We start from the raw sequence: 243,633 nt of genomic DNA, 5'->3' as shown, positions 1-243,633 counted from the left end.
AGTTGTCTGGGATACAGTTATCTCTGGTGATCCTTTTCCAGGCATTCACAAGAACTTAGTGAGATAATGTAGCCATATAAGACAGGAGCAGAATTAAGCAATTCAGACCATTTAATCTGCTCCTCCAGTCAATCATGGCTGATCCCAGATCCCGCTCTCAACTCCATATACCTGCCTTCTCACCATATCCTTTGATGCCCTGACTGATCAGGAAACTATCAACTCCTGCCTTAGATATAGCCATGGACTTGACCTCCACCACAGTCACTGGCAGAGTTTTCCACAAATTCACTACTCTCTGACTTAAAAAATTCCTCCCTACCTCTGTTCTAAAAAGTCACCCTTCAATTTGGAGGCTGTGCCCTCTAGTTCTGGATACCCTTTCCATAGGAAACATCCTCTACACATCCACCATATCGAGTCCTGTCAACATTCGGTAGGTTTCAATGAGATCCCCACACATTCTAAATTCCAGTGAGTACAGGCCCAAAGCTGTCAAACACTGCTCATTTGTTAGCCCCTTCATTCCTAGAATCACCCTCGTGAACCTCCTCTGGACTTTCCAATGACAGCAAATCCTTTCTGAGATATGGGGCCCAAAACTCTTATCAATATTCTAAGTGCAGCCTGACTAGTGTCGTATAAAGCCTCAGAATTGTCTCCTTGCTTCTATATTCTATTCCCCTTGAAATAAATGCCAACATTGCATTTGCTATCTTTACCACAAACTCAACCTGTAAATTAACCTTCTAGGAGTCTTGCCTTCTGGAAATCCAAGTAATTGACATCCACTGCCTCTCCTTTGTCCACCCTGCTTGTTAGTTCTTCAAAGACAGATCTGTCAGGCAAGATTTCCCTTTACAGAAACCATGCTGACTTCAACTTATTTTATCATTGGTCTCCAAGTACCCTGAAACCTAATCCTTAATAATAGATTCCAACACTTTCCCAACCACTGAGGTTAAGCTATAATTTCTTTTGCCTTCCTCTGTTGTTAAAGAGTGGAGTGACATTTGCAATCATCCAGTCGTCCTGGACCATGCCAGAATCAAGTGATTCTTGAAAGATCATGACCAATGCATTCCACATACTTGGATCCTCCCTACAACCAGCCCCAAGCTCACTACTTCCCCTGCACTTATACACACACACACCATTTCCACCTTGGTGATGTTGCCCAACACAGCAGCTGCTGAATCCCACTTCCCTGTCTTTGTTACCTTACGTTTGACAATTCCAGCGCTGAGGAGCGGCCTGCAAGTATCGCCACACTTGCTGCGACAATGTAGCATGCCCACAGGATACTGAATCTAACCCATACATCTTAGGCATGTGGGAGAAAACTGGAGCACCCAAAGGAATCCCACATGCACAGATCACCCACGTCATATGAGACAGCACCTGCCCCAACCACCTCTGGCAGACCATATACCCATCATACCCTGTGTAAAGAAATTGTCTCTTGGGTTCCTTTTAAATCCCTCCCACTCACCAGAAACCTATACCCTTTAGTTTTGGGTTCTCTTTTCCTCAGAAACAGACAATTAATATTCAACATGTCTAGGCACCTCATGACTTTATACACTTCTATAAGGTCATCCCATAATCTCCTATTCTCCAAGCAATAATGTTCTAGCCTTCCCATCTCTCCCTGTAACTCAGGCCATCTAGTTTTGGCAAAATTCTTGTAAATCTCTTATCCCCTGCCAGCTTAATTACATCTACACTATAACAAGGTAAGAAAAATTCACCACAGTACACTACTTAAGGCTTCGCAGAGATCTTGTACAACTGACATGATCAACATCATTATGTGCCGTGTTGTATGACTTGGGTGATCATGGTCTTTCCACAACCATTATTGTTCTTGGCAAATTTTTCTACTGAGGTGGTTTGCCATTGCCACCTTCTGGGCAGTGTCTTTACAAGATGGGTGACCCCAGCCATTATCAATACTCTTCAGAGATTGTCAGCCTAGCATCAGTGGTATGCACCAATTGCTCCCATGGCTTCACGTGACCTTGATCGGGGTGGGGGGTGTGCATTAAGCAGGTGCCACACCTTGCCCGAGGGTGACCTATAAGCTAGCGGAGGGAAGGAGGGCCTTACACCTCCTTTGGTAGAGGTGCATCTACACCCTACAACTGTAATATCTCCAATTCATATGCTCAAAATTCTGACTGATGAAGGCAAGAATTTTGGTTAATATGTTTAAATCTAAGTCTTTACTATCTATTTGGACATACTTAGAAGATTCTTTGGTACTTTAGATTATGAAGACATGCAGTCCTCTTTTATTGTCATTTAGTAATGCATGCATTAAGAAATGATACAATATTTCCTCCGGTGTGATATCACAAAACACAGGACAGACCAAGACTGAAAAAAACTAACAAAACCACATAATTATAACATATAGTTACAACAGTGCAACAATACCATAACTTGATGAAGAAGTCCATGAGCACAGTAAAAGTTCAAAGTCTCTCAAATGTCCCACATCTCATGCAGACAAAGAGAAGGAAGAAAAACTCTCCCTGCCATACCCGACCATGGTCCGACTCTGAGTCATCCGAAAACTTCAAGCTCTGATCAGCTCTCCGACACCAAGTACTGAGCGCCATCTCTGTCCGAACAATTCGACCTCCTTCTTGGTCACCAACAGCAGGCAAAGCCGGGGATTTTGAGGCCTACCCTCTGAAAGATTCCGGACCGCGCAGTAACAACGGCAGCAAACAAGAGTTTCAGAAATTTTTCCAGATGTTCCTCTGTGCTTTCACGTCCGTCTCCATCAAATCAGAATTGTCCATGGCCCCTATTTAGTAGATAAGATATCATTTTTCATCGGAGGGCTGCGCACACGTGGTGTGCTGCTTCTCTTCTCCTCCCGCCATTAGATACATCATTAAGTGTGGAACACACTATTTTCTCTGTATCCCTGCATCCATATATCTAATGATCCCATTGAACAGCAGAGTCATGTGATTCACCTGCGTCCCAAGCAATAGTTTCTCAAACATTCGGTTTTGCAACAAGACCCAGAAACTCATGATTTTTTTTTTTTAAAGTACAGTGATCTGAAATAGCAGAAAATGCCAGAACAATCAGGAGGTCAGGTGGCACCTGTGCAGAAATAAACACTTTATAGAACATGGAACATTACAGCGTTGTACAGGCCCTCCAGCCCACAATGTTGTGTGTTGCTCACCTCACTACAGGAAGGATATGGATACTATAGGAAATTTACAAGGCTGTTATCTGCATTCGAGAGCATGCCTTATGAGAATACATTGAGTAAACTCGGCCTTTTCTCCTTGGAGAGATGGAGGATGAGAGGTGATATGATAGAGGCATATAAGATGATGACAGGCATTGATCATGTGGATAGTCAAAGGCTTTTTCCCAGGGTTGAAATGGCTAACATGAGGGGGCATAGTTTTAAGTTGTTTGGAAGTAGGTACAGGGGGGATGTCAGAGGTAAGTTTTTTTTTACACAGTGAGTGGTGGGTGTGTGGAATGCACTGCCAGCAATGGTGGTGGAGGTGGATACTTTTAAGAGACTCTTAGATAGGTACATGGAACTTAAAAAAACAGAGGGCTATGTGGTAGGGAAATTCTAGGCAGTTTCTAGAGTAGGTTACATGGTCAGCACAACATTGTGGGCTGAGGGGCCTGTAAAGTGCTGTAGATTTCTATGTTCTATGTTGTGTTGAACTTTTAAACTACTCTAAGATCAATATAATTGTTCCTTCCCACATAAACTTCCTTCTTTCTTTCATCTAAGAATCTCTTGTATGTCTCTGATGTATCCTGGCAATGTGTTCCACACACCCACCACTCTGTTAAAAAAAAACTACCTCTGACATCCCCCTTCCCTGTACTTTCCTCCAACCAGATTAAAATTATGCCCCCTTTGTTTCAGCCATTTCTCTCTGGGAAGAATTCTCCAGCTATCTACTGAAACATCTTATCATCTTATACACCTCTATCAAGTTACCTCTCATCCCACTTCTCTCCAAAGAGAAAAGCACTAGCTTGATCAGCCTATCCTCATAAGGCATGCTCTTCAATCCAGGCATCATGCTGGTAAATTTCCTCTGCACCCTCGATAAAGCTTCCACATTCTTCCTATAATATGGTGACCAGAACTGAATACAATAATCCAAATGTGGTCTAACCAGACTTTTAAAGAGCTTCAACATTACCTCACAAACTCCCGCCCAATGAAGGCCAACACATCATACACCTCCTTAACCTGGTATTTGGTTTTCTAACCATGAACATCTAAACTCAAAGACCTTAAGCCCAATTGGATATAAGTAGCCACAAGTGCTCTCCCTAAAGGGTGTTGCCCTTTCTTCAAAGACTAGTTTACTTCCCTGTTTATTCTCCATGGTGAGCTTAGCTGCCAACACCCACTATTCATGTGGAAGAGATATCCAGCTAACAAAGTAGTTTAAAATAGTTCATTTATTTTCAATGATACATATATAAACCCAAACAACATTCTTAAAACACACTTAAAACTCACAGAGGATTTCTACCTTAAGCACTTCTAAATTACAAACCATTTCTAAAACACAAAGGATTTTGAAAGCACAGTTACAATTCCTATAAACTAAAAAGACATGCAAAAGATGCAGAAATACAAGTCATCTGTCACAGAAACTGAAGCAAGAGGAATGGATTCTAATTCACCCCATGTTTCTTTCACGTTTCTTGTTGTTTCCTAACCATTCCTAATAATCCTGCACTGCTCTGTACATTCATACTGTTGTTCTGGCACTTTGGTGAACATACACATATAATATTTCCACAGATACCCTTTTTACACAAATGGTCTAAAAGTCTCTTTGGAGATACAATTACCAGCTTACACACAATTAAAGCCGTAAAGCTAACTTCCTTGAGTACATAAACCTTTCAATTATAAACACATCAGTTATTTAATATGCAGTACTAAATGATACCATCCATCTGATCTGCAATGTTCCTTGAACTAAGCAATTTGGTCAGCTTGTCTGCTTTGAAACAAATTAAATTGCATCCTTAAGTGGGAGGGTGAACAGCCAGAGATTGTGGTCCATGTAGGTGCCAATGACATTTGTAGGAAGAGTGCCAAGGTTCTGCAAAGTGAATTCAAGAAGTTGATCGCTAAGTTAAAAGGCAGGACCTCCAGGGTTGTGATCTCAGGATTGCTACCCATGCCACATGCTAGTGAGGCCAGAATTAGGAAGATCATACAGTTTAACACATGGCCAAGAAGTTGGTGCAGGAGGGAGGGATTTAGATGGGGCCCTTTTCTTACAGGGAAGGTTGGACCTGTACAGAAGGGATGTTTGCATTTAAAATGGTCTAGGACTAATATCCTAGAGCGAAGGTTGATCAAACTGCATGACTGGCAGCCCAGTATTCTGAGATTCTGTTGTTTTAGATGGAACAGAGCAGGAGGGATTAAAGGAGTGGTGTTACTAGTCAGGGAAAATATTACAGTATTGCTCAGTCATGACAGACTGGAGAACATGTCGAGTGAAGCACTGGAATATGATGGTAACCAAGATGGGAGAGCAGAAACCTGATTGGATGAGGGATGTTCCAGAGGGGTATAAATACCACTGGACTAGACATGCTCAGGTACCATCCCTGATGAAGATCGCGGAGTTTGTCATCAAAATGTTGGTTACAATTGATACCTGTACAACAGGGGTGCAGTGCCAATTGTTTAGGTGCCGGGGCTGTATGAAAGGTGATTGATAAGTTTGTGGCCTGAGGTTATACAGCTCTCATTACATGCATGTGCATTTCAACTCTTTGAGTGATTATGTAGAAAATTTGAAGTTAATAACTTTTGTGATATTTCTGTTTCAGATAATTGAAAATTGCTAGGTTTTCTAAAATTGACTCCTTCCACCTCAGGCCATGAACTTATCAATCACCCCTCGTATATCACACCCAATTTGTGCACCTGCTCATTTCATGCACTGGGCAACTTCCTTGCCCTGTTCATGTAATGAGCAGGTACACAAATTGGGTGTGACATATATATATGAATAGGGCTTCTTATAATGTCAAGCACTAAACCAAGATGAAAGAAAGATATGAATTCCAGAGCTCCACACAAATATAGTGAGAGTTAAGACATTAACAAGATTATAGCCTATCACTACATTTCAGTGTATAACTGGTACAATAAAACATATAATACTTAATTTAATAATATGACCAAGTATTGCATGATTGCACTCACTAATTATTGTAAAATATAATTATCAAGCAAGTGAAGAAAAAGATGGTAATCATGTATTTTACCAATTTAAAAGTAATTGTCTACTTACCAAATGCCACCAATGAGAAGTTTCACAATAATTTCCACAAAAGGTCAGGCGTAATATGTGTTTGGGGGTCTGAAGCAACTCTTGTCCTGGTGTCATCTGCTGATGTGTGGTACCGCAGCCATGATGTGACATACGGCTCAGGATTCCACAGAACTAGAGGAGGTCCATGTAGTTTAACAAGCATAAGTACTGATACATGATCTATGAGAATCCTTGAGCCTGTTGTTGTTATTATCAAGTTCATGTGACTGAATCCTCTCTCACACTCAGCAGTACTAATAGGAATAACTTGTGAACTGCTCAGAAATGGATGTAAATCTTGGGGGATGTGGTGTCCATGATTCTCCACATAATCTCTGAAGGCATTTATGACAGAGGAAGAACCTCTTACAGAGAGATGATATTGCAGCTTCTCCATAATTAGGCGGTATTTCAGCATGCTAGTTATCTTTATCAAGGACACACATTTCATTTAGCAGGGATTTATACATACTTTGAGGTTTAGAAGTTTGAGAACCTTTCAAGGATGTTGCCATGAACATACGGTGCTGCAAATTGTTTATAAGACTAGTGAGAAACTGTAGATAATTAATGGAGACAATTTTGTTGTTGCTTGTTAAGGTAATTTCTCCAAACTTCCCCTTTTCAACTGCCTCTTGAGTGAGTTTTTGTGCCAGGTTGCTCTTTCAGTCCATGCAATGATCTTAAACTCTGTTGGATCAGTTTGTTTGCATAAACAATCGTAGTAGTGTGTTTCTGTAAACACTCTGACAGTAAACCAAGTTCATACAACGTGTCATACATTAGAGCTAAGTCCAATAGAAACAGTTCTGAAGAGAGTATTTTCAACAGACCTTCATAGGTTTTTCTGGCACTCCCAGATCTTGTTTCATCCTTCATTGCTTTTTCAAAATGAAAACACAGTGCTTCATAATTTTGCCACACTGCTGAAAGTGCTCGAAACGAGCTAGCTACCCACCTGGTGCCCAGAACACGGCCTATTTTGCAAATTTGTTGTTCTGGTTGACAGGCACATTCAGACAGTTCCTTTTGATTTAGAGGTGATCTACTGTAAACAGAGTACAATTTCTCCATAAATGATTGAAAATGATTTATTCCATGAACTTCTCTCACCTAATGCAAGTTCTAATCTGTGATTAAGATAGTGCCAAATTATCACATCAGGGTAATGTTCCTTGAGAATTGTAGCAACACCAGATTTGACACCAAGCATTATGCTCACCCCATCACTAGCAAATGCTACAAGGTTCTGTTTCAAGTAAGAGTCATCAAACCCATGGTTATTGAGACAGTTCAATAGATGCTCAGCAATAGTTGCAGCTTTCTGATCAGGCAGTTCAATTAGATCTAAAAACATAAAATGGGGATCATCTTCCTTATCACTTTCTCATTTCAAATAAACTATTAGGGCAGTCATGCACTTTGGTAGTAGAAATAAATGTGTGGACTATTTTCTAAATGGGGAGAAAATCCAGGAATCTGAGATGCAATTGGAATTGGGAGTCCTTGTGCAGAACACCCTGAAGGCTGACTTGCAGGTTGAGTCGGTGGTGAGGAAGGCAAATGCCATCTTACCATTCATTTCAACAGGTCTAGAATACAAGAGCAAGTATGTGATACTGAGGCTTTATAAGGCACCGGTGAGGCCTCACCTTGAGTATTGTGAACAGTTTTGGGCCCCTCATCTTAGAAAAGATGTGTTGGCATTGGAGAGGGTCCAGAGGAAGTTCACAAGGATAATTCCAGGAATGAAAGGGTTATCATACAAGGAATGTTTGATGGCTCTGGGTCTGTACTCACTGGAATTCAGAAGGATGAGAGGGAATCTCACTGAAACCTTTCGGATGTTGAAAGGCCTAGACAGAGTAGATGTGAAAGGGGTGTTTCCCATGGTGGGAGAGTCTAAGACAAGAGGTCACAGCCTCAGGATAAAGAGGCACCCTTTCAAAACAGAGATGTGGAGAAATTTCTATAGTCAAAAGTTGGTGAATATGTGGAATTTGTCACCACATGCAGCTGTGGAAACCAGCTTGTTGGGTGTATTTAAGGCAGATATTGATAGATTCTTGATTGGATATGGGATCAAAGGTTACAGGGAGAAGGCTGGGAGCTGGGGTTGAGGAGGAGGTTTCAAAAAAAAGGATCAACCATGATTGAATAGTGGAGCAGGCTCGATGGGCCAGATGGCCTAATTCTGCTCCTTTGTCTTATGGTCTTAATGCTCAGGCTTGTTGATTCATCAATGAGAACAGAAAATTTGTCATTTATCTGCTTGATATGCTGGCAAATTTTCTTTTTCATATTAATGGCTATGTGATTAATTATCTCTGTAGCACTAGTGTGGGAATGCAGTCCAATTCCAATGTCAATGCCATTAATTGTTTGAAGTTCCAATAAGTCAAAGTGATCAAAGTATGGTCTGTCATTCTGAGCTAAATAATATGCAGAATGAAAAATTGAACAAGTTGCCTTTAGATGCGAAGCATTCATGGTGTCACATGATTTTCCAAGAACATCTTCACTAGCTGTACTTTCAGCACTTAGAGCAGCAGTGTGAGCTTTTGATAGTCAGTGATCAACAACTTTTTTTTCTGAGCGACTTCAAGCGTGTACTTCGATCGGCTCCATAATAGGAGACTTGGTACATCCGCCATTCATTTGAAAGCCTCAAACCCTTAGAAGTGAAAAGTATCAGATTGCTTTTGTTTGCAGTTTCACATACTTTACATTCAAGTTTATCATCCTTGAAGTCTAACCAGGGATAAGTTTCCTTCTTTTTCTTCCACATTTCTTCAGTCCAAACATCTGAACAGGGATACAATCCTGACTTCGAAGGACCATTACTTTCATAGCTGCATTAGGACCCGGTTAGAAAATTTGAACTAGAAGCAGGCGAAACACAGTTTTTGTCACTTTTACTGTTATCACTTTTGCTGTAAAAATAGGGGACAAGCTCTCCTCTACAATCACTCTGAGCACCGGTGCCCCACAAGGCTGTGTACTCAGCCCCCTGCTGTACTCACTGTGCACCCATGATTGTGTAGCCAAGTTTCCATCAAACTCAATACATGAGTTTGCTGATGACACAAAAATTGTAGGCCATATCTCGGGTAATGATGAGTTTTGAGTACAGAGAGGAAATTAAGAACCTGGTGGCATGGTGCGAAGACAATAACCTATCCCTCAATGTCAGCAAGACAAAGGAATTGGTTGTTGACTTCAAGAGGAGTAGCAGACTGCACGACCCAATTTACATTGGTGGTGCACAAGTGGAACAGGTCAAAAGCTTTAAGTTCCTTGGGGTCAATATCACAAATGTCCTGACTTGGTCCAACCAAGCAGAGTCTACTGCCAAGAAGGCCCACCAGCGCCTTTACTTTCTGAGAAAACTAAAGAAATTTGGCCTGTCCCCTAAAACCCTCACTAATTTTTATTGATGCACAGTAGAAAGCATTCTTCTAGGGTGCATCATAACCTGGTATGGAAGTTGTCCTGTCCAAGACCAAAAGAAGCTGCAGAAGATCGTGAACACAGCCTAGCACATCACATAAACCGATCTTCCGTCCTTGGACTCACTTTACACCGCACGCTGTCGGAGCAGTGCTGCCAGGACAATCAAGGACATGACCCACCCAACCAACACACTTTTCGTCCCTCTTCCCTCCAGGAGAAGGCTCAGGAACTTGAAGACTCGTACGGCCAGATTTGGGAACAGCTTCTTTCCAATGGTGATAAGACTGCTGAACGGATCCTGACCCGGATCTGGGCCTCCAAATATCCGGACCTGCCTCTCGGTTTTTTTGCACTACCTCACTTTTCATTTTTCTATTTTCTATTTATGATTTATAATTTAAATGTTTATATTTACAAATTTTTACTATTTTTAATATTTAATATTTGTAATCCAGGGAGCGGGAAGGGCAGAATCAAATATCGCTGTGATGATTGTACGTTCTAGTATCAATTGTTTGGTGACAATAACGTATAAAGTATAAAGTATTAGTCTCTTGTACGTTATTCTTGTTACACTCCTCAGCTTGTTTACGAAAGAAAGAAGTTAACGTTGTTTGCTTCGAAGCCATAGGGTTGTTAGAGAGAAAAATTTACTTTTGTATTTGCGATTAATCCATGGACCACCACAGATGTACCCTTACTAATACGACTGAGTGGGAGCAGACAGCAAGGCCCACAGCACTTAGCAGTGTCCGTAAGCAGGTATGAAAATAACAGAAATAAAGCAACACACATCAAAGTTGCTGGTGAACGCAGCAGGCCAGTCAGCATCTCTAGGAAGAGGTACAGTCGACGTTTCGGGCCGAGACCCTTCGTCAGGACTAACTGAAAGAAGAGCTAGTAAGAGATTTGAGAGGGGGAGGGGGAGATCTGAAATGATAGGAGAAGACAGGAGGGGGAGGGCAACCCGATGGCATGAACATTGACTTCTCAAACTTCTGCTAATGCCCCACCTCCCCCTCGTACCCCATCTGTTATTTATTTATATACACACATTCTTTCTCTCTCTCTCTCTCTCCTTTTTCTCCCTCTGTCCCTCTGACTATATCCCTTGCTCATCCTCTGGGTTCCCCCCCCCCCACTTGTCTTTCTCCCCGGACCTCCTGTCCCATGATCCTCTCATATCCCCTTTGCCAATCACCTGTCCAGCTCTTGGCTCCATCCCTCCCCCTCCTGTCTTCTCCTATCATTTTGGATCTCCCCCTCCCCCTCCCACTTTCAAATCTCTTACTAGCTCTTCCTTCAGTTAGTCCTGACGAAGGGTCTCGGCCTGAAACGTCGACTGTACCTCTTCCTAGAGATGCTGCCTGGCCTGCTGCGTTCACCAGCAACTTTGATATGTGTTGCTTGAATTTCCAGTATCTGCAGAATTCCTCGTGTTTGAGAAATAAAGCAAATAAGCTTTTTACACTTTTAGCCACCTAAATTGGAGCCATGTAATCAAGTATGAAACAAGAACGTCTGATGAACAATTGGTAAAGCCACGATTGGTGAATATTAGTACAAAAGCAGTAGGTTGGCAACTCTACCTGGTACCGTTTCTCTCACAGAAATGGTTGGACAGGAAGTGTACCTGTGTGTGTGGATATTCACAATATCCTCACACATCGGGTATTACATGGTTAGACCAATACAGATCCTGTTTAGTCTTTAAGTATATAAAAAGTGAAAGAAGCTTGAATCTTTACAGAAATTATTGTCGTATCTATACAAAAAAAAAATCGTATTTTGGAAGTGACAAATGTTAACCGGGAGAAGAGCAACCATTTGGGAGGTTTGGAAATGTGTTTCATATCGTTCATTTCCTCACTAAATTACTCTTTTTCCTATCAACACAAAGAGAAAACGAGCCTCGTTCCATGCAACTATAGTTGGTGGAGCTCGGCCAAGGGGTTGATCTGCTATTAATGATAGCTGAAATGACATAAAACTAGCTTATAGCCTAGAAATGTTGTTTTTTCCCATTTGGCTTGTAAAAAAAACTAAATTCACTTTATCCAGATGTAGAAGAGGATTTTGGATGATTACCTTGAATATTTAATCAAAATCAGGTTGAAGATAAGTGAGCAGTGAATTTTTCTTTCATTATTTTCGACTTTTAACCTTAGGTTTCGATGTTCATTCCTTGCTTAATATAGCTCCTACCTGGAATCCAATGGTACCCGTTGGAAAGAGCGGAAAAATGCGCACACTTGTGTACAGTCGTCCCTCGGCAGGAGAGAGACTGAGGGTCTGTGAAATGGCGGGAGGCTACAGCAGGGAAAACAACGGGTCAAGCGAGGACGAATTTCACAAATACCTAAATAAAAAACAGTCACAGCTCCAGGATTCCACCAAAAACGATCAAATATCCTATCCTAATGTTATTAGTGGTATTTCCCCCACCAGCCACCAACCCCTATCCACAACATAGTCATAGTCATACTTTATTGATCCCGGGGGAAATTGGTTTTTGTTACAGTTGCTCCATAAATAATAAACAGTAAGAGAACCATAAATAGTTAAATAGTAATATGTAAATTATGCCAGCAAATTATGAAATAAATCCAGGACCAGCCTATTGGCTCAGGGTGTCTGACCCTCCAAGGGAGGAGTTGTAAAGTTTGATGGCCACAGGCAGGAATGACTTCCTATGACGCTCTGTGTTGCATCTCGGAGGAATGAGTCTCTGGCTGAATGTACTCCTGTGCCCACCCAGTACATTATGTAGTGGATGGGAGACATTGACCAAGATGGCATGCAGCTTAGACAGCATCCTCTTTTCAGACACCACCGTGAGAGAGTCCAGTTCCATCCCCACAACATCACTGGCCTTACGAATGAGTTTGTTGATTCTGTTGGTGTCTGCTACCCTCAGCCTGCTGCCCCAGCACACAACAGCAAACATGATCGCACTGGCCACCACAGACTCGTAGAACATCCTCAGCATCATCCGGCAGATGTTAAAGGACCTCAGTCTCCTCAGGAAATAGAGACGGCTCTGACCCTTCTTTTAGACAGCCTCAGTGTTCTTAGACCAGTCCAGTTTATTGTCAATTCGTATTCCCAGGTATTTGTAATCCTCCACCATGTCCACACTGACCCCCTGGATGGAAACAGGGGTCACCGGTACCTTAGCTCTCCTCAGGTCTACCACCAGCTCCTTAGTCTTTTTCACATTAAGCTGCAGATAATTCTGCTCACACCATGTGACAAAGTTTCCTACCGTAGCCCTGTACTCAGCCTCATCTCCCTTGCTGATGCATCCAACTATGGCAGAGTCATCAGAAAACTTCTGAAGATGACAAGACTCTGTGCAGTAGTTAAAGTCCGAGGTGTAAATGGTGAGAGAAAGGGAGACAAGACAGTCCCCTGTAGAGCCCCAGTACTGCTGATCACTCTGTCAGACACACACTGTTGCAAGCACACGTACTGTGGTCTGCCAGTCAGGTAATCAAGAATCCATGACACCAGGGAAGCATCCACCTGCATCGCTGTCAGCTTCTCCCCCAGCAGAGCAGGGCGGATGGTGTTGAATGCACTGGAGAAATCAAAAAACATGACCCTCACAGTGCTTGCTGGCTTGTCCAGGTGGGCGTAGACACGGTTCAGCAGGTAGATGATGGCATCCTCAACTCCTAGTCGGGGCTGGTAGGTGAACTGGAGGGGATCTAAGTGTGGCCTGACCATAGGCCGGAGCAGCTCTAGAACAAGTCTCTCCAGGGTCTTCATGATGTGGGAGGTCAATGCCACCGGTCTGTAGTCATTGAGGCCGCTAGGGCGCGGCGTCTTCGGCACAGGGACGAGGCAGGACGTCTTCCACAGCACAGGAACCCTCCGGAGCCTCAGGCTCATGTTGAATACATGGCGGAGTACTCCACATAGCTGAGGGGCACAGGCTTTGAGCACCCTGGTACTGACACCATCCCGTCCTGCAGCCTTGCTTGGGTTGAGATATTTCAGCTGTCTTCTCACCTGTTCAGCTGTGAAGCCCACCGTGGTGGTTTCGTGTGGGGGAGGGGTATAGTCATGAGAGCAGGGTGGGGAACTGTGAGGAGGGGTAGGAGGGGAGAGTGGAATATGTGTTGGTTGGGGGCCGACAACAGATGGCTCATGTGGGGGATGGGCAGGGGCCACAATGTCAAATCTGTTACGGAACCCCCACTTCTGTAAAATTCCCTCTGTTTAATATGCGGCGAGAAACCTACTGGCTGTTGATGGAGTCGCAGCGTTTTTATAGCGCTGCTACTCTACTTAATTTATCATTTCCAACTTGTTTTGAAAACTTACTTTTAAACGCAACATTGTTTTACGATGAGTCGTGCCAAAGCTACTGAAAAAGTAAAGAACCCTCCTGTTACTTTGGAATCTATTATGGAAACACTTCGGAAGAATAAAAATGAACTTTCGGAGGAGCTCCAGCAGAAATTCCAGCAACTCCACGGGTAAACGAACGGATGTAAAATTGGATTCTATTCAAAAAACTTTAAGTGAACATGATAAGCGGATAAAAGAGAATGAAGACACTTTGACGATGTTGGATGTCAAGATTGATGACCTGGAAAAGATCTGTGATAAACAGTCAAAGGTTAATGAAACATTAAGACAGAAGATTATCGACTTAGTAAATAGAAGCAGAAGAAATAATTTACGTATTCTGGGTTTTAAAGGGTTAATGGGAGGCAATCAGCCTTCGGAATATTTTGCAAACCTTTTGGCTAATTTATTTCTGAATATTTTAAAATCTCCACCTAAAATAGACCGAGCTCATAGACTGCCAGTACCAAGACCTCCTCCAGGAGAACGACCCCGTTCACTGATAATTTGTCTTCACAACCTTCAAACAAAGGAACTATTAATTTATGAATCTCATCGGAAAGGTATGATTGATTATGAAGGCCAGAAGATCAGAATTGTGGAGGATTTTTCACCCGAGGTGTTGAATGAACACGTCAAATTTTAGAAGTTTATGTCGGAGTTGTATAATAAAGGTTTTAAACCCTCTCTTTGTTACCCCACTCATCTTAGAATCATTTTGAAAAATGGCTCTCAGAAATGGTTCCGTTCGACTCAAGAGGTGCAGGATTTCTTAATTTCCGAATCAGTAGCTGAAGTTTAACTATTCAATAATTCCCTACATAAATCTAAGTTGTGTCTGCCTGATGGATACTTTTTTTTAGAATTAGCAGTCTAACTGTTCATTACTTTCTTTTATGAATAATTGTTTTTTTTACTGTTGGTATATCTTAGTATCTAATTTTTTTTTGTACTTTTATTTCTTTGCTTAGAAAATTAAGGACTTAACATTAGTAAGTTTTCATTGAGTTGATACTTTCCAAGTTAATATGTTCTGATTTTTCTTAGTTCTTTTTAATACTTTATACTACATTTTTTCATGAGGTTTTTTTAATAGGTTTAATTTTGCTCTGTTTTTTGTTGTGTCTTGTTGGAATGCAGTTAGCCTTGGAAATTTTTTGGAGCTCAGCCAGTAGATTGTTTTGGGAGGGTAATGTTGGTAGGTTTAGCTGTCGACTGCCGTTTAGTTGACTTTCTCTCTTTGGGTCGGGGTGGGGGGGTGGTTTTCTCTTTTCTATCAGCTGTTTGGTTCTCTTAGCTTCATTTGTTGCTTGGTTACTTTATCTTAAAGCTCATTGTTTGGATTTAATGTGCATTCCAGCGGTTTTTATTCTAACCTCTCTTTTAAGAAATATTTAAAATGGACCATACTATTGATTTACTTAGTTTTAATGTGAAAGGATTAAACCACCCTGTGAAATATAATAAGATATTTAATTATATTAAGAAATTGAATATCTCAATTTTTTTTACAAGGAACACATGTTCATAAATGTGATAATTTACGTCTTTTGAGCCATTGGAAGGGCTTACTGTTTTATTCCTCCTTTCAGGCTAAGACCAGAGCAGTTTTGATTCTTACAGACAATTCAGTTTCTTTCATTCAACATAATGTAGTGTCTGATACCAATGGGCGTTTTGTTATGGTGTCAGGGAAATTTGATAATAAATTAATGGTTTTTGCTAATTTGTATGCCCCGAATATAGATGATCCAGGCTTTTTTGAACACTTTTTTTCGCTTTTACCAGATTTAAAGTCTGTGCTCTCTGGTTTTAGGTGGAGACTTCAACTGTTGTTTAGACCCTGTTTTAGATTGCTCGTCTTTTAAACGATTGACTTTTCGTAGATCTGCCTCCTTTATCCAGCCTTTTTTAATGAAATTGTCATGGTCTGGTCTGTGAAGTCCACATTCCGGTTCACAGTCCGGTCTATCGATCCTTGTTCTGGGTTTTCCTGTTTTCTCCCATGATCTGTTGGGTGCCTTAATTGAGGCACCTGATTCTCATTGTGGGCTGGCACATAAATACCTCTCAAACCTAGGATTCCCTGCTAGACTGTTTCTTTCCCCTCCCCATCTGAATCCCTGGCAGTTACTTTAGCAGTTTATCTCAGCAGTTATCTTGGCACTAATCTTCGTCTGTTACCTTCATCTACTACCTTGCCTGCAACCTCGCCTGTGTCCTCGCCTGTATCGCTATCTAGTTCAACCACTGGAGTGACACTGGAGCCTTGCCACTCCAAGATAAGGAACTATCTATTGTTGAGTTTGGAACTATCTCTTTGTGTCCCTGTGTTTAGTGTCCGTGTCAAAGAAGAGTCCCGGCCCTAGGTCCTGTTCCCAAGGAGGGGTCCCAGCTCTGTGTTCTGTGTTCCTGTGTTCCAAGTTCCAGCCACCATGTTCCAGTCCCAACCAAGTCAAGGCTTCGTGTTCTCGTCCTGTCCAGGAGTCCCTCAGCAGCTTACCTCGGCTAGTGACCTCAGCAGTCATCCTGGCCCTGTGTCCTGGAAAGGGTCCTGGCCCTGCGGAAGCATCCCGGCCCTGCGTCCTAGAAAGGGTCCCAGCCCTGTGCTCCAAGGAGGAGTCCCGGCTTCGTACCCAAGAGCCTAACTAAGCCGAGTCCAAGAGCCGAGCCAAACCTAGTCCAAGAGCCATGTCCTGCCCTGGAGTACCTTGTCCAAGGCTCTGTGTTCCTGTTTTCCAAGACCAAATCCAGGCACCGTGTTTCAGCCCTGTCCAAATCTGAGCTTTGTGTCCATCATCTAGTTCTGGTGCCTCGCCCAGCCCAAGAGATCCTCGCCCAGGGATTTTCCTGCTGGCCGCTGATGGAGTAACAGCTCTCTGCTGCTGCTTCTAATTTACTTATTTTTCTCTCCAACCTTTTGAAATTCTACTGTTAGATGGGTTATTATTTTACTATGACTAATAAAGCAGCTTTGGAAGCTATTATAGGCTCAATTCAAAAGCTTACTGAGGAGTTTCAACAGTTCAGAAAAGAAATCAGCACTGAAATTAAACAAATAGGTACGAACTAGAAGATATTCAAGCAATTGTAACCGAATATGATAAGAAGATAAATGAACGTGAAGATGTTATTACTTTACCAGATGAGAGAATGAATGATTTGAAAAAGCTGTACGAAAAACAATCCAAGTCCAATTTAGCTAATCAGCTGAAACGGTTAGACCAAGAGTATGCCTTGGCTCCAGAATCTGCCTTATATAAATGACGTGTTGAGACTAAAACTAAATATGATCTCCTTTTAACTTATCCAATTGAAACCCAACTCCTAAAAGATAAAAGTCAATCTTATATTCGTGGAGATTAAAACAGGTAAATTATTGGCTGATCAAATTAAAACCTTAATAGCTAAATAGTAGATTAGAGAAATATGCAAAGCTAATGGGACAACTGATTTAGAAATAAATGATACTTTTAGAGAATTTTACTCTAAGCTCTATAGTTCTGAATCTTCTAAGGATAACACTGTAATGAACAATTTTTTAGATCAACTAAACATTCCTACAATTTCTGCCGATAACAGAAAGTTGTTGGAACAACCTATTTCTTTTGAGGAAGTTGTTGAGGCTGTGCGCTCATTATGTTTGAGGAATGCTCCGGGTCCAGATGGATTTTCTGGAGATCTTTTCCTCACTGCTTATATCTCATTTATGTTCAGTTTTTTTGGATTCATTTAAGCAGGCTTCCATTTTGCTCATTCTTAAAAAGAATAAGGATCCAACTGAATGCTCTTCTTATAGACCAATTTCTTTACTTAATGTTGATACTAAGATCCTATCTATAGTTTTGGCCCATAGAATTTAAAATATTTTACCATCTGTCATTTCTGATAACCAAACTGGATTTATTAAAAATCGATATTCTCACTTTAATATTCGTCAGTTATTAAATGTTATTTATTCTCCTTCTATCATGGTATCGGAATGTGTGGTATCCCTAGATACTGAGAAATCTTTCAACAGAGTTGAATGGAATTATTTATTTAAATCTTTAGAAAAATTCAATTTTGGACCCGTTTTCATTCAATGGATTAAATTACTTTATTTAGCTCCTTCCGCTGGGGTTATCACTAATTCTCATAATTTGAAACCACTCAAGTTTCAACGTGGCACTAGACAAGGCTGTACGTTGAGCCCTTTGCTTTTCGATCTGGCCTTAGAACCCTGAGCCATTGCCTTTCGAGAATCTAATGATATCACCGGCATTTTAAGAAGAGACATTATTCATGAAGTCTCGCTGTACGCTGATGATCTGCTGCTATTTATTTCTAATGCTGAGACTTCATTACCCCATGTGCTTTCTTTACTGTTTTAGCCAGTTATCAGGTTATAAATTAAACCTACATAAAAGTGAACTTTTCGCTTTGGACAATTTGATACCAACAAATTCTAACCTTCCTTTTAAAATTGTAAAAAACCAATTTACCTACTTAGGTGTAACAATCACTAAAAACTATAAGTGTCTACTTAAAGAAAATTTTCTTACTCTATTGAATCACGTAAAAGGGATACTATTAAATTGGTCACCTCTTTCGTTATCGCTGATTGGTCAAATTAACTCTATCAAATTGAATATCTTACCTAAATTTATACATCTTTTTCAGGCATTGCTGATTTTTATTCCTAAATCTTTTTTTGACTCTCTTGACGCTATTATATCTTCTTATATATGGAAGAATAAACATTCTAGATTAAATAAAATTCATCTTCAGAAAGATAAAAAGAATAGAGGATTAGCCTCACCAAACTTTAGGTTTTATTATTGGGCAGTTAATATAAGAAATCTTACATTCTGGTTATATTACATTAATCGTGAGGATTGCCCGATGTGGGTTTCTTCAGAAGCTAACTCTGTTAATAAATTTTCTATTATTTCTCTTCTTGAATCCTCACTCCCTTTGTCTCTGAGTAAGATAACTGATAATCTGGTAGTTTTTTTTTAGATTATGAAGACACGTAGTCCTCTTTTATTGTCATTTAGTAATGCATGCATTAAGAAATGATACATTATTTCCTCCGGTGTGATATCACAAAACACAGGACAGACCAGGACTGAAGAAACTGACAAAACCACACAATTATAACATATCGTTACAACAGTGTAACAATACCATAGCTTGATGAAGAAGTCCATGAGCACAGTAAAAGTTCAAAGTCTCTCAAATGTCCCACATCTCACGCAGACGGGAGAAGGAAGAAAAACTCTCCCTGCCATGCCGACCACAAACCGACTCTGAGTCATCCAAAAACTTCAAGCTCTGATCAGCTCTCCGACACCGAGTACTGAGCACCATCTCTGCCCGAACGACTCGACCTCCTTCTCAGTCGCCAACAGCAGGCAAAACCGAGGATTTTGAGGCCTACCGTCCGAAAGATTCCCAACCACACAGTAACGACAGCAGCGAACGGGCGTTTCAGAAATTTCTCCAGATGTTCCTCTGTGCTTTCACACTTTGAGAATTTGGATACAATTTTGAAAATACTTTGGCTTATTGAGATTTTTTCTTTCGAGTCCCATTTTTTCTAATTATTTTTTAAACCCTCTATGATTGATGTGGCTTTTAACAAATGGGATAGATTAGGTATTAAATGCTTTCAGGACTTGTTTGTAGAGGGAAATCACTTTTTGTTTGAACAACTGTCTACTAGATATAGTTTACCCAAAACTCATTTTTCTCGATACCTACAAATAAGAGATTTTTTACGGTCTCAAATAAGTACATTTCCTAAAAGTCCCAATAAGAATCTACTAGATTTAATTTTTAATTTGAAACCTTTCTATAATGGATCTGTATCTAATATTTATAATATGCTGTTGGGAATGAGAAGTGTTTCTTTAGATGAAATTAAAAATCTTTGGGAACAAGATTTACAGACTTCAATATCTGAGGAAACTTGGCATCAAATTTTCAAATTGGTTAACACTTCATCGTTGTGTGCCCGCCACTCTCTCCTACATTTTAAAGTGATCCATAGGGCCTATATGATCAAGGATAAATTGCCTCATTTTTATTTAGATATATCTCCATATTGTGATAAATATAATAATGGAGAAGCTTCACTCATTCACATGTTTTGGGCATGTCCGAGTCTTGGAAAATATTGGAAAGAAGTATTTCAAACTTTCTCGATACTTTTCAAAGTAAACTTTAAGCCTAATCCTTTGACCGCTTTATTTGGTATTGTTGGAGGAATGGATATTATTTTGGAGAAATCTGACTTGCAAATTTTGGCTTTTATTTCTCTTATGGCCAGAAGGATGCTCTTGCTTAAATGGAAAGATGCAGCCCCTCCTATTCACGCCCAATGGTTACATGATGTGATGTCATGTTTAAACATAGAGAAGATTCGATGCTCAATCTCTGAATCTAGTCAAGACTTTCAAACATTCTGGGGACCTATTCTGAATTATTTTCAAAACCTTTGATTTGTTGTTAAAGCACAGATGATGATTTATAACTTTTTTTCCTTCTTTTCTTTACTAATCAGATTCGGTCTTGGTAGTGGGTTAGATTTTTTATATAATAAAATTACTATATTTCAATGTTATGAATTAATTAACCTGTATGAATATAGAGTCTTCATATGCAATTTAGTATAATGTATTAATATATATTTTTTCCTGTACTCTGTATTCTTATGTATAAATTAATAAAAATATTGGAAAGGGAGTTCCTCGCCCAGGCCGGTGCTGGGATACCTCATCCTGTCCTGTAGCCACGTCCTGTCCTTGCCAGGATCCTAGTCCAGACTCCTTGCCTAGACCCGGGTTCCGGTTCCGAGTCAAGACCCAGGTTCTGAGTCCTTGTCCGGACTCTGGTTCCGGAGTTCCGAGTTCCTAGTCTAGGCTCCTTGTTCCTAGTTCCACGGCTGGGTCCTGTGCTTCTAGCTCAAGTCCTAACCCAGGCCTTGAATCCTAGTCTCGTCCAGGGCCTGTGTCAATGTCCAGCATTGTTTCTTCCTGATTCACCTTGCTGTCTCGATAATCCTAGTCCTGTTCCTAGAACTTCAGTGTCTGTGTCTTGCATTTGCGTCCGCTACCAGCGCCCCCCCCCTTGTAACAGAAATGTGATATTGTTGATGTTTGGCACTTTTTGAATCCAACAGATAGAGAGTACTCATTTTTTTCTCATGTTCATCATACGTATTCCAGGATTGATTTTTTTTTATTGATAGACAATTGATTCCGTTGGTTTGATCCTGTGAATGTAAAGAAATTGCTGTTTCAGATCATGCTCCTGTGTTTTTATCTTTAAATCTTCCGGGTGTCTCCTGAATAAACAGATTCTGACATTTTAATCCAACTCTGTTATCTGATAAGGATATTAAAAAATTTTTGAAGAGACAAATTACTCTTTTTTTTTTGATGAGAATACGCCAGAAGAGACTTCTAGTCTTATTTTATGGGATGATTTTAAGGCTTATATTAGAGGACAAATTATTTCTGTTACCGCAACTGTTAAGAAAAAATAAAGAGAGAATTGAATTAGCTAATCAGTTGAAACAATTAGACCAAAAATATGCTTTGGCTCCAGATCCTGCTTTATATAAAAGACATGTTGAAATTAAAACTAAATATGATCTGCTTTTAACTTATCCAATTGAAACTCAACTTTTAAAAGATAAAAGTCAGTTTTATGTTCATAGAGATAAAACGGGTAAACTATTGGCTAACCAATTAAAGACCTTTATAGTTAAATGCCAAATTAAAGAAGTATGTAAAGCTAATGGTGATAAAACATCTGATCATTCAGAAATAAACAATACTTTTAGAGAATTCCATTCTAAACTTTATAGTTCTGATCCTCCTAAAGATAATACTGTAATGAAAAATTTCTTAGATCGATTAAACATTCCTACACTTTCTGATGATAATCAAAAATTGCTGAATCAACCCATTTCTTATGAGGAAATTGCAGAGGTTGTTCACTTTTTGCAATCGGGGAAGGCTCCAGGTCCCGATGGATTTTCTGGAGAGTTTTATAAAGTTTTTGCCTATTTAAATTTGGTAGGTTGCCGCAATCTTTTTATGAAGCCTCTATTTCGCTTATTCTTAAAAAGAATAAGGATCCAACTGGATGTTCTTCTTATAGACCAATTTCCTTACTTAATGTTGATACTAAAATTTTATCTAAACTTCTGGCTCATAGGATTGAAAATATTTTCCCATCTATTATTTCTGATGATCAGACTGGATTTATCAAAAGTCGATACTCCCACTTTAATATTCGTCGTTTATTGAATGTTATTTATTCTCCTTCTAAAGAGATATCGGAATGTGTGACATCCTTGGATGCTGAGAAAGCCTTTGATCAGGTTCAATGGAATTTTTTATTTAAAACTTCAGAAAATTTTTTAACTTTGGGCCCGATTTTATTCAATGGATTAAATTACTTTATTTATCTCCCTCCACTCAGGTTCTTACTAACTCTCAGAATTCTAAACCATTTAAACTTCAACGTGGAACCAGACAAGGTTGTCCTTTGAGTCCTTTGCTTTTTGATTTGGTCTTAGAACCTTTAGCTATTGCTTTCTGGGAATCTAATGATATCACTGGTATTTTAAGGAGGGGTATTACTCACAAAGTGTCGCTCTATGCTGATGACCTTTTGCTCTACATTTCTAATGTAGAGTCTTCTTTACCTTCTGTACTTTCTTTACTCTCCTGCTTTAGTCAGTTTTCAGGACATGAACTTAACTTTCATAAGAGTGAACTTTTTCCTTTGAATAATTTAGTATTAGTTAATTCTAACCTTCCTTTTAAAATTATAAGAAATCAATTTACTTATTTGGGCTTAACAATTACTAGGAATTATAAATTCCTTTTTAAAGAAAATTTTTTTACACTTCTGAATTATGTTAAGAAGGCACTATCAAATTGGTCACCCCTCTCTTTATCATTGATTGGCCAGGTTACTTCTATTGAAATGAATATTTTGCCTAAATTTTTATATTTATTTCAGGCCGTACCTGTTTTTATTCCTAAATCCTTTTTTGATTCTCTGGATTCTATTATATCTTCTTATATATGGAAAAATAAAATTTCTCAATTAAATAAAGTTCATTTTCAAAAAGCTAAAAAGACTGGAGGTTTAGCCTTACCCAATTTTAGGTTTTATTACTGGGCAGTCAATATATAAAATCTTATGTTTTGGTTATATTATATTAATTGAAAGGACTGTCCAGTGTGGGTTTCTTTTGAAGCTAATTCTGTTAATAAATTTTCTATCATTTCTCTTCTCAGATCCTCAATTCCTTTATCTTTAAGTAATTTAACTGATAATTTTGTAGTTAAACACACCTTGAGGATTTGGGTACAATTTAGAAAATATTTTGGTTTATTGAGTTTTTTCACCTTCAAGTCCCATTTTTTCTAACTATTTTTTTAAACCTTCTATGACTGATGTAGTTTTTAAAGAGTGGAATAGATTGGGTATGAAACATTTTCGGGATTTGTTTGTTGGAGATAGTCTCTCTTCATTTGAACAACTGTCAGCTAAGTATAGCCTACCCAAACCCCACTTCTTTCGTTATTTAAAATTAGAGACTTTTTGCGTTCTCAAGTACATACATTTCCTAAAAGTCCAGATAAGAATTTACTTGATACAATTTTTAATTTGAAACCCTTCCATAATGGATCTCTGACTAATATTTATGGAATGTTGTTTGGAATGAGAAATGTTCCTTTAGACAAAATTAAAAATCTCTGGGAACAAGATTTACAGATTCCAATTTCTGAGGATACTTGGAATCAAATTTTTTTAATTGGTTAAAAATTAAAACTTCAACGTTATGTGCCTGTTATTCTCTTCTACACTTTGAAGTGGTTCATAGGGCCCACATGACTAAAGATAAGCTGTCTCATTTTTATTCAGATATATTTCTCTATTGTGATAGATGTAACAATGGAGAAGCTTCACTAACCCATATGTCTTGGACTTGTCCGAGTCTTGAAAAATATTGGAAGGAAGTATTCCAAACTTTTTTGGTGCTTTTTAAAGTAAATTTTAAACCTAATCCTTTGACTGCCTTATTTGGTATCGTTGGAGGAAATGATATTATGCTGGAGTCACATGATTTGCATATTTTGGCCTTTATGTCTCTTATAGCCAGGAGGGCATTGTTGCTTAGGTGGAAGGATGCCTCTCCACCTACTCATGCTCATTGGTTACATGATGTTGTGTCATGTTTAAATTTAGAGAAGATCCGCTGTTCAATTTCTGAACCTAGACAAGATTTTTTAACATTGTGGGGACCTTTTTTGAATTATTTTCAAAATCTTTGATTTGCTATTAAGCACAGATGTTGGCTAACAATATGTTTTATTATATGTTAAGGATTTTTTCCTTTTCTTTTTTTTAACCAAACAGCTGGTTTTTTTTTTCTGGTAGTGGGTTTAGATTTTTTTGTATAATAAAATTACCTCTTTTCAATATTATGTTTAAATTTAATGTATACAGATATGGTGTAATAAGACTATATTTGTAATTCCAATATATTGTAATCGATATATATTATATATCCTACTGTACTCTGTATTCTTTTATGTAAGAAATCAATAAAAATATTGAAAAAAATATGCGGCCGCTGTTAAATTTGCCGCTTGTTTATTTTGTCTTTTTTTTACAGAGGTACCGGGGCAGCACTCTGGTGAGCTCCGGCGAGCTCCGGCAGCACCGCTCCCCTGCTGTATGAGGCTGGAAACCTGAGAAGAGTTTATTCCTCAAACTTACAGAGTTTTTCAAGGAAGTTACTGTTAGAGTGAGTTTTTTGGGTAGATAATTTGTTTACACTTAAATCACTTTGGCCACCAGACTTCTGTTTTAACTGTTTGCCAATGCACTTCCTAAAAGGGTGTGAACACCAGCCATAGTTTGACCTAATGCTGTAGTTTCGAAGACAGTATCATCTACACATTATAAATATTAATTGTCTTCTATGTTAGCATGGGAAATGCCAAATAAATGTATCGTAGACTTAACATACATTCCTAAAGGCTGTGGATACCAACCCAGACATGTTGGCGTTGGAAGGAAAGGATGGTGTGATATTTTGTATGCAGCTTCAAAAGAAAGTATTGTCTATGCATTGTCTGTAACTTTTTAAGTAGCGATTGCCTTAGTGTTTAGCATATAAATATCGAGCACACATTTAGCTAGCAGACCTTTCTGCAGAAAGCGTCTCCTTCCGTATGATGCCTGCTGTACCTTGTTGTGTCGAATAAAGAAGCTGCTTTGTATCTACCGGTGACTCTGTCTCTCCAGTGATTTCATCCACGCTACAACAGTTACCAGGAAAGATGATGAAGGCAAGGCAGTGAATGTTATCTACATAGACTTTAGCAAGGCTTTAGACAAGGTCCTGCATGGTAGATTTGTCAAGAAGGTTCAGTTGTTTGGCATTCAAGATGAGATAGAAAATTGGATTGGACGTTAGCTTTATCGGAGAAGCCAGAAAGTGGTAATAGATGGTTGCTTCTCTGACTGGAGGCCTGTGACTAGTGGAATGCCACAGGAATCGGTGCTGGGTCCATTGTTGTTTGTCATCTATATCAACGATCTGTTTGATAATGTGGTTAACTGGATCAGCAAATTTGAGTGTGACACAAAGATAAGGGGAGCAGTGGACCGTGAGGAAGTTTGTCATGGCTTGCAGCGAGATTTGGACCAGCAGGAAAAATGGGCTAAAAAATGGTGATTGGACTTTAATACTGAAAGGTGCAAGGTTTTGCACTTCTGTAGGATCAACCAGGGTAGGTCTTACACAGTGAACTGTAGGGCGCTGAGGGGTATGTAGAACAAAGGGATCTGGGAATACAGGTCCATAATTCATTGAAGGTTTCATCACAGGGTAGATAAGGCCATTAAGAAAACTTTTGGTGCATTGGCCCTCAGAAATCAAAGTATTGATTACAGGAATTGGGGTGTTATGTTGAAGTTGTATAAGACATTGGTGAGGACTAATTTGGAGTAGAGTGTGCAGTTTTGGTTGCCTATCTACAGGAAAGATGTAAGTAAGGATGAAAGAGTACAAGGATGTTGCTGGGTCTGGAGAACCTGTGTTAAGGGAAAGATAGAATATGTTAGGGCTTTATTCCTTGGAATGTAGAAAATTGAATGGAGATTTGATAGAGGTATACAAATTATGAAGGGTATAGATTGGGTAAATGCAAGCAGGCTTTTTCCACTGAGGTTGGGTGTGACTACAACCAGAGGTCATGGGTTAAGGTTTAAAGGTGTAAAGTTTAAGGGGAATATGAGGGGAAACTTCTTCAGTCAGAGGGCGATGAGAGTGTGGAACGAGCTCCCAGCATAAGTGGTGCATGTGAGCTCAATTTCAAAGTTTAAGAGAAGTTTGGATAGGTACGTCGACGATAGGGGTATAGAGGCTATGGTCCCGCTGCAGGTCGATGGGAGTAGGCAGTTCAAATGGTTTGGCATGGACTAGATGGGCTGAAGGACCTGTTTCTGTGCTGTAGTTTTTTATGACTCCAAAAGAAATATACTTTATACTTTATACTTTATTGTCGCCGAACAATTGATGCTCGAAAGTACAATCATCACAGCGATATTTGATTCTGCACTTCCCGCTCCTGGTTTTCAAATATTAAATATTTAAATATTTAAAATAGTAAAAATCAGTAAATATTAAAAATTTAAATTATAAATCATAAATAGAAAATAGAAAAATGGAAAGTAAGGTAGTGCAAAAAAACCGAGAGGCAGGTCCGGATATTTGGAGGGTACGGCCCAGATCTGGGTCAAGATCCTTTCAGCAGTCTTATCACAGTTGGAAAGAAGCTGTTCCCAAATCTGGTCGTATGAGTCTTCAAGCTCCTGAGCCTTCTCCTGGAGGGAAGAGGGATGAAAAGTCTGTTGGCTGGGTGGGTGGTGTCCTTGATTATCCTGGCAGCACTGCTCCGACAGCGTGCGGTGTAAAGTGAGTCCAAGGACGGCAGAGTGGTTTGTGTGATGTGCTGCGCCGTGTTCACGATCTTCTGCAGCTTTTTCCGGTCTTGGACAGGACAGCTTCCATACCAGGTTGTGATGCACCCTAGAAGAATGTTTTCTACAGTGCAGCTATAAAAATTAGTGAGGGTTTTCGGGGACAGGCCAAATTTCTTCAGTTTTCTCAGGAAGTAAAGGCGCTGGTGAGCCTTCTTGGCAGTGAACTCCGCTTGGACTAAGTCAGGTCCTTTGTGATATTGACCCCGAGGAACTTAAAGCTTTTGACCTGTTCCACTTGCGCACCACCGATGTAAATTGGGTCATGCGGTCCGCTACTCCTTCTGAAGTCATCAACCAATTCCTTCGTCTTGCTTACGTTGAGGGATAGGTTATCGTCTTTGCACCATGCCACCAGGTTCTTAATTTCCTCTCTGTACTCAAACTCATCATTACTCGAGTTACGGCCTACAATTGCTGTGTCATCAGCAAACTTATATATTGAGTTTGATGGAAACTTGGCTACACAATCATGGGTGTACAGTGAGTACAGCAGGGGGCTGAGTACACAGCCTTGTAGGGCACCGGTGCTCAGAGTGATTGTAGAGGAGAGCTTGTCCCCTATTTTTACAGCCTGGGTCCTGTCTGTGAGGAAGTTGAAGATCCAGCTGCAGATCTGAGTGCTAAGGCCCAGGTTCCGGAGCTTAGGAATCAGTTTATTTGGAATGCTGGTATTAAAGGCAGAGCTGTAGTCAATGAAAAGGAGCCTTACATATCCATCTTTATTCTCCAGGTGTTCTAAGGAGGAACGTAGGGCCTGAGAGATGGCATCTGCTGTTGATCTGTTGCTCTGGTTGGCGAATTGCAAAGCGTCGAGGTTGACTAGTAGGCTGTGGTTGATGTGTGCCATAACCAATCTCTCGAAGCACTTCATAGCAATTGATGTCAGAGCCACAGAACGATAGTCATTCAGACATTCCACCTTCCTCTTCTTCGGCACTGGGATTATCGTTGCCTTCTTAAAACACGAAAGGATCTTAGACTGAAGCAAAGAGCAGTATTAATATTAATTGGATATTTAACCCAAGCAAGGCTGCAGGACCGGATGGTGTCAGTACCAGGGTGCTCAAAGCCTGTGCCCCTCAGCTATGTGGAATACTTCGCCATGTATTCAACATGAGCCTGAGGCTCCAGAGGGTTCCTGTGCTGTGGAAGACGTCCTGCCTCGTCCCTGTGCCGAAGACGCCGCGCCCCAGCGGCCTCAATGACTACAGACCGGTGGCATTGACCTCCCACATCATGAAGACCCTGGAGAGACTTGTTCTGCAGCTGCTCCGGCCTATGGTCAGGCCACACTTAGATCCCCTCCAGTTCACCTACCAGCCCCGACTAGGAGTTGAGGATGCCATCGTCTACCTGCTGAACCGTGTCTACGCTCACCTGGACAAGCCAGCAAGCACTGTGAGGGTCATGTTTTTTGATTTCTCCAGTGTGTTCAACACCATCCGCCCTGCTCTGCTGGGGGAGAAGCTGACAGCGATGCAGGTGGATGCTTCCCTGGTATCATGGATTCTTGATTACCTGACTGGCAGACCACAGTACGTGTGCTTGCAACACTGTGTCCGACAGAGTGATCAGCAGCACTGGGGCTCTACAGGGGACTGTCTTGTCTCCCTTTCTCTTCACCATTTACACATCGGACTTCAACTACTGCACAGAGTCTTGTCATCTTCAGAAGTTTTCTGATGACTCTGCCATAGTTGGATGCATCAGCAAGGGAGATGAGGCTGAGTACAGGGCTACGGTAGGAAACTTTGTCACGTGGTGTGAGCAGAATTATCTGCAGCTTAATGTGAAAAAGACTAAGGAGCTGGTGGTAGACCTGAGGACAGCTAAGGTACCCGTGACCCCTGTTCCCATCCAGGGGGTCAGTGTGGACAAGGTGAAGGATTACAAATACCTGGGGATACGAATTGACAATAAACTGGACTGGTCAAAGAACACTGAGGCTGTCTACAAGAAAGGTCGGAGCCGTCTCTATTTCCTGAGGAGACTGAGGTCCTTTAACATCTGCCGGATGATGCTGAGGATGTTCTACGAATCTGTGGTGGCCAGTGCTATCATGTTTGCTGTTGTGTGCTGGGGCAGCAGGCTGAGGGTAGCAGACACCAACAGAATCAACAAACTCATTCGTAAGGCCAATGATGTTGTGGGGATGGAACTGGACTCTCCGATGGTGGTGTCTGAAAAGAGGATGCTGTCCAAGTTGCATGCCATCTTGGACAATGTCTCCCATCCACTACATAATGTACTGGTTGGGCACAGGAGTACAATCAGCCAGAGACTCATTCCACCGAGATGCAGCACAGAGCGTCTTAGGAAGTCATTCCCGCCTGTGGCCATCAAACTTTACAACTCCTCCCTTGGAGGATCAGACACCCTGAGCCAATAGGCTGGTCCTGGACTTATTTCATAATTTACTGGCATAATTTACATATTACTATTTAACTATTTATGGTTTTATTACTATTTATTATTTATGATGCAACTGTAACGAAAACCAATTTCCTCCGGGATCAATAAAGTATGACTATGACTATGACTATTTACCTAGAACTGTTTGTGATCTTACATGTGGCAGCTGTTGTGTTTAAAAAACAAGCTGAGCAAACATGAGCAAGAGTTGGAAGCAAATATCCATCACAGATCACCATACCCTCTTACACAGCAATTTTGAGGGATCTGTGGACGTGCACCTCAGTATTCCTTTACTACTCCCACTGCTGAGAATCCTGGCATCAAACCTACAGCTTGCTTTCAGCTTTGACCTTGCAAAGTGAATCACTTCACACTTTTCTGGATTGTGCTCCATCTGCCACTTCTCCACCCAGCTCTGCATCCTGTCAAAATTAGTTAACGTTTTAGGTCCAGATCAAAAGTTGTTGCCATGGAAATTTGTAGGTGTCAAAGCCATGCCTGTCTTGCTCTGGGATATGTGGAATTTTTACCCACTTTCCCAAATCTTTATCCAGTATATAATATTGAATCAATAATGCGTCAAATCTTTTTCTGGTACATTGCTCTTGCTTCCTGCAGTCACAGACAACTGAAAAATGTCACCACTTTTGCTGACACTTATCCCCTGCCCTCAATTTCCCACGAGTCTTTCCTCCTCTTTCTACCTCCATCTCAAGTGATGGGCTAGCCTCAAAAATCCTTTAGCCACCCACAGATTCCTACAAGATCAGACCCCTTGGTCCTCCAAGAGGACCACAACTGTGTTGTGGTTTGCAGGCTCGCACACCTCAATGACCCAGGCAGCTATGGTGACTGGAATCAGGGCTTTTTGCTGTGGCTCTTGGCAGTGCCACCCATATTATACAGGTTAAAGTGTAGAGGCCAGACTAAGCGTGCTCCACTGGTCCTCCGGGTTTGGGAGGTTCAGCTCAGGGCTAACAACCGTGGCTGGTCAAACAAAACTGTTATAGAAACAGCAAAGAATAATCTTCAAGACGCATGCAACAGTATTCCTGAGTCTCCACCCGGGACTTGCATGACTGACAGTAGTGAAAACCAAGAGGAAGCTACTGCCATGATGAAGGAAGCCCTGAACACTAGCAGAGATGGAGGACCTTCACTGCTGCTCTCAATGCCAGCAGGTGTAATGAGCAGTATGTAAGGACACATAATGATCTCACTGCCCGTAAGGAACCCCTCCTCCTGTAGGGATTGCTCCATTCAATTCTCTCATTTCCTCCAACTGCCTTGTATTCTCTGTGGACACCTTTGCAACATCTTCCATCCACCATCAGAGAGGAGGTACAGGAGTCTGAGGTGCTACAGTGAACATTTTGAGAACAGCTATTTCCCCCACACCCCCACACCCAGCATCATAGATCATAGAAGAGTACAGCACGGGAATAAGCCACTCAGCCTACAGCATTGAGCCAAAAATGCCAATCAGTATACCCAAACACTAATCCCTCCTACCTACACCATGTCCACATCCCTCCATCTTCCTCACATCCACGTGCCTCTCCAAATGTCTCTGCCTCTACCACCAGACCAGGCATCCACCCTACGCCCGGACATTGTACTGTGGTCAACCGAAGACAAGAAAATAATTCTGGTTGAGTTGACTGTGCCATGGGAGGAGGGATGGGAAGAGGCCCATGGGAGAAAGGCCTTGAAGTACCAGCCCTTAGTGCAGGAGTGTAAAGACAAGGGATGGTAGGCATGGTTGTTCCCTGTGGAGATCGGCTGCAGAGGTTTCCCAGCCAAATCAGCATGGCTGTTGTTGTCAGATCTGGGCCAGGACGAAAGGAGCAAAAACCAAGCAGCTCGTAGGATGGGGGAAGAGGCAGAAGGAGCCTCTTGTTGGATTTAGAGTAGGCGAGAGGAGGGGAGCTGAAGCCAGGAGCAGATGGGCAGTGATTTGGCCACCACTGCCGGCCCACCAACTGGAGAGCGTCATGGTTAAGGGTCGAAACACTCGGTGAAGGTTGGGAACCACCTGATGACATCTGCTCCTGGCTGAAGGCTACGGTTACCTTATACGGTAACTGGAGAATGCACCCTAACAGGTGTTTGTAACAAGTGTCCACTCGATCTGCCTCTCAGAACCTCGATCAGATCTCCTCTCAGCTTCCAACACTCCAGAGAAAACAACCCAAGTTTATCCAGCCTCTCGTGATAGCACATAATTCTGAACACTAACTTACTATTCTGCTTTTCCATTATTTATTTATTTTTGTTACTAATGGTAATTTTTATGTCTTCCACAGTGCTCCTGCAGGCAGCGTGTTACTGTAGCAGTCCATGTAACACTCCTACACTCCTACTGACCCAAGTTCAGCCCTACTGCCCTCTGGTAAGGAGTATGCACATTCTCCCCGTCACTATTTATGTTTCCTCCGGATCCTCCATTTTCCTCCCACATTCCAAAGACATATGGCTTAGTAATTTAGTTGGTCACATGGGTGTAAGCAGGCGGTGCGGGCTCATCGGATCAGAAGGGCCTGTTTTCTGTGTTGATTCGCTAAATTAAAAATGTTAGTGATGACAAACTAATTCTGAATCTTATTACATAGAAACATAGAAAATAGGTGCAGGAGTAGGCCATTCGGCCCTTCGAGCCTGCACTGTCATTCAGTATGATCATGGCTGATCATCCAACTCAGAACCCTGTACCAGCCTTCCCTCCATTCCCCCTGACCCCCGTAGCCACAAGGGCCATATCTAACTCCCTCTTAAATATAGCCAATGAACTGGCCTCAACTGTTTCCTGTGGCAGAGAATTCCACAGATTCACCACTCTCTGTGTGAAGAAGTTTTTCCTAATCTCGGTCCTAAAAGGCTTCCCCTTTATCCTCAAACTGTGACCCCTTGTTCTGGACTTCCCCAACATCGGGAACAATCTTCCTGCATCTAGCCTGTCCAATCCTTTTAGGATTTTATACGTTTCAATCAGATCCCCACTCAATCTTCTAAATTCCAACGAGTACAAGCCCAGTTCATCCAGTCTTTCTTCATATGAAAGTCCTGCCATCCCAGGAATCAATCTGGCGAACCTTCTTTGTACTCCCTCTATGGCAAGGATGTCTTTCCTCAGATTAGGGGACCAAAACTGCACACAATACTCCAGGTGTGGTCTCACCAAGGCCTTGTACAACTGCAGTAGTACCTCCCTGCTCCTGTACTCGAATCCTCTCACTATAAATGCCAGCATACCATTCGCCTTTTTCACCACCTGCTGTACCTGCATGCCCACTTTCAATGACTGGTGTATAATGACACCCAGGTCTCGTTGCACCTCCCCTTTTCCTAATCGGCCACCGTTCAGATAATAATCTGTTTTCCTATTTTTGCCACCAAAGTGGATAACTTTACATTTATCCACATTAAATTGCATCTGCCATGAATTTGCCCACTCACCCAACCTATCCAAGTCACTCTGCATCCTCTTAGCATCCTCCTCACAGCTAAGACTGCCACCCAGCTTCGTGTCATCCGTAAACTTGGAGATGCTGCATTTAATTCCCTCATCCAAGTCATTAATATATAGTGTAAGCAACTGGAGTCCCAGCACTGAGCCTTGCGGTACCCCACTAGTCACCGCTGCCATTCTGAAAAGGTCCCGTTTATTCCCACTCTTTGCTTCCTGTCTGCTAACCAATTCTCCATCCACATCAATACCTTACCCCTAATACCTTATTCTGAACCCTGACGTTCTTCTAACCCAGTGGACACTGCCATGTTTTTATCAGGTACCACTACTCATCTCCTCTGGAGAGATAAAGATCCACTTGGGCACTACAGTAGCGTAGTGGTTAGTACGACACTATGACAACTTAGGGTGTCGGAGTTCAGAGTTCAATTCCTGTCATCTTCTGAAAGGAGCCACTGTACGTCCTCCCATGGAATGCAGGGGGCTTCCCTAGATGCCCTGGTTTCCTTCAACAATGCAAAGATATACTGGGTTGAATAATTGTCCCGTGAATAGGTTAGGGTTAATCGGGGTTGTCAAGGGTTGCCAGGACAGTGCTGCTCAAGGGGCTGGAAAGACCTACGCCATGCTGCATTGCTAATAAATGAATAATTCAAGGAATGAAGAACAATTTCCTTGGCCTTCAACTTAAATCCCACCAGCATCTGCACTCAATGGATTTTCCTTCACAACATACAGGTCCAACAAGACTCCACCACAGAAACATATTCATTGTGTTCGAGTGGCATCTCTCCCCAGTGATGGCGGGGGGAGTCAGCAAGGCCATGGGATCGCTGGTTCCTCTCCTTGGAAGGACTGTTTTCAAGCGGTATCTCTCCCCAATGATGGCAGGAGGTCATTTCTCAAAATTCTATGATTTTTGTGATTATTGGACTGTTGGGGGTGGTTTGGGGTTTGATGTTCTAACTGCCATTTTCCTTGTGGGCAACTTGTTAGTCTTTTGTGGAAGGAAGAGTTGGGGCGGGGTGGTTGGGATTTGCGAGTTTTTGTTTCTTTTCCTTTTGGGGCAGGTTGATGTCTTTATTTTCAATGATGGCTGTGGTTTTTCTGTATTTCATGTCTATCTGGAGAAGACAAATATCAGAGTGCATTGTATTCTACATACATATTTTGACAATAAGATGAACCTTTGAACCTTTGATATTCCCCTCCCTTCTCATTCAGCAACAAACAACTCCTCAGACGATGGCACTTTCCCATAACCCTCGCCTTTCCACCATCCAGGCACCTTCCAGTTGGTCCTTCCAGTGAGGGAGCTCACCTGCACCTTTTCCATTTTAACGTACCACATCCAGAACTGGCAAGGTGGTCTCCTTGGAGACTTGGTGACCACTTTGTAGAAGATCTATATTTAATTTGCAAGAGTCATTAACAACAAATTGGATGAGAAACGTAGTGTAGTTATAACTACTCCCATTAATCAGTTTGTTTTCACCAATTAGTGATTTTTTTTAGATTATGAGGACACGCAGTCCTCTTTTATTGTCATTTAGTAATGCATGTATTAAGAAATGATACAATGTTCCTCCAGAATGATATCACAGAAACACAAGACAAACCAAGACTGAAAAACTGACAAAACCCACATAATTATAACATATAGTTACAACAGTGCAAAGCAGTACCGTAATTTGATAAAGAACAGACCATGGGCACAGTAAAAAAAAGTCTCAAAGTCTCTCGAAAGTCCCATCATCTCACGCAGATGGTTGAAGGGAGAAACTCTCCCTGCCATGAGCTTCCAGCGCTGCAAACTTGCCAATGCAGCACCCTGGAAGCACCCGACCACAGCTGACTCGAGTCCGTCCAAAAACTTCGAGCCTCCGACACCGAGCACTGAGCACCATCTCTGCCGAGCACTTCGACCCCGGCCCTGGCAACAGGAAATAAGGCAAATCCGAGGATCTGGGGCCTTCCCCTCCGGAGATTCTCGATTGCACAGTAGCAGCGGCAGCGAAGCAGGCATTTCAGAAGTTTCTCCAGATGTTCCTCTATGCTTCTCACGTCCATCTCCATCAAATCAAGATTGTGCACGGTACCTACTCAACAAATACCGATATAATTTCGATATCATTCTGCCATCTTCTCCTCCCCTTGTTCTATCCACTCTTACCTCACCACAACAAATGAAAATTGACTGCTCTTTTCAAATACAATCCGAAGACAGAATATAGAAGAGTACAGCAAAGGAATGAGCTCTTCGGCCCACAATGTTGTGCTGAAACAGCTAAAAAGGAAATCAAAAACACCCAAACACTAATTCTTTCTAACCTACACAATATCTACACCCCTCCATCTTGCTTGCATCCACATGCCTATCCTAACAAATCTTAAAAGTCTCTATCGTATTTGCCTCTACAACCAAACCAGGCAATGCATACCAAACATCCACCGCTCTCTGAGTATAAAACTTAAACCTCACGTCCCCCTTGAACCTAGCCCCTCTCAACTTCAAAGCATGACCTCTGGTATTTGACATTTCTACCCTGGGAAACAGATACTCTCTGTCCACTAAATCTATGCCTCTCTTAGAAACCATTGAAAAACTACAGCACAGAAACTGGCCTTTTGGCCTTTCTTGGCTGTACTGAACCATTTTCTGCCTAGTCCCACTGACCTGCACACGGACCATATCCCTCCATACACCTCCCATCCATGTATCTGTCCAATTTATTCTTAAATGTTAAAAAAGAACCCACATTTACCACCTCATCTGGCAGCTCATTCCATACTCCCACCAATCTCTGTGTGAAGAAGCCCCCCCTAATGTTCCCTTTAAACTTTTCCCCCCTCACCCTTAACCCATGTCCTCTGGTTTTTTTCTCCCCTTGCCTCAGTGGAAAAGGCCTGCTTGCATTCACTCTATCTATACCCATCATAATTTTATATACCTCTACCAAATCTCCCCTCATTCTTCTACGCTCCAGGGAATAAAGTCCTAACTTATTCAACCTTTCTCTGTAACTGAGTTTCTCAAGTCTCAGTAACATCCTTGTAAACCTTCTCTGCACTCTTTCAACCTTAGTAATATCCTTCCTGTAATTTGGTGACCAAAACTGAACACAATACTCCAGATTCGGCCTCACCAATGCCTTACACAACCTCATCATAACATTCCAGCTCTTATACTCAATGCTCTGATTAATAAAGGCCAATGTACCAAAAGCTCTCTTTACGACCCTACCTACCTGTGACACCACTTTTAGGGAATTTTGTATCTGTTTTCCCAGATCCCTCTGTTCTACTGCACTCCTCAGTGCCTTACCATTAACCCTGTATGTTCTACCTTGGTTTGTCCTTCCAAAGTGCAATACCTCAAACTGGTCTAAATTAAACTCCATCTGCCATTTTTCAGCCCATTTTTCAGTTGGTCCAAATCCCTCTGCAAGCTTTGAAAACCTTCCTCACTATCCACTACACCTCCAATCTTTGTATCATCAGCAAATTTGCTGATCCAATTTACCACATTATCATCCAGATCATTGATATAGATGACAAATAACAATGGACCCAGCACTGATCCCTGTGGCACGCCACTAGTCACAGGCCTCCACTCAGAGAAGCAATTCTCTACTACCACTCTCTGGCTTCTTCCATCGAGCCAATGTCTGATCCAATTTACCACCTCTCCATGTATACCTAGCGACTGAATTTTCCTAACTAACCTCCCATGCGGGACCTTGTCAAAGGCCTTACTGAAGTCCATGTAGACAATATCCACTGCCTTCCCTTCATCCACTTTCCTGGTAACCTCCTCGAAAAATTCCAACAGATTGGTCAAACATGACCTACCACGCACAAAGTCATGTTGACTCTCCCTAATAAGTCCCTGTCTATCCAAATGCTTGTAGATTCCGTCTCTTAGTACTCCCTCCAATAACTTACCCACTATCGACGTTAATCTTATTGGCCCATAATTTCCCGGATCACTTTTCGATCCTTTTTTAAACAAAGGAACTACATGAGCCATTCTCCAATCCTCCGGCACCTCACCTGTAGACACTAACATTTTAAATATTTCTGCCAGGGCCCCTGCAATTACAAAACTAGTCTCCTTTCAGCCAGGGCTCCTGCAATTTCAACACTAGTCTCATTTCTTGAAAAGCCCCAACAGATCTCCCCTCAAAGTTGGGTGCTCCAGAGACAAGCAAGGCAGGATGATCCAGCCTCTCATGATGGTACATGCCCTCTAAACCAGTCAGCATCCTGGTAAATCTCTTCTGCGAAGGCCTCAAAGGTGGCAGCATTTGTATGTGGACAGGGAGAGACTCTATGGAGGCGAGACAGTCAATGATTATGTTTACTGCAGGGACGGGATGCGGATTGTTATTGTTACTGTATTTTACTGAGTCGGAGGAGATGGGGATTGTTATTGTTACTGTATTTTACTGCAGGGAGGGGATGGGGATTGTTATCCTTACTGTATTTTACGGCAGGGAGGGGATGGGGATTGTTATTGTTACTGTAGTTTACTGAGGGGGAGGGGATGGGGATTGTTATTGTTACTGTAGTTTACTGAGGGGGAGGGGATGGGGATTGTTATTGTTACTGTATTTTACTGAGGGGGAGGGGATGGGGATTGTTATTGTTACTGTATTTTACTGTGGGGGAGATGATGGAGATTGTTATTGTTACTGTATTTTACTGCAGGGAGGGGATGGGGATTGTTATTTTTTCTATATTTTACTGCAGGGAGGGGATGGGGATTGTTATTGTTACTGTAGTTTACTGATGGGGAGAGGATGAGGATTGTTATTGTTACTGCATTTTACTGAGGGGGAGGGGATCAGGATTGTTAATGTTACTGTATTTTACTGTGGCGAGGGGATGGGGATTGTTATTGTTACTGCAATTTACTGCAGGGAGGGGATGTGGATTGTTATTGTTACTATATTTTACTGTGGGGGAGGGGATGGGGATTATTATTGTTGCTGTATTTTACTGTGTTGGAGGGGATGGGGATTGTTATCGTTAATGTATTTTACTGTGGGGGTGGGAATGGGGATTGTTATTGTTACTGTATTTTACTGAGGGGGAAGGGGATGGGGATTGTTATTGTTACTGTATTTTACTACAGGGAGGGGATGGGGATTGTTATTATTACTGCAATTTACTGCAGGGAGGGGATGTGGATTGTTATTGTTACTATATTTTACTGTGGGGGAGGGGATGGGGATTATTATTGTTGCTGTATTTTACTGTGTTGGAGGGGATGGGGATTGTTATCGTTAATGTATTTTACTGTGGGGGTGGGAATGGGGATTGTTATTGTTACTGTATTTTACTGAGGGGGAAGGGGATGGGGATTGTTATTGTTACTGTATTTTACTACAGGGAGGGGATGGGGATTGTTATTGTTACTGCAATTTACTGCAGGGAGGGGATGGGGATTGTTGCTGTTATTGCATTTTACTGTGAGGGAAGGGATGAGGATTGTTATTGTTACTGTATTTTACTGTGGAGGAGGGGATCGGGATTGTTATTGTTACTGTATTTTACTGTGGCGAGGGTGTGGGGATTGTTATTGTTACTGTATTTTACTGCAGGGAGGGGATGGGGATTGTTATTGTTACTGTATTTTACTGTGGTGGAGAGGATGGGGATTGTTATTGTAACTGTATTTTACTGTGGGGAAGGGGATGTGGATTGTTATTGTTACTGTGTTTTACTGTGGAGGAGGGGATGGGGATTGTTATTGTTACTGTATTTGACTGTGGGTGAGGGATGGGGATTGTTATTGTTACTGTATTTTACTGAGGGGGAGGGGATTGAAATTGTTATTGTTAATGTATTTTACTGTATTGGAGGGGATGGGGATTGTTATTGTTACTGTATTTTACTGTGGGGAGGGAATGGGGTTTGCTATTGTTACTGTATTTTACTGTGGGGGAGGGGATGGGGATTGTTATTGTTACTATATTTTACTGTGGGTGAGGGGGTGGGGATTGTTATGGTTACTGTATTGTACTGTCGGGGAAGGGATGGGGATTGTTACTGTTACAGTATTTTACTGAGAGGGAGGATATGGGGATTGTTATTGTTACTGTATTTTACTGAGGGGGAGGGGATCGAAATTGTTATTGTTAATGTATTTTACTGTATTGGAGGGGACGGGGATTATTATTGTTACTGTATTTCACTGTGGAGGACGGGATGGGGATTGTTATTGTTACTGCAGTTTACTGAGGGGGAGGGAATGGGGATTGTTATTGTTACTGTATTTTACTGAGGGGGGATAGGGATTCTTATTGTTACTGTATTTTACTGAGGGGGAGGGGATGGGGATTGTTATTGTTACTGTTTTTTTCTGAGGGGCATGGGACAGGGATTGTTATTGTTACTGTATTTACTGTGGGGCAGGGGATGGGGATTGTTATTGTTACTGTATTTTACTGTGAGGGAGGGGATGGGGACAGTTATTATTACTGTACATTACTGAGAGGGAGGAGATGGGGGTTGTTATTGTTACTGTAATTTACTGTGGCGAGGGGTTGGTATTGTTATTGTTAATGTATTTTACTGTGGGGGAGGGAATGGTGATTGTTATTGTTACTGCATTTACTGTGGGGGAGGGGATGAGGATTGTTATTGTTACTGTATTTTACTGAGGGGGAGTGGATGGGGATTGTTGTTGTTACTGTATTTTACTGTGGGGGAGGGAATGGGGATTTTTATTGTTACTGTATTTTTCTGAGGGGTATGGGACAGGGATTGTTATTGTTACTGTATTTACTGTAGGGCAGGGGATGGGGATTGTTATTGTTATTGTACTTTACTGTGAGGGAGGGGATGAGGACAGTTATTATTACTGTACTTTACTGAGGGGGAGTGGATGGGGATTGTTATTTATACTGTATTTTACTGGGGCAAGGGGGTGGGGACTGTTATTGTTACTGTATTTTACTGAGGGGGAGTGGATGGGGATTGTTGTTGTTACTGTATTATACTGAGGGGGAGGGGACAGGGATTATTATTGTTACTGTATTTTACTGAGGGGGAGGGAATGGTGATTGTTATTATTACTGTATTTTACTGTGGCGAGGGGATGGGGATTGTTATTGTTAATGTATTTTACTGTGGGGGAGCGGATGAGGATTGTTATTGTTACTGTATTTTACCTAGTGGGAGTGGATGGGGATTGTTGTTGTTAGTGTATTTTACTGTGGGGGAGGGGATGAGGATTGTTATTGTTACTGTATTTTTCTGAGGGGTACGGGACGGGGATTGTTATTGTTGCTGTATTTACTGTAGGGCAGCGGATGGGGATTGTTATTGTTACTGTATTTTACTGTGAGGGAGGGGATGGGGACAGTTATTATTACTGTACTTTACTGAGAGGGAGGAGATGGGGATTGTTATTGTTACTGTATTTTACTGTGGCGAGGGGATGGGGATTGTTATTGTTACTGTATTTTACTGAGGGGGAGTGGATGGGGATTGTTGTTGTTACTGTATTATACTGAGGGGGAGGGGACAGGGATTATTATTGTTACTGTATTTTACTGAGGGGGAGGGAATGGTGATTGTTATTATTACTGTATTTTACTGTGGCGAGGGGATGGGGATTGTTATTGTTAATGTATTTTACTGTGGGGGAGCGGATGAGGATTGTTATTGTTACTGTATTTTACCTAGTGGGAGTGGATGGGGATTGTTGTTGTTAGTGTATTTTACTGTGGGGGAGGGGATGAGGATTGTTATTGTTACTGTATTTTTCTGAGGGGTACGGGATGGGGATTGTTATTGTTACTGTATTTACTGTAGGGCAGCGGATGGGGATTGTTATTGTTACTGTATTTTACTGTGAGGGAGGGGATGGGGACAGTTATTATTACTGTACTTTACTGAGAGGGAGGAGATGGGGATTGTTATTGTTACTGTATTTTACTGTGGCGAGGGGATGGGGATTGTTATTGTTACTGTATTTTACTGAGGGGGAGCGGATGGGGATTGTTGTTGTTACTGTATTATACTGAGATGGAGGGGACAGGGATTATTATTGTTACTGTGTTTTACTGTGGGAGACGGGATGAGGTTTGTTATTGTTACTGCATTTTACTGAGGGGGAGGGGATGGGGATTGTTATTGTTTCTGTATTTGACTGTGGGTGAGGGGATGGGTATTGTTATTGTTACTGTATTTTACTTCAGGGAGGGGATGGGGATTGTTATTGTTATTGTATTTTTTGTGGGGGGATGGGGATGGGGATTGTTATTGTTATTGTATTTTGCTCTGGGGGAGGAGATGGGGATTGTTGTTGTTACTGTATTTTACTGCGCAGGAGGGGATGGGGATTGTTAATGTCACTGTATTTTACTGTGGGGGAGGGGATGGGGATTGTTATTGTTACTGTATTTTACTGAAGGGAAGAGGATGGGATTATTATTCTTACTGTATTTTACTGACGGGGAGGGGACGGGGATTATTATTGTTACTGTATTTTATTGAGGGGGATGGGATGGGGATTGTTATTGTTACTGTATTTTATTGAGGGGGATGGGATGGGGATTGTTATTGTTACTGTATTTTACTGAGGGGGGATAGGGATTCTTATTGTTACTGTATTTTACTGAGGGGGAGGGGATGGGGATTGTTATTGTTACTGTTTTTTTCTGAGCGGTATGGGACAGGGATTGTTATTGTTACTGTATTTACTGTGGGGCAGGGGATGGGGATTGTTATTGTTACTGTATTTTACTGTGAGGGAGGGGATGGGGACAGTTATTATTACTGTACCTTACTGAGAGGGAGGAGATGGGGATTGTTATTGTTACTGTATTTTACTGTGGCGAAGGGATGGGGATTTTTATTGTTACTGTATTTTACTGTGGGAGACGGGATGAGGTTTGCTATTGTTTCTGTATTTTACTGAGGTGGAGTGGATGTGGATTGTTGTTGTTACTGTATTTTACTGCGGAGGAGGGGATGGGGATTGTTAATGTCACTGTATTTTACTGTGGGGCGGGGATGGGGACTGTTATTGTTACTGTATTTTACTGAGAGGGAGCGGATAGGGATTGTTATTGTTACTGTATTTTACTGAGGGGGAGGGGATAGGGATTGTTATTGTTACTGTATTTTACTGTGGCGAGGGGATGTGTATTGTTATTGTTACTGTATTTTACTGCAGGGAGGGGATGGGTATTGTTATTGTTATTGTATTTTATTGTGGGGAAGGGGATGGGGATTGTTATTGTTATGGTAGTTTGCTCTGGAGGAAGGGATGGGGATTGTTGTTGTTACTGTATTTTACTGTGGGGGAGGGGATGAGGATTGTTATTGTTACTGTATTTTACTGAGGGGGAGTGGATGGGGATTCTTGTTGTTACTGTATTTTACTGACGGGGAGGGGACGGGGATTATTATTGTTACTGTATTTTATTGAGGGGATGGGATATGGATTGTTATTGTTACTGTATTTTACTGAGGGGGGATAGGGATTCTTATTGTTACTGTATTTTACTGAGGGGGAGGGGATGGGGATTGTTATTGTTACTGTTTTTTTCTGAGGGGTATGGGACAGGGATTGTTATTGTTACTGTATTTACTGTGGGGCAGGGGATGGGGATTGTTATTTTTACTGTATTTTACTGTGGCGAGGGGATGGGGATTGTTATTGTTACTGTATTTTACTGTGGGGGAGAGGATGAGGATTGTTATTGTTACTGTATTTTACTGAGGGGGTGTGGATGGGGATTGTTGTTGTTACTGTATTTTACTGTGGGGGAGGGGATGGGGTTTGTTATTGTTACTGTATTTTTCTGAGGGTTATGGGACGGGGATTGTTATTGTTACTGTATTTACTGTAGGGCAGGGGATGGGGATTGTTATTGTTACTGTATTTTACTGTGAGGGAGGGGATGGGTACAGTTATTATTACTGTACCTTACTGAGAGGGAGGAGATGGGAATTGTTATTGTTACTGTATTTTACTGTGGCGAGGGGATGGGGATTGCTATTGTTACTGTATTTTACTGAGGGGGAGTGAATGGGGATTGTTGTTGTTACTGTATTATACTGAGGGGGAGGGGACGGGGATTATGATTGTTACTGTGTTTTACTGTGGAGTACGGGATGGGGATTGTTATTGTTACCGCATTTTATTGAGGGGAAGGGGATGGGGATTGTTACTCTTACTGTATTTTGCTCTGGGGAGGAGATGGGGATTGTTGTTGTTACTGTATTTTACTGCGGAGGAGGGGATGGGGATTGTTAATGTCACTATTTTACTGTGGGGGAGGGGATGGGGATTGTTATTGTTACTGTATTTTACTGAAGGGAAGGGGATGGGATTATTATTGTTACTGTATTTTACTGACGGGGAGGGGACGGGGATTATTATTGTTACTGTATTTTATTGAGGGGGCTGGGATGGGGATTGTTATTGTTACTGTATTTTACTGAAAGGGAGGGGACGGGGATTATTATTGTTACTATATTTCACTGTGGAGGAGGGGGTGGAGATTGTTATTGTTACTGCAGTTTACTGAGGGGGAGGGGATGGGGATTGTTATTGTTACTGTATTTTGCTGAGGGGGCGATAGGGATTCTTATTGTTACTGTTTTTTTCTGAGGGGTATGGGACAGGGATTGTTATTGTTACTGTATTTACTGTGGGGCAGGGGATGGGGATTGTTATTGTTACTGTATTTTACTGTGAGGGAGGGGATGGGGACAGTTATTATTACTGTACCTTACTGAGAGGGAGGAGATGGGGATTGTTATTGTTACTGTATTTTACTGTGGGAGACGGGATGAGGTTTGCTATTGTTACTGTATTTTACTGAGGTGGAGTGGATGTGGATTGTTGTTGTTATTGTATTTTGCTGCGGAGGAGGGGATGGGGAGTGTTAATGTCACTGTATTTTACTGTGGGGCAGGTGATGGGGACTGTTATTGTTACTGTATTTTACTGTGGGGGAGGGGATGGGGATTGTTATTGTTACAGCATTTTACTGAGGGGGAGGGAATGGGGATTGTTATTGTTACTGTAGTTTACTGAGGGGGAGCCGATAGGGATTGTTATTGTTTCTGTATTTTACTGTGGGTGAGGAGATGGGGATTGTTATTGTTACTGTATTTTACTGCAGCGAGGGATGGGGATTGTTATTGTTACTGTATTGAACTGAGTATGAGGGGATGGGGATTTTTATTGTTACTGTATTTTACTGAAGGGGAGGGCATGGGGATTGTTATTGTTACTGTATTTTACTGTGGGGGTTGGGATGGGGATTGTTATTGTTACTGTATTTTACTGAGAGGGAGGGGATTGGGATTGTTTTTGTTACTGTCTTTTCCTGTGGGGGAAGTGATGAGGAATGTTATTGTTATTGTATTTTACTGTGAGGGAGGGGATGGGGATTGTTATTGTTACTGTATTTTACTTTTGGAGAGGGGATGGGGATTGTTATTGTTACTGTTCAGTATTGTTGTGAGTGAAGTTATCCACACTGGTTCAGGAGCCTGATGGTTGTGAGGTAATAACTGTCCCTGAACCTGGTGGTGTGGGACCTGAGGCTCGTTGTGGTCAGTGAAGTTATCCACACTGGTTCAGGAGCCTGATGGTTGAGGGGTAATAACTGTTCCTGAACCTGGTGGTGTGGGACCTGAGGCTCATTGTGGTCAGTGAAGTTATCCACACTGGTTCAGGAGCCTGATGGTTGAGGGGTAATAACTGTTCCTGAACCTGGTGGTGTGGGACCTGAGGCTCATTGTGGTGAGTGAAGTTATCCACACTGGTTCAGGAGCCTGATGGTTGTGGGGTAATAACTGTTCCTGAACCTGGTGGTGTGGGACCTGAGGCTCATTGTGGTGAGTGAAGTTATCCACACTGGTTCAGGAGCCTGATGGTTGTGGGGTAATAACTGTTCCTGAACCCGGTGGTGTGGGACCTGAGGCTCATTGTGGTGAGTGAAGTTATCCACACTGGTTCAGGAGCCTGATGGTTGTGGGGTAATAACTGTTCCTGAACCCGGTGGTGTGGGACCTGAGGCTCATTGTGGTGAGTGAAGTTATCCACACTGGTTCAGGAGCCTGATGGTTGTGGGGTAATAACTGTTCCTGAACCCGGTGGTGTGGGACCTGAGGCTCATTGTGGTGAGTGAAGTTATCCACACTGGTTCAGGAGCCTGATGGTTGTGGGGTAATAACTGTACCCGAACCTGGTGGTGTGGGACCTGAGGCTCATTGTGGTGAGTGAAGTTATCCACACTGGTTCAGGAGTCTGATGGTTGTCGGGTAATAACTGTTCCTGAACCTGGTGGTGTGGGACCTGAGGCTCATTGTGGTGAGTGAAGTTATCCACACTGGTTCAGGAGCCTGATGGTTGTGGGGTAATAACTGTTCCTGAACCCGGTGGTGTGGGACCTGAGGCTCATTGTGGTGAGTGAAGTTATCCACACTGGTTCAGGAGCCTGATGGTTGTGGGGTAATAACTGTTCCTGAACCCGGTGGTGTGGGACCTGAGGCTCATTGTGGTGAGTGAAGTTATCCACACTGGTTCAGGAGCCTGATGGTTGTGGGGTAATAACTGTTCCTGAACCCGGTGGTGTGGGACCTGAGGCTCATTGTGGTGAGTGAAGTTATCCACACTGGTTCAGGAGCCTGATGGTTGTGGGGTAATAACTGTACCCGAACCTGGTGGTGTGGGACCTGAGGCTCATTGTGGTGAGTGAAGTTATCCACACTGGTTCAGGAGTCTGATGGTTGTCGGGTAATAACTGTTCCTGAACCTGGTGGTGTGGGACCTGAGGCTCATTGTGGTGAGTGAAGTTATCCACACTGGTTCAGGAGTCTGATGGTTGTCGGGTAATAACTGTTCCTGAACCTGGTGGTGTGGGACCTGAGGCTCATTGTGGTGAGTGAAGTTATCCACACTGGTTCAGGAGCCTGATGGTTGTGGGGTAGTAACTGTTCCTGAACCCGGTGGTGTGGGACCTGAGGCTCATTGTGGTGAGTGAAGTTATCCACACTGGTTCAGGAGCCTGATGGTTGTGGGGTAGTAACTGTTTCTGAACCTGGTGGTGTGGGACCTGAGGCTCATTGTGGTGAGTGAAGTTATCCACACTGGTTCAGGAGCCTGATGGTTGAGGGGTAATAACTGTTCCTGAACCTGGTGGTGTGGGACCTGAGGCTGCTCTACCGCCTGCCCGATGCATGGTTTGAAATTTAGGGGTCGTTCTTGAGTTTGGCTGCAGGAAAGTGAATCTCAGTGTTCTATATGGTGATATATATACACTTTCATAATAAGATTTACTTTGAACTTTGATGATGGGTGCTATGTGGTGGCGGTGCTCTGTAAATGATCTCCTCTCAAATACTTAGCGCCCAGCCAAGATCAGTCCACAATTTATCAGGTTTTTCTTTAAGGGAGTTTGCTGTCCTCAAACAGGTCACAACAATAATTGCGCTTCTATCGTAATTCCCGTGATATGGAAATATACCATGGTCAGATTAGAGACTTCAGATGCGGGAATCTGGAGCAACACACAATGTGATGGAGGAACGCAGCAGGTCGAGCATATTCAGGAGGAAAGGAATTATTTTCTTTCTTGGTTTTGTGGCTGGTTGGAAAAGAAAAATTTCAGTTGTATACGTTGATAATAAATGAACCGCTGAACCTTTTTGAATTTTTGTTTTTTTTTGGTCGGGACCCCTGCCTTCAGGAATATAAATATGGAAAACATCCTCTCGGCCCGAAATGTCAACCGTTTACTCTTTTCCATATATGCTGCCTGACCTGGTGAGTTCCTCCACCATTTTATGAAAGTTGATTGGATTTCCAACATTTGCAAATTTTCTCGTGTTTGTAAAACGTCCTTTATCATTTTGCCCTGGAACTTGTGCTAGCGAAAAAAATGCACGGGGGAAGATTTCCTCTGTCGGAGAGGAGCGGGGCAGAAGTGGCTTAACCGGGGGCGGAAATGGTCGGGGGAATATTTTCGGGGCCGCGACCCGAAGGGGGAGACTAAGATGGCGGAGTGAAGAGCGAGGTGGAATCTGCTGAAGGTAGTTGGGACGAAGAGATCGCGGGAGCGGAGCGGGTCAGGGCGAGCGGTGCTGCCCTGAGCTCCCCTCTGAGCAGTGGGGAATGAAGCTGGTAGCGGTGGGGCGGTGGGAGAAGGGTTCGCGGGGAAGGGAATGGCTCCTGGGCCCTGAAGGGGCGGGTAACGGGGAATGCGGTGAATAGAGGGGAAATATTTGGGAAATAGAGGTTACTGGGCCATTGGGGAGTGGGATCGCAGTGATTGAGGTGTTTAGAAAAGGTGGGGGAGGTTCTCGGAGGAATGGGGAGTGGAAGAGCTGGGGATTGAGGTCAGTGGGTAATGAATGAGGTCAGTCTGTTGGGGTAATCAGGGAACTGGACACGGAGGCAGGATTACTTGGCTATTAGGCAGAGTGGGGGTCACGGTGAATGAGGTGATTAGAAACGGTGGGGTTACTGGAGGAGGGTGTCATGGGGGACTGGAGCAGTAGGAGACTGAAGTCTCTGGGTAATGAATGGGGTCACTCCTTGGTGGGATGATCGGAACTGGGCAGTTGAGCCGGTGTCATTGGGCAGACTGGGGTCATGGTGAGTGAGGTGATTAGAAACGGGAAGTGGAGGTCTGAGGAATGGGGGAGTGATTGGGGATTGAGTTCAATGGGTAATGAATCGGGTCACTTGGTCGTGGAGTATTCAGGGAACTGGGCAATCGAGTTGGTATCATTGGACAGAGCGAGGCCACGGTGAATGAAATGATTAGAAACGGGAGGAGAGATGAGAAAATTAGATGGCAAGTACGGACTGGAATATAGAAAGGGGAGGGAACAGACCAAGGCTGGGATACGAGAAGGTGTGGAAGTCGTAGAGTGGATTGAAGTTGAGTAGCTGAGAAATGAGGATGAGGGCTGGTGAATAGTCTGTGACGAGTGGAGATGGGAAAGAAACATAGAAATATATGGATAGTTTCGGGGAGGTGAAGTGGATGACTGGGGAGTTAGGGGCAATAAGTCACGGATGGGAAACAGTTGAACAGGGAGGAGAATGGGGTGGGTTTTGGGACCCAGCAATAGTGATGACTTGGAAGTCCAGGACTGTAGACAAAAAGGGAAGATTTATATTCAGTAGCACCTTTCCCCATTTTGGGAAGTCTCAGCGTTCTTGACACCCACCTAAGTACTTCTGAAGCATAGTCATTTTTAAAGATTATATTACATCTAAAATTTTGGCCACAGTGATCCGCTGTATTTATTTCTGGATCTCAATGCTTAAGAGCAGCATTTTCTATGCCTTGGACCCCTACCATGAGCCAAAGGGTCTGTGGACCCCTGGTTGGGAACCCCTGCTCGAGAGAGACACCGTGACACTGGAGATGGGGAAATCTCCAGTTAGCTGGGGTTGTTCTCATTGGAATGGAGAAAATAAAAAGTCTGTTGCAAAAGTCCAAAGTAAATTTACTGTCAAATACATATATGTTGCCATCTACTACCTGGAGATTAATTTTATTGCAGGTATTTACAGAAAAATAAAGAAATTCAATAGAATTTATGAAAATCTATCCACAAGTAAATCTGACAAGCAACCAATGTACAAAATAAGACAAATTGTCCCAATAATAAAATGAATAATATTGAGAACATGAGTTGTAGAGTCCTTGAATGTGAGTCCATAGATGGTGGAATCATTTCAGAGTTGTGGTGAGTGAAGTAGTCTATGCCAGTTCAGGAGCCTGATGGTTGTAGGGTGATAGCTGTTCCTGAACCTGAGGCTTCTGTACATGAGTTATATGGAAAGATTGAATCGGTTAGGACTTTATTATTTGGAGTATAGAAGATTGAGAGGAGATTTGATAGTGGTATGCAAAATTATGGGGGGTATAGATAGTGTAAAGCAAGCAGGCTTTTTCCACTGGGGTTTGGCTGGACTGCAACCAGAGGTCATGGGTAAAGGGTGAAAGGTGAAAAGTTTAAGGGGAACACGAGGGGAAACTTCTTTACCCCGAGGGTGGAGAGAATGTGGGGGGTGTGGAGGGCTGTGGTCCTGGTGCAGGCCGATGGGAGTAGGCAGTTTAAATGGCTTGGCATGGACTAGATGTGCTGTTTCTGTGCTGTACTTGTCTATAATTCTACCTCTTGCCTGATGTTCATAGTAGAGAGTATGTCCTGGATGGTAAGCTTTCTGCTTCTGGCATTGAGCACTCTGAGTTTGTTTGTTCATTCGTTATGTGCCATATCGTATGACGTGGGTGATCATGGTCTTTCCATGACCATGATTGTTTTTAGCAAGTTTTTCTACTGAAGTGATTTGCCATTGCTGCCTTCTAGGCTGTGTCTTTACAAGACGGATGACCCCAGCCATTACCAATACTCTTCAGAGATTGTCTGCCTGGCGTCGGTGGTCGCATAACCAGGACTTGTGATAGGCACCACATTCTGAGCGTTGGGTTTATCTAAGGGAGATGACCCAAATGCTGTTATCCCTTATAGAATCACCAATATAAGATGTGTGTGGAGCTGTGTTTCCATAGGTACACTTTTGTAGCTGGATTACTAACCCCATCTGGAATTGATAGTCTCTGACCCCCTTCACTTCCCATCTCCTGATGCACCTCCAGCTTCGTTCTCCCGCAGATGATGATCAGTTCTTTGGTTTTGTTGATATCGAATAGAGGTTCTCCGTGATCCCTCCTGGGAGAGGTGAATTGTGAGAGAGGCCAGCAGTTATTTCTACATCAAACCAGACAGTATTGAGTAGAAAGTGTGACTGCAAGTAAGGGGAATCCAGGAGATGGCTCTGGAAGAGTCGGAGCTTGTCCAGTGTCTGAGATTCTTGCTCCCTGTGTGGGTGTAACAGGGGTCTGTTGGAATGATGAACACTTGTAGTTTAAGCAGGGAAGAAAACTGTAGTTGTAATTGGGGATAGTCAAGTCAGGGGAATAGACAATTCAGAATCAGGTTTAATATCACCAGCATATATTGTGAAATTTGTTAACTTTGCTGCAGCAGTACAATGAAATACATAATTATAGAAAAAAATCTCAATTACATTAAGTATATATATGTACGTTAAATAAGTAGTGCAATAAGACAGAAATAAAAAAGTAGTGAGATAGTGTTCATGGATTCAATGTCCATTTAGAAATTGGATGCCAGAGGGGAAGAAGCTGTTCCTGAATCATTTGAGTGTGTGCCTTCAGGCTTCTGTACCTCCTTCCCGAAGGTAACGAAGAGAAGAGGGCATGTCCTGGGTGGTACGGATCCTTAATGATGGATGCTGCCTTTCTGAGGTACCGCTCCTTGAAGATGTCTTGGATACTATGGAGGCTGGTACACATGATGGGCTGACTAATATTACGAGTTTCTGCAACTTACTTCAATCTTGTGCAGCAGAACCCTCCCCAAAAAAAACCTGTCTTGTGATGCAACCAGTCAGGATGCTCTCCATGGTACATTTGTAGAAGTTTTTGAGTGTTTTATTGACAAACTAAATCTCCTCAAACTCCTGATGAAATATAGCCGGTGTTTTGCCTTCTTTATAGCTGCATCAATAGGTTAGGTCCTCAGAGATATTGACCACCCAGGAACTTGAAAATGCTCACTCTCTCCACCTCTGATCCCTCTAGGAGGACTGGTGTCTCATCTTACCCTTTCTAAAGTCTACAGTCAGCTCTTTGGTCGTGCTGATATTGAGTGCAAGGTTGTTGCTGCAGCGCTACTCACAAAGGCACTGTTGCCAGCCTGGTGCCCGGATTTGGGACATCTCAGCCGTTGACCTGCAGAGGAATTCAGAGTGGGAGAAGAAAGATCCTGATGTCATGGTCCATTAGAAAAACAAGGAAAGACAGAAATTGAGTAGCTCGAGACTGAATTAAAGAATAGAACCAAAAAGTTTATCATCTCTGGATCTGAGTCATGTACAAATTGGCACTGGGTTAATAAGATTAGAGAGTTAACCGTGTGGCTCAAAGATTGGTATGGGAGAAGTGTGTTTGAATTAGTGGGACATGGGCACTAGAGGGAGCAGTTTTGATGGCAGTGGAATCCACCTTAACCGTGGTTGGACCAGGCAGGGTTAGTTGTGTAACTAGTCTGTGGGTGGGGCTGTAAAATAGGTAGGAGGGGTGGACAGCAGATAAAGTCAAAAGAAAAGAGATGATAAAAGTTTCATAACTGCTGGTTCATTACTTCCTCATTTATATACTGAACATCCCCAGTGATGAAGGCAAACATTCTATATGCCTTCTTTGCCGCCCTGTCTAGTTATGTTGTCGCTTTTGACAAGCTGTAGACTTGGAGTACAATTTCCCTCTCAGAATCAGGTTTAATATCAGCAGCATATGTCGTGAAATTTGTTGTTATGCGGCAGTAGCACATTGCAATACGTAATAAAACTAAATTACAATAAAGTATATGTACAGTTGCAAGAAAAGGTTGTGAACCCTTTTCTGCATTAATTGCTCATAAAATGTGGTCTGATCTTTATCTAAGTCACAACAATAGATGCACACAATCTGCCTAAACTAATAACACGCAAACAATTGTACTTTTCATGTCTTCAGTTGAAAACATTGTTACATCATTCACAGTCCAGGCTGGAAAAAGTATGTGAATCCTTGTATTTACTAACTGTTAGAACCTCCTTTAGCAGCAATAATCTCCCCCAAAAGTTTCCTGTAGCTGTTGATCAGACTTGCATAGTGGCAAGGAGGAATTTTAGACCATTGCTTCATATAAAACTGTTTCAGTTCATCAATATTTCTGGGGTATTTTGCATGAACAGACCTCTGCAGGTCATGCCACAGCATTTCAATTGGGTTAAGGTCTGGGCTCTGACATGGCCATTCCAAAACACTAATTTCCTTTGTTTTAAACCCTTCTGTTTTTGATTTATTCTTGTGTTCCAGATCATTGTTGTGTTGCATCATCCAACTTCTATTAAGTTTCAGGACTGTGACCACATTCTCTTGTAAAATGTCTTGAAACATATTTGAATTCATTGTTCCCTCAATGATTGCAAGCTGTGCGGGCCTGAGGCAGCAAAGCAGCCCCAGACTATGATGCTCCTTCCACCATGCTTCACAGTTGGGTTGAGGTTTCGGTGTCGCTGTGCATTCTCCATTTTCTGCCAAAAGGTTTGACTTTTGTCTCATCTGTCCACAGAACATTGTCCCAGAAGCATTGTGGAACAACCAGGTGGTCTTTTGCAAACTTGGGATGTGCAGCAATGTTTTATTTTGGAGAGCAGTGGTTTCCTTCGTGGTGTCCTTCCATGAACATCATTCTTGTTCTGCGTTTTTCTTATAGTGGACACATAAACAGAAACAATAGCATGTTCTGGAGATTTCTGCAGGTCTTTTGCTTTTACCCTTGGGTTCTTTTTCACCTCCTTCAGCATTGCACGTTGTGCTCTTGTGATCTTTGTAGGATGCCCGCTCCCAGGGAGAGTGGCAATAGTACTGAATTTCCTCCATTTGTAGACAATTTCTCTCACTGTGGACTGATGTCTTTAAAAATGCTTTTTTAGCTTTTTCCAGCTTCATGTATCTCTACAGTTTTCATCTAAGGTCCTCTGAAGGTTGCTTTGACTGACATAGCAATGGTGCACATAAACATATCTTTCTTGAGAAGAGCAGGCTCTGTCAGTAACCTGGCTTTGTCATTTTTTATTGGGCAGTGCACCTCTACAAAAAGTAGTGAGGTAGTGTTCGTAGGTTGACTGTCCATTCAGAAATCTGATGGCAAAGGCGGAGGAGCTGTTTCTAAACCACTGAGACTTCTGTACCTCCTCCTTGATGTAGCAATGAGAACAAGGCATGACCTGGGTTATAGGGGTCCTTAGTGATGGACGCGGCCTTTCTGAGGCCACGCTCCTTGATGATATCTGGTTACTATGGAGGCTAGTGCCCATGATGAAGATGACTAAGTTTACAACTCTCTGCGGCTTATTTTGATCCTGTGCAGGAGCACCATACCGAATGGTGATGCAGCCAGTTAGAATGCTCTCCATGGTATGCCTGTAGAGATTTGTGAGTCTCTTAGGTGACATACCATATCTCCTCAAACTCCTAATGAAATATAGCCACTGTTGTGCATTTTTTTGTAATTGCATCGATATGTCAGGACCAGATTAGATCTTAAGAGATATTGGCACCCAGCAGTCAAGAGAAAGAGAGTCACTGAAAGTCTAGAAAAAAATAAGAAATTAACTTCAGGCATCATGTGGAGATTGAGAAGATGGGTGTTGAATACAGGATTAGGTATGTATTTGATTGCAAACAGTATATGCTAGATGAACCCTTTAGTGTGGATAGAAATTGGTAGGTACAGCATTGTGGGCATCACAGAGTTGTGGCTGAAAGAAGATCTTATTTGGGAGCATAACATAGAACCTGTTCTAATCCACATTTACCAGATCCTTTCTAATACCATTAAAACTAGCCTTTCTCCAATTTAGAATTTCAACTCAAGGACCAGTCCTATCCTCCATAATTGTCTTGAAAGTAATGGCATTAGGATCAGTAGATGCAAAGTGTTCCCTTACGCAAACTCCTGGCGCCTGCCTTGTCTCATTCCCTAATGAGAGATTTAGTATCACACTCTGTCTACTTGGATCTCTACACATTGACAAACTCTATACCATCCAGCCCTTTTACAGTGTGGGAGTCCCAGTGGAAAGTTAAAATCACCAACTCCTCTAAATCCAGTGGATTGTTGGATGGTTTATATCTCAGTAATGTGGTTATCCTTTTCTTGTACCTCAGTTCTACTGTATAGCCTCACTAGACAAGCTCTGCAGTCTGTCCTGATTGAACACTGTTGTGATATTTTCTCTGATTAGTAATGTCCACCTCTCCTCCTTTAATCCCTCCCACAGTGGACCCCCAGAATATTGAGCTGCCAGTCGTGCCCCTCCTGCAGACAAATCTCAGCAATGGCTACGATGTTGTCATTCCAGGTGTTGATCCATCCCCTGAGCTCAGCTGCCGTTCCTATCATACTTCTTGCTTTGAAATATATTCAGGTCAGGACACTAGTTGCACCATTCTCAGCCTTTTAACTCACTGAAGTCTTACCAGCATCTGCCTTCGAAACCACTCCACTAACTGTTCTGGCACTCTGGTTCCCATCTTCCTGCGACTCTAGTTTAATTGCCCCCACCTCCCCCCCATGCAGCACGAGCAAACTTTCACACTAGGATATATTAGTCCCTCTCTGGTTCAAGTGCAAACCATCCCTGCTGTACAGGTCCAGCCTTCCCTGGAAGAGAGCACGATGGTCCAAAAATCTAAATGTCTAGCTTCTGCACCAATTCCTTAGCCACGCGTTAAAACTATGATCTTCCTAATTCTAGCCTCACTAGCATGTGGCACGGGTAGCAATCCTGAGATCACAACCCTGAAAGTCCTGCCTTTTAACTTGGCATCTAACCACCTGAATTCACTCTGCAAGACTTCACCACCCACCCTACCCAAATTGTTGTTACCAACCTGGAGCAGAACCTCTGGCTGCTCACCCTCGCTTTTTACACATGTTACATACTTGATCTGAGATGTACCTAACCCTGGCACCCAGGAGGCAACATACCATCTGGGAATCTTGCTCTCATCCTCAGAACCTCCTGTCTGTTCCCCTAACCACTGAATCGCCCATCACTACAGCTCACCTCTTCTCCACCCACCTTCTCCTCTGAGCCACAGGGCCATACTCAGTGCTAGAGATCTGACTGCTGTGGCATTCTTCTGCTTGGTCAAACCCTCCACTGGTATCCAAAGCGAAATACCTGTTATTGAGGGGAATGGCTACAGGGGTAACCTGCACTGGCTGCCTATCGTCTTTTCCCCTCCTGATGGTCACCTAATTACCTGTGTTCTGCACCTTAGGAATAACTACCTCCTTGTAACATCCAAGGATACACATTGTATTTAATAGACAGACAGATAGGCAGAGGGAGTGGAGTTGCTCTGTTGGTAAAAATGGAATCAAATGCTTTGTGAGAAGCATTATAGGGTCAGAAGATGGAGAATCCTTGTGGATAGAGGTAAGAAACTGCAAGGGTCAAAAAAACAACAGTTGTATGCAGTACCATGCAAAAGTTGTAGGCACCCTAGATTTTTTAGGTGGTTTCAGGTGGTATGGCTTCCATGGAGCTGTGATCTCAACGTCATTGAGGCTCTCTGGGATTCCCTGGAGATACAGAAATAAGGAGACAGCCAAAGTCTGAAGAAAAGTCTGAAGAGAGCTTTTGGTACATTGGCCTTTATTAATCAAAGTATTGAGTATAAGAGCTGGAATGTTATGAGGTTGTATAAGGCATTGGTGAGGCCGAATCTGGAGTATTGTGTTCAGTTTTGGCCACCAAATTACAGGAAGGATATAAATAAGGTTGAAAGAGTGCAGAGAAGGTTTACAAGGATGTTGCCGAGACTTGAGAAACTCAGTTACAGAGAAAGGTTGAATAGGTTAGGACTTGATTCCCTGGAGCGTAGAAGAATGAGGGGAGATTTGGTAGAGGTATATAAAATTATGATGGGTATAGATAGAGTGAATGCAAGCAGGCTTTTTCCACTGAGGCAAGGGGAGAAAAAAACCAGAGGACATGGGTTAAGGGTGAGGGGGGAAAAGTTTAAAGGGAACATTAGGGGGTGGCTTCTTCACACAGAGAGTGGTGGGAGTATGGAATGAGCTGCCAGACAAGGTGGTAAATGCGGGTTCTTTTTTAACATTTAAGAATAAATTGGACAGATACGTGGATGGGAGGTGTATGGAGGGATATGGTCCGTGTGCAGGTCAGTGGGACTAGGCAGAAAGTGGTTTGGCACAGCCAAGAAGGGCCAAAAGGCCTGTTTCTGTGCTGTAGTTTCTATGGTAAGAACTGTGGCAAGTTCTCCAAGATGCTTGGAATAACCTACCAGCTGATTTTCTTCTAAACCTGAAAGGTAGTGTACCCAAGGGAATTGACACAGTTTTGGTCACACCAAATATTCATTTGATTTAGTTTTTTAGTGTTTACTGCTCTTTATAGTATTTTCTGTGATATTTAGGAACTTTTAGTTTCATTATTTTTGAAAATGGCTTCATTTCAGAATTTTTTTTTAACGTGGATACAATAGGGTCTTAAGACCCTCTTAGGTGGGTAAATGGAGCTTAGAAAAATAGAAGGTTATGTGCTAGGGAAATTCTAGGCAGTCTCTAGAGTAGGTTACATGGTGGGCACAACTTTGTGGGCCAAAGGGTCTGTGATGTGCTGTAATTTTCTATGTTCTAGGTAGCTTATGCACTTTTGTAGGCTTTTGCATAATAGCCAACAGATTACAACAGGGGATATAAAATGTAAGGAAGCCAATGTTACAGTGGTCATGAGGGACTTCACTATGCAGGGACACTGGGAAAATCAGGTTAATACCATAAGATATAGGAGCAGAAGTAGGCCATTTGGCCCATCGAATCTGCTCCACCATTCAGTCATGGGCTGATCCAACTCTTCCAGTCATCCCCACTCCCCTGCCTTCTCCCCATACCCTTTGATGCCCTGGCTAATCAAGAACCTGTCTATCTCTGCCTTTAATACACCCAATGTCTTGGCCTCCACAACAGCTGCTCGTAGCAACAAATTCTACATATTTATCACCCTCTGACGAAAGTAGTTTCTACACAGCTCTGTTCTGAATGGACGCCCTTCAATGCTGAAGTCGTGCCCTCTTGTCCTAGACTCCCCTGCCATGGGAAATAACTTTGCCGTATCTAATCTGTTCAGGCCTTTTAACATTTGGAATGTTTCTATGAGATCCTCCCTCATTCTCCTGAACTTCAGGGAATAAGCCCAAGAGCTGCCAGATGTTCCTCATACGGTAATCATTCTCATGAATCTTCTCTGAACCCTCTCCAATGTCAGTATATCCTTTCTAAAATAAGGAGCCCAAAACTGCACACAATACTCCAAGTGTGGTCTCACGAGTGCCTTATAGAGCCTCAACATCACATCCCTGCTCTTATATTCTTTACCTCTAGAAATGAATGCCAACATTGCATTTGCCTTCTTCACCACCGACTCAACCTGGAGGTTAATCTTTAGGGTATCCTGCACAGGAAGTCCTAAGTCTCTTTGCATCTCTGCATTTTGAATTCTCTCCCCATCTAATTTGTCTGACCGTTTACTTTGCAACATTGTATTTCATTTGCCACTTCTTTGCCCATTCCCCTAAACTATCGAAGTCTTTCTGCAGGCTCTCTGTTTCCTCAACACTACTCACTGTTCCACGTATCTTTGTATCATCGGCAAATTTAGCCACAGATCCATTAATCCCATTGTCCAAATCATTGACATACATCGTAAAAAGCAGCGGTCCCAACACTAACCCCTGAGGAACTCCACTGGTAACCGGCAGCCATCCAGAATAGGATCCCGTTATTCCCACTCTCCGTTTTCTGCCGACTAGCCAATGCTCAACCCATGCCAGTAACTTCCCTGTAATTCCATGGGCTCTTATCTTGCTAAGCAGCCTCATGTGCGGTACCTTGTCAAAGTCCATAAGACGTAGGAGTCGAATTAGGCCATCTTGTCGCCATACTCAATAATTCCATAGTAGAATAACAACCATGAGAGACTGCATCAACTTGGGTGTTCAACCAGTATGAAAAGTATAACAAACTGCAAGTGCAAAAAGAAAGAAATAATGATAATAAATAAGCAATAATTATTGAGAAATTGAGATAAAGAGTCCTTGAAATTGAGTACATAAGTTGTGGGAACATTTCAATGATGGGGCAAATGAAGTTGAGTGAGGTTATCCCCTTTAGTTCAAGAGCCTGATGGTTGAGGGGTAGTAACTGTCCTGAACCTGTTGGTGTGAGTCCTGAGACGCTTGTACTTTTTACCTGCTGACAGCAGTGAGAAGAAAGATGTCCTGGGTGGCGGGGGTCCCTGATGAAAGATGCAGCTTTCCTGCGACAGCTTTTCATGTAGATGTGCTCAATGGTTGGGGAAGGCTTTATTCATGATGGAGTACCTTACTTTATACTTTATTGTCGCCAAACGATTGATACTAGAATGTACAATCATCACAGTGATATTTGATTCTGCGCTTCCCACTTCCTGGATTACAAATATTAAATATTAAAAATAGTAAAAATTAGTCAATATTAAAAATTTAAATTATAAGTCATGAATAGAAAATAGAAAAATGGAAAGTAAGGTAGTGCAAAAAAACTGAGAGGCAGGTCCGGATATTTGGAGAGTACAGCCCAGATCCAGAGTAGGCCATAGCCACTAGTTTTTGTAGGATTTTCCATTCAAGGGCAGTTGGGTTTCCATGCCAGGCTGTAATGCAGCCATTCAATATACACCTCATTGCACATCTGTAGAAGTTTGTCAAAGTTTTAGATGTCATGCTGAACCTTTGCAAACTTCTAAGGAAGTGGAGCTGCTGATGTGCTTTCTTTGTAATTGCACTTGTGTGCTGGGTCCAGGCAGCTCCTTTGAAATAGTAACAAGCCCCTTTCTTCTCAGGACCGGCTGATCTGGCTCATCCTGACTCTGGTGGGTAAGGCTGTGTCCTCTGAATTCCCAGCCTTATGATAGTATAAATAATGTACATAGCATGGAAAAAATCACCCAACAATCTCGGCAATATGGCTTGACTAGACTTCTAGTCATCTGTTGTGATGTTAGTGTCAGATTTGATTCTTAATGATCAAATTGAGTTACGCAGCACAGAATCAGGTCCTTTGGCCCAATGTTAAAGATGCTCTTGTAATGCATGCTGTACCTGACAATGATGCAGGATTATAATTGCAACCTTCCTTTTCAGGCTTGCAGCCCTTGACTACCTTGCCTCTTGTCCAGGATCAGGATGTGGCACGAAGCGCGAAAACACGAGCGCAAGCTGCGTGGGATGATGGTTGACTACAAGAAGCGAGCAGAGCGGCGCAGGGAGTACTACGAAAAGATTGTGAGCTTGTTGTAACCTTCACTGTTCCGTGTGTGTTTTTTGTGGTAGATATGTTAAAATAGAAACTTCTATAGATTAATAATTTTTCAGTCCATGGTTAACTATTGTCTTGTAAATGGTATTTTGGATTACAGAAGAAAGATCCAGCGCAGTTCCTGCAGGTTCACGGCCGAGCTTGTAAGATCCACCTGGACTCTGCCGTGGCCCTTGCTGCAGAAAGCCCCCTCAACATGTAAGTCGGGATAGAAGCTGTTCTTGTGTTTGATGATATGTGCTCTCAAACCTTTGTTCTTGCTGCTTGACAGCGGAGGGGAGAAGAGAGAGTGACTGGGGTAGTGCAGTTGGAATCACAGACATGGAGATGATTTATGTCCAGTGTGAATTTGATGGACTCCCCTCTCTATTCCCATAGATATTTCATTCCTTCCTTAAAGAGTGTTGGATCAGTTTAAAAGCAAGGATGTAATGTTGAGACTTCATAAAGCACTGGTGAGGCCTCACTTGGAGTAATGTGAGCGGTTGTGGGTCCCTTATCTAAAGAAGGATGTGCTGACATTGCAGAGGGCTTGAAGGAGGTTCACGAAAATGATTCCAGGATTGGAAGCTTATTATATGAAGAGTGTTCGGTGGCTCTGGGCCTTTACTCACTGGGTTTCAGAAGAATGAGGGGGGCGGGGACCTCATTGAAACCTATCGAATGTTGAAAGGCCTCAACAGAGTGGATGTGGACAAGATGTTTCCTATGGTGGGAGAGCCTAAGACCAGAAGACACACCCTCTGAATAGCGGGGCGTCCTTTTAGAATGGCGATGAGGAGTATTTTCTTTAGCCAGAGAGTGGTGAATCTGTGGAATTTGTTGCCTCAGGTGGCTGTGGAGGCCAAGTTACTGGGTATATTTAAGGCTCTTGATTAATCAGGGTGTGAAGGGATATAGGGAGAAGGCAGGAGATTGGTTCTTAAAGGGAAAATGGATCAGCCATGATGAAATGGTTTGATGGGCCAAATGGCCTAATTCTGCTCCTATATGTTATAGTCTTATAGAAACATAGAAAATAGGTGCAGGAGTAGGCCATTCGGCCCTTCGAGCCTGCACTGCCATTTATTATGATCATGGCTGATCATCCAACTCAGGACACCGCCCCAGCCTTCCCTCCATACCCCCTGACCCCCGTAGCCACAAGGGCCATATCTAACTCCCTCTTAAATATAGCCAATGAACTGGCCTCAACTGTTTCCTGTGGCAGAGAATTCCACAGATTCACCACTCTCTGTGTGAAGAAGTTTTTCCTAATCTCGGTCCTAAAAGGCTTCCCCTCTATCCTCAAACTGTGACCCCTCGTTCTGGACTTCCCCAACATCGGGAACAATCTTCCTGCATCTAGCCTGTCCAATCCCCTTAGGATCTTATACGTTTCAATCAGATCCCCCCTCAATGTTCTAAATTCCAACGAGTACAAGCCCAGTTCATCCAGTCTTTCTTCATATGAAAGTCCTGCCATCCCAGGAATCAATCTGGTGAACCTTCTCTGTACTCCCTCTATGGCAAGGATGTCTTTCCTCAGATTAGGGGACCAAGACTGCACACAATACTCCAGGTGTGGTCTCACCAAGGCCTTGTACAACTGTAGTAGTACCTCCCTGCTCCTGTATTCAAATCCTCTCATTATAAATGCCAGCATACCATTCGCCTTTTTCACCGCCTGCTGTACCTGCATGCCCACTTTCAATGACTGGTGTATAATGACACCCAGGTCACGTTGCACCTCCCCTTTTCCTAATCGGCCACCATTCAGATAATAATCTGTTTTCCTATTTTTGCCACCAAAGTGGATAACTTCACATTTATCCACATTAAATTGCATCTGCCATGAATTTGCCCACTCACCCAACCTATCCAAGTCACCCTGCATCCTCTTAGCATCCTCCTCACAGCTAAGACTGCCACCCAGCTTCGTGTCATCCGCAAACTTGGAGATGCTGCATTTAATTCCCTCATCCAAGTCATTAATATATATTGTAAACAACTGGGGTCCCAGCACTGAGCCTTGCGGTACCCCACTAGTCACCGCCTGCCATTCTGAAAAGGTCCCGTTTATTCCCACTCTTTGCTTCCTGTCTGCTAACCAACTCTCCATCCACACCAATACCTTACCCCCAATACCGTGTGCTTTAAGTTTGCACACTAATCTCCTGTGTGGGACCTTGTCAAAAGCCTTCTGAAAATCCAAATATACCACATCCACTGGTTCTCCCCTATCCACTCTACTAGTTACATCCTCAAAAAATTCTATGAGATTCGTCAGACATGATTTTCCTTTCACAAATCCATGCTGACTTTGTCCGATCATTTCACCGCTTTCCAAATGTGCTGTTATCACATCCTTGATAACTGACTCCAGCAGTTTCCCCACCACCGACGTTAGGCTAACCGGTCTATAATTCCCTGGTTTCTCTCTCCCTCCTTTTTTAAAAAGTGGAGTTACATTAGCCACCCTCCAATCCTCAGGAACTAGTCCAGAATCTAACGAGTTTTGAAAAATTATCATTAATGCATCCACTATTTCTTGGGCTACTTCCTTAAGCACCCTGGGATGCAGACCATCCGGCCCTGGGGATTTATCTGCCTTCAATCCCTTCAATTTACCTAACACCACTTCCCTACTAACATGTATTTCGCTCAGTTCCTCCATCTCACTGGACCCTCTGTCCCCTACTATTTCTGGAAGATTATTTATGTCCTCCTTAGTGAAGACAGAACCAAAGTAATTATTCAATTGGTCTGCCATGTCCTTGCTCCCCATAATCAATTCACCTGTTTCTGCCTGCAGGGGACCTACATTTGTCTTTACCAGTCTTTTCCTTTTTACATATCTATAAAAGCTTTTACAGTCTGTTTTTATGTTGCCTGCCAGTTTTCTCTCATAATCTTTTTTCCCCTTCCTAATTAAGCCCTTTGTCCTCCTCTGCTGAACTCTGAATTTCTCCCAGTCCTCAGGTGAGCCACTTTCTCTGGCTAATTTGTATGCTGCTTCTTTGGAATTGATACTATCCCTAATTTCTCTTGTCAGCCACGGCTGCACTACCTTCCTTGATTTATTCTTTTGCCAAACTGGGATGAACATTTGTTGCAGTTCATCCATGCAACCTTTAAATGCTTGCCATTGCATATCCACCGTCAATCCTTTAAGTATATTAGATCATTAGTATTAGTATTTATTGTCTTAGATCATTAGTATGTTGTGTGCCGTATCATATGACATGGCAATCATGGTCGCCCACTAGCAATTCTATAATTTCCTTATCAACATTACCATTATCACGTTATGCAGTATTGGAAGTACATTCCTGTTTCTTTATTTTTGGTGGTCTTAACTGTGGATGGAGGCTGGCCAGGAGTTGTAAGGCACTCCTTCGCTCTGCTAGCCTGCAGGTTACCCTTGGGCAAGGTGTATTCCTGCCAGCCCATTCTGTGCACTGAAGGGAATTCTGCAGTCTGCTGTGTGAGGACTGATTCTTCTATATGTGATTTAGGCCATCACTGTCCGATTCACTTTTGGCTTTCAGCCTCACTGAATATTGGCTTACTTCATTTTCCTAGGATGCCGTGGCAGGGCGATACAAACAACATGATCGATCGATTTGATGTCCGTGCTCATCTGGATTATATTCCCGAGTATACTCCACCTTTCCTAAGTGCTCTGTGAGTATCCCCCATAAATGATAGTAATGGGTTGTGGCTGATGACAGGGTGGGAGTTGCAGGTCATCCTCCATTCCTATTGCCTGTTATGCCGCTGGTGTCTGGGGCAGCAGTGAAGGTCCTCCCTCTCTAGTGGTGTTCACCGTGCCAGTAACTTTCACAACTCTCAGTCATACAAGTCCCGTGTGGAGACTCAGCAATACCATCACACTGCGATGTAGAAAGATTCTTCATTGCTGCTTCTGTAACAGTTTTGTTTTACCAGTCAGGATTGTTAGTCCTGAGCTGAAGGACTGGTGGATCACTCTTCGTTTGGCCTCTACCTTTTGACCTGTTTGGCATGGGTGACCCAAAGCACAAAACTCTGACTCCAGCCAACGTAGCTGTCTGGATCATAGAGGCATGTAAGCCTCTAAACCCTACAACAAGGCTGCAGTCCTCTTGGAGGATTGTCCTCCGTAACCGATAGCAATGGATAGTGACTGATGGTAGTGTGGGATTTTCTCCCAAGTCAAAGTCCGAAGTTCAGAATTTGAGAAGGAGAACCTAAATTCAGATGTATCAGTGTAGTAAAGGGAATTACAGAGGCATGAGAGAGGAGTTGGCCAGAATTGATTGGAAAAGAACACTGGCAGGGATGATGGCAGAGCAGCAATGGCTGGAATTTCTGGAAGCAATTCAGAAGGCACAGGATATATACATCCTAAAGGAAGAAGTATTCTAAAGGCAAGATGACACAACCATGGCTAGCAAAGGAAGTTAAAATCAACATAAACGCCATAGAGACGGCATATAATAGAGCAAAAATTAGTGGGAAGTTAGAGGATTGGGAAGTTTTTAAATACCAGCAGAAGGCAACTAAAAAAGTCATTAAGAAGGTAAAGATGTAATATGAAAGTAAGCTAGCTAATAGTATTATAGAGGATACCAAAAGTTTCTTCAAATACATAATGTGTAAAACAGAGGCGAGAGCCGATATTGGACCGCTGGAAAACGATGCTGGAGAGGTGGTAATGGGGAACAAGGAAATGACAGACAGACTGAATAAGTATTTTCCATCATTCTTCACAGTGGAAGACACTAGCAGAATGGTGGAAGTTCCAGGTGTCATGGGTCATGAAGTGTATGACATTACCATTACTAGAGAGAAGGTTCTTGGGAAGCTGAAGGTAGACAAGTCACCTGAACCAGAGCCTTTTCTGGTTGGCTGCCAGTGACTAGTGGTGTTCCATAGGGGTGTCTGTTGGAATCAATTCTTTTTTTTACATTATATGTCAGTGATTTAGATAATAGATGTTTCCTGCGTTTGGAGAGTAAGACCAGAAGACACAGATTCGGAGTAGCGGGGCGTCCTTTTAGAATGGAGATGAGGAGGAACTTCTTTTGCTAGAGAGTGATGAATCTGGAAATCGTTGACACAGGTGGCTGTGGAAGCCAAGTCTTTATGCATATTTAAGGCAGAAGTTGATAGATTTTTGATTGGTCAGGGCATGAAGGGATGCAGGAGGAAGGCAAGAGATTGGGGCTAAGATAGAAAATGGATCAGCCATGATGAAATGGCAGAGCAGACTCGATGGGCTAAATGGCTCCTATATCTTATGGTAAATTTATGATCAAAGTACATAGCAGAAGGACTTAAGACAGATTAGGAGAATGGGCAAGAAAGTGGCAAGATAAATACAATGTTGGAAAATGCATGATCATGCACTTTGGTAGTAGCAATAAGTGCAGGGACTATTTTCTAAATGGGGAGAAAATCCAGGAATCTGAGATGCTTTGGGAGTCCTTGTGCAGAACACCCTGAATGTTAACTTGCAAGTTGAGTCGGTGGTGAGGAAGGCAAATGCAATGTTAGCATTCATTTCAAGAGGTCTAGAATACAAGAGCAGGGATGTGATACTGAGGCTTTATAAGGCATTGGTGAGGCCTCACCTTGAGTATTGTGAACAGTTTTGGGCCCCTCATCTTAGAAAAGATGTGCTGGCATTGGAGGGGGTTCAGAGGAGTTTCACAAGGATGTTTCCAGGAATGAAAGGGTCGTCATACGAGGAACGTTTGATGGCTCTGGGTCTGTACTCGTTGGAAATCAGAAGGATGGCGGGGAGGATTCTCATTGAAACCTTTCGAATGTTGAAAGGCCTAGACAGAGAAGATGTGGAAAGTATGTTTCCCATGGTGGGAGAGTCTAGGACAAGAGGGCACAGCCTCAGGATAGAGAGGCACCCTTTTAAAACAGACATGCAGAGAAATTTCTTTAGCCAAAGGCCGGTGAATTTGTGGAATTTGTTGTCACATGCAGCTGTGGAGGCCAGGTCATTGGGTGTATCTTAAGGCAGAGATTGATAGGTTCTTGATTGGACATGGCATCAGATGTTATGGGGAGAAGGTTGGGAACTGAGGCTGAGGAGAAGATAAAAAAAAAGGATCAGCCATGATTGAATGGCAGAGCAGACTTGGGCCAGATGGCCTAATTCTGCTCCTATGTCTTATATACAACCAAACAGCCAATGTGCAAAGAAGACAAACTAGGCAAATAAAAATAAACAAATAAATCAGTACTATTAAGGATGTGAGTTGTTGAGTCCTTAAAAATGATTCCCTAGGTTGTGGAATCAGTTCAGTGTTGAGTGAAGTTATCCACACTGGTTCAGGAGCCTGATGGTTGTGGGGTAATAACTGTTTCTGAACCTGGTGGTGTGGGACCTGAGGCTCATTGTGGTGAGTGAAGTTATCCACACTGGTTCAGGAGCCTGATGGTTGTAGGGTAATAACTGTTCCTGATCCTGATGGCGTGGGACCTAAGGCTCACGTATCTCCTGCCTGAGAGCATGGATTTGATGATGGGGAGGTCCTTAATGATGGATGCTGCTTTCTTGCAGCAGTGCTCCTTGTAGATGTGCTGAGTGTCCACAACTGCATAAGCAGTTTCAAGTTCCTGGGTGTCAAGATCTCTGAGGATCTAACCTGGTCCCAACATATTAATGTAGTTACAAAGAAGGCAAGACAGCGGCTATACTTTATTAGGAGTTTGAAGAGATTTGGCATGTCAACAAATACACTCAAAAGCTTCTTTGGATGTACCATGGAGAACATTCTGACAGGCTGCATCACTGTCTGGTATGGAGGGGCTACTGCACAGGCCCGAAAGAAGCTGCAGAGGGTTGTAAGTATAGTCAGCTTCATTTTGGGCACTAGCCTACAAAGTACCCAGGACATGTTGAAGGGGTGGTGTCTCAGAAAGGCAGTGTCCATTATTAAGGACCTCCAGCACCCAGGGCATGCCCTTTTCTCACTGTTACAATCAGGTTGGAGGTACAGAAGCCTGAAGGCACACACTCAGTGATTCAGGAGCAGCTTCTTCCCCTCTGCCATCCGATTCCTAAATGGACACTGAACCCTTGGACACTACCTCACGCTTTTTATTATATAGTATTTCTGTTTTTTTGCACTATTTTTAATCTATTCAATATACGTATACTGTATAAAGTATATGAAATAAGATTTGCTTATTATTTTTTTCTTCTATTTTATGTGTTGCATTGAAGTAAGTTAACAAATTTCACATCACCTGCTGGTGATAAACCTGATTCTGATTCTGAAGTGTGGGCAATGTAAAATTTAAGAGGGAGTTGAGCCGAAATAGCTTCCTTCTGTTATATTAGGAAATAAAGAAAAATAGAAAGGCTACAAACCAAGAACTCCAAGGTAACATTAAAAGTACATCACAAAAACACACCTTTTGGCCCATCTCAACCATTTAAATTGCCTACCCCCATTGACCTGAACTGCACCTATATCCCTCCTTACCCCATCTGCACAAGCACCTCTATGCACAGTTGCAATGAAAAGGCCCTCTTGCAGCAGCATTACAGATGCATAGTATTATATAAACAGCATTCACATGAAAAACATAAACAAAAACAACAGGAATTCTGCAGATGCTGGAAATTCAAGCAACACACATAAAAGTTGCTGGTGAACGCAGCAGGCCAGGCAGCATCTCTAGGAAGAAGTACAGTCAACGTTTCAGGCCGAGACCCTTCGTCAGGACTAACTGAAGGAAGAGTGAGTAAGGGATTTGAAAGTGGGAGGGGGAGGGGGAGATCCAAAATGATAGGAGAAGACAGGAGGGGGAGGGATGGAGCCAAGAACTGGACAGGTGATTGGCAAAGGGGATATGAGAGGATCATGGGACAGGAGATCCAGGAAGAAAGACGGGGGGGAAGGGGGGGACCCAGAGGATAGGCAAGAGGTATATTCAGAGGGACAGAGGGAGAAAAAGGAGAGTGAGAGAAAGAATGTGTGTATAAAAATAAGTAACAGATGGGGTACGAGGGGGAGGTGGGGCCTAACGGAAGTTAGAGAAGTCGATGTTCATGCCATCAGGTTGGAGGCTGTGTGGGTTCGTCTTTACAGTAGAGGAGGCCGTGGATAGACATGTCAGAATGGGAATGGGATGTGGAATTAAAATGTGTGGCCACTGGAAGATCCTGCTTTCTCTGGCGGACAGAGCGTAGATGTTCAGCAAAGCGGTCTCCCAGTCTGCGTCGGGTCTCGCCAATATACAAAAGGCCACATCGGGAGCACCGGACGCAGTATATCACCCCAGTCGACTCACAGGTGAAGTGTTGCCTCACCTGGAAGGACTGTTTGGGGCCCTGAATGGTGGTAAGGGAGGAAGTGTAAGGGCACGTGTAGCACTTGTTCCACCTACACGGATAAGTGCCAGGAGGGAGATCAGTGGGGAGGGATGGGGGGGAACGAATGGTCAAGGGAGTTGCGTAGTGAGCGATCCCTGCGGAATGCAGAGGGGGGGGGGAGGGAAAGATGTGCTTAGTGGTGGGATCCCATTGGAGGTGGCGGAAGTTACGGAGAATAATATGTTGAACCCGGAGGCTGGTGGGGTGGTAGGTGAGGACCAGGGGAACCCTATTCCTAGTGGGGTGGTGGGAGGATGGAGTGAGAGCAGATGTACGTGAAATGGGGGAGATGCGTTTAAGAGCAGAGTTGATAGTGGAGGAAGGGAAGCCCCTTTCTTTAAAAAAGGAAGACATCTCCCTCGTCCTAGAATGAAAAGCCTCATCCTGAGAGTAGATGCGGCCGAGACGGAGGAATTGCGAGAAGGGGATGGCGTTTTTGCAAGAGACAGGGTGAGAAGAGGAATAGTCCAGATAGCTGTGAGAGTCAGTAGGCTTATAGTAGACATCAGTGGATAAGCTGTCTTCAGAGACAGAGACAGAAAGATCTAGAAAGGGGAGGGAGGTGTCGGAAATGGACCAGGTAAACTTGAGGGCAGGGTGGAAGTTGGAGGCAAAGTTAATAAAGTCAACGAGTTCTGCATGCGTGCAGGAAGCAGCGCCAATGCAGTCATCGATGTAGCGAAGGAAAAGTGGGGGACAGATACCAGAATAGATACCAGAACATAGATTGTTCCACAAACCCAACAAAAAGGCAGGCATAGCTAGGACCCATACGGGTGCCCATAGCTACACCTTTAGTTTGGAGGAAGTGGGAGGAGCCAAAGGAGAAATTATTAAGAGTAAGGACTAATTCCACTAGACGGAGCAGAGTGGTGGTAGAGGGGAACTGATTAGGTCTGGAATCCAAAAAGAAGCGTAGAGCTTTGAGACCTTTCTGATGGGGGATGGAAGTATATAAGGACTGGACATCCATGGTGAAAATAAAGCGCTGGGGGCCAGGGAACTTAAAATCATCGAAAAGTTTAAGAGCGTGAGAAGTGTCACGAACATAGGTCGGAAGGGATTGAACAAGGGGTGATAAAACATAAACAACATGTTTTTTACAAAAATAACACAATTAGAATTTTGAAAAAGCACCGTCAATTTTAGTGATCAAGGTGTTCAAAGCGTCTTGCTAATTTTTCATGATTCGGGTTCAGTCCTGATGAAGGGTCTCGGCCCAAAACGTTGACTCTTTATTCCCCTCCAGAGACTCTGCCTGACCTGGTGAGTTCCTCCAACATTTTCTGTATGTTGCCCAAGTTTTCCAGCGTCTGCAGAATCCCTTGCGTTGTGATTAGAGTTGTGCTGGCTGGTTCAAGAATTGTATTGTTGAAGAGAAGCTCTTGAACCTGGTGTTGTGGAACTTCAAGCTTCTATCCCTTCTGCCTGATTGTATCTGCGAAAAGGTGGCATGGATGGAACAGCGGGGATTTTTGATGATAGATGTTGCCTCTTGAGGCATTGCCTCCTGAGCTACTGCCAGTGATAGGGAGGGACGTGCCTGTGCTGCTTCTACTCCCCTCTGCAACTTTTTACATTCTTGAGCTTTTGAATTGCCATTGCGAACAGTCAGGCAAAAACACAGACTATAAAACACAAAAACAAAAGAGTGCATATTCTGTTCAGCTCAGTGCTCAATATCTGCAGGCTGCCCCAATTCAAAGTCACCCAAAAATAGCACCAGAAAAAGGAGCAACCAGAAAATATCTCATAATGTGAATTACAGTCCAAGCCACAAACCTCGTTGATAAAACCTTAACACGAGAAAATCCGCAGATGCTGGAAATTCAGGTAACACGCACAAAGTGCTGGTGCAACGCAGCAGGCTAGGCAGCATCTCTAGGAAGAAGTACAGTCGGCATTTTGGGCTGAGACCCACCAGCATTTTGTGTGTGTGTTGCTTGATAAAACCTTGCCTCGGCACCATCCTCTGACAGCATCGAAGGGGAGAGAGAGGTCATTCAAGTGAAGGGACGGTCCTTCAGGAACAGCAAGTGAGGGGGGAGAGAGAGAGAGGGGGAGAGACCATCACATGCAAACGCCTTCTCTGGCAGCAGCGAGCAAGAGGTTAGTAGATGGCACTGAACACTTGCTCGCCTTCTGCAGTCGCCCTGGTGTTTTCAATCTTCCTGGCCGCATTAATCGGCAAGAAATGGAGTCAAGCATGAGCTTGTGCCCGGCTTGCAAGTTTCTCGGCTTTTAGAAGGCCGCTTGTCTCCTGGCACCCACTTGGAGACAGCAAAGCGCTAGATCATTCAATTGGCCCCAAAAAAAAACACCATCAGACTGTAGATCACAGGCTCCAACAGTTCCAGAACCACATTTGAAAGAAAAAGAAGTGAAAGAAGCAGTTTCTTGGACCATCTTGAAGATGTTGATCATGTTAACATTGTTCACTAGTGCCATCCCAGGCATTTAAAGCTGCTGACCATCTCCACTAATGTGGACTATGCACATTCACGATCCCTCTGCAGTGGTTTGCTACACAAATACAGTGGCTGGATAGGTCCCAAAAGTGGATGAAGCTGAGCTGATTTTAGTTTCTTGAAGTGGACAAAAGAGCTGCAGTATTATCATCAGAGGGTGGAAGGCTGGGAGATGTTGAGTCAGATGCTGTGACTCCAGCTGGAAAGTGAATGTGTGATGGAGGACAGTCTGCGTGAATATCAGTGCTGAAAGGGAGCTGTTTGCAGTGACCCAGTTGCCTTGACTGATGACACTTCATTGAAGTGGAGTTCAGTAGCTTGGGGAAGAGGGCTTCTCATTGTGATGGAACAGTTCCAAGAGACTGACTTCAAGATTAGCAGGAGAAGAGTGTGGGATCGAGGGCTTTGTATATCTGTATACAAAAGAGGAATGCAGTAGAACAGAGGTATTATAGAAACAGATCTATAATCCCTTGAAAGGACTGTCATTGATATATAGGGTCATAAAGAAGTTTTCGGCACATGGGCCTTTGTATTGAGAAGAGAAGTTGGATGTAATGTTGAAATTATATAAAATGTTGGTGAGGCCAGATTTGGATCGTGCATATCTGCTCGCCTACCTACAAGAAAGATATCAATAAGATTGAAAGAATACAGAGGAAATTTACAAGGATGTTGCTGGGCCTTGAAGACCTCAGTTATAGGGAAAGGGTGAAGTGGTTAGGACTTTATTTCCTGGAGCATAGGAGAATGAGGGGATACTTGATCAGGGTATACAAAATTATGAGCAGTACAGATGGGGTAGAAGAAAACGCAAGCAGGCTTTTTCCATGAAAGTTGGGTGAGACTAAAACTAGAGGTCGCAGGATAAGGGTGAAAGGTGAAATATTTAAGAGTAACCTGAGGGAGAACTTAGAGAGTGGTGGTGTGGAACAAACTGCCAGTAGAAGTGGTGGACACAGGTTCAATTTCAATCTTCAACAGAAATTTGGTTAAGTATAAAGATGCAAAGGTTATGGAGGGCAATGGTCCATGTGCGGGTTGATGGGACTAGACGATGTAATAGATCAGCATGGACTAGATGGGCTAAAGGGTCTGTTTCTGTGCTGTAGTGCTCTGCGTTTACAGAGCCCATCTCAGGCCATCTGTATTAGTTCAGAGCTATTCCACTAATTTCCCCTGTAACCTTAAAAGATTAAGTATTGGCTTTAATTGTCTCATGTACATGGAAACATTAATAGTAAAGTGTGTCTTTTACGACAACAGCCAACACAGTCACAGGATTGTGCCTACCATTAACTGAGGAGTCTGTGGACCCCAGGTTGGGAACCCCTGCTTTAGAGAAAACACAAACATCCTGCTCACTAAAAATGACCTTGTCGGAAAGCGCTGCTTATTTGACAGGGTGAGACCTCGTCTTCTGCGGAGTGACAAGATGCGCAGCACATTGAGAAGTGCCATGTGCACAACACAGAGATGCAGAGAAGCACATACAAGATGCTAGGGTAACTCAACAGGTCAGACAGCTTGTATGGATAGAAATAGTCGACATTTCAGGCCGAGAGTTTGAGGGTGCAAACATAATGAATCCAGGAGATATCTAAGCAACACACACCAAATGTTGGAGGGTTCAGCAGGTAAGGCAGCATCTATGAAGGGGAATAAACAGTGGATGTTTTGGGTTAAGACCCTTCATCAGGACAATTTCTAAAATTGGCAACAGATAAGTATTTTAAGGAATTATCTTCTGAAGAAATGGATGATTTTATCTGAAGGAACTTGGAGATAGTTCAAGCACTAGTTTTTAATCTTTAAATAGAAATTATTCACCAAATATAACAAGGTAAACATTTATACATATTCAAGGTGTGAAAGCAAATAGCATCTAGCAGTTCAGCCAGTAATTTGTACGAGTTTATTTGTAGAGTTGTAAAGGCAAATAAAGCTATTAATGAACAAACGTGTTGAAATTTTTGGCACATTCAGCCTACTGTGTCTGGGCCAGCTGAAGGAAAGCAATCCAGCTGAATTCCACCTTCCAGGTCAACAGCCTTGTTGGCTCCTGTGACTCCAATTGATGCAAATGCCTTCCAGAATTTCAGTTTGCATTTCCTTATTTAGAACATGCAACCAACCTTTATTTTCCTGTTTCCAGCTCTCCAGAACATGACAATGATGAACGGAAATGTAATTATGAGCGATACCGAGGTTTGGTTCAGAACGATTTTGCAGGCAGTAAGTGTTGAAGCATCTGACTCACTAGTTTTTCGTTGAATTCTTAATAGATTTTTTCTTCCTCAATAACTGAGTGAGTTGATTGCATTTGATCTAACAAGAACTTGGCCTGTTTCACATAGTTTACTCCCTTTGTAAATCGTCCTTCCTGTACCTTTTCCACTTCGTCATGTGTACTTAATTCAGCAATTGACTGACTCTGTGGGAGAGGAAGAGTCAAAATTGGGAGAAAAGCACTCTGCTGCTATACTGATGAGTAATTTGTGCCTGCAACATTTTTGTGAAGGCAGTGATCTCTCTTGTTTTGAGTTCCTGGCTTTTAATTTTAGAAACTAGACCATAAGACATTTGGCCTATCGAGTGTCTCCGCTATTTCATTACGGCTGATCCATTTCCTTCTCAACCCATTCTTCTGCCTTCTCCCCATAACCTTTCGCTCCTTGACTAATCAAGAACATTTCAACTTCCACTTTAAATACACCCAGTGACTTGGTGTCCACAGCCACCAATGGCAATGAATTCCACAGATTCACCACCCTCTGGCGAAAGAAATTCCTCCTTATCTCTGTTCTGAATGGATGTTCTATTTTTTGGCTATGCCCTTTGGTCCTAGACTCCCCACCAAAGGAAACACTGTCTTCACATCCACTCTTATCTAGGCCTTTCGAAATAAGGTAGATTTCAATGAGGTTCCCCTTCATTCTTCTCAATTCCAGCGAGTAAAGACCCAGAGCCTCCATATGATAAGCTTTTCATTCCTGGAATCATACTCGTGAACCTTCTCCAATGTCAGCATATCCTTTCAAAACTGCTTACAATACTCCAAGTAAGGCTTCACCAATGACTCAGCATTACATCTTTGCTTTAATATTCTAGTCTTCTCGAAATGAATGCAACATTGCATTCACCTTCCTCACCACTGATCCTACCTGCAAATGAAATTTTAGGAAATCCTGCACAAGGACTCCAGAATCCCTTTGCACTCGGAGTTTTGATTTTTCTTCCTGTTTAGAAAGTGGTCTGTGCTTTTATTCCTTCTACCAAAGTGCCATTTGATTAAAGAGCACAGTAGATGCTCTTCGGTCCACAATGTTGTGCTGAACTTTTAACCTACTCTTAAGATCAATCTAACTCTTCCCTTCTACATAGCCCTCCATTTTTCTACCATTCATGTGTCTATCCAAGAATTTCTTAAATGTCCCTAATGTATCTGACTCTACCAGCAGCCCCGGCACTGCATTTCACCATTCTGTGTGGGGGGAAAAGAAACTTAACCTTTGACAACTGTTATACTTCTCTCCAGTCGCCTTAAAATGAAGCCCCACCCTGGGAAAAAATCTCTGGCTGTCCACTTTATGTATGCCTGTTATCATCTTGTATGCCTCTTTTGTTTAGAGCAGTCACCTGGCTGATCTTTATTACCTCAGTGGGACAACACAGTAACGTAGTGATTAGCACAGTGCTTTACAGTACCAGCGACTGGGGTCCAATTCCTACCGCTGCCTGTACGTTCTCTCTGCAACTGTGTGGGTTCTTCCCACAGGTTGTTAGGTTAGTTGGTCATCATAAGTTGTCCCGTGATTAGGCTAGAGTTAAATCGGGGATTGGGGTGTTGCGGGGCCAGAAGGGCCTATTCCGCACTGTATCTCAATAATAGTAATAATAACCTCCAGCCGCATGGTGAGATGCAGCCAGAGGTGATAAAGATTAGCCTGGTGAAGTCACCTGTGGGCCCAGTGAGTTATCTTCTGTGTGGCCACCAGCCTCCCGCCACTCACTTTTCCCTTTGCATTCCAGTTGCTGAGGAGCAGTGTCTGTACCAGATCTACATCGACGAGCTGTACGGAGGCATGCAGAAGCCTAACGAAGATGAGAAGAAGAAGTATGTGCAGGGTCCAGGGGGAGGGAGGGTAGAAAAATGGAACGCAAAACAACTATGCATTGTCTTTTTTTGTTGTTCCCTGGTCCCCTCTGGTACCATAGTGGCGAAGTGGGCCAGATTTGTGCTGAGTGTGTCCTTGATACCCTTTGTGAATAGGGGCTGGAGGGGTGGGTGGGTGGGAGGGTGAGGGGAAATGGTGTGCGCTGCTTCTACCTCTGTTATCTGCTGAGGGTTGTCAGAGTGCCCGGCTGTTACCCTCATCCCTCCCCACCCCACAGTAATAGCTTGTGGTCACTCCTTGTTGCAAGTGTCAGCCCCTGTAAGGCTGAGTCGTCAACAGAGGAAGTGTTTAAAAATTGGGAAAGAAAATATTCAAAAAGTTCAAAATAAATTTATTATCAATATGTATATGTCACCATATGTTACCCTGAGATTCATTTTCTTGCATGCATTCATAGTAGCTATATTGGTAAGAATTCTGTGATGTTGATAATTAATTTCTGTCTAATTCTGAGCTTGGCAACAATTTTTTGCCAATGTGGTGATCTGTTTTCATTTTGAGTTCCTGGCCCCTCATTACATTGACAATAAGACCTTGAAATCATTAGAATAGGAACAAATTAGGCCATTCAGCCCATCTAGTCTGTTTCATCATTCTGTCATGCTGATTTATTATCTCTCTCAACACCACTCCTTCTGCCTTCTCATAACCTTTGATGCCCTTACTAATAAAGAATCTGTCAACTTCCTCTTTAAATATACCTAATGACTTGGCCTGCACAGCAGTCTGTAGCGAGAAATTACATCCATTCACCATCCTCTGGCTAAAAAGATTTTTCCCCATCTGATTTGTAAGGTTGATCTTTTGTTCTGAGGCTGTGCCCTCTGGTCCTGGACTCCCCTACCATAGGAGATGTCTACTCTATCTAGGCCTTTCAGTATTTGATAGGTTTCAGTGAGATTCAGCCCCCATTCTAAATTCCAGTGACTGGAGGCCTAGTGTGTATTGCTCCTGTTAGGGTAGACTCCGTAACAAAATAATCCGCCCTGTCCCCTTAAGGTCACACAATTCTAGAGAGTGATACCTTCTGCATCATGGCTTATGTTGAATTGAATCGTCCAGGATTATAAAGTCTTTCAGTCTTCCAGCTGAAGTGAAATCTGCAAACCTTAAATCATTCACTAAAGACAGCTGTTGAAAGTTCAGATTTTAAGAAATCTTCCATTTATGTATTTTCGTATTTCATCTCTTAGAAATTCTGCAATTACATTCAATGTTTTCGAAACGGCTTCTCCCCCTTCGCATTCAGATTTCTGAAGGATCCATGAACATTATGGCATTATTTTCCTCTCTTTTTGCACTACTTACAGTATACGTATAGTTCTTAGTGTAGCTTGTAGTAGTATTTTTTTGCAGAATCAAGTTTATTATCACTGAGCAACACACTCAAAATGCTGGAGGAACTCAGCAGGCCAGGCAGCATCTCTGAAAAAGAGTACAGTCGACATTTTGGGCTGAGACCCTTCAGCAGGTCTGGAGAAAAAAGGCTGAGGAGTAGATTTAAAAGGTGGGGAGGGGGAGAAAACGCAAGGTGACAGTTGAAACCTGAAAAGCGGGGAATGAAGTAAAGAGTTGGGAATTGATTGGTGAAAGAGATACAGGGCTAGAGAAGGGAGAGTCTGATAGAAGAGGACAGAAGGCCATGCAAGAAAGAAAAGGGGGGAGAATCACTAGAGGGAGGTGATGGGTGAGCAAGGAGATAAGGTAGGAGAGGGAAAAGGGGAGGGGAAATAGTGCAGGAGTGGTGGTGGTGGAAGTTCGAGGAATCAGTGTTCATGCCATCAGGTTGGAGGCTACCCGGATGGAATATAAGGTGGTGTTCTTCCAACGTAACTGTGGCCTCATCAAGACAGTGGAGGAAGCCATGGACAGCCATATCATAATGGGATATGAAATCAGAATGGGTGGCCACTGGGAAATCCCGCTTTTTTTGGTGGACAGTGAGCAGGTGTTTGGCGGTTTTCTCCAGTCCTACCGGAGGGTCTCGGCCTGAAATGTCGACTGCACTCTTTTCCATAGGGGCTGCCAGGCCTGCTGAGTTCCTCCAGCATTTTGTGCCTGTTGCTTAGATTTGCAGCATCTAGATTTTCTCTTGTTTATGATTAGATTATTATCACTGACCTATATTGTGAAATTTATTGTTTTGTGGCAGCATTATGGTGCTTTACATAAAATGCATTATAATATACTGTCTTATTATAGTATGCAGCTTATCCATTTACATCTTGTATTCCACCTGGGTAGCCTCTGATGGCATGAGTATCAATTTCTCCTTCTGGTGAACAAATACCCACCGCCCTCTGACCTTTCCCATCCACCCAGTTTCACCTATCACCTTCCAGCCAGCCTCCTTCCCCTCCCTCCACCTTTTTATTTTGGTGTCTTCCCCCCTTCCTTCTCAGTCCAGAAGAAAGATCTTGGCCCGAAATGTCGACTATTTACTCTTTTTCCATAGGTGCTGCCTGATCTACTGAGTTTCTTCAGCATTTTATGTATGTAGTTTTTGATTTCCAGCATCTGCAGACTTGCTTGTGGTATTATACCGTATGTATATAATTATATAAATTATACTGTGTATTACACTGTACTGCTGCTGCAAAACAAATGCCAGTGGTAATAGACTTCTGATCCACAGAATTCACTACACACTCGTCTGTTCATTTGGGCTGACGGTTCTGGAGCAGAGGTTCTTCATCCGGGTGGTACATTAGCCTAGTGGTTATGTCCAGGGTTCAGTTCCTGACATTGCTGCCTATAAGGAGTTTGTAGGTTCTCCCCTTGACAGTGTGGGTTTTCCTCCGGTTCCCTCCCGCAGTCCAGAGATGTACTGGTTAGTAGTTTAATTGGTCATCGCAAACTGTCCGATGATTAGGCTGCGGTTATAGAGGTGAGTTTCCAGGCACACAGCTCTTTGGGCTGGAGGGGCCTGATCTGTGTTGTTCTATAAATAAATAATAAATATGAGCTGATACTGTGATATTTAAGCTGATTTTATGCAGAGTGAGTAACAATGAAATGTAACTTTTAATGACTTGAGGGCCAAGAGTAGAACACATCATCCAGCCTTTGAGCCTGTTGGCCACTCAGTAAAATAGTACCTAAACCAATCTTGGCCTCAATGTCACTTAACTGCTTTCTACCCATTCTCCTTGACTTCACGGTAGTGTAGCAGCTGTCACTAAGCTATTAGAGCCCCAGCGACCGAGGTTCAATTCCCATTGCTATCTGTAAGGAGTTTGTATGTTCTCCCCATGGCTACGTGGTTTTTTCCGCATGCTCTGGTTTCCTCCCACATTAAGATGCATGGGTTGGAGTTAGTAAGTTGTGGGCATGCCAGAACTGTGGAAGCAATTATAGGTTGCCCAGCACAATCCTTTGCTGATTTGATTTGACACTAACAATGTATTTCACTATCTTTCGATGTACATGTGACAAATAAATCTTTAGTTCATTTTGTTGTAAGCTTTCAGCCTCTGCCTCGCATATATTCAGTGACTGTGTTCACTGATATCTGGCGTAGAGATTTACAGTTCTCTGAAAGAAGAAATTCATCCTTATTTCCATCTAAAAAGGGCAGCCACCATTTCTGGAACATAGAACAACACAGCATAGTACAGGCCTTTCAGCTCATGATGTTGTGCCAAATTTTTAACCTATTCTAAGATCAATCTAACACTCCCCTCCTACGTAGCCCTCCATTTTTCTACCATTTAGACTGAGTTTTTTTAAATGCCCGTAATGTGTCTGCGTGTAACATCACCCCTGGCAGGATGTTCCACATATTAACACTCTCTGTGTTTTAAAAAGAACCTCTGACATGTCTCTATACCTTCCTGCAATCACCTTAAAAATATGTCCCCTCATATTAGCCATTTCCACCCCGGGAAAAAGTCTGTAGCTTTTCACTTGATCTGTACCTCTTACTTGACACCTCTATAGTTTCTGCAATTAATCTTCCACTGTGGGAAGTATCCTGTCTGTATTCCCCTGTCAATTCTGCTCAAAATCTTATGTGTTTCAATAAGATCACCCTTCATTTTTCCATTTTTTGATGAACATATCAAATAATCCAGATAAGAAAAACCCTGGATCCCAGGATTCAGTCTAATCAACGGTCCCTGCACTGTCTGCATTGTAATCCTGTCCCTCCTTAAAGATGGGCACAGTGCACAGAATGTTAAACTGCACGTGGTAGATCAGCTGAGGTCCCGCCTTCGCCCTGTGTAAAGCTCCCCTCCATACTCCTTACAATAGCAGCCAGAGAGTATGCCCAAATTCCTGGGCACTGCGAAGAATGCCTGTCCCTGGTCTATCTTTTTTTTATTGATGAAGCACTAGAACAGCTCCTTTTGGCCCAGCGAGCCCAGGCCATCCAAATACACCCATGTGAACCTACTAACTGTACACCTTTGCTGAGTAAACCCACGTGGTCATGGGCAGAAAGTACAAACTCATTATAGGACGACCGCAGGACTTGAACCTGAATCCCTGGTGCTGTAACCGCTACTCTACCGCGGCACCCTCTGCGAATAATGATTTACTTTTGCGTTATTACGCAGACACGTTGATCAGCGTAGGAAATTTTTCCATTGAATGACCTGCTAGCCATTTCTCCACCTTGTCCCCAACAGATTAGCAGAGAAGAAAGCATCGATTGGCTACACTTACGACGACTGCTCAGTAACTACAGATGAGAAGGCAGAGGAGAAAGATGAAGACTACGAGGATGACTCAGATGAGAAGAGTGATTCCGATGAAGAGATACCAGACATAGGTGAGCTGTAAATTATACACAGGAGATTCTGCAGATGCTGGAAATCTGGAGCAACACCCTCACAAAATGCTGAAGGAACTCAGCAGGTCTGGCAACATCTATGGAGAGGAGTAAACAGTCAAGGTTTTGGGCCAAGACCGTAAACATCGACTGTTTATTCCTCTTCATGGATGCTGCATGACCTGCAGAGTCCTTCCAGTAGTTTATGTGTTGAGCTGTGCAAGAGGAGACTCGCTGGTTGGAACAGCAGGGGGTGCTGTTGAATGTTTAAACTGAAAGGGAATGAGTTAGGTAGCAGCTGAAAATATTCTCAGGGTTGGTTAATACCTAACAACAAAGGTTGCATTCCTAACCCGAGGGTTTTCCTGTGGTTCAGCATTTGGCTTTCAGAAGGATTAAGACTGAGGAAGTTAATAAAGTTGTAAAGTAAATGCCCAGGGAAATTGTTGTTGTTGTAGTACTAGTAGTAGTACTAGTAGTAGTACTAGTAGTAGTACTAGTAGTAGTAGGGAGTAGTCTGTTATGCTGTTGGCGTTTAGGGCAGCAATGAAGATCTTTCATCTCTGCCGGTGTTCAGGGCTTCCTTCATCATGTCAGTAGCTTCAGCTTGGTTTTCACCACTGTCAGTCACGCAAGTCCTGGGTGGAGTCTCGGGAATACCGTTGTACTCATGTAGAAGGATTCTTCATTGCTGTTTCTCTAATAGTTTCTGGAGGCCCAGTCATTGGTAGGAGCAGCGCACTTGGACGAGGTTACTTGCAGGTTGGCGAAGCTCATAGAAAAGGAGAAATTTGCAGTTGTTCAGACATTCTGGAGGCCCAGTCAGCGTCGGGAGCAGAGCACTGTGAATTAAATAAAAGTAAAGAAGGGACAAGCAGGACGGCCATTGTGGGAGTAGGCCAGAGGTGAGAGTAGGAGGGTCAGGCTTTGACTCGAGGCTTCTACAAGAAGAGGCTGAGGCCGAAAGAAACAGGTTAGAAGGGTAGTTTTCCCTTTCGTTATTTGGTCTTGGTTGCCCGTTGTACAATGCAGACAGGATGGCAGATATGGCAGTGGGATGCTCCTCCTGTAGGATGTGGGAATGATGGCATCCCTGATGACTACACTTGCAGGAAGTGCAGCCAGCTCCAGCTCTTGAAAGGCTGCATTAAGGAGCTGGAGCTAGTGTTGAACGAACTAAGGATGATCTGGCAGGCAGAACAATTGATAGGTAAAACTTTTGAGTTGGTGGTTACACCCTGAGTGCAGAATTCAGAGAGAACACCGAGAGAGGTAAGGGGAGAAAGGAGCCAGTGCAGGATTCCCCTGTGGCCTTTCCCCTCAGCAACAGGTATACCCCTTTCGATACTGATGAGGAGGATGACCTCTCTGGGCAAGGCAGCAGCAGCCAGATCAATAGCATTGTGATCAGCTCTGGGTTCCAGAAGGGTAGGGTAAGGTCAGGTGGAGCATTAGTCATATGGGACTTGATAATTAAGGAGACAGATAGAGGATTTTGTGGCAGCAAAAGAGATGCCAGGATAGTGTGTTGCCTCCCTGATGCCAGGATCCAGAATGTCTCTGAGCAGTTGCAGAATATTCTTGAAGGGGAGGGTGAGCAGCCAGAGGTTGTGGTACCGATGACACAGACAGAAGAGAGGTAGAGGTCCTGTGCAGTAAGTTTAGGGATTTTGGAAGGGGGCTGATCTTCTGAAACAATTTTGGGCAGCACATTTTCCAATTTAATTGCCATTATTTTAGAAAGAATTTTAAAATCTACATCCAACAAAGACTTGTAGACGGTTTGTACTCTGTGTGGAGGTTGACCAGTGGTGTTCCGCAGGAATCTGTTCTGGGACGACTCCTCTTTGTGATTTTTATAAATGAACTGGATGAGGAAGTAGAAGGGTCGGTTAATAAGCTTGCTGATGATACAAAAGTTGGGGGTGTTATGTATAGTCTGGAGGGTTGTCAGAGGTTACAGTGGGACACCGATAGGATGCAGAACTGGGCTGAGGAGTGGCAGATGGACTTCAACCCAGATAAGTGTGAAGTGGTTCATTTTGGTAGGTCAAGTTTGAAGACAGAATATAAATGGTAAAACTCTTGGCAGTGTGGAGGATTAGCGAGATCTTGGGTCTGTGTCCATAGGACACTCAGACCTGGTGTGCAGGTTAAGAAGATATATGGTGTGATGGCCTTCCTGAACCGTGGGATTGAGTTCAAGAGCCGTAAGGTAATGGTACAGCTATGTAAGACCTTGGTCAGACCCCACTTGGAGCACTGTGTTCAGTTCTGGTCACCTCACTACAGGAAGGATGTGGATACTATAGAGGGAATGCAGAGGAATTTTACAAGGATGTTGCCTGGATTGGAGAGTATGTCTTTTGAGAATAGGTTGAGTGAACTTGGCCTTTTCTCCTTGGAGCAATAGAGGATGAGAGGTGACCTGAAGAGGTGGATAAGATGATTGAGAGGCATTGATCGTGTGGATAGCCAGAGGCTTTTTCCCAGGAGTGAAGTGAGGGGGCATAGTTTTAAGATGCTTGGAAGAAGGTACAAGGGGGATGTCAAAGGTAAGTTTTTCACACAGAGGCGGGTGTGTGTTATGCACTGCCAGCGACGGTGGTGGAGGCAGATACAATAGGATCTTTTAAGAAACTCTTAGATAGGTAGATGGAGCTTAGAAAAATAGAGGGCTATTAGTAGGGAAATTCTAGGCAGTTTCTGGAGTAGGTGACATGGTCGGCACAACATTGTGGGCTGAAGGGCCTGTAATGTGCTGTAGATTTCTATATGTTCTAACAGTTTTGTTTGACCAGTCAAGGTTGTTAGCCCTGATCTAAACCCTCGAATCTGGAGGACTGGTGGGCCACTCTTGGTCTGGTCTCTACCCTTTTACCAGTTTAGCACGGGTGACCGTACTAAGAGCCAAAGCATAAACTCTTGACTCCAGCCAACGTAGCTGCCTGGGTCATTGAGGCATGCAAGCCTCCAGACCTAAAGTCAGGTTAGGTTTTCTTGGAGGACTGGGAAATCGATATTGGTATTAATTTCCACTTGTACCTCAGTCGCAGTGGCTTGTGTAGAAGTGGTTTGGAATTATCATTGCTATTGGTTTACAGGTTTCCCCCGCCATCCGAAGGTAGAGCATTCCTATGAAACGGTTCGTAAGCCAGAATGTCGTAAAGGGAAGAAGCAATTACCACTTATTTATATGGGAAAAATTTGTGAGCGTTCGCAGACCCAAAAATAACCCACCAAATCATGCCAAATAACACATAAAACCTAAAATAACAGTAACGTATAGTAAAAGCAGGAATGGTATGATAAATACACAGCCTATATAAAGCAGAAATACTTCTCTGCAATCATTGCCTGCACTGTTCTCCGTAGCGAAAATCTCATGCAAGCGCTCTCGGCAAAAACACTCTCTCCAGTAACCTTATTATTCTGCTCTCCACTCCCTCCGCACTAATCCTAACCTTATTATTAAACCCGTCAATAAGGGGGGTGCTGTTGTAGTCTGGCGTACTGACCTCTACCTTGCCGAGGCACAGTGACAACTCGCGGATACCTCCTCTTATTTACCCCTCGATCGTGACCCCAATAAGGAGCACCAGGCCATTGTCTCCCACACCATCACCGACTTTATCCGCTCAGGGGATCTCCCATCCACTGCTACCAACCTTATAGTTCCCACACCTCGCACTTCCCGTTTCTACCTCCTACCCAAGATCCACAAACCTACCTGTCCTGGCCGACCTATTGTCTCAGCTTGCTCCTGCCCCACCGAACTCATCTCTGCATACCTCGACACAGTTTTATCCCCCCTTGTTCAATCCCTTCCTACCTATGTTCGTGACACTTCTCACGCTCTTAAACTTTTCGATGATTTTAAGTTCCCTGGCCCCCAGCGCTTTATTTTCACCATGGATGTCCAATCCCTATATACTTCCATCCCCCATCAGGAAGGTCTTGAAGCTCTCCGCTTCTTTTTGGATTCCAGACCTAATCAGTTCCCCTCTACCACCACTCTGCTCCATCTAGCGGAATTAGTCCTTACTCTTAATAATTTCTCCTTTGGCTCCTCCCACTTCCTCCAAACTGAAGGTGTAGCTATGGGCACCCGTATGGGTCCTAGCTATGCCTGCCTTTTTGTTGGCTTTGTGGAACAATCTATGTTCCGTGCCTATTCTGGTATCTGTCCCCCACTTTTCCTTCACTACATCGACAACTGCACGCATGCAAAACTCGCTGACTTTATTAACTTTGCCTCCAACTTTCACCCTGCCCTCAAGTTTACCTGGTCCATTTCCGACATCTCCCTCCCCTTTCCAGATCTTTCTGTCTCTGTCTCTGGAGATAGCTTATCCACTGATGTCTACTATAAGCCTACTGACTCTCACAGCTATCTAGACTATTCCTCTTCTCACCCTGTCTCTTGCAAAAACGCCATCCCCTTCTCGCAATTCCTCTGTCTCCGCCGCATCTGCTCTCAGGATGAGACTTTTCATTCTAGGACGAGGGAGATGTCCTCCTTTTTTAAAGAAAGAGGCTTCCCTTCCTCCACTATCAACTCTGCTCTTAAACGCATCTCCCCCATTTCACGTACATCTGCTCTCACTCCATCCTCCTGCCACCCCACTAGAAATAGGGTTCCCCTGGTCCTCACCTACCACCCCACCAGCCTCTGAGTCCAACATATTATTCTCCGTAACTTCCGCCACCTCCAACGGGATCCCACCACTAAGCACATTTTTCCCTCCCCCCCCCCCCCCGCTTTCCGCAAGGATCACTCCCTACACGACTCCCTTGTCCATTCATCCCCCCCATCCCTCCCCACTGATCTCCCTCCTGGCACTTATCCGTTTAAGCGGAACAAGTGCTACACATGCCCTTACACTTCCTCCCTTACCACCATTCAGGGCCCCAAACAGTCCTTCCAGGTGAGGCTACACTTCACCTGTGAGTTGGCTGGGGTGATATACTGCGTCCGGTGCTCCCGATGTGGCCTTTTATATATTGGCGAGACCCGACGCAGACCGGGAGACCGCTTTGCTGAACATCTACGCTCTGTCCGCCAGAGAAAGCAGGATCTCCCAGTGGCCACACATTTTAATTCCACATCCCATTCCCATTTTGACATGTCTATCCACGGCCTCCTCTACTGTAAAGATGAAGCCACACTCAGGTTGGAGGAACAACACCTTATATTCCGTCTGGATAGCCTCCAACCTGACGGCATGAACATCGACTTCTCTAACTTCCGCTAAGGCCCCACCTCCCCCTCGTACCCCATCTGTTACTTATTTTTATACACACATTCTTTCTCTCACTCTCCTTTTACTCCCTCTGTCCCTCTGAATATACCCCTTGCCCATCCTCTGGGTCCCCCCGCCCCCTTGTCTTTCTTCCCGGACCTCCTGTCCCATGATCCTCTCGTATCCCCTTTTGCCTATCACCTGTCCAGCTCTTGGCTCTATCCCTCCCCCTCCTGTCTTCTCCTATCATTATGGATCTCCCCCTCCCCCTCCCACTTTCAAATCCCTTACTCACTCTTCCTTCAGTTAGTCCTGACGAAGGGTCTCAGCCTGAAACGTCGACTGCACCTCTTCCTAGAGATGCTGCCTGGCCTGCTACGTTCACCAGCAACTTTGATGTGTGCTGCTTGAATTTCCAGCATCTGCAGAATTCCTGTTGTTTCCAGTAACCTTTAAGCTATGAAGCTGTCAAATCATACCAAATAATGTATAAAAATACACAGCCTATATAAAGTAGAAATAATATATGTACAGTGTAGTATCACTTACTGGAATCGGGAAGACGGCGCCGAGCACACTGATGATGGTGTTAGGCTGAGTCGTTGGAGGTTGGGGTGGTGCAGTGGCCCCCACCCTCCGGGCCAGGGAACGATACTGTTCCGCGAAACATGTAGCGGTACAGCGGTAGCCAGGACGCACCCAAAACATCTTTAAGAGAAAAGCCGAAATAAACAAGTCATAGTCATAGTCATACTTTATTGATCCCGGGGGAAATTGGTTTTCGTTACAGTTGCACCATAAATAATTAAATAGTAATAAAACCATAAATAGTTAAATAGTAATATGTAAATTATGTCAGGAAGTAAGTCCAGGACCAGCCTATTGGCTCAGGGTGTCTGACCCTCCAAGGGAAGAGTTGTAAAGTTTGGTGGCCAGGGGCAGGAATGACTTCCTTTGACGCTCTGTGTTGCATCTCGGTGGAATGATTCTCTGGCTGAATGTACTCCTGTATGTAAATGTCGGCCCAGATCAGAGGCGATGCAATCGGCAATCGCCTCTGATCTGAGCCGACAGTTACGTGCCGGGCAGCACCTGATTAATTAGGTTGTTTATTTCAGCTTTTTTCCTTAAAGATTTGCTGGGCGCGTTCTGGCTACCGCTGCATTCTCCGCGAGTCGGTATCTGTCCGCGGCCCAGGGGTTGGGGCGGTGGGACACTGAGGTGTTGTCTGTTTCCATCAGGGCCGGCAGGTCATCTTCTTCTATGACTGCCTGCCTCGATGTTGAAGGTCGAGGTTCGTCGTCTGCTGTGGCTGATTGGAAGGCTTGCTTGACTGCTTAGCCTCGCGCATTTTTCTATCATAAGCACTCAAACCATCTTGCAAATATGCCCTAAACCTACGTAGCCTTTCAAAATTAAAATTGTACTTTCCTGCATTTATTGCAGCGAAAATCTCACACAGTTGCTTCACATTCAGTTCCTGGATGACTTCACTTTCGGTCTGTTCGCTACTGCATTCGGTTTTGATTGTTATCCTTTCCTCTTCCAATTGCATCAGCTCTTCATCTATCAGTTCTTGGTCATGGGATGCCAAAACCTCTTCAACATCATCTTCGTCAACTTCCACAAGCCAAACTCACTTTGTCCTTACTTCGTTCACCATGATTGAATGTCTAGTTTTACGCTAAGTGTAACACCCTTATGAGCTCTTTTAGACTTTTCCAATACCTTAGAACTCATCTTGTAAACGGATGCTCACAGGCACGTGTTTAAGCAGTACCGGCTAGAATGCAGTTCCGAATCCGCGGGAGAGTGGCTGCTCGGAGCGTGCACTGCCTTTTATCGCGAGCTGCTTTTTTCGCATGCTGCCTTTTTTCGTAACAGTGAAAGCACCTTCTGTTAGCGAAAACAGGGAACTAATGTAGGTCTTTCGTAACAGTGAGGTTTCATAGAGCGAACGTTCGAAAAGCGAGGAACACCTGTATTATCACCGCATGTATGGAGATACAGTGAAAAGCTTGTCTTGCATACTGTTCATACAGATCAAGTCATTACACAGTGCAGTGAGGTAGAACAAGGTCAAACAATAACAAAGCAGAATGAAGTGTAAAAACTACTGAAAAAGTGCAGTGCAGGTAAGCGATAAACTGCAAGATCATTACAAGGTCGATTGTGAGGCCAAGAGTCCATCTTCTATTGCAAGAGATTCATTCCAGAGATTGATAACAGTGGGGTAGAATCTGTCTTTGAGCCTGGTGGAATGTGCTTTCAGGCTTTTGTATCTCCTGTCTGATGGGAGAGGGGAGAAGACAAAATGTCTGGAGTGGGTGTGGTATTTAATTATGCTGGTTGCTTTACTGAGGCAGTGAAAAGTGTAGACAGTCTAAATGGGGGGTATTACAATGCAACTAGCTATTTGCATTGGAGGTGTTCTGGACTGTCTTATTGTGTAAGAGTCTGATAAGACCATAAGACATTGGAACAGAGTTGGGCCATTCAGCCCATCGAGTCAGCTCTGCAATTTCATCAAGGCTAATCCATTTCCCCCCTCAACCCATTCTCTTGCTTTCTCCCCATAACCTTTCACTCTCTGACCAATCGAGAACCTATCAAACTCTGCCTTAAGTACACCCAATGACCTGGCCTCACAGCGGAAGCACAGATTCACCACTGTCTAGCGAAAGAAATTCCTCATCTCCTTACTAAATGGATGTCTCTCTATTCTGAGGCTTTGCCCTCTGGTCCTAGACTCTTCCACCATAGGATACATCCTCTTTGCATCCACTCTATCCAGGCCTTTCAATATTCGATAGGTTTCAATGAGGTTCTCCACTCATTCTTCAGAATACAACAAGTAAAGGGCCAGAGCCTTCAGTCACTCATACAATAAGTCTTACGTTCTTGAATTCATTCTCCTGAACCCTCTCCAATGTCGGCGCATCCTTTCTTAAATATGGGCCTGAAAATGCTCACAATACTCACCAGAACTTTGAAAAACCTCAGCATTACATCCTTGCTTTTATATTCTAGTCTGCTCAAAATGAATACTAACATTGCATCTGCCTCCTCACCACCAACTCACCCTGTAAATTAATCTTTAGGGAATTCTGCATGAGGACTCGTAAGTCCCTTTGCACCTAGGATTTTTGAATTTTGTCCCTGTTTAGATAATAGTCTGTGCTTTTATTCCTTCTACCAAAGTGCATGACCATACACTTCCCGACACTGTATTCCATCTGGCATTTCTTTGCCCATTCTCCTAATCTGTCTAAGTCCTTCTGCAGGCTGCCTGCTTCCTCAATCTACCTGCCTCTCCACTTATCTTTGTATTTCTGCACAAATGGCCACAAAGCCATCAATTCCATCATCCAAATTATTGAGGTATAATGTAAAAAGTAGGGGTCCTGACACAGACCCCTGTGGAACACCGTTAGTTCCCGGCGGCTCTTTATTCCCACTCTTTGCCTCCTGCCAATCAGCCACGACTTTATCCCTGCTAGAATCTTTCCGGTAATACCATGGGGTCTTACCTTGTTCAGCTGCCTCATGTGTAGCACCTTGTCAAAGGCTTTCTGATAGAGAAGACTGATGCAAAATACTTATTAATTTCATTCTTCATTTCCTTGTCTCCCATTACATCTCCAGTGTAATTTTCCTTCAGTCCAATATCTACTCTCTCCTCTCTTTTACTCTGTATATATCTGAAAAACTTTTAGTATCCTCTTTGATATTATTGGCTAACATACCTTTATATTTCATCATTTCCCTCCTTATGACTTTTTTGGTTGCCCTCTGTCAGTGGACTTCTCACTAATTTTTGCTCTATTATATGTCTTCTCTTTTTTTTTATGTTGCCTTTGACTTCCCTTGTCAACCATGGCTGTGTCATCCTGCCTTTAGAATACTACTACTGTGGGATATATCTATCCTGCGCCTTCCGAATTGCTCCCAGAAATTCCAACTGTTGCTGCTGTGCCGTCATCCCTGTCGCTGTTCTTTTCCAATCAATTCTGGCCAACTCCTCTCTCTTGCAACACACATCAAAGTTGCTGGTGAACGCAGCAGGCCAGGCAGCATCTCTAGGAAGAGGTGCAGTCGACGTTTCGGGCCGAGACCCTTCGTCAGGACTAACTGAAGGAAGAGTGAGTAAGGGATTTGAAAGTGGGAGGGAGAGGGGGAGATCCAAAATGATAGGAGAAGACAGGAGGGGGAGGGATGGAGCCAAGAGCTGGACAGGTGATAGGCAAAAGGGATATGAGAGGATCATGGGACAGGTGGTCCGGGAAGAAAGACAAGTGGGGTGGGGGGACCCAGAGGATGGGCAAGAGGTATATTCAGAGGGACAGAGGGAGAAAAAGGAGAGTGAGAGAAAGAATGTGTGCATAAAAATGAGTAACAGATGGGATACGAGGGGGAGGTGGGGCCTTAGCGGAAGTTAGAGAAGTCGATGTTCATGCCATCAGGTTGGAGGCTATCCAGACGGAATATAAGGTGTTGTTCCTCCAACCTGAGTGTGGCTTCATCTTTACAGTAGAGGAGGCCGTGGATGGACATGTCAGAATGGGAATGGGATGTGGAATTAAAATGTGTGGCCACTGGGAGATCCTGCTTTCTCTGGCAGACAGAGCGTAGATGTTCAGCAAAGCGGTCTCCCAGCTTTCTTGCCTTCATATTTCCCTTTACTCCACTGTAAAACTGACTTTAACGTCTCCCTCTGAAGCTGCAGGGTGAATTCTATCATATTATGATCACTGTCTCCTCAGGGTTCCGTTACCATAAGCTCCCTAATCAAATCTGGTTCATTAGGGTTAGGGTTAATGCATTAAACAACGCTGTAATGCGTTACACAACACCCAGTCCAGAATAGCTGATCCTCCAGTGGGCTCAGCCACAAGCTGCTCTAAAAAGCCATCTCGTAGACATTCTAGAACATAGAATAGTACAGCACAGTACAGGCCCTTCGGCCCACAATGTTGTGCTGACCCTCAAACCCTGCCTCCCATGTAACCCCCCCCCCCTTAAATGCCTCCGTATACCTGTCTAGTAGTCTCTTAAACTTCACTAGTGTATCTGCCTCCACCACTGACTCAGGCAGTGCATTCCACACACCAACCACTCTCTGAGTAAAAAACCTTCCTCTAATATCCCCCTTGAACTTCCCACCCCTTACCTTAAAGCCTTGTCCTCTTGTATTGAGCAGTGGTGCCCAGGGGAAGAGGCACTGGCTATCCACTCTATCTATTCCTCTTATTATCTTGTACACCTCTATCATGTCTCCTCTCATCCTCCTTCTCTCCAAAGAGTAAAGCCCTAGCTCCCTTAATCTCTGATCATAATGCATTCTCTCTAAACAAGGCAGCATCCTGGTAAATCTCCTCTGTACCCTTTCCAATGCTTCCACATCCTTCCTATAGTGAGGCAACCAGGACTAGACACAGTACTCCAAGTGTGACCTAACCAGAGTTTTACAGAGCTGCATTATTACATCACGACTCTTAAACTCTATTCTTCGACTTATGAAAGCTAATACCCCATAAGCTTTCTTAACTACCCTATCTACCTGTGAGGCAACTTTCAGGGATCTGTGGACATGTACCCCCAGATCCCTCTGCTCCTCCACACTACCAAGTATCCTGCCATTTACTTTGTACTCTACCTTGGAGTTTGTCCTTCCAAAGTGTGCCACCTCACACTTCTCCGGGTTGAACTCCATCTGCCACTTCTCAGCCCACTTCTGCATCCTATCAGTGTCTCACTGCAATCTTTGACAATCCTCTACACCACCTACAACACCACCAACCTTTGTGTCGTCTGCAAACTTGCCAACCCACCCTTCTACCCTCACATCCAGGTCGTTACTAAAAATCACGAAAAGTAGAGGTCCCAGAACAGATCCTTGTGGGACACCACTAGTCACAATCCTCCAATCTGAATGTACTCCCTCCACCACCACCCTCTGCCTTCTGCAGGCAAGCCAATTTTGAATCTACCTGGCCAAACTTCTCCGGATCCCCTGCCTTCTGACTTTCTGAGTAAGTCTACCGTGTGGAACCTTGTCAAATGCCTTCCTAAAATCCATATAGATCACATCCACTGCACTACCCTCATCTATATGCCTGGTCACCTCCTCAAAGAACTCTTATCAGGCCTGTTAGACACAATGTGCGCTTCACAAAGCCATGCTGACTGTCCCTGATCAGACCATGATTCTCTAAATGCCCATAGATCCTATCTCTAAGAATCTTTTCCAACAGCTTTCCCACCACAGACGTAAGGCTCACTGGTCTATAATTACCCAGACTATCCCTACTACCTTTTTTGAACAAGGGGACAACATTTGCCTTCCTCCAATCCTCCGATACCATTCCCGTGGACAACGAGGACATAAAGATCCTAGCCAGGGGCTCAGCATCTCTTCCCTCGCCTCGTGGAGCAGCCTGGGGAATACTCCGTCAGGCCCTGGGGACTTACCCGCCCTAATGTATTTGAACAACTCCAACACCTCCTCTCCCTTAATATCAACATGCTCCAGAACATCAACCTCACTCATATTGTCCTCACCATCATCAAGTTCCTTCTCATTGGTGAATACTGAAGAGAAGTATTCATTGAGGACCTCGCTCACTTCCACAGCCTCCAGGCACATCTTCCCACCTTTATCTCTAATCGGTCCTACCTTCACTCCTGTCATCCTTTTGTTCTTCACATAATTGAAGAATGCCTTGGGGTTTTCCTTTACCCTTCTCGCCAAAGCCTTCTCATGCCCCCTTCTTGCTCTTCTCAGCCCCTTCTTAAGCTCCTTTCTTGCTTCCCTATATTCCTCAATAGACCCATCTGATCCTTGCTTCCTAAACCTCTTCTTCCACCTGACTAGATTTTCTACCTCACTTGTCACCCATGGTTCCTTCACCCTACCATTCGTTATCTTCCTCACCGGGACAACTTTATCCCTAACATCCTGCAAGAGATCTCTAAACATCGACCATATGTCCATAGTATATTTCCCTGCAAAAACATCATCCCAATTCACACCTGCAAGTTCTAGCCTTATAGCCTCATAATTTGCCCTTTCCCCAATTAAAAATTTTCCTGCCCTCTCTGATTCTATCCTTTTCCATGATAATGCTAAAGGCCAGGGAACGGTGGTCACTGTCCCCCAGATGCTCACCCACTGAGAGATCTGTGACCTGACTCAGTTCATTACCTAGTACTAGATCTAGTATGGCATTCTCCCTGGTCGGCCTGTCCACATACTGTGACAGGAATCTGTTCTGGACACACTTAACAAACTCTGCCCCATCTAAACCCTTGGAACTAATCAGGTGCCAATCAATATTAGGGAAGTTAAAGTCACCCATGATAACAACCCTGTTATTTTTGCACCTTTCCAAAATCTGCCTCCCAGTTTGCTTCTCGGTATCTCTGCTGCTACCAGGGGTTTTATAGAGTACCCCCAACAGTGTAACTGCTCCCGTCCTGTTCCTGAGTTCCACCCATACTGACTCAAAAGAGGATCCTGCTACATTACCCACCCTTTCTGTAGCTGTAATAGTATCCCTGACCCGTAATGCCACCCCTCCTCCTTTTTTCCCCCCTCTCTATCCCTTTTAAAGCACAGAAATCCAGGAATATTGAGAATCCATTCCTTCCCTGGTGCCAACCAAGTCTCTGTAATGGCCAGTACATCATAATTCCATGTATGTATCCAAGCTCTGCAAATTCTACAAATTCTCTCTCTTGGGATCCAGCACCAACCTGATTTTCCCCAATGTACCTGCATATTGAAATTCCCCGTGACTATTATAACATTGCCCTTTTGACGTACCTTTTCTATCTCCAGTTGTAATTTGTAGCCCACATTCTGGCTACTGTTTGGAAGTCTGTATGTTGTTCGTCCATCGTTGACATCGATGAGGACCTGGACACCATAATGATGGTGTCAAGACTAGCGCGTGATTTGGATTTAAGTGAGGGAGAGTTGCGCAGCGTCAGCTTCACTCTCTCTTCCCAATTCCCATCTGGGTCCAGTGGCAAGACAGAGTCTAGATGGCTGGAGATGGTCTCTATATAACTCCCATCAAGGTCTTTTTACCCTTGCAGTTGCCTTAGCCCAACCCACATTGATTCAACACCTTCCGATCCTATGTCACTTCTTTGTAATGATTTGATTTTATTTTTTGCCAACAGAACCACGCCACTCCCTTTCAATATATCGGATGTTAAGCTCCCAACTATAATGTTCTTTCAGCCACAATTCAGTGATGCCCACAATGTCATACCTGCTAAACTCTAGCTGCGCTACAAAATCATCTACTTTATTCCATATACTGCGTGCATTCAAATATAACATCTTCAGTCCTGTACCTGTCACCTTTTTTGATTTTGTCCCCTTTTTACACTGGAATTCATCCCACTGTCTGCAATTTTGCCCCATCATCTTCCTGTCCTTCCTGACAGTCTCATTACACACTGCCTCCACTTGTAAATCAACAGACCTATTTCATTCCTCTGCCAAATTAGTTTAAACCCTCTCCAACAGCTCTATCCTGCAAGGATATTAGACCCACTCATGGGCAGTTGTAACCCGTCACTTCTGTATAGATCATATGTTTCCCAGAAGGGATCGCAATGATCCAGAAATCTGAACCTCTGACCCCTGCACCAGTTCCTCAGCCACACGTTCACCTGCCAAATCATCCTGTTCTTACCATTACTGGCACATGCCACAGGCAGCAATCCAGAGATTACTACCCTGGCAGTTCTGTTTTTCAGCTTTCTACCTAGCTGCCTAAAATCTCTCATCAGGACCTCCTCATATTTCCTACTTAAGTCATTGGTGTCCATATGTACCAAAATTTCTGGCTGCTCACCATCTCCCTTTAGAATGCTGTGGACCCGATCCAAGATGTTCCTCACCTTGACACCCGAGAGGCAACTTACCATCTGTTGACTATCATCCGCGCCCGCAGAATCTCGTGTCTATTCCTCTAACTGAAATCCCCTGTAACTACTGCATTCTTCTTCTCCCCCTTCCCTTCTGAGCCACTGTGCGGGGCTCAATGCCAGAGACCTAGTCGCTGCAGCTTCCCTCACCTTTGTTAGGTCGTCCCCCTCAACAGTATCCAAAATGGTGTACTTATTATTGAGGGGAATGGCCACAGGGGTACTCTGCCCTGGCTGGCTGATTCCTTTCTCTCTCCTGACAGTCATCCATTTACCTTACAACTTAGGTGTGGCGTGTGGCCAAGTGGTTAAGGCATTGGACTAGCTATCTGAAGGTCGTGGGTTCAAGTCTCGGCCAAGGCAGCGTGTTGTGTTCTTGAGCAAGGCATTTAACCACACACTGCTCCAATCCACCCAGCTGAAAATGGGTACCGGCAAAATGCTGGGGATTAACCTCGCAATAGTCTGGCGGGGGGGGTGGGGAGTCTCGTACTCTCAGTCACTTCACGCCATGAAAACCGGCATAAGCACTGGCCTGCTGAGCCTGTAAGGCTCGGGACAGACTTTAAATTGCAACTTAGGGGTGATTGCCTCTCAGTAACTTCTATCTATCAACTCCTCAGTTTCCCTAATGATCCGAAGGTCATTGACTTGGAGCTCCAGTTCCTTAACACTTTCTTTGTGGAGCTGCAGCTCAGTGCACCTGGTGCAGATGTAGTTTTCCAGAAGATCTGGAGGTTGTCCAGAATTTCTACAGCTGTTGTAAATCTAGTCAAGGAGAAAAGAAGAGCTTACAAAAGGTTCAAAAAACTGGGTAATGATAGGAATCTAGAAGGTTATAAGGCTAGCAGGAAGGAGTTTAAGAATGAAATTAGGAGAGCCAGAAAGGGCCATGAGAAGGCCTTGGCGGACAGGATTAAGGAAAACCCCAAGGCATTTTGCAAGTACGTGAAGAGCAAGAGGATAAGACGTGACACAATAGGACTAATCAAATATGACAGTGGAAAAGTGTGTATGGAACTGGAGGAAATAGCGGAGGTACTTAACGAATACTTTGCTTCAGTATTCACTATGGAAAAGGATCTTGGCGATTGTAAGGATGACTTGCAGTGGACTGAAAAGCTTGAGCATGTAGATATTAGGAAAGAGGATGTGCTGGAGCTTTTGGAAAGCATCAAGTTGGATAAGTCACCGGGACCGGATGGGATGTACCTCAGGATACTGTGGGAGGCGAAGGAGGAGATTGCTGAGCCTCTGGCGATGATCTTTGCATCATCAATGAGGACAAGAGAGGTTCTGGAGGATTGGAGGGTTGCGGATTTTGTTCCCTTATTCAAGAAAGGGAGTAGAGATAGCCCAGGAAATTATAACCAGTGAGTCTTACTTCAGTGGTTGGTAAGTTGATGGAGAAGATCCTGAGAGGCAGGATTTATGAACATTTGGAGAGGCATAATATGATTAAGAATAGTCAGCATGGCTTTGTCAAAGGCAAGTTGTGCCTTAACGAGCCTGACTGAATTTTTTGAGGATGTAACTAAGCACATTGATGAAGGTAGAGCCGCAGATGTAGTGTATATGAATTTCAGCAAGGCATTTGATAAGGTACCCCATGCAAGGCTTATTGAGAAAGTAAGGTGGCATGGGATCCAAGGGGACATTGCTTTGTGGATCCAGAACTGGCTTGCCCACAGAAGGCAAAGATTTGTTGTAGACGGGTCATATTCTGCATGGAGGCCGGTGACCAGTGGTGTACCTCAGGGATCTGTTCTGGGATCTTTACTCTTTGTGATTTTTATAAATGACCTGGATGAGGAAGCGGAGGGATAGGTTAGTAAGTTTGCTGATGACACAAAGGTTGGGGGTGTTGTGGATAGTGTGGAGGGCTGTCAGAGGTTACAGCGGGGCATTGATAGGATGTAAAACTGGGCTGAGAAGTGGCAGATGGAGTTCAACCCAGATATAGTGAGATGGTTCGTTTTGGTAGGTCAAATATGATATCAGAATATAGTATTAATGGTAAGACTCTTGGCAGTGTGGAGGATCAGAGGGATTTTGGGGTCTGAGTCCAAGGCTGCTGTGCAGGTTGACTTTGTGGTTCAGAAAGCATACGGTGCATTGGCCTTCATCAATCGGGGGATTGAGTTTAGGAGCGGAGAGGTAATGTTGCAGTTATATAGGACCCTGGTGAGACCCCACTTGGAGTACTGTGCTCAATTCTGGTCGCCTCACTACAGGAAGGATGTGGAAACCATAGAGAGGGTGTAGAGGAGATTTACAAGGATGTTGCCTGGTTTGGGGAGCATGCCTTATGAGAATAGGTTGAGTGAACTCAGCCTTTTCTCCTTGGAGCGACGGAGGATGAGAGGTGACCTGATAGAGGAGTACAAGATAATGAGAGGCATTGATAGTGTGGATAGTCAGAGGCTTTTCCCCAGAGCTGAAATGGCTAGCATGAGAGGGCATAGTTTTAAGGTGCTCGGAAGTAGGTACAGAGGAGATGTCAGAGGTAAGTTTTTTACGCAGAGAGTGGTGAGTGTGTGGAATGGGCTGCTGGCGGCGGTGGTGGAGGCGGAAACGATAGGGTCTTTTAAGAGACTCCTGGGTGGATACATGGAGCTTAGAAAAATAGAGGGCTATGGGTAAAGCCTCGGTAGTTCTTAGGTAGGGACATGTTCGGCACAACTTTGTAGGTTGAAGGGCCTGAATTGTGCTGTAGGTTTTCTTTGTTTCTATCTCACACAAAGAACACAACACAGCCATTCTCACTGCTCGAACTATGCACTAACAGATGAAGAAAAAGAAGAAACTCGATACTTAGCTCGTCCAAGCCTGCTCTCACTGAAGTTTAATAAGCCAAAGCCTCCCCACTCTAACTCTGGTCTACTCCAACAATGGTCACGCCGCGTGTCCCTGCCTTACTTTTATCGGCCCTTGATAATGAATTGCGGCTGTGCCGCTGATGAGAAGAAAAATCCGGTGAAAGCTCCACACCTCTTGCTCCTGGATCTGTGTGAGGCCTCCTCCTCCTCCTGCAACTGTACCGCCGCGAAGAAAATAACAGTGGGATTGTATCTGTCCTTGAGCCTGGTGGTATGAAAAGATGAGCTGCTCCTTCGAGCTGGAGTCTAAAATACATGTTGTGTATGCAAAAATAAAAAGCTGCCTCTCCCAACTCCTCCCCTTTCCAGGCCCATTGAAGGGTCTGGGTCTGGGTCTGAAACATGGGCTCTTAATCCTCTCCATAGATGCTGCTAAGTTCCTCCAGCATTTTGTGTACATTACTCTGGTTAATCATTAAGATGGAAAGCTTCAGTAACTCTTTGCAATAACAGAGCATCTGTACCATAAACGTGAGTGCTGAGTTGCTAATTAACCTACAATGAGTTTCAAGGTGAAGCGCATGTTCCATTTAATTTTATCAAATATCATGTGAGGTTGATAAGCTGAGCCAAGATTATTGCTTTCGGGTAAGTTACATTGGTAGGTTTGTTTTGAAGTTTTGTTGTGTGGGGAATCTCAGCAGACAGTTTGAGAGCTAGAGTTGCATTTATGTAGCACCATTCACATCTCTTTAAACACATCCCAGACTGCTTTACAGCCACTGAAACACTTGTACTTGAACAAAATGAAAGATTTTCCATTTTGGTCATGTTTGAGAGGGAGAACTGCAGTTTTTCACATACCACCTCTCTGATGGGTGTAATGAGAAGAGGGCATACCTCGAACAGTGAGGGTCGTTCGCAATGGATGTCACTTCCAATGAGGACATCTTCAAAAGGTGATGCCTCGAGTGGGGGGGGGGGCGGGGGATTAGGGCTGAGAGAAAAAAAATGGATCGTCCGTGAAAAAATGGCAGAGCTGAATCGATTGGCCAAATGGCCTGATTCTGCTCCTATATCATAGAGTTTAGCCCTTTTCAATTATGTTGTCTTTTATTCTTCTAAACTCCGGATAGAATAGACTAGACCAATCTCGTCTCATGAGACCACCTTCTGAGCTCTAAATTCAGATTCTTACAGATACATGTAGAGATGGCCCAAGTTCTGATTTATTCAAAGGACCTGCCATAAATATACAGAATTATGAGGGGTATAGATAAGGTAAATGCAAGCAGGCTTCTTCCATCAAGGTCAGGTGGAACCACAATGCGAGGTTATAGGTTAAGGGTGAAAGGTGTAAAAGTTTAAGGGAAAACTTCTTCACTCAGAGGGCGGTGAGAGTGTGGAATGAGCTGCCAGCGCAAGTGGTGCATGCCAGCTCGACTTCAACGTTTAATATGTTTAGATACTTACATGGATGGGAGGGGTATGGAGGTCTGTGGTTCAGGTACAGGTCGATGGGAGTAGGCAGTTTAAATGGTTCAGCATGGACTAGATAGGCCAAAAAGCCTGTTTCTGTACTGTACTTCTCTATGACTTTAAGTAATAGGAACAGAATCGGGTCATTCGGCCCATCGAGTCTGCTGTACTGTCCGATCATGACTGATATATTATCCCTCTCAACCCCAGTCTCCTGCCTTCTCCCCATATGCTGTGATGTCCTTACTATTGAAAACCTATCAGTCTCTGCTTTAAATATCCCAATGACTTGGCCTCCGCAGCCACTGGTGCCACTGAATTCCACTGATTCACCACCTTATGGCTGGAGAAATTCCTTCTCATCTCTGCTCTAAAGGGATGTCCTTGTATTCTGAGGCTGTGTCTTCTGGTCCTGGACTCCCCTACTATTGGAAACATCCTCTCTACATCTACTCTATGTAGACCTTTCAATATTCAATGAAGTGTTTTGACAATGTGAATGTTCTTTTTACATAGAAATGATTGGAAAGAATTGTGGATGTCAGAATGTACGGTGATCTACTGTATGCTTTTCTGGAAATGAAACAATTGTCGGCTGCTAACTTAATTGATTAACACTTGGAGGTTTCTGAATGTTTATGTCTTGCCTTTCAGATGTTGAAGTGGATGTTGATGAGTTAAACACTGAGCAGACCTTGGAGCTGAACAAACTCGCTACCACTTACGGGATGTCTGAAGGTGACTTTGTCAGGTGAGGCGAGCTTTTCCCTTTTCTCTCTCTCCTGATCGACCCAACCCATTTCCCCTCCATCTGCGCATTACTCACATGTTCCCATCTTCGCTCCCCAACTCCCCATTTGGTTCCATGCTCCATCTTCCTCTCCTGTTTGATTCCATCACCTGCACCCCTTTGTTGCCGCTACTTATCTACTCCCAATCTCGGACACTATTCCTACTCTCCCCTCCTCTATCAGCCTATTACCTCCTCAACTGGATTTACCTATCACCTGCTAGTTTTTGCTCATTCCCTTCCCCTCCACTCTATACCCGCTACCTCTCCTTTATCTTTCCATTCAGATGAAAGGTCTCGGCCCAAAATGTCATCTGTCCATTTCCCTCCATAGGTGCTGCCTGATCGGCTGAGTTCCTCCAGCAATGTGTTTGTAGAATTCACTAAAACATTTCTGTTGATCGGTGGATACGCAGCATCTTGTGTGGTTCCAAGTCAGTCAGAGGAGAAACGGTTTCTGGTTCATTCTTATGTTCTGAGTTGGTCCTCCAGTGACAGATGATGGTGGAACCTATGAAGGATACACTGTCCCTTTGGACTTGGGCAAGAAAGAGCTTACATATATGTAGAGCATTCTGCAGTCCCCATCATACTTTTCGGTAGAGTCACTTGGCTAATTGTGGAGGAAGAGAGCTCATTGGGTGGAAGAAGGTAGCTTCTAAGTTTAAAGTAAACTTACTGTCAAAGTTATTTCAACACAGGTTCATTTTCTTGTGGGCATACTCAATAAATCTATATAATAATAACCATAACAGAATCAACAGGAGACCGCCAACTTGGGTGTTTGACCAGAGTGCCAAAGATGACAAACCGTACAAGTAGAAAAAGAAAGAAATAATATTAATAATTAACTAAGCAATAAATATTGAGAACATGAGATGAAGAGTACTTGAAAGTGAGTCCTTTGGTCATGGGAACCACTTGCCCTACCATAGTCAAAGCCTTTGAAGAGAGACATTTTATTACCTAACCTTTACAATTAATTGACTCCCAAATTGGGCATTTGAGGGGATGGATAGGTGTTCCACTCTCAAATTCCTTAGCCACCCTGTTGGATATCCAGTACAAGGAACAAGGGACCACTGGTGATCTCCATTGTGTAGAGGGTAGGGTTGAGGGTCTGTTGATGGGTGGTATAACTGGTCTTTATTTCTATTGGAAGGATGCTTCGGAAAGACAAAGAAGAAGTGGAAGCAATCAAACATGCCAAAGCCCTGGAGGAGGAGAAGGCAATGTACTCGGTAGGGATATTCATTCATCAGTGGTTCATTTAATATCAAGGAATGTATACAAAGTCAAAGTAAGTTTTTTATAAATACATGTATGTCACCACATACAACCTTGAGATTCATTTTTCTGTGAGAATACTCAGCAAATCTATAGAATAGTAACAACAACAGGGTCAATGAAAGATCAGGTAGCACATAGAAGACAGCAGACTGTGAAAATGCAAATATAAATGAATAGCAATGAATAACGAGAGCATGAAATAACAAGATAAAGAGTTCTTACAGTGAGATCATTGGTTGTGGGAACATCTGCAGATTGTTATTAATGATTATGATATAGTTGGGATCACAGAGACATGGCTCCAGGGTGACCAAGGATGGGAGCTCAACGTTCAGGGATATTCAATATTCAGGAGGGATAGACATGAAGGAAGGGGAGGTGGGGTGGCGTTGCTGGTTAAAGAAGAGATTAACGCAATAGAAAGGAAGGACATAAGCCGGGAAGATGTGAAATCGATATGGGTAGAGCTGCGTAACACTAAGGGGCAGAAGACGCTGGTGGGAGTTGTGTACAGGCCACCTAACAGTAGTAGTGAGGTTGGAGATGGTATTAAACAGGAAATTAGAAATGTGTGCAATAAAGGAACAGCAGTTATAATGGGTGACTTCAATCTACATGTAGATTGGGTGAACCAAATTGGTAAAGGTGCTGAGGAAGAGGATTTCTTGGAATGTATGCGGGATGGTTTTTTGAACCAACATGTCGAGGAACCAACTAGAGAGCAGGCTATTCTGGACTGGGTTTTGAGCAATGAGGAAGGGTTAATTAGCAATCTTGTTGTGGGAGGCCCCTTGGGTAAGAGTGACCATAATATGGTGGAATTCTTCATTAAGATGGAGAGTGACATAGTTAATTCAGAAACAAAGGTTCTGAACTTAAAGAGGGGTAACTTTGAAGGTATGAGACGTGAATTAGCTAAGATAGACTGGCAAATGACACTTAAAGGGTTGACGGTGGATAAGCAATGGCAAGCATTTGAAGGTTGCATGGATGAACTACAACATTTGTTCATTCCAGTTTGGCAAAAGAATAAATCAAGGAAGGTAGTGCACCCGTGGCTGACAAGAGAAATTAGGGATAGTATCAATTCCAAAGAAGAAGCATACAAATTAGCCAGAGAAAGTGGCTCACCTGAGGACTGGGAGAAATTCAGAGTTCAGCAGAGGAGGACAAAGGGCTTAATTAGGAAGGGGAAAAAAGATTATGAGAGAAAACCGGCAGGGAACATAAAAACTAACTGTAAAAGCTTTTATAGATATGTAAAAAGGAAAAGACTGGTAAAGACAAATGTAGGTCCCCTACAGACAGAAACAGATGAATTGATTATGGAGAGCAAGGACATGGCAGACCAATTGAATAATTACTTTGGTTCTGTCTTCACTAAGGAGGACATAAATAATCTTCCAGAAATAGTAGGGGACAGAGGGTCCAGTGAGATGGAGGAACTGAGTGAAATACATGTTAGTAGAGAAGTGGTGTTAGGTAAATTGAAGGGATTGAAGGCAGATAAATCCCCAGGGCCAGATGGTCTGCATCCTAGAGTGCTTAAGGAAGTAGCCCAAGAAATAGTGGATGCATTAGTGATAATTTTTCAAAACTCGTTAGATTCTGGACTAGTTCCTGAGGATTGGAGGGTGGCTAATGTAACCCCACTTTTTAAAAAAGGAGGGAGAGAGAAACCGGGGAATTATAGACCGGTTAGCCTAAGGTCGGTGGTGGGGAAACTGCTGGAGTCAGTTATCAAAGATGTGATAACAGCACATTTGGAAAGCGGTGAAATCATCGGACAAAGTCAACATGGATTTGTGAAAAGAAAATCATGTCTGACGAATCTCATAGAATTTTTTGAGGATGTAACTAGTAGGGTGGATAGGGGAGAACCAGTGGATGTGGTATATTTGGATTTTCAAAAGGCTTTTGACAAGGTCCCACACAGGAGATTAGTGTGCAAACTTAAAGCACACGGTATTGGGGGTAAGGTATTGATGTGGATGGAGAATTGGTTAGCAGACAGGAAGCAAAGAGTGGGAATAAACGGGACCTTTTCAGAATGGCAGGCGGTGACTAGTGGGGTACCGCAAGGCTCAGTGCTGGGACCCCAGTTGTTTACAATATATCTTAATGACTTGGATGAGGGAATTAAATGCAGCATCTCCAAGTTTACGGATGACACGAAGCTGGGTGGCAGTCTTAGCTGTGAGGAGGATGCTAAGAGGATGCAGAGTGACTTGGATAGGTTGGGTGAGTGGGCAAATTCATGGCAGATGCAATTTAATGTGGATAAATGTAAAGTTATCCACTTTGGTGGCAAAAATAGGAAAACAGATTATTATCTGAACGGTGGCCGATTAGGAAAAGGGGAGGTGCAACGAGACCTGGGTGTCATTATACACCAGTCATTGAAAGTGGGCATGCAGGTACAGCAGGTGGTGAAAAAGGCGAATGGTATGCTGGCATTTATAGTGAGAGGATTCGAGTACAGGAGCAGGGAGGTACTACTGCAGTTGTACAAGGCCTTGGTGAGACCACACCTGGAGTATTGTGTGCAGTTTTGGTCCCCTAATCTGAGGAAAGACATCCTTGCCATAGAGGGAGTACAAAGAAGGTTCGCCAGATTGATTCCTGGGATGGCAGGACTTTCATATGAAGAAAGACTGGATGAACTGGGCTTGTACTCGTTGGAATTTAGAAGATTGAGTGGGGATCTGATTGAAACGTATAAAATCCTAAAAGGATTGGACAGGCTAGATGCAGGAAGATTGTTCCCGATGTTGGGGAAGTCCAGAACAAGGGGTCACAGTTTGAGGATAAAGGGGAAGCCTTTTAGGACCGAGATTAGGAAAAACTTCTTCACACAGAGAGTGGTGAATCTGTGGAATTCTCTGCCACAGGAAACAGTTGAGGCCAGTTCATTGGCTATATTTAAGAGGGAGTTAGATATGGCCCTTGTGGCTACGGGGATCAGGGGGTATGGAGGGAAGGCTGGGGCGGTGTTCTGAGTTGGATGATCAGCCATGATCATAATAAATGGCGGTGCAGGCTCGAAGGGCCGAATGGCCTACTCCTGCACCTATTTTCTATGTTTCTATCTCAATAGATGAGTGTAGTTTTCCCTTTTTGTTCAAGAACCTGATGGTCGAGGGGTAGTAACTGTTCTTGAACCTGGTGGTGCGAGTCCTGAGGCTTGTGTGCCTTCTGCCTCATGGCAGCAGCGAGAAAAGAGCATGGCCTGGGTGGTGAGAATTTTTGATGATGGCTGCTGCTTTCCTAAGACAATGTTTCATGTAGATGTTCTCAGTGGTTGGGAGGGCTTTACTCCTGATGTACTGTGCTGAATCCATTACCTTTTGTAGGGTTTTCCATTCAAAGGCATTGGTGTTCCCATACCAAGGTGTGATGTAGCCAGTCAATACATTCTCCACTACACATCTTAGAAGTTTGTCAAAGTTTTTGATGTCATGCCGAATCTCCCCTGCTGTTGTATACAGTATATAACTTGAAATTTGTACTCTTCACTGACAAAGGAACCCCATAGAATGAATGATCGAAACATCAAAGCCCAGCAGCACCCTGCCCCCACTTCACGTAAGCAGCAGCAAGAGCATTGACCTCCCCCCATCTGTGCCAGCAGAAGCTCTGACCACACCCCCCCCACCATGCAAGCAACAGCAGAAACTCTCCAAAGAGACCTTGATCCAGACGCCTTCAAAACTACAGTCACAACCCAGCACTTCGGTATCCCACACAGGCTCTTTCTTCCAGCAACAACGATGGGCTCCCAGTTTCATAGAGTCATAGAGGAGTATAGCTCAGAAACAGACCCTTCAGCCCAGATAGTCCATGCTGAAAACCATTTAAACTGTCTACACCCATATCTATCTGCACTGGGACCATGGCCCTCCATATCCTTAATATCCATGTACCTATCCAAACTTCTCTTGGACGTTGAAATCGAACTTGCATGGACCACCTGTGCTGGCTGCTCATTCCACACTCTCACAACCCTCCGTGAAGAAGTTTCCCCTCATGTTCTCTTTAAACTTCTCACCTGTCGCCCTTAAGCCATGACCTCTAGTTGTAGTCCCTCCCATCCTAAATACCTGTTGTTATACATTCTGTTTTATCTAATGAGAAGGACTGTCCAAAGTGCGAAGTAAATTTATTATCAAAGTACATATATGTCACCATATGCGTGAGATTTATTTTCTTGTAGGTGTATTAGAACCATAAAAGAATCAATGAAAGGCTGTCCAACTTGGGCGTTCAATCAGAATACAGAAGGCACCAAGCTGTGCAAATACAAAAAAAAAGAAATAATAATAAATAAGCAAAAAATATTGAGAACATGAAATGAAGCATCTTTGAAAGTGACTCCATTGGTTGTAGGAACATTTCAAATGGAGTTGAGTGAAGATATCCCCTTTGGCTCAAGAGCCTGATGGTTGAGGGGTAATAACTGTTCCTGAGCCTGGTGGTGTGAGTCCTGAGGTTCCTGTACCTTTTTCCTGATGGCAACAGTGAAAAGAGACCACGTCCTGGGTGGTGAGGTTTCCCCAATGTTGGATGCTGCTTTCCTGCAACAGTAATTCACATAGGTGTGCTCATGATGGGGCAGGCTTTACCCACGGTGGACTGGGCCGTATCCACAACTTTTTCTAGGATCTTCTGTTCAAGGGCATTGGTATTTCTGTACCATGCCATGAGCATCCTTTATGTGCGTCTCCATGGCTGCCAGTATCAGGTGCGGAACAGGTTTAATTATTTTGGTGTGTGTTCTTTGCAGGGACGAAGGTCTCGTCGCCAGCGGAGAGAGTTCAGAGAGAAGCGCTTGAAGGGGAGAAAAATCAGTCCACCCAGGTACCCTGTGTTTAAACTCAGCTCTTTGCTATCTATGGTTTTAAAACACTTTCTTAATCTTGACCACTCTTTGTCAGGGTGACGCTGTACTGTTGATGTCAGATTAAGGAAATGGTTAATTTCTACTGTACCTACTGTGAGGGGCTCTGTGTCACAGATGCAATCAAGTACTTCTATACTCCATGGAAAATGGCAGCCCAACTTGTGCATCTCAGTTTGCCGTAAGCAGCTGCCTGTGAATAGCCTGGTGGTCAGGGCTGATGCTGTGTTGGGACCTTTCACTTTCAGCTGAGAGGGGAGTTGTGGGCCTCAGTTTCACGTCTCTGATCATAAAACCATAAGACATAGGAGCAGGATTAGGCTATACAGCCCACCAAGTCTGCTCCACCATTCATGGCTGACTTACTTTCCCTCTCAACTCCATCCTCCTGCTTTCTTCCCGTTAAGCTTTGACATCCGTACTACTGAAGAACCTATCAACCTCTCCCTTAAATATACCCAATGACTTGACTTCCACTTCCTTTTGTGGCAATGAATTCCATGGATTTACCACCCTCTTGAGTAAAGAAACTCCTCCTCATCCGTGTTCTAAAGGGACGTCCCTGTATTCTTAACCTGTGTGCTCTGGTCCTAGATTCTCCCATTAGTTGAAAAATCCTCTCCATGTCCACTCTATCAAATATTGAAAGGCCAAGATAGATTTAAATGAGATCACTTCTCATTCTAAGCTCTAGTGAGTACAGGCCTAGAGCCATCAAACACTCCTCATTCCTGGGATAATTCTCCTGAACCTCCTGAGCACCTCCCCAATGCCAGCACATCCTTTCTTAGATAAGAGGCCCAAAACTGTTCACAATACTCCAAATGTGGTCTGAATCCTCAGCATTACATCGTGCATACTAGCCTATTCGAGTCTTTGATCTTCATCTTGAACCCTAATTCTGCTCCTATCTCTTATGATCTTAAATCTCACCACTAGCTCTTCCCACCATTAAGTACATTTACAAGGAGTGCTGCCACAAGAAAGCAGCAGCCACCATCAAGGTCTCCAACATCCAGGCCATGCTGTCTTTTCGCTACTACCATTGTGCAGGAGGTGCAGGAGCCTCAGGTCCCACACCACCGGGTTCAGGAACAGTTATTACCCCACAACCATCAGGCTCCTGAACCAGTGTGGATAACTTCACTCACCACAATGAGCCTCAGGTCCCACACCACCAGGTTCAGGAACAGTTATTACCCCACAACCATCAGGCTCCTGAACCAGTGTGGATAACTTCACTCACCACAATGAGCCTCAGGTCCCACACCACCAGGTTCAGGAACAGTTATTACCCCACAACCATCAGACTCCTGAACTGGTGTGGATAACTTCACTCACCTCAACAGTGAATTGATTCCATAACCTACAGACTGTCTCACTTTCAAGGACTCCACAACTCATGTTCTCATTATTACTTAGTTACTTTTTTATCTTTTGCACATTGGTTGTTATTTGTGTTTTTCATAAATTCTATTGTATTTCTTTATTTTTCTGTAAATGCCTGTAAGAAAATGAATTTCAAAGTATTATCTAGTATAGTTTGATTGTTATATGTCGTGTCGTATGACGTGTCCAATCTTGGTCTTTCCATGACCATGTTTGGTCTTGGCAAATTTTTCTACAGAAGTGGTTTGCCATTCCCTTCTTCTGGGCTGCATCTTTACAAGACAGGTGACCCCAGGCATTATCAATATTGTTCAGAGATTGTCTGCCTGGCATCAATGGTCACATAACCAGGAATTGCGATCTGCACCAGCTGCTCATACGACCATCCACCACCTGCTCCCATGGCTTTGCGTGACCCTGATCGGGGTGGGGGGGCTAAGCAGGTGCTACACCTTGCCCAAGGGTGACCTGCAGGATAGCGGAGGGAAGAAGTGCCTTACATCACTTTTGGTAGAGAATATCTGGTACATAGTACAGTTTTGTTATTAAATTTATTTTTGAATTTGAACATTGGCAGGGTCTGACAGCTAAAGGGAGACTGGGGGGTGGGTAGAGGTCATCAATGTGTTTCAGAGTTAGTTTTTAATATGCTGTCTTTTCTGTTTCAGTTATGCTAGGAGAGACAGCCCAACTTATGACCCATATAAAAGGTAATTACACTACACAGTTTGACATTGAAACTCTGTTCCATGTGGTGCTTCTCATTATAACAATTTAAAATGAATACTGCGCAGAAATGGGTTTTGGTGGCAAAAGGAGATTGAAAACGAAGAGTTGTTTGTGTCAGATTTTAAGTCATAGAGCAAGGAACAGCCCATCCAGTCCCTGTGAAACTGTTATTCTGCCTAGTCCTGATTTGTGCCTGAACCATAGAGTTCCATGCTCTCCCCATCCATGTACTTATCCAAACTTCGATCTTTAATATTGAAATCGAACCCACAAGCACTACTTTTGCTGGCAGCTTGTTCCACACTTGCGCCACTCTCTTGAGTGAAGAAGTCCCCCCTCGTGTTTCCCTTAAACATTTCACCCTTCACCCTTAACCCAAGACCTCTAGTTGTAGCCCTACCCAACCTCAGTGGAAAAAACCTGTTTGCGGTTACCCTATAATTTTGTATACCTCTAACAGCTCTCCTCTCAATCTTCTACGTTCCAAGAAATGTCCCAAATATCTACAGTTCACTTTCTCTATCTTTTGAAGGATTTAAGATTCAAGTCTATTTATTATGTGTACACCGACATAGTTTGTGTTAACAACCAACACTGGGGGCAGCCTGCAAGTGTTGCCACGCATTCTGGTACCAACATAGCATTCCCACAGTGCTCGGCAGAAAACAACAAGCAACAAAACAAGCCTTGTTCGTCCCTCTCACACAGGCACGTATGCAATTCTCCAACCCAAGAGAGCCTCCAGTCTCCAGGAAAGACCAGGGCTTATCTTTTACCTCTGTGCTGCTTTCCTGCAAGTTTCTTAAGGTTGTCATGCCCACAGGGAGGGGTTATGGGGAAAAGCTTCCACAGCCTATTAAATGCTTTCAACGGCGTGCATCTCAAGTAGTTTTGACAACCAATTCCAGCTCCTGGTTTTCTTTTGTGGCTTAGCTACTGAGCCAGGTGGAACATTTCTGCTGACTGGAGAAGGGGGAAAGGTGGGTCGCTAGCACTTTAAAGCTATTCTGCCCGGACATATGGGGCTTGTCAGCTGTGGGTGGCTGCTCAACGAGGAGAAGGAAAACTCTGATCTCAAACTTCGACTGCATTGCAGACTTCAGTGGTTGGGAAGATGTTGGAGTCCATTTTTAATTACGAGGTTTCAGGGCACTTGGAGGCACATGATAGAATAAGCCAAAGTCTGCATAGTTTCCTTAAAGGGAGATCTTTCCTGGCAAGTCTGTTGGAATTCTTTGAGGAAAGAATAGGCAGGAGAGTTGGTAGATGTTGTTAATTTAGATTTTCAGAAGGTCCTTGACAAGGTGCCACACACGAGAGCAACTTAAGAGTCCATGATATAACAGGAGAGATACTAGCATGGACAGAAGATTAGCCAAACGGCAGGAGGCAAAGAGTGGGAATAAAGGGGCCCTGTCCTGGCTGGCTGCCGGTGACCATTGTGGTCTTCTGGGGTGGGTGTTGGGACCGCTTCTTTTCACATCTGTCAGTGATTTGGATGACAGAATTGATGGCCTTGTGGCCAAGTTTGCTGACAATACGAATGCAGCCCCCTCACCGGGTCCATAAGCAAATTTGGCTTGTTGGCTGGCTCTGCTAACAGCCACGTGACTCAATGGGAAAAAGGTTACCTTCTACAAACAATATACGTCTAGGGTCAGTATGATTTGGGGTTCAATCAAAGAGGAACGTTGTGATGAAGAAACCTCAATTGGAATGAATGCTGTGTAAATACTACCTGTGCACAATTATTGGTTGGCAAGAAATAACAGATTGTGCACCATACAAAAATTTAAAGTAGATTTACTAATTTCAACTTTATTAAACAGCTATTAAGAGAAAGAAAAGAAAGAAAAAATAAATTAAAAAACCCATTACAGTTAAACTAGTCTAAATGTGTACACAATATTGGAGCCTGTATCTTCCAAACCTGGGTGTTCAGGGTTGTATCTCATACTCATGGTGAGATACCCATGGTCTGCGTGAAAACACATGCCATCTTTTCAGACTCCCCTCATAACCATCTCGAGCAAGTGGGATCTCTCTCTCAAGAGTATTGTGTTCCTTCTTGGAGCCATTGATCCGCACAAAGCACTTCTTGCAACGGGCCTCTCCTTCCCACAGCATTCTGAGGCATCTTTCCTGCTGTCCTCTTCTGAGCTCCCGCCAAAAAGACCCCAAACCAGAGTACTGTCCGTTACAAATCTCACTCCACCCCGCCCCACTCTCTCTAGAACTTTCTCCTGATTCCACTATCCTGATTGGCTGACACAGCATTCCTAAGTTAAACAGCAGGACTTTTTATTTTGGCCGAAACTAATTGCAGAAACTGCTCAAATGAAATACCTACGGCATAGAAATCTTAACCAGGCCATTACATGAAGAAGGGGGAGGGGTAAGTACTATTGAGAATGGGCAAAGAAGTGGCAAGTGAATATCGGTAGGGAAGTATATGGTCATGCACTTCGGTAGAAGGAATAAAGGCACAGACTCATTTCTACGTGAGAAGAAAGTTCAAAAAATAGCAGTGCAAAGGGACTTGAGAGTCCTTCTGCAGGAGTCCCTTAAAAATTAACATGCAGGTTGAGTTGGTGATAAGGAAGGCAAATGCAATGTTAGCATTAATTTCAAGAGAACTAGGATATAAGAGCAAGGATGTGATATATTGTGAGCAGTTTTGGGTCCCTGGTCTAATAAGAGATATGTTGGCATTGGAGAGGGTCCAGAGGAGGTTCTTGAGAATGATTCCAGCAATGAAAGTTAACATATGGGGAGCATTTGATGGCTCTAGTTCTGTACTTTCTGGAGTTTAGAAGAATGCGGGAGGATATTACTGAACCCTATGGAATATTGAAAGGCCTAAATAGAGTGGACGTGGAGAGGATGTTTCCTGTATTTAGTGAGTCTAGGACCTGAGGGTAAAGCCTCTGAATAGAGGGATTTCCATTTAGAACAGAGGTGAGGAAGAATTTCTTCAGCCAATAGGTAGTGAATATATTAAATTCATTGTCATAGATGGCTGTGGAGGACAAGCCCTTGGGTATATTTAAAGTGGAGATTGATAGTGTTTTGATTAGTCAGGGCATCAAAAGTTACGGGGAAAAGACAGAAGAGTGGGTTGAGAGGGGTAATAGATCAACCATGATGGAATGGCAGAGCAGACTTAATGGCCAGATGGCATAATTCTGCTCCAGTGACTTAATGGTATATACACATTCATGGGAAAAATACCCGAGGAAAATTCTGGAGCTGTCATCCATAAGGCAGTCCTACATTGAGATCAACGCTGACTGGTAACTCCTGAAACGCTGCTGGTGCCAAACTGTATCGGGCTCTGCAGTTCCTTTGGATTCATTAGCTGCATGGAGAGGGGAGCTTACTACATAGGCAACAGCATGCTCTCCATATCGTACTGCCCTGGCTTGCGTATCAACTGACGGTAACAACGTAAGCAGCTAGGACACAACAACCTGCCAACGAAGGGCCTCATCTGGCCTCAACATATTCCTACACTAATCCCACCTCATTTCATCCACTTTACTACAGTTAATGGAGCCGCCATCTTGCAGCTATAGTGACCTGAAATATTGCGTCAGCAGCTATATTTCATTAGGAGTTTGAGATTTGGTATGTCACCAAAGACACTCGCAAATTTCTACAGACGTGTGTATCATGGAGAGCGTTCTAACAGGCTGCATCACCGTCATGGATAGCCTCCAAACTAATGGCATGAACATCGATTCTTTGAACTTCCAGTAATGCCCCGCCACCTCCTTCACCAGTCCCCATCCTCCTCTCCTTCTCTCACTTTATCTCCTTGCCTGCCCATCGCCTCCCTTTGGTGCTCTTCCCCCCTTTTCTTTCTTTCATGGCCTTCTATCCCCACCTATCAGACTCCCCTTTTAAAGCTCTGTATCTCTTTCACCAATCAACTTCCCAACTGTTTACTTCATCCCTGCACCTCCGGTTTTCACCTATCACCTTGTGTTCTCTCTCCCCTCCCCCACCTTTTAAATCTACTCCTTATCTTTTTTTTTCTCCAGTCCTGCTGAAGGGTCTCGGCCCGAATCGTCGACTGTACTTTTTTCCATAGATGCTGCCTGGCCTGCTGAGTTCCTCCAGCACTTTGTGTGTGTTGCTCGGATTTCCAGCTTCTGCAGATTTTCTCTTTCTTTTCATCGCTGTCTGGTATGGGGTGTGGGGGAAACAACTGCACAGGACTGAAATAAGCTGCAGAGAGTTATAAACTTGGTCAGTTCTGTTATGACAATAAAGTATAAAGTAAGGTATAAGTATGAGCACTAGCCTCCCCAGAATCCAGGACATCTTCAAGGAGCGATGTCTCAAAAACAAGCAGCATCCATCATTAAGGGCCCCCATCGCCCATTGTTACCATCAGAGGGGAGATACAGGAGCCTGAAGGCACACACTCAAACAATTCAGGAACAGCTTCTCCCCCTCTGCCATCCAATTTCTGACCGGACAATGAATCCGTGAACACTACCTCACTAATTTGTTTTTGCTCTTTGTACTGCTTATTTAACGTTTTTAATATATACTGTAATTTGCAGTTTTTATTATTATGTATTGCATTGTACTGATGCTACATAACAACAAATTTTACGACATATGCCGCTGATATTTAACCTGATACTGATTCTGAATCTGGTCCAATCCTGACTCGTGTGTGTGGAGTTTGTATGCTCTACCCATGATCCTGTGGCAGGTCCAGCTTCTCTCATGTCCCAAGTTGTCCCTCGTATGTAAATAATGGATAGAATCCAGGCAAAATTAAAGGGAAACATAAATAATGAGAGACTCTGCAGATGCTGGAAATCCAGAGTGATACACACAAACTGCTGATGGAACTCAGCAGGTCAGGCTCAGAATAAAGAGTCAACGTTTCGGACTGAGACTCATCCTCAGGACTGGAAAGGAAAGGGGAGTAGTTCAATCTGGCAGGATATAGGTGACACACACAAAATGGTAGAGGAACTCAACAGGTCAGGAAGCATCTATATAAATGAATAAACAGTCAACGTTTTGGGCTGAGTTCCTTAAAAGCAATGTTGGGGGAAATGAAATGGGATTAGTGTGGATGGGTGCTTGATGGTCAGAATGGACCTGACGGGCCAAACTGCCTGTTTCCATATGGTATCACTTGACACCTCTGGTGTTTGATCAGGAATGCACTGTTCTGTGCTATAGTACAATTTCACAGTAACTGCACGCCTCTCGATATTACTCAGACTTCATGATGATGAACAGGTGACCTTTGATGTTCTAAATGACTCTTAATATCAGCCTAAACCTTCCCTCTCAAATAGCCCTCCATTTTTCTATCATCCATGTGCCTAACTAATGTGTCTGCACTACAGGGGGTTTTATGCCATGAAACCTTACCTTTGACTGAGGGGTCTGTGAACCTGCTCTTATGTATCTGGCAGTGCGTTCCATGCACCTACTGCTCTCTGTGTAAAAGAAAACTTACCTCTCACGTCAACACACACAAGATGCTGGAGGAACTCAGCAGGTCAGGCAGCATCTGTGGAAATAAACAGGTAGTCAATTTCTCAGCCCTGAAGAGGGGTCTTGGCCAAAACATCGACTGCTTATTCACTTCCATAAATACAGCCTGACCTGCTGAATTCCTCCAGAATATTGAATGTGTTGCTCTGGATTTCCAACAACTGCTGACTTCCTAGTGTTTACGATTTACCTCTCACTACCCCCATACTTTCCTTCAGTCACCTTAACATAATGCCCTTTCATATTAGCCATTTCTGCCTTGGGGAAGAGTCTCTGGCTGTCCACTCGATTCTCCTGAGTGTTGGGGAATTGAGTTAACTCTTTGAATTAGATCAGTCTGCTATTAAACCTAATTTCCCAGTTGTGGATCTATCCACAGTGCTTGAGTGATCATAGTCCGATGTAACGAGTTCTCCTGTGGCGTTTGCTGATGTTCTAGGTCACAGTCTGAGTCCAGCTCAGGGACGAGGTCACGGTCGCGATCGAACTCGCCTACCCACGAGGAGAAGATCACCTACATCACAAGCTTTGGCGGCAGTGAGGACGAGGGCGGATCGATGGCGCAGACTGGGGTGACCTCTGCCAAGGCCCCAATTGGCAGGCATCGGAACTCCAACACGCAGCAGGGCTCTGGCACAGGTCATGCCAGCTCCTCCCGGTCGGTAACTTTCAAAATCTTTCCTTTTCCATTCCCAAAGCCACTGATTTTGCTGCTAGAGGGAAAGGTCAGGACTTCCAAAGAATGAAGCTTTTGCAGCCAATCGTCTCATAGCGTTCAGACAGATTGGGAGAATGGGCAAAGCAGTGGCAGTTGGAATGCAGTGTGGTCATGCCCTTTGGTAGAGGGAATAAAACTGTAGACTATTTTCTAAACAAGGAGCGAATTCAGAAATCGGAGGTGCAAAGGGACCTAAGAGCCCTAGTGCAGGATTCCCTAAAGGTCAACTTGCAGGTTGCGTCGGTGGTAGGGAAAGCAAATGCACTGTGGGCATTCATTTCAAGAGCACTAGAATATAAAAGCAAGGATTTGATGCTGAGGCTTTATAAGGCATTTGTAGATTGCTCTTGGAGTATTGTGAGCGGATTTAGGCCCCTTCATCTAAGAAAAGATGTGCTGGCGTTGGCAAAGGTCCAGAGGAGGCTCATGTAAATGATCTCGGAAATGAAACGGTTAGCATTTGAATCTGGGCCTGTACTCATTGGAGTTTAGAAGAATGAGGGGAGATCTCATTGAAACCTACCGAACACTGAAAGGGGTAGATAGAGTGGATGTGGAGAGGATGTTTCCTATGGTGGGGGAGACTTGGACCAGCGGGTACAGTCTCAGAATACAAGGATGTCCCTTTTGAACAGAGATGAAGAATTTTTGTTGCTAGAGGATGATGAATCTGTTGAATTTATTGCCACAGACAGCTGTGGAGGCAAAGTTATGGGGTATATTTGAAGTAGAGGTTGATACATTCTTGATTAGTCAGGGTGTTAATGGTTTCAGGTAGAAGGAAGGAGAATGGGGTAGAGAGGGAAAATAAATCAGCCCTGATTGAATAGCAAAACAGATTCGATGAGCTGAATGTCCTAATTCTGCACCTATGTTCTTTGATGTATAACCTTGCCCTGAGAAATGGCAGCCTCTTGAACGGTGCAGATTGTTTGCATTAACGAGCCGAGAAGATTAGGGCAATTGATACCAAACATGGCTTTTTAAAGCATCATCATCATAGAGAGAAGGTCAAGAGTACAGTATAAACGGAGTTAACTCAGTGACACAGCTAGTGGTAGGCTCACATTTCAGCAATCCTGAACACTGATGCTGTCTGTGTGACCGCATGAGGTTCTCATGGCCACTGCAGCTTCCTCCCACATCCCAGAGCTGTGTAGGTTGGTAGATTTAATTGGTCGCTGTATATTGCTGCTGATATCGGAGTGAACGGTTGAATCTTTGGGGAATTAAGAGAACGCAAAATGGGATCTGTGTAAATTAGTACTCGATGGAGGGTACAGTGGCTGAAGGGCCAGTTTCTGTGCTGTGTAACTTTGTGAAGACCTGTGATGTCCAAGGGAGCTATTGATGGTGTCTAGTTACTAGAACTTGGACCGTTGGTGTAGTAAGCCATGAGCCAGTTGCGCTTCTTGTGCCCACATGTCCATAAGACATAGGAGCAGAAATAGGCCATTTGATCTGTTGTAACGTGAATAAAGTCACTGGAGAGATACTGAAGCTGGATACAGAAGTGTTCTATTCAACAAAAACACACAACAGGCATCATATTGAGACACTCTTGGAGGAAGAGGCCTCCCCATCAAATATTACATGACACTTTTATATGCTAAATATAAAAGCAGGACAATTCTATAGTTATAATCTATCTACAATGCTTCCTTTGAATGACACATAGTTTTCATACAGCTCCTTCTTTGCACCCACACTCCAGACACCCAAAATGTATGTCAATCAGCATTGTCTGCTTTGTAATCAACTCCAGACCACAGCTCCAGGAAAACTTGTTCAGGGCTGCATGTTAAATTTAATCTACAATCCATGTTCATGTCTGAAGATTGGGGTGAAGCTAATATTTGCTATATACACTGACTCCAGAATACGTCTCAACATAACGTATTGAATCTGTACCACTGAGCATGAATGACAATAGAACATGAGGATGAAATGTTTTTACTCAGTCATGTTAACCACAATACGATTCATCCCCTATTCTTCTTCTTGATGCTGTGGGACATGGACCCTGAGTCCTAAGTTACACGGTTCAATGGTTGTATACAGTATACAACCTGAAATTCTTATTCTTCGCAGACAAACATGAAACAGAAAAACCCCAAAGAATGAATGACAGAAATATTACAACCCCAAAAGCTCCCTGTCCCCCTCCCACGCACAAGTAGCAGCAAAAAGCATCAGCCCTCCCCCCACTTGCTCCAGCAAAAGCACGGACCTCCTTCCCCCCTTGCAGGCAGTAGCAAAGCCCCCAAAGAGACCTGGACCAAGAAGCCATCAAAAAACTACTATCCATTTTAACACTTCAACATGTCAGGCAGGCTGTCTTCTATAATCATAGAATGATACAGCGTGAAACAGGCCCCTCAGCCCACTGAGTCTGCGTTGACCTTCAAGCACCTGCGTTTACACTGTCCAACACTAACCCGTTTTATTATGTCTCGGAGAAATGTGGTTTCAAATGTTAGTGGTCCGAGTCTGTGTTGTGCACCTGTATGACCCAAAAGAGGTGTAAAATTTAAAATGAGCTGAAGAACAGGTATATAGGAAAGTGAATGGACTAATGGGCGGTGGGGTGGAGATATGTCTCTACCAAAGGAGATGTAAGGTGCTCCTTCACTCTGATAGTCTGCAGGTCATCCCTGGGCAAGGTGTGGCACCTGTTTAGTGACCTGGTCAGGGTCACGTGAGGCCGTGGGAGCAGGTGGTGGACGGTCATATGAGCAGCTGATGCATATCACAACTCCTGGTTATGTGACCACTGACGCCAAGTAGACAATCTCTGAAGATAATGGCTAGGGTCACTTGTCTTGTAAACACATTGCCTAGAAGAAGGCAGTGGCAAGCCACTTCCATAAAATTTGCCAAGAACAATCATGGTCGTGAGACCAAGATCACCCACATCATACGACATGGCATATGATGATGATGAATGAACTATACAGGGATTAAATCTGTACTTTCCATAATGGTTAAACTAGTGTGGATCATTCCACCTCTTTTCAGGGATTGGTAGGTCTGTTTGGTGTGAATATCAGAGTCACCTCACACGCCTTCATCAAGAGTGAAGCTTCATTCTGCCAGTCTGCTGGAGAGCCCCAAATCCATGGGAGTGAGTGGGGTTAAATAGTCGAGCACACATTTTGACCTGTGTTACTGAGTATAGAGGCAGAGGCGGGCAGGTCTACTCAAGTACTAAACCTCACAAGCGATGGCAATGAACAGGGAAAATAAGTGGCAGGGAGGGAGAGGTGCCCAGATTATCAGTTGAAAGCCTGAAGTGCGCCCACGTCAGTGAAAGAGCTGGTGACTCAGCTCTGGATAACCACAGCCTGCTCCAGAGGGGATTACTTTTTCATGACAGTGACGATAAACACCGTTGCCATCAGATTGAATTTCAAGTCCCTCGTACTAAAGTTCAAAGTAAATTTTATTATTAAAATACAATATGTCACCATATAGAACCCTGAGATTCATTTTCCTGTGGACATGCTCAATAGAGGGCTAAGGATATCCTAGGTAATTTCTAAAGTAAGTACATGTTCAGCTGAATTGTGGGCTGAAGGGCCTGTATTGTGCTGTAGGTTTTCTATAAATCTATAGAATAATAATCATAACAGAATCAATGAAAGACTGCCTGACTAGGGCGTTCAACCAGAGTGCAGAAGACAACAAACTGCAAATACAAAAGGGAGAAACAACAGTCATAATAAATAAATAAATAATAAATATCGAGAACATGAGATAAGAGTCCTTGAAAGAGAGTCCATAGATTGTGGGAACAGTTCAGTGATGAGATGAGTGAAGTTATCCCCTGTGGTTCAAGAGCCTGATGGTAATAACTGAACTTGGTGGTGTGAGTCCTCAGGCTCCTGTACCACCTTCCTGATGGCAGCAGCGAGGAGAGCGCATGGCTTGGATGGTGGGGTCCCTGATAATGGAGGCTGCTTTCCTGCGACAGTGTTTCAGGTGCCCAGTGGTGGAGTGAGCAGTGTCAACCACTTTTTGCAGGATTTTCCATGTCAGGGTATTGGTGTTTCCATATCAGGTTGCGATGTAGCCAGTTGACTTACCCTCCACTACACATCTATAGAAGTTTGTCAAAGCTTTAGATGCCCGAATCTTTGCAAACTTCTAAGGAAATAGAGGCACAGCTGTGCTTTCTTTGTAATTGCACTTAAGTTCTGGGCCCAGAGAAGGTCCTTTAAAGTAATAATGCTGAGGAATTTTGAGGTTGCTAACCCTCTCCACGTCTGATCCTTCTGAGAGGACTGCCTGATGGACCTCTGGTTTCCTTCTGAAGTCTATGATCAGTTCCTTGGTCTTGCGGGGTATTGAGTGGCACCACTCAGCCATACGAGACGATATGGATTGTGAGGGCTCAGTAAACCTCGATTTACTGTGTTAGTCTCTCTGCCCAGTGGAAGTGATTGTTTGGTAATCTGAGCGGGATTAGAGGCTAATGGGAAAGATGGTTTACTACAACACAGTGTTATTTAAACTAGAGTGTGACTTAAACTTACGGTGTGCTGTCATTAATTTAGGGGAGTGTGTCTTGAAGAAATATAGAAAGATAAAAAAAACTACACAATGCTGTGCCGAACATGTACTTACCTTAGAAATTACCTAAGGTTTCCCATAGCCCTCTATTTTTCTAAGCTCCATGTACCTATCCAGGAGTCTCGTAAAAGACCCTATTGTATCCGCCTCCACCACCGTCACCAGCAGCCCATTCCACACACTCGCCACTCTCTGTGTAAAAAAAAACACTTACTCCCGACATCTTCTCTGTACCTACTTCCAAGCACCTTAAAACTCGTAATAGCCTTATACACCTGTATACGGTCACCTTTCATCCTCCATCGCTCCAAGGCAATGGGACAGTCTGCAGCTCAACTTCTAAACCTAAGAGGTTCTGCACATGCTGGGAATCTTAATGCTGGAGGAACTCAGCAGGTCAGAGAGTATCTATGGAGAGGAATGGTTATAGCCCAAAGGAAGGAAGTGGGCAAAATCTAGAATAAGTGTTTGATGGCTCTGGACCTGTACTCACTGGAATTGAGAAGAATGAGGGGTGGCCTCATTGAAACCTATCGAATGATGAAAAGCCTCGATAGAGTGGATGTGGCGAGGATTTTTCCTATACTGGGGAGTCTAAGACCAGAGGACACAGCGTCAGAATAGAGGGGTGTCCCTTTGGAACAAAGATGAGGAATTTCTTTAACCAGAGAGTGGTGAATCTGTGGAATTCCTACCACAGATGAGGAGGCCAAGTCATGTGGTATATTCATTAGTTATCGTGTGTTATCTGTTCTACTGTGCTTTAGATTCTGGTTTGGAGAAATATTGTCTTGTTTCTATATACATTATAACCGTATAACAATTACAGCATGGAAACAGGCCATCTCGGTCATTCTAGTCCGTGCCGATCTCTTACTCTCACCTAGTCCCACTGACCTGCACTCAGCCCATAACCCTCCATTCCATTCCTGTCCATATAGCTATCCAATTTAACTTTAAATGACAACATCAAACCTGCCTCAACCACTTCTGCTGGAAGCTCATTCCACACAGCTACCACTCTCTGAGTAAAGAAGTTCCCCCTCATGTTACCCCTAAACTTTTGCCCTTTAACTCTCAATTCATGTCTTTTTGTTTGAATCTCCCCCACTCTCAGTGGAAAAAGCCTATCCACGTCAACTCTATCTATCCCCCTCATAATTTTAAATACGAGTCCCCCCTCAACCTTCTACGTTCCAAAGAATAAAGACCCAACTTGTTCAATCTTTCTCTGTAACTTAGGAGATGAAACCCAGGTAACATTCTAGTAAATCTTCTCTGTACTCTCTCAATTTTGTTGACATCTTTCCTATAATTCGGTGACCAGAACTGTACACAATACTTCAAATTTGGCCTTACCAATGCCTTGTACAATTTCAACAATTCATCCCAACTACTATACTCAATGCTCAAATTTATAAAGGCCAGCATACCAAAAGCTTTCTTCACCACCCTATCCACATGAGATTCCACCTTCAGGGAACTATGCACCATTATTCCTAGATCCCTCTGTTCTACTGCATTCTTCAATGCCCTACCATTTACCATGTATGTCCTATTTTGATTAGCCCTACCAAAATGTAGCACCTCACATTTATCAGCATTAAACTCCATCTGCCATCTTTCAGCCCGCTCTTCTAACTGGCCTAAATGTCTCTGCAAGCTTTGAAAACCTACTTCGTTATCCACAACACCACCTATCTTAGTATCATCTGCATACTTACTAATCCAATTTATCACCCCATCATCCAGATCATTAATGTATATGACAAACAACATTGGCCCCAGTACAGATCCCTGAGGCACACTGCTACACACCATCCTCCAACCTGACAAACAGTTATCCACCACTACTGTCTGGCATCTCCCATTCAGCCACTGCTGAATCCATTTTACTACTTCAATATCAATACCTAACAATTGAACCTTCCTAACTAACCTTGCGTGTGGAACCTTGTCAAAGGCCTTACTGAAGTCCATATAGACAACATCCACTGCTTTACCCTCGTCAACTTTCCTAGTAGCCTCTTCAAAAAAATTCAATAAGATTTGTCAAACATGACTTTCCACGTACAAATCCATTTTGACTGTTCCTAATCAGACCCTGTCTATCCAGATGATTATATAGACCATCTCTAAGAATACTTTCCATCAATTTACCCACCACTGATGTCAAACTCACAGGCCGATAATTGCTAGGTTTACTCTTAGAACCCTTTTTAAACAATGGAACCACATCAGCAATACGCCAATCCTCCAGCACCATCCCCGTTTCTAATGAAATTTGAAATATTTCTGTCAGAGCCTCTGCTATTTCTACACTAATTTCCCTCAAGGTCCTAGGGAATATCCTGTCAGGACCCAGAGACTTATCCACTTTTATATTCCTTAAAAGCGCCAGTACTTCCTCTTCTTTAATCATCATTGTTTCTATTACTTCCCTACCTGTTTCCCTTACCTTACACAATTCAATATCCTTCTCTTTAGTGAATACCGAAGAAAAGAAATTGTTCAAAATCTCCCTCATCTCTTTCGGCTCCACATATAGCCGTCCACTCTGATTCTCTAAGGGACCAATTTTATCCCTCACTATCCTTATGCTATTAATATAACTGTAGAAACCCTTTGGATTTATTTTCGCCTTACTTGCCAAAACAACCTCTTATCTTCTTTTAGCTTTTTTAATTCCTTTCTTAAGATTCTTTTTACATTCTTTATATTCCTCGAGCACCTCATTTACTCCAATCTGCCTATATTTATTGTAGATCTCTCTTTTTTTCCGAGCCAAGTTTCCAATATCCCTTGAAAACCACGGCTCTCTCAAACTTTTAACCTTTCCTTTCAACCTAACAGGAACATAAAGATTCTGTACCCTCAAAATTTCACCTTTAAATGACCTCCATTTCTCTATTACATACATCCTTCCCATAAAACAAATTGTAAACACAAAATAATCTGCAGATGCTGGGGTCAAAGCAACACTCACGACAAGCTGGAGGAACTCAGCAGGTCGGGCAGCATCCGTGGAAAAGATCGGGTGATGTTTCGGGCCGGAACCCTTCGTCAGGACTGTAAGGGGAAGGGGTAGAGGCCCTATAAAGCAGGTGGGGGGAGGATGGGAAGGAGAAGGTTGGTAGGTTCCAGGTGAAAAACCAGTAAGGGGAAAGATAAAGGGCTGGGGGAAGGGAGGCAGGGAGGTGATAGGCAGGAAAGGTGAAGAAAGAACAGGGGAAAACACAATGGGTAGTAGAAGGAGGCGGAACCATGAGGGAGGTGGTAAGCAGCTGGGGGAGGGGGCAGAGTGACATATGGATAGGGGAAAGGAGGGGGAGGGAATTACCAGAAGTTGTTGAATTGTATGTTCATACCAAGGGGCTGGAGACTACCTAAGCGGTATATGAGGTGTTGCTCCTCCAACCTGAGTTTAGCCTCATCATGGCAGTAGAGAAGGCCATGTATGGACATATCTGAATGGGAGTGGGAAGCAGAGTTGAAGTGGGTGGCTACCGGGAGATCCTGTCTGTTTTGGCAGACGGAGTGGAGGTGCTCGATCAAGCGGTCCCCAAATCTGCGTCAGGTTTCACCGATGTAGAGGAGGCCGCACGGGGAGCACCGGATGCAATAGATGACCCCAACAGACTCACAAGTGAAGTGTTGCCTCACCTGGAAGGACTGTTTGGGGCCCTGAATGGTGGCAAGAGAGGAGGTGTAGGGACAGCTGTAGCACTTGCGCTTACAGGGATAAGTGCCAGGTGGGAGATCCGTAGGTAGGGACGTGTGGACCAAGGAGTCGTGGAGGGACCGATCCCTGCGGAAGGCAGAGAGGGGTGGAGAGGGAAAGGTGAGCTTAGTGGCACATCTTAGTGGCATAAAACAAATTGTCCCAATCCACTCCTAAATCCTTTCGCACCTCCTCAAAGTTAGCCTTTCTCCAATCAAAAATCTCAACCCTGGGTCCAGTCCTATCCTTCTCCATAATTATATTGAGAGACTAATGGCGTTGTGATCACTGGACCCGAAGTGCACCTTAACACATACCTCTGTCACCTGACCTATCTCATTCCCTAAAAGGAGATCTAACACTGCCCCTTCTCTAGTTGTTACCTGTATGTATTGCTGCAAAAACCTATCTTGCACAGGTTTTACAAACTCCAAACCATCCAGCCCTTTTATAGAATATGTTTCCCAGTCTATGTGTGGAAAATTAAAATCTCCCACAATCACAACCTTGTGCTTACGACAAATATCTGCTATCTCTTTACAAATTTGCTCCTCCAATTCTCGCTCCCCATTAGGTGGTCTATAATACATCCCTATAAGCGTTACTACACCTTTCCCATTCCTCAATTCCGCCCAAATAGCCTCCCTGGACGAGTCCTCTAATCTATCCTGCCAGAGCACCGCTGTAATACTTTCTCTGACAAGCAATGCAACACCTCCCCCTCTTGCCCCACGGATTCTATCACACCTGAAGCAACGAAATCCAGGAATATTTAGTTGCCAATCACACCCCTCCTGCAACCATGTTTCACTAATAGCTACAACATCATATTTCCAGGTATCAATCCATGCTCTAAGCTCATCCACCTTTCTTACAATGCTCCCAGCATTAAAATAGATGCATTTAAGAAACTCTCCACCTCTTACTCTCTGTTTATCCCGAATGGTGCAAACAACTTTGTTATCTTTTTCTTCCTTCTCCCCTACATTCTCAGTCCCAGTGCTCCCTTTCTCTGTCCCCTGCCCACCCTCCCTCACACACCATCCACCAGCTCTCTCCATCTGTGAACCAACCTCCTCCCTCCTAATCTCTTCAATTTGATTCCCACCCTCCAACCATTCTAGTTTAAAGTCTCCCCAGTAGCCTTCGCAAATCTCCCTGCCAGGATATTGGTCCCCCTAGGATTCAAGTGCAACCTGTCCTTTTTGTACAGGTCACACCTGCACCAGAAGAGGTCCCAATGATCCAGAAACTTGAATCCCTGCCCCCTGTTCCAATCCCTCAGCCACACATTTATCCTCCACCTCATTCCATTCCTACTCTCACTGTTGTGTGGCACAGGCAGTAATCCCGAGATTACTACCTCTGCGGTCCTTCTTCTCAACTCCCTTCCTAACTCCCTACATTTTCCTTTCAGGACCTCTTCCCTTTTCCTACCTATGTCATTGGTACCTATATGTACCACAACCGCTGGCTCCTCACCGTCCCACTTCAGGATATCTTGGACGCAATCAGAAACATCCCGGACCCTGGCACCAGGGAGGCAAACTACCATCCGGGTCTCCTGACTGCATCCACAGAATCACCTATCTGACCCCCTTACTATCGAGTCCCCTATTACTACTGCCCTCCTCTTCCTTTCCCTACCCTTTTGAGCTACAGGACCAGACTCTCTGCCGGAGGCACGGCCACTGTCGCTTTCCCCAGGTAGGCTGTCCTCCCCCAGTTGTACTCAAACAGGAGTACTTATTGTCAAGGGGCACAGCCACTGGGGTACTCTCTATTACCTGACTCTTCCCCTTGCCCCTCCTAACCATGACCCACTTGTCTGCCTCCCGTGGCCCTGGTGTGACCACCTGCCTGTAACTTCTCTCTATCAACTCCTCACTCTCCCTGACCAGACGAAGGTCATCGAGCTTCAGCTCCAGTTCCCTAACACGGTCCCTTAGGAGCTGCATCTTGGTGCACCTGGCGCAGATGTGGACGTCCGAGAGGCTTGGAGGCTCCAGGACCTCCCACATCCGACACCGAGAACAACAAGCTGCCCTCACACTCATACTTCCCCCTTTCCTCAAATGACAGGAAAAATTGAAAACCAAACCTACTTTGCCTCGCCTGTTTCCGACTAAGCCTGCTGAGCCAAAGCCTTAAGCCTTCACTCTGCTCCCAGCTCACTCTGCCGCCCGCAAAACGATGCTGCCTGCTGTATAAGGCTGTGTTCCTTTTAAATCTTCCGCGCTTCACTGCCTGACGTCACAAGCCTGCGCAGTCCTGCCTCTCTTAACTCCGATGATGAGAAGATATGATTATAAGATTATATGGTTATATATGTTATATACATGTACAGTATATAGTTAAATGACAATAAACGTGAGTTAAGGCAGAGGCTGATAGATTCTTGATTGGTCAGGGCATGAAAGGATATGGCAAGAAGGCAGGAGGGAGATGGAGTCACCAGATGGACCAAGCAGACTCATTCTGCTCCTGTATCTTTGCTCTAATAAGAAGGTAGAGAGAAGGAGTGGAGTACAAGCTGGCAGGTGATAGCTGAGGCCAGGTGAGAGAGAAGGTGAGTGGATGGGTGGGAAGGGAGAATGAAATAAGCTGGGAGGTGATAGGTGGAAGAATTGGGAATGGAAACAGAGAATAGGTAGGGGAGAATTTACTAGGAATTAGAGAAATTGATATTCATGCCATCAGGTTGGAGGCTACCCAGATGGAACATGTAATGGTGCTCCTGCAACCTGCATTTGGCCTCATGGTGGCAGTAGAGGAGGCCATGAACAGACATGATAGAATGGGAATGGGAAGTTGAATTGAAATGAGTGACCACTGGGAAATCTTGCAGTGGACAGTTTTACTTAAACGTATGCATTATGATTAAAATGGGGCAATGTGACTTCAGTAGGATTGTGTGCAATGATGGTATAAAAAGTTTTTCAGGAGCTTGGGTAATAAAGGAAAGTATAAGGATGTTGAGCTTGTTGTCTTTGGAAGCAGAGTTTGAGATGATCCAGCTGAGATTTTTAAGCTTATAAATGAAAGTGGTATAATATTCAATGGACCAGTTATAGCACAGGAACAGACATTTCAGCCCATAAAGATGTACCAAATTAATTAACCTAATGATCCCTAATTACACTAATGTCTTCTGTCTGCATGTGGTCCATAACACTTCATTCTCTATATATTCCTGTGCTTATCTAAGAGCCTCGTGTTTCTGAATTGCTGAGTGTGTGTCTTCAGGCTCCTGTACCTCCTTCTGGATGGCAGCAGTGAGAAGGAGGCATATCCTGGGTGGTGGGGGGTGCTTAATGATGGATGCCACCTTTCTGAGGTATTGCTACCTGAAGACGTCCTTGACACTACGGAGTTCTGGAGCTGACTAAGTTTACAAATGTGTGCAGTTTATTTTGATCCCATGCAGTAGACCCCTCTCCCCATACCAGATGGTGATGCAGCCAGTTAGAATGTTCTCCACGGTTCATCTGTAGAAATTTGGGAGTGACTGATGATACACCAAATCTCCTCAAACTCCTAATGAAATGTAGTCACTGTTGTGCTTTCTTTGTAGCTGCATCAATATGTTGGGTCCAGGTTATGTCCTCAGAGATGTTAACGTGCAGGAACTTGAAATTGCTGACTCTTTCCACTTCTGATCCCTCTATGAGGACTGGTGGGTGTTCCCTCACTTTACCCTTTCTGGAGTCCACTATCAGTTCTTTGGCCTTACTGACATCTGAGTCCAATCAAACAGCTGATCTATCTCGCCCTGGTATGCTATGGAAGTCTAGCTTGCCTGTAGAATCAAAGCATTAAAGACAGCACCTGGCAATAGGGAATATATAGGGAATGGGAAGATCCCACAAATAGTTTACAGATGTGGGTCAATACAAGGCCTACTGGGAGATGTACTGACATGTACTGAGGTCTCATGCAGCTGAATAGCTTTGCTATGCTCTAGAAAGTATCAGGTGGTATTTCAGTTGTTGTAAGGTATTGGGTCCAAAGCTGGAGTGAGGGGTTTTGAGAGAGATGCAGAGGGTGGAAATTTCGAACAGAGATGAGGAGGAATTTCTTTAACCAGAGGATAGTGATCTGCGGAACTCTTTGTCACAGACAACTATGGAGGCTAAATCATTGAGTATATTTAAGGCAGAGGTTGGCAGCTCTTGATTAGTCAGGGCATTATAGGTTATGGGGAAAAGCAGGAGAGTGGGGTTTAGAAGGACAGTGTTCCTAGTTTTAAAGAAAGGTCCCTAAAACATGGCGATGAATCAAATGGATTTAATTCTGGAATAGTTTATTTTATGTAAGATTGAAGGAGTCAGGCCTGCAGCTGAAACATTTCTCTAATCTTAGTCCGAACACCTCAGGTTCATTTGTTAGGTTTAAGGAGTGCATTCCCCAGGGACCGCTGCTGTGTTGTCTCAGTTGCAAATGGATACTGTATTGGGTGTTGTCTTGTGCTGCATCTTGAATGCTTTTCTACATTAGAGCTGCAAATGGTGTTATGTAGAAATGGGCAAGTTTGAACATGCAGAAACCCAGCCAACGATTGCAGCATCAAAGCTGTTAACCTGAAGACATGATGTTAAGCTGAGAGCCTATTGCAGGGATGTGAGACTGCTGGACACGGCTTCAGAAGAGAGCAAAGGAGTTCTCCACAGTATAAAAGTAGAAAGTGTCGTCAAAACATCCAGGAGTGATAAATAGTTAACATTTCAGACTGGTGATCTACCATCAGCTCCATCTTTACAACAGCGGTTCCCAACCTTTTTTATGCCATGGACCAATACCATTAAGCAAGAGGTTCGTGGACTTCAGGTTAGGAACCCTTGCTTCAGGGGATGAATATTGGCTGTGATACAATGCTCCACACATCTAAAACCTTCCATGAATCCTTTGTCATCTTCATGCACCTCTAGAGGAGTCAGAATGTACTGCCATTTAATGTAACCTTGCTTGACCTAAGAAATGTCACCTTCAAGAAAGCAAGAGTTTCTCAGTGGAGTGAAGTGTCGGAGTGGACAAAGTCACTGACTTATCTTGGCTCAAGCCAAGTTCAATTTCAAACCCAGGCGAGGTGTTCTTGTTTCTCTCGATCTCCTTGTGTTTGTAATATTGTGCTTTTGTGGGTTTCAGCATACGAAAGCCTCAACAGATTCAGTTTTGGTGCCGGCAGACTATCGTTTATACTTTATTTATGTTTCTGTATTCCTCAGGCGCCGCTCCTCTTCCTCTTCCTCGTCACAGTCTCGATCAGGCTCTCGCAGCCACCGATCCCACGGGCACCGGCGGACGAGGTGCTACTCCCGCTCCCGGTCCCGCTCGCGCAACAGGCACTACTCGCGATCGTATGGCCGCTACACCAGAGGAGGATCCCGGGACGGGCACCACTGCTCCCGCTCACACTCGCGCTCGGCTGACAGGACACGCTACATCAGCTCCCGCAGTCGTGGCAGGAGATCCAGGTATGGTGACGGCATCTGCTGCCTGGGTACAGATAGAACAGCACAATTGATATTACACTTTACAGCACATAGCTGTAAGATCAGGGTTCAATTCCCACAGCTGTGTGTAAGGAGTTTGTACGTTCTCCCCATGACCTCAGTGTGTTTTGCTTTCCTCCCACATTCCAAAGACGTATGGCTTAGGGTTAATAAGCTGTGGGCACGCTACCGGAAGCATGGCGACTCTTGCAGGCTGCCTCCAGTACATCTTCGGACCGTGTTGGTTGTTGACGCAAGTGACACATTTCACTGTGCGTTTCGATGTTTCAATGTACATGCAGTACAAAGCTAATCTCTTTAAAGCAGTGGTGGGAGCAGATTGAACAAGCACCACTGATCCACAATGGCAGAGGGTTAACCTGATGATCTGGCTACTGTGATCTTGCTGGATTTGAACAGCTTCCCGCAGTCATGGCAGGAGATCCAGGTATGGTGACAGCTCTGCAGTGGGAATAGGTGGGAAAATGTTGGGGAAGATTAAACAAGCAGCACTATGTAAGAAGTGGGACTGAGGGATTTTCAGAGAGGAAGCTTTGGAAGAGTGGTGAGGAGATGGTGGTGATGATAATGGTTTACTTGCTATGATCTTGCCTCATTTTGACGGTCTCAAGGCAATGGGTTTTATATTATAGAATTTAAATTCTTTTCCTTGTAAGAATTAAGGACATAAAGTTCAGGGTAAATTTATTATCAAAATCCAATGTGGGGACTGCAGGAAATATTACATCAGCCAAGATGGGAAAAAACAGCCCACAAGGATCCATGAACATCAACCGTAAAGCGAAACGACCAACTCCCCCTTGTCTCTACCACGAAGATCGAGAGGGCATAAATTTGACTGGGCATTAGTGAAAGTCATAGCACAAGCAAACGTGGTGTTCATGAGGATTCCTAGAAGCATAGTTTTCCATGAACAGTCTGTAAACAGACGTGTAGACCTCAATCCCATGTATGGGCCAATGCAGGCAAAATTCAAGTCAACACATGGATTTCATGCAACCAATCAGCAGCATGATCTCCATGCATCACAATTGAATTTCCATAATGACAACCAATTAGCTGATTGAAAGGTATATAAAGGTCAAGCATTCGGAGGACACACCACAATCAACAGTGCACAGATGATGTCTGCTCATATGGTGATGAGGCATTTGCAAATGGATTGTCAAGGTTGGAGAACAACTCAACCCCATTATCAAAGTGTGTATATATCACCATTTACTACCCTGAGATTTACTTTCTTGCAGGCATTCACAGTAAATACAAAGAAATACAATGGAATCAATGAAAAAATATGCCCACAAATAAAGACTGACAAGCAATGTGCAAAAGAAAGCAAACTGAGATACATTAAAGAATTAAAAATAAATAATTAATACAGAGAACATGAATTTATAGAGTCTTTGAAAGTGTTCATAGGTTGTGTTCAGTAATCAGAGTTGTGGTGAGTGAAGTTATCCACACTGGTTCAGGAGCCTGATGGTTGTGGGGTAATAACTGTTCCTGAACCCGGTGGTGTGGGACCTGAGGCTCATTGTGGTGAGTGAAGTTATCCACACTGGTTCAGGAGCCTGATGGTCGTGGGGTAAAAACTGTTCCTGAACGTGGTGGTGTGGGACCTGAGGCTCATTGTGGTGAGTGAAGTTATCCACACTGGTTCAGGAGCCTGATGGTCGTGGGGTAATAACTGTTCCTGAACCCGGTGGTGTGGGACCTGAGGCTCATTGTGGTGAGTGAAGTTATCCACACTGGTTCAGGAGCCTGATGGTGGTGGGGTAAAAACTGTTCCTGAACGTGGTGGTGTGGGATGTAAGGGTACTGCACCTCCTTCCTTATGGTAACAGTGAGAAGAGAGCATGCTGTGGATGGATCAAAATAAAAAAATGTTGGAGGAACTCAGCAGGTCAGGCAGCATTTATGGAAATGAATAAATAGTCGACGTTTCAGTCGAGACCCTGTTGATGAATGCTGCTTTCTTATGGTATTGCTGCTTGTAGATGTGCTCAATGGCGGGAAGGGCTTTTCCTGTGATGGACTGGGCTGTATCCACCTCGTTCATGGGCACTGGTGTTTCCATATTAGGCTGAGATGCATCCGGACAAAATTATAAGTAATAGCTGAAACAAATTTATGTCTGTAATAATAAGACAAACCACCTTAGATGTGCAAACTAGTTATAAGGGCAACATTCGCCAGGAACTATCACCTTGTGTACTGAGCTGTTAACAGGCACTTAGATTGGGTGTTAAACTGATGGTCGACCTTGAATGCTTTCCTGCATTATGGGTGAGAAGCCAGTGTCATTGTAGATGGAACCTTCTGGTACCAGAGCCACTGGTTGCACCAGCAGGAGGTGTTAACTTTCATTTGCGACTTTCACCTAAAGTTAACAGAAAGCGAGATTTGAAGTCATCAAGGCTTTTAGGAGAATAAATATTGAGATGCTTCTACTCTCAGTGGGCACATTATTGGATACCTGCAGTACATAATAAAGTGGCCACTGAGTGTATGTCCATGGTCTGCTGCTGCTATAGCCCATGCTTCACATGTTGTGCATTCAGAGATGCTCTCCTGCACACCACTGTTGTAACATGTGGTTATTTGAGTTACTGTCACCTTCCTGTCAGCTTGAACCAGTTTGGCCGTTCTCCTCTGACCCACAGAACTACCGCTCATTGGATGTTTTTTAATTTTCGCACCACTCTCTAACCACAAGGGCAGGGGTTTCCAACATGGGGTCCACAGACCTCTTGGTTAATGGTAGGGGTTAGGGAACCCCTGCTGCCAAGACTGTTTTGTGTGAAAAATCTCTGGAGATCAGCAGATTCTGAAATACTTCTATCTGGAGGAGAGATGGGGAAATGAGGCTTGGGTCTGTTCTATCTGGAGGAGAGGCTGGGGAGAGGAGGCTCGGTCTGGAGGAAAGACTGGGGAGGCTCGGCTCGGTCTGTTCTGTCTGGAGGAGAGGCTGGGGAGATGAGGCTCGGTCTGTTCTGTCTGGAGGAGAGGCTGGGGAGACTTGGCTCGGTCTGGAGAAGAGACTGGGGAGGCTCGGCTTGGTCTGTTCTGTCTGGAGGAGAGGCTGGGGAGATGAGGCTTGGACTGTTCTGTCTGGAGGAGAGGCTGGGGAGCTGAGGCTCGGTCTGTTCTGTCTGGAGGAGAGGCTGGGGAGATGAGGCTCGGTCTGGAGGAGAGTGGGGGGATGAGGCTCGGTCTGTTCTGTCTGGAGGAGAGGCTGGGGAGACGAGGCTCAGTCTGTTCTGTCTGGAGGAGGGGCTGGGGAGATGAGGCTCGGTCTGTTCTGTCTGGAGGAGAGGCTGGGGAGACGAGGCTCGGTCTGGATAAAGACTGGGGAGGCGAGGCTCGGTCTGTTCTGTCTGGAGGAGAGGCTGGGGAGACGAGGCTCGGTCTGTTCTGTCTGGAGGAGAGGCTGGGGAGACGAGGCTCGGTCTGTTCTGTCTGGAGGAGAGGCTAGGGAGATGAGGCTCGGTCTGTTCTGTTTGGAGGAGAGAGATGAGGCTCGGTCTGTTCTGTTTGGAGGAGAGGCTGGGGAGATGAGGCTCGGACTGTTCTGTCTGGAGGAGAGGCTGGGGAGACGAGGCTCGGTCTGTTCTGTCTGGAGGAGAGGCTGGGGAGACGAGGCTCGGTCTGTTCTGTCTGGAGGAGAGGCTAGGGAGATGAGGCTCGGTCTGTTCTGTTTGGAGGAGAGAGATGAGGCTCGGTCTGTTCTGTTTGGAGGAGAGGCTGGGGAGATGAGGCTCGGACTGTTCTGTCTGGAGGAGAGGCTGGGGAGACGAGGCTCGGTCTGTTCTGTCTGGAGGAGAGGCTGGGTAGATGAGGCTCAGTCTGTTCTGTCTGGAGGAGAGGCTGGGGAGAGGAGGCTTGGTCTGTTCTGTTTGGTGGAGAGGCTGGGGAGATGAGGCTCGGACTGTTCTGTCTGGAGGAGAGGCTGGGGATCTGAGGCTCGGTCTGTTCTGTCTGGAGGAGAGGCTGGGGAGAGGAGGCTCGCTCTGGAGGAGAGTTGGGGGATGAGGCTCGGTCTGTTCTGTCTGGAGGAGAGGCTGGGGAGACGAGGCTCAGTCTGTTCTGTCTGGAGGAGAGGCTGGGGTGATGAGGCTCGGTCTGTTCTGTCTGGAGGAGAGACTGGGGAGACAAGGCTCGGTCTGTTCTGTCTGGGGGGAGGCTGGTGAGACGAGGCTCGGTCTGGAGGACAGACTGGGGAGGCTCGGCTCGGTCTGTTCTGTCTGGAGGAGAGGCTGGGGAGATGAGGCTTGGTCTGTTCTGTCTGGAGGAGAGGCTGGGGAGTTGAGGCTTGGTCTGTTCAATCTGGAGGAGAGGCTGGGGAGCTGCGCTTGGTCTGTTCTGTCTGGAGGAGAGGCTGGGGAGACTAGGCTTGGTCTGTTCTGCCTGGAGGAGAGGCTGGGGAGACGAGGCTTGGTCTGTTCTGTCTGGAGGAGAGGCTGGGGAGACGAGGCTCGGTCTGTTCTGTCTGGAGGAGAGGTAGGAGAGACGAGGCTCGGTCTGTTCTGTTTGGAGGAGAGGCTGGGGAGGTAAGGCTCGGTCTGTTCTGTCTGGAGGAGAGGCTGGTGAGACGAGGCTCGGTCTGGAGGACAGACTGGGGAGGCTCGGCTCGGTCTGTTCTGTCTGGAGGAGAGGCTGGGGAGATGAGCCTCGGTCTGTTCTGTCTGGAGGAGAGGCTGGGGAGACGAGGCTCAGTCTGTTCTCTCTGGAGCAGAGGCTGGGGAGCTGAGCCTCAGTCTGTTCTGTCTGGAGGAGAGCCTGGGGAGATGAGGCTCGGTCTGTTCTTACTGGAGGAGAGGCTGGGGAGATGAGGCTCGGTCTGTTCTGTCTGGATGAGAGGCTGGGGAGCTGAGGCTCCGTCTGTTCTGTCTGGCGGAGAGGCTGGGGAGACGAGGCTCAGTCTGGAGGAGAGTGGGGAGACGAGGCTCAGTCTGTTCTGTCTGGAGGAGAGGCTGGGGAGACGAGGCTTGTTTTGGAGGAGAGACTGGGGAGACTCGGCACGGTCTGTTCTGTCTGGAGGTGAGGCTGGGGAGATGAGGCTCGGTCTGTTCTGTCTGGAGGAGAGGCTGGGGAGACGAGGCTCGGTCTGGAGGAGAGTGGGGCGATGAGGCTCGGTCTGTTCTGTCTGGAGGAGAGGCTGGGGAGACGAGGCTCGGTCTGTTCTGTCTGGAGGAGAGGCTGGGGAGACGAGGCTTGGTCTGTTCTGTCTGGAGGAGAGGCTGGGGAGACGAGGCTTGGTCTGTTCTGTCTGGAGGAGAGGCTGGGGAGATGAGGCTCGGTCTGTTCTGTTTGGAGGAGAGGCTGGGAAGATGAGGCTCGGACTATTCTGTCTGGAGGAGAGGCTGGGGAGATGAGGCTCGGTCTGTTCTGTCTGGAGGAGAGGCTGGGGAGCTGAGGCTCGGTTTGTTCTGTCTGGAGGAGAGGCTGGGGAGAGGAGGCTCGGTCTGGAGGAGAGTGGGGGGATGAGGCTCGGTCTGTTCTGTCTGGAGGAGAGGCTGGGGAGACGAGGCTCAGTCTGTTCTGTCTGGAGGAGGGGCTGGGGAGATGAGGCTCGGTCTGTTCTGTCTGAAGGAGAGGCTGGGGAGATGAGGGTCGGTGTTTTCTGTTTGGTGGAGAGACTGGGGAGATGAGGCTCGGACTTTTCTGTCTGGAGGAGAGGCTGGGGATCTGAGGCTCGGTCTGTTCTGTCTGGAGGTGAGGCTGGGGAGAGGAGGCTCGCTCTGGAGGAGAGTTGGGGGATGAGGCTCGGTCTGTTCTGTCTGGAGGAGAGGCTGGGGTGATGAGGCTTGGTCTGTTCTGTTTGGAGGAGAGGCTGGGGAGACGAGGCTCGGTCTGGATAAAGACTGGGGAGGCTCGGCTCGGTCTGTTCTGTCTGGAGGAGAGGCTGGGGAGATGAGGCGTGGTCTGTTCTGTCTGGAGGAGAGGCTGGGGAGTTGAGGGTTGGTCTGTTCAATCTGGAGGAGAGGCTGGGGAGATGATGCTCGGTCTGTTCTGTCTGGAGGAGAGGCTGGGGAGACTAGACTTGGTCTGTTCTGTCTGGAGGAGAGGCTGGGGAGACGAGGCTCGGTCAGTTCTGTCTGGAGGAGAGGCTGGGGAGTCGAGGCTCGGTCTGGAGGAGAGACTGGGGAGGCTCGGCTCGGTCTGTTCTGTCTGGAGGAGAGGCTGGGGAGATGAGGCTCGGACTGTTCTGTCTGGAGGAGAGGCTGGGGAGATGAGGCTGGGTCTGTTCTGTTTGGAGGAGAGGCTGGGGAGATGAGGCTTGGTCTGTTCTCTCTGGAGGAGAGGCTGGGGAGATGAGGCTTGGTCTGTTCTGTCTGGAGGTGAGGCTGGGGAGATAAGGCTCGGTCTGTTCTGTCTGAAGGAGAGGCTGGGGAGCTGAGGTTCGGTCTGTTCTGTCTGGAGGAGAGGCTGGGGAAAGGAGGCTTGGTCGGAAGGACAGTGGGGAGATGAGGCTCGGTCTGTTCTGTCTGGAGGAGAGGCTGGGGAGACGAGGCTCAGTGTGTTCTGTCTGGAGGAGAGGCTGGAGAGATTAGGCTCGGTCTGTTCTGTCTGGAGGAGAGGCTGGGGAGATGAGGCTCGGTCTGTTCTGTCTGGAGGAGAGGCTGGGGAGATGAGGCTCGGTCTGTTCTGTCTGGAGGAGAGGCTGGGGAGACGAGGCTTGGTCTGGAGGAGAGACTGGGGAGACTCAGCTCGGTCTGTTCTGTCTGGAGGAGAGGCTGTGGAGATGAGGCTAGGTCTGTTCTGTCTGGAGGAGAGGCTGCGGAGCTGAGGCTCTGTCTGTTCTGTCTGGAGGAGAGGTTGGGGAGATGAGGCTGTGTTTGTTTTGTGTGGAGGAGAGGCTTGGTCTGTTCTGTCTGGAGGAGAGGCTGGGGAGACGAGGCTCGTTCTGTTCTGGAGGAGAGGCTGAGGAGCTGAGGCTCGGTCTGTTCTGTCTGGAGGAGAGGCTGGGGAGAGGAGGCTTGGTCTGGAGGGGAGACTGGGGAGGCTCGGCTCGGTCTGTTCTGTCTGGAGGAGAGGCTGGGGAGACGAGGCTCGGTCTGTTCTGTCTGGAGGAGAGTGGGGGGATGAGGCTCCGTCTGTTCTGTCTGGAGGAGGGGCTGGGGAGATGAGGCTCGGTCTGTTCTGTCTGGAGGAGAGGCTGGGGAGACGAGGCTCGGTCTGGATAAAGACTGGGGAGGCTTGGCTCGGTCTGTTCTGTCTGGAGGAGAGGCTGGGGAGATGAGGCTTGCTCTGTTCTGTCTGGAGGAGAGGCTGGGGAGACGAGGCTCGGTCTGTTCTGTCTGGAGGAGAGGCTGGGGAGGCGAGGCTCGGTCTGTTCTGTCTGGAGGAGAGGCTGGGGAGACGAGGCTCGGTGTGTTCCGTCTGGAGGAGAGGCTGGGGAGACGAGGCTCGGTCTGTTCTGTCTGGAGGAGAGGCTGGGGAGACAAGGCTCGGTCTGTTCTGTCTGGAGGAGAGGCTGGTGAAACGAAGCTCGGTCTGGAGGAGAGTCTGGGTATGCTCGGCTCGGTCTGTTCTGTCTGGAGGAGAGGCTGGGGAGATGAGCCTCGGACTGTTCTGTCTGGAGGAGAGGCTGGGGAGATGAGGCTCGGTCTGTTCTGTTTGGAGGAGAGGCTGGGAAGATGAGGCTCGGACTATTCTGTCTGGAGGAGAGGCTGGGGAGATGAGGCTCGGTCTGTTCTGTCTGGAGGAGAGGCTGGGGAGATGATGCTTGGTCTGTTCTGTCTGGAGGAGAGGCTGGGGAGCTGAGGCTCGGTTTGTTCTGTCTGGAGGAGAGGCTGGGGAGAGGAGGCTCGGTCTGGAGGAGAGTGGGGGGATGAGGCTCGGTCTGTTCTGTCTGGAGGAGAGGCTGGGGAGACGAGGCTCAGTCTGTTCTGTCTGGAGGAGGGGCTGGGGAGATGAGGCTCGGTCTGTTCTGTCTGAAGGAGAGGCTGGGGAGATGAGGGTCGGTGTTTTCTGTTTGGTGGAGAGACTGGGGAGATGAGGCTCGGACTTTTCTGTCTGGAGGAGAGGCTGGGGATCTGAGGCTCGGTCTGTTCTGTCTGGAGGTGAGGCTGGGGAGAGGAGGCTCGCTCTGGAGGAGAGTTGGGGGATGAGGCTCGGTCTGTTCTGTCTGGAGGAGAGGCTGGGGTGATGAGGCTTGGTCTGTTCTGTTTGGAGGAGAGGCTGGGGAGACGAGGCTCGGTCTGGATAAAGACTGGGGAGGCTCGGCTCGGTCTGTTCTGTCTGGAGGAGAGGCTGGGGAGATGAGGCGTGGTCTGTTCTGTCTGGAGGAGAGGCTGGGGAGTTGAGGGTTGGTCTGTTCAATCTGGAGGAGAGGCTGGGGAGATGATGCTCGGTCTGTTCTGTCTGGAGGAGAGGCTGGGGAGACTAGACTTGGTCTGTTCTGTCTGGAGGAGAGGCTGGGGAGATGAGGCTCGGTCAGTTCTGTCTGGAGGAGAGGCTGGGGAGTCGAGGCTCGGTCTGGAGGAGAGACTGGGGAGGCTCGGCTCGGTCTGTTCTGTCTGGAGGAGAGGCTGGGGAGATGAGGCTCGGACTGTTCTGTCTGGAGGAGAGGCTGGGGAGATGAGGCTGGGTCTGTTCTGTTTGGAGGAGAGGCTGGGGAGATGAGGCTTGGTCTGTTCTCTCTGGAGGAGAGGCTGGGGAGATGAGGCTTGGTCTGTTCTGTCTGGAGGTGAGGCTGGGGAGATAAGGCTCGGTCTGTTCTGTCTGGAGGAGAGGCTGGGGAGCTGAGGTTCGGTCTGTTCTGTCTGGAGGAGAGGCTGGGGAAAGGAGGCTTGGTCGGAAGGACAGTGGGGAGATGAGGCTCGGTCTGTTCTGTCTGGAGGAGAGGCTGGGGAGACGAGGCTCAGTGTGTTCTGTCTGGAGGAGAGGCTGGAGAGATTAGGCTCGGTCTGTTCTGTCTGGAGGAGAGGCTGGGGAGATGAGGCTCGGTCTGTTCTGTCTGGAGGAGAGGCTGGGGAGATGAGGCTCGGTCTGTTCTGTCTGGAGGAGAGGCTGGGGAGACGAGGCTTGGTCTGGAGGAGAGACTGGGGAGACTCAGCTCGGTCTGTTCTGTCTGGAGGAGAGGCTGTGGAGATGAGGCTAGGTCTGTTCTGTCTGGAGGAGAGGCTGCGGAGCTGAGGCTCTGTCTGTTCTGTCTGGAGGAGAGGTTGGGGAGATGAGGCTGTGTTTGTTTTGTGTGGAGGAGAGGCTTGGTCTGTTCTGTCTGGAGGAGAGGCTGGGGAGACGAGGCTCGTTCTGTTCTGGAGGAGAGGCTGAGGAGCTGAGGCTCGGTCTGTTCTGTCTGGAGGAGAGGCTGGGGAGAGGAGGCTTGGTCTGGAGGGGAGACTGGGGAGGCTCGGCTCGGTCTGTTCTGTCTGGAGGAGAGGCTGGGGAGACGAGGCTCGGTCTGTTCTGTCTGGAGGAGAGTGGGGGGATGAGGCTCCGTCTGTTCTGTCTGGAGGAGGGGCTGGGGAGATGAGACTCGGTCTGTTCTGTCTGGAGGAGAGGCTGGGGAGACGAGGCTCGGTCTGGATAAAGACTGGGGAGGCTTGGCTCGGTCTGTTCTGTCTGGAGGAGAGGCTGGGGAGATGAGGCTTGCTCTGTTCTGTCTGGAGGAGAGGCTGGGGAGACGAGGCTCGGTCTGTTCTGTCTGGAGGAGAGGCTGGGGAGGCGAGGCTCGGTCTGTTCTGTCTGGAGGAGAGGCTGGGGAGACGAGGCTCGGTGTGTTCCGTCTGGAGGAGAGGCTGGGGAGACGAGGCTCGGTCTGTTCTGTCTGGAGGAGAGGCTGGGGAGACAAGGCTCGGTCTGTTCTGTCTGGAGGAGAGGCTGGTGAAACGAAGCTCGGTCTGGAGGAGAGTCTGGGTATGCTCGGCTCGGTCTGTTCTGTCTGGAGGAGAGGCTGGGGAGATGAGCCTCGGACTGTTCTGTCTGGAGGAGAGGCTGGGGAGATGAGGCTCGGTGTGTTCTGTCTGGAGGAAAGGCTGGGGAGATGAGGCTCGGTCTGTTCTGTCTGGAGGAGAGGCTGGGGAGAGGAGGCTTGGTCTGGAGGGGAGACTGGGGAGGCTCGGCTCGGTCTGTTCTGTCTGGAGGAGAGGCTGGGGAGACGAGGCTCGGTCTGTTCTGTCTGGAGGAGAGTGGGGGGATGAGGCTCCGTCTGTTCTGTCTGGAGGAGGGGCTGGGGAGATGAGGCTCGGTCTGTTCTGTCTGGAGGAGAGGCTGGGGAGACGAGGCTCGGTTTGGATAAAGACTGGGGAGGCTTGGCTCGGTCTGTTCTGTCTGGAGGAGAGGCTGGGGAGATGAGGCTTGCTCTGTTCTGTCTGGAGGAGAGGCTGGGGAGACGAGGCTCGGTCTGTTCTGTCTGGAGGAGAGGCTGGGGAGGCGAGGCTCGGTCTGTTCTGTCTGGAGGAGAGGCTGGGGAGACGAGGCTCGGTGTGTTCCGTCTGGAGGAGAGGCTGGGGAGACGAGGCTCGGTCTGTTCTGTCTGGAGGAGAGGCTGGGGAGACAAGGCTCGGTCTGTTCTGTCTGGAGGAGAGGCTGGTGAAACGAAGCTCGGTCTGGAGGAGAGTCTGGGTAGGCTCGGCTCGGTCTGTTCTGTCTGGAGGAGAGGCTGGGGAGATGAGCCTCGGTCTGTTCTGTCTGGAGGAGAGGCTGGGGAGATGAGGCTCGGTGTGTTCTGTCTGGAGGAAAGACTGGGGAGATGAGGCTCGGTCTGTTCTGTCTGGAGGACAGGCTGGGGAGAGGAAGCTCGGTCTGGAGGAGAGGCTGGGGAGACGAGGCTTGGTTTGTTCTGTCTGGAGGAGAGGCTGGGGAGACGAGGCTCGGTCTGTTCTGTCTGGAGGAGAGGCTGGGGAGAGGAGGCTCAGTCTGGAGGAGAGGCTGGGGAGACGAGGCTCGATCTGTTCTGTCTGGAGGAGAGGCTGGGGAGAGGAGGCTCGGTCTGTTCTGTCTGGAGGAGAGGCTGGGGAGATGAGGCTTTGGACTGTTCTGTCTGGAGGAGAGGCTGGGGAGATGAGGCTCGGTCTGTTCTGTCTGGAGGAGTGGCTGGGGGGAGGAGGCTCGGTCTGGAGCAGAGTGGGGAGATGAGGCTCGGTCTGTTCTGTCTGGAGGAGAGGCTGGGGAGACGAGGCTTGGTCTATTCTGTCTGGAGGAGAGGCTGGGGAGATGAGGCCTGCTCTGTTCTGTCTGGAGTAGAGGCTGGGGAGACGAGGATCGGTCTGTTCTGTCTGGAGGAGAGGCTGGGGAGACGAGGCTCGGTCTGCTCTGTCTGGAGGAGAGGCTGGGGAGACTAGGCTTGGTCTATTCTGTCTGGAGGAGAGGCTGGGGAGATGAGGCCTGCTCTGTTCTGTCTGGAGGAGAGGCTGGGGAGACTAGGCTCGGTCTGTTCTGTCTGGAGGAGAGGCTGGGGAGATGAGGCTCGGTCTGTTCTGTCTGGAGGAGAGGCTGGGGAGACGAGGCTCGGTCTGTTCTGTCTGGAGGAGGGGCTGGGGAGAGGAGGCTCGGTCTGGAGGAGTGACTGGGGAGATGAGGCTTGGTCTGTTCTGTCTGGAGGAGTGGCTGGGGAGATGAGGCTCGGTCTGTTCTGTCTGGAGGAGAGGCTGGGGACAGGAGGCTCGGTCTGGAGGAGAGTGGGGGGATGAGGCTTGGTCTGTTCTGTCTGGAGGAGAGGCTGGGGAGACGAGGCTCAGTCTGTTCTGTCTGGAGGAGGGGCTGGGGAGATGAGGCTCGGTCTGTTCTGTCTGGAGGAGAGGCTGGGGAGATGATGCTTGGTCTGTTCTGTCTGGAGGAGAGGCTGGGGAGCTGAGGCTCGGTTTGTTCTGTCTGGAGGAGAGGCTGGGGAGAGAAGGCTCAGTCTGGAGGAGAGTGGGGGGATGAGGCTCGGTCTGTTCTGTCTGGAGGAGAGGCTGGGGAGACGAGGCTCAGTCTGTTCTGTCTGGAGGAGAGGCTGGGGAGATGAGGCTCGGTCTGTTCTGTCTGGAGGAGAGGCTGGGGAGATGAGGCTCGGTCTGTTCTGTCTGGAGGAGGGGCTGGGGAGACGAGGATCGGTCTGGAGGAGAGACTGGGGAGGCTCGGCTCGGTCTGTTCTGTCTGGAGGAGAGGCTGGGGAGACGAGGCTCGGTCTGTTCTGTCTGGAGGAGAGGCTGGGGAGATGAGGCTCTCGTGTGTTCTGTTTGGAGGAGAGGCTGGGGAGATGCGGCTTGGTCTGTTCTGTTTGGAGGAGAGGCTGGGGAGATGAGGCTCGGTCTGTTCTGTCTGGAGGAGAGGCTGGGGAGCTGAGGCTCGGTCTGTTCTGTCTGGAGGAGAGGGTGGGGAGAGGAGGCTCAGGCTGGAGGAGAGTGGGGAGATGAGGCTTGGTCTGTTCTGTCTGGAGGAGAGGCTGGGGAGACGAGGCTCAGTCTGTTCTGTCTGGTGGAGAGGCTGGGGAGACGAGGCTCGGTCTGTTCTGTCTGGAGGAGAGGCTGGGGAGACGAGGCTGGGTCTGGAGGAGAGGCTGGGGATGCTTGGCTCGGTCTGTTCTGTCTGGAGGGTGGGATCGGTCCGTTTTGTTTGGAGAGGCTGAGTCTGTCTGTTTTTATAGGGCCTATCAGCGGAGTCAAAAGAGCGCTATGAAGAAGAGGTGTTTCTCGCAGGTCTGAGGTAGTTATTTAGAAAGAGAGCTTTGAGGGCGTTTGTCCATTGTATGGGAGTCAACAGAGCTCTACAAACTAAATAAAAGTAGAAAAGTGATAAATGGAGTGGCCATTTTTCGGAGTCGGCCAGTGACAAGAGTAGAAATACAGGCTTCAGCTCAAAGTAGGCTTTGGCTCGATGTAAAGTGTCTGTTAGGATTCCTTTTTATCTTTTTTCCCCCTCTATTGCTGTACAATTTAAGTGGCTGTGGTGTTGGAGAACTGGCAGACCTAGAGTCTCCTGGGGAACTACATCTGTGTGAAGTGCATCCAGCTGTAGCTCCTTGAAGACTGTGTTAGGGATCTGGACAGCAACTGAATGACGTTTGGCTTGTTAAATAGAGTGAGGAGATAATTGATCAAAGTTTCAGGGAGGTCGTCACCCCGAGGTTGCAGGAGACAAGTAGCTGGGTGACCGTCAGGTGAAATGGAAATAGGCAGTTAGAGCAGAGCACGCATGTGACCATTACCCTCAAAAACAAGTATACGGCTTTGGGTACTGTTGTGGGGGATGACCACCCGGGAGAACGCCACAGTGATTGGTTACAGGCACTGAGATATGATGTTGTGGCCATCACTGAATTGTGGCTGCAGGATGGGTGTAGTTGGGAGCTGAATGTCCAAGGTTACACGTTGTATTGGAGGGATAGGAAGGTAGGCAGGGGGGTAGTGTGGCTCTACTGGTAAAGAATGGCATCAAATCAGTAGAAAGCTGTGACATAGGATTGGAAGATGTTGAATCCTTGTGGGTTGAGTTAAGATACTGCAAGGGTAAAAAGACGTTGATGGCAGTTATATACAGGCCTCCCAACGGTAGCTGGGAGGTGGACCACAGATTGCAACAGGAAATAGAAAAGGCGAGTCAAAAGGGCAATATGTGGTAGTGATAGGTGATTTTAACATGCAGTTTGATTGGGAAAATCAGATTGGAAATGGATCTCGAGAGCGAGTTTGTTGAATGGCTAAGAGATGTTTTTTTAGAGCAGTTTGTTGTTGAGCCTACTAGGGGATCAGCTGTACTGGATTGGGTGTTATGTAATGAACTGGAGGTGATTAGGGAGCTTAAGGTAAAAGAACCCTTAGGAACCAGTGATCACAATATGATTGAGGCAACACACATCAAAGTTGCTGGTGAACGCAGCAGGCCAGGCAGCATCTCTAGGAAGAGGTACAGTCGACGTTTCAGGCCGAGACCCTCCGGCAGGACCCTTCGTCAGGGTCTCGGCGTGAAATGTCGACTGTACCTCTTCCTAGAGATGCTGCCTGGCCTGCTGTATTCACCAGCAACTTTGATGTGTGTTGCTTGAATTTCCAGCATCTGCAGAATTCCTGTTGTTTACAATATAATTGAGTTCAACTTGAAATTTGAAGGTTTTAAAGGTACCTTTAATGTCAGAGAAATGTATACAATATACATCCTGAAATTCTTTTTCTTTGCAACCATTCACAAAAACAGAGGGGTGCCCCGAAGAATGAATGACAGTTAAATGTTAGAACCGCAAAGTACCCCCCAGCTCCCCCCACCCAAGCATAAGCAGCAGCAAAGCAGTGATTTCCCTGCCCCCAGCAAAAAAAAAGCATCGGCGCCCCCCACTGAGAACTCAGGCGTGCAGCAAGGCATCAATAAAGAGACTTGCAGTAGCCCATAGTCTACTCGTTTACGCGGTAACTCGACATAGCACAGGCTCTCTCTCCCCTGAATAAGCAAAAAAGAAGTGTCCCCGTTTCACAGTGAGAGGGGAGACATAACAAGCAACTCGTTGATTTATGATGTTGAAAGTCTGTTGCGTCGTTTTTTCTGAGCTCTGTGCCCAAAGAACTCGGTTCTCTGGGCACACAACCAGAAGCTAGCTTGCTGCTTTTGTACTCCCGCGACACACCCCACAAAACCCCGGAACCCTGAAGGCACACTAGTCTTCTAGGCTGCGTCCTTGGTATGTTGAATAGTGGCCAGTCGTGAGACCCCGAGAGCGGGTCCCATTCCCGCAAAGAACCAAAGTCGGCGTGTAACTCCAGGTCAGGGTCTTTAAAAGAACCCTGAAAGGGAAAAATGGAGATATTGAAGATAGAAATAGAGCAGTTTCGGAAGATGCAAGCAGAGGAGTTGCCGTTAAGCGCCATCGTCCTTCTGAGCTCCAGCCATTCCTTCTCCATTCCTTCTCAGTGCTGAAGAAGAGTCTTGGCCAGAAATGTTGACTGTTTATTCATTTCCATAGACGCTGCCTGACCTGCTGAGTTCCCCCAACATTTTGTGTGTGTTGCTTTAGAAATTTAGGACATCAGGGTGATTTTATTTATTTATTTAGTGATCCAGCGTGGTAACAGGGCCTTGTGGCCCAATGGCACCCAATTTCATCCTACTAACCCATACATCTTTGGAATGCATAAGGAAACTGGAGCTCACGGACAAAACCACACAGTCACAGGGAGAATATACAATCTCCTTCCAGACGGCAGCAGAAATGAACCTGGGTTGCTGGTGTAATTGTAGCATTACGCTAACTGCTGCCCATGTTATGTGTGGGTAGTTAATGTAGGCGTAAGTGGTGATGTAGTACATGAAAATCTATTCAGTGTACAGTCTGCGTTGGAGTGGAAATCGGATTTGGGGGCAGTTTCCACTGTAATCATCTATGTATTTGGCTGCTCCTGTGATGCTGTCTTAAAGCATTTCTCCTTCTCCCGAGGTCGCGGAGTCACTCGCGTTCGGACGACCGTTACCGCAGAAGCAGCAGGGGAGGCTACAGCTTGACCCGACGGAGGAGCAGCAGCAGCCGGAGCAGCAGCGGCAGCCTGAGCCGCTCGCAGAGCCAAAGCAAGTCTCTGTCCCCCGTGAAAGAGAGCCTGGGGAAGGTGGCTGCCTCACCTGCCACCAGCGAAAAACTGAAAAAGTACGACTGCACTCCCCTCCTTTCTTCACCTCCGCCCCCTCGCTCCCTCCTCTTCACCTCCGCCCCTCGCTCCCTCCTCTTCACCTCCGCCCCTCGCTCCCTCCTCTTCACCTCCGCCCCTCGCTCCCTCCTCTTCACATCAGCCCCCTCGCTCCCTCCTCTTCACCTCCGCCCCTCGCTCCCTCCTCTTCACCTCCGCCCCTCGCTCCCTCCTCTTCACCTCCGCCCCTCGCTCCCTCCTCTTCACTTCTGCCCCCTTGCTCCCTCCTCTTCACCTCTGCCTCCGTGTACAGCCTTGATTTCCATATTGTGTGAGGGATAGAAACATAGAAAATAGGTGCAGGAGTAGGCCATTCGGCCGTTCGAGCCTGCACCGCCATTTATTATGATCATGGCTGATCATCCACTCAGAACCCTGCCCCAGCCTTCCCTCCATACCCCCTGACCCCCATAGCCACAAGGGCCATATCTAACTCAAGGCACTAGAGAGAGTTCAGAGAAGGGCAGCTAAACTTATTCCAGGTCTGCAGGGTATGAGTTATGAAGAAAGATTGAAAGAATTAAATCTTTTTACCCTAAGTAGATGTAGAAGGAGAGGAGACATGATAGAAGTGTTCAAAATCATGAAGGGTATAAGTAAACTGGATGCCAGCTGCTAGTTCAAAATTACTCCATTATCGAGGACACGGGGCCATAAGTGGAGACTGGTTAAAGAGAGATTTCGGACTAATCTCAGGAGACATTCCTTTACAGTGAGTTGTGAACACATGGAGCAAACTATCTAGTTGAGTAGTTGAGAGTACTTTCAAATCAAACTCAGTAGTTATTTAAACTAACAATGTGAATAGGACTTTGGAAAGCTTTGTTGGGCCGAATGGCCTGTTCTTGTCAAAAACTTTATAATGTTCTAGAATACTGGATCTAGGGACTAGAAGTATTATTGGACTTTGTGGGCGTTCAAATTCCTTATTTGCGTGATCAATCATCCAAATAGAATCTCCACATTAAAGGCAAATAATACTTCAGAATTAGTAATTGACCAATAGTAAGTAACACTCTAGAACCCTTATAGAGTCATAGAAAGCTACAGCATAGAAGCAGGCCCTTCGGCCCATCTAGTCTATGCCGAATCATTGAAGTTGCCTACTGTCATTGACCTGCACCGGGACCATAGCCTCCTTACCCCTGCCATCCGTTTACCTTTCCAAACTTCTGAATGTTGCAGTCGCAGCTGCCACTTACGCTGACAGCTTGTTCCACACTGCCTCCACCCTCTGAGTTTTCCTTCATCGCCCCCATGAACCAGGGGTTCCCGGTCCTTTTATATCATGGACCCCTACTATTAACCAAGAGGTCTCTAGGCCCCAGGTTGGGAAACCCTGCCTTACACATTTCACCTTTCAGCTCTAGTTGCAGTCTCACCCAACTTCTGGAAAAAGCCTGCTTGCATTTACCCTATCTATATACCTCTATCAAATCTCCCCTCAGTTTTCTGTGATCTGCTTATTTTGTATCTGTATGCCAAATAGCTCCATATGCCAGTTGGTCAATATCTATATTTAACTAATCCTAATCAATTCTGCTTAAAAATTACATTTTTTAAAATTCAAATGTTAGAACAGTTTGGTGACAGGGGCCAGGCTGTTCTCTTTGTGTGCAACTAAATAGTGTGGTTGAGGATGGAGTGTAAGTTTTCAGAGACCGGTTCATCGGCGATGACACTGTGATTGTGTTAAGTTGACCCTCTGTCTCTCTTTCCCCCCCCTTTTTCTCATTCCCAGGTCTGACACTCCTGTGGGTAAAGAGTCCGGAGCTGCCAAAGTCAGTAAGAATTTTATCTCACCTCCGTTAAACACAGCCCCTTCTGAAAACCTCACAGAAACACTTATGCAGCCTCAAGTAGTCTTTCAGCAACTTTTAGTCGCTTTCTAACCTGAAATTGTCCTTGATGCTGTGTTACTGGTAACACAGCAGAGAGCATGCGAGTTTGGCAGCACCTTAAACACGTTCCGCTTTCATAAGGTCCTTTGTGTTTCCAAACGGTGCCAAGAACTCAAAGTGCTAAATTTTGTCTTTCCTATGAGAATCTGAAATTCTAAAATGTTGCACCAAATGTAAATTGTTATAACTTTTCACTGTGCTGCTGCAGGTTTTTCCATCCTCTGACCATTGCCTGCTGTCTATAGTTTGCAAGGACATGATACGTTTTGCTATGTCAACTGTCACAATGCTGTTACATGTGATTATCATTAGGGGGCTCTGTGGAAAAGGTTTATAAAATGTATCTCAAATATCCTTTATTTCAAAGATACACTATTTAAAATTGATTGAGATACAGCACAGAATAGGCCCTTCCAGCAGTGCCGCCCAGCAATCCCCTGGTTTAATCCTAGCCTAATCCAGAGACAGTTTACAACGACCAATTCACCTACCAATCAATGCGTCTTTGGACTGTGGGAGGAAACCAGAGCACTCAGAGGAAACCCACGTGGTCACAGGGAGAGCGTACAAACTCCTTACAGGCAGCGGTGGGAGTTGAATCCAGGTCACTTGTACTATAAAGTGTTGTATTAACCACTGCACTCCCTTATGTCACTGATTGTGTGCAAGAGTAGAAATACTTTACAAGTGTCGCCTGAATAATTCCAAGTTGCTATTTATTTCTGGTGATTTTACATTATTTATGCGTGGATTATGGCAGATTTACACAACATAAGGCATTTGGCTTAATGAAGAGCGGCATAGTAAGTTACCACAATGCTATGATAGCACCAGCAACCTGGCTTCAATTCCCACCACTGCCTGTATGTTTTCCCAGTGACGATATGGGTTTCCTCTGGTGCTCTGGTTTCCTCCCACAGTCCAAAGACATAGGCTTTTAGATTAATTGGTCACATGGATGTGATTGGGAGGCACAGGCTTGTTAGGCCAGAAGTGCTTGTTACTGTGCTTGTTGCCCAGTACGCCGCTGACATTTAGGGCAGGAATGAAGGTCGTCCATCTCTGGTGGTGTTCAGGGCTTCCTTCATCGTGTCAGTAGCTTCCTCTCAGTTTTCAATATTGTCACTCAAGCAAATCCCAAGTGGAGACTCAGGAATACTGTTGCACTCAGTTGTAGGATTCTTTAGTGCTGTTTCTGTAACAGTTTTGTTTGACCAGTCGGGGTTGTTAGCCCTGAGTTAAACCCCTGAACCTGGAGGACCGGTGGACCACTCTTAGTCTGGCCTGTACCCCTTGACCTATTTGGCATGGGTGACCCTACCAAGAGCATAAAGCCCTAACTCCAGCTAAAACAGCTCTCTGGATCATTTGGGCATGCAAGCCTTCAAACTCAGCAACAAGGTTGTGGTCCCTTTGGAGGCCTGATACTGTGCTGCTTCTCTAAATCCGAAAGTTTCAATTAGTGCCACGCTTTTGAAGATTTAAAAAATAAAAATTAACTTTATTTGTCACTTATGCATTGAAGTACAGAGAAATGCATCAAATCAAATCAGTGAGGATTGTGCTGGGCAGCCCTCTAGTGTCGCCACATTTCCGGTGCCACAACTCACTAACCCTAACCTGTGTGTCGTTGGAATGTGGGAGGAAACTGTGTCTTATGGAGGAAGCCTAAGTGGTCATGGAGAGGAAATACAAACTCCTTACAGACGGTAGCGGATATCGAAACCCACATTCCAAAGACATACAGATAGGTTAATAGGTAAATTATCACATGGGTGTAATTGGGCGGCACGGAGTCATAGGTCTAGTTACCATGCTGTATCTCTAAATTAAACAAAACAATACAAAAAAAAATCTTCTGAGTTGGACAAACTGGTGCTGTTACTGTGTGCTGCCACGTAACAACTATATCAAGAGGGAAAAACCTGATTCATGTTCTCAAGTTGTCTTGTGACATAGGAAGCCATTTGGCACATCTGTGATCCTATGCCGGCTCTCCTGGCAATCTCATCACTCCCATTCTTCCTTCATTTCCCTTTCATGTCCACAGCTTTACCTAGTTCTTTTGCTACCCACTACACTAGGGGCAACCTGCAGTAACCAGTTAGCTTCTTTTATGGAGATACAGCATGGAATAGGCCCTTCATGCTGTGCTGCCCAGCAAACCCCCAAATTAACCCTAGCCTAATCACAGGACAATTTACAATGACCAATTATCCTACCAACTGGTTGGTCCTTGGACTATGGGAGGAGACCAGAGCACCCAGAGGAAACCCACGCGGTCCTTACAGGCAGCAGCAGCGATTGAAACCGGGTCGCTGGTACTGTAAAACTTAATGCTAACTATCATGCTACTTGCTGCCCACAAATGGCAGGAAATCCGCACGGTCACCGGGAGAACATGTGAACTCTGCACAATATCACTGGATGTCAGGACTGAACCCAGGTTGATTGAAATGTTCAGATGCCTGTATCATTAACACTTACTCTTGGGCAGATTTTGGTACAGTTAGCAAGCCGTTACTGTGTGTCTTTCATGCAGAGATACTTGAGCAAGGTTTAAATAACTATATTAGGATGATTCAGTTAGCATAACACTGTTACAGCACTAATGACCCAGGTTCAATTCCCACTGCTGCCTGTAAGGAGTCTGTATATTCTCTCTGTGACCGTATGGGTTTCCTCCGGGTGCTCCAGTTTCCTTCCACAGTCCCGAGACGTATGAGTTAGTATGTTAATTGATCAGGAGTGTACTTGAGTGGCATCGGCTCATTGCAGAGCAAGGCCCTCTTACCGTGCTGTATCTCTAAATAGACAAATGGTCAACTGTGCCCAACAAACCGTCCAGAGAGAACTGGGTATTGAGGTAATTGCAATATGCACAGATGTTGCATAGAAGGAGGTTTGGATGCCGTTAATAGAGGGAGAAGCAGAATGCGACTAAAGTTTCAGACTGCAGTGTTGAATAAGGGTTGGGTTCCTGAATAGCTACAGGGTTAAGTAATATCGGGATGCTAGGGCTATGTCACTGATGTGAAATGCCCGTCCTACCAGCAATTAGTATAGTAAATAATACAAAAAACTGGAAGCAGTCAGCTCAGGTAGCAGCTGTGCAAAGAAAAAAAAAAGTAGTTTACATTTCAGGTCTGTGATCGTTTGTCTGGTAGGACCATAAGACATAGGAGCAAATTAGGCCCCAAGGCGCATCGAGTCTGCTCTACCATTCCATCATGGCTGATTTAATATTCCCCTCAACCCCATTCTCCTGCCTCCTCCCTGTAACCTTTTGTGCCCTAACTAATCAAGAACCTATCAACCGTGGAAGTTCACGAGAGTGATCCTGGGAATGAAAGAGTTAATGCCTCTTATGTGGAGCGTTTGATGGCTCTGGGCCTGTACTTGTTGGTATTTAGAAGAATGGGGGTGGGTGGGAATCTCATTGAAACTAATAAAGTATTAGAATGCCTAGATAGAGTGGACATAGAGAGGATGCTTCCTCAAGTGGGAGAGCCTGGGACCAGAGGGGACAGCCTCAGAACACAAGGACATCGGTGTAGAACAGAGATGAGGAGGAATTTCTTTAGCAAAAGGGTGTTGGGTCTGTGAAATTCATTGCCACAGACAGCTATAGGGGCCTAGTCATTGGTGGTAGTTAAAGCAGAAGTTGATAGGTTTTTGTGTTAAAGGTTTTGGGGAGAAGGCAGAAGAATGGGGTTGAGAGGAAAAATAAATCAGCCGTGATAGAATGGTATGGAGCACACTCAGTGGGCCGAATGGCCCAATTCTGCTGCTGTGTGTTATCATCTTAACCACTCTCCTGTTGATATAAAAGACCACGTGGCACTACTGGAGAAAATCGGAGGCGTTCTCCACTGCCACTTGGCTAACACCATAATGCTGGTTGAGCTTACTTGCAAATCAGCTGCTGTACCTCCAAAATTGCAGCACCATTTACACTTCCCTGGCATCTAAAGAATACAACTGCAGGTTCCTTTCTTTTACATTCTAGAGAGGGGCTTGTGCTCAGCTCTCCAGCCTTGTGAATCCTATCCAGCTGTCACTCACTGCATCTGTGGAGGAGAGAGCGATGTCTGGATGTCAGATTCTTGATGCACAGTATTGAGCTGAGCCCCAGAGATATCTGACCCTGAATACCCCATTGCCACTAAAATTTTGTGCTGTCTCAACATGGGACACTACAGCACAGTCTATAAGTTGTGCTGACCTTCTAAGTCACTGTAAGATCAATCTAACCCTTCCACCCCCACCCCCACATAGCCCTCCATTTTTTTTTTTATCACCCATGTGCTTATCTAAGAGACTCTTAAATATCCCTAATGTATCTGTCTCTACCACAACCCCTGGCAGGGTGATCCGCACACCCTCTGTAAAGAAAAACGTACCACTCACATTCCCCTTTACTTTCCTTCAATCATCTTAAAATTATGCTGCCTCACATTGGCCAACTCTGCCTTGGGGGAAAACGTCTCTGACTGTCCATGTGATCTGTGCCTCTTACTATCTTTATCAAGTTGCCTCTCATGCTGTTTCGCTTCCACGAGAAAAGCCCTAGCTCGCTCAACTTATTCTCACAACACATGCTCTCTAATCCATTTAGCATCCTGGTGAGGTGAATTTAATATACCTGAGCAGTCCATGCTCACTGACTCTATACCTACCCATAGTGCCCTCACCGTAATACCCGTAATCCGGTGTTCAAATCCAGGTCCAGGTCTGTCAGTGGTAGCTTTTGTTGCCAAGAGGTTAGAAAGCAAAACAGGTTTTGGTGTTTGGTGAAATCCCAGAGAGCTGTTTGTGCTCAGCAGCAAAATCCCAATGGGATGGGCTGCTCAGGGCTGCGATATGTCGTAGCAGCACATGCAGAATACTGGAGTAACTCAGCAGGTCAGGCTAAGTGGATTTTCGGCATCTGATGTTTGAAATATGTCACACCTTTGTGGATGGTGGGGAGGAGTAAACATTTCTGGCTGAGCTCCTTCATCAGGATTGAATGCCTTATATTCTGGCTGGGCATGTCCATCGATCTTTCGAATTTCTTGTAATTCCTCCCCCCGTTCCCTTCTCTCTTTCTCCATTTCCCATTCTGGCTCCTCCTCACCTGCTCATCACCTTCCTCTGGTTCCCCTCCTTCCCTCCCTCCTGTGGTTCTTTTTCCTCTCCTACCAGACTACCTCTTCCTCCCATCACCTCCCAGCTTTTTACTTCATCTCCCCACCCACCCACACACCTTCCCCCTCACCTGGTCTCATCTATCACCTGCCAGCTTATACTATTCCCCTCTCCCTCACCACCTTATTCTGGCATCTTCCCCCTGCCATTCCAGTCCTGATGGAGGGTCTCAGCCTGAAATGTGGACTGTTTATGCCTCTCCATATATAGTGCCTGACTTGCTGAGTTCCTCCAGCAATTTGTGTGTTGCTCCCTTTTCCCAGCATCTGCAGAATCTCTTGCATTTGTAATATGTTGTACCCTTGTGGTTGTGCCCCTGTGGGATAGGTCCAGCTGGAATCTCCTTGAAGGGCTGGGTGTTATCCTCAAAGTTCAAAGTACATTTGTTATTTAAGTATGTATGCATTATGAGGGGTGATTGCTAAATTCGTGGCCTAAGGTAGAAGGAGTCAATTTTAGAAAACCTAGCACATACATTTTTCAACATAGTCCCCTCCTACATATACATACTTAGTCCAGCGGTCGTGGAGTATACAGATCCCTTCCTTGTAGAAGTGGGCCACAGCAGGGGTGATTGATAAGTAAGGTAGAAGGAGGTGAGTTATTAACTTCAAACTTCCTGCATTATCACTCAGAGTTGAACCGCACGTGCATGTAACGAGAGTGTCTTGGATCTCCAGGTGGTCCACAATAGGGATGATTGATAAGTTCGTGCCCTAAGGTAGAAGGAGATGAGTTATACCGCTTTCGTTACATGCACGTGCAGTTCAGCTCTTTGAGTGAAGATGCAGAAAGTTTGAAGTTAATAACTCATCTCCTTCTACCTTAGGCCACGAGCTTATCAATCACCCCTGCTGTGGACCACTTCTGGAGGTCCAAGATGCCAGCTTCTACAAAGAAGGGATCCGTATGCTTCACGACCGCTGGACTAAGTGTGTAAATGTAGGAAAAATGAATGTGCTAGGTTTTCTAAACTTGACTCCTTCTACCTTAGGCCACGAACTTATCAGTCACTCTTTGTATACAACTTTGAGGTTTGACTCCAGACAGGCAGACACAAAACAAAGAAACCCAAAAGAGCCCATTTTTTAAAAAAGATTACCAAGTGCACAGAGACAAAAAGCCAAATCGCGCAAACAATAATTGAATCTAATTCAAGTTTAATTGTCATTCGTCCATACATGAATACAGCCAAAGGAGCAGCATTACTCTGGGGCAAGGTGCAAAACACAGTACCAACAGTTACACATAGCACAAAGCATGCATAAGATAGCAAGCTCAAATGGTATTGCAATCATGCAATAAAAGTCAAAAGCTCATGCTATCTATCCACAGTTGACCACATTAGAGACCGTCTCCTGCCGAGCAAACGTTTGGGGGCAGGGGCAGCACCAACTCCAGCCTGGATGCCATGCCACAGCGCACCAGCCCTGACGACACTGGTTTGAAGCATAAAAATCAGCAAGCAAATAGTGTTCTGAGGCCCACAAAGAGAGTACATCCCCACACCCTTAGTTCAGCGCAGAGCCGAGCAGCGGGCTGAATCGGCCTGTCCCTCGCCTCAGGGCCCAGACGTGCTGACCTTTTCCATCTGGCCCGGTGCCCAAGTCATCATTCAAACTTTGGTTTCAGTCGCTTCGGTATGCTCTGGGACTCGGACCCCACCACCTTGATTCGACCTGTACGTGTCCTTTCCATTTGGGCCTGAAGGGGTGGACCAGACCTGGTGCTGCGATTGTTGGTATTTGCATCATTGGCGTGTGTGGAGTTTTCCACACTGCTTGTTGCAACTGCGCTGTGACTCAGCACTGCTTGCTGGCTGTAACTTGGAACACGATTGTCACTAAATAATAGCATATTATTAGGATTGTAGAAAATTGAAAACCAGCGTACCATACATCTTCATAACAACATTGCAGCTCTATAAAATCCGAGTTGGACCACACTTGGAGTATTCTGTTCAGTTCTGGTCACCTCATTTATAGCAAGAATGTGGAAGCTTTAGAGAGGGTTCGGAAGAGATTTGTCCAGTTGCTGCCTGGTTGAGCGAGCTAGGGCTTTTCTTTGGAGAGGAGGAGGTAGAGGGGTGACTTGATAGGGGTGTGCAAGAAGATGAGAAGCGTAGATCGAATGGGTAGCCAGAGTCTTCTTCCCAGAGTGGAAATGGCTAATAAGAGGGGGCATGATTTTAAGGTGATTGGAGGAAATTATCGGGGAGATGTCAGAGGTAAGTTTTTTTTTAATAGGGAAAGTGGTGGGTGCTTGGAACATCACGGGCCAAAAGGTCTACATTGTGCTATAATATTCTGTTTTTCTATGTTTCTGAATGTTTTGTATGTAATAAATCCTTTGTTTGCATTTTTCTAGCATATGGTGAGCCTGTAAATTTAATTTGAAATCTCGGGACTTAAGTGTCCACGGCGTGCTCCTGTTGTCCTGCACCTCAGCTGGTTGAGACATTTGTAGTTTCCAGAAAGAAAAAAATGAGCACAATTCTCTCCAGCTCCCCTCGGGCCGATGCTACGGTGTTTAATACTGTCTGAACCTGAAGCATTGTTTCCCCTTGTAAATGTTACTTCGTTTCTCTTGCAGCCGAAGCTAACGCCACAGGAGAAACTGAAGCTTCGCATGCAGAAGGCACTGAATAAGCAATGTAAGCACGCGTGTCCTGGGCTGCAGGGCTCCCCTGCAGTATTATTGCTGCACGGAAGCTGCCCTATATCGCCAAGGGGATTCGGGGGACTCTGAACAAAGAGGGCAAGTCACCATTTAGAGTCTGTGATCATGTAGAGTCCTAGGGTGCAATGCTTTATCATACCAGCGACCTGGAATCATTCCTACTGCTGCCAATAATGAGTTTGTACGTTCTCCCCGTGACCACATGAGTTTCCTCCGGGTGTTCCGGTTTCCTCCCACAGTCCAGAGATGTACCGGCTGGTAGGTGAAATGCTCATTGTGCAGCAGCAGGTCATTCCAATACAGAATAATAAAAACTATGATTTACAGTGTGTGTTTATATGTATATGTGTACTCTTTATTTAATTTAACATTATATAGATACATAATGATAAATTAACTAAATAATGCAAAAAGGAAGAAAAATTAGTGAAGTAATGTTCATCTGTTAGAAATCTGCTGAAGTCTTTGGTGATGTACCAGATCTCCTCAGACTCCGAATGACATGTAGCCACTGTCTTCAAATCACACTTAATCCATGGTGGGTGTTAGTGGAGTGACAAAGCCTGCAGGGTTGAGTCAGGTGGGGATGGCAGAGGCGTGAATCACGACTGTATTATCTGGGGGTGGTAACTTGTCACGGATGCAGGCGTGACCTGTTTGTTTTTTTTTTTGCTTTGTCGGCAGTTAAAGCAGACAAGAAGGCCGCACAGGAGAAACAGCTACAGCAGGAGCAGGAGCGACAGGTAGGCCTCCAGAGTAGCAGTGGCACTCCCACCACCTACGTCTCTTGTTACACCATAGAACAGTATGGACCTTTCAGCTCACAGTGTGGTGTAGAACTTCAACACTCTCCAAGATCTGTCTCACTATTCCCTCCGGCATCACTCTCCATTCCAAGATCTGTCTCACTGTTCCCTCCTGCATAGCCTTCCATTTTTCTATCACCCATGTGCCTATCGAAGAGTCTCTTAAATGTCCCTACTGAATCTCCCTCTACCACTAGGACGTCCCATGCACCCACCACTCTGTTTAAAACAAACCTACCTCTGACTCCCCCCACCCTCTGATACTTTCCTATAATTGCCTTAAAGTTCTTGCGTATTACCTACTTCCTTCCTGAGAGAAAGGTTTTTGGCTGTCCATGCCTCTTATCATATTGTGCACCTCTGTCAAGTCACCATTATTGATGTAACGCACACACTGTGCTGGAGGAACTCAGCAGGTCAGGCCAGGCAATACACACAAAATGCTGGAGGAACTCATGAGACTATAAGACAAGGGAGCAGAATTAGGCCATTCAACCCATTGAGTCTGCTCCGCCATTCCATCATGACTGATCCCAGATCCCACTCAACCCCACACACCTGCCTTCTCGCCATATCCTTTGATGCCTTGACCGATCAGGAAAGGATTGACTTCCACTTTAAATATACGCACAGACTTGGCCTCCACCGCAGTCTGTGGCAAAGCATTCCACAGATTTACCACTCTCTGACTAAAAAAAATTCCTCCCTACCTCTGATCTAAAGGGCCACCGTCAGTTCTGAGGCTGTGCCCTCTAGTTCTGGACAACCACCATCATAGGAAACATCCTCTCCACATCCACCCAATCTAGTCATTTTGGTAGGTTTCAATGAGATTCCCCCCCACATTCTTCTAAATTCCAGTGAGTAGAGGCCCAAAGCTGCCAAATGCTCCTCATGTGTTAACCCTTCCCAGAGTCATACTTGTTAACTTCCTCTGGACTTTCCAATGGTAACACATCCTTCCTGAGATATGGGGCGCAAAACTATTGACAATATTCTATTCTAAGTGTAGCCTGACTAGTGTCTTATAAAGGTTCAGCATTATCTTCTTGTTTTTATATTATGTTCCCCTTGAAATAAATGCCATCATTGCATTTGTCTTCTCTACCACAGACTCAACCTTAAATTAACCTTTTGGGAGTGTTGCTTGAGGAGTCCCAAGTCCCTCTGCACCTCTGATGTTTGAACGTTCTCCCCATTTAGATAATAGTCTGCACTATTGTTCCTTTTACCAAAATGCATTATCATACATTTCCCAACACTGTATTCCATCTGCCACTTTTTTGCCCGTTCTTCCAATTTGTCTAAGTCCTGCTGCAACCACATTGCTTCCTCTGCACTACCTACCCCTCCACATTCATTGCCTCTCCTTTGTCCACCCTGCTTGTTACTTCCTTGAAGAACTCTAACAGATTTGTCAGGCAAGATTTCCCTTTACAGAAACCATGCTGACTTTGACTTATTTTATCATTAATCTTCAACGCTTTCCCAACCACTGAGGTTAGGCTAACTAGCCTATAATTTCCTTTCTTTAGCCTTTCTCCCTTCTTAAAGAGTGGAGTGACATTTGCAATCTTCCAGTCCTCCGGGACCATGCCAGAATCAATGCATCCATTATCTCTTCAGCAATCTCCTCAGGTCCCTGAAATATAATCCATCTGGTCCAGGTGACTTATCTGCCTTAAGACATTTCAGTCTCCCTAGCACATTTTCCTTTATATTAACAATGGCACTCACTCCTGCTACCTGGCACTCTTGGACCTCTGGCACACTGCTAGTGCCTTCCACAGTGAAGACTGATGCAAAGTACCCTTTAAGTTTATCTGCCATTTCTTTGTTCCCCATTACTCCCTCACCAGCATCATTTTCCAGTGGTTCAGTATCAACTCTCATCTCCCTTTTATTCTTTATATAACTGAAAAAACTTATAGTATCCTGTTTTATATTTGCCCTCATATTTAATCTTTTCCCTTCTCTTAGCTTTTTTAGTTGCCTTTTGTTGGATTTGGAAAGCTACCCAATCATCTAACTTCCCATTCACTTTTGCTACCTTATAAGCCCTTTCCTTGCTTTTATGCAGTCCTTAACTTCCTTCGCCAGCCACAGTTGTCTACCCCTGCCATTTGAGAACATCACCTTCTGTGGGACATATCTATCCCGCATCTTGTGAACTATCCCCAGAAACTTCAGCCATGTCTTGCTGTGCCATTGTCCCACCAATATCCTCCTCCAATCTACATGGGCAAGCCCACAATGCCATACCGACGATTGCATCACGTGTTCGTCTGTCTTATTCCGAATGCTGTGCTCTTTTAAATATAGCATCTTCAGTCCTGCGTTTTTCACCCTTTTGAATTTTGCCTCTGTGGTACAATTTAACTCTTTGTTCTGTCTGTTTTTGTACCCAATCATTGGCTTGTCCTTCCTTACATTCATATTACATTCATCATCTACTTGTAAACCTGCTGGCTCATCCTCAGCTCTATCATACTGGTTCCCATCCCCCTGCCATATTAGATTGAACTACACCAAACAGCTCTAGTAAACCTGACCACAAAAATATTTGTCCGTCTTAGATTCAAGTGCAACCCGTTCCTTTTGTTCAGGTCCCGTCTACCCTAGAAAAGGTCCCAGTTATCTAAAAGTCTGAATCCCTGCCCCCGCTCCAATTCTTCAGCCACACATTTATCTGTCACCTCATTCTATTCCTATCCTCACTGTCACATGGCAGAGACAACAATTCTGAGATTACTACCCTGGAGGTCCTGCTTCTCAGCTTCCTTCCCAACTCCCTGTATTTTTTTTTAGGACCTCCTCCCTGTTTTCTGCTTATGTCGTTGGTACCACAACTTCTGGTGGCTCACCCTCCTTTTCCAAGTAATATATAGATGCGTCCAGAAACATCGTGGACCTTGGCACTGGAAGGCAAACTACCATCCGTGTTTCCTTCTTGTGTCCACAGAATCGGCTATCTCTCCCCCTGACTATAGAGTCCCCTAATACTGCTGCCATCCTCCAGTTCCATATAACCATATAACAATTACAGCACAGAAACAGGCCATCTCGGCCCTTCTAGTCCGTGCCGAACACTTACTCTCACCTAGTCCCGCTGACCTGCACTCAGCCCATAACCCTCCATTCCTTTCCTGTCCATATAGCTGTCCAATTTTACTTTAAATGACAACATGGAACCTGCCTCAACCACTTCTGCTGGAAGCTCGTTCCACACAGCTACCACTCTCTGAGTAAAGAAGTTCCCCCTCATGTTACCCCTAAACTTTTGCCCCCTAACTCTCAACTCATGTCCTCTTGTATGAATTTCCCCGACTCTCAATGGAAAAAGCCTATCCACGTCAACTCTATCTATCCCTCTCATAATTTTAAATACCTCTATCAAGTCCCCCCTCAACCTTCTACGTTCCAGAGAATAAAGACCCAACTTGTTCAACCTTTCTCTGTAACTTAGGTGCTGAAAACCAGGTAACATTCTAGTAAATTTCATCTGTACTCTCTCTATTTTGTTGACATCTTTCCTATAATTCAGTGACCAGAACTGTACACAATACTCCAAATTTGGCCTTTCCAATGCCTTGTACAATTTTAACATTACATCCCAACTCCTATACTCAATGCTCTGATTTATAAAGGCCAGCATACCAAAAGCTTTCTTCTCCACCCTATCCACATAGATTCCACCTTCAGGGAATTATGCACCATTATTCCTAGATCCCCCTGTTCTTCTGCATTCTTCAATGCCCTACCATTTACCATGTATGTCCTTTTTTAATTAGTCCTACCAAAATGTAGCACCTCACATTTATCAGCATTAAACTCCATCTGCCATCTTTCAGCCCACTCTTCTAACTGGCCTAAATCTCTCTGCAAGCTTTGAAAACCTACTTCATTATCCACAGCGCCACCTATCTTAGTATCATCTGCATATTTACTAATCCAATTTACCACCCCATCATCCAGATCATTAATGTATATGACAAACAACATTGGACCCAGTACAGATCTCTGAGGCACACCACTAGACACCGTCCTCCAATCTGACAAACAGTTATCCACCACTTACTCTCTGGTGTCTCCCATCTAGCCACTGTTGAATCCATTTTACTACTTCAATATTAATACCTAACGATTGAACCTTCCTAACTAACCTTGCGTGTGGAACCTTGTCAAAGACCTTACTGAAGTCCATAGAGACAACATCCATTGCTTTATCCTCGTCAACTTTCCTAGTAGCCTCTTCAAAAAATTCAATAAGATTTGTCAAACATGACCTTCCACACACAAATCCATGTTGACTGTTCCTAATCAGACGCTGTCTATCCAGATGATTATATATACCATCTCTAAGAATATTTCAGTTAATTTACCCACCATTGATGTCAAACTCACAGGCCGATAATTGCTAGGTTTACTCTTAGAACCCTTTTTAAACAATGGAACAACATGAGCAATACGCCAATCCTCCGGCACCATCTCCGTTTCTAATGACATTTGAAATATTTCTGTCAGAGCCCCTGCTAGTTCTACACTAATTTCCCTCAAGGTCCTAGGGAATATCCTGTCAGGACCCAGAGATTTATCCACTTTTATAATCCTTAAAAGCGCCAGTACTTCCTCTTCTTTAATCATCATAGTTTCCATAACTTCCCTACCTGTTTCCCTTACCTTACACAATTCAATATCCTTCTTAGTGAATACCGAAGAAAAGAAATTGTTCAAAATCTCCCCCATCTCTTTTGGCTCCGCACATAGCCGTCCACTCTGATTCTCTTAGGGACCAATTTTATCCCTCACTATCCTTTTGCTATTAATATAACTGTAGAAACTCTTCGGATTTATTTTCACCTTACTTGCCAAAGCAACCTCGTATCTTTTATCTTTTCTAATTTCTTTCTTAAGATTCTTTTTACATTCTTTATATTCCTTGAGCACCTCAATTAGTCCGTGCTGCCTATATTTATTGTAGATCTCTCTCTTTTCTGAACCAAGTTTCCAATATCCCTTGAAAAACATGGCTCTTTAACCTTTCCTTTCAACCTAACAGGAACATAAAGATTCTGTACCCTCAAAATTTCACCTTTAAATGACCTCCATTTCTCTATTACATCCTTCCCGTAAAACAAATTGTCCCAATCCACTCCTTCTAAGTCCTTTCGCATCTCCTCAAAGTTAGCCTTTCTCCAATCAAAAATCTCAACCTTGGGTCCAGACCTATCCTTCTCTATAATTATATTGAAACTAATAGCATTGTGATCACTGGAGCTGAAGTGCTCCCAACACAAACCTCTGTCACCGACCTATCTCATTCCCGAACAGGAGATCCAACACTGCCCTTTCTCTGGTTGGTATCTCTATGTATTGCTGCAAAAAACCATCCTGCACATATTTCACAAACTCCAAACCAAAAAGCCCTTTTACCATATGGGCTTCCCAACCTATGTGTGGAAAATTAAAATCTCCCACAATCACAGCCTTCCCTTTTGAGCTTCAGGGCCAGACTGAGTTCCAGAAGCTTACCCTCCCCCCCTCCAGCAGTGCACAAAACGGAGTACTTAGGGGGACGGTCACAGGGGTGCTTTCCGCTATCTGACGTTCCTCCTTCCCTCTCCTGACAGTCACCCATTTATCAGCAGGTTAGGCAGTATTGATGGCCAGAGCAATACACACAAAATACCGGAGGAACTCAGCAGGTCAGGCAGCACCTATGGAGAGGAATCAACGGTTGGCGTTTTGGGACAAAATCCTTCATCACGCCCCAAACATGACTGTTTATTCCTCTCCATAGCTGGTGCCTGACCTGCCGAGTTCCTCCAGCATTTTGTGTGTGTTTCTCTGGATTTCCAGCATCTGCAGAATCTCTTGTGTTAGCATTGTTGATGATGTGGGGTGTAGAGGTTTTGCTGTCTGCTCACTCGGTAGAACCTATTCATATTCTGTGGTGTTATGGAGTGGGGGAGCTGCAAAAAGGCCATCAGGAACATCACAGAGGCTGCTGAGCGAGCCTCCAGATGGCTATGGATCAAGAAGTGTGATCCATGGACCAGTGGTGCTGGGACACAAGCCATGGCCTAATCAATGCTGGTTGGGTCACCTGGGCGAGGGCATCTGATGTTGAAAGACCCAAAACAGCCGATGACCCCAGGTTGTGAATTCCAGCCCATCTGAGGATGTATCTCAGCATCATGAGGCTGAGAGATGTTCAGTAATGGGAGGAAGCTGTCTGACCACCTTGAGTTGCATTACATCACAGCAGATCTAACTCAGCTCCGGGTAACCTTGTTCCCTTGTGTGATATGAAATGAAGGGTTCAATGTACATTTATTATCAAAGTATGTATACATATACAACCTTGAGATTCGTCTCTTTACAGGCAGCCACAAAACAAAGACAAAAGAACCCATTTAAAAAAAGAGTCTGTCAAACACCCAATGTGCAGAGAGAGAAAAACAAGTCATGCAAACAGTAAATGCAAGCAAATAACATTTTGAACTGAAGTCCACAAAGGGAGTTTGTCCACAGATCCTTAGTTCAGTGCAGAGCCAAATAAACCTCATGGAGCAGCGAGCTGAACTGGCCCAGTTGAGTTTTACAATCTGGTCCAGCGCTTAACTCGTCATACAAGTATCGGGTTCTGTCACTTTGATATGCTCTGGTATCCAATCTTGCTCCAATGTTATTTGGAATCTCCCACTAGATATTTTCTCAGTATCCACTGGAATAAATCCCTTTAAAATCCACCACATGATCGTACCAGGGCAATCTAAACCCAGATTTCTACAAACATCTCTTGTAATTTAAACCTTTGTAAACATCATGTTGAATTAGCATTGTGCTCCTTCAAGAACACTAGAGGTGTGATAATCAGGCAGTGATTATTACTACACTAATATTTACAGTCTTAACGATTATTCTGCACTTGTGAAATTATAGCAGATATTAGTTAATTTGTCTTCAGGTCTGGTTTCAGATCCCAGACGAACCCCCAAATGTTGTGACTGACTGAGTCACTGGGGACGCTGAAGATGACGATATATTCAATGCAGTAGATCGTCTGGAGGGAATCTAGTTGTTCTCTCCTCAATAATGTTAGAAACATGGAAAACCTACAGCACAATACAGGCCCTTCAGCCCACAAAGCTGTGCCGAACATGTCCTTACCATAGAAGTTACCTAGGGTTACCCAGAACTCTCTATTTTTCTGAGATCCATGTACGTATCCAGGACTTAAAAGACCCTATCGTATCTGCCTCCACTACCGTTGCTGACAGTCCATTCCACGCACTCACCACTCTCTGCGTTTAAAAAAAAACTTACTCCTCACATCTCCTCTGTACCTAGTTCCAAGCACCTTAACACTAAGCCCTCTCGTGCTAGCCATTTCAGCCCTGGGAAAAAGCCTCTGACTATCCACACGATCAATGCCTCTCACCACCTTATACACCTCTATCAGGTCACCTCTCATCCTCCGTCGCTCCAAGGAAAGGAGGCCGAGTTCACTCAACCTGTTCTCATAAGACATGCTCCCCAATCCAGGCAACACTCCTTGTAAATCTCCTCTGCATCCTTTCTATGGTTTCCACATCCTTCCTATAGTGAGGTGACCAGAACTGAGCACAGTACTCCAAGTGGGGTCTGACCAGGGTCCTATATAGCTGAAACATTACCTCTTGTCTCCTAAACTCAATCCCACGATTGATGAAGGCCAATGCACCGTATGCCTTCTTAACCACAGAGTCAACCTGCGCAGCAGCTTTGAGTGTCCTATGGACTCGGACCCCAAGATCCCTCTGATCCTCCACACTGCCAAGAGTCTTACCATTAATACCATATTCTGCCATCATATTTGACCTACCAAAATGAACCACCTCACACTTATCTGGGTTGAACTCCATCTGCCACTTCTCAGTCCAGTTTTGCATCCTATCAATGACCCGCTGTAACCTCTGACAGCCGTCCACACTGTCCACAACACCCTCAACCTTTGTGTCATCAGCAAATTTACTAACCCATCCCTCCACTTCCTCATCAAGGTCATTTATAAAAATCACGAAGAGCAGGGGTCCCAGAACAGATCCCAGAAGCACACTACTGGTGACCGAACTCCATGCAGAATATGACCCGTCTACAACCACCCTTTGCCTTCTGTGGGCAAGCCAGTTCTCAATAAGCTTTTCAGAGGTACCTTACTTTCTCAATAAGCTTTTCAGAGGTACCTTGTCAAATGCCTTGCTGAAATCCATATACACTACATCTACTGCTCTGCCTTCATCAATGTGTTTAGTCACATCCTCAAAAAATTCAATCAGGCTCGTAAGGAACGACCTGACTTTGACAAAGCCATGCTGACTATTCTTAATCATATTATGCCTCTCCAAATGTTCATAAGTCCTGCTTCTCAGGATCTTGTCCATCAACTTAACCAACCACTGAAGTAAGACTCACTGGTCTATAATTTCCTCGGCTATCTCTGCTCCCTTTCTTGAATAATGGAACAACATCCGTAACCCTCCAATCCTCCAGAACCTCTCCTGTCCCCATTGATGATGCAAAGATCATTGCCAGAGGCTCAGCAATCTCCTCCCTTGCTTCCCACAGTAGCCTGGGGTACATCCCATCCGGTCCCAGTGACTTATTCAACTTGTTTTCCAAAAGCTCCATCACATCCTCTTTCTTAATATCTACATGCTCAAGCTTTTCAGTCCACTGTAAGTCATCCCTACAATTACCAAGATCCTTTTCTGTAGTGAATACTGAAGCAAAGTACTCATTAAGAACCTCTGTTATCTCCTCTGGTTCCATACACACTTTTCCACTGTCACACTTGATTAGTCCTATTCCTTCACGTCTTACCCTGTTACTCTTCACATGCTTGTAGAATGCCTTGGGGTTTTCCTTCATCCTGTCTGCCAAGGTGTTCTCATGGCCCCTTCTGACTCTCCTAATTTCTTTCTTAAGCTCCTTCCTGCTAATGTTATAATCTTCTAGATCTCTATCATTACCTAGTTATTTGTACCTTTCATAAGCTCTTCTTTTCTTCTTGACTAGATTTACAACAGCCTTTGTACATCACGGTTCCTGTACCTCACCATCCTCTCCTTGTCTCTTTGGAATGTATCTACACAGAACCCCACACAAATATCCCCTGAATATTTGCCACATTTCTTCTGTATATTTCCCTGAAAACATCTGTTCCTAATTTGTGCTTCCAAGTTCATGCCTGATAGCCTTATATTTCCCCTTATAGAACATAGAACAGTACAGGCCCTTCGGCCCACAATGTTATGCCGACCCTCAAACTCTGCCTCCCTTATAACCCCCCACCTTAAATTCCTCCATATACCTGTCTAGTAGTCTCTTAAATTTCACTAGTGTACCTGCCTCCACCACTGACTCAGGCAGTGCATTCCATGCACCAACCACTCTCTGAGTGAAAAACCTTCCTCTGATATCCCCCTTGAACTTCCCACCCCTTACCTTAAAGCCACGTCCTCTTGTATTGAGCAGTGGGGCCCTGGGGAAGAGGCGCTGGCTATCCACTCTATCTATTCCTCTTAATATCTTGTATACCTCTATCCTGTCTCCTCTCATCCTCCTTCTCTCCAAAGAATAAAGCCCTAGCTCCCTTAATCTCTGATCATAATGCATACTCTCTAAACCAGGCAGCATCCTGGTAAATTTTCCTCTGTACCCTTTCCAATGCTTCCACATCCTTCCTATAGTGAGGTGACCAGAACTGGACACAGTACTACAAGAGTGGCCTAACCAGAGTTTTATAGAGCTGCATCATTACATCACGATTCTTAAACTCTTATCCCTCGACTTATGAAAGCTAACACCCCATAAGCTTTCTTAACTACCCTATCCACCTATGAGGCAACTTTCAGGGATCTGTGGACATTTACCCCCAGATCCCTCTGCTCCTCCACACTACCAAGTATCCTGCCATTTACTTTGTACTCTGCCTTGGAGTTTGTCCTTCCAAAGTGTACCACCTCACACTTCTCCGGGTTGAACTCCATCTGCCACTTCTCAGCCCACTTCTGCATCCTATCAATTTCTCTCTGCAATCTTCGACAATCCTCTACACTATCTACAACACCACCAACCTTTGTGTCGTCTGCAAGCTTGCCAACCCACCCTTCTACCCCTACATCCAGGTCGTTAATAAAAATCATGAAAAGTAGAGATCCCAGAACCAATCCTTGTGGGACACTCCAATCCGAATGTACTCCCTCCACCACGACCCTCTGCCTTCTGCAGGCAAGCCAACTCTTAATCCTCCTGGCCAAACTTCCCTGGATCCTCTGCCTTCTGACTTTCTGAATAAGCCTACCGTGTGGAACTTTGTCAAATGCCTTACTAAAATCCATGTAAATCACATCCACTGCACTACCCTCATCTATATGCCTGGTCATCTCCTTAAAGAGCTCTATTAGGCTTGTTAGACATGATCTGCCCTTCACAAAGCCATGCTGACTGTCCCTGATCAGACCATGATTCTCTAAATGCCTATAGATCCCATCTCTAAGAATCTTTTCCAACAGCTTTCCCACCACAGACGTAAGGCTCACTGGTCTATGATTACCCAGACTATCCCTACTACCTGTTTTAAACAAGGGGACAACATTCGCCTCCCTCCAATCCTCCGGTACCATTCCCGTGGACAATGAGGACATAAAGATCATAGCCGGAGGCTTTGCAATCTCTTCGTTCGCCTCGTGGAGCAGCCTGGGGAATATTCCGTCAGGCCCTGGGGACTTATCCGTCCTAATGTATTTTAACAACTCTTCACCTCCTCCTCTCCCTTACTCCAATTAAATGCTTTCCTTACTTGCCTATTCCTATCCCTCTCCAATGCTATGGTAAAGGAGATAGAACTGTGATCACTATCTCCAAAATGCTCTCCCTCTGAGAGATCTGACACCTGACCAGGTTCATTTCCCAATACCAGATCAAGTACAGCCTCTCCTCTTGTAGGCTTATCTACATATTGTGTCAAGAAACTTTCCTGAATACACCTAACAAACTCCACCCCATCTCAACACCTCACTCTAGGGACATGGTAATCAATATTTGGGAAATTAAAATCTCCCACCACGACAACCCTGTTATTATTACACCTTTCCAGAATCTGTCTCCCTATCTGCTCCTTGATGCCCCTGATACTCTTGGGTGGTCTATAAAAAAAACACCCAGTAGAGTTATTGACCCCTTCCTGTTCCTAACTTCCACCCACAGAGACTCCATAGACAATCGCTCCATGTTTTATACCTTCTGAACACAAAGACACTTAATCAGTTTTACTGGCTATAATGACCTACTTTACCATTTTGAATGTGGACAGGTAACTTGCACAATTACATATTTTATAATGGTTGCACATTCCAACTAGCAGGATCCCTTTGAATGTTCAAATACTGGCAGCACACACAGAACGTTGGAGGAATTCAGCAGGTCAGGCGTCATTCCTGGCCTCCGTTTGATATGGTACTCTTCCTTCAGTGCCCCCAGGTCTGGGAACAACTCCCAGTTACTTCTCCTGCCACTGAATATTGTTTAGTGAATCCAGCCTTGCAATGAGATTCAGCTTCTTGAGGGCATGTCGTCCCAGTCGTGGTGAGAAGAGATTCTGAACAAAATAGACATCCCTTTTTAACTGTTTCTCATTTTTTATGGATGGAAGTCGTAATCATTTCTTTCACACTGAGCTTCTGTCTCCCTAGTCTGATGAGCACTTTTTTTTGTTGGGTTTTGTGTAATGCCTGTTTCCTTTGCCAGTTTTTCAAACAGACATTTGGGATATCTGTGACACCTACCCCAGTGTCCACTTTGAACACCACTGCCTCATTTTTCAACTGAACTGTAGTACACCAGACGGATTGAATCTAGAGCCCCAAGAAAATCTCTCTATTCGTCAAAAATCACAGCTTTTGACGTCCTGACTTTTAGAATGGGCAACTCTATTGCATTGGTGGCACGTCAGTTGTTTTGCTGGACAGAACTCTTTGACGTGGAGGCAACATCACCTGCAGTTGGACATTTTACTTGCTCTTTGTTCCGCTCATCTGTTTTGTTCCCTCTTTCTGACTGTACCTTGTGTCCTCTCATATATCACATTTTGCTTTTCTGTGAAATATTCTTTGACTTTGTCCTGCAAAATTTTGTGCTCCTTTTTCTGAGCAGATGTCAGTCCTAATCGATCCCTGATGTCATCTGCTTTGTTACCCATGCAGTATATCAGTCTGCTTATCAACCTCTGCATTATATATACCTAATGATTTGATCTCCACTGTTGCTTGTGGCAACAAATTCCACAGATTCGCCACCCTCCAGCAAAAGAAATTCCTTCCTCATCTCTGTTCTAAATAGATGTCCTTCTGTTCTGAAGCTATGTCCTTTGGTCTTAGACTCCTCTGCCATAGGATGCATACTCTCCACATCCACTCTATCGAGGCCTTTCAACATTTAATAGGTTTCAATGAGATCACCCCTTTATTCTTCTGTGTTCCAGTGAGTATAGTCATCAAATGCTTCTTGTATGAAAAGCCTTTCAAACCCGGAATCATTTTCGTGAACCTCCCTTGAACCCTCTCCAATGTCAGCACATTCTTTCTTAGATAAAGGGCCCAAAACTGCTCACAATAATCCAAATGCTCCTCACCAGTGCTTTATAAAGCCGCATTAACCTCGCACTTCATAAGGAGGAGTTGAGTGTCTGTGTTTGTGTGTGCATGCGTGCATGTGTGTGTGTAAAAGAGAGAAGCAAGATGCATAAAAATTGAGAGAGACTTGATGAGGATACTGAAGGCAGAAGGAAGGGTTGGTTCATCAAACAGACTGACAGGAAGCTTGGTGGGATGAGAAGGTATTGTAGAGGATGGGCCAGGGGTCACTGAAAATGAGGGTGAGAGGACAAGGAAGTGGAAGTTATGGGTCAAGGTTAAAGTCACCACTGGTGAACAGTGGAGGGTAACACTTTACCGTAACAGTGACCCAGGTTCAGTTTGTGCTGCTGCCTGTCAGGAGTTTGTACATTCTCCCCGTGACCACGTGGGTTTCCTCTGGGTGCTCTGGTTTCCTCCCATGATCCAAAGATGCACCGGTTGGTATTTAATTGGTCATTGTAAATTGTCCCGTGATTAGGCTAGGGTTAAATTGAGGGATTGCTGGGTGCACAACTGGAAGGGGCAGAATGGCCTGTTCCATGCTGTATCTCAATAAATAAATAAGGCATAGGAGTGGATTTTGATGTGGTCTGCTGCTGTAGCCCATCCGCTGCAAGGTTCGACATGTTGTGCATTCAGAGATGCTCTTCTGCACACCACTGTTGTAATATCTGGTTTTTGAGATACTGTTGCCTTCCTGTAGGCTTGAACTAGTCTGGCCATTCTCCTCTGACCTCTCTCATTTAAAAACAAGTGCTTCACCCGCAGAACTGTCTCTCTGGATGATTTTTGTTTGTACTCAAGAGACTGAAATCCCAGGAGATCAGCAGTTTCTGAGATACCCCTCCCCCCGCAATCTGGCACCAATAGTCGTTCCATAATCAACGTCACTCAGATCACATTTCTTCCCCGTTCTGATGTTTGGTCTGAACAACAACTGAACCTCCTGATCGTGTTAGCATTCTATTATGCACTGAATTGCTGCCACATGAGTGACTGTTAGGTATTTGTATTAACAAGCATGTGTTCAGGTGTACCTAATAAAGTGGCCACTGAGCATGAAAGGAAGTCAGTTTGGCCCATCAAATCTGTGTCGTATCACAGAGCCTTAGTTTTCCCTGTAATCCCCTTTCTCCCACATTCCTTTCTAGTTTAAGTTTAATGTCATAGGCATAGTAAAACCCAGGGTATAAATGCCAAGGAAGTCAGCTTTTTCCAGCAGTGGTTCAGTACAGTACAAATAGTTAACACAAGGTTCATTAACATAAATTGTACCTAACTTTACATGGCCAAAATAAACATAACATCAGTGCAAGTTGAGAGAAAGGAAAGGAAATGTAGTCTGCGGTAGTGTTAGGGTTGTTCAGGTCAGTGGTTGATGTCAGAGCCTGTTGCTGAACCCTGAGCTGTGGGTCTTCTGGCTCTGTACCTGCTGTCTAATGGCAGCGTTGCGAAGAGGGCACAAATGGTGGGGTCCCTTATGGACGTTGGATGTTGTCCATAACCCACATCCTTTGATACTCCACATTGAGGGCATGGGGCAATTTACAGTGGCCATTTAACGCACTGACCTGCAGGTCGATTGGATGTAGGGGGGAATCTGTGCGGTCACAGGCAGAACGTTTACTCTGTACACAGACGGTGTCCGATGTCAGTATTGGACGCCTGAATGTGACTTTGGCAGCAAGGTAAAGGAGAAGGGCGAGCAGTATGCATGGAGGGGAAGTGCAGTTGCTTCATTGGGTGAGGGAAGTCCCTGTTACCTATCGACAACATGCAGTCACAGTTTTTCTGTTCTTCCTTTCAGGAACGGGAGGACGAGCTGCGAGCAATGGCTCGGAAAATTCGCCTGAAGTAATTCTCTTCTCCCTCTCCACCCTCGGTCCCCCTCTCCCCCTCTCCCCCTCTCCCCCTCTCCCCCTCTCCCCCTCTCCCCCTCTCCCCCTCCTCCCCGCCTGCCCTGGCAAACCGCTGCAAAGCTGCTGCTGATAAGAAAGCCAGTTTCACTGTGGGTGACCTGGGGAGAGTGGGGTGGGTTTGCATGGTTCGTAAAGCTGGCAGTGGGGAGTGACATTAATTTATACTTTAATTTATGTGTCCTCATGTCTCTGAGCCTCGTGGAGAATTTTCTAACCTACTGAGGCTTGGTGGGTTAATCTGATGAAGCAAGTCACCCCCACCCACCACCACCTCACCAGGGCACTGTCTTTTTCTCGGGTCTAACCCCAGCCCGTGATCTCTCAGCAAGCTGTCAGACAGCAAGTCCATCCCCCTCAGCATTGCCACAAGTTCCACTGTTCACTGACAGTCTGTGATTTCCCTTTATCCGAGTGCGGTGCAGACTGTTTCAGAAGACTGTTCTGGATCTGTAGGTCTGATTCTATCCCCTATGTAAACATAAGTGAACCACACTTCTTTCGTGGCAGTCTTGTGCCTTCACAGCCTTGCATTTAATTCCAGGTTTATTAATTACTTGGATTCAATTCCCCGGCTCTGTTGATGGGAATTAGACCCGAGCCTGTAGACACCTGCACGCCAGCCCTGCAGATGAACCTTTCTGCGACTCTGTGCCACATTATACCCAGTGACATCCGCAGGCAGTGCCTGTGTGGTTTAACTATGGACCTTCCTGGACTAGGAGCCACAGCAGATTACTGCATGGCTTGCTGCTGGTGCATCTTTATCTTTTGTACAGTAAAGATTAGTGCAGAATAACAGGTGAAGTATTCAAGGTTATTCAGCACACTTTCCAGCTCTTGGGGACAAGAGGATTGCCTGTTGTTTAAGTTGCTGACTTCCCCACAGGATGCCTCCTGACCCTCGTAGAACTTGTTAGTTCCTCAGAGTCTGGTATGTTATATTCCCGGAAGAATCAGTTTGTGCCATCATCTGTAACAACTTAAAAATAATAAGAACATAAAGAGTAGGCCATTTGGCTCATCGAGTCTGCTTTGCCATTCCAATATGGTTGGTTTATTTTCCCTCTCTACCCCATTTTCTTTCCTTCTCCCCGTAGCCCTGAAGCCCTGACTAATCAAGAACCTGTCAACCTCTGCTTTAAGTATAGCCAATGGCTTTAGCTTCTGAATCCAGAAGTCATTTGTGATCCATGATATCTTTTTGGTTGGTGCAACACTCTCCAGTGCACCTGCTGAAAGGTCGGGCTCAGTTCCCGTATGCCTGTAAGGAGTTTCTACATCCTCCCCGTGATCACGTGGATTTCCTCCGGGCACTCTGGTTTCCTCCCACATTCCAAAGATTAGAGTTAGTAAAATTTGGGCGTGTTACATTGGCACTAGGGGCATGGCGACACTTGCAGCTGCAAGCGACACATTTCACTCTGTTTCCATGTATATTGAAAGTTGTACAAGATGTTAGCGAGGCCTAATTCAGAGTACTGTACAGGAAAACATAAATAAGTTTGAAAGAGCACAGAGAAAGTTTTCAAGGACGTTGCTGGGTCTGGAGGACCTGAGTTATAAGGAAAGATTGAATAGGTTAGGAGTTTATTCTTTAGAATGTAGAAGATTGAGAGGAGATTTTGTAGAGGACTATAGATAGGGTAAAGAGAAACAAAGAAAACCTACAGCACAAAACAGGCCCTTCGGCCCACAAAGCTGTGCCGAACATGTCCCTACCTTAGAAATTACTAGGCTTACCCATAGCCCTCTATTTTTTTTCTAAGCTCCATGTACCTATCTAAATGTCTCTTAAAAGACCCTGTTATATCTGCCTCCACCACCGTTGCCGGCAGCCCATTCCACGCACTCACCACTTTGAGTAAAAAACTTAGCCCTGACATCTCCTCTGTACCTACTCCCCAGCACCTTAAACCTGTGTCCTCTTGTGGCAACCATTTCAGCCCTGGGAAAAAGCCTCTGACTATCCACATAATCAATGCCTCTCATCTTATACACCTCTATCAGGTCACCTCTCATCCACCATCACCCCAAGGAGAAAAAGCCGAGTTCACTCAACCTGTTTTCATAAGGCATGCTCCCCAATCCAGGCAACATCCTTGTAAATCTCCTCTGCCCCCGTCCTATGGTGTCCACATCCTTCCTGTAGTGAGGTGACCAGAATGAGCACAGTACTCCAAGTGGGGTCTGACCAGGGTCCTATATAGCTGCAACATTATTTCTCGGCTCTTAAACTCAATCCCATGGTTGATGAAAGCCAATGCACCGTATGCCTTCTTAACCACAGAGTCAACCTGCACAGCAGCTTTTAGTGTCCTATGGACTTGGACCCCAAGATCCCTTTGATCCTCCACACTGCCAAGAGTCTTGCCATTGATGCTATGTTCTGCCATCATATTTGACCTACCAAAATGAACCACCTCACAATATCTGGTTGAACGCCATCTGCCACTTCTCAGCCCAGTTTTGCACCCTATCAATATCCCACTGTAACCTCTGATAGCCCTCCACACTATCCATAACACACCCAACCTTTGTGTCATCAGCAAATTTACTAACCCATCCCTCCACTTCGTCATCCAAGCAGGCTTTTTCCATTGAGGTCAGGTGGGGCTACAGCTAGAGGTTATTGGTTAAGGGTGAAATGAGAAAAGTTCAAGGGGGAAATTTCTTCACTGTGGGGGGTCGTGAGATTGTGGAATGAGCTGCCAGCACAAGTGGTGCATATGAGCTTGATTTCAATGTTTAAGAGAAGCTTGGATGGGTACGTGGATGTAGGGCTATGGTTCGGTGCAGGTTGATGGGAGTAGGCAGTTTAAATGGTTTAGCACAGACTAGATGGGCTGAAGGGCCTGTTTCTGTGACTCTATGTGTGACAAATAAAGCTAGTCTTCTTTAACAGTTACTGGCCAGGAGCTAAGATTTTAGCAGGCTGATACCACTGCTGGCTCCCAGTTAAAGAAGGGTGATAAGTCCTGTTCCTGAGGGCTGTGCTGTGATCCTTTAGTATGCCCAGTGCCGTAGAGGTCAAACTAAGAGTGGTCCACTGGTCCTCCAGGTTCAGGGATTCAGCTTAGGGCTAAAACGCTAAATTGTTCTGGAAACTGCAATGAAGATTCGTTCTATCCAGACAGAGATGGAGGACCTTCACAGCTGCTCTATATGTCAACAGCATAACGGGCTGTAAGTCCATGTTGAAAATGTCAATAACAACATGACAATCACCAGTGTTTGCGGACACACAACCCAGTGACGAGCAGGGTAGGACATGTAGATGAAAGGAGAGTAGTTTTGAGTAGAGGAGCAGTGAGCACAGCCCTACTACAGTGCCAGTGACCCAGGCTCCATTTGGTGGCTTTGTACATTCCTCCCTGTGACCTTGTGGCATTCCTTTGGGTGCTCTGAACGGGTTAGGGTTAGTAAGTTGTCCACGAGCCATGTTGGCACTGGGTTTGTGTATGGGTTAACTGATCAATTGGTTACATGTGTGATGTGGGCTCATTGGACCAGAATGGCCTGTCACCATGTTATATCTCGTAATAAAGATAAAGATGAGCTTTATTTGTCACAGGTACATTGAGGCATAAAGTGAAGTGTGTCACTTTGTGTCCGAGTGTTGTGTGGGGCATCCTATAAGTGCCGGCATGCCTGTGACTCATCAACCCTGACCGGTACATCTTTGAAATGTACGGGAAGCCAGAATACCCGGGGGAAAACCACTTAGACACGGGGAGAACGTACAAACTCCTTACGGACAGCAGCAGGATTTCAACCCCAAACACTGGTGCTGTAAAGCGCTACGCTAACCAATATTAAAAGGAAGCTCGCCTGAAGCCATCTGTGTGCACAGCTGCCAGGTGAAGGGTGAGCCCGAATGATGCATGTTGTGCTTTGTTCCTTTCCTTAGGGAGAGGGAACGCAGAGACAAGGAGCGAGATGAGTGGGAGAAGGAGTACCCGAGGAGAAGTCGCTCTTCCTCGCCGAGATACGGTGCGTGTCAACTGTGCAGAGGGTTGTGGTGCTGGGAGGGGAAATGAATGCTGGCCCTGGCTGCTGCAGGACTTTTGAGCATTGGCTCTCAGCATGTGTCACTCTGGGGGAGCTGGGCAGACACAAGTGAATGAACTACAGAACGTTAGCTCCGGGCTCACTTGGAGCTGAGCACACAGGCCAAGACCATAAGACATAAAGTAGAAGCAGAATTAGGGCATACAACCCACTCCACCATTCAATCAAGCTGATTTATTTTCCCTCTTAACCACACGCTCCTGCTTCTCCCCGTAACCTTTACTGCCCTTACTAATAAAAACTTAACAATCTCTGCTTTAAATATACCCAATACCTTGGCCTCTACAGTGGATTCCAGGTTCTTGACCCCCTGGCTAAAGAAATTCCTCCTCATCTCTTTTCTAAAAGGATGTCTCCTTATTCTGAATCTGTGCCCTCTGGTCCCAGACTCTCCCTCTATTGGATACATCCTCTCCATGTCCACCCTATCTAGGCCAGGGGTTCCCAACCTGGGATACCTGGACCACTTGGTTAGTGGCAGGGTTAGCATTAAGAAGGTTGGGAACCCCTGATCTAGGCCTTTCAATATTTGATAGATTTCAGTTGGATCCCCCCCTTCTTCATTCTTCTAATCCTAAACAGTACAGGCCCAGAGCCAATCAAATGCTCCTCATACATTAACCCTTTCTAGCTGTAGAATAGTTCACTCGAGGAATGGAGTGGTTGAGAACTTGAGTCAGTTTTGTCTTAAAATGCCAATAACTATTCCGTACAGTTTTCTACCATGTTGTAAAGGCAGCAAATGGTCATAGTGTACAGTTTCTGGCTGTCCCATTATAGGAAGTATGTTACAGGCTTTGTCAAGGATGTAGAAGAGGGTTTAGCAGAAAGCTGCCTGGATTAGAGGTCATGAACTGTAAGAGGAAGTTGACAAGCTTGGGTTGTTTTCGCTAGAGCCTCAGAGGTTGAAGGGAGACCTGGTGGAAGATAATATTATGAGAGGCTCAGACAGGGTATCTTTTCCGCCACAGTAGGGCATGCATTTAAAGGGAGGAAAATTTAAGGGAGATGTGTGGAGCGGACTGCTATGGGTAGTGTTGGAAGCAGATAGAACAGTGGCTTTTAAGAAGCTTTGAGACAGGTGTATCAATATGCATGGAATGGAGACAGTTGGATCATGTGGAGGTAGATGGCACTCAGTTTAATTTGGTATAGGGTTCAGCACACACATGATGGGCCGAAGAGCCTGATCCTCTGCTGTACTGTTTGATAAGAAAGAAATTATTTACAAGAATAAACCTCATAAAGACTTTAATTCTTATGTTCAAGTCAAGTCAAGTTTATTGTCATTTAGCTTTATGAATGTATACTGTCAAGCAAGACGTTTCTCCAGATCAGGGTGTCAAGCACTGTACACATAACACACAATAACTTAGGGAAAGTAAGGATAAAATCTACAGATGAATTACACATAAATAAAGTGCATAAATTAAATATGGTCAGGCACAGAACAGGTTAACCTGTGAAATTTCAAATGTGATGCCGCAGGGAGCTCAGAAGTCCAATGGCCTGAGGGAAGAATCTGTTTACCATCTTGACTGTTCTTTGTGTTGGATGGATGGGTGGGATCCTTGATAATACTAAGGGCCCTGTGTACACAGACTTCCTGATAAATGTCCCTGATGAATGGTAGGGGTTGTTGTATTGAAGTTTTATAAGATGTTAGTGAGGCCATATTTGGAGTATTTTGTGCAGTTCTGGTCACCTACCTACGGATAAGTTAATAATAAGATTGAAAGAGTACAGAAAAAATTTACAAGGATTTGTCGGGACTTGAGGACCTGAGTTAATAGGGAAAGGTAAAGAAAGCATGACAGCAGCTATATTTCATTAGGAGTTTGAGGCGAATTGGTATGTCACCCAAGATACTTGCAAGTTTCTACAGATGTACTATAGAGAGCATTCAGACTGCTGCATCACCGTTTGGTATGGGGGTGCTGCACAGGACTGGAAAAAGCTGTAGAAAGTTGTAAACTCTGCCAGCTTCATCACGAGCATTAGCCTCCCAAACATCCAGGACACCTTCAAAAGGTGATGCCTCTATTACTAAGGATGCCCATCCCTCAGGACGTGCCCTCTTCTCATTGCTACCATCAGGGAGGAGGTACAGGAGCCTGAAGACAAGCACTCAACAGTTTTAGGAATAGCTTCTTCCTCTCCACCATCGGATTTCTGAATGGACAATGAATAATTTTTTAAAATCGTTTTGCACTGCTTATTTAATTTCCTTTTTTTATACATATTGTAATTTATAGTTGTACTACATATTACAATGTACTGCTGCCACATAAAAGAAATTTCACGACTTATGTCAGTGATAATGGACCTGATTCGGATTCTGAAGGTTGAATAGGTTTGGACTTTATTCCTTGGACTGTAGGAGAATGAGGGGCAATTTGATAGAGGTATAGAAAACTCTGAGGGATATAGATAGGGTTAATGCAAGCAGGCTTTTTCCACTGAGGTTGGGTGAGACTAGAACTAAAGGTTATAGGTCGGGGTGAAAGGTGAAGCATTTAAGGAGAGCTTCACTCAGGGGGCGGTGAGAGTGTTGAATGAGCTGCCAATCGAAGTCTTAGATTGGATTCAATTGTAACACATAAGAGAAGTTTGGATAAGTACATGGAGATGGTCCTAGTGCGGATCAAGATGGGATTAGGGAGAATAGCAATTTGGCATGGACTAGGTGGGCTGGAGGGCCGGTTTATGTGTTGTAGTATTCTACTCTAAAACTGAAATAATCTGCGCTAGTGGCACAACTACTGTCTCAATGTGTGATGTTTCCCTGGGACCTGCCGAGGCCCAGGGTTCCCACACTGCAGTGACACTTTCCAGCCAGGTCCTGGGTTTCCCCTGCTGAACGAAACTCGCCACAGCCGAGAATCCCCTCTGCCAATTCCAGCTTTTTTTGGATGCACCAGGAAATTTATTACAGGACTGTGAAATTAAAGTGTGTTGGGGTACCCTAACATCCAGTAGTCCGGTAAGTCGGACACCACCAAAGTTTCTACTGTGCCAGATTACTGGAGTTTTCATCCACTGTGAGCCGTAGTAATGCGTCTTCCCACCAGGTGGCGCCTGCCCCTCATCGTGCCCTCTCTCACGCCCAGTTGCAGATGAAGTTTACCTCCAAGCCTTTAAAGTCATCGCCTGCAGGTTCAGTGCCCAGCCTGTCAGTCAGGTGCTGCAGACTGAACCACACACAAAGGCGATCGACATCTGTTTTTAATGTCAACGTCCTTAATGTAGCGTTGCGTCCCAAGGTGCTGGCGTAAACAGCAATTAGCAGCAAGCCACATGAGGTACGAGGGGCAGGCACTCAGAGCTTAGTCAAACACACAATCTCAAAAACAAGTTGGGAGGCAGTGGGGTTTACAGAGGGAATTCCCAGAATTTGGGTTTTTGACAGCTGAATTCATTGGTAAATTGGTTAATTATTGAGATACAGTGAAAAGCTAGCCTTGCATACTATTCGTACAGATCAGTTCCTTACATGGTGCATTGAAGCAGAACAAGATAAAACAATAAAAGAATACAAAATAAATGGTTACAGTTACAGGGAAAGTGCAATGCAGGCAGGTAATAATGCAAAGACCTAATGAGATAGATTGTGAGGTCGGGAGTCCATCTTGTACTTAGGAACTATTTGATATTAGATCATAAAACAAAGGAGCAGAATTAGGCCATTTGCCCCAGTCGAGTCTGCTCTGCCATTCAATCATGGCTGATTTATTTTCCCTCTCAAGCCCAGCCTCTTGCCTTCTCCCCACCTTTACTAATTTGACACCCTTCCTAATCAAAGACCTCGCAACCTCTGCTTTAATTATACACAATCACTTAGGCTCTGCAGCCATCTGTGGCAATGAGTACCTTTAGCCTCTGCCTAAAGAAATCCCTCTCAGATTTGTTTTAAAGGGGCATCCTGTTGGCCTGAGGCTGTGCCCTCTGGGCTTTCACTCCCCCGCTAAAGGAAACATCCTCTCCCATCCACACTCACTCTTCTAAACTTAGCCAAGTGCAGGTCCAGAGCCATCAAATGCTTTTCATATGTTAACCCTTCCATTCCCATGAATGTCCTCTGGACCCTCTCCAATGGCAGCACATCCTTTGTCAGATAAAGGGTCAAAAACAGCACACAGTACTCCAAATTGGTCTGAACAATGCCTTATACAACCTTTATACAATAGACAATAGGTGCAGGAGTAGGCCATTGGGCCCTTCGAGCCAGCACCGCCATTCACTGTGATCATGGCTGATCATCCACTATCAGTATCCAGTTCCTGCCTTCTCCCCATAACCTTTGATTCCACTATCTTTAAGAGCTCTACCCATCTCTTTTTTGAAAGCATCCAGAGACTTGACCTCCACAGCCTTCTGGGGCAGAGCATTCCATATATCCACCACTCTCTGGGTGAAAAAGTTTTTCCTCAACTCCGTTCTAAATAGCCTACCCCGAATTCTTAAACTGTGGCCTCTGGTTCTGGACTCACCCATCAGCAGGAACATGCTTCCTGCCTGCAGCATGTCCAATCTCTTAATAATCTTATATGTTTCGATAAGATCCCCTCTCAGCCTTCTAAATACCAGAGTATACAAGCCCAATCGCTCCAATCTTTCGACATATGACAGTCCCGCCATCCCGGGAATTAACCTTGTGAACCTACGCTGCACTCCCTCAATAGCAAGAATGTCCTTCCTCAAATTTGGAGACCAAAACTGCACACAGTACTCCAGGTGTGGTCTCACCAGGGCCCTGTACAGCTGCAGAAGGACCTCTTTGCTCTCATACTGAATTCCCCTTGTTATGAAGGCCAGCATGCCATTAGCTTTCTTCACTGCCTGCTGTACTTGCATGCTTGCTTTCAGTGGCTGATGTACAAGAACACCTAGATCTTGTGCTTCCCCTTTTCCTAACTTGACTCCATTTAGATAATAATCTGCCTTCCCGTTCTTACCACCAAAGTGGATAACCTCACATTTATCCACATTAAATTGCATCTGCCATGCATCTGCCCACTCACCCAGCCTGTCCAAGTCACCCTGCATTCTCATAACATCCTCCTCACATTTCACACTGCCTCCCAGCTTTGTGTCATCGGCAAATTTGCTAATGTTACTTTTAATTCCCTCGTCTAAATCATTAATATATATTGTAAACAGCTGCGGTCCCAGCACTGAACCCTGCGGTACCCCACTGGTCACCGCCTGCCATTCCGAAAGGGACCCGTTAATCACTACTCTTTGTTTTCTGTCAGCCAGCCAATTTTCAGTCCATGTCAGTACTCTGCCCCCAATACTGTGTGCCCTAATTTTGCCCACTAGTCTCCTACGTGGGACTTTATCAAAGGCTTTCTGAAAGTCCAGGTACACTACATCCACTGGCTCTCCCATACAAATGTTGACTGATCACTTCCACGGATGCTGCCCGACCTGCTGAGTTCCTCCAGCGTGTTGTGAGTGTTCCTTATACAGCCTCACCATTACATACTTGCTTTTATATTTTAATTCTCTGGAAATGTAGATTGTTGCTGATATCCCCACCTCCACTGGCAGGAAGTTCTAGATAAACAACCAATCCGTCTAAAAAACAAAGTACCCATCAGATCCCCTTTAAAATTCTTTTCTCTCATCATAAACCTGAGCTTTTTTGGTTTTTGATATCCTTACCACTGGGGGGGGGGGTGGGGGCGAAGATTTTGCCTATCTACCCCATCTATGCCTTTCATAGTCTGTAATCCCTGAAAACAGATAACAAAATTAGGAGTAAGTATTCAATTCTGATCACCCGTTGCAGAAAGAATGGTGTCTTTGAAGATAGTGCAGAAGAGGATCACCAGAATCCTGCCTGGATTAAAGGGAAGGTACTATCAGGAGTGGTTGGACAAACTTGAGTGGTAGAGGCTGAGGGGAAACCTCAGAGAGAGTTATAAAATTATGACATACAAAATCTTATCATCTTAGGGTTGTAAAAAAAGCTTTTGGCACATTGGCCTTCATAAATCTAAGTACAGGAGATGGGATGTTATGTTGAAGTTGTATACAATGTCGGTGAGGCCTGATTTGGAGTATCGTGTGCAATTTTGGTCACCTACCTACAGGAAAGATGTAAATAAGGTTGAAAGAGTACAGAGAAAATTTACAAGGATGATGTCAGGTTTAGAAGACCTGATTTATAAGAAAAGATTGAATAGTTAGGACTTTGTTCCTTGGAAAGTAGAAGATTGAGGGAAGATTTTATAGAAGTATACAAAATTATGAAGTGTATAGATAGGGCAAATGCAAGCAGGCTTTTTCCACCGGGGTTGGGTGGGACTACAACCAGAGGTCATGGGTTAAGGGTGAAAAGTTTAAGGGAAACATGAAGGGAAGTTTCTCTCGGACAGTGCTGAGAGTGTGAAACGAGCTGCCAGCACAAGTGGTGGATGTGGGTTCGATTTGAACATTTTAAGAGAAGTTTGGACAGGTACATGGATGGGAAGGGTTATGAAGGGATATGATCCTAGTGCAGGTCGATAGGAGTAGGCAGTTTAAGTGGTTTCAGCACGGACTTATGGGTCAAAGGGCCAGCTTCTCTACTGTACTTTTCTATTGTATAGAGTAGCTAGCCAATGCCTTTTTCCCAGCATCATAATGTCAACTACTAGAGGACGTGCATTTAAACTGTGGGAGGAAGTTGGAAGTATAATGTGTGGGGTTGGTTTTTAACACTGCTGCCAGGGTTAGTGATGGAGGCGCATATGATAGAGGTGCTTACGAGGCAGAGGATGAAGGGATATGGACCACATGCAGGCAGAAGGGGTTGAGTGTCATTGGCATAAAGCTCAGTACAATATTGTAGGCCAAAGCTCTGTGTACAAGCAGGTAGCTGGTGACACCCGCAGGACATTGAACTGTGTCCATGGAGTTGCTGTCTGCACAAGCAGGCAGTTTCTGTTCAAAACTCTTTGAAATGCTATTCCAAGGGAAAATGCTAGAAACAGCAACCCCCACCCCTCCCCATTCCCTGCGCTGTTGGTCTCTCCTATCAGATTCTGTCTTCTAAAGCCCTTTGTCCTTTGTCACTTTCCCTCATCCCGTCCCTTATCTGGCTTTCACCTCCAACACTCGTCCCGAAACACCAACCATCCATTTGCCTCCACAGTTGCTGCCTGACCCACTGAGTTTTTCCAGCATCTTTGTGTCTCTCGCTAGATTCCCGCATCTGCTGCCTCTCGTGTGTTTGTTCTAGAAAGACCCAACAGGTCAAGCATCATCTGTGAAGAGGGAACAGTATTTAACATTCTTGTGTTCGGTCTGCAGCCCTCATTATAGGAAGGATGCGACAGAGGATACAGAGGAGTTTACCAGGGTGCTACTTGGATTAGAGAGGACATCTTATGAGCAATGGAGGATGAGAGGTGACTTGATTGGGTGTGTAAGATGATAAGAGACATAGATCGAGTGGACAGCCTTTCTCCCCCACGGTAGCGATTGCCAGTACCAGAGGACGTCCAGTTAAATTTAGTGAGATATCAGAGGTAGATTTTATTTTATTCAGAGAGTGATGAATGTGTGGAACACCTTGCCAGTGGTGGTGGTAGTAGAGGCAGATACATTACAGACATTAAGAGGCTCTTAGATAGGCATATGGGTGACAGAAGTGGAGGGCTGTGGAGTATGTAGGAGGAAAGGGTTAGATTAATTGTGGAGTAGGTTAAAGGGTCGGCACAACATTGTGGGATGAAGGGAATATACGAGCTGTGCCGTGCTGTAACGTCCTGTGTTCTTTTACCGATATGAGTATTTCCAGCAAATTTGACTCTCTCTTCAGCTTCTGAAGTTTGCAGATATTTTGCTTCTATATAGAACACTGGTTAGGCTGGGCTGCAGTTGTATGCACAGTTCTGGTCACCGCACTTACAGGAAGGATATGAGAGTAGTGAGGGATTTGCAGAGGAGATTTACGAGGATCTTGGCTGAACTAGGGAGACCACGATTGTTTCCTTTGGAACAAAGACACTGAGTCATAGAGTCGGACACCACGGAAACAGGCTGTGAGCTCCACACCAGCAATTGAGCACTCTTCTACAATAACCTTGTTTAATTTCACTCACACTCCTACCAAACCCTGCCAGATTCTACTGCTTCTGTATGGGTGCTTCACAGTGCTAGTCATTGGGGTTTAATTCCTGCCCCAGTCTGTAAGGACTGTGACCATGTGGGTTTCCTCCGGGTGCTCCAGTTTCCTCCCACAGTCTAAAGACAGATGGTGAGAGTTAGTAAACAGTGGACATGCTACGCTGGTGCTGGAAACGTGGAAACATGGCAACACTTGCAGGCTACCCCAGCACATCCTCAGACTGTGGTGGTCGTTGATACAAACATTGCATTTTCAATATTTTGATGTCCATTGGCAAATAAACATAAGAATCTTTTAAAGATCAGTTTTGTTTCTCAAATGTACAGAGAACATACAATCAAATGTATCATATCAAATCAGTGAGGATTGTACTGGGCAGCCCGCAAGTCTCACAATGTTTCAGGCACCAACACAGCATGCCCACAACTTACTAATCCTAACCTTGTACGTGTTTGGGAGGCTCATCTCTGAGATCTCCCACACAATTTCCAGCAGCAATTAACCAACCAACCCGCACGTATTTGGAATGCAAAAAACACTAACATGGCCACAGGAGAACATGCAAACTTCACACAGCTATCACCGGAGAACAGGATTAAACATGGATCACTGGAGCTGTGACACAGCAGCTCTGACAGCTGCACCTGACAGATAAAATTGAGAGACTGGTAGAGGTGAACAGTAAGGACATGATGTTGTGGTGTTTGCTGAGCTTGGCAATTAGCTTGCAGACGTTTCATCACCAGTCGAGGAGACATCCTCAGTGCGCAGTTGCTTCTCTCTGGGGGTGCTGGTGTTTATATACTCCCCCACCCCACTTGCCTCAGTCCTGATTGGCTACCCCTTTGTTTATCAAAGGTCAACTGAAGGGGTAGCTTATCAGGACAAAGGGAAGAAAATGGTCTTTCTTTCTATTTATTTTTACTTCCTTATCTCTCTGTCGCCATCTCTCTATCTGTCTATCTCTGTCTCCATCTATCTATCTATCGCTAACTCTCTCTCACTTGGAATAGGTAGAGACACATCTCCACCTTACCACCCTATATAAATTAAAGGGACATAGATAGAGTCATAGAGCACTACAGTACAGATACAGCCCTTTGGCCCATCTAAGGCCTGGTCTTCTGTTACCACTGTCTACCATGCACCACCTTAACCAGTGACCTCATTTAAGCTAGAGTGTTGGAATCTTTTTCCCAGAGTAGAAATGGCAAGGGGAGGAGGCAAGTTTAAAGAGGATTATTTATTTATCTGTCCATCTATCTTGATGTCTACCTATCTATCGATTGAGATATAGTGTGGAATAGGCCTTTCGAGCCAGGTTGCCCAACAGTCCCCCGGTTTAACCCTAGCCGAATCATAAGGTGATTTACAATGACTAATTAACATTCCAACTGGTACATCTTTGTGGGAGGAAGCCACAGCACCTGGAGGAATCGCATGTGGTCATGGGGAGAATGTACAAACTCCTTACAGGCCGCAGCAGCACTTGAACCAGGGTCACCTGTACTGTAAAATGTTGTGCTAACCACTACGCTACTGTGCTGCACAGTGTTGAAGGTAAAGTGCCAACACTTTGGAATGTGTTTGGGAAGAACTGTGGCATGCAGTAATGTGGACTACACTCAGAAGCGGCAGTAATCTAATTAGATCCATTTTTATTGGGCAGAGACGTGATGGGCTGAATGGCCTTCTGATGCTGTAAATGTCTGCTTTCTGGCACACTTTCCAGAAGCCCTATGTCAGTGGCCATACCTCTGGTACACTGCCACTGAATTCTGCAGTACCCTCCTGAAACCACCTCCCTCACCTGCCTTTTAAGATGCTCCTTAGTTTTAAGAGGAGGTTATTTATTTGACTACCCAAGATACAATTGTACTCATATTTAAGCTTCATTATTTTATTATAATCTTCAGAGGATTTCGAAGCCTGGTGTGTCACTTCGAGGGTTGGGAGAGTATTCTCAATCTCTAATAATCACCCTTCTCTCTCCCTCTTATCAGCAGATTCATAGGAAATTATATACCCACGAATTACAACTTTTAATGTCTCCCAGAGTATGGTATCTGACACCTCGCCGTTATCGTTAATTTCTATAAAATCTTTTAATCTGGTGGTGATATTTTCTATAAATTCCTTATCGACGAGTAGGGAGGGGTTAAAATGCCAGGAATAGGTTCGTTTGAGAAGGGAGAGATTTAGGGACATTGTCCAGGGGCTATGGTCAGAAATTAATCTATTATGATATTTTGTATTGGTAACACGAGGTATTAAAAGAGTCAATCAAAAAATAGTCTATTCTGCTATAAGATTTGTGAACATAAGAATAATAAGAATAGTCCTTGTTGGTGGGATGTTGAACCCGCCAGATATCTACTAAATTTCTAGATTTAATCAAATTACTTAGGACCTGCACTGACACGATATTTGAGGGCAGGCGGGAGGACAATCTATCTAAATATGGATCTAGGTAGCAATTCAAGTCACCGCCGATTATTATATTTGAATTACTGGCATCCGGAAGTAAATCAAAAACTTTCCTAAAAAAATTTGGCTCGTCTGTGTTTGGACCATAAATATTAAGGGAGGTTAGCGGAAATGAATTAATGGTGCCAGAGGTCGTGATAAACCTACTGAGAGGATCTGTGGTCATGGTTAATGGTAAGGCTCACTGGCATTAAAAAAAAAGGTTAGTGACCCCTTGGTTTACCTGATGATGCCCTCCGGGGTCATTTCACTGACGGGAACCATGTGAAATCATGTTGCCAGTAATTCATGTCCCACTCGAACCATAATAGATCTATTGCAAGAATGCGGCCACTGTGCGTGTCGGTGATTGATTGCACCGTGACTGCACTAATGGGGCTCGCTCTTCATGTGCGTTTTCAGGTTCAAATTTTCATCCCGGTAGGCCTGGTTCACAGCTCCTGCACTACAAGTTACCCTGCATGTACCGTTACTGACCTGACCCAGTAAACACGTGTGCTCAAGAACTGTTGTAGTTCTTGCCCCATGCATACGTAACAGCACCTGGTTCGGCAGTATCTGAGGAAGTCTGCAGTCTTTCCCAGTCTCTGCAACACTGCCTTAATCTCCTGTTCTGCTCTTGGGTTTCTGTGTTGTTTCAAGAAAGAAATGTTTTATACTGACTGGGAGGGGAATGAGAAACCAGCTGGTTCTGTTTTCAATTCCTGCTCTCAACTCCCCTCCACTAATCCTAACCTACTGCAGTGAGTTTAGCCTGGTTGAGAAAGAGCTGGCAATATATAACATCTCATCACATCCCCCAGGGCCTATTGAAGTAAATTGAGTTTCTCTGCTCTTGACCTGATGCTCTTCATGGCCCCACTTGCCTCTGAGTCAGAAGGTGCTGGGGTCAATTCCCACTGCAGGTGGACCCCCTCCTAGCACAGTACAAAGGGAGCTCTGAGATTTGTGTCCCGTCGGGCAGTTCTGTGGAAGATGTGCGTGTTTTAGGAGAAGATCGTTGAGTGAGCTAGGATTTTCGTTTTTGAAGCAAAGGAGGATGAGAGGGGCATAAAATGTCAACACTTCATTCCTGATGAAGGGCCTTAGCTCAAGATGTTGACTCTTTATTCCCCTCCATTGACCGAAGTTCAAAGTACATTTATTATCAAGGAATGTATACATTATACAACCTTGAGATTCATCTCCTTACATGCAGCCAAAAAACAAAGAAATCCAAAAGAAAAGACTGACCAACACCCAATGCGCAGAGAGAAACAAATGGTGCAAACAATAAACGGAAGCAAATAGCATTTGCAATGAAAGTGAGTCATCAGACATGAAGCCCAGAGCAAGGCCACAGCCTCAGCCTGACCTGTTGAGTTCCTCCAGCATTTTGTCTTTGTTACTCAAGATTTCTGGCATCTGTAGCATATGTGTTTATGAGAGATGACTTGATAGAGCAGTACAAGATAATAGAGAGCGATGCAGTGGACAGCCAGTGCCACTTTCCTAAGGCAGAAGCAGCTGAAATGAGAGGTCATAACTTTAAGGTGTGTGGAGGAAAGTATAGGGGGATGTCAGAGGTTTGTTTTTTCACAGAATGTGGAAGCATTACCAGAGTGGTGGTAGAGGCTGATACAATAGGGACACTTAAAAGACTGTTAGATGGGCACATGGATGATGGGAAAATAGAGGTCTACGTGGAAGGGAAGGGTTAGATTGATCTTGCATTACGTTAAAGGGTTGGTACAACATTGTGGGCCAAAGGGCCTGTACTGTTCTACGTTTGCTGTTTAATTCCTGTTGCTTTCTCCCCAAGCACCACCCCCCGCCCCCTGTCACCCAAGTGCCAGCTTGTTACAGCCATGCAGAGGGATCCAACCTTTTTGGTCTAACTGGAACGTCACCAGTCCTAAGGAATTAGCAGCCACACGCTGGCGTGGAATGCCTTTGTAGATTGTGTGCTACAACCAGCCAACACTGAAAAAGCAGGCCACACTATCACTCTGTGTCCTTCCTCACTGCGTTTTACACTGAGTGGGGCCTCAGTCTGAAGTGTGGTCACTGGTGTAGCATGTGCTGTGGCCAGTGTAACTTCCCCCAAACTTTCAGGTTTACCGTCTTATTTCACTATTTCGGATGGTGGTTCTGTGCCTTCCTGAGTCACTAGGGTGTGAGTCACCACCCGAGTGGGAGACCTCATTGCAAGTCCTACAGCAATCAAATAGGCCCTTTGGCCCTCCTCATCCATCCTAGCCCGTGTGTGCCCATTTACCAGAACAGCACAGGGACTGGCCCTTTGCCCCTCCCCCAAAAGTATATGGCAAACGTAATGCCAGTTTAAACCAATCCCATCTACCTGGAGCGATGCCCCAGAAAGGTGGTGTCTGTCATTAAGGACCCCATCACCCAGGGCATGCCCTCTTCTCATTGCTACCATCAAGAAGCAGATACAGAAGTCTGAAAACACACACTCAACGATTCAGGAACAGCTTCTTCCCTCTGCCATCTGATTTCTGAATGGATATTGAACCCGTGAACACTACTTTTAATTCTGTTTTTAGCTCTACTTACTTAATGTAGTTATTCAATATTAAAATGTACTTTGAATGTAATTCATAGATTTTTAAAATATTATGAATTGTTTTGTACTGCTGACGTAAACACACCAAATTTCATAACACATGCCAGTGATATTAAACCTGATTCTGAATCTGTAAGTGGTCAGATCCATCCAATCCTGCCTGTTATGTGCCTGTCCAAACACCTCTATTGTACCCACTTCTAACACCTGCCCTGGCAGCATGTGCCAGCCACCAGTTGCTCTCTGTAAAGCATGGAAAAACACAACACAGGAACAGGCCCTTTGATCCACAACAATTGTACTGAACACAGTGCCGAATTAAACTGAATCTCTTCTGCTTGTACCTGATCCACATCTCTCCATTCCTTGAATATTCCTGATAATATGTAAAAAGTCTCTTTATCGCCTATTGTATCTGCTTTCACCTCTCGCTGGCAGCCCAACCCTGCTGCCTTCAAATCTCTAATTTAAAAAAAAATTCTTGCTCCCTACATCCTTGGGTGGGATGGTAGCTTAGTGGTCAGCATGACGTTTTACAGTACAGGTGACACGGGTTCAATTCCCACTGCTGCCTCTTAAGAGTTTGTATGTTCTCCCTGTGACCGTGGGTTTCCTCCCACAGTCCAGGAGCATACTGGTTGGCAGGTTAATTGGTCATTGTAAATTATTCTGTGATTAGGCTAGAGTTAAATTGGGGGTTGCTAGGTGGCGCAGCTCGAAGGTCTGGAAGGGCCTGTTCCGTGCTGTATCTCAATCAATTAATCAATCATTGGACAAATACGAAATGCTGGATTTCCAGCATCTACAGATCTTCTCTTGTTTGAGATAGATATCCAGATAGATAGAAAAATAAATAATACTCTTTATTTCTATTTGTCTTGAATGCATGTCCTCTAGTACTTGACATTTCTACTCTGGGAAAAAGATTCTGACACTCTAGCTTAAACGAGGTCATAGGTTAAGGGTTTAAGGGGAACATGGGCGGTGAGCACCAAGCTGCCAATGAAAGTGGTGGATAATAGACAGTGGTAACAGAAGACCAGGCCTAGATGGGCCAAAGGGCTGTACTGTACTGTGATGCTCTATGACTCGTATCTATGTCCCTTATAATCTTACATAGGGTGGTGGGATGGAGATGTGTTTCTACCAAACGAGGTGTAAGGCGCTTCTTCCCTCTGCTAGTCTGCAGGTCACCCTTGGGCAAGGTGTAACACCCCCACCCCCAATCACGGTCATGTGAAGCCATCGGAACAGATGGTGCAGATCACAAGTCCTGGTTATGCGACCACTGATGCCAGGTGGACAATCTCTGAAGAGTATTGATAATGGCTGGGATCACTCGTCTTGTAAAGACACTGCCCAGAAGAAGGCAATGGGAAACCAGTTCTGTAGAAAAAATTGCCAAAAATAATCATGGTCATGGACGGACCATGATCGCCTACATCATATGACAGGGCACATAATGAATGAGCAAACCTTATCTATAAACTTGTGTTGAGTTTTTCTCCCCACAACCTGCTGTAGGTCTGGTACCCTTTATGACAGCTTGCCTGGCACTGTGGCACGCTAGTGCGGTTAGCACAATGCCTAACGGACAGGAGTCTGTGTTCTTCCAATGACCGCATGGGTCTCCTCCGGTTGCTCTGGTTTCCGCCCACACTTCAAAGACAGGTTAATTGATCATTTGTAAATTGTTCCAAGATCAGGTTAGGGTTAAATCCGGCTCAAAGGGCTGGAAAGTCCTGTTCCATGCTGTGTGTCTCTCTTAAAGTCATAGAAGATTACAGCATAGAAAAAGGGCCTTTGGCCCATCTAGTCCATGCCAAACCATGTCTGTAAAAAGAAAAAGAACTCAGCAAATCAGGCAGCATCTATGGGGGGGCTGGGGGGTGGGGGAGTAGGCAGTCTACGTTACGTTTCCGGCCAAGACCCTCCTTAAGGACTTTTTGGCCCAAAACTTTGACTGTTTACTCCCCTTGATAGATGTAGCATGACTTGCTGAGTTCCTCCAGCATTTTGTGTGTGTTGTAAGATTTTCAGCATCTGCCGAACTTCTTGTTTATGTGACTTACTATGCTGTTGGATGTATGAGTGCCCTGTTAGTCAGCTCTACACGTATGCTTTATCTTTTGACTTTAGCAGTTGGTGTGGCTTCACTAACCAAGCATGTGGACAGATCTCTCCTGCGGTAACTTCCCAAAACCCACTCTAACTGTGTGCTCAAATGGATGGTATGCAAAACAAGGTCACTGACACAAGAGACAGTGGCAGTAATTGAACCTCAATTGGCAACCGTCGAGGATCTGTGCTCTAAGTTCCCTTTACTAAATATCTTTGCCTTTCTGTTGCTTTTAACGCTTCTCAAACACAGCCTCTTCAACTTAGTTTTTGAAGGTCGAATTTGAAGGCAAAATTGGGGGCAACACAGTAGCATAAAGGTTAGCACAATGTGGTCAGTACCAACAACCCAGGTTCAGTTCCCGCCACTGCCTGTAAGGAGTTTGTACTTTCTCCCCGTGGCCGTGTGGGTTTCCTCCCACAGTCCAAAGATGTACCGGTTGGTAGGTTAATTGGTCGTTGTAAATTAGTCATGATTAGGCTAGGGCTAAGTTGAAGGTTGCTGTTATCATGGCTAGAAGGGCCTGTTCCGTGCTCTGTCTCAATACATAAGTAATTAAGAATACAGGGTTAATGGCAGGTTCTTGGCAGTGTGGAGGAATAGAGGGATCTTAGGGTCCAGATCCATAGATCCCTTAAAGTTGCCACACTAGTTGATAGGATTGCTAAGAAAGTGTATGGTGTTTTGGCCTTCATTAGTTGGTGATTGACTTCAAGAGTTAGGAGGTATATAAAACCCTGGTTGGACCACACTTGGACTGTTGTGTTCCGTTCTGGTTGCCTTATTATGGGAAGGATGTGGAAGCTTTAGAGAGGATGCAAAGGAGATTTACCAGGATGCTGCCTAGATTTTGCTGTGGGCTCTTACACTGCAGGAAGAGGTGTTTCAGTCCCTTTCCTCCATGTTTTTGCTGATCAACGACTAACCATGACCTAGTCTCCCTGGCCTTCCAAGAACTGATTTCAGATATTTATTCCTTTCCAAATGCTGTTGGGTTTTTTTGCTCCCATTGTTCCAGCAATGCCCCTGTATCTTGTTACACACTCAGTGTTCAGTGGGTAACAACGAGGGTTGCGTGGAATCTGAGATTTGCTGTCCGAGTGGGTGGAAGAGGCAGAGAGACTCTCAGCATCTAAGGAGCACGTGCTGAAGTACAGGAGAGCTCTGAGTAAGTACTGGATAATTGGAGTATTGGAGAGGGTTCAGGGAAGGTTCACAAGAGTGGTCCTGAGAATGAAGGGGTTAGCATTTGAGTAGTGTGTGATACTCACAGGAGTTTAGAAGAATGGGGGTGTGGGAGGAAATCTCAGTGGGACCTATCGAATATTGAAAGGAAATATCCTCTCTATATCCACTTTATCTATGCCCTAGATAGAGTGGATGTGGAGAGGATATTTCCTCTACTGGGAGAGTCTAGTACCAGAGGGCACAACCTCAGAATAGAGGGACGTCCATTTAGAACAGAGATGAGGAGGAATTTCTTTAGTCAGCGGCTGGTGAATCTGTGGAATTCATTCCCACTGATGACTGTAGAGGCCAAGTCTTTGAGTTGAAAAGTTCTTGATCAGTTATGGGGAGAAGGCAGGAGGAAGACATTGAAGGGGAAAATAAACCAGTCATGATGGAATGGCACTTGGTGAGCCAAATGGCCTAATTCTACTTCTATGTCCTATGGTTTTATGATATAAATAGAGCCAATAGACAGCAGATGCTGGAATCTGGTGCAATGTACAATCTGCTGGAGGAACTTGGTGGAGGAGAGAGGATTTGTTAATGTTTCGGGTCAAAACGCAAGGCCTGATTCAGGATTTCTCCCTGAGCTGTCAACAATTGTCCTCCTCTGACAGGTTCTGCTCGACGACCTGAATTCCTCCCACACGTTATCGCCAATGTAAGCTGCTGGCTACTGAACTGCTGGGCTGGAGAGCCTGTTTCTGATCTCTGTCTCTGTGAATTTGTGCCACCTTCCCCTGTAGTGGAATACTAGAATGGCAAAGCCTACAGGTACACTTGGCCGGTCAGGCGGTGTCTGTGGAGAGGAAAGCAGTCTTTAGTTCAGATCATCGACACTTTTCTCCAACAAAGTGACTTCTGGTGCTTTTTGCTCTTTTTTATTTCAGATTTCCTGCACCTGCAGTCTTTTGCTTTTCCTTCAGTAGTAAGGCCATAGGACACAGGAATTAGACCTTTTGGGTCATCAGATTTGCTCCACCATTCCATCATGGCTGATTTATTTTCCTGTTCAACCCCATTCTCTGCCTTCTCCCCGTAAGCTTTAACACCCTGCTTTAAATACCCCAATGACTTGGCCTCCACAGCTGTCTGTGGCAATGAATTCCTCAAATTCACCACCCTTTTCTTCCTCATCTCTGTTTTAAAGTGAAGTCCCTCTGTTCTAAGGCTGTGCCCTCTGGTCCTAGGTTCCCCCATCATAGGAAACATCCTCTATCAAAGCCTTTCAGTATTTAGTGAGTTTCATAGCGATCCCCTCGCCCCATCATCCTACCGAACTCAATTGAGTACAGGCCAGAGACAGCAAATGCCCCAGAGGCTGTCAAGCTATTGGGTAGACTGTGCTCCTCTGGGGCTTTTAGGTTGGAATTGTTCCCAGGTCCCAGCAACAGCTGCTGTCTGGTCTATGCCAAGTGTTCACCAGTTCTATGTCCCAGCCCGCTAATTCTCTCCTCTCCTTTCACTCCCCAAAGGTCGTGATTACAGCAGTTCATCACGGAGGTAAGCGAAGCCATTGCTCGTGCCACTGGCCATGTCCTCTCACTCTGTCTGAGTCCTCTGCACTCTGTCACCTCATCTCCCCTCTTAGGTGTTGGGGGTGTTAGTTTGGGCGGGTCAGTTTCTGGTCCTGGAACTGGTGGTGGTGAGGGTCCCGCACTCCTTCTCCCACTCTCCTGCACCTTCCATCCTGTCCCTGCTGTGTGTACACGCTGCTGTCGGCAAGATTGAACAAGATCTAGGGTGTAGGTCCGGCCACGATGAACCTTCCCCCTTTCTCCGGGGCTTAGTTTCAGCCGCTCACCCAACTGCTGTCCTCTGTTCACCACTATCTTCCCCTCTCCTTCCGTCTTGTCCCTCATCCACCATCTTATCGCTCCCTGCCTTCTATCTTTCTATTCCCCTCTGCCCTCTTCCTTTCTATTCCCTTCCCTTCCTGCCAATTTCCTTCCTCTTCCCTTCCCACTTCTCCCCCGCACCTTCCCCCTTCGTCCACCCTCGCCCTCCCTTCAGCCTTTCACCTCCTCCTTCCACTTCTCACTCTTTACCTCCTTGCTATTTCCTTTCCTTCTGTCTTCCCTCCCTCTCCTTGCCCCCTCCTTACCCCTTCTACAATCCAGCTCAGCTGTCTCTGCCTGACTTCACCCAGAAGATCAGAGGTCACTGGTGGTCATAATGTTAAAGGCCATTCAGCCCACATTGTCCCTGCTCTTCCTCCATCTGCCCATCTTCAGGAAACGGTTCAGTGTTTTGTGGTGAAGGTTAAGACAGGAATTGATTTCAGTGAGCACACCATGCAATCATCTTATTTTCCAGGCGTTCTCGTTCGCATTCGAGGAGCCCGCACCACCGCCATTAGAGACGGCAGAAATCTCCGGTTACTGTTCCTTAGAACCACGTGATGACCCGGCACCGTCTGCTAGAACAGGAGGAGCCAGATGTGCGTGCGTGCGTGCGTGCGTGTGTGTGTGTGTGCATGTGGTATGCACATCAATAGAATCCAACAATTAGTTTCAGCTTCTCCTTCCTACCCCAATGTGAACCACCAGGAGCTGGAACCTACTGGGATGTGTAGTTGCCAGCTGTCTCCTGGAGCACTGATGGACAGATTGGCTGGATGGAAGTACCTGCGATCATCGCTGTTTCTCCAGCAGGCCTTCAGCTCCAGTCAGTGTTGGCAACTTTGTAGTGCAGTTGTGTGTGTGTGGTGTGAGTGCACAAACAATACATTTACGTGTGCATGCAAGTGAGTGCGTATGTGTGTGTGTTGTTGTTGAAGCCCACGTTCTGCGCTCCCCCTGTACTGTGTTGTGGTTCGATGGAGGTGCCCCCAGCTTGCAGGGTCATGTACCCTCAAGTGAATATACATCTTTGAGCCTCCCCAGAGACCAGGCAATGTGACCGGCAGCTGCTTGTCATAGTGCTGACTGCCACATTGAGTAATGTTTGGTTTTCCTCTCCCACTGATGGACTCAGATAGTTTCTTCCCCTGCCCCCCCTCCCCAGCTGACTCAGTTGCCTGGGACTATTCCTCCTCCCAATGCCAGTGGTATTTTGTGTCCGGGGCCGTCCTGGAGTCCAAGTGGGACTTGCATCCATCCGGGTAACTCCTGTGGCCCAACTCGGTCGGCAGCCACTGTCCACTGTGTGCACAGGCACCCAACTCCGGCAGGCCAGCTTCCCCTTAGTAACCTGGGCAATGAATCCCTGTAACAACGCTCCACGGACCAGACAGGAAACAAAGATGCACAGGAACTAGCTGCTTCGGCACCCTAGATTGGGGGCCGCTCTTGGAGGAAGCACCTGTCTTGGTTTGGACGATGTGGGTTTGTCCGACAGTCACGCCTGTCGGTCTATTTTTAAAAAAAAACTTTTTTTCTAGAAGTCTATCCTTAGTGTTTGTGAGCAGAAGTTTTATCATGGTCAGCCCAATCCAAGACAGGGATCTCTGATGCTTATAGCTGTGTAAGAGGTGCCAACTCTGCCCATTTATCCTCTCTGTAACATGATTACTGTGCCAGCTTACTTGGCATCTCAAACACTGCCTTGGGATTAAATTCCACTCCGTCTGCAAGTTTGACACTTCTCACATAGATCCCACACTTCCCATCCTCCTCTTTGTTGGCCTAAGTAACTCTGGTTGTATTAACAAGTGGGTTTGCATTGTGTTCAGTCTCTAATCAACCCAGGGAGGGCTCTTCTCATGAACCCGCAACACTGTGGTCTTGTATTCTGGCTGTACTCATCACTCCTGTGGGAGATCCGTTTCTGGTCAACCACTCTTTGGAGGCAAACGTTAAAACTTTCTATGGAGTTTGTCTTGTACAGTTTGTAATTTTTCCTGCAGTTTCTGTAAATTTATCTACTTTAACAAAAATAAAAGTTTTTCTTATCAGATGTCACTACTTTTTGTCTGAAGTAATGTTCTAGTTTAATGAAATAGCTGTATACGTTGCTACTACACAGCTCATACATACATTGTCCCATCACACAGTCCTGGGGCAGTGACGGCCCAGATAAGCATAGTGATGCTCCCTCTAAACTGTCCCAGGGAAGGGACGGTCCAGGATAAACGCAGTGGTGCTGCCTGTCTACTGTCCCTCAGTTCTGAAGCCTTCTCCCTGTCCTTGCTAATTTGATGGCCTTACTAATCAATCTCTGCTTTAAATATACCCACTGACTTGGCCTCCACAGGTGTCGGTGATAATGAATTCCACAGATTCCCACCCTCTGGGTAAAGAAATGCCTCTTCATCTCGTTTTTAAAGGGATGTTGTTCCTTCTGATCGTTGACTCTTCCTCTATCCAGACCTTTCAATATGTGATCGGTTTCAGTGAGATCCCACTCATTCTTCTAAACTCCAGCAAGTATGGGGCCAGAGCTATCAAATGCTCCTCGTACATTAACCCTTTCATTCCTGGAATCATTTTTGTGAAGCTCCTCTGGACCCTCTATAATGTCAGCACATCCTTTCTTAGATAAAGAGACCCAAACTGCTCACAGTTCTCCTTGTGCAGTCTGACCAATGCCTTATAAAGCCTCAGCATTACATCCTTGCTTTTGTATTATAGTTCTCTCAAGATTAGTGCTAACAGTGAACAATGCCTTCATCAGCACTGACTCAACCTGCGAGTTAAACTTTAGAGAATCCTTCACAGGGGACACCCACATTCCTTTGCACACCAAAGTTTTGAATTTTCTCCCCATTTACAAAATAGTCCACTCCTTTATTCCTTCAGTCGGTGCACGACCATGCACTTCCCCACAGTATGTCCCATCTGCCACTTTTTTTGCCTATTTCTCCAATCTGTCTAAATCCCACAGACACCAACACTACCTGCCCTTTCACCTATCCTTGTATCTTCTACAAGGTAGTCAAAAAGCCATCAATTCCTTTATCCAAATCATTGACATATACAGTAATGTGAAAAGAACGTGTCCCAATACTGACCCCCTGCTGAACACCTGTCACCAGCAGTCAATCAGAAAAGGCCCATTTTATTCCCACTGCTTCCTGCAGTCAATCAATCCATTCTAGTACCTTTCCTGTAATGGGCTCTTCTAAAACACCCTCATGTGCGGCACCTTGTCAAAGACCGGAAAATCCAAGTTGTATTCGGTGTCATGTATGTACGTTTGTACTTTGATAATTACTTTCAACTTTGAACTTTGTTATCTGGCCCATTATTTCCTCAAGGAATTCCAACAGATTTGTCAGGCAAGATTTAGAAATAGAAAACCTACAGCACAATACAGGCCCTTCGGCCCACAATGCTGTGCTGAACATGTACTGACTTCAGAAATTACCTAGGGTTACCCATAGCCCTCTATTTTCCTAAGCTCCATGTACCTATCCAGGAGTCTCTTAAAAGACCCTGTTGTATCTGCCTCCACCACCGTCACCAGCAGCCCATTCCACACACTCACCACTGCATAAAAAAACACCCCTGACATCTCCGTAACACACATCAAAGTTGCTGGTGAATGCAGCAGGCCAGGCAGCATCTCTAGGAAGAGGTACAGTCGACGTTTCAGGCCAAGACCCTTCGTCAGGACTCCTGACGAAGAGTCTTGTCCTGAAACGTCGACTGTTCCTCTTCCTAGAGATGCTGCCTGGCCTGCTGCGTTCACCAGCAACTTTGATGTGTGTTGCTTGAATTTCCAGCATCTGCAGAATTCCTGTTGTTTGCATCCTGACATCTCTGTACCTGTTTCCAAGCACCTTAAAACTGTGCCCTCTCGTGCTAGCCATTTCAGCCCTGGGAAAAAGCCTTTGACTATCCACACGATCAATGCCTCTCGTCATCTTATACACTTCTATCCGCTACCACTTCAAGGAGAAAAGGCTGAGTTCACTCAACTTATTCTCATAAGGGGATTGGGGAACTTGCCTTAAGAAGATCATACTGACTTGTTACTCACTATTTTTGAATGCTTCTGCACGGTGGCCCCAGAGGAACACCATCTCATTCAGCTGTATCTATGTATGGTTTGAATGATAATTGAACTAGATTTAATTTGACCTTGGCCTATCTTATCATGTGCCTCCAAGTACCCCAAAACCTTATCCTTAGTAATCTTCCCAACCAATGAAGTAGGCTATGTGGCCTATAATTTTCTTTCTTCTGCCTTCTTAAGGAGTGGAGTGACGTTTGCAATTTTCCGGTCCTTGGGAACCTTTCCGAATCTGGTGATTCTTGATAGATCATTACTAATGCCTCCACCATCTCTTCGGCTTCTATGAAAGCAAGTTAAACAGATTATCCATACCTCTCCATTCCCTGTCTGTTCATGTATCTGCTTTCTTACTCATTTATTGCCCATTATACCACTGATGTTTCGGGCAGCAATGAAGATCCTCCATCTCTGCTAGTGTTCAGGCCTCCCTTCATCATGTCAGCAGCTTCCTCCCAGTTTTCGCTACTGTCCTAGGTGGAGACGGGGGAATATTATTGCACTCAGATGTAGAAGGATTCTTCATTGCTGTTTTCGTAACAGTTATGTCTTACCATTCAGGGTTGTTAGCCCTGAGCTGAACCCCCGAACCTGGAGGACTGGTGGATCACTCTCAGTTTGGCCTCTGCCCTTTGATCTATTTAACCCTACCAAGAGCCAAGCATAAAGCCCTGATTCCAGACAACATAGCTCTTTGGATTATTGAGGCGCACAAGCCTCCAAACCACGACGAAGTTGTGATCCTCTTGGAGGATGTATCTGTCTAAAAGTGTCTTAAACAGCACCATTTGTATCTGCTTCCTCCACTTTCCCTGGCAGTGCATAACTTGCCCTGCGTCTCCTTTAAACTTTCCCTGCTTTCACCTTAAACCCAGTCCCTTCAGTTAGCCTAATTTCTACCTGGAGTAAGATCTGACTGTCTTGTCTACCACTGTCTTTCATAATTGTATAATCTTCTAGGTCTTCCCTTGGGCTCTGATGTGTAGAGCAAGCAACGTGTTGGCACAACCTCCCCTTGGATCAACCTTTGCTGAGTCAGACAGTAGAACAAAGAACGTAGAAGGATACAGCACAGGAACAGGCCCCTCCGCACCCAATGTTGTGCTGAACCGACGAAAAACTAATCCCTCCTACCCACACAATATGTCCATATCCCTCCACTTTCCTCAACAGTAAATAAAAAAAACAACAAATCCCTCCTACCCACACAATGTCCATATCCCTCCACTCTCCTCATATTCTTGTGCCGATCCAAACATCCTAATGTGTTTGCTTCTACCACCATACCAGGCAGCACATTCCAGCACTCTCTTGAGTAAAAAAAAATTTACTCCTCATATCCCTCTTGAACCTACCCCCACCTCCCTCACCTTCAATGCATGTCCTCTGGTATTAGATATTTCAACCCAATTTCTTCAAAATAGGCCCTCTGGAAGATCAGAATGGTAATTATCTGTGGAATCAAAAGAGATGGGAAGATTTTAAAATGATTTTTTGCATCTGTATTAACTCAGGAGATGGACGCAAAGTCTATAGAACTGAGGCAAAGCGGCATGAGTTCCATGGTCCCCACACAGATTACAGAGGAGGAAGTGTTTGCTGCCTTGAGGCAAATTAGGGTAGATAAATCCTTAGGACCTGACAAGGTGTTGCCTCGGACACCGTGGGAGGCAAGTGCAAAAATTGTCAGGGCCTTAGCGGAGATACTTAAATCATCCTTAGTGACAGATGAGGTACCAGAGGCTTGGACTATAGCCAATGTTGTTCCAATTTTAAGAAGAGCTCTAAAAATAAACCAGAAAATTATAGGCTGCTGAACCAGACAGTGGTGGGGAAGTTAGTGGAAGATATTCTAAGGGACTGGAAATATTAGTATTTGGATAGACAGGGACTAATTAGGGATAGTCAGCATGGCTTTGTGGGTGGTAGGCTAACCAATCTTATCAAGCTTTTCAAGGGAGTTACCAGGAAAGGTGATGAAGGCAAGGCAGTGGATGTTGTCCATATGGACTTTAGCAGGGCATTTGACAAGGTCCCATATAGAAGATTTTTCAAGAAGGTTCAGTTGCTTGCCATTCAAGATGAGATAGTAATTTGGATTACATATTGGTTTTGTAGGAGAAGCCAATGAGTGTTTTGCAAATAGTTGCTTCTTGACTGGAGGTCCATGACTAGTGGAGTAGCACAGGGAACAGTGCTGGGTCTGTTGTTAATCAATGATTTGGATGATAATGTGGTTAACTGGGTTAGCAAATTTGCAAATGACACCAAGATTGAGGGTCAGTGAGGAAGACTAGCAGAGCTTGCAGTAGGATCTGGACCAGCTGGGAAGATGACAAATGGAATTTAATACAGACAAGTGTGAGCTGCTGTACTTTAGTACGACCAACCTGGGTAGGTCTTCAATGCGGTATAACAGAGGGATCTGGGAATATTGATCCATAATTCCTCGAAAGTGGTGTCACATGTAGATAGTGTTGTAAAGAAAGCTTTTGGCACATTGGCCTTCATAAGTCAAGTATTGAGTACAGGAGATGGGATGTTATGCTGAAATTGTATAAGACATTGGAGAGTCCCAATCTGGAGTATTGTGTACAGTTTTGGTCACCGACCTACAGAAAAGATATAAATAAGACTGAAATAGTACAGAAAAAAAAATTACAAGGATGGTGCTGGGTCTAGAGGACCTGAATTACAAGGAAAGATTGAATAGGTAGGACTTTATTCATTGGAACGTAGCGGACTGACATCTTTGACAGAGGTATACAAAATTATGAGGGGTATAGATAGGGTTAATGCAAGCAGGCTTCTTCCACTGAGGTTCAGTGGGACTACAACTAGAGGTCATGGGTTAAGGGTGAAAGGTTACATACTTAAAGGGAATATGAGGGAGAACCTTTTCACTCAGAGGGTGGTGAGAGTGTGGAACGAGCTGCCAGCACAAATGGTGCATGTGAACTCAGTTTCAATGTTTAAGAGAAGTTTAGCTAGGTGCAAGGTTGGTAGGGGTGTGGAGAGCTATGGTCCTGGGGCAGGTCAATGGGAGTGGGCAGTTTAAATGGTTTTCGGCACAGATGGGCCAAAGGGCCTGTTTCTGTGCTGAAGTGCTCAATAACTCTAAACACAGATTGATGGAGGGAGAGAGAGAGAGAGAGAGACAGAGGGAGAGAGACAGACAGACAGACGGATAGCAAAAGAACAGCTGGCCATGGTCAATGAGTATGTAGGACATTCCTGGACTGTCAGCAAAAAGATAACGGATAGATGCCTAGTTCCTAACAGTGACCATGGCAAGAAGGCAAAGGAATAGGCTGTGGTTGGTGTGTGTGGAGGAAATTCCAGGACCGTCAGTGACAAGGTGACAGATTGGGTCCTTGCTGCCCACAGTGGCCTTGGGGAGTGCATGCTGACTTGTGGTTGCCCTTATCTCCCTGGGCTGCCATCCTGCAGCAGGATACAGGTGTCAGCCTGGGGCCCAAAGGCTGCGGGTCTTGAATACCTCCTGCTCTCAGAAAGGCTAGGGGTGACCTCAACTCGATCACCAGAGCTGCAACAGGAAGGAGGGACGAGAGGTTACAGAAAATTTCTGTTCTGTTGCAATATACACAAACTGCTGGTGAAACTCAGCGGGTCAGGCGATATCTATGGAGGGAAATCGACCATTAAGCCCCCATTTACAATTAATCCTACACTGATCCCCTTCCTTTCTTCCCCCTCCCCACAGATTGTGGTGTACATCCACACACTAGGATAAATTACCAATGAAACTAAAACTGTATGTCTCTAGGATGTAGGTGGAAAGCAGAGCACTCAATGAAACTCACATAGTTAAGTGGAGAATGTGCAAACTCCACACAGACAGCTCCCAAGGTCAGGTTCAAACCCATGTCTCTGGAGCTGTGGGTTAACATTTTAACCAGCAGTCCACAGCTGGTGGTTCTGCATAACCAGAAATAAGACCATAAGACATAGAAGCAGAATTAGGCCATTTGGCCCATTGAGTCTGTTTCTCCATTCCATCATGGCTGATTTATTAGCCTCTCAACCCCACTCTCCTTCCTTCTCCCCATTATCTTGGACAGTCTGACTAATCAAGAAACTATCAGCCTCCACTTTAAATATACCCAATAACTTGGCCCCCACAGCCATCTGTAGCAAAGAATTCCACAGATTCACTACCATCTGGTGGAACAAGTTCCTCCTCATCTCTGTTCTAAAGGGACAACCCCCCACTCTGATGCTGTGTCCTTTGACACACCTTACTATGGGAAACGTCTTCTCCACGCCCACTCTATCCGTGTCCTCTGGTCCTAGACTCCCCCACTACAGGAAACATCCTCTCCACATCCACACAATCTAGGCCTTTCAATATTTGATAGGTTTCAATGAGATCTCTCCTCGTTCTTCTAAACTCCAGGGAGTAGAGGCCTGGAGCCATCAAATGCTTCTCATTCCCAGGATCATTGTGATGAGCCTCCTCAATACCAGTACAGCCCCTCCTAGTTAAAGGTCCAAGGCTACTCACAATACCCTAAATGTGGTCTGACCAATGCCTTATAAAGCCTCCACATTACATCCTTGCTCTGATATTCCACTTCTCTCAACGTGAACGCTAACAGTGCATTTGCCTTCCTCGCCACCAGCTCAACCTGCAAGTTAACCTTTAGGGAATCCTGCAGAGGACTCTCAAGTCCTTTTTTCTGGGTCTTCCAGTGATAACGGGAGCATGTAAAACTGTCAGGCCAGGGGTGGCATTAGAGACAGATACATTAGGGGTATTTAGGAAACACATGGATGATAGAAAAATAGTGGGCTATATAGGAAGGAAGGGTTAGATTGATCTTAGAGTAGGTTAAGTGATCAGCAGGATAGGGTAGGCCGAAAGACCTGTCCTGTGCTGTAGTGCTCTTTGTTTAAAATGCTTGACAAACACTCAAAAGCGTTGGAAGAACAACGGGTCAAGCAGCTTCTACAGAGCAAAATGAATTGTTGACATTTCTAGTCAAGACCCTTTATCAGTGAAATGTTTATTTAATTTCCCTCTCATGAGTGTAGTGGTTAGTGCAATGCTTTACATCGCCAGCTGCAAGATCGGTTTTCAGTTCCTGCCATTGCATGTAATGAGATTGTACGTTCTCCCCGTGACTGCCTGTAGTGAGATTGTACGTTCTCCCCGTGACTGACTGTAGTGAGATGGTACATTCTCCCCGTGACTGTAGTGAGACTGTACGTTCTCCCGTGACTGCCTGTAGCGAGACTGTACGTTCTCCCCGTGACTCCCGGTAGCGAGACTGTATGTTCTCCCCGTGACTGACTGTAGCGAGACTGTACGTTCTCCCCATGACTGCCGGTAGCAAGATTGTACGTTCTCCCCGTGACTGCCTGTAGCGAGACTGTACGTTCTCCCAGTGACTGACTGTAGTGAGACTGTACGTTCTTCCCGTGACTGCCTGTAGCGAGACTGTACGTTCTCCCGGTGACTGCCGGTAGCGAGACTGTACGTTCTCCCCGTGACTGCCAGTAGTGAGACTGTACGTTCTCCCCTTGACTGCCGGTAGCGAGACTGTGCGTTCTCCCCGTGACTCCCGGTAGTGAGACTGTACGTTCTCCCCATGACTGCCTGTAGCGAGACTGTACATTCTCCCCATGACTGCCTGTAGCGAGACTGTACGTTCTCCCCGTGACTGCCGGTAGTGAGACTGTATGTTCTCCCCGTGACTGCCTGTAATGAGACTGTACGTTCTCCCCCGTGACTGCCTGTAGCGAGACTGTACGTTCTCCCCGTGACTGCCTGTAGCGAGACTGTACGTTCTCCCCGTGACTGCCGGTAGCGAGACTGTACGTTCTCCCCGTGGCTGCCGGTAGCGAGACTGTACGTTCTCCCCGTGACTCCCGGTAGCGAGACTGTACGTTCTCCCCGTGACTGCCTGTAGCGAGACTGTACGTTCTCCCTGTGACTGCCGGTAGCGAGACTGTACGTTCTCCCCGTGACTGCCGGTAGCGAGACTGTACGTTCTCCCCGTGACTGCCTGTAATGAGACTGTACGTTCTCCCCGTGACTGCCTGTAGTGAGATTGTACATTCTCCCCGTGACTGCCTGTAGCGAGACTGTACGTTCTCCCCGTGACTGCCTGTAGCGAGACTGTACGTTCTCCCTGTGACTCCCGGTAGCGAGACTGTACATTCTCCCCGTGACTGACTGTAGCGAGACCGTACGTTCTCCCCGTGACTGCCGGTAGCGAGATTGTACGTTCTCCCCGTGACTGACTGTAGCGAGACTGTACGTTCTCCCCGTGACTCCCGGTAGCGAGACTGTACGTTCTCCCCGTGACTGACTGTAGCGAGACTGTACGTTCTCCCCGTGACTGCCGGTAGCGAGATTGTACGTTCTCCCCGTGACTGACTGTAGTGAGACTGTACGTTCTCCCCGTGACTGCCTGTAGCGAGACTGTACGTTCTCCCCGTGACTGCCAGTAGCGAGACTGTACGTTGTCCCCGTGACTGCCAGTAGTGAGACTGTACGTTCTCCCCTTGACTGCCGGTAGCGAGACTGTACGTTCTCCCTGTGACTCCCGGTAGTGAGACTGTACGTTCTCCCCGTGACTGCCTGTAGCGAGACTGTATGTTCTCCCCATGACTGCCTGTAGCGAGACTGTACGTTCTCCCCGTGACTGCCGGTAGTGAGACTGTACGTTCTCCCCGTGACTGCCTGTAATGAGACTGTATATTCTCCCCCGTGACTGCCTGTAGTGAGACTGTACGTTCTCCCCGTGACTGACTGTAGCGAGACTGTACGTTCTCCCCGTGACTGCCGGTAGTGAGACTGTACGTTCTCCCCGTGGCTGCCGGTAGCGAGACTGTACGTTCTCCCCGTGACTCCCGGTAGTGAGACTGTACGTTCTCCCCGTGGCTGCCTGTAGCGAGACTGTACGTTCTCCCCGTGACTGCCGGTAGCGAGACTGTACGTTCTCCCTGTGACTGCCGGTAGCGAGACTGTACGTTCTCCCCGTGACTGCCGGTAGCGAGACTGTACGTTCTCCCCGTGACTGCCTGTAATGAGACTGTACGTTCTCCCCGTGACTGCCTGTAGCGAGACTGTACATTCTCCCCGTGACTGCTTGTAGCGAGACTGTACGTTCTCCCTGTGACTGCCTGTAGCTAGACTGTACGTTCTCCCCTTGACTGCCTGTAGCGAGACTTTACGTTCTCCCCGTGACTGTCTGTAATGAGATTGTAGTTCTCTCTGTGACTGCCTGTAATGAGATTGTACGTTCTCTCTGTGACTGCCTGTAGCGAGACTGTACGTTCTCCCTGACTGCCGGTAGTGAGACTGTACGTTCTCCCCGTGACTGCCTGTAATGAGACTGTATGTTCTCCCCGTGACTGCCTGTAGTGAGACTGTACGTTCTCCCCGTGACTGCCTGTAGCGAGACTGTACGTTCTCCCCGTGACTGCCGGTAGTGAGACGGTACGTTCTCCCCGTGGCTGCCGGTAGCGAGACTGTACATTCTCCCCATGACTCCCGGTAGTGAGATTGTACGTTCTTCCCGTGACTGCCTGTAGCGAGACTGTACGTTCTCCCCGTGACTGCCTGTAGCGAGACTGTACGTTCTCCCCGTGACTGCCGGTAGTGAGACTGTACGTTCTCCCTGTGACTGCCGGTAGCGAGACTGTACGTTCTCCCCGTGACTGCCGGTAGCGAGACTGTACGTTCTCCCCGTGACTGCCTGTAATGAGACTGTACGTTCTCCCCGTGACTGCCTGTAGCGAGACTGTACATTCTCCCCATGACTGCCTGTAGCGAGACTGTACGTTCTCCCCGTGACTGCCTGTAGCGAGACTGTATGTTCTCCCCGTGACTGCCTGTAATGAGACTGTATGTTCTCCCCGTGACTGCCTGTAATGAGACTGTACGTTCTCCCCGTGACTGCCTGTAGTGAGACTGTACGTTCTCCCCGTGACTGCCGGTAGCAAGACTGTACGTTCTCCTCGTGACTGCCTGTAATGAGATTGTACGTTCTCTCTGTGACTGCCTGTAATGAGATTGTACGTTCTCTCTGTGACTGCCTGTAATGAGATTGTATGTTCTCCCCGTGACTGCACGTGTTTGCTCTAGATGCTCCGGTTTTCTTCCACATTCCCAAGACATATGGGTTAGGGTTAGTAACTTGTAAGCATGCTTTGTTGGTGCCAGAAATGTGGTGACACTTGCAGCTCCCTAGTACAATCCTCGCTGATTTGATTTGACAAAAACAATGCATTTCACTATGTGTTTCAATTTTTGTTTAACAAATAATAATAATAATCATTCATTATTTACCATTTCTCCTTCCTACATACTCACTTACAGCCAGTTAGGGCAGCATTGAAGGTCCTCCATCTGTGTCTCAGATGTAGAAGGATTCTTCATTGCTGTTTCCATAACAGTTTTGTTTGACCAGTTAGGGTTGTTAGCCCTGAGCTGAACCCCCGAACCTGGAGGACCAGTGGACCACTCTTAGTCTGGCCTCTACCCTTTGACCCGTTTGGCTTGAGTGACCCTACCCAGAGTCAAGGCATGAAGTTCTGATTCCAGCCAACATAGCTCTCCAGTTCATTGAGGCACACTAGTGTCTACACCATGACAAGGCTGTGGTCATCTCAGAGGTTCCCCCATAACATAAGCAAAATTATTTGAATATATCAGTCTCTTCCATGTTCCAACTTGACAATTTGTCTTTAGCAACAGATACAAAATGCTGGAGGAACTCAGCAGGCCAGGCAGCACCTATGGAAGAGAATACAGTTGACGTTTTGGGCCAAAACCCTTCAATGGGACTGGAGAAAAAAAGATGAGGAATAGATTTAAAAGGTGAGGGAAGGGGAGGGAGAACACAAGGTGACAGGTGAAACCTGGAGGGGGAGGGGTGAAGTAAAGAGCTGGGAAGTTGATTGGTGAAAGAGATATGGGGCTGGAGAAGGGGGAAACTAATAGAAGAGGACAGAAGGCCATAGAAGAAAGAAAGGGCGGGAAGGAACACCAGAGGGGAGCGATGGGCAGGCAAAGAGATAGGGTGAGAGAGGGAAAAAAGGATGGGAAATGGTGAAGGGGGCCATTACCAGAAGTTAGAGAAGTTGATGTTCATGCCATCAGGCTGGAGGCTACCCAGATGGATATAAGGTGCTGTTCCTTCAACCTCAGTATGGTTCCACTGCGATAGCAGAGGAGGCTGAGGATAGACATATTAGAATGGGAATGGGAAGTGGAATTAAAATAGGTGTGCACTGGGAGATACCACTTCTTCTGCCGGGTGGAGCATAGGTGCTCGGCAAAGCGGTCTCCCAACCTGCGTCAGATCTCACCGGTATACCCGAGGCCACACCGGGAGCACCGGACACAGTATTTCACCCCAGTGGACTCAGAAATGAAGTGTCGCTTCATCTGGAAGGGCTGTTTGGGGCCCTGAATGGTGGTGAGGGAGGAGGTGTAACACTTGTTCCACTTGCAAGGATAAGTGGGAGATCAGTGGGGAGAGACAAGTAAACAAGGGAGTCACGTGGGGAGTGATCCCTGTGGAAAGCAGAAAGTGGGGAGAGGAGGGGAAGATGTGCTTTGTGGTGGGATCCTGTTGGAGATGGTAGAAGTTATGGAGAATCATGTGCTGGACGTGGAGGCTGTTGGGGTGATAGGTGAGGACAAGAGGAACCCTATCGATAGTAGGGTGTTGGGAGGATGGGGTGAGGGCAGACGTGTGTGAAATGGAAGAGATGTGGTTAAGGGCAGCATTTGTGGTGGAGGAAGGGAAGCCTCTTTCTTCGAAAAAGGAGGATACCTCCTTCATTCTGGAATGAAAAGACTCATCCTGAGAGCTAATGCAGTGGAGATAGAGGAATTAAGAGAAAGGGATGGGATCTTTGCAAGTAACAGGGTGGGAAGGGGTATAGTCCAGGTAGTTGCGAGAGTCTGTGGTTTGTAATAGACATCAGTAGATAAGCTGTCTCCAGAGATAGGGACAGAGAGATCAAGAAAGGAGAGGGAGGTGTCGGAAATGGACCAGGTAAATTTGAGGACAGGGTAGAAGTTGGAGGCAAAGTTGATGAAGTTGACGAGTTCTACATGGGGGCAGCAAGCAGCACCAATGCAGACGTTGATGTAGCATAGGAAAAATGGGGGATGGACACCAGTGTGGGCCTGGAACATAGACTGATCCATGTAGCCAACAGAAAGGCAGGCATAGCTGAGCACCATCTGAGGGCCCATGGCTACACCTTTTGTTTGAAGGAAGTGGGAGGAGCTGAAGGAGAAATTATTAAGAGTGACTACAAGTTCCACTGATGGAGGAGAGTGGTGGTGGAGGGGAACTGGTTGGATCTGGTGTCCAGAAAGAAAGGAAGAGCTTTGAGGCCTCCCTGGTGGGAGATGGAGGTGTACTGGGACTGGACATCCATAGTGAAAATAAGGTGATGGGGGCCAGAGAACATGAAATCATTGACAAGGTCCAGAGCGTGTGAAGTGTATATAGGTAGGAAGGGACTGAACTAGGCAGGATAAAACTGAGTTGAAGTATGCAGATACAAGTACAGCGGGCCAAAAAAAGCTCAGACAATGGGTCTAGCTGGACAAGCAGGTTTGTGAATTGTCCACCTACGTCGAGCCCCTCGGTCTGGGGCAACTTGTCCTCACTCTTAATGTTCCATCTTAAACATTGACAAACCGTCTTAAGCAATCTCTTCCATGTTGTAACTAGACAACTTCTCTTTAACAGTCTTTTCCACGTTCCATCTTGTCTTTAGCAGTTTCTTATACGTTGTTACTTGACAACATGTCCTTAGCAGTCTCATCCATATTCCAACTTGACAACATGTCTTCAGCAGTCTCTTCCATTTTCCATCTTGACAGCTTGTCTTAGCAGACTCATCCGTGATCCAGCCTGACAACTTATCTTTCGTAGTCTCTTCATGACCCATTATAACATCTTTTCTTTAGCAGTATTCCATGTTGTCTTCGGCAGCCTCTTCCATGTTGTAGTTTGACAACTTTTATTCATCAGTCTCTTCCATGTTCCATCCTGACAACTTGTCTTTAATTCTCCTCCATGTCCTATCTTGGCAACCCATCTTTAGCAGTCTTCTTTATGTTCCATCTTGTCTTGTTGTCTTCAGTAGTCTCTTCCATTTTCCATCCTGGTAATTTGTCTTTAAGAGTCACATCCATGTCCCAACTTGTCAACCTGTCTTCAGCAGTCTTTTTATGTTCCATCTTGACATCTTGTCCTCAGCAGTCTCTTCCGTGTTTATCTTAACAACTTGTGTTTAACAGTCTCTTTTATGTTCCATCTTGTCAACCTGGCTTTACCAAGCAGACAGGAGATTTTGTGGACGTGAGAAGGACACCCGCATGGTTTGTTGCCTCCCGGGTGCCAGGGTCCGGGTTGTCTCTGACCAGGTGCATGACATCCTGGTACGAGAGGGGAAGCAACCAGAAGTCGTGATACATGTTGGGACCAACGACATAGGCAGGAAGAGGGATGAGGTCCTGAAGTGTGAGTTTCGGGAATTAGGCAGAAGGCTGAAGAACAGGACCTCAAGGGTGGCGTTCTCAGGATTGCTGCCAGTGCTACGTGACAGTGAGGGTAAGAATTGGAGGAGATGGCAGTTGAATGCGTGGCTGAGGAATTGGTGCGGGGAGCAGGGTTTTAGATTTTTGGATCATTGGGATCTCTTCTGGGGAAGGTGGGACCTGTACAGATTGGATGGGTTGCACCTGAACTCGAGGGGGAGCAATATCCTTGCAGGTAGGTTTGCTAGCATGGTTCGGGAGGGTTTAAACTAATTTGCGAGGGGGATGGGACCCAGAGAATTAGAGCAGTGAAAGAAGTGCATGGAGTAAAGCCAGATCTAACATACAGAGAGGCTTTGAGGAAAGAGAAGCAGAATAAACGGTGTAAAGACAGTAACGTAGAAGGACTGAAATGTGTGTACCTCAATGCAAGAAGCTTCCGGAACAAAGGTGATGAACTGAGAGCTTGGATACATACATGGAATTATGATGTAGTGGCCGTTACAGAGACTTGGCTGGCACCGGGGCAGGAATGGATTCTCAATATTCCTGGATTTCAGTGTTTTAAAAGGGATAGAGAGGGCGGAAAAAGGGAAGGAGGGGTGGCATTACTGGTCAGGGATACTATTACAGCTACAGAAAGGGTGGGTAATGTAGCAGGATCCTCTTTTGAGTCAATATGGGTGGAAGTCAGGAACAGGAAGGGAGCAGTTATTCTACTGGGGGTATTCTATAGGCTCCCTGGTAGCAGCAGAGATACAGAGGAGCAGATTGGGAGGCAGATTTTGGAAAGGTGCAAAAATAACAGGGTTGTTATCATGGGTGACTTTAACTTCCCTAATATTGATTGGCACCTGATTAGTTCCAAGGGTTTAGATGGGGCAGAGTTTGTTAAGTGTGTCCAGGATGGATTCCTGTCACAGTATGTGGACAGGCCGACCAGGGGGAATGCCGTACTAGCTCTAGTACTAAGTAATGAACCGGGTAAGGTCACAGATCTCTCAGTGGGTGAGCATCTGGGGAACAGTGACCACCGCTCTCTGACCTTTAGCATTATCATGGAAAAGGATAGAATCAGAGAGGACAGGAAAATTTTAAATTGGGGAAAGGCAAATTATGAGGCTATAAGACTAGAACTTGCAGGTGTGAATTGGGATGATGTTTTTGCAGGGAAATGTACTATGGACATGTGGTCGATGTTTAGAGATCTCTTGCGGGATGTTAGGGATAAATTTGTCCCGGTGAGGAAGATAAAGAATGGTAGGGTGAAGGAACCATGGGTGACAAGTGAGGTGGAAAGTCTAGTCAGGTGGAAAAAGGCAGCATACATGAGGTTTAGGAAGCAGGGATCAGATGGGTCTATTGAGGAATATAGGGAAGCAAGAAAGGAGCTTAAGAAGGGGCTGAGAAGAGCAAGAAGGGGGCATGAGAAGGCCTTGGCGAGTAGGCTAAAGGAAAACCCCAAGGCATTCTTCAATTATGTGACGAAAGAAAGGATGACAGGAGTGAAGGGAGGACCAATTAGAGATAAAGGTGGGAAGATGTGCCTGGAGGCTGTGGAAGTGAGTGAGGTCCTCAATGAATACTTCTCTTCGGTATTCACCAATGAGAGGGAACTTGATGATGGTGAGGACAATATGAGTGAGGTTGACGTTCTGGAGCATGTTGATATTAAGGGAGAGGAGGTGTTGGAGTTATTAAAATACATTAGGACAGATAAGTCCCCGGGGCCTGACGGAATATTCCCCCGGCTGCTCCACGAGGCGAGAGAAGAGATTGCTGAGCCTCTGGAGGTGACCAGGCATATAGATGAGGGTAGTGCAGTGGATGTGATCTATATGGATTTTAGTAAGGCATTTGACAAGGTTCCACACGGTAGGCTTATTCAGAAAGTTAGAAGGCATGGGATCCAGGGAAGTTTGGCCAGGTGGATTCAGAATTGGCTTGCCTGCAGAAGGCAGAGGGTGGTGGTGGAGGGAGTACATTCAGATTGGAGGGTTGTGACTAGTGGTGTCCCACAAGGATCTGTTCTGGGACCTCTACTTTTCGTGATTTTTATTAACAACCTGGATATGGGGGTAGAAAGGTGGGTTGGCAAGTTTGCAGACGACACAAAGGTTGGTGGTGTTGTAGATAGTGTAGAAGATTGTCAAAGATTGCAGAGAGACATTGACAGGATGCAGAAATGGGCTGAGAAGTGGCAGATGGAGTTCAACCTGGAGAAGTGTGAGGTGGTACACTTTGGAAGGACAAACTCCAAGGCAGAGTACAAAGTAAATGGCAGGATACTTGGTAGTGTGGAGGAGCAGAGGGATCTCGGGGTACATGTCCACAGATCCCTGAAAGTTGCCTCACAGGTGGGTAGGGTAGTTAAGAAAGCTTATGGGGTGTTAGCTTTCATAAGTCGAGGGATAGAGTTTAAGAGTCGCGATGTAATGATGCAGCTCTATAAAACTCTGGTTAGGCCACACTTGGAGTAGTGTGTCCAGTTCTGGTCACCTCACTATAGGAAGGATGTGGAAGCATTGGAAAGGGTACAGAGGAGATTTACCAGGATGCTGCCTGGTTTAGAAAGTATGCATTATGATCAGAGATTAAGGGAGCTAGGGCTTTACTCTTTGGAGAGAAGGAGGATGAGAGGAGACATGATAGAGGTGTACAAGATAATAAGAGGAATAGATAGAGTGGATAGCCAGCGCCTCTTCCCCAGGGCACCACTGCTCAATACAAGAGGACATGACTTTAAGGTAAGGGGTGGGAAGTTCAAGGGGGATATTAGAGGAAGGTTTTTTACTCAGAGAGTGGTTGGTGTGTGGAATGCACTGCCTGAGTCAGTGGTGGAGGCAGATACACTAGTGAAGTTTAAGAGACTACTAGACAGGTATATGGAGGAATCTAAGGTGGGGGCTTATATGGGAGGCAGGGTTTGAGGGTCGGCACAACATTGTGGGCTGAAGGGCCTGTACTGTGCTGTACTATTCTATGTTCTATGTTTAAACACTTTTATGTTCAATCTTAACATGTTTTCTTTATCTGTCTCTTCCATCTTGTAGTTTGACAACATGTCTTTAGAAGTCTCTTCTATGTTCCAACTTGACATCGTGTCTTCAGTAATCTCTTCCATGTTGTAGTTTGACAGCTTGTCAATAGCTGGCTCTTTCATGTTGTAATTTGACAACTTGTCTTTAACAATCTATTCAATGTCCCATTTGGTCAACCTGTCTGTAGCAGTCTCTTTTATTTTCCATCGTAATATCTCGCTTTTAGCAGTCTCTACCATGTCCCATCTTGACAACTTGTTTTTAGCAGACTTATCCATGTTCGAGACTGACATCTTGTCTTTCATAGTCCTTCCATGTCCCATCTTGACAACATCTTTTTAGCAGTCCCTCCCATATTATAACTTCAGAACTTGTCCACAGCAGTTTCTTCCATGTTCTATCTCGACAGCTTGTCTTTAGCAGTTTCTTCCATATTGTCGTTTGACAACTTGTCTTTAGCTGTCCCTTGCAGTTAGTTACTTGACAACATGTCTTTAGCTGTCTCTTACACGTTCAAACTTGACATCTTGTCTTTAGCATCTTTTCCATGTTCCACCTTGACAACTTGTTTTTAGCAGACTCATCGATGTTCCAGACTGACATCTTGTCTTTCATAGTCTCTTCCACGTCCCATCTTGACAACTTCTCTTTAGCTGTCTCTTTTATGTTCCACCTTGACATTTTGTCTTTAGCTGTCTCTTTCATGTTTCATCTTAAAAACTTGTCTTTACCAGTGTCTTCCATGTCCCAGCTAGACAACTTGTCTTTAGCTGTCTCTTCCATGTTCCAACTTGACAAATGTCTTTGGCAGAGTCTTTCACATTGTAGCTTGAAAACTTGTCTTTAACTATCTATTCCATGTCCCATCTGGTCAAACTGCCTTTAGCAGGCTCTACCATATCCCATCTTGACAACTTGTTTTTAGCAGAGTCTTCCATTTCCATATGACAGCTTGTCTTTAGTGGACTTATTGATGTTCCTGACTGACATCTTGTCCTTCTAGTCTCTTCCCTGTCCCATCTCAACAACTTCTCTTTAACAGTCTCATCCATGTTATAACTTGACACCTTGTCTACAGCAGTCTCTTTCATGTTCCATCTTGACACCTTGTCTTTGGCCGTCTCTTCCATCTTCCAGCCTGATAAATTGTCTTTTGCAGTTTCTTGCATGTTGTAGTTTGACAACTTGTCTTTCACAGAAACATAGAAAACCAACAGCACAATACAGGCCCTTTGGCCCACAATGCCGTGCCAAACATGTGCTTATTTTAGAAATTACCTAGGGTTACCCATAGCCCTCTACTTTTTAAGCTCCATGTACCTATCCAAGAGTCTCTTAAAAGACCCCATCGTATTTGCCTCCACCACTGTTGCCGGCAGCCCATTCCATGCACTCACCACCCTCTGCATAAAAAAACTTGCCTCTGTACCTACATTCCAAGCACCTTAAAACTGTGCCCTCTTGTGGCAACCATTTCAGCCCTGTGAAAAAGCCTCTGACTATCCACATGATCAATGCCTCTCATCATCTTATACACCTCTTTCAGGTCACCTCTCATCCTCTGTCGCTCCAGGGAGAAAAGGCCAAGTTCACTCAACCTATTCTCATAAGGCATGCTTGCCAATCCAGGCAACAACCTTGTAAATCTCCTCTGCACCCTTTCTATAGTTTCCACATCCTTCCTGTAGTGAGGTGACCAGAACAGAGCACAGTACTCCAAGTGGGGTCTGACCAGGGCTGTATAAAACTGTAACATTACCTCTTGGGGTCTTAAACTCAATCCCACGATTGATGAAGGACAATGTACCACATGCCTTCTTAACCACAGAGTCAACCTGCGCAGCGGCTTTGAGTGTCCTATGGACTCACACCCCAAGATCCCTCTGATCCTCCACACTGCCAAGAGTCTTACCATTAATACTATATTCTGCCATCATATTTGACCTACAAAATGAACCACCTCACACTTAACTGGGTTGAACTCTATCTGTCACTTCTCAGCCCAGTTTTGCATCCTATCAATGTCCCGCTGTAACCTCTGACAGCCCTCCACACTATCCACAACATGCCCAACCTTTGTGTCATCAGCAAATTTACTAATCCATCCCTCCACTTCCTCATCCAGGTCATTTATAAAATTTACTAACAGTAGGGGTCCCAGAGCAGATCCCTGAGGCACACCACTGGTCACCGACCACCATGCAGAATATGACCCGTCTACAACCACTCTTTGTCTTCTGTGGGCAAGCCAGTTCTGGATCCACAAAGCAATGTCCCCTTGGATCCCATGCCTCCTACTTTCTCAATAAGCCTGTATGGGGTACCTTATCAAATGCCTTGCTGAAATCCATATACAATACATCTACTGCTCTACCTTCATCAATGTGTTTAGTCACATCCTCAAAAAATTCAATCAGGCTGGTAAGGTACAATCTGCCTTTGACAAAGCCATGCTGACTATCCCTAATCATATTATGCCTCTCCAAACGTTCATAAATCCTGCCTCTCAGGATCTTCTCCATCAACTTACCAACCACTGAAGTAAGACTCACTGGGCTATAATTTCCTGGGCTATCTCTACTCCCTTTCTTGAATAAGGGAACAACATCCTCTACTCTCCAATCCTCCGGAGCCTCTCCTGTCCTCATTGATATGCAAAGATCATTGCCAGAGGCTCAGCAATCTCCTCCCTCACTTCCCACAGTAGCCTGGGGTACATCCCGTACGGTCCCGGTGACTTATTCAACTTGATGCTTTCCTAAAGCTCCAGCACATCCTCTTTCTTAATACCTGCATTCTCAAGCTTTTCAATCCGCTGCAAGTCACCACTACAATCACCAAGATCCTTTTCCATAGGGAATACTGAAGCAAAGTATTCATTAAGTACCTCCGCTATTTCCTCCGGTTCCATACACACTTTTCCACTGTCACACTTGATTGGTCCTATTCCCTCATGTCTTATCCTCTTGCTCTTCACATACTTGTAGAATGCCTTGGGGTTTTCCTTAATCCTGTTCGCCAAGGCCTTCTCATGGCCCCTTCTGGCTCTCCTAATTTTATTTTTAAGCTCCTTCCTGCTAGCCTGATAATTTTCTAGATCTCTATCATTACCTAGTTTTTTGAACCTTCTGTAAACTTTTCTTTTCTTCTTGACTAGATTTTCAACAGCCCTTGTACCATGGTTCCTGTACACTACCATCCTTTCCTTGTCTCATTGGAACGCACCTATGCCGAATGTCACGCAAATACTCCCTAAACATTTGCCACATTTCTGCCGTACATTTCCCTGAGAACATCTGTTCCCAGTTTATACTTCCAAGTTCCTGCCTGATACCTTCATATTTCCCCTTACTCCAAGTAAATGCTTTCCTAACGTCTGTTCCTATCCCTCTCCAATGCTATGGTAAAGGAGATAGAATTATGATCACTATCTCCAAAATGCTCTCCCACTGAGAGATCTAACACCTGACCATGTTCATTTCCCAATACCAGATCAAGTACAGCCTCTCCTCTTGTAGTCTTATCTACATTTTGTGTCTGAAAACCTTCCTGAAGAAACCTAACAAACTCCACCCCATCTAAACCCCTTGCTCTAGGAAGATGTCAATCAATATTTGGGAAATTAATATCTCCCACCACGATGACCCTGTTACTTTTAAACCTTTCCAGAATCTGTCTCTCTATCTGCTCCTCGATGTCCCTGTTACCATTGGGAGGTCTATAAAAAACACCCAGTCGAGTTATTGACCCTTCCTGTTTGTTCCTAACTTCCACCCTCAGAGACTCAGTAAACATTCCCTCCATGACTTCCTCCTTTTCTGCAGCCGTGACACTGTCTCTGATCAACAGTGCCACGCCCCCATCTCGTTTGCCTCCCTCCCTGTCCTTTCTGAAACATCAAAAGCCTGGCACTCTAAGTAGCCATTCTTGCCCCTGAGCCATCCATGTGTCTGTAATGGCTACAAGATCATAGCTCCAAGTACTGATCCATGCTCTAAGCTGATAAGCTTTGTTCATGATGCTTCTTGTATTAAAATAGACACATCTCAAACCATCAGTATGTGCGCATTCCTTCCCTATCACCTGCCTATTCTCCCTCTCACACTGCCTACAAGCTTTCTCTCTTTGTGAGAAACCGCCCCTTCCATCTCTTCAGTTCGGTTCCTACCCCCAAGCAATTCTCGTTTAAACTCTCCCCAATAGCCTTCGCAAACCTCCCTGCCAGAATATTGGTCCCCTTCGGATTCAAGTGCAACCCATCCTTTTTGTACAGGTCACACCTGCCCCAAAAGAGGTCCTGATGATTCAGAGATCTGAATCTCTGCTCCCTCCTCCAATCCTTCAGCCACACATTTATCCTCCACTTCATTCTGTTCATATACTCACTGTCACGTGGCACAGGCAGTAATCCCAAGATTACTACCTTTGAGGTCCTGCTTCTCAGCTTCTTTCCTAACTCCCTGTAGTAACTTTCCTAACTTTTGTAGTCTCATCCATGTCCCAACTTGACACCTTGTCTTTGGGTGTCTCTTCCATGTTCCATGTTGACAACTTGCCTTTGGCAGTCTCTTCCATTTTCCATCTTGACAACTTATCTTCTGCAGACTCATCCAAGTTCCAGCCTGCCAGCTTGTCTTTCGTAGTTTCTTCCATCTTCCCTCTTGACAACCTCTCTTTAGCAGTCTCTTCCATATTGTAGTTTGACAACTTGTCTTCAGCAGTCTCTTGCATGTTGTTACTTGACAGCTTGTCTTTAGCCATATCTTACATGTTCCAACTTGACATCTTGTATTTAGCAATCTATTCCATGTCCCACCTTGGCAACTTATCTTTAGTAGGCTTTTCCATGTTCCAGCTTGAGAACTTGTCCTTAACAGTTTCTTCCATGTTGAAGTATGACAACTTGTCTTAAGCTGTCTCTTCCATGTACCATCTTGTCTACCTGTCTTTAGCAATCTCTTTTATGTTCCATTTTGGCATCTTGTCTTTAGCAGTCACTTCCATGTACCGACTTGACAAGTTGTCTTAAGTAGACTTTTCCATGTTGTAGTTTGACAACATGTCTTTAGCAGTGTCTTCCATGTCCCAGTTGGCAATTTGTCTCTAGCTGTCTTTTTCATGTTGTAGATTGATAACTTGCCTTTAAGAGTCTCTTCCATGTCCCTACTGGTCAACTTGTCTTTAGCATTCTCATGATCCATGTTGATATCTTGTCTTTAACAGTCTGTTTTATGTTCCATCTTGCCAACTTGCCTTTGTAGTGTCTTCCATGTCCCATCTTGACAACTTTTCTTCAGCAGTCTCTCTGATGATCCATCTTGATTAACTTGTCTTTAGCAGTTTCTCTCATGGTCCAGCCTGAGAACCTGTCTTTAGCCATCTCCTTCATGTTCGAACTTGACAACTTGTCTTCAGCAGTCTTTTCATGTTGTTACTTAAGAATTTGTCTTCAGCAGTATCTTCCATGTTCCATCTTGACAACTTGTCTTTAAGAGACTCTTCCATGACCCATCATGTCAACCTATTGTTAGCAGTCTGTTTTATGTTCCATCTTGACATTTTGTCTTTAACATTCTCTTTTATGTTACACCTTGACGTATTGTCTTTCACTGTCTCTTCCAGTTCCATCTTGACAACTTGTCTCCAGAAGTCTCTTCCAGTTCCATCTTGACTTCTTGTACTTAGCAGTCTCTTCCATGTTTGTAGCTTGACGGCTTGTACTTAGAGGTCTGTTCCAGGATTCATCTTGACAACTTGTCTTTAGTTGTCTCCTTTGTAAGATCATAAGACCATAAGGCATAGGAGCAGGATTAGGCTATTTGGCCTGTCAAGTCTGCACCACCATTCAATCATGACTGATCCTTTTTTTCCTCCTCCTCAACCCCATTTCCCAGCCTTCTCCCTGAAACCTTTGATGCTGTGTTCAATCAAGAACCTATCTATCTCTGCCTTAAATACACCCAACAGCCTGGCCTCCACAGCTGCGCAAGGCAACAACTTCCACACATTCACCACCGTCTGGCTGAAGAAATTCCTCTGCATCTCTGTTTTGAATAGATGCCTCTCTATCCTGAGGCTGTGCCCTCTTGTCCTAGACTCTCCCATCATGGGAAACATCCTTTCCACATCTACTCTGTCTAGGCCTTTCAACATTCGAAAGGTTTCAATGAGACCCCCCCCCCCCTTCTAAGTTCCAGCAAGTACAGACCCAGAGCTATCAAACATTCCTTGTATGATAGCCCTTTCACTCCTGGAATCCTCCTTCTAAACCTCCTCTGAACCCTCTCCAATGCCAGCACATCTCTTCTAAGATGAGGAGCCCAAATCTGTTCACAATATTCGAGGTGAGGCCTCGCCAGTGCCTTATAAAGCCTCAGCATCACATTCCTGCTCTTGTATTCTACAAATCCTGAAATGAATGCTAACATTGCATTTACCTTCCTCACTACCAACTCTACCTGCAAGATAACCTTCAGGGTGTTCTGCACAAGGACTCCCAAGTCCCTTTGCATCTCAGAATTTTGGATTTTCTCCCCATTTGGAAAATAGTCTGCACATTTATTTCTACTACCAAAGTGCAAGACCATGCATTTTCCAACATTGTATTTCATTTGCCACTTTCTTGCCCATTCTTCTAATCTGCCTAAGTCCTTCTGCATCCTACCTGTTTCCTCAACACTACCTGCTCCTCCACCAATCTTCATATCATCTGCAAACTTGGCAAAAAAGCCATCTATTTCATCATCTAAATCATTTATATACAGCATAAAAAGAAGTGGTCCCAACACCGACCCCTGTGGAACACCACTAGTCACTGGCAGCCAACCAGACAAGAATGTGGCCACACATTTTAATTCCACATCCCATTCCCATTCTGACATGTCCATCCACATGTCCATCTACTGTAAAGATGAAGCCACACTCAGGTTGGAGGAACAACACCTTATATTCCGTCTGGGTAGCCTCCAACCTGATGGCATGAACTTCGACTTCTCTAACTTCCACTAATGCCCCACCTCCTCCTTGTACCCCATCCGTTATTTATTTATTTATTCATTCATTCCCCCCATCTTTTTTCTCTCTCTTTTTCTCCCTCTGTCCCTCCCACTATAACTGCTTGCCCATCCTCTGGGTTCCCCCCGCCTTCCCCTTTCTTTCTCCCTAGGCCTCCTGTCCCATGATCCTCTCATATCCCTTTTGCCAATCACCTGTCCAGCTCTTGGCTCCATCCCTCCCCCTCCTGTCTTCTCCTATCATTTTGGATCTCCCACTCCCCCTCCCACTTTCAAATCTCTTACTAACTCTTCCTTCAGTTAGTCCTGACGTAGGGTCTCGGCCCGAAACATCGACTGTACCTCTTCCTAGAGATGCTGCCTGGCCTGCTGCGTTCCACCAGCATTTTTTGTGTGTGTTGCAAGAATCCTTTTATTCCCACTCGCTGCCTTCTTCTGATCAGCCAATGCTCTAACCATGTTAGTAACTTTCCTGTAATACCATGGGCTCTTAACTTGGTAAGCAGCCTCATGTGTGGCACCTTGTCAAAGGCCTTCTGAAAGTCCAAATATACAACATCCGCTGCATCCCCTTTATCTATCCTACTTGTAATCTCCTCAAAGTATTCCAACAGGTTCGTCCGGCAGGATTTTCCCTGAAGGAAACCATGCTGACTTTGTCCTGTTTTGTCCTGTTACCAAGTACTCCATAACCTCATTCTTAACAATTGACTCTAACATCCTCCCAACCACTGAGGTCAGGCTAACTGGTCTATAATTTCCTTTCTGCTGCCTTCCTCCTTTCTTAAAGAGTGGAGTGACATTTGCAATTTTCCAGTCCTCTGGCGCAATGCCAGAGTCCAATGATTTTTGAAAGATCATTGTTAATGCCACCACAATCTCTAACAAACCTCTTTCAGAACCCTAGGGTGCAGTTCATCTGGTCCAGATGACTTATGTAGTTTTAGGTCTTTCAGCTTTTTGAGCACCTTCTCCCTTGTAACAATAACTGCACTTACTTCTCTTCCTTCACACACTACAACATCTGGCACACTGCTAGTGTCTTCCACAGTGAAGACTGATGCAAAATACTCATTTAGTTCATCAGCCATCTCCTTGTCCCCTGTTATTATTTCTCCTGCTCATTTTCTAGCGGTTCTATATCCACTCTCATCTCTCTTTTACATATTTGAAAAAGCTTTTACTATCCATTTTGATATTATTTGCTAGCTTGCTTTCATATTTCATCTTTTCCTTTCTAATGATTCCTTTAGTTGATCTCTGTAGGTTTTTTAAAACTTTCCAATCCTCTATCTTCCCACTAATTTTGCTTTGTGTATGCCCTTTCTTTTGTTTTTACATTAGTTTTGACTTCCCTTGTCACCCATGGTTGTATATTTTGCCATTTGAGTATTTCTTCATTTTTGGAATACACATGTTCTGCACCTTTCTCATTTCTCCCAGAAATGCACACCATTGCTGCTCTGCTGTCATCTCTGCCAGCAGCTCCTTCCAATTTACTTTGACCAACTCCTCTCTCATATTTCAAGTTGAACTCAATCATATTGTGATCACTGGTTCCTACGGGTTCCTTTACCTTAAACTCCCCAATCACCTCTGGTTTATTATATAACACCCAATCCAGTATAGCTGATCCCCTTGTAGGGTCAACGACAAACTGCCCTAAAAAGCCCATCTCTTCGGCATTCAACAAACTTACTCTCTTGAGATTCATTACCAACCTGATTTTTCCAATCGACCTGCATGTTAAAATCTCCTATGACTATCATAACATTGCCCTTTTGACTTGCCTCTTCTATTTCCTGTTGTAATTTGTGGTCCATCTCCCAGCTACTGTTTGGAGGCCTGTATACCCTTGCAGTTTCTTAAATCAACCCACAAGGATTCAACATCTTCTGATCCTATGTCACATCTTTCTACTGATTTGATGCCATTCTTTACCAGCAGAGCCACAACCCCCTCTGCCTACCTTCCTATCCCTCTGATATAACGTGTAACCTTGGACATTCAGCTCCCAACTACACCCATCCTTCAGCCAGGATTCAGTGATGGCCACAACATCATACCTGGCAATCTGTAATAGTGCAACAAGATCATTCACCTTATGTCTTATACTCCGCGCTTTGAGATACAACACCTTGAGTACTGTATTTGCTACTCTTTTTGATTTTGCATCCCTGATGTACTGGTATTTCAGCCTGTAGGCTGTGACTAAGTCCCAACACCTGCCTACACTTCCTGACAGACTGACTGCACGCTATCTTTACTTTTTTACCATCCGTCCTATCCTGAGTCCCATCACTCTGGTTCCTCATCCCCTGCCAAATTTGATGAAACCCTCCCCAACAGCTCTAACAACCCTGCCCGCGAGAATAGTGGTTCCCCCTCGGGTTCAGGTGCAACCTGTCACTTTTGAACAGGTCATACCTCCCCCTGAAGAGATCCCAATGATCTAAGAACCTGAAGCCCTTCTCCCTGCACCAGTTACTCAGCCACGTATCAATCTACCAAATCATCTCCGTTTCTACCCCCACTGGTACATGGCACAGGCAGCAATACAGAAATTATTACCTGGGAGGTCCTGCTTCTCAGCTTTCTACCTAGCTCTCTAAATTCTCTTTTCAGGACCTCTTTGCTTTTCCTTCCTATGTCATTGGTACCAATATGTACCAAGACATCTGGCTGCTCCCCCTCCTTCTCCAAAATGTTGTGGACAAGATCTGAGACATCCCTGATCCTGGCACCTGGGTGGCAACATACGATCCGGGTGTCCCGTTCACATCCACAGAACCTCCTGCCTGTTCCCCTCACTATCGAGTCCCTTATCACCACCACTCCCTTCTTCTCTCTCTTTCCCTTCTGCACCATGGACCCATGCTCAGTGCCTGTAACCAGGTCACCGTGGCATTCTCCCAGGAGGTCATCCCCCACAGAAATATCCAAAGTGGGATACTTATTTTTGAGGGGAATGGCCACAGGGCTGCTCTGTGCTAACTGCCTATTCACATTTCCATTCCTCCTGACGGTCACCCAGCTACTCACCTCCTGCAACTTCGGAGTGACTACTTCCCTGTCACTCTGATTGATGATCTCCTCACTCTCCCGTACAAGCCGCCGGTCATCCAGCTGCTGCTCCAGATCCCTAACACGGTCTTCAAGGAGCTGCAGCCGGATGTACTTCATGCAGATGTAGTTCCCCAAGAGACTCTGGGTCTCCCAGTTCTCCAACATCTGGCATGAAGAACATAAAACCACCAATTACTAAACCAGGTACAGTAAAAGAAAAGCAAAAAGAAAACCTTAACAGAAGCTTATCCAGAGCTAATGCCTCTTCCCAGCTGAAGCCTCCTTTGAGCCAAAGCCTGACGCCTCCACCCTCCCGACAATGGCCGCTCTGCTTGTCCCTCCTGTACTTTTATTTAGTTTGCAGTGTTCCTGCTCCCGCTGCTGATAGGGCCCCTGCAATGGCCAGATGCCCGTGAAGCTCTCTTTTTAAACAAGTGCTGTTGACCTGCGAGAAACCTCTTTGCAGACACCTCTTTTCGCACCACTGACAGGGCCTCTGCATGTTTCATCTTGTCATATTGTCTTCAGCAGACTCTTCCCTGTTCCATCTTGAAAACTTGTCTTCAGCAGACTCTTCCCTGTTCCATCTTGAAAACTTGTCTTCAGCAGACTCTTCCCTATTCCATCTTGAAAACTTGTCTTCAGCAGACTCTTCTCTGTTCCATCTTGACATCTTGTCTTTAGCTGTCTCTTCCATATTGTAGTTTGACAACATGTCTTTAGAAGTCTCTTCAATGTTTCAGCTTGAAAACTTACCCTTAGCCGTTTGTTCAATGTGCCTATTGACAAATGTCTTTAGCAGTTACTTGCATGTTGTTACCTGACAACATGTCTTTAGCTGTCTCTTCCATGTTGTAGTTTGACAACTTGTCTTTAACAATCTATTCAATGTCCATTTGGTCAACCTGTCTTTGGCAATCTCTTTTATGTTCCATCTTGATATCTTGTCTTTATCCGTCTCTTCCTTGTCCCATTTGACAACTTGTCTTTTGCACTCTCTTTCATTTTCTGGCTGGACAACTTGTCTGTCATGGTCCTCTCCATGGTTCACCTAGACAGATTGTCTGAAGCAGTCCTTTCAATGTTGTAGTTTGACAACTTCTCTTCAGCCACCTCTTTCACGTTCCATCTTGACATCTTGTCTCTAGCTATCTCTTTCATGTTGTAGCTTGACAACTTGTGCTTAACAGTCTCTTCCATGACCCGTCTGGTCAACCTGTCTTCAGCAGTCACTTCTATGTTCCATCTTGACAACTTGTCTTTCATAGTCTCCTCCATGTTCCAACATGTCAGCTTGTCTTTACCAGTCTCTTCCACATTGTATCTTGACAACCTCTCTTTGGCAGTCTCTTCCATGTTCCAGTTTCACAACATCTCTTTAGCTTTCTCTTACATTTTAAAACTTGACAAATTGAAGCAGTCCCTCCCATTTTGTAGTTTAATAATTTTTCTTCAGCAGTCTCCCCCATGTTGTAGTTTGACAACTTGTCTTTAGCGATCTCTTCAATGTTCCATCTTCACATTTTGTTTTAGGCAGTCTCTTCCATGTTCCAGCTTGACAACTTGTCTTTCGCTGTTTCTTCCACATTTCAGCTTGACAAATTGTCTTTATCAGTTTCTTCGATGTCGTAGTTTGCCAGCTTGTTTTTTTGCAGTCTCTTTCATATTGTTACTTGTCATTTTGTTACTTTCATGTTCCAATTTGAAGTATTGTCTTTAGCAGTCTCTTCCATGTTCCAACTGAAGCAGCCCTTCAACCTGTGTATAGCAATATCTTCCACGTTACATCATGACAACTTGTCTTTAGTATTCTCTTCTATTTTCCAGCTTGACAACTTGACTGTAGCCATCTCCTCCATGTTCCAACTTGGCAAATTGTCTGAAAGAGTCTGTCCCATGTTGTAGTTTGACACCTTATCTTCAGCAGTCTCTTATATGTTCTATCCTGACAATCTGTCTTTACCAGTCTCTTCCATATTATATCTTGACAACCTGTCTTTACCAGTCTATACCATGACCCAGCTTGACAACTAGTCTTTAGCAGTCTCTTCCATGTTGTTGTTTGACAACGTCTGTAGCAATCTCTTCCACGTTCCATCTTGACAACTTGTCTTTAGCAGTTTCTTCAATGTTCCAATTTGTCAACGTCTTTGGCAGTTTCTTTTATGTTCCGTCTTGACATATTGTCTTTACTAGTCTCTTCCATGTTCCAACTTGAGAACTTGTCTGTAGCAGCTACTTCCATGTTCTAGGTTGACAACTTGTCTTTTTCTCATTGTTGCCATCGTTTTGTTTTCTGAACGCTTAAATCTTCCCAATTCTCACACTCCATGTCTGGTTTCTTGCTCTTTTCTCTTGATCTAACATTACCTATACCTTCATTTGCTATCCATGTTGGTCTATCATTCCTTAAAGGGATATATATGACATAAACTGTGAATTAATTCCTCAAATGTTAGTCATGGCTTGTTTACACTGATGTTTTAAATAAGATTCCAAATCTGTTGTGGTCAAAGCATGTCTCATGGCTTTGTAGCCTGTTTTATTCAGACTTAACACCAAAGTAAGTCACTCAGTTTTAATACAAAATTGCTTCTTACAGTGGGTAGTGAAAACTGCCCAACACACCACCTTCTCCAGCCTACCTGCCATCAAGGACACACGGTGCCTATAAGAAGTATTCACCCCCCCCCCTTTAATATGACATCACTGGTGCAGCAATTGGAAGTCACATAACTAGTTAAGAGGAGATATGTTTTGTGCAGATCTGTGTGCAGTCAAGGTGTTTCAATTGATTGTAGTAAAAATACACCTGTATCTGGAAGGTCCAACTGCTGGTGAGTCAGTATCCTGACAAACACTACACCATGAAGACGAAAAGAACACTCTAAGCAACTCTGCGAAAAGGTTATTGAAAAGTCAGGAGATGGATACAAGAAAATTTCCAAGTCACTGATTATCTCAGCTAAGTTAATCATCAAGAAATGGAAAGAATATGGCACATCTGTAAATCTGCCATCCTCAAAATTGAGTGACCGTCCAAGTGAGGACTAGTGAGGGAGGACACCAAGTGACCTACGACAGCTCTGGAGGAGTTACAAGCTTCAGTGGCTGAGATGGGAGAGACTGCGCATACAACAACTGTTGCCCAGGTGCTTCACCAGTCACAGCTTTATGGGAGAGTGGCAAAGAGACAGCCACTGTTGAAAAAAACTCACATGAAGTCTTGGCTAGAGTTTGCCAGAAGCCAGGTAGGAGACTCTGAAGTCAGCTGGAAGAAGATTCAATGGCCTGGTGAAACCAAAATTGATTTTTTTGGCCATCAGACTAAACACTATGTTTGGCGTAAACCAAGCACTGCACATCATCAAAAACACATAATCCCTACTGTGAAGCGTGGTGGTGTCTGCATCATGCTGTGGGGATGCTTCACTGCAGCAGGCCCTGGAAGGCTTGTGAAGGTGGAGGGTAAAATGAATGCAGCAAAACACAGGGAAATCCTGGAGGAAAACCTGATTCAGTCTGCAAGAGAACAGTGACTTGGGAGAAGATTTGTTTTCCAGCAAGACAATAACCCCAAGCATAAAGCCAAAGCTACACAGGAATTTCTTAAAAACAACAATGCCCTGGAGTGGCCAAGTCAGAGTCCAGACCTCAATCCAATTGAGGATTTGTAGCTGAACTTGGAAAGGGTTGTTCACACACGATCCCCATGCAATCTGACAGAGCTTCAGCAGTTTTGTAAAAATGGGAAAAACTGCAGTGTTCAGATATGCAAAGCTGATAGAGACTTATCCACACAGACTCAAGGCTGCAATTGCTGCAAATGTGCTTTTACTAAATACTGACTTGAAGAGGATGAATACTTATGCAATCAATTATTTTGTGTTTTATATTTGTAATTAATTTAGATTACCCTGTTTTCACTTTAACACAAAAGAGTCTTTTTCTGTTGATCAGTTGTCAAAAAAGCCAATTTAAATCCTTTGTGATTCAAAGTTGTAAAACATGAAAACTTCTGGGGTGAGGGGGGTGGGTGAATACTTTCTATAGGCACTGCGTATTCAGTATGGTTACATAAAAATGGCCAGCAACATCATAAAGGATCCCACCCATCCTGCTCCTGGACTGTTTGTCCCACTCCCTGCAGGAGGGTGGCTACGTAGCATCCACACCAGGACCATCAGACCCACAGATAGTTGCTTTCCTCAAGCAGATAGGTTGATCAACACCTCCACCCACCTACCCACGCCTCCCCACCCCCAACCACCACTACTTTATCATTTCCTGTCAGAAGCACCTTCTGTACTCCTGTACCTAGCGTCACTTTAAGGACATAAGGCATTGGTGGCAGCGGAAAGCAGGCACAGCACCAACCAAATGCAGTGAGTCCTTTCTCCTTGCATGGGGTCTTTTCTTATTTTTTAAACCATAAAAGAGAGGGTCTAGCAGAGCGGCCATCTTTGGGCTGGCCATCATCGGAGTGTGCTTTGATTCAAAAGGCTTCGACGAGTGGAGGCTGAGGTCAAAGAAACAGTTAAGAAGGGTAGGTTTTTCCTTTTGTTATTGCTGATTTGGGCTTGGTTGCCCATAGTACAGTGCAGACAGGATGGCAGATATGGCAGTGGAATACACAGCCCTCTGGTGAAAAATGATGTCATGTCTGTTAAATAGGGGCCGTGGACAATTCTGATTTGATGGTGAATGGATGTGAAAGCACAAAGGAACATCTGGGGAAATTTCTGAAACGCCCGTTCGCTGCTGTCGTTACCGTGTGGTCAGGAATCTTTCGGAGGGTAGCCCTCAAAATCCCCGGCCTTGCCTGCTTTTGGCGACCGAGAAGGAGGTCGAATCGTTCGTACAGAGATGGCGCTCAGTACTCGGTGTCGGAGAGCTGATCAGAGCTTGAAGTTTTCAGATGACTCAGAGTCGGACTGTGGTCGGGCATGGCAGGGAAAGTTTTTCTTCCTTCTCCCATCTGCGTGAGGTGTGGGACATTTGAGAGACTCTGAACTTCTACTGTGCTCATGGACTTCTTCATCAAGTTATGGTATTGTTAAACTGTTTGTAACTATATGTTATAATTATGTGGTTTTGTCAGTTTTTTCAGTCTTGGTCTGTCCTGTGTTTTGTGATATCACACCGGAGGAAATATCGTATCGTTTCTTAATTCATGCATTACTAAATGACAATAAAAGAGGACTGTGTGTCTTCATAATCTCCTGTAGGATGCGGGAATTCATGGAACCTGATGGTCTCTCTGATGACTATGCTTGTGGGAAGTGCAGCCACCTCCAGCCCCCGAAACACCGCATTAAGGAGCTGGAGCTGGATTTGGATGAACTGGAGATCATTTGGGAGGCAGAGCAATTGATAGATAAGACTCTTGAGCAGGTGGTTACATCCAGAGTGCAGGGTTCAGGGAGCAGATGGGTGAACACCGAAAGAGGAAAAGGGAGAAAGAAGTCAGCCCAGGGTCCCCCTGGGGCCATTCCCCTCAGCAACAGGTATTTCATTTTGGATACTGATGAGGGGGTGACGTATCTGGGCAAGGCAGCAGCAGCCAGATCAATAGCACTGTGGTTGTCTCTGAACTTCAGAAGGGTAGGGTGAGTCAGGCAGACTCAGCCATGGGGTACTTAATAGTTAGGGGGACAGATAGGAGATGTAAAGAATCGCCAGGATAGTGTGTTGCCTTCCGGATGTTAGGGTCGAGGATGTCTCAGAGCGGTTGCTGAATAGTCTTGAAGAGGAGGGTGAGCAGCCGGAGGTCGTGGTACATGTTGGTACCAATGACATAGTCAGGAGAGGGATAGAGGTCCGGCACAGTAAATTCAGGGAGCTGGGAAGGAGGCCAAAGAGCAGGACCTCCAAGGTGCTAATCTCTGGATTACCCCCAGTGCCATGAGCCAGTGAAGGTCAGAACAGGAAGATGGCACAGATGGTGCAGGGGGCAGGCTTTCAAGCTCTTGGATCATTGAACCCTTTTCTGGGGAAGGTGTGACCTGTACAAGTGGGACAGGTTGCAGCTAAAGTGAAAGGAACCAAAATCCTGGGAGGGAGGTTTGCTAATGCTATTGGGGAGGGCTTAAACTAGATTTGCAGGGGGTTGGGAACCGAAGTGAAGAGGCAGAGGATGGGGCGGTTGGCACACAGTAGAGACAGCTTGTAGGGAGTTTGTCAGGGAGGATAAGCAGGTGTTAGAACAAAGATGCACTCAGTCAGATGGTTTGAGATGTGTCTATTTCAATGCAAGGAGTATCATAGCAAGGCGGATGAACTTACAGCGTAGGTCAATACGAGGAACTATGACGTTGTGGCCATTACAGAGACTTGGACGTCTCAGGGGCAGGAATGGCTGCTGAGTATGCCAGGCTTTAGATGTTTCAAAAAGGACAGGGAGGGAGGCAAAAGAGGTGGGGGAGTGGCGTGGCTAATCAGGGATACTATCACGGCTGCAGGAAAGGAGGAGGTCATGGAGGAATTATTTACTGAATCAGTGTGGGTGGAAGTCAGAAACAGGAAGGCAGCAATAACTCTACTGGACCTCCCCCCATTGTAACAGAGACATTGAGGAGTAGAAAGGGAGGCAGATTCTGCAATGGTGCAATAATAGAGTTATTGTGATGAGTGATTTTAACTTTCCTCATATTGACTGGCATCTCCTTAGAGCAAGGGTTTTGGATGGGGTGGAGTTTGTTAGGTGTGTTCAGGAAGGTTTCCTGATTCAAAATGTCGATAAGCTAACTAGAAGAGAGGCTGTATTTGATCTGGTATTGGGAAACGAAGCTGGTCGGGTGTAGTGATCACAACTCTATCTCCTTTATCATAGCACTGGAGAGGGACAGGAGCAGACAATTTGGAAAAACATTTAATTGGGGTAGGGAGAGATATGATGTTATTAGGCAGAAAGTTGGGAGCATAAATTGGGAACAAATGTTCTCAGGAAAATTCACGGCAGAAACGCGGCAAATGTTCAGGGAACATTGGCATGGTGTTCTGCATAGGTATGTTCCACTGAGGCAGGGAAAGGATGGTAGGGTAAAAGAACCATGGTGTACAAAGGATGTAGAAAATCTAGTTAGGAAGAAAAGAAAACCCTCTGAAAGGTTCAAGAAACTAGGTACTGTTAGATCTCTAGAAAATTACAAGGTTGCCAGGAAGGAGCTTAGGAATGAAATTAGGAGAGCTAGAAGGGGTCATGAGGAGGCCTTGGTGAGCAGGATTAAGGAAAACCCCAAGACCTTCTACAGGAATGTGAAAAGCAGGAGGAGGAGCTGTGTGAGAATAGAACCAATCAGGTGCGACAGTGGAAATGTGTGCATGGAGTCGGAGTAGGTAATGGAGGTACTTAATGAATATTTTACTTCAGTGTTCATCAGGGAATAGGACATTGGCAATTGTGGGGATGACTTTCAGCGGACTGAAAGCTTGAGCATATAGACATTAAGAAAGAGGATGTGCTGGAGCTTTTGAAAAGCATTATTTAGGTAAGTCACCAGGTATGGATGAGATATATGGCAGGCTACTGTGGGAAGCAAAGGAGGAGATTGCTGAGCCTCTGGCGATGATCTTTGCATCATCAATAGGGATGGGAGAGGTACCAGAGAACTGGAGGGTTGCAAATATTGTTTCTTTGTTCAAAAAAGTGAGTTGAGATAACCCGGGAAATTAAGTGGTGGGCAAGTTGTTGGAGAAGATCCTGACAAACAGGATTTATGAGCATTTGGAGAGACATGATCTGATTAGAGATAGTCAGCATGGCTTTGTCAAGGGCAGTTTGTGCCTTACGAGCCCGATTGAGTTCTTTGAGGATGTAACAAAACACACTGATGAAGGTAGAGCAGTGGATGTAGTGTATATAGATTTCGGTAAGGCATTTGATAAGGTTCCTCGTGCAAGGCTCATTCATAAAGTAAGGAGGCATGGTATCCAAGGAGACCTTGCTTTGTGGATTCAGAATTGGCTTGACCAGAGAAGGCAAAGGTGGTTGTAGATGGTTCGTATTCTACATGGAGGTCGGTAGCCAATGGTGTTCTGCAGGGATCTGTTCTGTGACACCTCCTCTTTGTGGTTTTTATAAATGACCTGGATAAGGAAAGAGAAGTGTGGGTTAGTAAGTTTACTGATGACACAAAAGTTGGAGGTGTTGTGAATAGTCTAGAAGGTTGTCAGAGGTTACAGTGGGACATTGATAGGATGTAGAAATGGGTTGAGAAGTGGTAGATGGAGATAAACCCATATAAGTGTGAAATAGTTCATTTTGGTAGGTCAAATTTGAAGTCAGAATATAGTTTTAATGGTAAGACTCTTGGCAGTGTGGAGGATCAGTGAGATCTTGGGGTTCATGTCTATAGGACACTCAGAGCTGCTGAGCAGGTTGACAGTGTTGTTAAGAAGGCGTATGGTGTGTTGGCATTCATCAACTGTGGGATTGTGTTCAAGAGCCGTGAGATAATGTTACGGCTATGTAAGACCTTAGTTAGACCTCACTTGGAGTACTGTGTTCAGTTCTGGTCACCTCACTACAGGAAGGATGTGGATACTGTAGAAAGAGTGTGGAGGAGATTTACAAGAATATTGCCTGGATTGGAAGGCATACCTTATGAGAATAGGTTGAGTGAACTTGGCCTTTTCTCCTCGTAGTGACTAAGAAAGAGAGGTGACTTGTTAGAGATATATAAGATGATGAGAGGCATTGATCGTGGGGATAGTCAGAGGCTTTTTCAGGGCTGAAATGGCTCACAGGAGGAGGTATAGTTTTAAGGTGCTTCAAAGTAGATCGGGGGATATCAGAGGTAAGATTTTTGTACAGAGAGTGGTGGGTGTGTGGAATGCACTGCCAGTGATGGTGGTAGAGGGGTATACAATATGGTCTTTTAAGAGACTTAGATATTGTGTTGTGAACAGTTTTGGGCCCCTCATCTTAGAAGAGATGTGCTGGCATTGGAGAGGGTCCAGAGGAGGTTCACAAGGATGATTCCAGGAATGAAAGGGTTATCATATGAGGAACATTTGATGGCTCTGGGTCTGTACTTGCTGGAATTCAGAAAGATGAGGGGGGGATCTCATTGAAACCTTTCCAATGTTGAAAGGCCTAGACAGCGTAGATGTGGAAAGGATATTTCCCATGGTGGGGGAGTCTAGGACAAGAGAGCACAGCCTCAGGGGAGAGGGGCACCCTTTCAAAACAGAGATGTGGAGAAATTTCTTTGGCCAAAGGGTGGTGAAATTGTGGACTTTGTTGCCACATGCAGCTGTGGAGGCCAGGTCTCGGGTGTATTTAAGGCAGAGATTGATAGGTTCTTGATTGGACATGGCATCAAAGGTTACGGGGAGAAGGCTGGGAACTGGGGTTGAGGAGGAGATAGGAAAAAAGGATCAGCCATAATTGAACGGTGGAGCAGACTCAATGGGCCAGATGGCCTAATTCTGCTCCTACGTCTTATGGTCTAACTAGGTACATGGAAGTTAGAAAGATAGACAGCAATGTAATAGGGAAATTCTAGGCAGTTTCTAGAGTAGGGTACGTGGTTGGTACAACATTGCAGGCCAGAGGGCCTATAATGTGCTGTAGATTTCTATGTTCTATACAACCAACCTATTTATATAAGCTATCTTTCTTACGTATCGTAGTGTAGTGGTTAGCACAACACTTCACAGTCCAGCCACCCTTGTTCAATTCTTGATGCTGCCTGTGAGGAATTTATATGTTTTCCCTGTGACCTTTTATAGTCCAAACATGTATGGTTAGTGGGGTAATTGATCATTGTAAACTGTCCCGTGATGAGGTCAGGGTTTAGCTGTGGTTTGCTGGCTGGCACGGCCTGAAGGGCTGGAAGGGCCTATTACACACTGTATCTGAATAAAGGAATGAAAGTAGTTATATTTATTGTGTTTTCTCTATTATTATGTTCTTTATCTTATTGTGTTTTTGTGCTGTAACATACCCAGAGTAACAATTACAGAACTGTGCAAAAGTCGCAGTATATACCGTTTGTATATATCTAGGGGGTCTAGGACCTTGGTACAGCACTGCATTTGTCAACGTGAAGCAGAGAGTGAGTTTGTAAATCTGGCGGGAGCAAAGGGTGTTGGGAATGGAGACAGTGGAGTGCCACGGGAGGGGTTTGGGACAGGTGGCAGAGAGGGAGTGCCAGGGGTGGGGGTGGTGGCGTGGGTGCAGACAAACCCAGCCCTGAGACACCAGCCAAGGTCATCTGATTCCAAACAATTGGTTTATTGATCATTACAGAATGTCTCTCTGGGACTTCCCACTCCCTCCGATCTCCCTTCCCCTTTTCCCTGTCATGATTCCCCTCTCCCTGCCCCTGTCCCACTCTCAGTCCACAATAGAGACCCATATCAGAACCAGGTTTATCATCGCTCACCCGTGTCATGCAGTTTGCTTTTCTGTGTGGCAGCAGCACAGTGCAATACGTAATATTAACTACAGTTCTGTGCAAAAGTCTCAGGCTCCCCTGCTAAGGGGTTTGCACAGTACTCTACTTAAGGTGGAGAGGAACGAATAGTTGAAAGATTCAGTGAGTAAGGGTGAAGGAGGACTGATACAGAAGACAAGATGAGGCCAACGTCGACAAGTCATGATCATATTGAGTGGCGGGATAGACTTGATGGGCCAAGCAGCCACCTCCTCTGCTTCTGTATTGTTGTGTTGTGGTCACTGTTTTCTCTAGGGGGATGAGGGGTGTGTTGGGGAGAGACAGGATTCATGTGAGTGAGAGTGGTCTGAGAGATAGAAAGGACTTGATGGGCTGAATGGATATTAACAGATTTGAGGAAATTACTGTTGGAGATGATGGAGAAGACGAGCTGGGGACCGAGTGAGAAGGGAAAGGAAGCAACTGTGAATGTCCTGCTGGGACAGGGGTCTTTTCCTGGTGCTGAACACTATTGTGAGGTGCCATTATTCTGTAGCAGTTAGCACATCACCTTACAGTGCTAGTGGTGAGATACGGGTTCAATGTAAGGGGTTGGTGCGTTCTCCCCAAGACCACGTGGATTTCCTCCATTGGCTCCAGTTTCCTCCCACAGTCCAAAGCTGTAGGGGTTAGGGTCAGTAACTTGTGGGCAGGCTGTGTTGCCACCTGAAGCATGGTGATACTTGCAGGCTGCCCTCAGCACAAACCTCATTGATTTGATTCGATGCCAACGTCACATTTCACTGTATGTTTCGATGTACATGTGACAACTAAAGCTAATCTTTATAATTTTCTGTGGTTATCTGGGGGATCTTGCTATGCACAGATCAAACAGATCAGATTTGCAACGGTGAGGACACTTGTCGGCTTGAGATGGTGTAGGGTGCGATAAAAAGGCAAGGCTTTCTGCAGAGCCCATGCCTCTAACCACATACCTCCCCCAGTCTGATCTCACCTACCACCTGTCAGCTTGTACGCCTCCTCCTCCCTCTCCTTCTTATCCTGGCCTCCTCCTCCTTCCTTTCCGGTCCCGACGAAGGGTATCTGCCCAAAATATCCACTGCTTATTCCCGTCATCAATGCTGCCTGAACTGCTGATTTCCTCCAGGATCTTAGAACATGTAATATTGTGCAGAAGTCTTAGGCACATTTATATAGCAAGGGTGCTGAAGACTTTTGCACAGTACTGTAGTAATTTTATGCATTGCACTGAAATGCTGCTGCAAAAAAAGAAATTACATGACATGTGAGTGATGATAAACCTGATTCTGATATGGGTCGCTACTGAGAGTGGGAAGGGACAGGGAGAGGGGAATCATGTTGAGGAGAGGGGAGGGAGTGGAAACACAGAGAGCCATTCTGTAATGGATCAGTAATCCAGTTGCCTGGTGTCTCAGGGCTGAGTGTGTCTGCACTCCTCTGCCACCTGTCCCCCACCCCTCCTGGGGCCCTCCACCCTCACCGTTTCCAAAATCCTTTGCTCCTACCAGATTTACAAACTCACTCTCCACTCCACGTTAACAGATACAGCACTGTGCAAAAGTCATACGCATTCTATATGTATAAACATATGTCTGTACGTTCTCCCTGTGACTGCGTGGGTTTCGTCCGGGTGCTTTGGTTCCCTCCTACATTCCGAAGACGTACTCGTTAGGGTTAGTGAGTTGTGGGTATGCTATGTTGGCACCAAAAGTACAGCAGCACTTGCAAATCGTCGTACTGTAAATCTGGTGGGGGGAAGGGATCACAAACAAGATGCAGATGCTGATGGCCGTACTGTTTTCCTAGTGGCTGCCTGGCCTGCTGCATTCCTCCAGCATTTTGTGGGAGCACAGGATGTTGGGAATGGTGAGGGTGGAGCACTACAGGAGGGGTGTGGGACAGGTGGCAGAGAAGCAGTGCCGAGGGTGGGGGCTGGTGGCGTGGATGCAGACACACCCAGCCCTGAGACACCAGGCAGGGTCATTTGATTCCAAACAATTGGTTTATTGATCATTACAGAATGTCTCTCTGGTGCTTCCTGCTCCCTCCCCTCTCCCTTCCCCCTTTTCCCAACCATTATTCCCCTCTCCCTGTCCCCTTTCCCACTCTCAGTCCACAATAGAGACCTATATCAGAATCAGGTTTATCAACACTCACATACGTCATGAAATTTGGTTTTTTTTGTGGCAGCAATACAACGCAATGCATAACATTACTACAGTACCGTGCAAAGTTCTGAGGCACCCCAGCGATATATATCTCTGTATGCTTCCTGTGGTGCCTCTGTACAAAGTGGTGTAAAATGGGTAAGGTTTCATACTCTTGAGGTTACGGTGACAGGCGGACAGACCTTGTCATCCCTTCCACTCCCATGAAGGGCCTTGAAGCGCTTTGAACTCCCCCAGGAACAGGATGATGTCAGCAGGTAGCATAATGACAGACTCCATCTCATCAAACGCATCATGCCTGACAACCCCATCTTCCTCAGAAGCAGGGTTGATGTCTCGATAAACAACAGCTTGTTGTTTATGGGACTGGTTTAATGTGTGGGAAGGTCCCAGGGCACTACACCAGAGTGTTATCAAACATAAACTGTCGCCGATCTACCTGAGGGGATACGAGGGCTGGAAATGCAAAGATGGGTGGGAGGGAGAGGAGAGCAGGAAGGTTGAAGGGGGGATTTGAGAGCTCAGGGGATGAAGGGGAGGGCAAGGAGGTCAAAGGAGGGGGGAATTGAGAGGTCAGGGGATGAAGGGGAGGGCAAGGAATTTGAAGCTGGGAGAGAGCTCAGGGGAGGGATAGGAGGGCAAGAGAGGAGGGAGAAAGCTCAGGGGAAGAACAGGAGGGCAAGATGTTGAAGGGTCGATTTGAGTGCTCGGGGTAGTGATAGCAGGGCAAGCAAGTCGAAGAAGAGGAAGAGAGCTCAGGGGAGGGAGAGGAGAGCAAGGATATTGAAGGAGGGAATTGAAAGCTCGGAAAGGATGAGGAGGGCAAGGACATTAAAGGGGGAAATTGAGAGCTTGGGTGAGTGAGAGCAGGGAGAGGAGAGCTCTGAAGATGGAGAGGAGAGCAAGAGAGGAGGGAGTGCTCTCGAGATGAGAGGAGGGAAAGATTGAAGAGGGTATTTGAAAGGAGGGCAAGGAGGTTGAAAGGGGGAATTGAGAGCTCGGGAAGGGTGAGGAGGGCAAAGATGCTGAAGGGGGTGATTGATGATTGGAAGCTCAGGGTCGGAAGTGGAGGGCAAGGAGGTTGAAGAGGAATTCGAGAACTCAGGGGAGTGAGAGGTGGGCAAGGACATTGAAGGGGAATTTGAGAATGGGAGGGAGAGTAGGACATGTAAGTTGAAGGGGGGATTTGAGGGCTCAGGAGAGGGAGAGGATGGTGAGTGGGTTGAGGGGGAATTCGATAACTCAGGTGAGACAGAGGAGGGTGAGGATATTGAAGGGGGCACTTCAGGACTCATGGGAGGGAGGGAAGGCTGAGGAGGTGGAGGGGTATTCAAGAACTCAGGGGAGGGAGAGGAAGGCAAGAAGGTTGAAAGTGGAGATTTGATAGCTCAGGAGATGAAGTGCCATTGCTATTACGAAGGAAGAAGAGCTAGCAAATTGAAAGGTCGTAAGGTGGATGAGTCACCTGGACCGGGTGGACTACATCCCAGAGTCCTGAGAGATAACGGATTCATTGGTCATGATCTTCCTAGGTTTAATTGATTATGGCATGGTCCCGGAGGACTGGAAGATAGCAAATGTCACTCCACTCTTTAATGAAGAAAGAAGGCAAAAGAAAGAAAATTATAGGCCAGATAGCCTAACCTCAATGGTTGGGAAAGTGTTGGAGTCTATTATTAAGGATGAAGTTTTGAGGTACTTGTGTGGGCACGTGGCCAACTGGTTAAGGCATTCGACTAGTGATCTGAAGGTCGTGAGTTCGAGCCCCAGCCGAGGGAACGTGTTGTGTCTTTGAGCAAGGCACTTGATCACACAGTGCTCCGCGATGACACCAGTGCCAAGCTGTATGGGTCCTAATGCCCTTCCCTCGGACAACATTGGTGTTGTGGAGAGGAGAGACTTGCAGCATGGGCAACTGCCGGTCTTCCATACAACCTTGCCCAGGCCTGCGCCCTGGAGGGTGAAGACTTTCCAGGCGCAGATCCATGGTCTCGCAAGGTTAATGGATGCCTTTATTTATTTATGAGGTACTTAGACACTAATGATAAATGAAGTCAAAGTTGGCATGGTTTCTGTAAAGGGAAATCTTGCCTAAGAAATCTGTTAGAGTTCGAGGAAGTAACAAGCCGGGTGGACAAGGAGAGGCAGTGAATGTCATTTTCTTGGAGTTTATGAAGGCATTTGATGAGGTGCCGTGCCTGAGGCTGCTTAACAAGATAAAATCCAGTGGCGTTACAGGAAAGTTACAGGCATTGGTAGTAGATTAGTTGATAAGCAGAAGGTAGCAAGTGGAGTAAACGGGATCTTTTCTGGTTGGCAGCTGGTGACTAGTGGTGTTCCTCAGGGGTCAGTATTGGGACCGCTGCTTTACACATTGTTTGTCAATGATTTAGATAATGGAACGGATGGCCTTGTGGCAAAATTTGTGGATGACAGGAAGATGGGTAGTGTTGAGGAAGCAAGTGATTGCAGCAGGACTTAGACAAATTGGAAGAATAGGAGAAAAAGCTGTGGATAGAATACAGTGTTGTGACAAGTATGATAATGCAGTTTGGTAAAAGGAGCAATGGTGCAGACTATTATCTAAATAGAGAAAGGTTCAAACAAGAGAAGTGTAAAGGGACTTAGGAATCCTTGTGCAAGACCCCCAGAAAGCCAGAAAAGCAGAGGGCTATGCTAGGGGAAACTCGAGGCAGTTTCTGGAGCAGGTGACATGGTCGGCACAACATTGTGGGCCGAAGGGCCTGTAATGCGCTGTAGGTTTCTATGTTCCATGTTCTATGTTCTATGGTTAAGAGAGAGAGTGGTAAAGAGGCAAATGCAATGTTGGCATTTATTTCAAGGGGAACAGAGTATAAAAACAATGAGATAATGTTGAACCTTTATTTGACATGAGTCAGGCCGCACTTGGAAAATTGTCAACAGTTTTGGGTCCCATATCACAGAAAGGATATGTTGTCATCGGAGAGAGTCCAGAGGAGGTTCACAAGGATGATTCTGGGAATGAAGGGGTTAACATATGAGGAGTGTTTGGCAGCTTTGGGCCTGTACTCACTGGAATTTAGAAGAATTTGTGGAGTTCTCATTGAAACCTACCGAATGTTGAAAGGACTAGATAGGGTGGATGTGGAGAGGACGTTTGCTATGGTTGAGTATGCAGAACTAGAGGGCACAGCCTCAAAATTGAGGAGTAACCTTTTAGAACAGAAAAAGGTGGAATTTTATAACCATATATAACCATATAACAATTACAGCACGGAAACAGGCCATCTCGGCCCTTCTAGTCCGTGCTGAATACTTATTCTCACCTAGTCCCATCTACCTGCACTCAGCCCACAACCCTCCATTCCTTTCCTGTCCATATACCTATCTAATTTAACTTTAAATGACAAAATCGAAGCTGCCTGTACCACTTCTACAGGAAGCTCATTCCACACAGCTACCACTCTCTGAGCAAAGAAGTTCCCCCTCATGCTACCCTTAAACTTTTGCCCCTTAACTCTCAACTCATGTCCTCTTGTTTGAATCTCCCCCACTCTCAATGGAAAAAGCCTATCCACGTCAACTCTATCTATCCCCCTCATAATTTTAAATACCTCTATCAAGTCCCCCCTCAGCCTTCTACGTTCCAGAGAATAAAGACCCAAATTGTTCAACCTTTCTCTCTAACTTAGGTGATGAAACCCAGGTAACATTCTAGTAAATCTTCTCTGTACTCTCTCTATTTTGTTGACATCTTTCCTGTAATTCAGTGACCAGAACTGTACACAATACTCCAAATTTGGCCTCACCAATGCCTTGTACAATTCTAACATTACATCCCAACTCCTATACTCAATGCTCTGATTTATAAAGGCCAGCATACCAAAAGCTTTCTTCACCACCCTATCCACATGAGATTCCACCTTCAGGGAACTATGCACCATTATTCCTAGATCCCTCTGTTCTACTTCATTCTTCAACACCCTACCATTTACCATGTATGTCCTATTTTGATTAGTCCTACCAAAATGTAGCACCTCACATTTATCAGCATTAAACTCCATCTGCCATCTTTCAGCCCCCTCTTCTAACTGGCCTAAATCTCTTTGCAAGCTTTGAAAACCTACTTCATTATCCACAACGCCACCTATCTTAGTATCATCTGCATATTTACTAATCCAATTTACCACCCCATCATCCAGATCATTATTATATATGACAAACAACATTGGACCCAGTACAGATCCCTGAGGTACACCACTAGTCACCGTCCTCCAATCTGACAAACAGTTATCCACCACTACTCTCTGGCGTCTCCCATCCAGCCACTGTTGAATCCATTTTACTACTTCAATATTAATACCTAACAATTGAACCTTCCTAACTAACTTTGCGTGTGGAACTTTGTCAAAGGCCTTACTGAAGTCCATATAGACAACATCCACCGCTTTACCGTTGTCAACTTTCCTAGTAACCTCTTCAAAAAATTCAATAAGATTTGTCAAACATGACCTTCCACGCACAAATCCATGTTGACTGTTCCTAATCAGACCCTGTCTATCTAGATAATTATATATAACATCTCTAAGAATACTTTCCATTAATTTACCCACCACTGACGTTAAACTTACAGGCCGATAATTGCCAGGTTTACTCTTAGAACCCTTTTTAAACAATAGAACCACATGAGCAATACGCCAATCCTCCAGCACCATCCCCGTTTCTAATGACATTTGAAATATTTCTGTCAGAGCCCCTGCTATTTCTACTCTGACGAGGGAATATCCTGTCAGGACCCGGAGACTTATCCACTTTTATATTCCTTTAAGGCGCCAGTACTTCCTCTTCTTTAATCATCATACTTTCCATAACTACCCTACTTTTTTCCCTTACCTTACACAATTCAATATCCTTCTCCTTAGTGAATACCGAAGAAAAGAAATTGTTCAAAATCTCCCTCATCTCTTTTGACTCTGCATATAGTCGTCCACTTTGATTCTCTATGGGACCAATTTTATCCCTCACTATCCTTTTTCTATTAATATAACTGTAGAAACCCTTTGGATTTATTTTCACTTTACTTGCCAAAGCAACCTCATATCTTCTTTTAGCTTTTCTAATTTCTTTCTTAAGACACACTTTTCGTCCCTCTTCCCTCCTGGAGAAGGCTCAGGAGCTTGAAGACTCGTACGGCCAGATTTGGGAACAGCTTCTTTCCAACTGTGATAAGACTGCTGAACAGATCCTGACCCGAATCTGGGCCATACCCTCCAAATATCCGGACCTGCCTCTCGGGTTTTTTGCACTATCTTACTTTCCATTTTTCTGTTTTCTATTTATGATTTATAATTTAATTTTTAATATTTACTATCGATTTGTAATCAAGGGAGCGGGAAGCGCAGAATCAAATATCGCTTTGATGATTGTACGTTCTAGTATCAATTGTTTGGCGACAATAAAGTATAAAGATTCTTCTTACATTCTTTATATTGTCTGCAGTAATGAATTCCACAGATTCACCACTCTCTGATGAAAGAAATTCCTCCTCATCTCTGTTCTAAATGAATGTCCCTCTATTCTGATTCTGCGCCCTCTGATCTTTGATCCTCCCACCATAGGAAACACCCTCTCCACACCACTCTATCCAAGCCCCATATTATTCAGTAGGTTTCAATGAGAATCCCTCTCATTCTTCTAAACCCCAGTGAGTACAGACCCAGAGCCATCAAACACTTCTCATAGGTTAACCCTTCATTGCTGGGCTCATTCTCATGAACCTCCTCTGAACCCTCTCCAATATCAGCCCATCCTTTCCTAAATATCATCATTACCACATGCCCTGTCATGTGACATGGGCAATTTCTGTCTTTCCATTACCATGATTGTTCTTGGCAAATTTTTCTACAAAAGTGGTTTTCCATTCCCTTCTTCTGGGCAGTGTCTGTACATGAGAGGTGACTCCAGGCATTATCAATATCCTTCAGAGATCAATACTCTTCAGAACTTGTGATATGCACCAACTCTTCCTACGACCATCCACCACCTGCTCCCATGACTTCATGTGACCCTGATTGGAGGGAGGGGTGGGTTAAGCAGGTGCTACACCTTGCCCAAGGGTGACCTGCAGGCTAGCGGAGGGAAGGAGAACCTTACATCTCCTTTGGGAGAGCTGTATCTCCCGGGTTGAGAGAGATGGTTGAGATATGGGAACCAAACTGAAGAGACGGAGGAAGAGGCGGTTGGATTAAAAATAAAGAAAGCTTGGAGACAGTGCGAGAGGGATGATAGGCAGGTGATAGAGAAGGGACGTGCTCAGACCAATGGTTTGAGATGCGTCTATTTTAATGCAAGGAGTATGAACAAAGTGGATGAGCTTAGAGCATGGATCAGTACTTGGAGCTATGACATTGTGGCCATTACAGAAATTTGGATGGCTGTGGGACAAGAATGGTTACTTCAAGTGCCAGGCTTTAGATGTTTCAGAAAGGACAGGGAGGGAGGCAAAAGAGGTGGGGACGTGGTACTGTTGATCAGAAATAGCGTTACGGCCGCAGAGAAGGAGGAAGTCATGGAGGGATTGTTTACGGAGTCTCTGTGGGTGGAAGTTAGGAACAGGAAGGGATCAATAACTCTTCTGGGTATTTTTCATAGGCCGCCCAATAGTAACAGGTTGTCATGGTGGGAGATATTAATTTCCCAAATATCGATTGGCATCTCCCTAGAGTGAGGGGATTAGATAGGGTGGAGTTTGTTAGGTGTGTTCAGGAAGGTTTCTTGACACAATATGTAGGCAAACCTACAAGGGAGAGACTGTATTTGATCTGGTATTGGGAAATGAACATGGTCAGGTGTCAGGTCTCTCAGTGGGAGAGCATTTTGCAGATAGTGATCACAATTCTATCTCCTTTACCATATCATTGGAGAGGGGTAGGAACAGACAAGTTAGGAAAGCTTTTAATTGGAGTAGGGGGAAATATGAGGTTATCAGGCAGGAACTTGAAAGCATAAATTGGGACCAGATTTCTCAGGGAAATGTATGGAAGAAATGTAGCAAATGTTCAGGGGATATTTGCGTGGAGTTCTTCATGGGTACTTTCCAATGAGATAGGGAATGGATGGTAGGGTACAGGAACCGTGGTGTACAAAGGCTGTTGAAAATCTAGTCAAGAGAAAAGAAAAGCTTACGAAAGGTTCAAAAAAACTAGGTAATGATAGAGATCTAGAAAATTATAAGACTAACAGGAAGGAGCTTAAGAATGAAGTTAGGAGAGCCAGAAAGGGTCCATGGGAAGTCCTTGGCGGGCAGGATTAAGGAAAACCCCAAGGCATTCTACAAGTAGGTGATGAGCAAGAGGATAAGACGTGAGAGAATAGGACCAATCAAGTGTGACAGTGGAAAAGTGTGTATGGAACCGGAAGTGTGCATGGAACCAGAGGTACTTAATGAGTACATTGCTTCAGTATTCACTACGGAAAATGATCTTGGCGATTGTAGGGTTGACCTACAACGGACTGAAAAGCTTGAGCATGTAGATATTAAGAAAGAGGTTGTGTTGGAGCTTTTGGAGAGCATCAAATTGGTTAAATCACTGGGACCAGACGAGATGTACCAGGGAGGAGATTGCTGAGCCTCTGGCGATGATCTTTGCATCATCAATGGGTCAGGAGAGGTTCCGGAGGATTGGAGGGTTGCGGATGTTGTTCCCTTATTCAAGAAAGGGAGTAGAGATAGCCCAGGAAATCATAGATCAGTGAGTCTTACTTCAGTGGTTGCTAAGTTGGTGGAGAAGATCCTGAGAGGCAGGATTTATGAACATTTGGAGAGGTATAATATGATTAGGAATAGTCAGCATGGCTTTGTCAAAGGCAGGTCGTGCCTTACGAGCCTGATTGAATTTTTTGAGGATGTGACATGGATGAAGGTAGAGCAGTAGATGTAGGGTATATGGATTTCAGCAAGGCATTTGATAAGGTACCCCATGCAAGGCTTATTGAGAAAGTAAGGAGGCATGGGATCCAAGGGGACATTGCTTTGTGGATCCAGAACTGGCTTGCCCACAGAAGGCAAAGAGTGGTTGTAGACGGGTCATATTCTGCATGGAGGTCGGTGACCAGTGGTGTGCCTCAGGGATCTGTTCTGGGACCCCTTCTCTTCGTGATTTTTATAAATGACTTGGATGAGGAAGTGGAGGATGGGTTAGTAAATTTGCTGATGACAACGGTTCGGGGTATTGTGGGTAAGTGTGTAGGGCTACCAGAGGTTACAGTGGGATATCGATAGGATTCAAAACTGGGCTGAAAAGTGACAGATGGAGTTCAACCCAGATAAGTGTGAAGTGGTTCATTTTGGTAGGTCAAATATGATGACAGAATATAGTATTAATGGTAAGACTCTTGGCACTGTGGAGGATCAGAGGGATCTTGGGGTCTGAGTCCATAGGACACTCAAAGCTGCTGTGCAAGTTGACTCTGTGGTTAAGAAAGCATACGGTGCATTGGCCTTCATCAATCATGGGATTGAGTTTAGGAACCGAGAGGTAAAGGTGCAGCTATATAGGTTGTCAGTTGGAGGCCGGTGTCTAGTGGTGTGCCTCAGAGATCTGTACTGGGTCCACTGTTGTTTGTCATATACATTAATGATCTGGATGATGGGGTGGTAAATTGGATTAGTAAGTATGCAGATGATACTAAGATAGGTGGTGTTGTGGATAATGAAGTAGGTTTTCAAAGCTTGCAGAGAGATTTAGGCCAGTTAGAAGAGTGGGCTGAAAGATGGCAGATGGAGTTTAATGCTGATAAATGTGAGGTGCTACATTTTGGTAGGACTAATCAAAATAGGACATACATGGTAAATGGTAGGGCATTGAAGAATGCAGTAGAACAGAGGGATCTAGGAATAATGGTGCATAGTTCCCTGAAGGTGGAATCTCATGTGGATAGGGTGGCGAAGAAAGCTTTTGTATGCTGGCCTTTATAAATCAGAGCATTGAGTATAGGAGTTGGGATGTAATGTTGAATTTGTATAAGGCATTGGTGAGGCCAAATTTGGAGTATTGTGCACAGTTCTGTCACCAAATTATAGGAAAGATGTCAACAAAATAGAGAGAGTACAGAGAAGATTTACTAGAATGTTACCTGGGTTTCATCACCTAAGTTACAGAGAAAGGTTGAACAAGTTGGGTCTTTATTCTCTGGAACGTAGAAGGTTGAGGGGGGACTTGATAGAGGTATTTAAAATTATGAGGGGGATAGATAGAGTTGACATGGATAGGCTTTTTCCATTGAGAGTGGGGGAGATTCAAACAAGAGGACATGAGTTGAGAGTTAAGGGGCAAAAGTTTAGGGGTAACACGAGGGGGAACCTCTTTACTCAGAGAGTGGTAGCTGTGTGGAACGAGCTTCCAGCAGAAGTGGTTGAGGCAGGTTTGATGTTGTCATTTAAAGTAAAATTGGATAATAATATGGACAGGAAAGGAAGGGAGGGTTATGGGCTGAGTGCAGGTCAGTGGGACTAGGTGAGAGTAAGCATTCGGCATGGACTAGAAGGGCTGAGATGGCCTGTTTCTGTGCTGTAATTGTTATATGGTGAAATGGTTATGTAGGACCCTGGTCAGACCCCACTTGGAGTAGTGTGCTCAGTTCTGGTCGCCTCACTACAGGAAGGATGTGGAAACCATAGAAAGGGTGCAGAGGAGATTTACAAGGATGTTGCCTGGATCGGGGAGCATGTCATATGAGAATAGTTCGAGTGCACTCAGTTTTTTCTCCTTGGAGTGATGGAGGATGGGAGATGACCTGACAGAGGTGTACAAGATAATGAGAGGCATTGATCGTGTGGATAGTCAGAGGCTTTTTCCCAGGGCTGAAATGGGAAGGTACAGTTTTAAGGTGCTTGGAAGTAGGTACAGAGGAGATGTCAGGGGTAAGTTTTTTTACTCAGAGTGGTGAGTGCGTGGAATGGGCTGCCGGTGACGGTGGTGGAGGCGGATACGATAGGGTCTTTTAAGAAACTCCTGGACAGGTATATGGAGCTTAGAAAAATAGAGGGCTTTGGGTAGCCCTGGGTAATTTCTAAAGTAATGACATGTCTCAAAGCTGGGCCGAAGGGCCTGTATTATGCTGTAGGTTTTCTATGTTTCTCAGTTTTGGAGAGGAAAAGGGTTAGAAACAAGGGACGGTTAATTTGGAGCGAGGTCAGTGAGAGATGAGGGTGGGCCAGAAGCAGAGAGTGGGAGAGTCCCTTCTCCTCAAGGCTTCTGGACACCCCCGCTATGGCTGGCCCGAGCCCGAGGTGACAAGAGCAGATGTTTCGTGTGCAGTCCTCCCAAGATGCCGGACCAGTGGTGAATGGCACGATCTCACAAATGGAGTGACTGATCAGGATACCATGTCACCTCTGCAGTGGGAATGAGAGTGGGGGGTGGGTCACTAATGTCTAATGTCTATTTGTCGGTGGTCCACGATGAAACCAAATGATATCTCCTCTAGCCAGTGCTGCCTGGATGAGAGAGCGTGTCTTATGAGGATAGGTTGAATGAGCTGGGGCTTTTCTCTTCGGAGTGAATGAGGATGAGTGGTGACTTCATAGAGCTGTACAGGATGATAAGGGGACTATGAGGCCCTCCATTAGTCAGGATCAGCTGTGGATGTTGCGTCCCAGCTGTCCACATGATATGCAAGCCAGGGCAGTACGATATGGAGAGCAAGCTGTTGTGCATGTAGCAAACCCTCCCTCTGCACACAGCTGATGAGCCCAAGGAAAAGGCAGAGACCGATACAGTTTGGCACCAGGTTTGGTGGTGGAATCAGATATACTCGGGTCACTTGCGAGGCTCTCAGATTGGAACGTGGATGAAAGAAAGCTGGAGGGCTATGTGGGAGGGAAGGATTCAATTGATCTTAATTGGCTGGCATAACATCGTGGGCTGAAGGGCCTGTGCTATGTACGTCTCCTGCAGCATCACGGTTGACCTATTAGCTATCAACACATTCCGCTGCCTTGGGAAATCTGACAGAATAATTAAGGAGCCCTCACGTCCCAGTCATTCTCCCTTCTGTCCCCTCCCATTGGGCTGAAGGCCCTGTACTGTGCTGTGTCATTCTGTATTCTAGTTCAGAGCAAAGAATATAGACGGGTCCTCCGCTGGTCAGGGTCGACCATAGATGCTGCATGCCAGCTGTCTGTGTGATACACAAGCCTGGGCAGTACCCTACAGAGAGCAAGTATAGCAAGCACCTCCTCTCCACGCAGCTGATCAACCCAACGGAACGGCAAAGACTGATTGTGTTTGGCATCAGCAGCGTTGCAAGATTTGTCAGTCAGCATTGAACTCAATGTAGGACTCCAGCTGCGGATTTTTCCCCTGGGGTTTACTCCTAAAGCCTTCCCCATGACTGGGTATAGCCACAAGACAGTGGAAGTTTGTCCGAGTTTTCTTTCTCTTAGGTGAGCTGCCTGTCACAGCTGACGAGCCCCATCTGCCCGAAGCGACCAGCTTTAAGGCGCCAGTAACCCACCTTTGCCCCTCCTCCTGTCAGTAGAAACGGTTCTGCCAGGATTAGTAGCTGAGCCACATGTGAAGGCCAGGAGCTGGACGGTTGTCAGAGGGTACCTGAGACGCACGCCACTGGGAGCATTTAATAGGTACTGGGAGTTTGTCCCCATTATCACCCCTGGCTATAACAACCTTAAGGAACCATAGAAGATAGAACGATACAGGCCCTTTGACCCACGATGTTGTGCCAGCCTTTTAACCCACCCCAAGACTAACCTCACCCTACCTTCCTACATAACTTTCTATTTTTTTTGCCCTTTTATCCAGGTGCCTATCTAAGACTTTCTTAAATGTCCCTGATTTATCTGCCTCTGCTGCCTGTACTGGCAGTGAGATCCACATCTTCAAAGTTCAAAGTAAAATTTATTATCAGAATTCATACATGTCACCACATACAACCCTGAGATTCTTTTCCTGTCAGCACACTTAGCAAATCTATAGAACAGTAACTGTAAACTGTAAATATCAGGAACTATGAACTTTAAGCAAACTGTGCAAATGCAGATATAAATAAATAGCAATAAATCCCCTCTCACTCTTCTGAGATGGAGGGACAGAGAGAGAGCAGAGAGGATGCCAAGTGCCCATCACTTTTCCCCTCGTGACTGTGAGGCATGTGTAGAGCAGGGGCTGGGTTCTACGTTATAGAGCACTACAGCATACAAGCAGAGTCTTTGGCCCATCCAGTCTGTGCCCAACTATTATCTGCCTGGTCCTATTGGCCAGCACCTGAACCATAGCCCTCCATACATCTACTACCTATGCACTTCTCCAAACTTCTCCCTGGGCTTATCGAATCACACCTGAACCATAGTCATCCATATACTTCTCCAAACTTCTCCCTAGTCCCATCAACCCACACCCGGACCATAGTCCTCCATAGCCCTCCCATCCATATACTTCTCCAAACTTCTCCCTAGTCCCATCAAAACCCACTGGGACCATAGCCACCTATACCCTTCCTATCTACGTAC

General features: G+C 45.2%; 1 protein-coding gene across 3 annotated transcripts; it reads left to right on the top strand.

Moving 5' to 3' along the window:
- The first annotated feature begins 47,120 nt into the window (after nt 1-47,120).
- clasrp (CLK4-associating serine/arginine rich protein) lies at nt 47,121-191,813 on the top strand. 3 transcript variants are annotated; one of them, XM_072274542.1, is made up of 21 exons: nt 47,121-47,181; nt 58,962-59,102; nt 59,237-59,334; nt 62,701-62,802; nt 72,125-72,204; nt 74,002-74,086; nt 78,779-78,921; nt 98,060-98,156; nt 99,358-99,436; nt 104,269-104,342; nt 106,440-106,481; nt 112,469-112,687; nt 126,266-126,514; nt 141,909-142,112; nt 143,894-143,933; nt 151,836-151,896; nt 152,607-152,665; nt 167,216-167,262; nt 171,235-171,317; nt 189,392-189,419; nt 190,233-191,813. In XM_072274542.1, exons 2-21 carry the CDS (start codon nt 59,004-59,006, stop codon nt 190,273-190,275), a joined length of 1,932 nt encoding a protein of 643 aa, XP_072130643.1. In that variant the 5' UTR covers nt 47,121-47,181; nt 58,962-59,003; the 3' UTR covers nt 190,276-191,813. The 3 variants fall into 3 exon arrangements, 2 of the variants coding, with proteins under 2 accessions (XP_072130643.1, XP_072130642.1); XM_072274541.1 differs by lacking the exon at nt 189,392-189,419; XR_011888098.1 differs by lacking the exons at nt 171,235-171,317; nt 189,392-189,419; nt 190,233-191,813 and having other exon boundaries at nt 143,894-143,937; nt 167,216-167,245.
- The last annotated feature ends 51,820 nt before the right edge of the window (nt 191,814-243,633 follow it).

This window comes from Mobula birostris, chromosome 12 (assembly GCF_030028105.1).
Source record: "Mobula birostris isolate sMobBir1 chromosome 12, sMobBir1.hap1, whole genome shotgun sequence".
NCBI classification, from domain to species: Eukaryota; Metazoa; Chordata; class Chondrichthyes; order Myliobatiformes; family Myliobatidae; genus Mobula; species Mobula birostris.
Note: the sequence above shows the minus strand (reverse complement) of the source record. Positions and strands in the feature narration are given on the sequence as shown.

Excerpts from the sequence above, each read along its gene's own strand:
- clasrp (XM_072274541.1), top strand. The coding sequence starts at position 59,004 with ATGTGGCACGAAGCGCGAAAACACGAGCGCAAGCTGCGTGGGATGATG. Across the intron at positions 72,205-74,001 it reads TCAGAACGATTTTGCAGGCA|TTGCTGAGGAGCAGTGTCTG; the intron begins GTAAGTGTTGAA and ends TTTGCATTCCAG. Across the intron at positions 152,666-167,215 it reads AGCAGGAGCAGGAGCGACAG|GAACGGGAGGACGAGCTGCG; the intron begins GTAGGCCTCCAG and ends TCTTCCTTTCAG.